Below are 239170 nucleotides of genomic sequence, written 5' to 3' on the forward strand. Positions count from 1 at the left end.
ATGGAGAAAGGTTAGCCCAGCTCCAGGTGCATTTGCTGACAAAAAGAAACAGGCAGCAGGTCAAGGAAACACCATCTGATCAGCCTGAACTCACCATGAGCCCTCATGCTGGCACCCAGGACTTCTACAGCCCCAGAGGGTGCTGCATCAACTCCCATCCCTCAGCCCATGCACCTGGAGCCTCCTCATGCTCAGGTCAGGATTCAGATTGCTGTGATTTTAAGGAATACACCAGCTAGGTGGGATACACCAGCTAGGTGGGATACACCAGCTAGGTGGGATACACCAGCTAGTCCTTTCTTGCAAGGTGGTCCTCACTAGTCCAGAGCCAGAAGACACCAAGGCCTCCTCCTACACCAGCACACTTTCCCTAATGTTTTCTCCCAAACAAATTAAAAATACTATCCAGAGCTCCCTAAATGCCTGAGTATCTCCTGTATAAACAAACTGAGTGCAAGGCTGGATAAGAAACTGCAAGAGATGCTGTGCTGGCAAATGAGGGATGAGAGAGTTTTCCAGATTGGTGTGCAAAGCCCTTGGTTGGAGAGCAGGTGGCTGTGTCTGAAAAGAGAAACAGTACCTCTGTACCTACCAAAAATGAGGAGAAATCCCCTCATTCCTCAGAAATGCTGTGTGTAAAATGGGAGCAAACAAATAACATTTCATCAAGAGTGCTGCAATGTTTATTAGTCTGACACGTTAGTTGAATTAATTCATAATATAAGAGTTACTGAGAGCAATTCCCCAACAGGATTATCACTGAATTATGAGAGTAATTGTGCACCAGAACTTTATTTAGCTAAAACCTCTTCTCTGGCAAGAAAATCTATGTGCATCTTGCTCTAAGCTTCAGTCACATAATTATTTCATGATGAGTTATTCCTGACCTGAGGAACTCCAGACATCCCTGGGGTACTGCAAGCAACACCAAGCAGTCATTTCATTTCCCTTACACTTGCCCCCTGATGCAGACTTTGTCATTTCCTTGGCCACACTGTCCCAGCATCCATCCCAAATATGCACCTGGCAAAAGTCCTGTAAGAAGTGCATGTGCTCCAGGCCAATTTGGGGTCATCTACTCTAATACAAAGCTGAGTGAAATCAAATTGGTGCAGTCCAGAATTTTCAAGGTTGCTTGAAAATAGAACTTTTAGACAGGGCATAATTATATAAAACCTCATTGCTGCATTTGGATTGGTCTCCAGAAGTGTGAGAGGGCCTCAGTGTGACTCTTGCAAGAGTTACAGGGGGTTTTTTCCAGCATAATGGCAGATCCCAGACCTATTGCTAAGAGAAGACCAATATCTCCTGTTGGGTTTTGCTGTTCAGCTTGAGAGGCTTCAACACATGAAACTAAAGCCATTTTCACAGCAGAAAAAAGACAGAAAAGCTCTGATTTTCATGTTTTTAGCTGTGTACTGCAGGCAAGATCACCACCACATGATTCATTCAACATCTCTTGGGCTTAAACTCTCAGGACGTGTTTGAGCTACACCAAACGTGGCCTATTTGAGAAACCAAATGCTGCTACTTGGAGTCATCCAATTATGTTCAATTACTCTGAAATGAACCTAAATCTGTACAGATGAGCTAAAGCTGAAACAGTTCTCATCTCATGGAGTTACATTTCAGCCTAGGACCTGCCAGACTCATTTGCACAGTGCAGTGAGGCCCCTTCCCACATCTTTGGGATGATCATGGGTAACCAGCAAAGAAGAATTTGACTGCAAGAGCAGTGCAATTGCTGTTACCCCAGGCTGAACCAGTGGATGAAGGTAACCTGGAGCACAGAAGAGCTTCACTTGGTACTGCAAATTCAGGAGAACCCCCAGCAAGCACCATGGACTATAAATGTACTGCCACCAGTGAGCCCAGCCATGGCTGGGGAGTCACTGGGAGCCCAAGAAACCCCCAGCACTGCTCCATGCTGTGGGCTTGTGGGTTTGATGCACTACAAGTATTTTCACATCCAGAAACTCAGCCACATTTGCATCAGACTGGAAGGTGGCTCTGCTTTGCAGTGTACTCTGCCTCCCTCTCCTGGCCTCTTCTCAGGCACTGTATAAATCAAAAACTTTGAGGCAAAGTTAAATGAAAGCAGCATTAGCCAGGTAAGGATATTTGTCCATTTAAGATGCCCAAAGCCTATAGATGAAAATAGTGGAACCCTGGGGAAACCCTTCCCATCATTAACCTACCAACCCTGCACCAAGACTTGAAATAACACATTTTGCCACAGACTGGCAGCTGTAACAAATGCCCAGCCAAAGGAAAGATGACAGACATGCCAAAACACCAATAATTCCTATATAATTCCTCAAGCACAGGCATCAAAGCCTAACAATTTCTGCTCAGCCTTTCCTAAAAGAAACAATCACACTCATTAATCATTTCAAACTTATTACAAAATTCCCTCCTCAAGGGAAAGAGAGAGAGGGGGGAAAAAAGCATCAATCTTAAGCCATGATCCCCTAATTCAATCAACAAGAATGAAAGCAGCAAACCTCAAGTGAAACATTAGCAAGATCAATGAAACTTCAGTGTAACAACATCCACCCCTCTCCATGGGGAAACCAAAACGTTCCTGGAGTGTGTTCCAACAGCAGAGGGGCATTCCCAAGTAACTGTGGCCAGCTGGGTTATGGAAGGGAAAGGGAGAGAGAAAGGGAAAGAAAGAAAAATGAGCTCACAAACCTTGTTCTACTCCCAAGGCAAAGCAGCAGCTCCAGCCTGCATGGTTTTGTGTAGATAAACCTAAAGGTATGCTTAATTTTTGGCAACATTTGAGGTATCAGACTATGAGAGGCATCTGGAAGATGATAAAATGCTCAAGGACAATAGAATAATTAGCATTAGATGCAATTAGAGTCATGCATTTAGATTCTCCAGAATCTCATCTGTATTTTAAAGTGCTCTGTGAACTTTGCCATCAAAGCTGGAGATTATCTTGTCTGGGTTGGGTTTTTTCCCCACATGGTGAACAATGGACAGATAATAAATGACAGAAAGAGCTTCCTGAAATGCTGGCAATCATTGCAGCCACCTCTCAGTGTAAGGAACCTCACATTCCAAATAAAAATGGAGAAACTCATGGGGAAATCTCACCTCTGAAGTGCCTTTTCTGAGGTTCCTACGTGTGTGTATAAATCTTTACAGGAGTTAATCCAATTTAACCAATTGTTAAATACCCTCCCAGTTCAGTTACACTTTGCCTTGAAGAGAAAAGCTTCTTTTGCCTCTGCAAAAAGAGCATTCCACCCTCTACACAAAACAAATTCCAGCTTAGCAATTCAGCAGCTGACATTTCCAACTCTTGATGTATTGGCTGCACTTACCACATTATTTACTAAAGCTCTGGCTCTTGCCAGAGGAGCAAGAAAAATCTCAGCTTTCTGGTAAGAAATTGCACCTATTCATAGAGGACATTTAGAAACTGAAATGCAAGACCAAACCAAAAGTCATTTTTCCAGTTATTTTTTTAAGCAACCAGCCCATAGCAGCAGGCAGACTCCAGGCCAGAGGAACCTGTCACAGTGGCTCATTGGATTTCAAGGCAGTTTGTTATCAGCATATTGACAAACACACAGCAAATTGAAAGATAAGCTCCTGAAAAACAAATTGCTCTCAGTTCTCTGGTAGGCTGCAGGAAAGATATTCCTCAAGCTAAGTACAAAACAAACAACTATTGTGCTTTCTTTCAGAACACATCCCAAGAAACAGATTTTTTTTTCCCCCCAAAAAAAGCTGCTTTTATTTAGAAACAAAAGGTGTTTGATAGGAAGTGAGGAGCTGTGTCCTGCTGCCCAGGGAGCTGTGATCCCTCTGCACTGCAGCAGGAGACACCAGCACAGGAGCAGCACCACAGCAGAAAGGACATTTCTTTAAATCATACCAGTTTTTCCAGGAAAACAGAATTATTCCAGTTGTGAGTGTGAGCTGTAGCCACATAGAGATGATGGAAAGCCATGTTTGAGAGAGAGGGGCTGGGTTATTTAGTGAGATGTTTTAACGTCAGAGCTGTTTCTAAAAGCCTTTTGCCATTGTTACCTGCCCACAGCTGAAAGAAAGAGGAAGCCCAATTCCTTTGCAAGCATACAAAATGACATATTGTTTTAATCTGTTGTTTGGCACATAACTGGGATCTTCCCAGACTAAACTGAGCCCTTTGAGCACACTGTGCTAAAGATGTTTAAACACGGAAGAGGAAAAGAACACAACTCTCTTGGCAAGCTGCTAATGCAATACCCAGTGAAGCTGAAAACCTTGTTAACAGTTCCTGGAAGGAATATCCCCAGCAAATGCTACCTCCAGATTAGGAGGTAACTTTGCAGACAGGCTACAACTCACCTGAAGTGCAAATCTGCATGCCAGGAGCAGGGTAAATACCTGAGCTAACATAGATGCTCGGAGCTGCACCTGCAGAAGCTGGCAAATAAGGATAATGAGTAAATCAGCCTACCCAGAGCTCTGATGCCACAGCCAGGTTGCTCTTAGCATCTCCCATTCGTTTAAGAAAACTGAAGTATCTTTGCTCCACACTTCCCCAGAAAGCTCACAGTCCACTCAGGACAGCATTAAACCCTTTTTGTTATACAAGTGACATGTACACTGCCAGTTAAGCACCCAAGTTCTATTTATCATGGAAACACAAAGTGTTTGTGCTAGACATTTGTCAAAGCTACCTTGAATATTGAACACAGACCAATAAACCCAAGGGATCCTGCATGAATTACAGCAATCCTGGCAACTGCTGCTTTGGAAGGTGTAAATAGGCTTGAAGGGATGTGTAGGATTTGTCCTACCTCTGCTTGGGCAAACTGCAGCTGGAACAGAGAACTGTTACCTGGAATTTCCAGCCTCCCCAGTATAGTTGTGTTTGGTTCAACCATCACAGAAAACACCCCATAACTGGGCTCAGGAGTGGCAGCATGCAGACAGGAATTATGGCCAGGGGAGGCATGGAACAGATGGAGGATGGTGTATGAGCAGAGAGTAATTCCTGTGAGTGCTGCAGGCTCACTGCCTTTGCTGTGCACAGCAGGCAGAGCAGAGCTGATCCTTTTTCCTCACCTCTCCTTGTCTGCACAGGACAGAGGATTCCATTGCTCTGAGAAGCACAGGGCTGACCTGATGCTTTGCCAGCTTTGGTGTTGCTCTCGCTGCTTGACCTTTCCCAGAGGTGCTGCAGAGTCACTGTGCCATCACTCAGCAATCCTCAGGGCTATTTCTGGCAAATCTGAGGCTGAGCTGTTCAATTTTGCAGCCACTGAAGCACGCTGTACCTTTGTTTCAGTGTCTGCAAAAGCAAGCTAATAATAAACAGCTCTGAGATAACCTGAACAGCTCAGACAAGGGGCAGAAACTATTTTTATCCACACAGAAAGATGCTGCAGGGAAAATGAAGTTGCATCTTGCTGTGAGCTCTGTGTACACTCAGAGCATCAGATGCCTTTTGTTTTGCCAAACCTTTGCAGACACACTCTGAATTTCCTGACATTTAGCTTGCTTCTTTAGTCATTTAGTTGAGTTCCAGCCTCCTCAGGGAATGACACTTGGTGCTGTGCACACAGAATTCAACCCCTTGCACTGCAGACAGCGGGAAGAAGGGAGTTTGGTGCCTGTAACCTACATCCAGCAGTGGATCATAGCACTGAAAGCCACTGCAGGTCTACAAGAGATCACATACCTTAACTGCATTCAGGAAAAGAAGAAGAGTACGAATACCAATACATTTTATCACCTGGAAGTTATTCTCAACACAACAGGCAGCAAAGCCCAGTTGTCAGAGCAGCATCAATGCAGAGATGAATGAAGTGTATCATTAACCAGGCTGTCAGCAATTCGCTCCAAGGTCACCACCTCTAGCTGCTTTATTGGCAGCTGTCAAAAAGTGGGGTTTAGATCAAGTCTTATGAATAACTTTGCAAAAAAAAACCCCATCAAGCCTAGCTATACCAGCTGATGGCATAGTCCTCATTTGCAACCCACATCCCTTGAGACACAGCAAGATTTTCTTCTCTGCACAAAATCCATCAGTTTCCCTATCCTCACCTGTTTTCTCTTTACACAGAGGTTTGGTGACACTGCATCTCCATTCCCAAAGTTAATGAACTTCATACATAGTTTCCCCCATCTTGTACAACTTCATCTACTTTATTACATTGAAAGACAGGATAACATACAGATATTACAAGAGTACTGTGTTTTGGCTCTGTAGCAATGGTTTGGTTTGGAAAGGCTCAAATGGTTTTAATGTCATCATGTCATTAGCCAGGATGATAAATTACAGAGGCAATACCTCAGCCTCATTCAGCTGACTTCCCAATTAAAATGTTGATGGCTTGAATATGCTCTGGTAAAACATTGCCACTGTTTCCTATCAGACCTTAAGCTAAATATCCATGTACACACAACTGTCCAAAAATCCCCACCTTCCATAAAACAGGATAAAGCAGCAGTAAAGGCAAATACCTTCCTTAATGCCTTATAACATTGCATGGCCATTCAATTCCCCTCAAGGACCTCCAAAGAAAGAAAGGGGAACTGATTCATGTTTATGGCTGCAAATCTAATCACATGCCTGTTTGCAGCTCATTATTTTGGTGTCATGAAAAATATGATGGTTGCTCTCAATTGGAAGGAATTATTACAGCCTTTACTTTGCTCTTCACCAGCATTAATTGACAAAACCCAATTTGCCCCATCAGGAGTGCAGATGAACACTACCCCTAATTTAATCAGGAGTAAATCAGCTGGCAAGTGGTTCCCATACAGATGCTGCCATAATTGAGCCTCTGTGTTGAGATGACAGCAAACAATTTGTATTTAATTTATGCAAAGGAAAATAGTTCCTTTCTGGTTCCTGTTGTTGGGCTGCTGGGGTTTTGCTCACATATTTAGTGGCATTTGTCAGTCCCAACCTTTTACAAGAGCTTTTCCTTGTAGCTCGAAGAACAAGCCCCTCCTGTTGTATATTTTACACATGTGTGGGTACACACACATCATTTCATACTTATTAGCATGCCTAGAATCACTGCCCCCTCCTTCCTCTCATGGCTCCTCTGTGCTGGGCTGGCTTTAAGCACATTAACTGTGTCTGTGTGGATTCTCCCAGGGACTCTCTCCACAGCAGTTCCCTGGCCACAATGAGGGTGGGAAGCAGAGCCACGATGCTGGGCATCTTTCTCAGCTCCCAGCTGCAGATCCCTGTTTATCCCAGAAGTCCAGAGTACTATTTTGGGGGAATAGAGCACCTGATCCATTGTTGGAAAGGTGGATTTAGCTGCAGCTCAACTTTCTCCTCTTTACCACCTAAACAACAAATACTCTCATTTTGGGAAAACAGTGTGCTTCCCCCCTCTTCCAAGGGAGTACAATCCATCACCTTCAGGACATGATCTACTGTTTGGCCATTAGAAAGAGGGAAGTTCTGGTATCAGAGAGCCCTGACCCACCATCTCAGCCACACACACCAATTCCCTTGAGCTTCTCAAGTCTGAAAATAAAACAAAGGCACTCATAGATAACAAAGCCTCCAGTCTGTTACACCCCATTTTGCTCACTGAAATGCAGTCTCTATTGATTTCTCATGCACTTCATATAGTAATTCTAGAGTATTAGCTAGTCATTGCTCTTTGTGCCCTTGCCCTTTGGTGCCCTGAGCAGCACCCTTGAGTCACCTGCAGCTTCCCAAGCAAGTAGCAACAGCACATTTGTTTGATTAAAAGGAGGACACTGTAAAGCAATAAAAGGTATAAGCAGCAAGTGAACTCCATCCACGAGGCACTGATCACTGTTTTCCTCCTGGAGAGCCCAGCACTACCTAACAAAAATGAAAAGCAAAGATAAATCCACTGTTTTTTTTATCCCTAGTAACAGCTCATTCCACAGGGTGGGAAAGAAAAATATTAGTGATCTTCCCATTTCATTTCTGTGGCCCCTTAATCTATTCAGCTTAGGCAGCAGCACATCATCTGTCAGGGAGGATTTTTACTTATTACCTTTCTGGGGAGAGGTAAATGACTTTTTCTCTCAGTGCTGGAGCTGGCCCTGGACAGAATCAGATTATCCTGCTTTCCCTTAAAACACAAAACTCAAATGGCTTTTGCAATGGTTTGTTTCTGATGCATTTCTTGTCATCTCATCAAAATAAGGGGTTAGTTTCCATAAAAATGACACCTCTCTGGACACCAAGGCACATCAGGTTATTTAGCATGACAATATCATACACAGGAGGTTGGCAGGGGACTCATCTACATGTTCTGAAGCACCAGAGCATGAGCACAGAGATTTACACCAGTTGCTTTCAAGCTGCTGAAGCCTGATGTAATACCAGGACATAAACCCAGATGACAGCTTCACCCTGAGGGAACAGGGATCTTCAAGGGCAGGCAAATTTAGTTACAGGTAAAAAGCAACCTCCCCACCCTTGCCATTGAATTGCTGTGAGATAAGAGTCAGGTCCACATTCTGTGATGCTGCAGTGAGTAATTTTCTATTGCAGGTCTCTGCCCAGCTGGTCAGCAGCCTAACAGCTTCTGGCACCACCACTGAGCATCACAAGTCTGTCACCCAGGAGGACCAGGCTCTTTGGGATCCCTGAATACATCTCACCTCACTCACCCAACACCTGCTCCTGCTTCTTCTTTCCCCCAAACTGGGCAATCTGCTCCTGCACAGATCTAATCTGCAACACACTCATTCAACAAGACTGCTGCAGTCATCTTTGGAAACAGAATCTCTGCTATAAACACACACACACACACACACACACAGAGTCTTCTCTTGGGAGAGCAAATGAAACAACTTGTTACCATGAAAAATTTATTACTGACTAATGTACATAGGAAACCTGATGCTCTGAGTACCAGGGAACACGTTTCCAGCCCTGATTCTGCGTGGTCTCAAACCAACACATCCAAGCACATTTTTATGCTGACTCTTTTATCTCGTTATCCATAGGAGGGAAGAAGAGCTGTCACAAAAGGTTTACACAAAGGCTCTTGGATGGAGCCTGAGCTCACTGAAGTGTTGTACTTAAGGAAGCCCAGGAAGGATCATATCTTTGATGCAAACACATTAAATCATCTTTCACCATAGGTAGGTGGCAGAAAATAAGAGGGACACAGCTCCTAAAGTTCCTGAGAAGCACTGCTAACCTCAGCTTTTGGGAAGAAAGTCAAACCATACCATCTCTGACCCATTTCAGGTGCAGGTAGAAGGTTTGAAATCAGATTCTGTTTGGTTGGTGTTAAATTAAATCATTGAAAACGTGTAAGGAGCTAAAAGACAAAAAAAGAAAAGAGAACACAACTGGAAACCTCCTGAAGGTCAGAAGTTTCCTTCAACATCTTACAAGGGGCTGGGATTTTCCCATGAATCCTTCCCCAACTGCCTGACACATGCTTTAGATCTGCAATGACATGAGTAAAGTTTCTTGGCTGTAAAGGAGTTCTCAGGCTGAGAAATGCATGTAAAAACCCCCCAAACCTCCCTGCTGTGCTATGACTCTGCTCCTTTATCAAGCTGTCAGTGCTGGATTTCCCTCAGACCTGACTTGTGCATGAGAAACTTTGCTCTGTGACTCTGTTTCCTTTCTCATCAGGCAGTGCACTGCTGTCAGCTCAATGCTTTATAGTCACTCAAAAGCAAGTTGGTGCACTGATGGTGTCCAATGCAACAAGTGGAGGCACTTCCTTGGGGAAACAGTCAAGGAAATGGTCAAATTATTCAAGGAAAAAATTGTTGCCTTCTCCAGTAAGAAAAAAATTAAGCATCCAGGACCAAATTACTCCTTGACTGGAGCATCAATACCAAGGGCACTTTGCTACACTGAGATGCTCCACACTCTGCTCACAGCTTCCCCATTCGTTGCAGGTGTTGTTGAAAACCCCTGAACAAATCAGCAGCACCTGTGAGCCAAAGAACTGATGGAAAACAACAATTATTCTAATGGATCAGAGAATAGTGCATCAGAGAATAACACCTGGCATTAAGTCCAGAAAACTGCATTATGCTGAATGAGTGCTCGGAATTTGCCTGCATAGAATGAGAATGGTTTCTGTGCTAAGCCTAATTCTTCCAGAGAGATACAAGTCTCCTTGAGATCTGGTCTTGCTCCATATATTCAGCACTTCTTGGGAGGGCAAAGGGGAAATAGCCTTCAAAATCTTAATCATTTTTAAGCTTGGAAGTGCCCATTATAAAGCCTTCAGACAATTGCTTCATTCTCACTGTCAAGTGGGTAAGGACTACAGCCTTTCCTTTTGGTATGACCAACATTCACAGCAGGATCCTGTGCCAAATTCCAATCCATACCTCAAACAAGAAAGATCTTCCAGCAATACTTTGTCAACAGGACTTTCAGCTGAGATCAGGGAGATTTAGGACTGGGTTATGATGACAGGCTCTTTGCAATTCCTCCTTTTGGAAATCACCAGTTAAGTTGACTCAGGTGAAAACCCAACCAACCTGGCATGGCTTGACTATAAAATGAAAACCTCATTCTCTGAGCAATCCTAGATAAGAATTACAGTCCCTCTCTGGAAATTACCCTCTCTTGAAAGGTGACTGTGTCCTCTGGTGACAATGACAGGCCTTTCAAGCATCAGGCAAATTTAATGCCTGCCACAGCCAGGATTTACTGCCTCGGGAAACTGGAGCTTTGTCAGTGGACTCCCAGATGAGGGAGTTAAGCCAGCTGCAGGCTTCCAATCTGCACTATTCCCCCTTCAAATAAAAAACCCCTCTAGGTAATTGCAAGGAATATATCTCAGCAAACAAGTTTATTGAGGCATAGTAGGCTTGGTAAAGTAAGTGGCAACAGTACAGGAGGGTAGAACAGGAAAACAGAGAACTAGTTTTCAAAGAGCATCCTATGTGATGTCCAGGTAAGCACTGCTTCAAAGGTTAAACAAAGATCAAGTACCAGTGCAAGGGGCAGAAGGGCTCTGGAGCAGGACTCCTATATGACAATACACTCCTTAGACTAATATTGTGATTACTGTAGTACATTATGCAAATCTACACAAGCTATGCATGAATAATCAGCCAATTATGCAGAATCAGCTGCACAGAGAACTGTTCAAGTCCTCCATCAAACTGCTGCAGGAGAAAAGGTGATTTTCAGGACATCCAGTATTTGTTTTTCAAAGCAAGTTACTGAAGAGCCACTGAGAAGGGACAAACATTTGCAGCAGGGGAGCTGTGCTTGTTTTGCTACAGCCTGCAAGCAAATCTCAGCTCTTCCTGCAGATGCTTTGGAGGAAAAGAGTCCTTATAACCGAAGGAAGAAGCTGTAGAAAACATGACATCTTTCCAGGTGGTGCATGAAAGCTGTGCTGGCAAGTCTGTGATTTAGAGTTGAGCATTTCTCCAGGCACACAGGCTGACATTTAGTTAAGGCCAGGACCTTTATCTTTCAAGCACATCACAGAGTTATTTAAAAGGCCCAGACATCACCAATGACAGTGATGTGGCACCAGGTGTTTGCAAGTCTTGCTCATGAAATTTAGACTGTGCAGGTCAGAACTTGACTCCAACCAAAAGAAAATAGTCAAAGGGGTCAAGTCTGGTTTTATGGTTTCCCCTGCACAGCCCTTCATGATGCAGAGCCCTTTTATGGCTCCATCCCAAGTGTCACTTGTCCAGGGGTGTAGGGGACAGCTAAGTAACAGGAGCTTGGTGTCCCAAATCTGTATCCACTCCTGTTTCCTCAAGGCATCATTCCTGCCCACATTAAAACTCCAGAGTATGATGACAGCTCGAGCAGCCAAGTTGTACAAGACCCTGTGGACAGACAAATCCACAAACACATCAAGTGAAGTTCCCCTCTCAGGTGTGCTGAAGAGATATTGTTATTGCCATGGGAACAGAAAGCTCACACAGATGTCAATCATACACACATATAAACTACTCCTTGGCTTTGAATGTCAGTGCCATTCGTGGCAGCCACCTTCACATTGCACCTGAAGGCTGCAAGAGCCTGAGAAGACAACTATAAAATCCCAACAGAATGATCCACCAGAAGGAAGAAAATCTTATGGTTGAATTACTGAGGTGGGATGCAAAAGCCCTAGAGTCATGGGTTTCTATTCTGGTATTTCCTTGTAAGAAAGGGAGAGGAAAAGCAAACACCACAGAAATTACCACTTGTGTTTTCCCACCTGGTTGGTGTTACTCAGTTGGGAAACAACACACTCACCCAGGACCAGGTCTCTCTCACACATCTCTTGTTTGTGTATCATCTGACATAACAGATTCACAGCCTTTGGACTGATCCCAGACCATATCATATGAAAAATTCATACCAAACTGACTTGAAAAACTGCCTGATGTTTCCTTGGAGGCAGCAGCACAATCACAGAGTTGATTAATTGAATAGTAATCAGTTGTTCTCCTAGCTCAACCTGTGGAAACACCACAAGAAGCACAACAGAAATCACAGAGAGATCTGCAATGAAACCCTAATATGTAATATCTTGCATCTCAAGCACATAAATAGAAATACCACAACCTAAACATCATTAGTTACAGAAAAGAGAGAGAAAGGCAATGGGATACTTTGGAGAACATATTTGCTAGGATAAATGCACCATCACAAACAGTGATAAGAGAGGACTGTTAGGTCTGAGTAAAATGAGCCCTAGAAATTCAGAGCAAGTGTTGTTATGGTGTCAGTGCAAAAACTCAGGCTTCCTCCATAGCTGTAGCTAAATAAACACATCCCTTCTCAGGTACCTGCAAGCAGTGCTAGGACAAAGAGATCAAGTCTTGTAAAACTCATTAAGCCAATCTATTAGTGCTGGGAACTCTGGTATGAAGGAGGATGCCAGTGCAAAGCTCTGGGGCACTTCATGATGTGCTGAGCAAGTAGGAAGAACAAGAGTCAGAAATGGAAATTTGGGGATTAGTGATGTCACACACTCCCTCTTTAATTTCCCAAGGGCACAACCAACCAGGGCTGTCTGTAGAGACTTTATAGATGTATGAAAACAACTGGCAAATGAAGTGAGCTTCCAGGTGCTTCAGCAACACAAACAGCCAGGCAAAGCAAAGGAAAAACCCTCAACACTCAATCCTTTGTAGAATTGCATAGCAAGGCAGAGCTCTGCACACACTGAGGTGCTCTGTACTGTGACAGTCACCCTCCAAAACAGCAAACCAACCTGCACTTTGAATGTCATCGTTTGGAAACTGGAAGAGCTGCCATAGGTGCTGTGTACACATCCAGACATGACAGTAACTTGCACTGTCAGGCCAAGAGCAGCCGGTTCTAGTCCACATTAACCCAACCCTTGCCTCAAATTTGTAACTATTTGTACACAAAGCTTTTAAGTGGTCTGGGGAGAAGTTGAGGCAGGTGTGCAAATGCAACAGAAGTGCCTCCAACTTTCCCTTTGGAAAACATCATGTTTGGGGAAAGAACTCAGGAAACAGAGCAGGGAAGAGAAGAGATGAAGGATGTTGCAGACCAGGAGGTGAGATGTAGGATGCTGAGGGTGTATATGCTCCCATTCCCCCTCTTACCTGCTTCCATCAGCTGGCACTGCTGCCCAAAAACTTGTGAGAAGGTAACAGCTGCAGAGCTGGAGGTCACCGGAGGGGAGTCCATCGCTCTCTTCGGGTCCTTGGTATTAGTCATGGAGCAGAACCCAGCAGCTGTGAGAAGGCTCCTGTCCCCACAGATGCTCAAGGAGCAGGAGGAGACCCCCACTGAGGGATGTCTCTTCCCAAGCCCAGAGGATGCTCCTGGCTCTTTTCAAGGGAGAGGAACAGCATGCATGTTTTCAGTTGAGTGTCATCAGTGTTTTCATTGAGACCTGTCTCTGCCCTTTCCAGGAGTTTTGCAGTGTGTCTGGTGGCCTCAGGCACAAATCAGCACCAATCAATGAGGACTGACCCCTTCTAGGGTATCTGCCATGGTTATATAAAATGTATGAGTCTCTTTTCTTCTCCTCATGGAGTCAAGATGTCTAAACCCAGCAGCTACCTTGTCCATCAATTTAGACACATCTCCTCTGGAGGAAACAGGAGTTCCCCCCCAGAGAAGTCGGTCCCGGCAGGATGCTGAAGCTCTGTCCTTCCAGCCCCCCCCGCGCCAGCTGCCGGGCACGCTCCGAGACGCTGGAGTACCAGAACAATCTCCGCCCCTCCCCGGGGTTCTGAGCCCAACCTTCACGTCAGGAGGTCAGAGGAGGATTCCAGCCGATGCGGCCGGCGGCAGAGGGGCTCCGGTGCCTGCCGCCCGCCGCCCGAGGTGCTGCTGACCGCTGCGGGGGCTGCCCGGCTCCGCGCAGCCCCGCGCCCGGCGGCTCTGCCAGCGCTCGGCATCAGCCCCTCTCGGGCTTGAGTCCTTCCCTCCAGCCCTCTCTCCCGTTCCCCAGCAAAACAGGCGAGGGGGAGGAGACTGGAGCCGCCGTTAAATAACAGTTCCCGTGCCCTGCTGCAGTCTCCCGCCCTCTCCCCTGCCCCGGCGCAGCCGCGGCTCCCGGGAGCGCTTCTGGAGGCCCCTGGAAGCGTTGGCTCAGCCGAGCGGGCAGAGCCGCCTGTCTTAACCCCCTCACGCCTGCCTGCTGAGATTCCCCGGGAAAAGGGGGACAGAGGGTGAGGGCCGGTACCCAAACCTGCCGAGGCGATGCCCACGGCTCTGCCTCCCGCGGGGCTGCGGGTGCCGAGTCGCTGTGGTTCCTTCGGTCTGAACACCAGCCAGGGTTGTTCGTGTGAAGAAAGGCCAAGAGTTAAATCCCAGGAAAGTCTGATAGAGCTGATTCATCTTCCTTTTAAAAACTCCCTCTGCCAATGCAAAGGATGCTGACTCCGGGAGCTCTGCATCATTTTCTCTGCGAGTCATCCGTGCTTTCTTTGGGAAGCCTGCTGGGAAGGGAAGCTACTGCAGGGCTCAGCAAACACACCATGACCGAGGTGGAAACACAAAACTGCCAGATTATAGCAAAGGCAAGTCCAGGGTAAAGCATTCGAGTTGCCAGCAGGTACCTCAAACCCTGGCTGAGGCTGGATGGTATTCTCAGGCACTTTCTGCAACCAGCTGAGGCAGAGAGAGGTAAAATGACTTGACCAGGGCCACCTGGAGAAATTGTAGCAGGGGGGGATTGAAGTCAGGCAGCACAGCTCATCCAGCAATATCACTGCACGGGATGGACACTCAGCTGGGAGCCAGTGTTGCCTGGCAAATCAAAGCTTTATCATTTTTCTGTATCCTCTCCCTGCTAGTCCAAAGAAACCGGTAGGTTTATCACTTAACAGCTTCTACATTGGTTCTGTACTGTGAAAGCTATCATCCTCCATCAGATTGCTCCTCCCTATAATAAATACCTTCATCAAGGACATGGACAGTGGGATTGAGTACATCCTCAGCAAGTCTGCAGATGACACCAAGCTGAGTGGTGCAGCTGACACACCTGAGGGATGGGATGCCATCCTGAGGGACCTGGACCAGCTGGAGATGCATGCTCAGCTGAACTTCATGAGGCTCAACAAGGCTGAGGTGCACCTGGGTTGGGGCAACACCTTGTTTGTCCAAATTATTTTAGGCTCAGATAAGCTATGGCAGAGTACAGTCCAAACAAACAACACAGAGATACCTTTGCACGTTTGTTTTGCTAAAGACAGAGGAACAATTTCTGTCCTCACAAGAAGGCAGAGATTTAACTTGAGCTTTTCATCTATCACATGGAGGAAAGCAAGAATTGCTTTAGTCTATATGTCTTTCAACATTCAAGTATTTATTCCTGTGGCTGTTTTCTTCCTTCCTGACTGTTGCTTGTTTGTTCTCTCTGACTGTGTCCAGCTGTCCAGAGCAAATGGTCATCTGGGCAAAGCCTGCTGATAGTTGAAGCCTACAAGGACACATGCTACAGCTATGCAAAATGCCAGGAAAAGCTGATATAAAAAGAGGGGGAAGTTGGGTGGGAAGGAGTCAGTGACAACCAAAAGGACTAGGGCCAGTTCTACCTCCAGCCTCATTTTGTGCAACATGTAGTTCTGATCATGGATCAAGAAACTCTCCCAGAGCTGTGTGAGAACTGCAAAATCCACTGCCTAGCTGAATCTAGCTCTGAAATATTAAAGCACCATTAACAAACAAACAAATTAGGCAAGAATCTATCTGAAAGTCCCTTTCCCCCATTTCCTTAAGAAAACTTTTCCAGCTCTTCAAGATTTCAGGGGATTTAGTGTTGCAGAGCAATTCACAGATCTATTTTCCCTTCACAATTCCATTGTGCATCAGGAACTGTGTGTTGAAGCCTCTTGAAAATAAACTTCCCCACCCAGAAGTCTTAGAAAAAAATCTGTGTGCTGCAGGAGCTAAGGACTGGTGCTGGTAGGATGGGTACTCTGGGTATAAAAGAGCTTCCCAGACAGGGAATAGAGAAAGTGGCGAGTGCTAAAGCCTGTTTGCTATTTGATTTCCAGAGCTGCAGTGCTGGGAGATGGCAGACTGGCCACCACCTCCTGCTCTCTGCAGGGTTTGATGGCTCTATATGGGGCACAGAGTACAGCTCAGCACTGCAGTGGTTACACAACGGGCTGAGCAGCCACGCTTCATTTAACACCATTGTTCACAGCTTGGAGCCTTTAGATCAAGTCAGTACACGACCCTAAAAACCAGGAAGAAAGAAAACAAGACCTCTTGTTTGGGCTGGGTTGGGAGCTGTGTACCTGCTCAGCATGCATTACCTTCTCACCCAGTGAGATGGCGGGAGCAGAGAGACATTGCAGGAGCACAGCAGCACCTGATCTTTCCTCTGAACAGCAGATGCTCCAGTTTAGTTCAGTACATTTTGCTCCTAAGAAATGACTCTCTAGGAGTCACCATGATATTTGCCACTCACTTCATTGCAGCTCACCTGAATGCTACTCACATAGCTACAGCTGGGTTGCTGTGCCCAGTCTCATGCAAGGTCCAATGCCAGATTTTCTTGTCCTGGCTTCTGTGCTTACCACAACAACCTGAGGTTTATTTAACATGCACAAGGTTCCTTAAAGTCCCCCATTCTGCAGGCATCATTCCTAACTCCATCAGCTACAGCAATTGACCCCACATAGAAAATAAGTATTAAAACAGATGAGGAACCTGACTCAAAGCTTCTCTTTTTAGGTGAAAAGAGTTTGCATTTAAGAGGTGCTGTGCTTGCACACAGTGAGTGTAATGTGCACATGCTGCCCTGGCAGTGCAGGAGGAAGGTGAGAGGGTCAATCCCTACCCATTACTAAGTGGGATCTTATTCTGCTCTTCTGCTTCCAAACACAAGCTGTATGCTAAACCGGGAAGTTTCAGCTTCCTTTAAGCTTAATGAGACATAAAAATGATGGCAGTATTCTTAAACATGTATGAAAAGACTTCTGTTGGCAAAAAAATCCCCTAACCAGGTGACTTGATTACCTCTACCATCACTTCTCAAAACACCAAGTGTTTCCTATGCCTGGCAGCCTGGTTAGTGAGAAATCTTCTACACAGCCAAGAGCATCTATCGATATAGGGCTCTCTGAGTTGCCCCAGGACTACTGAAAAGGGACACAAAAGACATCCAGTGACTGTGACCACCTCAGACTGAGTTCTCATGGGCAGGTTTTTAATGTGAGTGGTGCAGAGAGGAAAAGTCCTACTCTAAAAGACTTAGAGAATTCTTCAGGTAGTTTATCAAAAGTAAGACTGGAGTATGGCTTAATTAATGTATGAGTATCCTTGTAGAAAAGAAACACCAGCTATAAAAAGATTCTAATCTGTTGGTGCTAGGCACAAAGAGAAGCTAAACTTAGACACAGACATTATCTACTAGGACAGAGGAAATAGTCACTTCTCAAGGTTAAATGAAGATACATTCCTAAATCACTGCACTCCATAGAGAAACCAAAGAGTGAAGCTCAGGGAGTCAGTTATTGGGTAGATAACAGGATGGGAGGATAATAATGAGCAGGATGTTTCATAGTACACATTTTCTGATGTAATGCTGGTCCCCAAGCAGTCTTTTCCACAGAGCTTCATCTGAATGGGTGAGAAGATGAGCCTGGAGACAACACCCTAGTTGTTTGCACAGCTGGCAAAGCGAGGGCAAAAAGAAATTAATAGAAAGAAACCCAGCCCTGCAAAGTCCTGCTGAAGTCAAGGTGACCCAAAACTTAGCAGAGCAGTACAAGGGAGGTGGGGGGGAGCTATTTGCATTAGCATCTCATATCTAAGATAATATTTCCAGAGCAGTCTAATCTTTAACAACTGCTTCTTCTTCCAAGGCAGCTGCAAAACAAGTCATAAAACAAATGCAGCACAGCTTGACCTTCTCTTCTACCCCCAAGCACCTGTCTGCCCCCTCCTCTTCTTCTTCACTGGAGAATAAATGCTGATTGTTCATGATCAGTAGGCCAGAACATGCTCCTCTGTCAACTTCTCAGACTAGCTCATCCCTAAACCAAGAGAAATGCCTCTCGCATCCAAAGGCACAGAGCTATTTCTGCATGCCCTTGTGTGACCAGGCTGGGAGCTCATTTCACTCAGGCTGCTGCTAGTCATCACCCACAATTCCTGAGCAATGACCTTGGCTTGATGCAAGCCAAAACCCCCCAGGTGAAAGGCCCCATTGCTCATAATACAGGCAAATGCTCCTCAGCAGTGCTTGATGTACATTTCTACCCTTCTTCCACAGCTGACCCATCTCATATACAAGGTGACAAGCTGTTGGGGATGTCAGGTCCTTCATGTTCTCTAAGAGCTTCGTTATGAGAAAGTTTCTCTCCTCACCTGGTTTTGAAGGTAGTCTTCTCACCCCTAAAAAAGCCACAGCTCTTAGTAAAAGAAGTAATTAGTGCTGCTTCACGTGACAGCTCAGACAGATGAATGAAGGTGTGTAGCTACTTAGCTAAATAATATTTCAGAAGATTCTCATGCACAGAGAGAATAACAGTTCACCAAATCTGAGCACTCAAAACTGAGTGCCATTTAATAAAGGTCAGGCAAGGCTGTAACCCTGCAAGAGGAGGCTGACTGACTGTTAGGCTGCTGCAGGCAAGGACGTGCCATGGTGACAACAGTGATTTTTAACTAACAGGCCAGAGTTACAATGCAGAAGGAATCTTCAGGATTTTCTGGGGCAAAAGAGACATTTTTAGCCTGTGTGAAATTAACATTAATACAAATACTTCAGCTGTTTCCAAACCTGTTTGTTGTATCTGCTGTGGTTTTTAAGGAACAGCTGATTTAATGGCTGCCCACAGACCCTCAGCAGCACCGGTACAAAAGTACCAAGTCCCACAACCCTGGACAAGTAATACAATTCCCCCTTCCAGGTGTTGTGAGGGAAAATATCCTTTAACAGCCATGAATGAAATGGGGACTGTTTTTCAGGAGCAAAAAACTCTTCTGCTTCATATCCTGCTCAAAAGTTCATCTAAAAGGGGTCAGCAGCTTTCCAAGTTCATTGGATTGTGTTGCTTTCTCAATGCTTCATCAAGAAGGTTGGCTTTTAATGGAGAATCCAGACTACAAAGTGCTGCTGTGCTGCTTGCCCTACGTGTAGGCCCCGTGTCTGAAGCTGTCAGGAGAGCTGGGGCTGCTGTAATTACTGTTCGTATGCACGGAGCTCGATAGGCCAAGGTGACATTTCTGTCACCTCCCTCCTTTCCTGCCACTCACTAGAAAAACCCCAAACCATACAGCCATTGCAGGGCTAGAATACACTGGAACTTGAAGATTTCCTTGACAGGTCCTGCACTTGGGTCACAACAGCCTCAGGCAATGCTACAGGCCTGGGGCAGAGGGGCTGGAAAGCTGCCCAGAGGGAAAAGACCTGGGGAGGCTGTTCAACAGACAGCTGAACATGAGCCAGCAGCGTGCCCAGGTGGCCAAGAAGGCCAATAGATCCTGGCTTGGATCAGAAATAGTGTGGGCAGCAGGAGCAGGGATTGTCCCCTGTGCCGGGCCCTGGCAGGCTGCAGCTCCAGGGCTGTGTCAGTGCTGGGCCCCTCACTCACTGCCACAGGGACACTGAGGGGCTGCAGCGTGGCCAGAGCCGGGCACAGAGCTGGGGAAGGGGCTGGAGCACAAGGGGCTGGGGAGGGGCTGAGGGAATGGGGGTGTTGAGCCTGGAGAAGAGGAGGCTGAGGGCAGCCAGCAGCACTCTCTGACACTCCCTGACAGGAGGCTGTGGCCATGGAGGGGTTGGTCTCTTCGCCCAAGTAACAAGACAAGAGGAAACAGCCTCAAGTTGCCCCAGGGGAGGTTGAGGTTGGAGCTGAGGCAGAACTGTTTCCCTGAGAGGGGTGTGAGCCCCTGTGCCAGGCTGCCCAGGGAGCTGGGGGAGTGCCCAGCCCTGGAGGGATCCCAAAGCCATGGAGCTGAGGTGCTGAGGCTGTGGGTCAGTGCTGGGCTGGGCAGGGTGAAGGGAGGGCTTGGAATCTATGTTCTTAAAGGCCTTTTCCAACCAAAACAATTCTATGATTCTATGAAACAATAACATATTCATAACATCATTTGTCACATTAATTTATTGTTGTTCTTTTTCTTTACATGGCAGACAGACAACAGAGCTTTCAGTCTTCCAGAGCAACGTTCAGAACCCAAGCACCAACCAGGTTACACCACCTCTCCACACAGCTTATTTTTAATCAGCTTCTCAGTCTCAGCATTGTCATGAGAGCACTGCAGAGCTACTGGTGTCAGCCTCACAAATTCCTACATGCAAAACCTGAGCTTTTTTTTCCCCCACCCTCTCCTTAAATTTTCACAAGAACTTGTGATATAAGCCAAGGGCAAAATTTCACGTTTCACCAGCAGGCACGGGGGAGGTTAAAAATTTGCTGCAAAACTGTGAAATTCAGCCTTGGAAAGAAAAAAGGAAAAGGCATACTTTCCTGAATTCACTGTGAGTAAAATATCCTCATCATTCCAGAGAAATCACACCATTTTGAACCCATTCTTTTTTTTTTCCTGCAAGAAAAGTCAACTCCCCCACCCTCCCCAAAAAACCTGCATTTGTTATCTGAGGGAAAATGATGCAAAGTCTGGTGTAAGCATGGGTTATTTCTTGTCAGTGGTGTGGATATTTTTCTGGCACAGCTTAGACTGTAATGGATCCTTCAAATAGACCAGTACAATATAAAGCTGTGTGCTGTGGTCTCTTGGTTGAGTAACACACATTATAAAACTTTAAAAATGGAGCATTTACAACCAGGGACATAAAGACGTGCTTTTAAAATTGTAAATACATATTTACAGGCTTGTGTGACAAACCAGAATGGGGAAAAGGTTCCTATATCACAACAATTTACACACTTCTCTCCTTGGGTTTGTCAGTTAATACCACTCTAAAAACAAACAAAAAAAGGCAGCAAAAATAAATTGCACAAAGTTACCTCTAATAACCTCATTGGTATGCCTTAAAGGCACTAAACTCAGCAGCATCCGTGCCAGAGACTCTGTACTTAACTTACTGTTGCTGGAAGCAGAGTGGGTCTCAGAAGAACCAATTGCTTAAAGCAGGATTTGGGGCTTGTGAGCAGTGAAAATCTATACAGTAAGAGTGATTTTTGACAATGTGCCTAACAAAGCTGCAGTGAGAAAACTCAAGGGTATATCATACTGGTGCTTTAAGTCAGGGCATATTGGAGCTTATCAGCTTCATTAGCACTGGATATTCATTTCTCAAATGATCCAGATGCTGTCCAGACAATTCCTGTTTGAAAGGACAGGGTTTACCATACTAATACTGGATGATGAGAGGAAGGAGACAACGTGGAGAGAAAACAAAAAGAAAGGTAATGTGCAAAAACTAAAGTGAGCCAAACTGATGAGAGAGCTGTGTGTGCACGCCAGCTTCTTTGAGATATACACAAGGCCAGGAAACTTCATTTCTGTGCTATTTGACCAAGATCTACCAAGCTGCCTAGCAGATGTGGATCCTCACTTCTGACTAGTCTTAATGAAAGATGAGAATCTTCCAAGGCTGCTGTGGAAAACATCAGCTTTCGTTTGGAATTGGTACGTCATGTATTTCAAGAGGAAATTATTGCTAGCAAAAAGCTCAAGGTGGGGACAAATCCTAGAGACTCTCCCCTCTAGGAAAGAGAAGGAGCAGCCAGCAATGGCACAAGCTCTCCCCATAAAGCCTGCATTTCAATGGCCTCAGAGTCTTGAACTGGAAGCATCACTTCCAACACGGGAGAGGACGTAGCTTTGTATGGCTCACCTAGTTCTCAGCATCTCAGCCTCCCTCCAAACCACAATTGCACTTAGAAAGTCTCCAACAGGGGTTTATCCAAAAACTCTGTAGCTAGATAGTACAAGATCCTGAAGACCTTTTCTTTCTCTTAAACAACACGTAGCTAAAACATTTTTACGGTGAACAGAACCGATGCTTCTCATTTAAAGCTTTTGTATTCATCTTGAACAACTTGATTTTCACCAAGACTATAAAAAATTAACTGTTCTCAGCAATTTCATACATATATATTAATATATGTCATATATATATATGAAGATATATATAAAATTGATCCTTTTTAAAACTTTTTCAGGGCGGTGGGAAGGAGCATCAACCGGGCACTTGTTTCATCTTAACTAACATGTGCATACACAGATGTGTGCTTATCTGTGTGGAGTGCAAAGACAAGGAGAGGAATAAATTGACTGAAATAAGGGGGAAATAGGGTAATCAACCCCCTTGGCCTCCTCGAAAAATCCCAAACCCAGATGCTATATTAGCAGGGATCCTGCAAAATCTTCTCTTGATGGAAGGAATCCTTCATCTCAGAGGTGGATCTGCAGGGCCTGGAGTAGCAGCCCTGCCAGATGTTCCACCTCTGTGTGATTGTCACCATTTTTGGAGTAAGAGGTAAGAGATCTTTTTGCACTGCTTTTTACCAACTGAACTGTATGCTTCTGCAACTCACCTTTACTGGCTGCCAGCTACCTTCAGGGATGCCCTCTCTGCAGGACCACCGAAAATAAACACACCTGGATTGAGGGTCACAAACACAAGCTCCCTAGTGAAGGGCGAGTGTTGCTTGATACTGCACATGCACATCTGATCCTCTCACTAAATAAAGAACTCTTGACTATAACAAGAGTACCAGACTGGCAAGAAATGTAATGGTGGGTTTTGAGGAATGGATGGTTGTGCCTTTATGTAAGTGCATTTCACAGAAATCACTTAGCAGGTGGCCTACCAAACAAAATGAAAAAGAAATGCAGGTCCTGATGCACTCTGAAAGCAATGGCATCATGCCACTTAAAGCTAATGGTACAAAGTCAAGAGACTGGGGTACCCAAAGATTTCAGATGTGGAAACCTCAGTCAAAACCTCCCGCTGCCTTCCGTGGATTTTTGTGGGCTGCCCAGTTCTTTACCCGTTCGGATGTAAAGCAGAAACTAAAATGATGTAACAGTCTCTTCAGAATTTAATTGCATAGTATGTTAAACCCCTCTGTGTTCTATTAGAAAGAGGAGGCTCATCCAGACCCATCAACCCTCTGAACATGGTTAAGCTGCCTGCAAATGTCTGAACATTTCTCCACGCTATTCCACTGGCTGTTGATGCGTGGCCTCCACGTGTCAGGGCACCCTGTGATCACCCTCTCACCAGCATCCACCGTACATCACTCTCTGGAGAAGGCAGGAGCCCTGCTCTGCTCTCTCTCTCCCTCTGGAATGAAGGACAATATGACAGCAGCACTCCATTGCTTCCAGCAGAAGAAACCACTGTCCTTGTTATCTACTGAGGAACTGGTCTCACCTCATCTGAGAAAAAGCAGGAGAGGATAATGCTTGAGGAGTACTTCACTTGACCTTTTTCCAGTCAAAAGTTCCTAGTACCTGCAAAGACACAGAGAGTTAGTTGCACTTAGAGTCAGCTTTAAGATTAAGTAACTTCCTCATTACACTGAGCTGGATGTAGGACAAGTCATTCAGGGAGTGCTGTGCAGGAAAGACATGCCCCTCATTTAAGTTTTGCTTGGCTTTCCCACAATTAAATGGTCTATGCCACAGTTAGGGATGTTAACATTTCATTAGCAACCACTCCCATTATGCAGGAGGCAGTAAACTTCAGAACTTTACTTTTTCCCAAAATGTGGCTTTTTTAAAAAACATATTTAACAAAGAATACACTTCAGCCTGCAGCAACTTGATTTTGCTGGCACTCACTTTGCTTTAGCCTCACACATGTCAGTATCATGCTCCTTAACCATCACTTCGGTACGAAGGAGATGATTGCCTGCATGTCACAGGTAAGGAAACACAGGAGCAGAAGACAGTGTCTTGTTTAAAGTCCACCAACACAAAATCAATTCAGCTTCACCAATAAGACCAAAGCGGGTCATTCATTTGTCCAAGCTCCTATAGCTTCATTACACCAGTTTATCTCACCACAACCCCAACTAATGTTCTTATATGTTATCAGTTACTACAATTTGCATTGTAATACTGGTCTTTGAGCTTCTGGCATCCAACAAAAGCAGCCAGCCATGAAACACATCCCTAGCACTATTTTATCGACCAGTTAATATTTGTTTAGCATTTACCCATTCAGCCTAAAAGATTTCAAAGCACTTTGCTCACTAAGACAATCAGATACAAACACCACTCTTTCCAAGAGAAATTAGCATCATCTTCAAGCTCCTCACAGGATCCAGAGGAGCAACACCTCAGGTCTTAAAATGAAAGAAAACTCTCCATAGAGCCAACTCTGCCCTAACAGATCCTTTCAAACCAGAGTATATACAATACACATCCCTAGGGATGAGCTTGTCTCTTGTGCTCAATTTAACTGAGAGGCCCCAATTCTGATCTAGCCCTTCTCCTTCTGCTTTTCTTATCAGTGGTCAGTTACAACAGCAATGTCACTGTGCATTTTCAGAGCCTGGGATAGTATCTGTGAAGTGCTCTGCAGCCCTTCCCCACAGAAAGACATGGTGCTGTGGCAGGCATTGCTGTACCTGGGTTGGCTGGACATGCAGGAGAGTCTATTCCTTCAAGAAGTGGGTTGCAGTGCAGTTGGATTTCTTGCCTTGCCTGGTGCTGCTGTTATGCGAGGAGGAGGAAGGACATCTAGAGGCCATGCGGAGCCTGTAACTGTACAAAGAGGCAGAAGAAAACTCATACACAGGCATTTGGGGGGGGGGAAATAAAGCCAACAAAGACATGATTTGAGGCCCTATAGGGGCTTTAGTAGCGACAAGAAAAAAACCCTGCACTCTAACCACACCACAAGTGCCCCACTTCTGAAGGCAAGAGGGCTTTTTTGCCTTGTTTTGAACTTATCCTCTCAGCTTATTTAAGTAGGAAAGAAATAAAAGTCAACTGGAAGCAGTGTTCAGCCTCCCACCAAATGTCCCAGACCCTCTGGGACAGAGATAAATGTCCCAGAGACAAATCCAGTTATCTAAACAACTAGAATCACAGTCCCTTTTCTCAAGACACTCCATATTGGGTTTTAAAATACATATTTATGGGAAAGGAATTGTACTTTACACAAGCACAATCCCACACCTGCCTGCTTTCCCACAGGTCAAAGTCTGCAGTACATTTTTGCCACTAAAGCCCTGGCAGACATGACAATGTCGTTCCACTGAGCACTGCTGCAGTGCCTTTGTTGTAATGAAAACTCATTTTACTACATATTTTAAACTAACTCCAAGAATCTCAAAGTGAAAGCAAAAATCAGAGACTTTAAGTGGCAACATCACATCTCTGTCAGTTGTGATTTCTAGAAGAAAATGAGTCAAAGCAAGGGAAAGAGGAAGGCTTCATCCCTACTGTAAACATACAGCCTCAGCTCAAACATACATCCAAGCTAAACTTTCTTACACTAAAATATTAACAACAACAACAAAATCCCCTCTTTATTTTCAAACTCACCACCTTTTGCTATCCTGCATGTATTTGTAGGTCCCTGGAGTGTGCAGATGCACCCCTGCACCCCCTCACACCCTCCACACATACACACCATTAGTGGTAATCACAAACCTACCTTGTACAATATGCAACTTCATCAAGATTCTAACCAAAAACAAATACTTCTGTTCTCCCAAGAGAATATCTTTAGAAATATACTTTCTTATATAACAACATGTCTAAAAGCTAAAACTTCAGGATTTTGTCCAGGTTATTGATAGAGTTTCATGTAAAGCCTTTAAAGGAGATTCTTTGCCCTTACATCCACATCTCGTAGCGCACCGTTAACTGTAAATTAGACATAAAGAAGTGCAAAATTTTCCATTACAACTGAAAATCAAAACCACAGAAATTTGGAGAAGCAAGCTAGTCAATTATTTCCAAATGAAAACTTGTGGTTAAAATCATCTGCTGAAGTTTTGTTACTGCTGTATGTAAATCATACTCTCCAGCCCTTTGTGAATTTAACACTGAAGCATCCATCTAGTGGGTAAGAACCAGAAAGTGGTAATGGGGAAGTCAACAAAAGTCAGATTTTGTTGTCCCATATAAGGATTGTTACCAAGGGAAACAGCAGAATATCTGAGATAGGTTTAATCTGTTTGACTTTGGTTCTTTACTAAAGCCAGAAGAGAGAAATTTAAGGGTTTTTTTACTCAGAGTGTTTCCATTTAAGTAATACTTACTGTGAAGAAATAAATTGACTTCTAGAAGTTCTTCTATAATCAGTAACATTTGTGTTTTATTCTATGCAATGAGGCAATGCCTAGATCATGTGGGAAACACTTCATTTAAAAAAAAACCCCAAAAGCCTCAAATCCAAAGAGACAAAGTATCTGAGAATGTGCTTTTCCAAATGCACACCCCCAGAAACATAATGCTAAAGGGGTTTTCCTTCCCCTGAATTTCAGGTAGCTTTAAAGCTAGGGGATCATTGGCTTATTATTTGGAAGTTGAGGATTAGAGGAACAAGAGAAAAGGGATTGTTTTTCTAGATTGGAGGTCTTAAGGGCGTCCTTACTGTTGGCTTTCCCTTCTCACTTCAGCTGTACAGTGAAACCCCACAGTGAAGCACAGCAGTGACATCCACTCTCCCAAAGCAGCTGGGGAATCAGTGCCCTCCTCTGTACTGATATGAAACTGAAGTGGATTGATAAATCCATTTTCAAAGAGCCAGGGATGTCTGGAGATGTTTGAGGAGTAATTCCCTGGGTTTGCAAGGCAACCTAATCTCAGAGGGGGAGGGGAGCTGAAATACCCCCGTCACATGTAGGAACAGTTCTTGAGATCGCTATTTATGGCACTGTCACTTTGCACCTGCTTGCACAATCACTCGTGCTGGGGCAACTGGAGACAGGCAAAAGAAAAGGACTTGCCCTGCACACCCAAACTTGGGACAGGCAAAGCACTCAATTTGGTGAGACTTGCTACCGTAAAAATCCACCAAATCCCTGGTCTTAGTCTTCCATCCTTGGATCTGAAAGTGTTTTGCAGTATGAGTCAGTACCATAATCCCCATTTTTCAGATGCAGAACTGACTCAGAAGGAAAGTGATTTGCCAAGGTCACCCAGAAAATCTGCAGGCTTAAAGCAGAGGCAGGAACAGAGGCAACAGTTCCTCTATCCCACTGTACTACTGCTCCCAAGTGAAACTATCTCCTGAATACTTCAGAGGTTTCACTTCATTTGTCTAAACCAAATCCTTACTTCCATGTACCTTCCTAAGCCACTGAGCCACGAGATGAGCAGTGCACATGAGCCAGGCAGCTGCTAACAGGTACACATCCTGTCCTCAGACATTCTCCAAATAGATTTGGCATTTTTAATGCAAATTACCCTGTTTCCTACCACACTCATACAATTAACATCCTTCCAAGTTGCTAGCTTAGCTCACTAGAAACGTCCCAGAAAAATAAGCCATGTTACCTGTGGGAATGAAGAATGGAATGATCTGCTATGGTTGGTGCTGACACCAGGTTAAAATCAGTGAATAGAGCAAAGCATGTGATCAAACATTCAGGTAATTCAGGTTCATATGTACTACCTCAATGGAAGTGCAGGGCTTACATTTCTATGCTCCTGATCTAAAAACCAAAAATCCCAACAAAGCCATCCTACAGTCCAAAATTTCAGACACACACACACACTCCAACATATCTCCTAACAAGAGATATCAGGGACATTGCTATCAAAAGTGCTTCCCACTCATAAATAAACCCATGTTTAACCTGATGCAGCCTTCTAAACCTTCTAAAATCATTGGCTGCCTGGGAAAAGAGAGAAAGAGGTGTGGATGTTTAAGCCTCAATGTTTGGCTTGGCAGAATTAGGCTGGGTAATTTTACAAGCCAGAAGGCAAGCAAGGGAAGTTCAAGGCATGGAAAAAAAAAAGAGCTATCTGCTCTCAGTGAGAACTAAACCGTGGCATTGCTAACCTAACTGGCATGTACTCTCTTGCACCAGCATATTGCTTAATGGGAAAGCAAATACACGAAACAAGGGCTTGGATAAACATCAGGCACCACTACATGAAAGGTTTAGGAAATTATCATTATTCTTGAAGTGAAATAAAATATCGAAGAGGACAAAGTGTGGGTAAGACTTTTGTTGAGGGGTTGTCTGTCTTTTCTGCAGAAGAGTCTCACCTCTGTGTACAAAAAAAGAGGGAGCAGCAGAAAGCAAAAGGGATCTCCATGTGCTGTACTGCAGCTATTTCAAGACTTACATGTGTTTATTTATGAGAGTGATGAAAAAGCTGGAACAGGTCAGGATTTTATCTTGCAATCACGTGATGCTAAAGGACATAACATGAATATTACCATTTTATGGTTGGGCCTTTCATGAACCCAAACTGGAAAAACCTGTTACTGAGATACTTTGCATTCTCAGCTTTCCAGAAGATACCTCACAGCACTCTCTAACCACAGTGGTTCAAAGAACTCAGTGACTTTACAGTAGTCTTGCTCCTCCACAGCAACTCTAAAATTGTTTCATGCACGTGCTCTAGACTTCAAGCTTCTTCATTGTAAAATCCTGCTTCAGACCATTGCTAACTTCAGGTGATGAAAACCAAACTGAGCTTGAGACTCAATGCCTATGACTGACCTGGAAGACTGTCTAAAATGAATACCTCAATACCATTTTACTTCAACATCACTAGATATTCAAAAGCAACTAGTGACCTAAAGAAGCCATGTTAAAGGGACTGAGCTCTGAGGATGGCTACTAAGCTCTTCTGTGAAATCCATCTCCTCAATGGTACTTCAAGTTGATCTCAAATAAATTATTAATCACTTCAAGACATCTTGGTTGAGGTCTATAATTTTGGATGAACAGCATCACATCAGCAATGTATCATCCTGCACTTTTAAAGAAGCCCAGAGCACTGTGCAAGCCAAAAGGTGAAGAACGTTGAATTAAAAATCACACTCAAAACACATCTTCTACACTGTCAAGTAATCTAATCTGACAATTTCCCTAAGAGTCTGTATCTACAACACCACATTTGTGACAGAGAAAAAGAATACACATACACTTCAATAAACAATAGAGAAGACTGTAGTTGACTTTTATTTCTCTTTATAGAGAAATGGTTACTCCGAATGATCACTGAAGGCTAGCAGAACTATGATGACCTCTCAGTCCTGCACATCTCATTACATAAAGAAACCACTAAACAAAATGTGCTTCTGAGTAAAAAAAGACAGATGTGTGAAAGCTTTTGCCATAATGAATGGGGAATACAACTCCAGTCAGGCTCCAGGGACAGAGTGTTCAGCTCTTGAAAGCAGCTCAATGATAGAAACATTCATTATTTCTCATCATCCTACCTCCTTTCACACTGCCATGTGCAGCAGAAATCACAGTATCTACATAAAATGCTCAATAAATTCTACCATGAAGTCACAGTTGGAACATAACTGCAACACAGCCATCATCTGCAGGAGACAATGAGTTTGCTCACTCTGCCTGAAAAAAACAAGTACCTTTACTGCAGGCATTTCACTTTGATGAGCAGCACTGCCTTAACTGCACCCAGCCTAGATATGACTCTTCTTTTTGGACTGACACAGGGCACTGTGAGTAGTGCAAGTCTCACTGCTGCCAGGCAGCACACCCCCAGCATGTAACACCACCTTACATCACCCAGACTGAATGCTGAGCCTGTTCCTGACAAAACGGACCATCACTCGCTGAATAACTAACGCTGTTTCTCACACGCCTTTGGCAGTTTCTGGGAGGGAGGACCTTCACCCAAACCATGACTCAGAGACCCTGTTTGGCTTTTGAAACATAAAAGTCTTACAAAAACATAAGCAGAGATACATACAAAGAAAGTGTGTGTTGCTGATTACTGTACTATGTTCCACAAACCACTGAGCATTGAATAAATTAGGAACACAAAGCAGACACCTCTACCTCAAAGCCTGCTCAAGCTTCCCTTTGAGTTTCAGTTCTGCTGCCTTGCATCTGAAGAAAAAACCCAAAGCAGTATTTCAATACTCTTTTTCAAATGCATGCTTTCAAGAGTATGCTCTCCCAGAAGCCTTTTGAAAGACTGAGAGAAGTAAACATGCAAGATCAGCAAAATGAGAATGCAAAGCCATGAAGTATGCAGGGAAGCAGCACTCAAGAGTGACTCAATAGCAATAAGCTTTCCTGTCAACTAAGGAAGAGGTTTAAAAGTTGCTAGTGGAGACTGTTATCCAGAGACAGGACTCCAATCTTCTGCTCCTTTCACAGCTCTGCCAGTGGTGTCATATTTGACATCAGATGCTTTACACCAATGGCTTCCTTTCTCACTCTTGGGCTAATAATCTATTTGTTCTTTATTCCTAAATGTTTTCTAAGACACTTCTTTCAAGTAGCCTTTCAGTCTCAGGCCACTAGATATTAGGTAACTGTCCATCCACTAAGTTTAGATCAAGAAAACCACTTTAGAAACTCATTCAGATTCTTGTGGCTGTAATGGAGCCCCCACCAAACTGCTGTAAGGTTTGTGCATCCAACTGTTGAGTGCTTCTCAAAACTCCACCTATGGCTTAAAAACACCCTACACAGGGTGGTATTAATTCTACAAGTATTAATATTCTAAATATTGTTCTATATTGCTATCCAAGTATCTTCAGCTAGTAGTAAGAAGCTTCATGCCAGTCCATTCTTCACCAGTTGAATACAACAGAAGATGTGGAAGTTTACCTTTCTTGTAATTCACTTACCACAAAAGCTCAGATCCAAACCAGCACACACTTGTTCAGAATCTATCCTTTAGCTCACTTGCATCATGAATACAAGAAAATCAAGTGACTCATGCAGATCCCACATTCAGTAAATAAAAGGTGAAGCTCACATATTAGTTCTAAGTTCTCTTTGTAAGATGGTTCACAAGTTATTGGTCTGTCAGAGGCTATCACTTGCAACTCAGCTTCTTAGCAGAGTTTGACTCCAGTCAAAGATGGAAGTGGCCCCATAAATTTGGAAATGAAGTCACAACCCTCAGTAAGTGAAGGGGATGCAGTTCATTTCTACACTCAGAACTGAAAATTTACACCTGAGATTCCCAGGTTCTAGTTTGCTCTGACACCTCCAAAAAGACAACCATCAGGAGCCTGAAATGAAAGGCTCACACTGCAAAACGCCAACAAAATGCTGTACCAGAGACACACTAGCTTCCATCAGCTCCAGGCATGGTCAAGGAGCTTGCAGAGCAAGGCAGGAAGCATTGTGTGCATTGTGTGCTGACTGCATCACCTGCACTGTGTAGCAATGGCTAGCGCTGAACACACGCAGGACCTTTGCTGATACAAGTTGGTTTTATCTCCTTCAAGCAAGGTGGATAAAGCGTGGAAAAACAAAGGCAAGGGATTAGCTCTCCCATCTCCATCCACACTTGAGCATTAGTGTTTTTATTGTACTGACACTGCACTTGATCCCGACCAGCATGTCAGTTAAGTCTCTGTAAACAGGACAAGTTTAATTGTTTTCATGGCCTGTTTGGATGCATTTCAAGCAATGTCAGCACTTTGTGGGCACTGGTACAGCTTTATTGTTGCCTTCAGATCATAAAGGAGCAGTTATAAACACCACAGACATTCAATTATGCAGATGAGATGCAACTGTAAAAGTAACTACAAAAGCTGTGCATTTCCTATCTCAGATGAGTTGTCTATTTAGGAATGAAACTCCTTCCTTGATTAGCTCTCATTTTGGAATACAGATCTCCATCAGACAGCACATCACTTGAAAATTACTGTGTACAAGCCTCTGTGAACATCTCAGCGTGGCAACATCCTTGGGACACAACAGGGTTTAATATCACAGCAGAGAAACAATAAAGACAATGACAACAGGATTTCTGCCATAACGTTAAGGAACGAGAGAAAGAAGCTGGTTTGCTCATGACCAGTTCACTGCTGAACATCTCTAATAAATCCTTGCAAGGTGATCAAAATACTGAGACTGCTCAAGAGCAAACACTAATCAGTATTTAATTTGTCAGTAACAGAAGAACAGATGTGAAGTGACTGGTTAAGGACAAGTTTATGTCCCACCCTCAGTAACTTCAAAACTATGGGAGAGCTTTTACTATTTTTCTGGTATAATTCTTACAGATTATGCACATACAAGTCTGGGTATGCAAAACAAAATGTTTTTGCTTCAGTAAACGTAGTAAAACTTAATCAATTCTAAAAGGCTTCACTGTGGCTGTCCTGCCACCTCATTGATGTAACTGCTGCTCTAAGGTAGGTAGAATTCATCTCTTTACTCATGCTGCAACTATCCAACTGCACTTTATGTTATCACAGTGCAGATGTGCCTGCAAAAACCCTCCATGAACAAGGTGAGAACTTCTGTATCACATACTAGTCTCTACCAGTTCAAAATTCAGACAAAGCATTGTTATGGAGATGGGAATGTGTTTAAGGAAAGACATATCACATGTGCAAATAAAGAGGGAGCACTTGCCAAAGAATCTTACTCAAACAGAGGTATTAGCTTGAATAGACAACTACATAAAATACCAACTCACTACTGGGTTAGCAGTGAATATGCTAAGAACTTGGTTACTCTAATAACTGTCTTAATGATGTTACATTATTCCACCCAACTGCCACACCAGTATGGACACACACTCCCACCTCAGCTCCCCTGCAGGAGACAGAACCCACATCTGGGTGGTGGAACACAACATTCCAAAACTCTGAACCAAACCTCTTTACATTTATTTTTTTTAATTAAAACTCTTTGACAAGTTTCAAGCATATAAAAATAGAACATTCTAGTAAAAGTTAAAATGCTGTGTGTGTGACTTTGTGAGTTTGATTTATTAGCTGCATCCACAATTAAAACCCGAAAAGCTGAGACTAACTCCAAAGTGCCCATTTGATACACATTGGTTTCAGTGAACTGGGTGTAGACAACTAAAGGATGCAAGCACACTTAATTCCTTCTAGATGTACATTGTTTCCTTTCTCCTGGTACATCTGGTTTCCATACAAAAGGCAAGTTTCCCACAAGTTTTGAAAAAGTTTACTTTATTGGTTACAGTTATATAAAATGTGTTGTGATAGTTCATCTAGTTGGTCATTAAGTGCTTGCAACACCACAGAGACGTCTTTAATACATCTGTAACTTACATGCTGGAGGAGAAAAAACCCTCTTCAGTTGCTTACCTGCATTTACAGTATCTTCAGCAAGGCTACAACGTTCAAAAGCAACGACAACCCCACTTTTATGTCAAATTGTAAATTTTAATGTTTTCATTATAATAGTCTTTATATCACTCTCCAATAGAAGAAACAACATAAACTAACAGCAAACTTTAATACAGGAACATGCTCCAAGATTAACAACCCAAAAATGGAAACAAAATGAAATTAATGTAAAATGTAAAATCACATATAGTACAATTGAAGTGTCCAAAACAATTTAAATAATTTTAAATATTTTATTTGTTTTTTTTTTTAAACTTGCTACAAATGCTTTGTACAATATTTCAACATAAAGTCCCCATAACAGAAATGTAACAAAATGGGAATGATAGTGAAAGTGAAAGTGGCATAAATTCACCAAACAAGTATTAAACTACAAATTTTAAGAGGTAGATTACTTTTTTAAGTCAAGAACAAAACAAAAAAAAAAAGGGGTGGCTGTAGAAAGAAACTAGTCACTTTCCATCCATTCTGGCATCAATCTTGAAAGCTCTATGAACACATGACAAAGGGTATTCCCATAAAAAGCTGTTACCAACAACAGATCAGTTTGTTGTCTTAAGTTATTAGATAGAGGTGTACAACCTTTTAGAGTAATTATATATTTAACTTTCAAAATATACAGGTATGTAGTCCTGGTCTAGCCTTCTTATTGATAAAAAGATACACTGCATTCATTATATATATGGTATTTAGAAATCACTATTGGTATTTCATTGCTATATAAAGTTTCATTTGCATGTATAAATAGGAATTTGGAAAATTCATACAACATCCAAATCAGGCTCTTTTTTTCCCCCATTATATGCTGGACACATCTAAAAGACTCAGAAAGTGAGGTGAGGAGAAAAGGGAATTCTGTCGTGCTAGGTTGGCCTCTACTGATTCATTTAGACAAAAGGCTTTAAGAGAGTTAATACATGACGAAAAAAAACCCCTTTGAGTGCAGCAACATGTTGTCGTCCCTGAATCTACACTGAATTATTGACAAAATTAAGGAACCTGCTTTGCCATATATACAACTGAACTGCCCGTGTGCCACTCCTGAAGGTCCGGACAAAACCAGGATCTAAGCAAGCACAGAGGAAAAGATTTGGTTTAGTTAATCCTTGTTTTAATAGTACCCTTCTCTTTTATCTGAATCATCCTGTAGCCCAGCATGTGTGGCAGGCACAAAATAAGAAAATCTATGCCTGACACTGAGTGTTAGCAAGAAGCCCGCAGGCAGTTTTATGATTGTGAGTCAGCTTCAGCTGGTTTCGCAAGCTCGGTGGATTTCACATCCATTGTCGTAGTGCTTATCCTAAGTGGAGCATGCAACAGCTCTACCATGGCATTAAGGGATTTTGTTTGGTTTGGTTTGTTTTGTTTTTACGGGAGATTCCTAGAAAATAAAAACAAACAAAAACTGAAGATAAATGACAAAACAAACGCTTTGTGAACCGAGTATGTTTACACAGAAAAACTGAAAGGTGAAGAACAAATGTGGAGACAAATATTACATGAAGCAAGTCTTGAAAAAGTATTAAGATTTCCTAGGGGGGAAAAAAAACCCCAAACCAAAACCCAACAGTGCCTACATAGTGTAGAATCAAAGTTAGCCTCTGCTGACACTAGAGGATGAAGGCAAAAAAAAAATCTTCATCCTATATACTTGATGTAAAAAAGCTGACTAGACAATCTACATTTATGAGCATTATTTCAGAAACAGAACAGAATTCTTCTAGCAGAACTATTCATTAAACCAGGAAAGACTGCAAGCTGCCAAAGTAAACTAACAGTATTTGAGACAGTCAAGAGAATCTTACCCTTAGGTAAATTGTTATTTGCCCCAAATACTATTGAACAATTTCCACATGCACAGATTTCCAAGTACTCCGTTGTCTTGCTTAAGGTCAAATGATTAATTTAGATGGCAAGATGTGTCATTCTGGCTTCAAATTCTACTGATCTGTTCCGGCATCGTGTAAAATACAGTTTCACACTTAACACTAAGAGAGCAGCTGATGAGAATTAAATAACATGAAGATGTCTATGTCCCAAGAGAACAGGCCTGGCAGACATTTCTTGTTCCTTTAAGGCATTTTTTTTTACAGCATTAGTCGCCAAATTCCAGTAACATTTTTCTGCTTCAACACATCCTACTTTGGGAATTGACTATTTTAAGTCACATTGCCCTCTAGCACTTAGAAATAATCCTGTTCTATCAAACTTTTGCAAAGTATTTCCTCAGTATTTTCACCTAGGAGGTCTTCACCCTAAAGACACACAAGCTGCAAACAGATTGGATTTTGACACTTCTTGACAAATTCTGCCGGGAAAAACTTGTTCTGAAGGAAGTTGCCAGTTCCTCTCCCTCCTCCACTATCAATTACTTGATAAAAAAAATACTATCTTCAGCCATGGATCTGGTGTTAATCACAGCCCTGCACTACAATTAGCAAAACCAAAAGAACTCTGAATTACCAGTGAGCTTTGTGAAATCAGATACCCGTTTCCAATAATAACAGGGCAGGAGCAATGCTAACAAAAATCATAAACACTCTGCAAAATACCCCTTTGATTTGAGAGACTACATGAAGATGTCAGTCGGGACTCAGGGAGGTAGATTAAGATTTCTTTATTGAAGTATTACCCTTTCATGTGATTAAAAAGCTGCTTCTCAAAAAGGAATAGAACTTTAATTATAAAATTTGCTGACACTGAACCAGAAGAGTGTGACACTTGCAACAAATTTACATGTTCATGTAACTTCTTACACGTCTATTTCCCTTGTATCATTTAACAACCCGATTCAATCAGTACACACATACATTTCAAGTAATTTTTGGGGTTTCTTTTATATGATATGCAGAGAATGCTTTTTATTAAAAACCAACAATGCAAGTTATTTCAAGTGAGTAAAAAACTGCAGTCATGATTTTTGGTTTGAGCAAACCACCATAAACTAAATCCAGAATGATTGCAGGCCACCCACATGTGTTAGATATCAAACACAAGGTCAGTGTCTCCAATAACATGAAGTTTAATGACATCAAGTTTATTTGCACTCAGGTACTGACATTTTCTCTTTTTTTTTTTGTTTCTCTCCAGAGTTTTCAGTTCAGTTTATAATTAAAGACATTCTCTATACAAATTATATATCATTTCATGACAACATGATAAAATGCATCAAGCATGTACATCATACTTCAGCACAACTGAGCTACTTAACCGCTCTCCAGGAAATGCAACCTTCCTTTTATTTAAGTATGAGAAACTCAGGAAAAAAAAGACCAGAACTGGCTAAACAGTAAGCAACGTGTTTCTGTGCTGTTGCAACTTCAAATGAAACGCTTACCTGAAATCTTTTAGCTCTTGCTTTGTACTGCTTTCATCTCTTTTGTTTTCTGCCGCCTCTGCGTTTGCCGCCTGCTGCAGGCTTCTTGTGATAGGTCCTCCAATCCTCTCTCTAGACTTTACAGTGAATCTGTCTGCCTTTTTCTTACTTGCCACAGCAGACTTGCTTGGCAAAACAGCTTTATTATTCCTTTGTATTCTGACGTGCAATTTCCGGGACGCTTTGCTTGAGATTCCAGAGGAACTGTTCTTGGCGACCACCTTAGTCTTTTTCCCATCCACGTGGGACATTTTGGACACCCTTACAGGACTAGAGTTCCTCAGTGATGAAGACGAATTTGGCTTTTTAGATCGGATGGAAGGTACAAATTTCACGTTTTGTTTCGATTTGAAGGATGCAGAGGGAAGCTGGATCTGGGCAGGTCCTGAGGTTCGGGCTCTTGTCTTGCCCAAGTGAGGCTGCATGCCCTGCATTTTGATTTCTGCATCTGCTGTCCGCCTGCGCTGGCTGCTGCCTTTTTCACTGCTTGCAGGTGAAGAGCTCGCACTTTTTTTTGAAGCATTCTTTTTAGAGGAGGGAGAGATTGGTTTTTTGGGACAGCTGTATGACGCGTGTTTGTTCAGACTTCCAATGTAAGTAAACTCTCTGTTACAGTAGGGGCAGATGTGAGGGTCTGACTCGGAGGGGTTGTTTTTGAACTCTGCCTTCTGCTGGGCAGATTTCTTTTTTTGCAAGATAGCTTTCTGGACAAGCTGGTTTTTCTTTTTCAATGCACTTATTTTGAGTTTATTTGAAGACATTTTGCTAATCTCAACGTTGAAATTCAGTCTTTTAGGCTGACCCATCCGTCTGAAGGCATTCTTGCCAGGGCCGGCTATAACCACCATGCCATTCTTAGGCTGCACTGTCTGTTTCAGTGGTACTGGATTTTTTTTAGGTGTGTATCTCTTTTTATCACTGGCAGATGCACAAGCCAGTATGTGTTTGTGTAACTCTGGCATGTTGTCGACGCTCTTCCCGCACTTTGTGCATCGAATGGCAGTAGTAAAAGTCTGTGGAATATTGTGGGTGGTGAAGTTTGTGGCAGTAACTCCAATACCCATAGGATTACGATGGTGATACTGAAATGGAGGTGGTTTAAAGCTTGGGTAGTGTTGATTGAGGCCCATACGAACATCTGGATCTTTAGATTTGACTCCAGAAGCCATTATTTTTATAGTAGTATAAAGCTCTTCAGAGGAATCATTTAGATCCTCATCTTCCTCCTCTTTAGAAGGTTCCAGAGAATCTTCTGGCAGGCTCTGCATGTGCTCCACATTTGCCTTACTGGGGTCAGTAAAATTCTGGGGTCTTAAAGTCCCACTTTCAAACTCATGGTGTGTGCATTCTTTGTCTGGATGGAGATCCCGCTGGTGCTGTTGCAAATTGCACAAAAAAGCAAATTCCTTTTTACAGACTGAGCAAACAAAGATATTTCCTACTCCATGAAGCAGAAAGCGATGCTCTGACAAGTCTGTTTTATCCCTAAAAAGCTGTACACAGAATTCACATTTGAAGGGCCATTCCTCAGCATGAATGGATAAATGCTTCGTTAGGTCTTTAATGGAAAGAAAAGGTGACTCACAGACATTGCACACAAAGCTTTTGTTGAATGTTTCCTGCACTACTCCGGATTCATTTGAAGTATGAGCATCTTCTCTTGTTTTCTGTTGCTCACTTTCAGCTTCTTCCTGTTTTATCACAGGGAGAGTATTTTCAAGATTATCAGCAGAGGAAACAACAGAAGAAACTACAGAAAGGGGAGGTGGAGATGGAGATGAAGAGGATGAAGAGGAGGAGAAAGAAGAGGAAGAGGAGGAAGAAGAGGAGGAAGAGAGTGTAGGAGGACCAGGTGAAGCAGCAGAAATAAGAGGTTCACCAGAAGGAACAGGAGATGGAGAAGGAGAAACTGTAGGTGAAAGAACTGGTAGTGGGGACTGAGTAGTAGTGTTAGAAAGTGGTGATGGACAAGAAGAAGTGTTAGTGGCACTGGCAGAGACATCTGGAATCGGTAATGGCATGGTTGGAAGAAGGGGAGGAGGTGACGTAGCAACCGTTAACACAGGCGGGCAGGGTGGCGGGGAAGGTGGGTTGGTTGGTGTTAGCAAAGGAGGCAGCTGGCACACGGAAGGTGCAGCAGATGCCTGTGGCATGGGGGAAACAGAGGAACTAAGGGGCTGTGTGTCAACTGAAGACGATGCAGATGGACTAGGATCCATGTCGGGTTCTGCCTGAGGCTCCAGGGATTTGCTTGGGCTCGCGCTACTGTTCACATCCAGTGTGCTGTCTGTGTCTGCCTCCGTTCCATTGTACTCATTCAACAGAACCTTCTGTAACATGCAAGTGGTCGGCTTCTTCTTCTTACTGCCACTACAAGTTGGTTGTATGGAATTTTCTTTATATTCCCTAACTTCAGCATCACTGCCAGGCTTCTTATGCACACTCAAATCTAAAACAGATTCCCAGGGAACTTGATTCTTATTTTTGACATCAGACCTTTGTTTCACACCACTAGATAAATCCAGTGGCTGCTGGTTGCACACACTGCCAAAAGCCGGAGCTGCTGTCCAGTCTTTTGATACTTTATAGTCTTCAAAGCAAAGAGGGCTCAAAGTCTCTTTTTCCTCCCTTCCAGTCAAGCTCCAAGCAGGTGAATTGCCATGGCTTTCTAACTTTGGCATTTTTGAACTCCGAATATTATCATTCCACACAGTTTTTCCCTCACCTGATTTGACAAAGTCTCGAAGTACTGGACTGTGCTGTGGAGAACTGGGAGGAGAGCTGGTCCTTCTTTTAAATCTGCTGGATACTGGAGGCAAAATAGGTGATGATGTAACAGAAGGTCCTAGTTTAGAGATTTCACCTGATGGAGTTATCTTACTGTCCTGTGTCTGAAGAAGCTGTTTTAATTTTGATGACAAATAAACACCTTTTTCTTTATGAAAAGGTAAGCTTTCTGTTGAAATGCTAAGAGGAAGATTTAAAGAACTAGTAGGAGTTATAGGTTCTGGGTCTATTTCAGTTTTTATTTTTGGTATAAGAGGAGGGCTGGCAGTTCTCCTCTTTTTGGATTCATTGCTCCCACTGCTAGAGGGTTCCTTGGGAGGTTCACTCACATGAGTCTGTGTAACCTTTAAATTGGGGGAAATTTCCACTGTGACCGGACTGATTATACAGTTCAGTCCATACAAGTCTGCAGAGTTGGACTCCATCTGAATCACATCACAATTGCTAGTGCTGCTGTTGGACTGAATTTTACCGTCAATGTAATAATTTAAGTTTTCAGAGATATTGCTGGAAATATCCATAATATAGACATCATCTACTTCACCTTCCTCTTCTATTTCTGTACTTGCTATATACACACTCTGGACTGGTGGGGCCTGCTCTGTCTGAAGTGGTGGCTCTTCAGTAAAGAATCCTTTTCTCCTGACCCCTTTGGGGATAAGATGACGCTCATGAACCCTACGCTGATGCCTTCGCATGTTGGTGTGAGTTCCAAAAACCTTTTTGCAGTATTTGCATGGATGCAATTCTTTGGGCTCCTTATTTTCCTCAGCAAAAGCGGAGTTGGACACTTCTTGGGCAACCTTCTCAGAATCCAAGACAACCGAGTCTTGCACAAGACTGGAAACATTCAGGTCATCCTTAAGACCATCATCTACAATAAGCTGGTTATCAGCAATGTTTTCCAAGTGTTGTGATGACGTTAGTGTTAAGAACGGTTTCCTTTTTGGCCCGGCCTCATGCCGTCGCTCATGTCTTCGCCTGTTAATTTGAGTACCAAAGGCTTTCCCACAGTACCGACACTTGAAAGCGTGGTTGATGGTAGATATATGGATGTGCATGTGGCGTTCAAGTCCTTGCTTTGTTGTAAACTTCCTCTCGCAATGCTGACAGGGAAACATGAACGTTTCCTGAACGTCACCATTTGATTCACCTCTCACCTTTGGAATTTTCATGACAACTTTTTTCTTTGGGGAGCTTTCTGGAGATTCTTCTGAGGTACTCTTTTGCTCTTCCATAGAGTCTAACTTTTCTTCACATATCAAAGGCATCTCAGCATCTTCTTTAGGCATATTGATATCTTCTATCTCCTCATCATCATCTTCCTCATCTTCATCATCCTCCTCATCTTCATCATCATCTAAATCATCTGAAGCACAGTTTATTGCTTCTCCTTGTTTGTCTTCAGTTACCATTTGTGGTTCACTGGTAGGACTGGGGATCATCAGCTTTGGAAGTACATCTTGATTTACCATTTCCTGAATCACCGCTGTTTGCTCCAGGGATAGGACAGCAGAAACAGTAGGTGTTTCATCTTCCTCTTTATGACCTGATACACAGAAGTATGAAAAGAAAAGCATGAGACACTTTTACAAAACACTTCAAAGACTGCTACACCTTTCTTCTACCACAACATACTCTAACATTTATGATCCAACACAATACCATCACTTACCACTATTGTGATTCTGTACTGAGAACAATCCTGTATTCAGAAATCTCCATTTTGGAACTTCAGAAAAGTACAGGCAACTGCCTGTACTTAACAGAGAATCTTTGGACTGAGCACTGTGGCCAAGAAACCCAGAACAAACTGAAGAGTATCAGAACATCTCAAGAAACTCTCAAAAAAACCACTTTGCTGCCAGTTCACACAATGTTGAGTAAAAATGGTTGCATGTATAGAGCAAGAAGTTCCTTTCCATTCCCTAGCACAAGACACCTGGAACAGCGATGCACATGTTGTGCAAGCAAAAAGGGACAACAGAGTGAAGGACTGGAAGAGTTATGGGTCAAAAGAAGTTCAAGAAAAGAAGCATCAAAGTAATCAGTACCTACACAGAAATTCAAACATTCTTGGTTACAAAGAAAAAGATCTGATACTTGAGAACTCACCCTCCTTAGAATCCTTCATATCTGCAGAAGTAGAATCCAAATCAGCCTTTTTCTGTTTAGTATCTGCTGCCTTCTTTCCTTTATTTTTACCTTCCTGAGTCTTTTTCTTTCCTGGGGAGAAAAAGCCCAACATTATTCCTGTTCAAAAAAAAAACAAGTCATTTTTCCATTTTGAGTGGTAGAATTAAACCACTCAGCTCTGGAATAAAACACACTTCTGTAGAAACTGTGTTTTCCTAAGGAACACAAAAGACAGATCAGTAAAGAGGACAGCAGTTAGATTAAGCAACAAGTCTCTGAAGCCCAGCAGAAATTCAAAGTAAAGGTAAAAATGAGTTTTTAAAAACCTCAGACTCCAAAATAATTTACTCACTTTCAAAGTAAGAACAGACTAACAGAAACATATTGTCCAGAATGAGCCAGCTTACATCATGCAGCTACCCAATACAGTAATAGTCATATGAAGGTATCTCACAAAACTATATGGAAAATATGAAGTGTCTTCATATACTATTAATTCTTCATGTTAATTAGAAGACCTTATGAAATAGAAACCCACAGTGGTTTGTATGAACGTTCTGAATAATGACTTGAAAAGAGTTATAATAAAAGCAACAATGTAATAACATTGAGAAGACCAAAAGCAGCATGATCTTGACCAACAAGGTAAAGACAGTAAAAACAAATTAGATGAACCTGGGTAACAGTAAAATACAAAGGTGTTTCATCATGTCCACCGACACAAACAAGTTTGCTAATGCTTTCTGTCAGCAAAACGAAGAGGCATGCATTAGTCGTACAGGATGAGGAACAGATTAAAGACTGAATCAATGGGATGAGACGTAGAGACCTTGAAAATGTTATTTACCAATGAACTACAAAGTTGTAATGTTAATTTTTTTTTATCTTAAAGATTCAGTCTTATTTTATACAGAAATTCTAATATGGACTGTGTAATAACAAATTAGACTTTAAAGCCCTCCAATTAATTTCACTGGGAAGACCATATTCTCCATACAGAACAGTTATTTTGTATGTAACAACAGAGGTGGAGACACCAGTCTCCTCTGAAAGGTCACACTTTTACCTGCCACCCTCTTGGGAACAAGAATTGTCCAGAAGCAGCAATCCAAAATTCTCCTTTGCTTCCACTAACACACAATCTTTTTAAGGCACTGATCCAAAGACTCAAACATGCATCACAATACACCTTAGAAGCAACATAACAATTTATGTTAAATACAATGTATTTGAGTGCCAGAACCCTTTAAAAACCATCACCAAATGATAAGCAGTCTGTAAAAAAAAAGACCAACATCAGTACCTTGACTTAAATGACAAAACTCTGGATTCATCTCTCACCTCTGCAGGTGAGATCAGAAACAACAAAGAAAAGATTGGCCCCTCTCATCCAAGCCAAACTTGGCCATGGTTAGAGATGATATTTTACTAGACGATGCTGCAGATAAAAGTTCCTGAGTAGTTCTACATCTAATTCTACAGCAGCACTGAAATTCAATATGATGACAGGTTACTGTAAAAACCTTCAAAACCAGGACCAAATTAATTCTTTTTTATAGCAAGACTGGAAATATATTGTGCTCTTTAAAGTGTGAGCCAAAGTACGTAAAAGCAACAACAAAATTCAGTCTCAAGTGCTAAAGCTTGCACAGGCTTTCCAAAATGTCATCCATTTATAGAACATACAATTTATAGTACCTCAAATCCAATTATTATCTGGGAAATCACTAGAACAGCAGGATTTGTATGCAAAATTCAGCTAAGTCACATGGTTCCTTATGCGACTGAAAGAAAGAAGATCAATTGCCAGTTCTCCTGCCACAGTCACAAAAAAAATGAAAATATGCAACCTGCTCACGATGCAGCTGGAAATGTTTCAAGTTTATGGTCTTTAAGCATGAACCTTCTCTTCAAATGTGTTTATCTGGCATCTACTTTCCCCTACTCAGAACAGTGAGGAAAACTGCTTGCACGCATACAGAATTTGAGATGCATCAAATCAATTTCCAACACGTACCAACAGGAGACATTGAGCAATTTTTAATGGTTTCCTTTTACCAGCTTTAGCTTGTTCATTTTCTAAGTTGCTGCTTTCTTGTTGAAGGTTAAAAGAATCCACTACACAGGAATGGCGATGACTGTCCCAGATGCCTCCATTTCATGGCCCTGAACGTTCAATAAGCAGATGCCCAGGAAAAGAATTTAACAGAGTAATAGTAAAGCGATACTTCATGGGTTTGCTCTCCCAGCTTTCACATACAGAGACTTCAGGAACTTTTAAAGATGCTTAATAGCTTTTGATTGAGAATTCACCGAGGAAAGTCAAGTCTAAGTGCCCTCTAAACTCACGTAAACCTGAAAGATTCGCACTGTTTTCTTCCTATAGATTTCCAATGAAAAACACAATCTACTATTCTGATATAAAAGATGCCAACAACTAGCCCAAGGTCTTCATTTTCACAGAACAACAGAATCTTAAGGGTTGGAAGGGAAGATGTCAAGAACTAACAGAAGCCAGCAGGAGAGGCAAAATGCCTCAGAATACAGAACCTGGTGGAAGCCTGAGTATAAGTACACACGTGCACTTACCATCAGGTTCCTGAAGGGTCCTACATGGCTGCTACTGCCAGCTGGCTCCTCCACTTGGTCTAAACAAGAAAGATACAGGAATGAAACACAGGGAAAGTGAAATGAAAACAATGACAAAAGAATAAAATGAAGAGCAGAATTTAATATATGTGGATGTGCATTAAAAGAATTGCAAAAGAAAGATGTAAAGGAAAATGAATGAAAGAAGCAGATGGAAAGCAGCTACTTGTCTACAGTGACAAAGGTCAAAAGAAGAAGGCATCAATTTGTCTTGCAACTTAATTTTTAAATATGGTTGCTTTTTCTCCCCTTCACTGATGCTGCAGATAGGTCAGCACAAGCATTGTCTGCCTTTACAACACCTATACAACATCTAGCACAACAACTGCAGCGACAGGCACCTTGCTGCCAATGCCTGGATAATTGGCTGATGCAGTAGTCCCACTCATTTCAGAGGAGTTCAGATGACAACAAGAGTAAGAATTTTAAAAAGAGAAATCATCTATATTTGCCCATACTTAATTTTATTGATCATCTCAAAACAATCTGCAGTTATGTGCACTCGTATTTTTGCTGTTAACCAAAATACTAATGGAACTATAAAACCTCTAAGCTATTTCTGGGCGATGGGTAAAGGATGCTCAGATGCCAGAAAGAAGTTAAACAGAGTCTTTCCATAAACTTGGAGCTGAAGTCTATAATTAAATGTTGCTAAATTGTACAAGACACTATTATCTTTAATAACCTTTAGTGCAGCACAAAACGTGCTCACAGTTAAGGTCATAAAGTAAGGAGGACACTCACACACCTGATGTCAAACACTGTTTTGTCACTTATAAGAAATATGACAGATAGACATTTGCCTCCCCAGAACTCTTGGGTTAATAAGTGAACAGAATTACTGGTATGAGTTTCCAGTATTCCTTTGAAATTTGTGGTCAATGACTACCTGCAGCCCAGAAACACATCTTAAGCAACAGCATGGCTGGAGTAAAGTACCACAAATGCTCGCTCCAATCTCCCAAAAAACAGTAGAGAAGCTACCTCAGAGTCCTTGGAAAAGTGTACTTAGAGCACAGACAACTGCAGCCACCTTGAGAGGTTACAGCTAAAGAAAAAAGGACAAATTTGAATACTATACACTGACAGCGACCACCACATGGTTCCATGACACAAACTGTCGTGTCACAATACATTTGCTAGTCAAAACCCTTTGGGATTGGCTCAGGTTAGTGACATTTTGCATCAGTCCCATGCAGTAGGTGCTACTGTTCTGTAAATCAAACTTGAGATTATTTTTGTCTCCTATTAATTTTTTTTTCAAATCAGCTTTTTGCCAGTGGAGAGAATGAAATAAAGATTAAGTGTATATATAAGCTAAAAAAAGAAAACTCATCAGAAGACAACTGCAAGATCATTTCCACACTATTCTGATTAATGAATTCTAGAATACTGATGGAACTTGATTTTTAATTTGAGAAACAGTTTACTGTGCACCAGAATTCCTCTGTTCCTGTATCCAGAATACTGGTAGATGTGATACTTCTCAAAGTAAATTCTTTAAACCTTTAGACATCTGTAAAAATCTGACTAATTGTTTGTTCTGGAAGACAGGCTAGAAAAAAATGAATGCCTTTTACACACAAAAAAAAGCCATCCAAAATAACCTCATACATTGCTCAAAAAAATTAAATCCAAGTTGTGTTGGCTGAAGGAGCAAGAAAAAAAAATGCAGAAATATGTTGGAGTGACTTCTTCGAACCTCAGCCAACTGTGACTGTCACAGCACAAATATTAAAGACTTTACATAAATAGAATTGATTAAACAGTAAAGTAACTTAAGCACTAAAAGAAGGTACTGAATTCAAAATGAAGAGATGAATGTTAAAGGCTGTTCTTTCCACACATTCTCTTCTGTTAGCATTTAAGTGCCTTCATTTGACTTTTTATTTTATTCCACCATTAGCTATGGTTCATTACATACTCAAAACTTGTTTAAAAAACCTTTCCATTATTATCTACCACCACCTGCTAAAACTGCAAAGCCAAATCATAAACTACTTGAGTAAAGAAATGGCAACATAACCTGTGTGTTCAGAGCTGCTTACACTCTGAGAACACCTAAGAACTTTTAACATTTAGGGAAAGCTGGTAGGTACTATATGCCTCATACATATAAACACAGGTATATGAGGATTATTCTATAATCACAGGGATTACAGAAGTTTGCTGAAAACATGACCTCAAACCCACAAGGTTCTGCAAATATTTTATTTAAAGATGTAAGCACAGCCACATATCAAAGTATACACTCTGAGTTCACTGCATGGTTATTCATTCATTTGTGAAGAGGGGCTGCATGTTAAGCTCTGCAGACAAACCTCCACCATATTACTGTGTCAAAGAATATTTGACTTGCAGTATTCACCACCTCATAGCCTATGGTTATTATAAATAAGTTTTAAATTGCTGTCCAAAGTTCTAAGTGATCTGGGATAGGTAAGGTTATTCCACTAAGTTGTTTAAAATATCACACTGCAAATTATTGGAGAAATAGGAAAGTAAAAATAGTAGGGATGAGTCACAAAGCTAGTAAACATTAGTCTAGGAAAAGAAAAAAATACAACCTTGAGAAGAAAAAAACCTCAGTAATTCTGCTTTACTAAAACAAAGTTACTTAAATATTATGCCATCAACTTCTAATATTTCTTACATAATAGTACCGTTAACACAAACAACATACCAAAGCTCCTTTTAACTACTTGAATTTAAATATTGCTTTGAAACTTGATTAGAGCAAGCTTAGCTGAAAAACTCTGAAGTCTACTTCTGAACATACACACGTTTGCCTGTCTTTTGAACTCAAGAGCTTCCAACTTGAAACAAAACACAAAACCATTGCTTACCAAATAATTTGGGGGGAAACACTCTTGTACTGGCCAAAAAAGAAATGCTGCAGAATGCAACAGGATGGCTCTGAGGCCCCAAGGCTCAGATATTCAAGTGCTGCCGTAGAATAGCTTTGGTAGTAGACGTGGGGTTTTTTTTCTATACTAGGAGCATTTTCTAGATTGGCTATAGAGATGCTCTTCTTGATGGGCATGCGCACATAAACTCCTTTTTAACATCCTCTGACAAAGTTTCTCCCCTGGGTAGGAAGGTACCTACTGCTCTGATTCAAAAATCCAGACTGAGTATGACAACGTTAACCAATTTCTCCATTGTACGTGACTAAATCTTTCTAAAACTGAACACTAAAAACCAAGGTGAGAAGTATGTAAAAGCAGCACTATTTTTTCCCCAACATTCTAGCAATTTTAAGGATGAAATCAAGCCACACAATGCACAGCTCAATTTTTGGAAACAAACATTCAAGAGGCTGTCAATGAAATCTGAATGGCTACATATACAGTATCATTAAAAGAGCCACGAGAATAATTAAGACTACCAAAGATCTTAATTCTGTATTGTCAATCTGCCCAAACATAATATAACAATGTTAAAGGTGGACAGGGCTAATAGATAGACCTGTCTACTTCAGGAAAAAAAACATCTTGGAAGTAATCTATAGCCAAAGTCCCATCCTTGTACTACAAACCTGGACACTCAGGGTATGCCAGCCTCACCCCTGTCTGCTCGACTGCTTCCTCCACAGCTAGGGGCTCACATTATCTGTCAGGCCTTGTGCTTAGCACAACCCTGACATTGTTCTTAGGACAAAGACTTGACAGGGCACTGCACTTGAACTGTTTGCAGCCCCCCTCTGTAATTGACCACTCTTGTTTTGGTTCAGCTCTCCACATCCTTTCATTACAGGCTGGCAGGAGAGACAAAAGCAGTGCATGCATGCACAGTCTGCCCTGCAACAGGTTCACCTGTGTCAAGCCATACTGAAGGTCTCCAGGAGGGATTTTTCAAAAGCAAAAGTTAAAGCAGCAAGGTCACTGAAGAGAATATAATTCAAAACTCAATGTCTGAGTACTACTATTGCTGTTTGAAGACCACAAACAACAGCGATAGAGACAAAAGGCTGCTTGACATCAAGAATAAAAGCTGATGCAGCAAGCAAAGGTTCCTCTGCAATTTTTTCCTTTTAAGCTGATACAATAGAAGGAGAAGAAGAGAATAAGAATGGAAGACTTCACAGTAATTCTATTAGTATCAAACTGCCTGTTTTATAAACGTTGCTGCACATGAACCATCTCTTCACATACAAACAGTAGCATTTTCATCACTGCATTTTCCAACTAGATTATAAATGTTGCAATAAAGTCTTGCCTTGGGATGATATTTTCATATACCTGGAGACAGATGCACATACACCTAACTGTATACAGATATTAAAACATGTTTGTACCAAGCACTAAAAAATCCATTTTGCAGAAAAGAAATAGAGCAGTGCATTTACACAGACTGTTAACATGACATTTGCATAACAGATTAACTTGTTGCCATGGAAAATATAAGAAAATTCTGAGCTGAGCTATTTAAAACACCAAGTTCTGCAAATGTTTGGCAAAACCTCCACTTTAATGATGGTACAGAAGATCATGTTACTATCTTACCACAAACTTCTTAAATTATCTAATAATCACTACAAAAAATGTTAGCATGGCATCATCAGGTATGCCACGCCAATATAAAGAAATGACCCAACAGTTCACAAGAAGCAAAAGAGAATATATTGCCATTATATGGAGTCCTTCATGAGCCCAGAAAAGCTTAGCTGAAGCCATTCACAAAACTCAGATACACAGACAAAACCACCCTGTTTAGGCTGAAAAATCTTACAAATGGGAAGCCACAAAAACTGAAATAAGAATTGTTTCCAGTCTTCATCCAGGTCATGTTTTATAAATTTTGTTATTAAAGGGCATAATGGGACATAGAGAGGCAAAAAGTAGTTTGTTACCCATCTGCAATAGTATGCCATCCCCATTTGCAGCATCTCATTCAAATCCTTCATAAGAATTAAAGTTACAGGTTCTGAATAACCTGAGCATAAATCATAGGAAGTCTCGTTTATACACCAGAAGACTTACTCATCCATAATGACTTAAGTAGTACAGAATGTCACCTAACAATTACAAAGTATGGCAAACATCCATGGGGTTTAATTCTGTGCAATTTTAACCCACACAAGAGCTGTGATGAAACAATTAAGTGTAAATAATTAAACATAGAGCATTTATCTTAGCAAGATATAATAATGTTATTTTTGCCCCTATGCCAACGTTTCTAAAACTAAAATAGCAGATACCAAATACACAAACATGCAATCAGACTTGCTCTAGAAATTCTCAATTATTCAATGTAGTTGGGTATTTCTGCCTCCTACCCTCCCTAACAAACCAACCTCCCACCTTTCACTACGAATTCCTAGCAAGTTACTTCATAGCTAACCACAGTCACCATTGACACAGCCAACCAATACAGAAAATAGGATCATGAAGATATAACATGCATTTTGACAGCATCACCAGCAAGATAATGCAAATGAAGTAACTCCTGCAACTACCTGTACTATAAAGTTTAAAATGATTGCTATTAGATCATTCTGCCTTTATCTGTATTAAATAACTCAAATATTTGTCATGATCCTATTTGGATCACTAAACATTTGAGAGGGTTAGATCAAAAATACCTAGATTTTTTTTGCTAAGTTATCTTTACCCATAACTACTTAGGACTTCACCTGTCATTTTATTCTGCTATTTGACAAACTAGGTATGTTCAAACTCAGTACTGGTCATACCAATTAAGTGATATTTAAAAAAAAGGGAGTGCTGAGCCCACATGCAGACTCAAAATTAATGTTTTTCATCTGGTGCTGGTACAGGCGCTGTTCTGCTATCGAGAGCAATTTCGTTCCACCACGCCAAACAGAACTCTCCAAAGGTTAGTGAAAAGCTGCAACTTCATGGAAGATCAAAAATGCAGTTTATACAAACATTTCCCCAGACATGGGCCATGACTTTACTTGGAGAATGCAGCTGTATAAGGGCTACAATTCCCAAGAAACAGGACTGTCTTTGTATCTAACCAGAGCATGGGGATTACTGTAACAGGAGTCTCAATGCTGAGGAAACAAGAGCAAAGCCTCTCACAGATGCAGGATCCAGACACCGCTGCTACCACCAGATTAAATCTCCCATGTATAAAATTAAACCCCTCTCAATTGCTACAAGGTCACACTCAACATTTTTTATTTACATTCACTTAAATTTGACCTCTGTTAATTCATTTTCACACAACGGAACCCTTTAGTTTACTATACCTACAACATGCCATTTGCTAGAAATTTTTCTCCAACAAAACAGTAAAGTATTTCCAGTATAATCACCCCTTCTGTTTTACACTGTATTCCAACTCCTCCCTTGGTATGCATTTCCTGTTTTCTTTCCTTTACCTTTCGTACTCTCTTGTTTTTCTTCAGTACAACTTGTAGAGGTATTTTTTACTTTGGGGGGATTCAATAGAGAAAAAACATACAGAGCACATCTTGGTTGATGAAAATCTTTTTTCTTAGCGTTATCAGCAGGAATCCAGCAGACTTATTCATAGCTTCATTTCAAAAAGGGAAAATTACTTTGGAAAACATATTCAGTAGTATTTCCCACACAGCACGCTCCCTTATTGCTCTCCTTTTAGCAGTACATCCCTAAGTGCCAAGGTATCAGTTTCAGCATGCAATGCAAGTTTGTCTCAGGCAATATTTCTGTTTTTCATGCAGTTCTGAAGACTATTGTTTATTGCAAGCATAGTATTATTAATTCCCCTTAGCTTTTAGATCAGACAGAATAGAGATGTAGAAAACACTTATATTAAATGACATGCACTTGTATATGTACAAGGGAAGGAAAATAACATGATAACAACTTAAGCAGAGATCATAGAACGGTAGGAGTTGGAAGGGACCTTCAGAGACCATCTAGTCCAACCAAATACCTACTAGAGTAAGAATGTAGTGTGTTTCTACTAGTCCCCATCAAAAATACTATAGTATTTTATGAACTAGGTCTCCAACTAAGAAGGAACCTCTTTAGTTGTTCATAAGTAGCTACTGTCACGGTATGTGCAGGCACGAAAACTTTGCTTCTCTCCATTCATTATATTTGGACACATTCATATCCTTCCAGCTTCAGAATGACAATACAAAGTCACATGCAGAATATCACTGCAGGTCTTTTCCAATATATGAGTAGATAAAGGAGTAGAGCGAAAACAAACCATAGTCAAGAGTACAAATGTTTTTGTCTTCTGCTCGGTCAACTGTTACATGCAAGATTAAAGTCTAATTTGGTGTAAACTGGTTCCAGCTGTAGAAGTTGTTGCACACATCTTTTCATAGCATAAAACCTCAACTAAAACAGAATTCAAAAATAAGACATCACTGAAAAATAACTTGGGTTATTTTCATTTGCAGGCAAGGAACCAGATAAAAAGCCACAGCTCTGGTATATGTGAAAGACTGGAGGCTGACGCTTAACAGTTAAGGATTTGGTAGCTATGAGCGAAGTTTCAGCACAAAGTCCACTTTGCTTTTGCAATCCCTGACAAGGGTCCGTAAGATCTGAAACACTGGGCTCTTTGCTTTTTACCCACAACTTGAAATAGAACACTTTGCAGGAAATTCACTGAAACTCTGCATGACCTGCTCCTTGGTAAAAGCCTAAGACAGCTAACATTTGGCAGCAATATCACACGCATTTCTTTTCAAAAGTATGACTCCATGGCAAAAGTGTGTATTTTAACATTCTGATATAAACCTCCTGCTAAAGAGAGGTCAGCTATCATTGCAGCTGAGCTGCTCCACACCAGAGCTTACTGTCTAGTTTCCAGCTATGCTAGAAATTTATATTGCACCTGTCTGAATAATGGTGATGCATGAGAAAAAAAACATCAAAATTTTCAGATGTCATTTTCAGAAACACTAGGTCTTTCCCATTCAATCATCAAGTTGTTTCTTACAGGCTGCCAAATAAAACAAGATTCATGTTTGACTAGACTGAAGTGAGGCATCTGGCTCTCAACACAACGTCAGAATGGATGCAGAGCTGACTACCCATTCCATGGTATTTTGCAGTAATAATAAAGATGATAGATTTCCAGCTATTATAATACTCTCAACTAGAGTAACTTTATGTCAATCACCATATTAATAATACTGCCTCTTTGAAGCTCTAAAGCATTAATCATAGTCTATCAAATGCTCTTGCAGAACTCTGATAGAAAGCGTGTCAGGAAAATTAACTCTTAACAGCAACTCTGGTAACCTCCTAAGTGCTTCTGAAGGTTCCATCCTAAATAAGTTAGATGCACTGGTGATCCAAATAAATATTGTGTTTGCTTAGTCCAGGCAAAAAAAGTGTGTAAGAGTTAGGTAAATATTTGCTGGTGAATATCTGATGGTCAGACATTATTTATTTTCTTAGCTAAAAATGTTGAAGCAGCAGTGAGTCTCATTTCAAGAACTGTTAAACTCAAGTAAAGATTCAGACTGCTGTAACACTTCCTTGAGGAACTTGACACAGCAAGTGGAGGCCAGGAAGAATTCTTCAGAACAAAATCATTCTTGTCAATCTGTGTAAGGCTTTTGGCAGGAATACCAAAATAAATGTCAAGTTTTGACAGATAAAATATAAATAAACTCTGGTCTGACAAGTGTTCCTCCTTTTTGTTCATTTGGAAAACGTACTAAGTAGTTAACAAGTGGAATATGAAATGTTTTTCTATTTTGCAGTTTCATAATCCAGTGACACAAGAATCTTCAGAGACACTTTACAAACACTAATTACTTTTCAAAGGAGTTCTCACAAAGAAAACTGCTCTCAGTCACATACACACACACACAAATGGAGTCTGCACCTCTTCTGTCAATAAGCCAGCTCAACTTTGTATGTACGCACCTGAAGTTAAGCATGATGTTTATCACTGTATAATAAATTACACAAGGCATTTGTACACAGGCCCTCAGTATAAAACATTCCCTGTAAACAATTCAAGTAAAACAAATGGTTGATGAAAAATTATTGCAAAGCGTAATAAAAGCAAGCATATGAAACGAAGTTTAGTACCCTTAATGATACAGAATTAATATGAATAATATTGTTTACATGGTTTTGAAAATATGAAGCATAAATAGAAAACATCTAGAGAAAGGCAATAAAAACATTAAGAGGTAGGGAAGATTCTCATTACAAGGAGAACTTACAGCCTTCACTAAATTAAGTCACGAATCGAGCCGGAGGTAAACAAAATAAGAATACAATGAAAGTCAGCCACTGCCTTTACCTTGTACCCACCATAAAAAACTCAGTCTCCAATTATAAACAATAAAAATTGAAGAAAAAAGCAAGTGTCTGCTAGCCCTTGCCTTAACATAAGGCAATGCAAGGGAATTCAAGACAGTAACTCATGGAGTTTGCTCTCTCATATGTCATAAGCAGCAGCACAACTTTATACTACAAAATATAAATCACTTACAGAAATAAAAACACTTGTTTCATTCTGGAAAACAGTGTTTGTTCTCCTATTCTGGTGGAATCCATCCCCTTCCTATTTTGAAGCATAACCACTAACCTATGTATCTCAAAGTTGTTCCCTAAAACGGGAATCACCACATTTTCTCAGCATAATTCTATGCAGAAGCACTTAAACAGTTCTGCAGTTTGGAGGAGAAAGACATTCTAAGACAGTTTTAGAAAAAACTTTATAAAATAAAAATGTTTCTGCAAGAAAAGTAATATTTCAACAGCAACTCAGCAGCTTTTCACTTAGAGGAAAATTATAAAGGCATTTTTGGATTTCCCTAAGAAAAGGGGAAGAATTTCAAAACACAGTAGCTTAATTTTAAAAAATTAGCAGTAGAATACCAAGTCTCTTTCCTTTCAGGTCATTCATTGTTTCAAAGCTAACCCTGAGCAACAGAAAAACATTTGACTCACACTGGAAAGCTGTTCACTTCGCACTGCAGGTTATGGAACTGAAGACAGCACTGGTAAATTTGCTAGGAAATGCTGTAGTTGTGGTCTGCATGTATTTTATTTTTTTAAGTCCAAAACACCAGTAAAAGGAAGTATCACTTGAAAAGCAAAAGTATAAAGAAAAATATCGAGCAATTTAGAATTTTACTAATCAACTCAAGAAAAAATACTTGTTATCTTAGATAAATATAGACATTTGCTCTAACCAGGAGCTAGTAGCTAGGAATATGCCAACTTGCTACGATCACGAAGGCCACATTGTTATTTTAAGTTAAGGACAAAAGAAGACAAAGAAGTAACAAGAGAGAGTATGCAAGGTGCCTGTGGCACTTGTTTTAACAAAGATGGGATAATTGGCACTTATACTGCATTCCTGACCACCTTCAAGCCCTTTGCTAAATCCTTCTTAAGATGAATTCCTGCTTTCTCAGTGGCATCACCCATCAGATGCTTGCATAGACAAGGCTGGGGCTTCATACTACAACCATCAGGATGTCTGACCCTGCTTCCAATACAAGCATGGATCCTGGTGAGCTGATCACGGCACAGTCCCATCCATCAGGAGAGCACGCTGACAACACCCGTGGATTTCCAGTACCAGCTGCACGTGTGGGAACTTTTACAGGGAGTGTATATCCAATCACACATCTGAGGCTTCTGAAGAAGAAACAAACTTTACAGCCTTCCCTAGCCTTTTAATTACAGCACACAAGTAAACAAGCTTCCCAGCATTCACATAAATATGATACAACCTGACTAAAGCAAAAACACTGATGGTTTTTAATAACTCAGGAAATATCTGAGAACATCTACAGCCTCCTATTGCCAAAAGTTTATGCTTAGGAATATGGAGTTTGATGGGCCAGAACCTGCAATTTACTAGTGATTTTATTATTAAAAAAAAAAAAAAACAACAGATAATATTTTTCTTTTACCTCTGAAATGAAGGCTTATCTTCTCCTATTCTTAAACTCGTAGGCAGAAGCAAGGCTGAATCATACCAATTTCACTCTGCTGCTCGGGAAAGCTCAGAGCAGCAGCTATCATAGGAACTGGGGGTGTTGCTGCAGAAGTGAAGATGGGAATTTAAAGTAATACAAGTCTCCTATTCAAAAGACCCCATTTATGAGGAAGAAAAGAAAATTTCTGCCAGTTAGAAGACCTCAAATATATTGGATATTCACCAGACAGAAGCTGCCACAGAGATACAGTCCCCTTGACACCCCAAATTCAGCTTTTTATCATCTGGAGTTACATAATCCTTCCTATATATCAGTGTAATTTTGGGAACTGGAAGTAAATTTCATCTTAAGGTTTTGTTTCAGATGTTCCAGACCTTCTTTCCTTGTCTTTTCCTAGTCATTGGCTAGGAAATTTCGAAGCCTCGAGTTCCTAAGTTTCTCATCAAATCTATTGGAAATTGACCTTAGATAAGAACATCATTTCACCTTATCCTTGCTACAAACGTGCAACCTAGAGAACTTCAACATCCTTCTAGAAGCTACATTCCAATTAATACAAAGTCATTTTTCTCCCAAGTTATTTTCTGTTTGGAAATAAACTTTCGAATCTTCTTCCAAGTACAAGTCTAACTAAGAAATTCATGTCACAAAAAAACCCCACAGACAATGGGGCATCATTTGACCATGATTTCCATTTGTGATGACATCCAGATGGCAATCCAAGGCCTACCTTTTGTAAACAGGATGCATGTTTATGTGACTCTCAAGTACAGCTAATTATTTGGAACTGAGAATGTCTATTAAAGTACTAACAAAAAAAAAAAGCAAGGATTTCTTCTAGTACACAATTTAACCCATTTATTTCATCTTTACATTTCCCTCCTCTGCAGCAGCAATTTGACATTACTTCAGCAATAGTCATGCTTATAGACAAAAGTCTAACTTCTATTTTGACAGCCTTTATTTAGACTCTGTCAAGCACAAGCCTGAGGTTGCACTTTGCATTCAATCTGATATAAAGTTATAATAATTATTTATAACCGATGATAACTGATTCATAATTCACCCACTTTAATCTCACACTCTGTCTGGAATAATATTAATGAATAAGTCACTCTATAGCTCATCTTCTCCCTGGAATCTGATAAGAACTATGGGAAAGAGAACATTATGACAGCAGTAGAGCCATTTGAGGTAGTAAAGTTTAAGAAGACTTATTAGCAAACGTTTGAGACTTTAAAACTGTGCTACAATAAATAATCACATGAGGCTGTCCAAGATATAGATGAACTCGATTCAGATGTTTTGGCTGCACTACAATAGAGGACTCTAAGAGGTCACACAATTGGGTTTTTTAAGAAGTCATCTGACAGACTCCCACTTCAAGTTACCTTTTGCAGGATGTGCTTTTGGTAAAATGAAATTACAGACTTTTTTTCCCCCCTCTTGACAGCCTTTCCCTTTGTACAGAGAGAAAATATCAAAGATGCACATGCAGTATTCATTTCAGACAACAGTATGAATTATGCCACTGGGCCTTGTTGCCTAGATAAAGTGCTAAGTGAAACAGAACTAAGACAAATACAGCTGGAACAGCACAGCATGGAATCACTGCCAGAGAGATATAAATTAGCACAGAAAAAGTAAAACATTGCCCTCTTCTCTCCCTCAACAAGTTTTTTTTTAAAAGGTATTATTCACAAGCATGTAGCAAACTTTTATCCTGGCTAGCATCAGTGTCTTTCTTCCTTCAAGAGCAGACTTTTGATCTGCCTCATAATCCATATCATAAGCTGCCTAGATCATTTTATCATTGTTTGACTATACTTTGGAGCCTACTTAGGACCCTAAAGCAGATTACAGTCTGGTAAAACCACTGGATATTTTTATGTATGACCATCTTTCCTCTGTTTTTAAAAGACTTTTGAGTTAGTGAAGTTACTTTTGAATGAAAGACTGAATTTGAAGCCAGAGACTCCAAAAGTGTTCTCGAAGGAAATGTTCACTTTTGATATTATTGCTTACTACTACTGTATATTCCTACTAAAGAAAGAAAGAAAGAAATGGCTTGATGAAAGAAAAAAAGTGGCCATGCTGCTATTAACAGACACATGAATTGAACAGTAAAGCAAAAGCCAAACTGTTCTCTTTTTTCCCCTCAGAAAGGGAATTCATGAAAAATCTGACACGAATGTATTTGATTTGAATGAATTTTCTTACAAGCCCGTCAGGCAGAACAGAAGCATTATTAACTAGAACTTGTGAGAAGCAGATGCCAAATGCTTCACAAGCAAGTGAAAATTCAGTAACAGCAAAAGCAACAAAAAATATATTAGATCATTTTTCTGCTAGTTGTTGACAATGCCCCGGCATTTGTTGGCTCTCAATCACGTAGTAATCATGTCAAACATATCAGGAGTTGGCTCTGATAAAAATCTTTGATGCTACCCAAGTTCACCAAGTCTTTTTTTTTTTTTTTGGGGGGGGGGGTGTATTCCCCCTTCCAATACCCTTTTATCCTACTAAATCTCTTTCTAAATCTCAAATGTACTCATCACCTTAGCAACAACATGCAACCTTTCGATGTATAAAAATAAATTAGTAAGAACTGCCTGTTTTCCTCAAGGATTCCTAAACCATTGTTCATAGTAGAAGAAAGATGGAAAGGACTTACTGCAGCTATGAAAATCTATGACCAAGCCAGGCAGTAACTCTTGAACATTAATGCCTGGGAGATGTAAAGTATTTTGAATGCAGACTTGCAAAAATATGCAAGACATTGAATTATTGAAGATGTGCAAGAGCAGATGAGCTTTGAGAAACACAACCAAGACATAACCAAAGATCCAACCTTCTGTAACCGTTTATGAGAAGACTGGTGGATAGAGAACGCCATGTGTCATCCTAAATATGCTCTAAAGGAGATTATGAACCTTGTGTCAGTAATCACTCTCAAACAGAGGTCAGACGAAGGTCAAGGAAAACGGTTCAATCTGTACTTTGTGTCTACTCTAGACTTTGTCAGCTGCTGATTCTTAAATGCCATTCCAACTTTACAAATTTAGTAGGGTCTATTGACAAGACTATTTGTCAAATGACAGATATTTTAACTGCTCAAGGACAAGGCCCAAGATGCATTAAAAATTCAAAAGGTTATTTGTTTTACTGAATACAGAATAATGACGAGTCATTTAATAACTGCATGTTTTGAATAACTGAATTGTAATACACTTTGCAAATCATACCTTGTCATTTCCAAGGTACTGGACAGTTCTGTTGGTTCATTTTTCTGGAAGAAGTGTTTCTAAAGGACACATTCATTCAGTTGTTTAAACTTGGCAGTTCTTACTTAGCTCTATTCTCTCCTCAATGTGTAAGATGACAACTTGCAACAGGGGCAAAAATAAAGTTTATAACAAAGTAATTAATTGATCTGTTTAGATAGCTCAAATTCACATGTCAGAGCCCAGGGTTTTTTTCCCCATAAAACCCTCAAGTCCAGGGCTAAGAAGTTTCCTTTACAAGAAGTACAGCTGAATTTACCAAAAGAAGGAATATCAGTGGAAATCATTTGGAATCCTAACTGCAGCTACTGCTATCAAATCAGTAGAAAAAAAGACAATGTTTCTGAGAAGAAAAATCCCTGTGAATTGCAATTAGTAGTAGATGTTGCTACAAATACTAAAAGATCTGTTGAGGAGTTAAAATAGTTTCAATTGAAGCTACTGAAGATGGAAACATGACTTCAAAAGATGTATGTACTAGAAGATAAGAAAGCACATACTATGAATTGCCTTATCTTATACAGTATGGATGATGAAACTTTAATTATAACTATTCAAGGCAACTAATTATTGATAATTTGATCATTCTGCTTCATGATACAAGACTATAGTTCCATAGATAAAATACTCTTGGTTATGCTCAAATGTTTCATCTATATTGTGCTTGGAATTGTTTTCTGTTGTTCTAAAAATGTTTGTGAGCCTTATGTCATAAGAGACTGAAATCTGCAGATAACCCGTAACAGTCAAAACTTTGAACTTATAAAACAGCACAAGAGCAAGATCCAGGAACCACCACATTATTTTACTGATACTTGTATCTATAACTTCACCAATGCAAATAAAAATTCCATGCCATGAAATATCACCTTGGAAATTACTCTGTCTGGCTTTTCTAATTTATAATATAATCAAATCCTTTCAAGTTGTTTTTCTAGCCTTTCAGGTAAATCACAGGAACATAAATTTTATTTGCTAAGATAATGCACATTCAAGAAAAAGTATAATACAGTCTTCTAATCTTACCAAGCATTCCTTACACACATGCTAAATATGCTTTTCATTACAGGCTGCAAAATCAAGGACTGGTTTTTTATGTCGGTTTGTATCAGTTCAACCTACAAATCACTGTTCAAAGGAATAACCATCAGTGTTGCACCATCTTCTTGCTCTCAATCCCCTCCTCAATCTCCAAAATAAAAGAAAAGCCCTAAACTTATTATATAACTGTTCTCCTAAATACTTGAGCTTCTAAGCAAGGTGAGCTCCACTGTCAGCTTCCCTGCAAGTAAGATGAGGCCCTAAATTTTAACTTGAAAAGGTTTAACACAGTGCCATTAAAATATCTCCTTTGCTTCTTTGGTTGGTTTGTAACCTTCAGAGAATACCAAAATATGTCTATTCACCTGGAAGAGGAATCCATATCCTGTGCTACAACTGTAAATACTCCCTTTTCATATTAACTCCCTGTAAGCGATAGCTTCTACTGTGATTTTGGCCTAAAACCGTAGCCAAAATGTCAGTTATATAAGGCCATGCATTGAGGCACATGCACTCTAGAAAAATATTGCTACTGAATTAAGAATGGGAAAAATAATGAACAGCTGGTTTGACACACATATTTATGTAAAGACTAATGTGTGTACCCCCCTCCGAAATTCGTCTCCCATCCTTCCTCCTCTGCCAAACTCAGCCAGAAGTAGTCGTTCGCGCTGCCTGTAAAATTTCACAACCGACAAGACCACCAATAGCCTAAAAACAATAAGAAATTAAAATCCACAAAAAAATAACACAGCCTTACTCATTTTTTGGTTTTTCGACCTGCCCCAGCGCTCGGTTAAAGTTAAATAAATAAATAAGTCGAATCCTTGCGCGTCACACAAACCCATTCCTCGGCGGCACTCCACTTGCTAACGCTGCCCGCAAATAATTTTAGCTGTCATCCCCACCCACACGAAAACTTCATAGTTTTTGGGAGGGAGGCCGCGGAAAGGGCAGTGGCCAGGCGGGCCGAGCCCCCCGCACGCCGCGCCGCTGCCCGGCTCTGGGCGGAGACATTTTCCCTCTCCCCCGGTTGTGGAAATCAGACCCGCGCCTCTCAAGCCGCCCCGGCCAACTTTTTCCAGCCGGGCCGGGGAGACATCGCCAACTTCCATGTTTCGGCTCGCGGCTCCCCCGTCCCTCCCCTCCGGCTCGGGAGCTGGGAGGCGGCGGCGGGGGAAGGTCACGGCTGGCGCCGCCGCCCAACCGGCAAAAGTTTGCGGGTCGCCCCCCTCGTCCGCCGCCATGGCCGGGCGCCGCGGGGTGCGGGGGCAGGGCGGCGGGGCAGGCCGGGGGCCGCGGCGCGGGGCGGGGAAGGGCCCTACCTTTCTTGGCTTTCGGGGAGTGCCGCCGGCTCCGGGCGCTGGCTCGCTCTTCCTCAATAGCGGCGGCTATCTCCGGGTCGTCCTCCCCATTGTACCACACCAACAGCTCCTCGCCGGGCGCGATTGGCTGCCGAGAGAGAAGAGAGAGGCGCGGAGCCAATCAGGCGGCGTGTTGTTGGCGGCGGGCCGCGGGGCTGTGGCGGAGGGGAGGGGGGGGAGTGTGGGGGGGTGGGAAGCGGCCGCGGCGGCGCCGACGGCGGTGCCCCGCGGGCGCCTCGCGAGCGGAGGGCGCCGCCGCCCGCGCCCCCTGGCGGCCGGAGGGCGCGCTGCGCGTGCGGGGCCGCGCTCTGCACTCCCCCCCACGCGCCCCGATCGAAGTGAACCCGCGCGGAAACGGGGCCGCAGCCCCCCGCACACACCCCGCTACCGACTGCGGTGAGGGTGCCGTGCCACCGACAGCCGGCCCTCTCCGCCTGCATTCCTACTGAACTCCGCGTTAGCGCACAGTTATGACATAGCGCCGAACCTTCCAGCTGCGACACCCCAAGTTCTGATTTAAATCAGCGTCACGATTTGAGGCGAGTCCCTGCAGACCGAACCAAAGGAAACCAGCAATGGAACACTCCCCGCCCCGCGGTTTGTTACTATGGCTATTTACAGTTCAATTCTCATCAGGGAGCTCTTGGCATTACTCAAACCAACACACCTACCTTACCCAAAGCATTGAACAAGTAAGACTGTTGGGTCATCCACTAAAGTTGGAATTTGGGACAAAATCTGAACGTATAAGAAAAAGGCTGACTCAGTGAGTTAAAGGGAATGCAGAGGAAAACAGGCAGTTACTGCATGTTTAACAGAGCCACTTAACCATGAAACATTTGTTTGCCGTTCCAAATTTATTATTTCTAACTTCTTTTATCAAAAAACTTCACAGGAAAGACTGAATTAGCCAAGCAGCTACCACTGCAATCACTGCTCGTATTCCCAGCACTGCCAACAGACTGATCAATACCAGTTTCTCTGATTATTTCACATACTCCTTAAAATACTATCAAATTCAAACCAGCAAGTCCCCAAGTTTGCATACTAAGGCTGTATTTGTACCTATTTTCCAAATCTTTGTCATCATCACTCCATTTCCTGAAGAATTCTATCCAAAACCAAGAAAAATCAACTTGAATGTCTTCCTTTACCTTAACTACAATCCTCTTCTTTCCAAGACTTGTTGAACACGAGGCTCATGGAGATAAGATACTATTTTTAGTCATTAGAGCAAAGGATATCCTTACACTATAATTTCAAGTCTGAAGCCAAAGGGAATTTTTGTATCCAGAACAATAGTAATATTTGTTCCTTCTAAAGCCCTTTTCTCTAGAAGGTCTCACAGCACTTGATAAAGGTAATAGTTATCTTTATACTCCCAGACACTGGAACAACAAGAGATGCAGGATCCTAACAACTATGTTAAGTGTTTAAGTTATATTATAAACAAAGCCTACAGTTGGACTTCCTTAACAGTTCTGGAGGCCTGATAGGATAAATAGTGGTAAATCCATTTGCATGATCCTATTTTGCAGCTGTTCGGCAGCAAGGAATGAAGAAAAGTTGTCTGATGCAAACAGCTTATCATCTAAACAATATACAAACTCAGAGAAAAGAGACAGCAAAAAATGGAGGCAATGCAAAAACAGGATGATAACGAGCATGTAATTTGTTAGCTGCATGGCTGGAACATTCAACTTGATGAATTCAGTTCTGGTGTAACTACCCTAGAATCTAAATGAAGTCTTGTAACCTTGTAATTCTAAAATGAGATGCAGCAGCAGCTTCAAAACCAGACAATTAAAACTCACTAGAAATGTAACAGCGAAAAGGACTACACTGACCACAAGCCGTTTCCACTGCTATTCTGACACTAGGGAACACACAGCCTTCTCTTACCAATGACACCCTTTAATAACAACTCCAAAACCCAGCCTCTTCCAAACTATACCTACAGGTGGTTTGTGTAGTAGAGTTGGGCTGGGATAGCTTAGTTATAAAGGGATACATTTTGGAAAGGTGCTTTTTGGTGCTTTACATTTTAACTGCAACATTTAGCATTCTCTAATCTGAACGTTTTCTCCTCAAAAGGTTTAAAGCAATTTCAGAATTTTTAATTTTCAAGAGTATTATCCCAACAAGTTACATCCTAAGAAGTTCTAGCACAGGTGGTCTAAAGTTCAACTCCTTGCACAAGTACAAGCACTGCAATATGTCTTGTACAGACAGAGATAGGCTGCCTGTTTGACTTTATTACAGTGTTTATTTTTCACTACAGGCACTACACTGTACCACGATACTCTCTATTGGCACCTGGAGGAGGTTCCATCTCCCCAAATGTAGCCAGAGTGTGGCATTAGAAGATTATGAGCTTGTGGCATTAGTGCTCATGTGCATTTTTCACACTCAGCCTATGTTAGACTGTGCTCCTATGTAACAGGAAGGTTCTCCAGTTATTATAAACCTGTTTGACAAAACATTCTTCCACAAACAAATTAATTTCACCTTAAAGACAGTTTCACAGCCAAGCTTATTTAGAAGACTTTTTGAAACTGCAATTTTCACTGCAATTTTACTTCTTCAAGAATTACAAAGTTCTGTATCATGTGCAGAGCAACATTATTCAACTAGCTCACTTCATGAGGAAAGGCAGGAAGAACCTCTGAAGCCCAATAATGAGTTTAAGCTGTTTCATCAAAATAGCACAAATCTCATATATGTGTCCTGGGAAAAGCACATGCAAAGCAGCCTACAAATATTCTCAGTCTTTCAGTAAAGATGAAGATGGAAGAGAAAAATATTTGCTTGTGCTCACTTAAAAGTTCCTGTTACTATTCATTTAGAGCAGAGAACAGGGAAGTTAAAGCTCTGTGTAGTTTTGAGGTTCTTCTACGCCAAGCAAATTTGGACTTTGCTTATCTTAGCAATGAAGCTTGGAAATCAACCTCTTTGACTTACCAAGTAGAAACACACAAAAAGCTAAAGAAAATGTTGGGGAAAAAAAGACACAAATAACCATGACAATATTTTAAATGCTTTGTGGTAAAGCAGAACAAAATGACATGCAAGCCACTCAAGTTCTCCTTTTGGGGTAAATAAAAACTGTGCTATTTATTTATCCCCAAATGGAACTCCCCTAAATTAAGGAATTATGATAAAGATCAGGAAGGGACCATGTGTACATACCTGGGCTAGTAAATTTACAACAGTTTTGAAAGGGCACTTTTGAAACCATGACACATTATATGCAGAAAGATAAAGATGTTTAAGACATTATTTATTACATGTTTCTTTTGTCTCAGTTATCAGTAAGGTGTGATGTGAATCTATGAGTGATAAGGACTCTACAAGATCATCTCTGATATAGAAGGTGAGGCAAAACCAGACCTTGAAATAAAAAGCAGACATAAAAGCAACCATATTTTGTCAAGGAAGCAGAAAACAGCACAATTGCATAATTTTTCTCCACAAGGTGTGAATTTTCCCTGCAGTTTCTAAGCTACAGGACAGTAAAAACTGATTCAACTGACAATATTTAAATACCTTAATGTAGTAACTTGCCCTTGAGACCACAGATTCAAAATCCCCTTCTCTACATTATACTTCTACATTGTCAGTTCTACATTGCAGCTTAACTTCCAATTTCTTCACACTGTTTTTGAAAAGCCTGGGTACTATAAATTTGTTGTTTTTAATAATGAAAAGTAAGTTTACAAAGCACTAGACAAAACAAGCTTTCTTAATGCCTTCCTTTGGTTTTCATATTTTACAGGAAGAAGAAGAAATTAAACAAACTATTGGATTTAAAATATTCCTATTAAACTACAAGAATACTCAAGTTGTGCAATTAAAAACCACAAAGTCTTACTTTCTAAATCTAGACCTGATTTATCAGTATGCTGACTGATTGCTGAATGTCTAATGGTAGTCAAAACTGTCCAATTTTATGTCAAGCTTTCACTTCAGATATTACCACAAGTTAGCCAGATCAGAATTTTCCTTACATATATCACTTCTCTCAAAAGTGGGAGAAGAAAATAAAAAGATATTGAAATAGATGGTTCAAAAAATAATTGGAATATCAGTGTGTGCTTTTAACAAGCTTTCATCAAACTTTCATTACTATGGATTTGTGAGCTTTTTTCCTCCTCAATATGGAGCAAAGTTAAACTTTATGCTATAACCTAGTTTTGCACACTGGAGCAACTTAGACATTTCTACAGCCACCTCTTAAATTACCTGCCTGGTTACCTGGGTCAAAGATGTAGTGACAGTCAAGGAACAGCAGAATCACACTGCTGAACCATGGTAGCAACATTTCTTGAGCTAACTTTGTCCTCAAGACAGTTTGGTTATTTTTGAGCAGCATGAAGCTGGGATTCCTAATACAAACCATCCTGGCTCATGCAGAACTAGTTCAAGCATGTCTGCACTGCATTCCTGGAACTAAGTCTACAGGGCAGAAACAACACAGTGGTTCTACAGCAGCTCAGGTCCCAGCAACTCACTTTTTGCGACACCCAAGCTCAAAACTACTCAGAGCTGCTGCTTCTACACTGGCCTCAAAGAAGCAAACCCTTTGTACAGAGGCAGCCTGGAGGTAATGCCATGTCTGATGTAACACTCCCTCCAACTAGCATACAATGCAGACACCAACATGAATTTCCAAGAAGCTTGCTTGGGACTGGTATTGCCAACACTGAACTAAAGCTAGTAAAAAAAAAGAACCATCCCACAGCACGCAGGGAAATCACAGCACACACATATCTAAGTGGTGGCTGCAGGGGAAAATAAAACTTGCTGAAGACAGCTCATTGAAGAACACCTTCACATCCCTAACCCCAACTCTCACACTGCAGCAAATCCCAGACAGATTTTGAAACCAATAAAACGTCTTTATGGGTTGCTCTAAGAGTCTTCAGAAAGATCTGATTGGCACTTTGGTCTTGTTAACAAGACTTACTGGGATAAAAGTCATCAGGTCCCAAAACAAAGGAACAAAAGGGTATGTCAGGTGCTGAGGCTAGATATTTGTAATTGTTAGCAGTGCTCAGCCTCTTTTAGCAGTACAATTATTTTCCAAAGTGTTATACTATCCATCAGAAAACAAATCCTAAATATGCAAATACTTGGCTTTTGCTGACTCCAAAGGCACACTTACCTTAATGAACCAGCCTGACTATGGGCAAAGGCAGAGGCAACCCAAGATAAAGTATCTAGGGAAAACTCAGCTGGCCAGAGATTCACATTGAGAGCCTGCCCTCAGCAAACAAACACTGAAGAGAAGTCAATAGTCTGGCTGGCAATAAAGAATCTCTACCTGAATGCTACCTCAAAGCTATTAAAGAGTTCAGAAAATGCTTAAAAGTTTGAGTTGTTGTTTTTCTTTTAAATCTGTGCAATCTGAAAAGTAACAGTTTTACATATTGAACTTCAAAAGTGCATAGTACCAACTCATTCTATTATTAAGTGAAGATTAGTTACTTACAGATGTTGCTGGCCTTACAAGGAAATGTAAGAAATTGCAATAGCTTAACAGCAAGGCTGCATATACTCAAAAACCACAAAAGCATTCTAAAGAAAAACAAAGTCGAGCTATATATATTCACTGCCAGTAGGCTCTTGATCAGAGACTCAAGTTAGACTTTTAAGCCACAATATTATAACACAAATATATTCTACCATTACTTACAATGAAACCTTTCTTTTTCTTAGTCTGGGACTTGCAGTGTCCCAGGAGTTACACACTTCTTCCTGTCCCCCACTCCCTGAATAAAACTGGAATGGTATAAAGCCATGAAAATGTTTAATGAGGCTACCTAGAAACATGTCTTGACAACCAATCTTTGTCATACAATGCAAAGACCATGAAAATAACTGTTTTCTGCAAAAAAAATTACAGTAGAAATTGTCTCAGTATCCACAGAAATATAAAAACCATCCATTTTATGTAATATGCTACCTAAGCTACATGTGCTTTGTTCTAGTTTGTATCAGATTTGGTGTTACAGCAAGTCATAAACCAGCAAGACAGACTTGGTGTTCACACATATCTTGTATTTTAACAGTAGGACTTAACATCATTGCATTGGCACAGATGAATTGAGACCAATGACATGTAGTATTTGTGATATTTTAATTATATTTCCTAAGAATGCCGCAAAATCTGTTTAATAGCAACAGTTAGAAAAAAAACAGATTTGAATAAAGAGGAGAAAAAAGTATTAATAATAAAAAGTAACTGAGCAGTAACTGATTTTCAGACATCGATACCTTTAAACTTTTGTAGTATATGGTCCTGTTGATCTCCAGAGGAAAGAGATTTTGTTCCTTTCCTGAACGTGCCCAGTTTATATACCGAAGCCAGTTCCCTTTCTCTGGATCAGTAGCATCCACACACATCCACCCCAAGTTTGGGTAATACACCTACGAGACAAAAATGGCATTAAGCAGACAACTGTTAACACTGATGTGTACAGGCACTAACACATTGCACATTTTAAAGCTATACAAAGTTGTAGTTATCATCTGAAGACAGTGATAACACAAAGGATACAAGCAGAGGTAGGAGATGTACTGGATGGGGAGAGACCATTGCTGGTCATCTGCAGTCTTTCTACTCAAACTAGTAGAACTGGAAAAAGAGCTTTTGGCCTGCAAACTCTTCTCTGAAAGTCTGGGACTCAAAAGCTAAAACGTTTGAAACATTTAAGTTACAAGTATTTGCTTTATTTGGAAAGACGTGGGAAAGCATAATTGATATTTAATCTTTTTTTCAGGGTACTAAAGAACATCTTTCAGAAATGTTGTGATCACCTGAAAAATTTGACCATGTCAGTAAACTTTGGCATGTTCCAAGATGCTGAGTAAATTCTTTCATTTCCATTCTAGGAGAAAAAAAATTAACACCTACTCCCATTTTACATTTCAAGACAGCTTGCAATAGAACAAGGTCTTTCAAGACGCATAATGTGTCTCCCACTCTTCTTATTATAATCCAAGGTTGATGCCAATAAAAAGAGCTTTCAGAGGATGATATATATTTTCCAAATCAAAGAATACACCACTGTTCCACAAGTGGAACCATCATTCTTCTATTGCTTTGTCTGAGAACACATGCATGCTAACAGGCACACACTGCCTCTTAATTATTGGGCATCTCACATCCTTTCAGAAAAAGAAAAAAAGGAAATAAAGATGTGCAATTTTTTTTTCTTCCCCTACCTTTGGTCAAGTCTATAAACATCAGCCATTGCCTGGAAGAGCTCTTTTCAAAACCCAGCCTTCCTATCTCACTAACTTCTGGCAACATTCACTTAGCACCACTGCAGTGAAGGAATAAACTAAAATTCCAGTTTCACTGTAACTTTCTCTAAGTCTTTTCAAACTGTTTCACATGTTCCATTTCAAGTACACTTCAACAACTTAAAACAACAATAATGTAACAAATCTGATTTATTTTGTGTTGACATACTGTTAGCTTAATAAAACAGAATTTTATCACTAAAGTTTCAATAAATATACCAAACCATCTTAGTTTCTTTCCAAGCAAGCAGAAAACATCCCCTTTACTTAAACTATTCCAGCATGGATTTCATCAGCTGCCTTTTGAAAGAATGTTCATCAGCACACCCAACCCTTGGAATATGAAAGTGTAAACAGTCTCATAGACCAAGACTGTAAATGTAATCTTTTTGGTTAAAATGGCAGAAAAGAGTTGAGCAATGCTATGGAAGAGTTAACAGATGTGGAATATATGCCAATACATAATACTTTATTACTTTTTATATATTACTTTATTATGTTTTTACATCTGACATTGTTTTGCACAAACCAAAATAGTTTATTACTTTTCAGTTAAAGCTTCTAATTTACAGAACATTGTTTAAAAGCCTTGTGCACTGTGAGAAAGGAAATAGCTACAACTCTTCCATGTAACACTGCAACTAAGTGGATCCTAAGTAAACCACAATAAAGATCATTAAGCACAGTTGTGCCAGTCATTCTGAAAAGGCAGACAGCAGTTTCCAGTCACTTGCCATCATTTTCCTGTCTATGGCCTCTCTCCAACAGAAAATAAAAATACTTTCAAGCCTGTATTTCTCTTCTCAGTCATGGCAAGCATATACTGACACACAGTGCTGGCTTATCTTTTTCAGAATGATCCTCTAGCATGACAGTTCAAAATTACTAAAATTGACTAGAGCTGTCAGCTTTTAGAAACCTTACTTTTTCTTCATGTTAACTTCACTAAAGAACCAAATGGGATTCTTGTGGAAAAGGTTGTTCTCTTAGTTGGAGGTCCATATACCTAACTACTCCCACACACTACCAGCTTTTTACAAACCATATTTTCTACCAGTTAAGATTCTGGAGTGGTTTCAGATATCTGCATATGGGGCCAACTGTTGCAGTCTCATTTTAGCTACTTTCTTTTTTTAATTCCAAAAATCAGTATTAAAGCAACACAGAATTACTTTGAAATTTAGCAAGAGTTCCCATTATCATCTGCATTGTAAACTTCAGAACTTTGTAACAGCTTGTTTCTCAAGACAAATATAAAAAAAAAATTAGACATATCCACTGAGAAAAATCAATTGCTCGGTCAATAATTTACTTGACTGATTCAGTCTCACTAAGTGTTCTTGTACCAGATCAAAATTGGAGATACCTTAGGCAGTGGAGTTTGTCATAGTATTAGCTCAATGTGACAAACATTATACTTGAACACTTTCTTACTTTCCTGAATGTGAGTTTGCATTTATGGGAAATGGTTCTAGATCAATTCCTCTCATAGGGGTTAACATTGAGGTTTTTATGTATATCCAGTTCAATTTTTGCATGCCTGGGGCAAAAAGGATGACTACTGTTAATATCTTCAGCCTAAAATAACTTTGTAAACCAGCAAGCTCTGTTCCAGAACATACTATACCACAGTTTCTCCATCCCTCCCTTCCTTGATCATTCACTTTGCTAAAGCCATTTGCTTGATGTGCCTTCAGAAAGAGTAAAGAAGTCTTTGGAAGTAGTTACAAACTGTCTTAAAGACACCATAGATAGAATTCAACTCCAGATTAAGACACCTACATTTTGAAATCTATGTAATAACCAAGGTCTTATGACTATTCAGCTGTCCAGACAGTATTTGCTTTAAGGCAAGCCTAAATGCAAGCAGCACAAGAAATACTGCAACAGCTGAGAACTTTTATAAAAGCTCTAAAAGCAAAACCAATTCCCATAACAAAGCTGTTTTTCAAAGGGCTAAATGAGGAGGAGTACTGTGGCTTCCTTAAGAGATTCCATATCCTCCTAATTTCCCTAGTTTCATAAGCAGTTGACAGCACTCATTTGCAGAAGGGAAGTAACTCAGGGTTCAAGCCAACAAAGCAAAGCTTTAGCTGGAATAGACTCTCAAGGGAAGGTATGATCCAGAGACAAATATATAAGAGAATTAATCCAGCAATTTCAAACAATGCCAATAGTTTAAAGCTTTTAAGGTAATTCACAATAGTTGCTCAGTGTTTATAAATAACTGTTTGTAAAGGCAGATATAGAGATAGAAGGGAATTGTTTCACATCATGTTTATTTCTAAAATCCCTGGAAAAATTAAATGCTAAATACAAAATATTGACCTAGTGACAGACACTCTTTTCTATTTACGAGCTGTTTCTTACCTCCCACATATACACATTGCTCTTAACTTGAGACCTTTTTTTCTTGTCACCAACAAATGGTCCAAACTTCTTGCCTTTTAAAATGGATTTTGTTGCCCAGACACCTGAAGAGACACAGTAGTTAAAACAAATTAAATTTATCTCAAGCAAACCTACTCACAATTCATATTTCTTAAGATCATTACATCTGCCTATCTCAGACTGGGGAACATTCTACAACATGAAGACACAATAAGGAAGGTAAATTGAAGTTTACTAAAATGAAGTCAGAAATCCACTCCTCAAAACTCACTTCAATCACAAAAGGTTTAAGCATTTACCTGGTTTCATTCTTTGCTCATGGGCTATTGAACTCTGAAGACAAAAAAATTACCTTGATATTTCCCATCCTTTGGGTGATATTCAAAACACCATAAAAACATTACAGGTTTTATATTCTAAAGTGCCAGATTTCAGCTGTTCTGCTGAGTAAATATGTTACTAAACAAAAATTCTATTTGCTTTCTCTGAAACAATGCCAGTCAAATGAAGCCCTAACAAAAGCTGTGCAGTCAATTAATAGTATATAATGAAAGAAAAAACATTTAGGTTAGAATATATTCCTCTGCCCACAAATGTCTCGACAAGATTTAACCAAACTGAAAATGGAGATCTGCATTTCACATTTTATATTACTAAAACTAAGAAGAGATTGATGAAGAATTGCTAATTAAACACAACATTCTCATTCAGACCATGCTGGATCAGGTTCATATTAGAAAAGATTAACCTTGTTCCAAGGAGCTTATAACCTGTTACTAACAGTAATGCATCTATTGCAGCTTAGTCCTCAAACTCCCAGCATTTAACATCCCAACATTTAACACTTAACATTTAACTAGTTGGAAGTTCTGACTTCCAACAAAGTTCTCCAACATCAAACTTATTTTAACGAAAAAGCCAAGTATTTTGCACATCTTGCAGAAATATCACTTTGTTCCATATAGCAGCTTTCAAGGCTGCACAGAATCTGTTCTTTATTGATTGGACAGCAAGATGCAGCATTCTAAAGAGGCAACAGGAAGATATTTGCAAACACAACACTGGTATAGTACTGTAACTGAAAACAAACCAGTGAAGTAACACATCAGTATTTTCATAACCTAATCTATTTGCACCTTGGTCCAACTTTGACCCTAATTCTGATGTTCTAGGAACATCATCTTGGGATGCTTAAGAAATTTAGATGCTGTCCATTCTTTCCAACAGAAATTATTTCAGATACATGCATGAGACATCTCTACCCAGTACAAGAGGGCACCAAATTTTCACAGAAACCGTAACATTTTTGAGATATGGTAAAAATCTTCATTTGCTTTTCACAGTTACAGCACTCACCAAGTCGTGTCTTGTCAACAGCAGATGGAAAGAGCCTCACATCCTCAGGAAGCCCCCTAAGCACATGCTCAGGTACATCATCTAAGGTCTCCACAGCAACAGTAGATTCAGTTGTGTTCTACAAGTCAAAAAGCCAGAAGGGCCACAACCATTAACAGATAAAGCAATAGTACAGCAGATAATCAAACCAGAGAAGGGCTACGAAAACTCCTGACTCAATGTTAAAGTAAAATTTCCAAATTGCCATTTCAATTAGAGCCCCCTCCCTCACCACACTAATGTGGAAGTAACCTGGCATTTCAGCTTAAGAGGATAAGGACAACTCCAAGTTTCAAAACAAAGTGCAATCCCTGCTCCAGAGCACTTACAGTCTGAAGGTCCAGATCTGCTCATGCAGCCTTCCATTTTATCAATTATTTCCTTAATATGCATGCAAAATTCCAATCAAAACAACCGTGCATGTCTCAATGCACAAATTCAGTAACAGTAATAACTTGCCTAGAAACACGCAAGTAAGGACTTTGGAAATACCAAAGCCAGAAGACCAACTACCCACCACACTGAGGATAATTTCACATATATTACATATTCTTTATTTCCTCCTTTCAAACATGACTTCCAGGCATACTCAATCTAATCAGTCAAAAAACCCCAATCTAAAATAGTTTTTGGTATTGTCTTATGTGAAAATGTATCATTTGTGAAAATGACTAAAGAGAAACTTCAGGAGAAAACCATACTCAAAGCTCTGAGTTCATAAAAATAAAAAGGATGTTTCAGTAAATGAACTACTCCAAGGTATATACTGCAATTTGCACTTGGGACACCATCTACTGACCCATAAACACAGATATATCCTGCACTACCCAATACTCAATGTAGGACAGAGACAAGCTACACTGCACATATTGGAGACTAGTAATGTGCATAATATCCTTATGGCAGAGTAGCTGACATGATGAAGCTTGTATTTTAATGTACTTCGCAGAGGTGGTACTGAGTCTATTGTTCTCTTTCTACTGCTCTATTTACAACCTACAAAGGTGCCACTTCGCTCCAAGGATTAACATTAAAGTAGCTGCATGTCCAGTTTACTGCTCTGCAACAGAGAGAGTAAGTTAAAAGCAGCTTTTAGAGAGAATAAAGGATATTAAATAATGTCATAAAAATTATTTAAGTATCCTAAATGTTAATCATAATTCCTAAATAAATTACCAGCTCAGAATCCTTAGCCAGCAGGGTATCATTAATAAAATGGTTTTAAGGTATTTTTATATTAAAGCCTGAAATGCAATAGAAAGGTAATAAATGATTTATGAATGTCTAGTAAGAGATTCATTCCACTTCAAGAAGCTGCTTATGCGTTATTCATACTATTATTTGTGTAACAGCAGTAAACACTACTCACACTCATCATTAAACAACCCTTTATTACCTGATTATAATCAAGAAAACATTTATTTCTGATAAAAATGGCCAGAACTTCAAAGTTACAAGCAAAGTTACAAGTTCCCTATAAAATCTGTCCAATTATGAAAGAATTATACTTGGTGAGAACCAGGCAGATGGTGAACCACATGAGACAGCCCTAAAAAAGTACCTGCCCCCTGATACTGAACTTTGATCATTCAGGTCAGAAACAAACACTGGTGGTAATGGCAGTTAACTAACATGAAGGATGTTTTACTGGAGTTCTGACAAGCTTTAGGAGGTGTTAAACTAAGAAATAACAATAACTTGGGCAATGCTACAGTTGTCCAAGTAAATCCCATGATTTTACATATAAACATAAGGCAGTGATACAATAATAGGTTTCATATACTAATATTTAGAGCATTTTCCATTGAGCACATTGAAATATGTTAGGCTGAAAAATTACTGGAAATGTATTTTTACACATATACCTCTCTGCCATTAATTGAAGGCGTTTATCTATACAGCAAAATGGATAAAGCTTCTTAATCTTTTCTACTTAGCACCCACTCCTTGTGAGGGTACTACATGCAGGAATTCTCTGCATTTATGGATGTGACTTGCTGAGTTAAGTTACCAGAACATGTCTCTTCCCCCAGCCTTAGCAGCAATAACAAGAAAAATTATAAAACTAGAGTCATAGCAAGGTTATTCTGTTGCTGCCTTGGTAAGCCCTAACAGCTGCACAGACATCCTAGAGGCTATTTGTAAGGGAGAAAGACCCCCAAATTGGAAACCATGGAAGGAATAGGATGCCAGAGATCCCTTTCCATCCAAGGGAGTGAAGAGAACAAGGGGAGAGGGGAAAAAAAAATCCTTATTATTTAGTTAGAATAACTGAAGTCTATTAAAAGCAGAGCAGTTTTATTTTGCTCTCCCAACAATCCAAAAGGAAAAATAGCACTGAAAGAAGTCTGATTTTTCAGATCTCTTGTTAGGCTTGAACTGACATACAAGAAGCCATGTCTCATCAAATGAAACACATGCTTATCTCGGTATATCAAAGACACCTAAATATCTTTCCAGTACATTACCCCATGATTTCATTAGAGGAGAACCATGTCTATCTTTCACAGTGGTTTCTAACAAATTATATACAGATATAGACAAGGGGGACTCCAGCGAGTAAACAAGACAGCCATCAGAACCATTCATTTCAAGCTTCAAGCTAAAATGGGTTATTTCTTTTGGTCAGGTTTCATTTGGAGGTTTGGTTTGTTTAGGGGTTTTTGGTTTTGTGTTGTCTGGGGAGGGGTTGATTGAATGGTTTTGGGGTTTTTTTTAGAACCATAGGTAGATGAGCAGTTAAAAATGTCAAATCTGCAAGTAACTTTAACCTCCTAAAACTTCACCAATCAGACTGAATTGATTTAGACAGAAGTGTACAGCACTGTGGCACATCCCCTGATGTGTCTGATGTCTTCCTCAATAGTCACACCTCCTTTTAGCCATAAATATCCCAAAACTGTGCTATCATTTAAGGAGTTCATTTGCATGGACTAATAAACAATCTGCATAAATCAAAAAGATTGGCAGCTACATGCAGAGAACACAGCACTCAGACTCATTCAACACTGTCATATTAATGGATTTCAAAAGTACCAGAAAATTGGATATGGCCTAGTACATAACAATGCATTGCACACCTCAAACGAATGGTAAGAAGCAACCAAATACTATACAGTAAAAGAAACAAGTTACTTTAGTCAAATCAGCACAATCTCATTTTATTTGCTGTTTAAAATGTAGCTACTTAAACACATTTTCCAGATGACAACTTATCCCTAAGGAATGTCTGTCTACCAAATGAAGAAATACTGTATTTCAATCACTTTTCCAACAACACTTAACAATCACATTTAAATTTCCTTTCCTGTCTAAAAAAGCCACCTCTTAATGAGGATATCATACTGGTGCATCTCTAAGCCAACCCTCACACTTAACTGAAGTCCTAATACCGTATTTTTCACTCATTTCAAGACTGCAATTTTGAATACAAAAGCATTTGAAGCTTATTTCGCTTTTAAGCTTCTTACTCTGAAGTTCATTAGACGTATTACAATGCTAGCATACAAATTAGTAAGGGTGCAGTGACTTGGGAGCAGATGTCAAAAAAAAAACCAAAACCAAAATTCATAAGGGATAAAGAAGTGCCTTTACTGAAAATATCTTGTCCTGTTTGCATCAAATTAGAGTCCAATCACTCTGACAATACCTTTCCACACATTGATTAAGCAATTTTTCACACCACTTTCAATATAATTGTACCTCAGGGCCAATCACAAATTAGACTACGATGTTACAAGCAGTATTTAAGCAGAGCAGAAACAGTGTCTGCAACAAGATGTTCATAGATGATCAGAAATTCCAAGGAAAAGGAAAAAAATAATCCTGAAGGGTGTAATGAATGACAGACATTTAGTTAGTGTCATGTTTTGGTGGAAATGGGATTAAGATAAATGAAAAGATAAATGAAAGGATGTCATTGGAGAGAGAGGGACAAAGCAGAGAAGTTAGAAGTAGTTGTGAAAAGGAGATGGACTAAGGAAGACTGCTGACGTAGCCATCTAGCACAAGAAAGGTAAATTGGAAGCAGAAAGGGTTCTGCTTGTACAAGACCTTATCTGGCTGCTGTTCTTTGCCACTATTTCATTGTGTGTGCTTGAAAACTAAAGATGCATCAGAAATATTGGAAAGTTCACACATTGAGAAGTTCAGAAGGAATGGGGGAGGGAGTTTTAGTAAAAGTGCAGGACTAATTTGCTAATGTATGCTTCACCATTTTTTAAATAATTGCCCATGTTTTCCTGGTTATCATGCAACTTTCCTCCTGCTCTAAGATAATGAAGACTAAGATGCAGTGAATGTACCAATCAAACCCCCATGTTTGCTGGGTTGGGTTTTTTTAAATAAATTATTCAATGTATTCTGATGAAGTAGTTTACATATTAAAAGAAGATCTCATTCTAAAACAGATACTGTCTAACCTGAAACAGCAACCTACCAAGAAAGCTAAAAATATTGATTCAAAGAAAAGCTGCTTTTTTTTTTAATCCTTCTCCTCACTTCTCATGTGAAGTCACATCAAAAGCCAAAATAAGCAGAATAAAAGAAACATGAGAACAGAAAACTTGGAAGATATTTGGGATCAGGCAAACCCATTTCTTATAGAGATCTGGCACTACAACTTGTCAACAGTGAATGAAATGACAAGCACACTGCAAGAAAAAAACACCACAGGGTTGATGCTAAATACACACTTAATATGAATGGTAACTGAACAATAAAAAGCCACATTGAGTTCTGTACACTTTGGAAACTAAACATGAAAGCCAGAGTCACCGAGAAGGACTCCAAGCTACTGTAATGATTCCCAGAGGCAGGGTCATCTCATATTTAACTGTAAGATGATGTACATCACAGCACTGCATAAACAATGTTAGCAATCCCAATAAGAGAGATGAAGACCTTTTTTGATACAGCACAGAAATCTTACTTAAATCTAGAAACAGATCAGGTGTGGGGGAATATGACGACAGATGGACATGAGGGGACAGGGAAACACAAGTGGGAAGAAAACAGCCAATGACAACAACTGAAGATTAAGATCTACAGCTTTCAGAATTTTAGCAGAATCCAGAGCTTATAAGAAAGACTAATAAAGCAGGACTATTACTCAAGTAGACAAAGCAAAGGCTGTTTGCTCCATGCACCAAGTGCATCCAAAACAAACCTTACAGGGGAAAAAATTTCAGGTCTCAATAGAAATAGTCAAGCAACAGTTAACCTAGCAACCTCAAACTAGACTATTAATGCTTGAAAGTTACACAAATGGTATTTAAATTACATGTATAACTTACATCTGTGTATAGATATACAAATATATATATAGTATATAGTATACTATACAATATATAGTATACAAATAGATATACATTTTGCTTTTTACTTTCAAAATATGCATAAATATATATCTATATATAGAAAATATTTTTTACTTCAAATCAGAGGAAAAAAGCAACAGGAAACATCCCACCAACCCATTTCAAATTATAACTAATGATATTATGTGTATACTTCTGTAACTTCAGTGAGAACATACTTCAAATTTCTAACTGTATTCAGTCCTGCTGCTGATCAACTAAGGACATAAATGGCAATTAAAGCAGGCATTAGATATGAGCATTTTACATGTCTGTGTACCATGGTTGTTTCTGGCTAAGAAAGCTTCTGTCATAGCCAACTCTTTTAGTAAATTAAAATGACATTCCTTCAGTGTAAGATCCTCTGCTTGTATTCCCACACCAAAGGGACTTTGTAAGATCATCCAAAGCAAGAACTACTTATGAGAAAAATTTAAGCAACATGTACTGTTCTAGAAGTACCAAGGTAATACATTGTGCATGACAGATAAACAAATGTATAATTCCTACTTGGATAGACAAATGTAAAATAAAATAATGTATACTTGGCACTGATTAAAACAACACCCTCCATCGGGATATTCCTGCACTCAACTCCTATAGCAGAGTGCTGCATCACAAAAGAAATGTGCTTCCCAGTCTTCTCACCTGATTATAGAGGAATCACTTAAGAACTCCAGTAAGATGTGAAACTTCCTGATATAATATCTGGGACAGATTGTGCACTGCACATTTGATATGGTAAGGTGGTTAAAAAACATAAAAAAGAAAATTGGGAGTCTTCAGTTTTCAAGCCACTTCTACAAGGGGCTGAATTACTAGCAAAAGCCTCAGAACTAAGTAGATGCTTCTGGAGAGATGTTCTTATAAGAGGTGCCAGCAGTAATAACTTACATGCTGCTAAAGGGAATTTGCACATAAAAAACTTAAATCCATAAAATAAAATAGATTTCACAAGCATACACGTTGTTGAAAGGAGAATTATTAAATTTAATAACACTGAAGATTTTCAGGAACATTTCTTTTTTAGTGGATGATTTACTTTTCTTATTAATAATTAACTGTTCTAACATCTAAGTATTTTCATAAAGTCTTACATATATACTCACCTGATTCATTTTGAATTCCTGTTGTGTTCTGAAAAGATACACACAACAAAGAAACTCCTTTGATTACATGAGCCCTAAAAAGAAAAACAGACAATTGTAACACGTACCTACCTACAAATTTACACTGAATTGAAAGTATACACAGACCTGTAGTTTTTCCTCCTAAAGCATTTGTCACAAAACAGCATATTGCTTTAAGAAACACCTGCTCCAAGTTAGATTTTGTTATTATAGCTCAAATGGATATGAGTGATCTCAAAATAGCTATCTATCATTAATCTTTCTCCCAATTTTAGCTCACGATACAATAAAAATGTGCTCAAGTAGGATTTTTCAGCTGTTTTTAAAAACAAGTTAGCTCGTTCAAGATTGAGTAGTTTTAAGAACTTAGATAATCTCAAGAGATCCGATTCCTAAAATATTATGAAAGACTTTAAGTGGTTTTCGAATTAACAAAATGCATGCATTTGAGGCTTCACTTTCCTGCATTAGAAACAGGAAATTCTTCCTTTGGGCCTTTTAGTAAAGGTATTTCATGACACTAACACATTTGGCATCCTTGTTTAACAGAAGGCTGAGATTTCAAAAGGCTTCCTAGTTTCAAGTAGGCATCAAAACTGGCAACTCATGACTTAAAACAAAACTAATCAGAACGATGCTGTATCTAAGAGTTTATTACATGAACTCTCTCGCTTTCTTTTTTTAAAAGTACATTTGAAAAAGCATTATTGCTGGAAACACTAACCTGCCTGGGGTTATCTAGAAATGTTAATAAATAAGCAATACCCTTTTTTGGAAGTTAACTGGAATCAAATAAAGCATTTTAATCCAAGTACTGCTATTTTCCTCCTTTCTTTAGTTTTCTTTTTATAATAATTATTATCTTGTTTTTACTAAGCATTTTGTATAAATATTAACATTTCTTTTTAAATACATTCAAGCATTTTGTCATCTGCTGAAAGTTGCCTTTGCACGTGGAAATGCTGATGAAAGAAAACGTGAAAGTTGGAGGCAGTATACATTTCTGCATTTGAGAAGAGGTCTGAATAACAGAATAAAATCCAGTACTTTTTAAGTCATTGTTCATCAGGACAATACCCACCAAAAAAGAGAAATATTTTGGATTGCAAGAGAAGCATAAAAACATTTCCTAATCTGAAAAAAAAAAATAGCAACAAATGTCCTGTTTTTTTATACTTGGCTACAAAACAAAAAGCAATTACTCATGTAAAGACAACAAATGCAAGCAGCTTTTATTGACGTGATTGTAGAGCACAGCCTGAAGAGCTACTATGGTTGGCAGATACGAGTTTAAGTGGTTATTGTCTCCAGCTGCCTATTTCTACCATTTCTCCTCCCTCTCACTGAAGATTATCAGTCCTTCAATGACAAGGGCTTAACTGTACACATAACCATTTTCTTTCACGGTGTCGGAAAATGATTTAGAGTGTCCTCGAAGAAGTGCACATATGTTTCACTGTGGTAAATGTCAGTTATCTGAAGTATATACGTCCCTTTCAACACTGAATAAACAAGGAAGGCATTTACGCTGGAACTCGAGATATGTAAAGACAATAAGGATTTAAAGCACTGTCTCAATCACTAAACCTAGAGAGTTTGAGACAAGCAAATATCCATTAAGTGATAGGGCGAAGGGCTCAATGCTAAAGGAAAGTCCTTTCAAGCTGAAAATTTCCTCTAAACTGAGATTTCTTACCTGAGATGTTAAATAGTCAAAATTGGAAAAGCCGTCCAAAACATTTTTCTTCACTTTGTTTCATTTAAGCAGTAAAAATACACTTTTCTCACATTTCATATACTAATTCCAAATTATTTTACTTAAATACTGTTTTCAAAGAATTTTCAAACAAAAAACCAAGCCAAATATTTTTACAAATTTTATAAATGCTTTATTCAATTTCTCTAGAACAGGTTATATCCAAACCTCTCACTGGTATTTCTTAGGAGAAAATGACAACATATTGATGTATTTAAAGGTCCACAGAACACTTTTGGTAGATTCCTAACAGTCTGTGCTACTCTATTCTCTTTAAGCTATAAGTTACCAGAAGAACTAGTTGACCATAAAACACAATTAAATGAGACATTAAGCTACAGTAAAGCAAAAGCTTCGATGAGTATTTATAAAACAATTCATTTACAATACACACTTACTATTTAAACTTCAGACCTGCAGTTCTGACAAGTTACTTGTGAGCTCTCTAACTGAAAAAAAAATGCCTGAAAATACTGTTCCACTTTTTCCTTCCTCCATGTTAGCTACTTTGTTAGCAATCAACACAATTATGTGGAAAGCAAGATTAATTGCACCAGGAGAACAAAAATTTAAGCTATATACAGATATGCAGAGTCACTAGTTTTCTTTCTACCTAAATAAAGCATGACATAAGAACAGAAGACAAAGTATCTACAACACCAAATTTGAGGTTTAACTTCTAATACACAAAGTTCAACAAGAAGAAAATAGGAAACAAATTCTCCAACTGCTGCACAAATACTAGTTCCCCATATGATCAGTGACTACCAATGTAGTTAGCCTTGTCACTGCAAGCCGAAACAAGCTTTCACTTCGTACAATAATGACTTTTTAGCCACACATACAGTCAAGTCAATACAAGATTTTCCAGGAAAGCCACAAAGATGATGATACTGCTCTGATTTATCATCAGGGAAAGTGGGTTACTTTAAGTTTAAAGAAGTGATGATGACCACATTAAAACCATTTTAAAGTGGAGTAGTACACTACAACTGTGTTAGAAAAAGTTACACCACCAGCTCCATCAAACAAGAGGTAACAGCTACTTCAATTCAAACTTCAAACTGAACAGCAGCATACACCTGCGTTTATCAAAGATCTGAATATTGTTAATAACATCTACCATAGTAAGCAAGTCTCTAAAAAAAACATAAAGGATCTATGCCAAAAAATGAAGCACACTCACCACTACAGTAACCTGAATTTTTAAAATTAATTTCCTGGAAAAGGCAATGTTTTCTAACTGCTACCTACTAACCTATCTCACGAGTACAGAAATACTATGCACTTTCTCAAGACATTAAAGCACTTCGGAAACAAATTCAAGTGAAAGAAAATCTACATTATATGATCTTACAAGTTTCAGAAAAGTGAAATTTGAAAGGCTCATTGTTAAGCAACAAATTATATTTATTTAGATAAGAATATACAAGGCATTTCTACTTAAGGAAACACAGTGGTCAATCAAAAAGAAAACATTTGAAACAAAAAAATATTTTTACTCTGTGTCTGAATTCTAAACTTAAGAATGTTAAAATATTTCCTTACCAAAAATATAACTTGCTGGGTCTAAAGTTTGCAAACAAGTAATTTTATAGAAAAAAACCAACATTACAGATCATCCTTTCAAACTAAATCGGATGATACTTCTAGTAAGCATTCCTGGGATTTACTAAATAGCCTATTTTCTGATTTTATAAACCATATTTATAATTTCTGTATGTAGGGGTTAAAAAAAAAATAATCCCAGAATCAAAAAGCACTGTGAAAGGCATAAGATTATCAACCCCATTTTGGAAGCTGAAAAAGGGACACACATTATGTCACTGCTCTGGTAAAAACATGTTCATTACAGAACCAGGAACAAGATTTGAAAGCCTCAGTCTGCTTTCCTAATGACCAGACTCTCAGGCTGGGATACTGCAGGGCTCTTTGTTTTAATTTTTAGTTGCAGCATGTGATTTTTATTGTACTTTTTTAACATCAGGACATTTTTCAAATTCAATATTGAAATACTTTAATCCACAAATTTTCAGGGCATTAGGTGAAACAACACTTGCAAAAATACATTAAGTTCATGTTAACTCTGAAAGATTAAAATACATGTTTGCTAAAAACAAGAAACAAAATCTTTGCACTTAATTGCAAAGACATTTTCAGTTACTCATGACTGCCAGAATAAGAACAGTGAAAAACTGAGCAAACAGTGATTTTCTGAACATTAAAATCTATGACCTATTGTCCATTAAGAGAAAGGCTTTGCTTACTGCCAAGTAACCAAAGAAGCTGTTATACCTCATAAAGATTTATTCAGATAACCAACAAAAATAAACCAAGAAATCACCAACACAAAAATAAACCCCAAGTTTAATTAATTAGTTCACCAGCAACTAGTTGAGAGAAGTCAACAGAAAATAACAAGTCTTTAACAACTGCAAACAAACAGAAATAGCATATATCTGATCTTTGGACATACGTACTCTTTGAATTCTACTTTCAAAGACAGTGAATCCAAAAGAAAATTCTCTGAGACCAGTACATTGCTGATTTACTGCTACACGAAGTAGTTAATCTCATTCATTTCTTTTTACATTACAGGCCTCAGCTTCCCACTTTGTTTGCAGATATGTTTTATGCAAGGGCAGGGAGGAAATATTTTTCAGCTATGAATACAAACACATATGGCAAATGTACTGCAGTACTTTGTAAAGGTACATCAGTGCAGACATTCAACACACGAGTTTATGAACTCCGGCTGTTTATAAATCCCTGATAAAAACCATACAAGTAGCAGTCTCCAATCTTCACCACTAAGCAAATGATGATTGAGCTACTGTGCTATTGCTATAAGCCATTGATTATTTGGGGTTTTTTTCTGATTGAGATTCTCATTCAAAGACCTTACAGGCACACTGCAAATAAACTATCAACAGGATAACAATGATACAGAAATGTATTACCACGCTGGTCATCTCTAAATCTGAACTTCTGTTTTCAAAAGGCAGACACAATAGTAAGCAACAATATTCAGACCTCCTTTTCGTATACTATTACTTGTTTACCCCTAAGGATCAAGGCTTTTATGCAAAACAGTGAAATGAGGGCATCACTACACTGGAAGAAGGACTTAAGAGCCATTTTAGTTTTTAGAGAAACACAGTAGTTCGCTTTGACTTTCTGCTTTATTTGCCTTCCATTTTCAAGCAAATATTCATGTAGAAAAATAAGGATGGGTTACATAAGTGTACAGAAGTATTTCAACGTGCTTCCCCCACCTTCCGTGCTATTCTGGAAGGAGGCTGTTCTTCAGATTCTCATATCTACACTAAATAAGCATCAACGCAGGGATCTCTAAGCACCATACTCATCATGGCATTTCTACTCAAGATATATTATCCAAAGTCATAATCTGCCTTTTATTTAATGTAACTAGAGTTGCACTGTAAGTGAAACTTGTCCTTATTTTTATGGTATATGGGCAGACAGGCTGTTCAGACACTTCTGCTCTAGCAAATCCTGGGAACTAAGTGCTTGAAAACAACAGGTACTACCATAGGATTCCTATGCTGACTCTACAAGTCCTATAATTCTTTTGTTCTCCAAAAGTCACTCCCCCTTATCTATCAGTGATGCAGTTCTCTATCTGAAGAGTGCAAATACTATCACCGATTCACCATCACACATTTCAACAGTTAGAAGAGCTGGAGGCTATACCAAGGAAAGCATATCTGAATTCTAAACATGCACATCATTTTTATTAGTATCTAGCAAGTGTCAAACGACAACAACATAATAATTACACACCACACTGCTGTGCTCTCCTCAGTTCTCCTCATCTGCTTAGTATGTATGGATAAACTGACAAAGTTCTTTGCATCCAAATGACACATCCAAAGTCAAGAACACTGACTGGGAACAGCAGACTGGAGTGAAGAAATGCAAAGCAGTCTTCGTGTTTTCAAGAGTTGTCCTCTGTTAATTGCTCAGATGTAAGATCAGAAAAATATTTCTCCTGCCACTGAATGATCAGATAGCAGATGCAACCACATCACCTTCCCTTCCCACTTCAACTGTTCAAAACAATTTAAAATTCACTTCACTATTTCATAATTGAAATTTTGCAGCTTTATATGAATCTGGAAGCAGCACAAGCTTTGCTGAAGACTTCAGCTACCCGCTGATCAGACAGTTACACGCTGCTCAGTGTAAAGCATACTTGAAGATACTACTCTTGATCTAAAGGTCACACGCAAATCTTTCTCACTCCAAGCGCTCTCCCCCACAGTTCCACCACACCATTGTGACATAAATCTCAGATTTACGTGACATGTCCTAGGAAGGACATTTCCATCCCATGAGGAAATAAACTCTGAAACGATTTTGCCCAAGCCCTCCACCACACAGCTTGGCTGATGGTTGATTCAGTGAACTTGATGGTGTGCTAATTGCTCAAACTTTTCAAGACTGTGCATTATGCACTATTTGGAAAACAGCTGCCTCACAACATCAGGCTGGCAGCGATTACGGACCACTGCTTCGCCAGCTGACACCTCCGAGGTACATTTTCAAGATAAAAAACCCCTGGAAAAGCAGCCCAACGGAGGGAGCACCTTCTTCCAAACTGCCACCATCCTCCTCCCTCGACCTTCCTTTTTTTTCCTGGACCCCTCTCTCTGCAAGGCTCTTCTCCCACAGCGCACACATCCCACAGTCACTCCTCGCACCTGCAGCCGCCCGCATGAGGCCACAGCTGCCTCACCCCCGGCGGCCTCATCCTCCGGGCGCCCCGTCAGGGGCTGCTCCACCCCCCCCGAAGGAGGCTCTTTGCGCGGGCCAGGCCGCCGCGGTCCCCTCCTCTAGCGCCGGGCCCCCTCCCAGCCGCGCCCCCGGCGCCGCGCGCGCTGGCTCTGCCCACCGCCCTCACGGCCCGTCCCGCCCTCCGGCGCCGCGGCGCCCGCGGGCAGCGCGAGGAGCCCTGTTACCGCCTCCCTCTCACCTGCGCCGCTGCCGCCGCCTGCGGCCCGGCTTAGAGCGGCGCGGAGCGGCCTCAGGTCCGGCACCATCCGGGCGCCATTTTGTTTCCAGCCTCGGAAGTGACGTTTGGGGGGGGAGGCCAGCGGGCAGGTTCCCCCCGCCGCGGGACCCCCCTGTGGAGCGGGGCCGCCCCTCGCCCCTCACCTGCTTCACCCCCAGTGTTTCCCCGAGATCGCCTCAGCTCATCCCACCTGCCGGAGTCGGCCTCCGCACCGCGGCCTCCAGCCACCACCCTCATCCCAGACAATGAGCTGTGGAGAAGAGCAGGTTCTCTTTCTCAATATATACATATATATTTTTTTGACTGCTTTTCATCTTTTAAAACGATGCAGCCCCTCAGGGCGGTGATCTTCCCATCTCTGACTGAAAAACGAAAATAAATCAGTGGCTGAGGGGAAATGATTTGAATAGCGGGAGGTGATGTGTGGAAAGATCCGCACCCCCTGAGGCGGCGCGCGCGGTTTCTCTGCCCAGTCTTGAGACCCATTTTTTCCCTCCACATAAGTGGTTCCTTCCGCTGAAAACCGATTATTTTCTCACTAAAATTTCACAGCAAGTACCTGAGAGGAAAAAAAAATCCCAGAGCCATCTCCAGAGATATGTTTGTATTTAAGGGCGTGACGGTCTCTCTCTAAAAAGCAAAATAATTTTACCTCTCTTGAATTTTGTATTCATAATACTGTCAAAGAAATATAATCCTCCTGGGCTAGGACTAATTTTTCATGGGAGTGTTAAGAATTTGCTATTTTTTCCAAAGGAAAAGCCACTTGACTTAAATACATAGGAGATGAGAGGCGTGAAAACAGTTACAGATTAGAGGTCTAAAATTCAGAAGTTTTTAACATTTCTTTGCTTATTTTGTTTTCACATTCATTGTGTATGTACATCAAGGAGTTACATTACAACTGTCAGTATGCCTGAACAATGCAAAGTACTCAGTACTAAGCCAGAGGAATCCTGTTAGTGAAGGTAGAAGGTTTCCTTAGCAAGTAGCCAAGCAAATCAGCTGACTATCTGCTCTAGACAAACTGAAGCTTTTTAAAACAATCCACCTTATTTCTAGCAAACTAATATTTATGAAAATGCACTCTCTGAATCCAGAGAATTTGAATGCTTCTGGGGTAATGCTTAGTTTTGCCAAGCAACAGCAGACTGAAAAATAACTGGGCACAGTGATGTTCCCACACAGAATACTCAGGATGTGTTTAAAGTCTTGCTTAAGTACACCAAAATAAATGTTGAAACCTCTGATTTTAGCAGTATCAAATCATATAACGATGTTTAAACCACTTTATTAGCATTAACATTTCATTTTACAAGTAAGCTAGACTACTTACAGCTGTATAAGCTTTGGAGTTGTTTTAAGAAATAATAACATTCTTATTTGACATATTACAGCCTTACAATAGAGAAAACAAAAGCATAGAACAAAATACATATTGTATGAGATAAGAGTCCAAACTTTTCCACCTTCAAGATTATGTTTTCCTAAAACTATCACAAATAGTACAAATCATAACTTTTCTCTACTTAACAAATTCATACCTCTAAAAAAAGTTTCCAAAACAGCTTAAAACACCCCCCTTAAAAAAATATTACTCTATTGCCTTCTTTATAGCTGTATAACTACTTATGAAGACTATCTAACTCTGTGTTGCTTTTAAAACTCTAAAGAACTTTTTGTTGTACTATTATATTGTAGGTGAAGAAGAGATCTTTGAAAAGTTGGAGCTCTGAACTAAGTAGAAACAGTCTTTTCTCAGGTACCTCATTCCAGCTGTTTGCTTTTGTGTGTGTAATTGCTACTAATACAAGGTTGTCATTTTATGATAACAAAAGCTAAACTTCTTGTTAAAGTTCATAGCTTTCTGGAAGTTTTCTGTTACTAATGTTGGAAGAATTTTGAATGCTAAGGCAAACTGTATTAGTCAGATTTTTATTTGTTTGTCTGTTAATAACACTTTAACTGTTAGAATAAGGTAAAGCAAAGAATCCCTTTAACAAGATAAACTTTTAGATTGCTTTACATTTGTTATTTTATCTGTAAACTAAAGAATTTGCACTTGTCTTTTAAAGAAATGGGGTTTTTTAATATCAAAATCCACAGAGTAGAAAACAGTAATATTCTTTCAATATCTGTGTGAAATGTAGCTGTCAGAAGCATGTTATGTGTGCAGCTGCAAAAAAAGTGGAAAAACCTTGTCTAATACTGTCATTTTATCGTTAATTTTTGTAACTACTAGTCACACAATGTCATTATTAGAATGAGTTATGTGTAGTCCTGGTCTTCCCGTAAGTATTCCAAAGCCATTTACTCAGCTGTGTCAGCTGTTTGGTAGTTAAATATGTTGTTGTATCTATAGCCTATTTATTTTCATTCTTACAGGTGCACAGTCTCTGTAGGCTTGATAGTTGCAATTTTTAGTTTGAAACATCCCCTGAGACCTCTCCAAGAAAAAAAAAAGACACTTGGTGCATTAAACAAGTAATTTCTGACAACCTCCCTTCCTTTTAAATTGTACTCATCACTACTACGTGTGTGTGTGTGTATATATATATATATATATATGTAGTAAAAGGGTCTCATGTAGTACTGCATAGTATAGTGCTTCTTTTTATGTCTTACAGCAGATTCTTTTTCATTCCAAAATTCAGGACTGCAAAAGTAATATGAAGAAAAGATGAAGTACTGAAGTGATGGGACAGAGCTAGGGTACTTCTGTCTGCTAGAAATCTTAGCAAAAGCTTTCAAAATAGTGAACTGAGTCTGTCTGCCCACAACCCAGCTCCTGCATCACCATAATGAATTAATAATCAAAATATTCATGACAGCAATCCAATTATCGATGCTTTAGATCTCTGTAGGGTGAAGATAAGGTTACCTGTGATGAATACTAGCTTGTGGGTGTAATGGTAAGTACTAACCTGACAAAATTAGTACAGGAACTTCTACCTTACAGAACCGAATAAATGTAGAAGTCTTCTGTTTATGAATCCTAGGGTTTTCAAACTGCTCATTTATATTATAAATGTCTCTACAAAACTTACTGCAACATGCTACCTTCTTAAGAGTGAGAAATGCTGTAGCAAGCCAATCACTCCTTGTCTTTTTTCCTCTATTGCTTGCATTTATTGCCTGGAAGTTTTTGCCTTTGTTGGTTATGCCACTTAATTGTGCTTGAAATTTATATAGATCTGACTATGTGTCTACCAGTCATCTTTCTTATCCTGCATTTACATTGAGAGTATATACCACCTGGTGGTGTTCCAGTGGACTTGCACTGCAATTTACACTATTTCTGGTGGTCAGAAAAACTTACAAATCTTTAATTGATTAAAGTTCTAAACATTTTTTTTAAATATTCTAAAAAAAGTCAATATTGTTGCTGTTGTGCTCTTTAAAATTATGAATTAGCCTTTCAGGTTACCTGGGTGTGCATAAGCAGACACTGGAGACAAGTAGTAGCAAAAACTTTTTTGTAAATCTGGATAACTGACTGAATATATTCAAGGTGACTGAAAAAGTGACTCTTGTATGGTTAGAGACAGGGAACCTCTTCTATGTAGAAGTATTAGCAAGCCATGGCAGGAAGAAATATTTTTGGAAAAGATTTTTCTTATCAGAGGGTCTAAAGTAGCCTTGACACTTGCTAGACCCAAGTGATACCCGTGTGACCAGTTCTTGTTAATTGGAAGAAGATCTCTATTATAAAAACTTTCTGTGCTATTCTAGTTTGCTGTTCTATAAGAGACAATGTGCAGCATGTTATGATTTAAACTATCTGGGAAAGACTGATACAGCTGAACTACTAGGGTTCTTGGTTATTTAATAGTACTGAATTTCAGTAGTATTACCTTTTTTTTTTCTCTAAAAGACCATTTTTGGCAGATAAAACAAATAATTGCTTAGAATATGAAGTTATTTAGGTAATTTGTGCTTGGAGTGTCCTAGGGAATGAGATTCTTAAAACTCAAGCACTTAATTATTCTTGCCTCTTGCACTTCTCTCTGGTTTAGGTGATCCTTTCTAACTTAATCTCAAAGTCTGAAAGACTGCAGAGTGATAATGCAGATTCAGTCCTTATTTTTATATCTGCTTTCTACAGCCAGGCTTATCTTTGCACCAATAGCAGGTTGTTATAAAAATCTAATTTTTCACAACTTAAAGCAGTGTCCAAGCTTATTAATGGAGTTTTACACTCCATTTACAACGGAGTCGCAGGGCTTGATTCTTCCCTGGGTTCTTTACCTGCCTGTTATACTGTGTTTAAGTTTCTCCTCTGCTGGCTAACAAAGGCTTCATTTCCTATAGCTGTGAAGAGGTTCTTTTTCAGGACTACTTTATGGAATTGATGATATATATGGTCGTACCTAGTTAGACTTAAGATACTTGGCTTCTATATGCATGCTCCAAGTGGCCTTCCCACAATCCCATGATTGACTTGAGCAAGAGTAACCAATATGTGGTGGGGCAGGGTAATGATGTGAAGTCAATTCGCTATGTTTTGATCACAGGCTGTGGAAGCTAAGACTTTATTTTCTTCCTTGCACAGAACAGATGATGTCTCTCCAAGACTAAAAAGACATTCTTCCCTTGAACATTGACCCCTCCAGAGCTTGATACCTGCTGGGGTCTTCAGTCCATCGGGTAAGTTTTGCAGGACTTGGTAGCCATTACCTGAGTACTAAATTCATCTGTGTCAACTACAGCAACAGTGGCACAGGGATAAAGATAAGATCCATTTAAATTTAGATAAATTTATCACGTGAGGTTGAATGGTGTCCATTGCAGCAAGAGCAGGTGTTTTAGGAGTGCTGCTGATTCAAACACTAAAGGATTGGGTCCTGGAAATGGATAACCATGAATTTCTTGTCTGAATTAATCACTTAAACTTACTTAAATACAAGAAATATTTATGTTGAGAGAAGATGTTGACAGTACTCTGTGGCAGGGAAAGCATGATAAAAATGGTGTTTAACTCTTGTTTTGGCTACTACTAATTGTGTGATGACAAGCCAATTCCGAGGATTAAATAGCACTGAGTATGGAGAAAGCATCTGGTGGTTGTCTGTACTAATGCTTCTTCCAACTTCTATCAACTGGAACAATCAAAAACATTTGAGGTGCTGTATAAATAGTGTAGGCATATTCTGTGAAGCTGATGTGTAACTGGTTTAATTGGAAGAATTTAAAAAATGAAATCAGACTTGATGGCTAGGAGAGTATATAATAATCAGAAGCTTTTCTGTTATGAACATATTTTTTCTTGTAAAAATGCCTTCAGTAATTCTTACCACTAGCTGGTGCTAGGATACAATTTATTGAGTGTGCAGACATGATGCATCTGCATTATCACTCTGCAGTGAGGAATCTTTAATTTTAGTATTCTGCCTGTGTATTTCTATATATCTTCTTGTCAGTTGTATCAAATCTTAAGTCATTTTTGTGGTTCTTGCTCAATTTTCTGCATGAAATGCAAGCATGCTTTACCTTCTCAAATACTTCTGTTACTTTCCACTCAGTCGAGCATGTTTATTGTGGAAGTAAGCTAATTATTAATCATGACAAAATGAGCTATAAAAATCCATCAGGAAAACTGTTTTCAAGAAGTAACTTTGTAATTGAGTTAAACATTTCTGAAGTTCAGCACTTTTAGGTTGACAGATGTCAAGGTTTGCCTCTCTGTGAGTTGTGATTAATAGCAATGTATGTTTTCATAATCTGTTTAATATTCTTCTTTCTTACAAAGAGAAAGCTCTTAGTGCCAGGAGTAGTTCCCTGAGGCTAAGTCCAGCTCTGGATCACAGAGGTAACTATGCAGCAGCTTACGCTATGTAAATGCTTTCACTACTTAATAAAGCAAAGACTACCCTTACACAACTTACCTTTAAGGGCTGGTTTTGGAGTCAATATCTCTTGTACCACTGATTTCTAAAGCTATGTCTACGTTGTGAGAATTGCACTTTTCTAAATCCTTTTTTATATAAACAGTTTGTATTGGTATAGGCAGGAAAACACTGGCAGTTCTGCAAATGGCTGTCCCTTCTTCCTCAGCAAATTGCATCAGTGCTAAGTGCACAGGAGAGGACATTACCGCAAGAAAGAAGCTAGCATGTGTTACACTAGCTATTGCTTGTTCAAGTATTATGGGTTTTTTTTTTTAAAATGGTAGATAGGAAATGAGAAAGAGCTGACATTCCTATCTCTTTTCCCTTGAGTACCTGCAGAACTTGCTGATTCCTTTCCTGCTTCTTGCATAGGATGAATCAGAAACGTGATGAGGCAAAATATCCACAGGACTCTAAGGGAATGTGTTATTTGAGGATAATAATATGGTTGATAAAAGCAGGAAATGGAGTTGCTTCCCAGCTCGAATGAGACATACAGTACTAATTTCCTAAAACAAACATCAGTACATTTTAAATTGCCTTGCTAGAAAATGTTTAGTCATTCCAGAGGAAAGGACGAAATGTTTTAATAAGAATTTAGGTTCATCCACTTCTAGTCAATGATTTAACTCTGTTGCTGGTCAGTATTGTCTTCAAGTTGTTACCAGATGGCAGTCTCTCTGTAGGAAACGTTGAAAGGCTTATACAATACAGAGGAATCCATTTTCTTAAAACATCAGTAGCTTCCTGTTCTGCGTAGCAGAAAGAAGAAAGAAGGGTTCTCTGAAGAATAGGACAGATTCTACCATTTTCCCCCTCAAAAGCCAGAGGGAGGTTCTATTTTCACACAAGTTTTATTGGAATTGTTGCTGTGTTGCATCATTATCACTGTGCCCCTTTCCTATTAGAAGATAATTACTTTCTGTTATTGCAGCATCTTCCTAGATTACCTTCTGTTAGGAAAACTAAACCAAGTTTACACCAGTGTTGTACCATTTCAGAAGAAAAATAATGCAGTTGTAAATTCGACGCTGAGCATGGAAAATTCAAGTTTACTTCACAGAACTGCATTATATTCAGAGGCATGATCCATAAAAAGATCCTTCTTTCCCTTATAATTTTGCTAAGGTTTAGCAATGGGGAATGGAGAGGTGCAAAAATATTTTCTGTGAACTCAATCTTTATTGACAAATGCAGTTTTAAATTTGTAGGGGAGTGCGTGCTGGGGTTTTATGTAACTGTAAGCACAAAGAGACACTATGTTACCAGAGTGCACCATGAGGCATATTACAGGAAGAATACACTTAACTGTGGTCTGTACTTCATGTCAAAATCCAGAAAATACTCAGCAGAAATCATCAAAGTCATCTGTCTTCCTAATGGACTGTAGTTACTACACTGAGGGACGTTTGCTAATGAGTATCACTCCCAGCACAGGGCTCTGTAACTCCTATCTGGAGAAGCTGAACCTTTTTGGCAATATACTTCAGTATTGATACAGTTAAGGTGTGGTAGACTGTGTAGAAATCTTTCAAAGGACCATTTTTTTGAAGTCTGTGTTCTCATTAAACCAAATTAATAAGCTTGATTTGAGGTATGTATTTTGAATTTCTAGATTCTTAAGTAAAATCTGCGCAGTGGTTTAATGTAAGGAGGTTTCTTTCTCCTTTGAAGAACCTATTTCAGAAGGTTTTAAGGGAAATTATGGGAAAGAATAGCTAATATTTACTTTATTTTTATGATAGCTAGTATTTATTTTTATTGCTCATAAAAATAACAATGTTGTATGCCTTTGCTGTAGAATACTCTCATACTGCAAGAGCAGCTCAGGATCAATTGAGTGTTTCCTTATCCTTGTCTAACATTTTAAAGAATCTTTTTTTCCCAGTGGAAATTTATCTGACTACTGATAGAGTTTAACATCTGAAATAGCCCCCACAGGTGGACAAGTCCATCGTTTCGTTTTAGCTCAAGCTGAAAGTATGAATGAAAATTGCTTTTTAATGGAGACAATGTCTTGCAATTCTCTGCTTTCCCTAATCCTTCATTTTCCTTTTTTTTTGTGGATGGCACTGTTTCCGTTTGGTTTTGAAGTCTCAAAATCAATCAATCGTGCCAGCTGCTTTCTGGAAACAGAATACAACCTTGAAAATGCACGGAATGTGCAGCATTCCTTGCCTGCTAAGACACTTGCCAATTTAGCATTTACCAGAGTCTGTAAATCTGACTTCTCTTGCCTTGAAGAGCCTAACAAGCTACAAGATTGAATGGGGATCTTTGTGTTGCAGTCCAACTGTTTGTTGCAGAGCAGGGGTAGCTGTGGGTTTGGTCTGATGCCTAAATCCACAAGGCCTGGACAAAGACACATGGCTAGTGTGATGCTGGGTTTATTTATACGTAAATGCTTCCATACTGCAGCTGTGAAAAATGTACAAAGCACTAATTCAAACTTCTCATTACAGCACCTAGTGTCAAGTTACATATCCACTGTTACCTTCTGTACCCATTATTAGTGCCCTAACAAAACTAAATAATGCAGATATGAGTAATACTTTAGGTTAAAAAAGCAGTCTGTAAAAGAATGAGTATGGTTGAGTATAAATAGGTATAACAATGTATTTAGCCCTGGTGTAGGCCAGTTATGACTTAAGTTTTAAAATGCAGGGATTCAGTAGCGTTGATGCTGTAAAACTTCAGGTGGTGGAGAAGAAATTGTTTTTATTCAAAACAATCAGAGCACAGTTCTGACCTGAGGGTTCTTGGTGGATTCAGTAAGTTGCTTTTTTCCCCTGTGTCCTTTGTTGCCATCTTACAATAACATGATACGTAATACTCTTTAATATAAAAATATAAAACCATAATGGAACATCACTTCATTTGAACTAATACAAAACTATGACAAGACTAATGTTTAAAGATACCTGAGTCGGTGGCTTTTCCCTTACCTGTGGTTATAACCCTTGGCAAGTCACTTCATCTGTCTATTACACTTTCCTGAACTGGAGGTAGTATTTGCCATCCTGAAGTGAATGACATGTGAGTACTTTTGAGTTTGAGAAATTAACAGAAAGTGTTAATGTTCAAGTTGTACTTAATTTTAATGAAAATAATATGTGGTAAAGATACTTGCAGTAGCATACTGAGGTGATCTTAAGATCCTAATTACATTTAAAAACAATTGGTGCATGTTTTAATTGGTATTTAACTATAAATGAACGCTTAAAAAAATTATAAGAGTAATTTGAGATCCCCATAATTCTTCTGGTTCATACCTAATTATTACTAGTTTTATTGAATTCATTCTTCTGACATTTTCTTTCCTTACTGTACAAACATACTGTAGATGAGCTTTGTAAGAATTGTTGTACTGATGCCTAGAAGTATTATAAATATTGATGCATCAAGTCATTGCTTTCATAGTATACTACCGCAGTGTATCTTCCCCTCAGACACAAATACAAGCGGACAACTATGTTTATGATATTTTTTAGTGACATCTGGCATTCTCACAGGAAGCCTGGTGCCTGCTTGTCTGTTAGGGAGAGTCACATTCATGACTCAAAGCCAAGCTGCAGACGGGAACATTACTGTTACTAACTATAAAAGAATGAATGTGATCAGGAGTAAGGACTTAGAGTTAAAAGCAGGTGTTGATATATTGAATGTCGTTCCCTGTGAATAAAAATCAAACCTGTCCAGCTGGTGAAAGTATAGAGCTGTTGTTTCCTGATATGTTCTCATGCATCGGAAGTCTCCTGACCTTGGGCGTTGATTCTGCAAGCATGTCTACAGATCATTCATTTCAGCTTACAGAAGTATTTGCCCTAGGACAATGTGCTGTTTGACTTCTTGCAAAGCAGAGAAGATCCCATCTTCCATGTAAATTCTACCAAAAAACATGTAGCTTGTGTTTAACTCACCTTTGAAGTCTTGAACTAGTAATGGGAAGGCAGATAATACAAGTCAATGAGTACTCAGTTACAGAATGTTGCAGTAGTGTTTGCATGTGGAATATAGACCTCTGCATGGAATGTTTGTATGATACAGTTACAAATTAAATTAGGAATTATTCAGTACCATATAAATACATAACAAATATGACAAAGATTTTCATTAAGAAGCCATTGTTTCTTGAGGTTTGCTTGAGTGGAACGTTCTACACATGAGTTTACTAGGCACCAATAGCATCAGAGTAATAATAGCAAGCTGTTCAGATGGTGATCTATAAATGATCCAGGAAAACTCAGAACTTCCCAAAAAAAAAGGTTGTCTGCTCTAATTCTATGCATTTTTCAATTAAGGTCTCATTACTTCTGGTTTAATCAATATTCAGAACTGGCATAAGAATGTTTTCCTCATTTCGTGGTATTTGCAAGTTAGCAGCAACTGAGCTGGTGCAGAAGAAACTGGTGACATCTGCGATATTCCTTACAGTGGTTGAACAATTCATCGTTCCATATGGTGTTCATTTGGTCTGACATGGGGTAGTTTCCAGTACAGACAAGAAAATGTTAAATCCAGAATAAGAGAAATTACTATTCTTTTACATTGCCACAGTAAGAAAAAGCTGTTATCTTCCTGCTTTCATATGGGGTTATGTGCATTTTTAGCTAATTTATATGAAGTCACACAAGTAAACAGAACGGTCATGCTTGAAACTTGGTCATAATTCTCTTTCAATAACTACCAGGATGTATGGACACTTGGAAACAAAATACCTGAAGTAATCTGTCCCCCTTTTAAGTACTGTAACCTAAAAGTACAGGAAAATTGAGGGAAGTTTAAAATATTTTATAAGTTTTTAAAAGAAAATGAAGAACAATTATTGTAAAATAAGACAATTTACATTATAATGTTTATTTCCAAAGCTTAATTGATGGGATAGTTCATGGGACATGAAAGAAAAGCAAATGTAGGTAAGTTGACATGTTTAGCTGTTATTGACCATATGGATTGTCATGATTTTTACACCAAACAAGTGCCTTAACGTTTAGAAGACGTGATACATTACAGCTACTTCACAGACAAAGCCTTTGCTCTGAACTTTTTGTGCATTAAGGTACTGCTGTGCTAAATGTGTCACAGGAAAGCTGTGTGCTCCAAATGCCTTATACCTCATTGACATACTCTGATGTAATGTTGTACACGGTATCAAACAAGCCAACTATACAGTTAGAAAACAAGACAGTTAGACAAAATCTGTATACACTAATTCAAGAGCTTCTACACATCAGCTCTAAAGTGTGCGGAGTAACTGGTTAAAGTGACCCATCAAAACTGGGTATTTTCCAAGCACCCTTTAATTCAGGATGTGTATTTCAATCCCTGCATGTCTCTGCAACAAGAGAAGACATGAAATTCCTGGTGCAACAGTGAAATAAGCAAGTTTTCAGTCAGTAGGTCAGTTCCAGCTGGGCCTACCATACTTTGTCACATAACAGTGTAAGTAAGAAGAGCAGAAAATCTATCAACAGTGGAAAGATTTTAGCTTCCAAAGTCTAGTATTTTCTAAATTTGTAAAGAATTGGTTCTCTGAAGCTATTTCCCTCCTTTTTGATATATCATTTGGTAGATAAACATGCCACAAGCACTTAACCAGCCAAAAACACTTTAAGAGATTCTGGATATTTTTAAAGTAATGCATAAAATGTAATGCAAAGTAATCTTCGGTAGCATTTAAAAATCAAACTAGTATATATTACCTGCAAATCACATTTCAGGTGTAAATCTCATTGCTGCTGGGTTTTTTTCTTACTGCATAATATTTTTCTTTCTTCTAGCAAACTCTTGGTTAGTAAAAATCCTATGAAATGTTCCATTTTCTGTAGTCTAGGGCAGGACACAAAGAGGGAGTCCTTGGAGTTGTGTGGGATCCCCATAGATCTGGAATTCTTCAACCATACGTTCCATGGATCATCTTCTCACACCACTAGAGGAATAGTCTTTAGTTCTTATAAAATAAGAAGCACTTGTGGGGTTTCTTCTGGTGTAGAATGGCATGGTTGCTTGTTTCAACTATTTTCAGGGTCTGTAAAACAAAAAGCACAGACATTTTACTGTTGTTCATAGTTACTCAAATGTGTTAGTTACATGATCCCTCTCCTTTTCTTTCCTGTCACCATTATATTTCTCTTCCCAGTTCATATTTTGCTTTCTCCTAACATTGGGTGAATAGTATTTGTTAAATGTAGTGTCTTTTTGCTTCTACTTTGGAGTGTAAAACACTTTAGATTTGTATGGCACAGGGAATCTTCTTAGTGCCAACACAACTTCCACAAATGGCCAGATAAAAATCACTTGTCAGTGTTCACATGTTATCTAGCACTTCCAGAAGCTGGTCTTGTACTACTTTGTAGTGAATTTTACCTCTTTGCAGTAGAGTAATCCCAAATCCCAGTAATCATGCAGCTGACAAACATTGTAACACCATGCATGCCGTATCTGCCAGATTTTTTTAAAGCATATGAGGATTTAGATCACCCATATCATATTGGCAGCTGTTGCTGAATCAGTAGGCACTATATAACATGAAAATAGGTTATTTTGTCAAAATAGAAATTTCTAAACTGTGACTTGGCTCAGAGGTGCTCTTTTGAAAAGGCTGATAAGGAGTTTACTTACGAGTACCTGCCTGACATCTTCCTTACGACAGCGATTACTATTCCTGCAAGGATGCCAACTGCAACTACGATTCCAATAATTATTCCAACCAGTGCAATTGTTTCCAGACCACCTAAAAGAGGAAATTCAGAACATTAGCATGTTTATCATGGACACCATTGAAAAGAGGCTACTGATAGAACTGAAACTGTTCTGCTGCATCTCACTCCTTGGGGAAAAATTTCCTTATATCTTGTGGTCTCTGATTGTTTTGGTAAGTTCAGCAAGCTTCATTGTAGCCTGCAGGTCTGCAAATGTGCCTGTGGCCTGGAGGGCTCCATATGGATGGCTATGTGGCTATGGAGACAGTGATACATGAATCAGAGGAGACAGATCAGGGAGCAGGTCGTAGTTTCTCCTCCAACTTTTATTTTGGAATAGCTTGGGCATAGATAGCGGTTTCTTTTGCCTGACAGTTCTCCCTTGTCTTTAAAAGCAATTCTGTTTAATACCTTTTTCAGTTTTCTCTGGGTCTCCACTTGGTCCACCTGTAAAGCCAAAAATACAATAATTACTAAATTGCTCATTCTGCTTTGGACAGAGTTTTGCATCCCAGTATATAACACTATCCACTAAACACTGCTTCTGTTGTTTAATGGTAAGTCAAGACAAGAGGTCTTCAAAAAGAAGCTGGCCAAAGAAAGAGAAATGTTAGAGCTGTTGATTAAATGTAATTGGCTTAGGCTACTTAGGGGAGAAGTATTAAGTCGTATAGATACTACAGGATGTAGAAGTACAGCTGCAGCCAGACTTGATATGATAGTCTCTTTCAAAGCAATGCCTGTACGCTAAAGCCAAACTGACTTGAAATGTGATTGACAGCCAGCCATTCATGTGAGTCAAGTTTATCACTAATGGATTCTGACAGGTGAATCTGACGTGCTTCTGAGCCTCACAGACTTCCAATATTTGTGATCTGAGTTTTGAGTTTTTACCTTATATATAATGAACTCTGAGCATTTGTTGGCACTGCATTTAGACACTGCTAAACTTGCATTTAGTTAGCAAAATGTTTGTCTGGAAACAAAAAGGATTCTTTTTATCTGGAGAGCTGTTTGATTTTTGTATTAATCATTCAGAAAGAAAACAAAGGCTTCAGAGAGTTATTGCCTGCCTTGGGGTAGAAATAGCAGTGTACTGGTGAACAACATGGTATAGCTACTCCTTCCTTTTGTCAGCACACATCTGTCAGGAAGTTAGGGTGCAGAGTGATTATTAAGGGGTCATTTTAGAAACCCTACTTTTCCATCTAAAAAATCAGCAATGTTACCTTTGCGAGCACCTTAACTTGGTATTTGAATTTTCCAGATGTTATCTAGTAGATGGCAGTAGAACTTTGATATAATAAACCAGAAACAAAGTGGTTTTTTACCATCACTTTCTGTATTAGCTTCATAACCAGTAGAATTATCACTGTCTTCAGGTGGGGCATATGCACTTTCTGTGGTCATCAGCTGTCCAAACTCCAAGAAATTTGTTACATTCTGTAGTCTTGTGGGCAACTACAAGAATTGGGGGGAAAGAGAGAAAAGAAAACCTCAGTACATTAAGACTATGTGTACAAAACAAGCATTTAAATTTCTCGGTCTGTCAGGTGTCCTGTGGATGCTATTTTAGCTTTTACCTGTCATCTCTTACTTGTGTGCAGTGACCAAAAAAGCCACCAAAACAAGGTGATTTGTCCTCGTAGCTAGAGGCTTTGTAGATCAGATAAACTCTGTAGGACTACAAAGAGTGGAGGAAAGGACTGCAGAATATTGCAGACCTGCCTTTTTTTGTTGTTTTTTTCCTCTAGTTTGTCAGTTTGATTTCACTGAAGCTAATGGAGAGACGCTGAACTGACAGAGGCAAATGGCAGCAAATAAGCAGGTTAGGAATGCTTTTTGCAGCACAGAGGAACTGCCAAAAATGTTTTTAACTTTGTCACTTTAAGCCTGATTGCTTGCAAAGCAAAAGCCTTTGCATTAGATCTTTTTTTAAGATAGATCTCAAGGTTATTCTTTATAATTTATAGATGGTTCAAAATCTGAGTCATAAGGCAAAGCCAGGAATATGAAATCAGGGTAACCTAAAGGAATCTTCCTTTAGAATGGTACTCACCAGGGTTGGTAATTCTTCAAATTCTGTGTCATTTCTGTCTCTGAAATCAATTGTTGCACTTTCTTCTCCTTCTAGAACTGAACTTGCTGAATAAAATTTTAGGAAATGAGTTAGGATTTTACTTGATAGTTACATGTTTTGGCTACTTTGAAATGGAAATTTTGTTCAACATAAGATCTATGTAGTGTTCCATCTCCCTGCCCTTGCACACTTAGATTTGCAAAATTACTTGGATTAACTTTGACTTGTGTTACACTCTTGTATAAAGCTGAAGGACAAAGAGCTTACACATCACTTAACTATTACTTTTCAAATCCACTTTATACTTTTTCAGCATAATACTGAGTTACTGCTAGGAAATACTGCAATGGTAGCTACAGGTTATGTTAGTAAGAAACATGTTCATTCTCTAGAATTTTTAGGGGTGTTGGAGATGTTCTGGATGCTCACACACCTTTTGCCTAAAAGGTCTGTAAGGTAACAATTGTCAACTGATAATAGGTAATTATGAACAAAGAATACATAATCCTTTTTTCTTTTGCAAGATAGATTGAGACCTCTGTAATTTGGTAAATGGTGAGTGGTAGATTTTTACTTCTGTGTAGTGATCTCTTCAGGGAGGAGCCCAGCTATTCATATGAGTTATTTAAAAACAGGGATTTGTTCCATCATTTGCATATTTTACATAAAGGGAGTATTCATGACCTGTTTGTTTTAATAAATCTTAACACAGTTTGTTATAATTTCACCTGTTTTTATTTAGTGACCTAAAACCAGTCTCATCTCTTCTGCATTAAGACTTTCTGAATGATTAGACTAGTTCCAACGAGTAAAACCGTTTCTTATGAAAGATTTTAACACTCCTAAATGCACTACTTGTGTTGTATAGGGTGTAGAGGCAAGTAAACAGGTGTTTTGTTCTGTGACTGAAATGTGAAAGAATGGGCATTTTGCTTGATATCAGTCAAAACTGAAAAAAAAAAAGAATGGCTTTGGATCAGCTGTGCATATGTCAGTTGGAAATGATTTTTCTTTAATTGTGAGTTTCATTTAATGTTTGTTCATTTTTAACTGCCCCTTTTAAAGAATGTTATTTCAAATGAAACCCCAATATTTAAATTTGAAATGAGGTTTAAAACTCTCTGGCACTTTTTCATGCAGAGGATCAATGATTTGCCACGGGGAAAAAAAAAAAAATCTCTTTTTTTAGCTTTTAGCTCATTTGAATTCTACTGGAAACTTGCAAATATTTTTCCTTACTCCCCAAACTCATTTTTTAACCAAACTAAAAATTTCTCATCCGTCTCTAGCAATGTAAGACTGAGAGCTTTGTCCCAATTGCCCAGAGACTAAACACTGATCTAAACTTAGATGTCTAATTCTATGTTTACTCAAGTAAATAGAATTCTATATTTTTATACCTTTATAAGACTGAATACAGATACACTTTCTATTTAAGAGCCAAATGGTTGTGCAAGTAATACTTTAGGCACTAACAGATGAAGAAGGTATGTTCATGTTATGCCAATATGAGGCCTAATACAGTGGCTAGTTAAGCCAGCCAGTTTCCTGAAGATCACCTTATAATCCATGGAAAGACTAGAACAGGAGAGGGTAAATCATATTTCTAAATTATATGGTAAAAATAATGTTTCATTTGTTTCTGACTGAAATATGCCACGTGAGCAGCTTTGACATTTTCTGTGGAGACAGCATAAAGGGACCTTGACTCTTAGGTGTGTTGATTCAGCCACCTTCTAAATATCAGGACGTTTTAAAATATAGCACTACTTTATACTACTCTTTTTTTGCTTATAAAGTAATGTCTTTAAACTACAATATTGGGTTTACACTGTGTAATGTTAAGTGTAAAGAAAGAAACAGCATTAGAACTCAACAACATGGATTGTGTATGGATCTGTTTACCTTGTAATCCCAGTTGGAACTGGAAAAACATCGTTTATTCACTAGTTGCAAAAGAAGTACAGATGGAGAAAACCAATTACCAGAGGAGAAACCCCAAGTAGAAAGTGAAATGAGTTTTGTGTGTTAACAACAAGCAGCTTATTCAGAGAAGCTGCTTACATACTTGGCATGGCAGTCGCTTTCAGCCCTGAGGAATTAGCTGACAGGGAAGGCAGGAAAGGAAACAGTGTCATAGATCAAAGGTGTAGAGGATTATTGAATGTCACAAAGAAACAAGAAATAATTATTCTTTATATGATAAAGTTATTGCAGATTCTTGGCAATGAGTGACACACAGAAAATCTAGTTCAGTGTGTTTGCCCTCTGTGTTTGGTGATTGACAAAAGGGGGTGGCCTAGATTAATCTTGCCTAATTTTAGGTTCTTAATAAGGGTACCTAAATAAGGTGACTACTTGCTCTTATCTTCTCTTATGGTCTGTAGGGAAAGATAAATACTTGTAGAAGGTAACATCTCACCTGAGATTTGGGTTGTCCTTGTTGCCTTTTCTTAACTGTAGAGGGAAACTAGAATAATATGGCTCCCCTATAAACTTCTTAAAGCTCACAAACAGAACTGATTACTGTCAATGTGAAGATCTTGTCACAGCCCTATTCAATATACATAATACTTCGTTCAAGTTGAGGTCCTGTATTTGCAGAAAAATAGTTCCTATATTTCCAGGTTTGTTTTTCTGAACAGTGAGGGTGGTCTGCGTGGTAATTAAGCAGACACTAGTGAACTGTTACCAAAATAAACACTAAGAGGTAATTTGTAATCAGTGTATTCAATTTGTAGGAAGGAATATTTAATACTAGGCAACTCTTTGTCAGAGTAAGTTCTTATAAAGTAAAAACTACTTAAATGAAATAGAGAGAATATTGGGCTTGAAACTTTCCCTGTGCCCAGTACAAGGCATATATACAAATAACATCAAGGAGAGAGTCTAAATGGGATGTAAGGCTGTATGTGCTTCAGTTATTTGTTGAATTCATCTGATGTGGGCCAAATGTAGCAAGAGCCATAGGGTTAAGGAGTGCTTCTGCATATGTTCTTAATATCATCTTAGAGGAGGCTGTAAATAAAAACAGTACCTCACAGTGCTATGATTGTCCCCAACCAGCACTATGGCCTCGTCTGTTTGCAGCTATACGTTGCTGCAGATGTGAATTAATCATTGCATCTCTTTATGACAAGGTTCCAGCTGGGTGCATTTCAGTTCAAAGTCCCCAGCTGCTATCAGGCTGCAGCTTCTCACCCCAGGAGAAAAATTGATGTCTGTAAAAGTTTTAGACTGCTTTGAAAACATCCTATGGTTAAGCATCCCTTGACACACTTGGGGAAAGATGAGCTCGCTGCTCATTGTAATGCATGAAGTGACAGTTTACTAGAAAAACCTCTTAGGGTTGCTTTCAAAGCACAGTGGTTGTGTTGGAGAGTGAGTTGTGAAACTGTTGTTCATTAGCATTTCTTTCAGGTATCTCCAAAACCAACAAAGATACTTTTGAAGATGGAAAATACTGTAGGATCTTGTTTCTTTCCCAGCAGTCTGAATGAACACAGACACTAGTGGTCAAAGGCAGTTGTAGGCTAGTATTTTACTTTGGTCCTTGAAATAGGAAGCCCTCAAAATAGAATGTTTCCATCTCCATGATAAGATACCAGTAGGTAAAAGTTACTAACTGTAAAGGTTTCCTTCTAGCAAGAGCTGAAATAATCTTTATTGCCCATTGCCCTTCTGCTACTATTGAAAAAAAAAGCTTCAGTTATTTAACAGCCAAAAAAAATAACTAGCAGGTTAACTGTCAAACAAAAGCTTTGCTTTTAAAATACAAGTTCATTTTCATCCGTATCTTATCAATATTATATTTTATCCTGTCCACCTATGCTAGATAGGTGATTTGTGGAACACTTCTCTAGAAAAGCAAGAGCAGAATTTAGTGGGACTGGTCATTTGGGCGGAGGTATCAGTCTACTGTCTGGGATACCTATCTGGAGTTGACTAATACATTTCAGTATCTACTTCCTGAACTCTTTCAGACCAACCGGTGGTGTTTGAAGGACTTATGTATATGTGTCTGTGTTAGTCATCCAGTTTTGACCATATTTTTACTCAGCATTTATGTCCTCATACAGGAATTTCCTTTCTGAGGAAGCATTTGACACTCAAACTTTAATACAGTTGTGAGCAAAGAGAGCCTTAAAGCCAGTATCTCATTATTGGACTCTTGTTCAGTTATAGTTGAGTGGAAACTTTTATTCACGGTGGTGGAAGTTTAACAAAAAAGTATGATTTGGTAAAGTATCTTCATTTGAATACATAGTGTCCCAGCAGCAGCTCTGTAGTATTCAAATAGACATTTGTATTTTAGCTTCATCCTTAATTTAAACATATTCCAGAGTCGGGTACATAACCTACCTACCTCATCAGCTTCTTTTTCTCTGAAAGTAATTTTCTGTTATTTTTCTATAATTGCTAAAGCATTTCTCTGTATTTAAAAAAAAAAAGTTTGCAGCTGTCTTTTGTCTTTTGTGTGTGTGTGTGTGAAATGGTTCAACACTGCTGAATCCGTTTGCCTTCAGGATTTTGCACCTTTGGACAGTTCAAAGTTTCCAACTTGAGAAAGGCAATGGAGTTTCTTAATGAGAACTGAAATTCACATTTGTACCCATGGCTCCTGCAAAATTCATGACATCTGCAGTATCCTTAGCTTGTTCAGAGCTACAGTGTTGACATTTTCTATTTCTTCTGTTAATTCTTTGTGAAGGTTGGAGTAATACATCACGCTATGATAAAGAAATGCCTTGGCATTTAGATTTTTTTGTTGTTCGGGAGAAAGCCTGTACTGTCATGTCTAAATCCTGAAGTGCATAGTGCAGTTTTCTGATACAAAGAGTGACAGCTTTGCTTTAGATTGGAAATTATCTGCCAGTTGAAGATTGTTTATGATGCACAAGGAAGGATTTAGCTTAGCTGTATTTAGAGTATGAGTAGTTTTGTTCAGGTATTCTGTGTAGCTCGTGATGACAATGCTTTGCTGAATTGTCAGTAACGTTTCCTTTGGTCACCACACCCAGCTACAGATGGTTTATATTGCTGCAGCTAGCTTAGCCAAAGGAACAAAGCCAGAGTTTAAATTTACGGTGCCAAGTGGCAAAGAACCACTCAACTGCTTTCAAAGTAAATCACATGTCTTCTGAATGTTACAATATTCTACATTTCCCGTATACAGGATACCCACAGAAATGCAAAACAAAATGTATTTTAACTGGGCAAATACAGAGGAAAAATAAACTGCTCTTCAAGTGCTGGCTACACATATATGACCCACAACCAAAGTTACGAAAGAAAGCCACAAGTGGAAAAGATGGTACCTTGCTAAGCTTTCTCTTATGTGTGATAAGATCAGCCACAGAGCTGTGGGCATTAAGAAGATGAGACAATTTAACTCCATTATGGGATATTCTGTTAAAATACTCCTTACAGGACTAGCAATGAGTCTTCTGAGGTTTATGCTTTTGATAATGTTGCTGTGTTGCTGATTTCTTGTCTGTGCACTGACCTCTGTGATCTTTTTACATCATTCTATAAGTGGCCCTTAAAAGTGCAGTGTTACAGTACTGTGGATATCCCTGAATGCCTGACAAGGAATGAGTGTCAGAGCAACCACCATATTTTGTGTAATGGATCAGCAATTTTATGGGATGTGCAGCAGAAAACAGACAATCTGTGTACAAATAGAGTGATATGTAAATGCAGATGACAGGAATTAAGAAATGACCTCTGATACAGTAATAAACTAATCTTTTGCCTGAATCACTTCCTTCCCAAAACTCTGCGGCTGTAACCCTCTGCTCTTTCACAGCTGCCTTGATGAAGATTATCAACCCCTTGTATCTGCAGGCAGAACTGTTTGTATGATCATTTCCTAACTCATCTGTTTGAAATATGCACTCTACAAACTATAACTGGAAACTGGTTAGGCTTTAATTTTCTTCACACAACGATTTTTGGCTAGCTGAACAGCACCAGCAAGATCCATTCAAATATGTTTAGTCTGACTTTCATACTAACTAATAACATACTGGCTAATATTTGGATGAGTTTCATAGTCATAAAAACACTTTAATATGCACTGGGAATTGAGTATGTCCCCATTACATATTTAGCAGCAGCTAATATACTATTCAAGCCCTCCTAAGAGAGTATGTGTTTGCCTCAAATGGTGTAATCAGCAGAACTGTGCCCTCACAAAGGGTTATTCTGATACAATTTATGTTGGATGTTGTATTGTTTGTAATCAACAAATACAACATGAGGAAGTCATAAAGCAACATGAGAATGTGCTCAGCATCACAGCTTATCTTTCCTTTGAGTCTTTGGCCAAGCTTCTGAGACAGTGAGTTGGAAATCAATGGTAAATTTGTCTTTTATTTTTCTCATTTGTTTCTCTTTAGAACATTCCAGCATACTTTTACTCCCAATCCTACATCTTTTTCTGAAATGCTGTGTAGTTGTGTGGCACACAGCTATGTGAGCTTTTATGCAGCATTAATTCAAAGTGAGGGTATGGTATATGCACACATCAATTAGAGGAGGCCCTTTTAGAGGCTGCCTGACTGCAGCATGGATCTGGGATAGAGTGAATAGTAGGACCGGGCAGCATTTCATTTCCATCTTGTAGTCCCTGACCACATCCAGACAAAAAGCAAACAAACCAACAAAACAAACGTGCAACTGAGACAGACCATATGTTAGAGCTAGGCAAACAGTAGTCATCTTTGTGGTGCACATGTATGTATGGCTTGCCTCAAATGACACAAGGAGGAAACACTGCATGCCTGTGTTGCAGACCAACAGCCAGCATGCTGCGGACTATCCTTCCTTTGCTTTTTTTGGTAATTATTAAAATTCTCTTCAGGTTCTCAGCTGTTTATTTTTGCATATGATTTTCATATGGTTCAGTGGAAACCATTGAACCACATGAGGTGAGGATCTTGCCTTTCTATTTGCAGTTTTCACGATGCAGTCTGAGTTAATGAAAGATCCACTTCTGAGTGGATATGAAAGTTTCCCGTGCTTGTAAAGTTGCACAAGCACTAATTTTTGGTCAGGCCGACTTCCATTTCAACTCATTTGGTCTGATCCTGCCTGCAAACATTTGCCTGAGTTTTTATGTGCTGAACAGAATCACAGACAAAAGTCTATCTGCTAATCATTCAATAGGAAATGCTTTAGTCTAAAAAATCTTCAGCTTGTGTAGAGTTCTCAGTGTTGTCCTTGGTTGTGAGAAAGACAAAATACTTGGCTGTTACCATCAGGATTTAAACCATGAGTAAGGATAGTATTTTTTGCTTTTACAGCTTTGTTATATCTTCCTTTGTGTGACTCAAAAGAAGGAGCCTTTATCCTTTCCTTTGGAACACATGGCTGGTTTTGGGACCAAAGATTCCTGCTAAGAGTAGCACAAACCCAGGAAATTTTAACAGAAATCTCCATTAACTTTTAATTTACTAATGTCAGATGTAGTTTGCATGGTCTCTATGAGCAAAGGATGTTAAGCATTTCTGACTTTTCCCTTAAGAATTATAGGTTTTTCTCTGATGTTCATTCATTGGCTGATAGCCCTGTTATTGAGTCGGGGTAACTGCTATTTTTCAATCACGTTTCTGGTTCACAGTTGTCTTGAAATGATCATAGACTTTCTATGAAATTTTTAAGCATAACTCCAAACTTTCAGCCTCATATGCTGACATACAGAACACCAGGAATCCCCATTACAAGTTTCAAGCCAACATCCACACATACGGTATATGAATATAGCTCCATTATTTCCAGCAGAATTATATTGTCACCAGGCCAAAATCAGGTCATATGTTTTAGTTAGGGTTCCCAAATCAAAGTCAGACAAACAGATTTATGCTTTGGAAGACTAGTGGGTGGAGTTTCAGGTTGTAGTTTTCAGATCACTGGTACTTGGAACATGTTCCGTAGCAACGGTAGCTGTATTTCAGTGTTACAGGCATGCTTTTTCTGTGCACATACATCATGTATCAGGCACATTGCCTGATGGCCAATTCATTCATAATGAATCAATTACCACACAGAATGACTGAATTTGAATGTGACGTTTCTGGCATCAAGTACTGCTCATGATATTCGGATTTAATAAAGCAGACACTTCTCCGTTAGCTGTAAAGAGACTTAAACATCTGTTTTACCTAAAAGTGTACATATTGTATTTTTCTTTAAAATGTCAAAAGAAGCAGTGCTAAATAAACTTTTCCTGAGTAGCTATGTAACACTTCAAATCTGTATTAGGTAATAATTCATCCTGGTTTAGTTTTGTATATATTGCTGTGGCTAAGTTAGTATTAGCAGAACCCTGCATAAGGCTCAAATTCTCAGCTCTTGTAATGCCTCTAAGTACAGAAGTTAAACTCTTGAATGGAAAGATTTATAGTTTAATTTCACAGAGAGTTTCACCACCTGAATGTCAGTTACAACGAAATTATTCCTTGCAGTCTCCTTTGCATAGACTACGGTGAAGCTGAAGCCATTGCCAAGGGCTGTTGGTGTAGCGCCTTCCCTGACTGCTTGTACCATTCTCCTTCCCCTAAACAGACACAGAAGATTCTTTTCTAATAGAGCATAACTGAGCCATCTGAAAACTTTTGCTGTGTTTCTTTCCCGATGACAGCCATAGTAGATTCCCAGTAGTAGCTTAAGAATTCAAAAGAAAGCTTTATAAACAGGACAGAGCAACTACATTGCCTATGAGTGAGCACATAAACTGTTAAATTACAGGAAATGACTGGAAATTATTTTAGCCAAAGTTTCTTCTTACCTTCTTCAGCAAGTACTATGAAGGGCATGCTCCCTAGGACGAAGATGAAGAGTTGAACTTTGATAAACATCTTTGGTCTGCTTATAGAATAGTTTTCCAAACCCGAGTCCAGATGGATTCCAATTCTGATTAAATTTTTTAGAGGCAGGGGAGAATTGAGATCACAGAATGAAATGACTGCGAAAATATTTTGGTATTCCAAATATTCCTTTAACAGCTGTAGTCTGAAGAGGGAAGGTTTTCCCAGAAGATAACTGTACAGCTAAAGAAAACTGAGTGGAGCCGGCATTATTTTCTTTAGCCAAGGGGTGGGAGCATGCCTAAGGTGGTCCTCAAAGAAGAGCCAGGCCCGCCCTCTGCACTCTGTTTGGTCAGTACTAGAATTATGATCTCAGCCCAGGTTTAAAGTTACAGGAGCTGTTGTGGCTTTCAGAAGACTTTTATTTAGCAAAAGGGGAAAGAGTATTTAGGCAGAGCGAGGTGTTCAGGGACTTTCCTCTCTTCTGCAAACTGTCCTTGAAAAATATTTAAGGAACGACACTAAGGGCATTTTTCTTGTTCTTTCCAGCAGTGAACTGAAGTTTTTTTTCTTTTCAAAGTGAGCCTCTCTGTTTATCTGAGTGTTGTACTGAATGTGCATTTAGGGACACTGGAATAGTTTGGGGGCAGGTTATTTAATTCTGCAGTAAATACTGTCTGAGTTTTTCTGCAAGTCTCAATCTCTCCCAGTTTGTGTCATCAAGTGACATCCTAGCTGTACTCTAGCATTTATCACAGGCTTGCTGGCCTCAGTGTGCTAAAAACACCATACAGAGATTGCAAGTGTTTCCCTTTCGTATGTAACTGTTGGAGTACAGCTGTACTATGGTCTGTACAAGGCCAGTTACTTTTTTCTTGTATATGTTTCTGCACATCAGCATTGAACGGTGTGTATGCAAGACCAACTAAACACTACCAACATCTGTAACATACTTCTCACAAATAATGGTTGTTAGATAGTGGATGAAGCAGGACTTGAGGAACAATGATTTATATTAATCCTTTTCTGAATCATCGCTTGTCTTGGGTGAGTAATAGTCTACCGATTTACATCTGTTTAGGAATGTGGTGAGTTGTAATTACTGTTCATATATGAATGAACCATGCCAGAGTGCACGTAGCTGAGTGGAGCAAGTATGGGATCTTCTCCCTTGGTTTCTGTACCTTGAAGTGCTGCAGTGCTAGGACATCAGACTCTGAAGCATAGCAGCAGAAGCATAGGTTTGTTTTCTTTCTACTGACAGCTGTGGAGAAGGAGACCTCTAAAGAAAAGCAGGGCAGACTTGTGGGAGAGGTTTTATATTTTTTTAAAAAACAAACAAAACCCCAAAGAAAAAATGAAAACAAAACCCTCTGAAACATGGCAAGATTGTTCTGCTCAGTGAATGTGACTCACTGCAGTCATTAAGATCCCTCAACACTTTGCGCTATAAAGGAGTAAAGCAAGTCTAAACGTAGGCAGTGATGTAAAGAGAGCTCCAGGTGGGAAATGCAGTGCCTTCCATAGGGCTTTGCTTTACTTTTCATAGCCTGCTAAAGGAATTTGTTAGCTATAAGTGTAAATGACGGTGCTATAATTGTGTTCTTTGTGTTGAAGATCACTAGGAGAGAGGAGAGAGCAGGATTAAAAACTATCAATGGTAATGCAAAGAAACATTAAGGTAATACTGACTTATTGTCTTTAGAAAAACAGTAAAATAAATGTTCCCATATATACTAACTTTCAACATGTCTCGAATCCTAAAATCTGCAGTCAATTATTCCTCAATAATGCTGCTTTAAATGTATTGGAAAAAAGTTTGCTTATTGGAAAATGCCATTCATGAAACTGAAAGTTGCCAGGGGAGTGTCAGTTCTAATGAAACCTATTTTGAAAAATCAAAACAAATAACTTTTTACCATATCAGAATGGAACATCTGGGATTCTTATGTATTTTCAGAACAAAAAAGTGAATGTAGCACACTGTGGAAGACAAACTGGAACACACAGTGGCTTTTTAATGTTAACAAATTCCCATCAGGAACAAAAAAATCCCTTATTTTTAGGGTTTCATTCAGATTACTTAAAAATACTCTGGGGAGCTTAAGTTTTATGGTTATTCATATTTAAAAATGGCACAGGTTTAGCAATAAGCCTTTCTAAGAGGCTACTTGATGAATTAAATATTCTTGCTTTTAACTGTACTGTATGTCAGGTATAGAACTGAGGCACAGAAGCACTTGAGCTTTCAAGAACTAGTGGTGTCCCATTTCTGAGCTATTTTAACAATTTTTAACATTTTTATCATTCTTCCTAATAAGAAATAGTTTCTCCTCTACTAGCCTGTTTGTCCTACTCCAGCCTGTTCCTCAAAGGAAGAGTCTTTAGATAAATGTATTGAACTGTGAAGAATTTAATAACATCAGTTTCTATCATACTCTCAAAGGGCAACAAAGGGAAAGAAATTTGCCCATAGATGCAAAACAAGTTAGTGGAAAACCTAGGAATGTCTTACTAATTGTCATCATGGGATGAAATTGTTCCTTGAGGACAACCATGACAGGAACTTGCCTTCTAGTGAGGACAGCATGTTGCTGAGTAAGGAGATTAAGACTGGGAGCCAGTGCTGAACCCTCTGATTTAAAACATCAACAGAATTCTTCCAGAAAAGCCAATACACCCTTGGGAGAGGGTATGGTAACAGAGATGAGGGAGCAGTTTTACTCTGAACTAGACCAAATTAAAACTATAGTTCACTGTATTATTCTGGTAAGACTAGATTTTGCAGAAATAAAGAAGTTATTCTAAGGTCCTGATTTAACAATCTCTCTGCTTTTAAAGCAGCACTTAATTATTTGGTCTGCTTGTTTCAAAACACAAGGTAAGTGCATACCTCTATGTAAGTGAATGTCTTTGCTGATTTGTAGTGGGCTTACACATGTGCTCAAATGCTGTTGTGAAATGGGGTTCAGAGAGATGATGTCATTTCGTCATTTTTATTCAAGGCATGTTATGACCATTCCCACAAATTACCAGGATATGAGTGCATGGGTCACCCTCCTCTTTTTTTTTTTCCAGACAGCTCAGTGTGTTTTTAATCACAGTGGTTTAAGGGAGGAGGTGGAAAGGCTCTAGAGTACAAGCAGTTTCGTGTTTTCATTTCATCATCTGTTCTTTCCCTTTGACCGTATCAGTCATTTACACAGCCTTGTGATAAGCTTAGGCTGTCTCCAGTTCAGTAAGAGCAAGGAATGAAGCAGAGCTGAGGGAGTAGAAAAATAGTCACTGTACCCTGCAAAGTGTTATGCCTCAGTGGCCAAAGTCGTGTGGGATGGTGTGTTTTTCCCTGAATCAGTCAGTGTTTCAATATGAACCCAGGAGTGCTGAAGTCAATGGAAGGCTTCCTGTTGTCAAATAAGCTTTGGAACTCCAGTATCAGCAAGGGCAGCCTTGCCACAGGTTTTGTGTAGCTGCTGCTAAGATGGCTGTCATGCGGGGAGTAAATGCAGGCAGCTTCATCTCAGTTGACAACAAAACTATTACCACTTTCCTGAAATATCTCAGGAGTGATTCCCCTTTTCACTACATTTTTCTCTAAAACACGTATCTCAAGATCTAATCATTTTAGGGCTGTATTAGCAGAACTGATATTTGACTTTTTAATGTTTGATTTTGTTGTTTTAGAAACCCTTTGAGGGTTGTAGGACTGATGTTCATGAGTGCCAAGCACGCAGAGCCCCTGTAAATTGTCCGAGCCTATGCACGCTTGTCCTTTCTGCAAACTGAGGCTCTAGTGTTTCAAACTGGACAGAAAATTTCTACAGTTTTGGGCTACATATTATGAAAAATGCAACCTATTAATAGAATTTTCTTTATATTTCCACTTCCAGAAGAATTTGCTTTGTAGACACTGTCTGCTTGTGACCTATACAGGGTTTTCAAAAACCAAATCTGTTATGTAAAGGATTAAAAAATTGAGATGGACAATTCTATACAGCACAGTTTGCTGGAATATTGCTGAAATAAAGCAAGGTTGCCTTGTTGAAAGCAAGTAATGAAAAATTGTAGCCATCATTCTGTATCCTCTCCTCTTTCAAATAATGGAACATTTCCTCAAACTGATGGTTTTGTGTTTCAGTACCTGCCAAAAGGGCTGAATTTGTCTGCAAAGGGAAAACAGGAAAAGGCTTGAAAATTAATAAAGCTTGTAGAAAACAGTTTTTATGCTTCTGAACAAATATTGCAGGGCCCACAGCTGCCCCCAGGGTACAGAAACAGGAAATTCATCAACAGAAAGAGTATCTTTAGTTAGAGCAGATTTGCAAAGGGTATAAAATTAAATGTTTAATTTACAGAGCTGATTGTAGGGAGTGGGCATGCTCCAGAGGACACACTAGAGCTGGGATTTCTATCAGTAAATACTTTCTCCAGAATAACTGTTTCCAAAGTCTGCCAGCAGTTGTCTCTACATGACATACAATGGAGTGACTCAGAGTTAAATATGGAATGCCCACTCTTTACTACTTTTAAACCTGTGGATGACCACCATGTGTTTAACAAAAAATTATAAGGTTGAGGTAGGTTTTCTTAGGTCAATAGTGTTCTTTTAACTAGAACAGTTATATAAGGAAAGCAACACAGCAATGCAGCCAAATAGGGGGAAAAACACCCACGTACTGTGTACTCAGTCTCATATTTATTATGGAATGGTTCTATGTGTTTGTTTCTTAATACTTTCAAAGACTTACACTGTCTCTATAATGACTTTATACAGATAAAGCAAATGACTCTCTTTAGGAATCAGTTTAAGTACACGTTGTGTTAGCATGCTGAAAATGCACCAGGTAATGTAACCCTGCCAGTGTGTCTGTGAGCACAGCTGCTTGGAATTTGAGCAGAACCCAGCATGTTCCCACTACTATTTGAAGCCATACTGTGTCCTAGCAGCCAGGCCATCAATTGTCTCTTTGAATAAGCTTATGTGTCTTCTAGAAGAAATGACATGCACATGAGAAATACTGCCCTCATTAAGTTCTGTGACAAAACATAAGGAGCTTCGTGAAGGAACTGCGGAGATGAAGAAAAGCTGGTGGGGAGAATAGTTGTGTTTCAAATGGGAGGAGGGCCAGAAAAGCAGGCTGATTGTGGGGATGGATGCTTAGGAACGTGCAGACAAAGTGAGTGCAGAGTGATAGTCTCTAATGGCCTTTCCTGATACTGTGACATATTTTATACATCACGGATTTCTCTGCAAATAATAGATAAGTGAATAAGAGACCATCTACACAGTGCTCTGCAGCCAGCAGAGGGAGTGATGGGTTTACAGGTCCTGCTTTATTCCAAATGCAATCTGCAGGGCTGGATATGTTCCAGATAAGTAAAGTTTTGGGCTGCGATTTTTTTTGCCTCAGCTTCAAGCAGCAGCACGTTTCTTCCAGCCTGGTTTTATGTCCAAATGGATATGAGAAACTTTCAGTGAAGGATTCTGTGAGAGAAGTAAGGCATAGTGATCTTTGAGCAGTGGAAACCATGGGTTTTCTTGAAATGAAAGCCATTGTAGTAACCCCAGCTCACCTTCTGGCCAGCAACCACATTCAACAGATATCAGTGACCTGAAGAATTTTATTAATGTCTGGTTTTGGAGTACTGAAATTGAAACAAAGCATTGAAATCAGGGTGGGGATTGTGGATGTTTCAGCTATTTCGCAAAATTTTGATTCATTCACATATTATTCTACTGAGATGTAGCTGAATTATGTACTCTGATCTCTTAAAATGAAGTACTATACCACCGAATTTAGTAAAGGATCTCAGCTGCAACTGCTAGTGCTTTGTCTAGGAGAGATACTAGACCAATATTATGGCTTTACAAATGCTTTTCCCAAGTGTGTTTAATATTGGATTGCTTTCCTGAAAAATAAAGTGGATAAATATCATGGAAGGGAAATGAGAAGAACAGAGGACACCAAAAAATGGAATTAATGTTCATTGTAGTTAAAACCATACTTAGGTTCAAGGCTTGATTATTCTCTGAACTACACCGTAAATCATTTATGTCTGGATAAAATGAAATGATGACTGGAGAATGTATAGAGAGGTGGAGTCCTAGTCTGAGTGCAGGTGGACCCAGAGGAACATGATTAAACTAGGTTTCATGACAGAACTTATCTTTGCATTACTCAAACCATTGCAGGAGATCACTTTTTGCGATATTAGCTTGTCAGTAAGTAATAACTCAAAGGAGAGAAGAGAAGGCAGTTCAAATGCAGGGCTGTCCTATCTAAGGGGTAAGTTAATTCATGCTTTAAATTAGGAAATAAATGTTTTATGCATTGCTCTGTATTTGCAAGACCTGCCTTGCATAAACTAATTCTGGGACACAAAGGGGAATGAGATAGTTACTCTCTTGGAGGCCAACTCACCACTTTAATAGCCCCAAGCCATCCACATGTGTCTTTGGATCAAAGCACCATTGTACTGTTAAAATATAAATATTTAAAAGCCCATGCCTTTTAAAATGGAAATGTTCAAAGCTTTTGAGGTGAATATCATTTAAATTTAAAGCTTCATCCTGTTGCTAGTTCTAGTTATTTCCATAAGAAACAGTGGGGAAACTGAGGCACTGAGCACTGTCATGACTTTTCTAAGGTTACACAGTAAATCAGAAGTGGAAATAAGTATTGCAGATTCTCTCTCCAGTGCCACCACTGTCTCTATTCTGTAAAAGATTTCATTAAATATAAGTAGTGAATTAAGATGGGGTTTTCTTTATTGGAATGTTAATATCTTCTTGGTTTCACTGTCGGAAACTGAATTAGAGGACCATGATTCATGTATTCGTGGGTGTAGGCAGCTGTACACCAAGTACAATTCAAAGAATATTAACAATTTAAACCGCCTGCAAGCACTGTGGATAATGCACCATCCTTCATAGCACAGGAGATTACCCCTAAAATAAGGCCTTTAGATCTGTGTCTCTCATACCCTCTAGAACTTCTTGTTCCCTGTTTAAAAAAGGGAAACTAAGACCCTGAGGTGTTACCTTGAAAGTGTGAGTAAAGGTAAATTGCTGGGTTTTAGATGGATTTTTTGCTTTAAAATGTGTATTTAGAGAGTTTGACCTGTACTTCATTAATGTGTGGAATATGTTACATAAAACTGTGTGTACATAAATCTTCCAGAAGTCTTACAGGAATTATGGAACTCTGTTCTTGGCTTAGTGGTTGTGACCCTGCATCGTTTTACTTTTGCCCTTTGTCACTTCAGGTAATCAAGATCTGCCACAGACAGTGGGCAGTGCCAGACAGTACTTTAAAAAAGTAACAGTAAGATGTTTTCTCTTCTCAGTGATGCCCAGTGGCCATGTTGTCAGTGATATATTTCAGTAGACTATGTTTTCTGAAAAGTGACAAGTCTTAAAGCAAACTAGAAATCATTAGGGCTTTCTTGAACACTTTCATTAACTAATCCTTTATTGGATTAGTGTTTTTTGCATCAAAAATGTATGTACAATGATTCATCTTATTTCAGAACTAGTCGTTAAAACAATTCTTCATGTACAACTTGTAACTATATTTCTTTGGCCATCCCACAGAATAGCATGTAACACCTGGTTGGAACAGGAGCTAGAGGACATGCTCTTCTGGAACTGTGAGAAGTCACACTTTTAGGGATTCAACAACAGCAATATAACAAAAAGTACTTTAAAAATAAGTGCCTCTCCCACCACCATCAGTAATTTAGTAACTCCAAACACTCCAAATTGTTTCTTGGTGGGTAACTTTAAGGAGGACTGCACACATCCCATATCAGTGCTGTGAGAGCACTGATATGCCATGTCACTAGAGTCACTTAAATACTTTTACACTGCTATAGTACTGTCTGTGATAGCCTTGAATAATTGGACTGCTTGTGCACCTGATAAGAACTTCAAACCATGTTCTTTAAATAAAACCTTGTGGATAGAGGAAAAGCAAATAAAGTGTTTATAATATAAAGAAGCCACACATGTATCATGTTAGCATTTGCTTAGCTTCAGCAGAAGGACCTAAGTAATTTGTGTGTCTGTGTCAAAAAGTAAATTGAAGCCTTTCCTTACATGCTTAGATAAAACATTTCTTACCATAAGAGATGACTTATAGGAAAAGGTGATATCCTACTGAGGAATGTCATAGAGAAAAATGTAAGAATTACAAATCCCTGTTAAAAGCTTAAAACATTTTCTAAAAAGAAACCAAAAATCACTTAAAATTAATTTTCAATTTTAGTGTTTTGTTGGACATTTTTGGCTTCTCTATTTTTAGTCTGCAGCCATTCTATGATTCCTAAAAATATCTTTTTGCTTATAGCACAGCCTGAGAAAAGGGAGAGTGTAGTACATTGCCCGTGGTACCACATGAACAGTATTTTTACCGCATTCATATTCTGTGCCGTTACCTTCCTGAAAAATTCACAAGAGCCTGGAGCAAACACACTTTTTCTTATAGATTCCCTTCAAATCTGAGATTTAAGAGACTTCACTTGTTCTATTTTTGTTTTTATTTCTTTTTTATATTACTAAAGAAAAAGCTGCAGAACCATCCCAGAGATAGTGGTGACTGAGCACTACACTCTGCATACTGCAAGCACTAATGCCCATTAACATCTGTTAATGTTAATTAACTTTTATTAATGTTAATTAACTTCTGTTGTATTTGGTGACAGGATGAGGGGCGATTGAAAGAAGCTGAAACAGATTAAAGATTCGTTTAAACATAAGGAAAAACTACTTCACTGTTGAGGTGAGGGAGCCCTGGCCCAGGCTGCTCAGGGAAGGTATGGAGTCTCCTTCTCTGGAGGTCTTCAAACCTACCTGGGCACATTCCTGTGTGATCTGATCTAGGTGGGACCTGTTTGGGGATTGGACTAGATGATTTCTAAAGGTCCCCTCCAACTCCTACCATTCTGTGATCTCTATGAACTTCACTAACATTCCCCAAGGAGGATTCTGCATTTTAACTTCTTTCAGCGATGTGCAGCAGCTTTAGTACCTCTGAAATAAGATGGCCTACAAAATTGTGGAGACTATATAAGCAGATATATGAAGGAGTTCCTCCACACATTAATTCCCTTCACAAACCAGATGTACCTCCTGAAAAAGGGCAGCAAGTTACCCTTGAACAACAGCACTATATAGTAGTGTAGGACAACTTTTGGGTGCTGGAACTGTGCAACCAAGTACTAAGACACTTCCACCTCCCAATACTAAGGGTCTTGCTGAAGTTCTAGCATTTAAAACTACTATGGGCCACAGCAGTGTCAGCATGTAGTCTGAAACATGTTAAATAGAGCAGCTGTGTTAGTGATTACTAATGCACCATTCAAAGTATGACTGTAATAAATTCTGGAGGTTATGACTGATATCACTGAGCGCCAGAGAAATTTCTGCAGCTATTATGAAAGCCAGTCATTGTAATAATTAGCATTGGTTATTAACATGTTTTAGAAAAGCAAATCCAGAAGCAGTATTCCAAGGCCCAAACATCTCCCTTTTGGGAATTGCTGCACTTACTGATATAATTTCACCTGACATTTCACCCATCTTATTAACAAGGCGAGTGAAATGTCAGAAGGCATTAAGTCAAACTCTGCTGCATTCCCTAAGGGACACTATACTTCTGTATAGCCAGGGAAGCTTGTAAGACAATATAGAAAGATCACTTTAAAGTGAAGACAAGTGAATGACCAGGATCATGAACAGAACTGTAGCTACTTCGGTTATACCAAAAGATCGGTAACTATAATGAGTTTATATCATCTTACAAACATTTTATTGCTTACAGCCAAATGTATGGGCCTTCCCAACATTTACTTTGTACTTTAAAGTCCTTTGCATCAGGGGACTTCATCCCATAGGTCAAGGACCTATGTCATCATTTTGACCGGTTTTCTTCTTCATGTGGGTGTAAAAAAGCTAGGTATTTCTTGACTTTAGAAAAGGAATTTAGCCTATTTAACATGGAATTAAAAAGGATGACAGATCTGTCCACAGAAAGAGTTCTATGGAGAAACTATAAGGGACAAATTTTCAGTTGTTTCCTCTAGATTGCCCTCTCTGGATTGTCCATATTTGATTTTACATGTCCATTCAGATATAGACATAAACATACACCTGCACACCCTTATTCTGTTAGATCACTTCCATTTGAACATCGTGCAAGATTACAGTGTTCCTTGTCTTGCCTCAAGTCCTGATCTATTGGTTGTCACTTCATACTTCATAGTACAGTGTGGTTCCAGTGCAGAGATGGATGCATTATTGTGAAGTTATTCTTTTGCAGAAAGACAGTTGTTCCGAATAAACTTGTAGAAAATGCACACTTGTGGCACAAAATTAATGAGTATGTGATGCACTTCAAAGGGCAGTTTTCAAGCCTTATTTTGAAATTACAGTCTGATCTTTTAAGCACTTAATTGTATTTTTTCTTGAAGTATTTTCATGGTCAAAGGCAACAGAGGAGTGTAATAATTATTTCCATTATTTCTACCACTCAACTGATGCTTGGAATCCCCAGTGACATAAACATGCTTTCTGCACGTTTTAATCCATGAAGTGTATTCAGCAATAGTCAGCATTGTAGATGGGAGAAGAGGAAAAATCCTGGGGATTTTTGTCTCTTTTAGAAAAGAGATCTAGAATATCTAAACTGTCTTTTTTCCCCCTGTTTTGACTGGTTTGTTCCACATCAAATAAGTTAAATACAGTCAAGGAAGGTAGCTTGTAATGTCTTTGTGAAATCCTCCTATCAAAGCAAACTGAGGTGTCACTAAAAGCCCTTGGCCTCCAATTAAATTAGCCATGCCTTTGTAAATAGAACTGTCTTCTTGCTGGGTATGTATTTGGTATGAACTTGCATAAAATCCTCACAAGAGCATTTAGCCTCTTAATATTACTAGCAACATTAATTCAAGTCCTTTTTTTGTTTGTTTTGGGGTTTTTTGGTGGTTGGTTGGTTGTTCTGGTTTGGGTTTTTTACTCTGTGCCCTACCTTGCAGAGCTAATGATCTGGAGAGGTTTGATGCCCAAGGAATATAGATGTGGTGTTTTTATAAACATCAGCTGTCAACTGTTTTAATTGCTGTGAATCTATTTGCTGTTTATTAGAACAAAGCGAACTCTCCAAAGGGATTTCTAGGTGGCATAGAGTACAAATTAAAACCATGTACTTCCTACCGAGAGAATACAAGTTTGCTTCCCACATATTTCAGAATAATTTCTAGTTTCCTTACAGGAAAGGAAAACTTGCCTCCTTTTGCTAGAACATACACTATTTGTCATACTTTAAGCTCTGGTCAGCCAGATTGCAGTGGTGTGTTCAGCCCCTGTATGCTTTGATAAAGTGTTTAGCAGTGGATTTCTGTAGAAGGGCACAATTTGGAGGAAATTAACTCCTGAGAGTTATTAGTTTCCTATCCTTTGAAGCAAATATGCCATGTTTATAGTGGCAGTCATGGGTTAAAAATAACAATCTACTTAGCTTTGCATCAGAGCTGGATTAAATTTTGTGATATCTTGAGGCTTTGAGAATTTATTTGCTCAGACATCCTCTGTTTAGTTTCACTGCTTGAAACTTAGATGCAGGTTGAAACAAGTTTCAAATATGAAAGTTATGTTCAACTCAAACTGCTACTTTAAAGTCACTGACTTGAATAATTTTTCCTCTACAAATACTCTGTTGGATTTCTTACATATATTTTTATTTAGAAGCTCTGAGGTTGTAAAGAAACTGGGATCTCTCATCTCCTCAGGCTTTTTCAGGTCGTGACAAACTCATTGGTGAATCTGACCAAATAAACTGCATTTGAGAAGAAACGAGAGGAAAGTCAGCCTTCTTGAGGGAAAAAGGATATACAATTTAGACTGTTTCTATCTCTTGTGAGTGCTTTTAGTGACTGTAAATTGTTTACAATAAGATAGTGACCACATGTCTGCATAAGCCATGTTGTCTAGAGCACATGGATGGAAGTCTTTTGATAGGTTTAGGCTGGTCTCATTTGACTGCTGAACTACAGTGTCTGAAGTTCTCAAATTCAATCATTGCTGCTACCACGTTGATTAATTTTGATGTAATTTCCCACCCAGTGGCATGACAGCAGCAGCAGCAGCGGCAGTGAAGGATTGGGCAGGTGTAATACAAGTTTCACTTCACAGTTTCTATCATCTCAGAAACTGAGAGACACGGGAATATACTCTTTTTCTCTTTTGCTTTTTCAGTCCTTCTTATATGTAACATTAGAGGGAAAAGGTGCCCCTTGGCTGCATACATGAAAGCATGCCTAGTAATAGCAGGGAAAGTTGGTCTCAAAAGAAAAAAGCACTAAAGCCAAACTGACAAATACCTGAATAAAAATGGAACTTCTGTTCAGAGATGTGGTTTAGCACTGGATTTCAGTGTTTGATTAATTGAGTAACATACACTGGTAGTCATTCATGTTTGAACCTTGGTCCCCATGAGACATTGCTACTGTATGATAATGAGGAGGAAAAGCCTTTGCAATCACTATGTGCACCTGGTACAGCAGCCTCAGACATGACATGTGCCTTAACTCAGTGAACCATAAGCCTGGAATAGTAACCACCTTGATGGAAAAATATCCTCAATTAGCTGCTCAAAACTAGCATGAGAATGGACAGTTTTCAGTTTCAGTATCTTTTTTTAAGTAAAGGTTTATTGGCTGAGACCAGAATCTTTCATGTCTGTTGGTACTATGATTTCTCTTTCTTTTTTCTTCCAGTACTCAAATTATTTTGGGAAATTTTGAGCACTTCTAAGGGAAGAGCTGAACGTTTCTAAGAGAAAGATGAAACCTCTGTCATTTTTTTGCAGACCTTTTTCTTACTTCTCTAGGCAAGGAAATGGATGATTTTTCTGTTAGCTTCCTACAGCTTACCATGATATAGTACTGCAAGCACACTAAAGATCTCTGACCAGTGTGGCATGTCACTCCCTGTTTTATTTTAAAGTCAAATCTTTGTTATTTTAGTCCAAAGCCTGCCTACTGTTGTGCTTATTCAACTCCTGCAACTGGGAAGTATGGAGAGAAATTGGGTTTGCTTCCTCATTACCTACAAAAGGATTTGACACCAGCTCCTTCATAGTTCTATGTTGAAGCATAGATTACAAAGAACTCTCTGAGACTACTCACTGAAGACATTTTGTATTTTACAAAATTATTTATTTAGTGTCAGTTGAAGCCAAAGTCCTGATGTGTATTATCTAATGTGGTGTACTTCAAAATTTCCTCAAAGAAAATAAATCTAAATCCAGCAGGTGATTGGCAATCTTAAGATCCAGTGTCCCTGTTCCTGTAACAAGTAGCCAAAAGGTATGACAGTCCATGCAGGGAGAAGGAAATTCAAATGACAGGAGCAGCAGCATCATACAGTAGGTTTGTAATTTGGCTCCTCTAACTTGGTGCAATCAGGGAATGAGAAACTCACTTTGTTCCTTGCATTAGCTTCTCTTCTCAGGTGTATGTGTTTATTTATTGGCATGGCGTGACTGAGCACTCTTTAATAGGACATTGGAAGAAGAAGTAGAGCTCAAAGTGTAAGTAAACTACAGGAGTAAAAACTTGCTAGTAGCTTATTGAAAGAGAACAGAGTGGTTGTGGAATATCCACTGTTCTGAAGGGCACAAGAGGGTGCTGTGCGCTTGGCAGATTGCAGGCTAAACCCCTGTTTAGTAGTACAGGTTAGCCAAACTGACTGATGCAAATAAAAGATTAAAGAGGGAAAGCTTTAATATCTTATTTGATAGCTTTGCAGGATCTCCTTTGTGCTATAAAATTGCCTGAGATGTCTGGCAAGAGAGTGAAGCTTCAAAAAGATCCAAGAGAATTTCTCCGCTGTAAGGGAAACAGCTGAAGTTCAGAAATAGTAGCAAAGGAATGAATAAAGCTGAACAGACAAAATGGGAAATGTTATACAGAGAAAGACAGGTCAGGAAGAAACTTTGCAAAATCAAAGACATCAAGGCAAAGGTGTCAGACCACGGCAGGCAGTGCAGCTGGTCTTGTGTAGCTGGAGATCAGCGCTGTTAGGGATTGGCAGTGAAACTCTGTTTGCCTGGATGCTGTGGAAGGAGGGATGGTGTTTGACAAACCTACAGGATACCTATCTTAAAATATCCAGAGCCCAGTAGTAATTCCTAGTCTTCTACTAACCCAGTCACAAACATCTCAGACAGGAAAACTCCACAGATTCTGTGGAGAAATTGCAAACTGCATGTGAGTGCAGCATAAGCTGTGAAGATAGTGTTGCTTACAGTGCTTTCCCTGTGGGGGAATATGTAAAGAATACACATGAGCAGCTGAGAAAAAAAAGGTCTCTTTCTTATTAGAAGGAGAGATAGTTCTAGCAAGAGCTTGTGGAATTTTTAGGGAAGCTGAGTCCTGTTCCTAACATGTTCTTGGATCTTTCACAAATTGTGCCTTATTGTCTAGTCTCCCATCTGTGAAACAGGGATAACAATTCTGAGGCGTCTTTGAAAACAGGATGTCAGAGTTTGGTTCTGTATGTTTGATAGGAAAAGGGTGAATCTGCAGAGGAGTCATGGGAGAACTCTTCAAGTCCTGTGTACTGGTGACTTCAGTAGGTAGAGTTATCATTACTACGGGGTATCTAGTCAGTTCTGCTTTCCTTTGATCAGAAAAATCTTTCTCTGACGTTAATTGAAATAACTTAGGGACAGAAAAGCAGTAAATGACAGCAGGAGCAAGTATTTGCAAGATTCAACCTTAAAAGTTTAAAAAGCATCAGTTCTGCATGAGGAATACCAGTTGCAGTTACTTGTAGATGCAGGTTCATTGACTCTTGGCCACAAGAGTTATTCTTCCTGTACAGGTTTGCTTTTTTTTTATTCATAGGTAGCCTATGGACTATTTCCACTTCCTCTGTAATTTAAAGGTAAATATTTTAAATAACCATCTCAGGAATTCAATTAGGTTTTGCCCTGGTGATTTATAGAGGCAGCTGTGCCCATTTCCTTCTGAGTGGTGATGAAGAGTCATTCAAGACATGAAACACAGCAGGAGCACGATATGTGTTGTGGATGGGATCTAGAGGCTGGCTCAAGGAGGTTTAGCTAAACAACTTAGGAACAGGAACAAGGTTTTATTGCAAAGTGTGAGAGAGAGATGTTCAAAGATAACCCCTTCCAGGCATGTTCATTTGGTGACTTCACAAAATTGCTCAGGTTGGAAGGGACTTCCGGACATCATCTAGTCCAATCCTCCTATGCAGGCAGAGTCAGAGCAGGTTGCCCAGTGCTGTCTCCAGTCGGGTTTTGAATATCTCCACAGTTGGAGACTCTACAACATTTCTGGGCAACTTGCCCTAGTGTCTGACCACCCTCACAGTAAAAAAGGAGTGTTTTCTTGTGTTCAGATGCTTTTTAATCTGTGCCCCAGCCTCTTTTTCTGTCAGTGGGTGCTATGGAGAACGGACTGGATCTTTCTTTGTTCTCTCCCAGCAGTTCAGTATTTCTGCATACATGCTGAAGGAGAGGTTAATAATACTGCTTTCATTATTTAAATACAGGTATCCTGGGAGAATAAGCTATCTTTAAAAAGGACATTTTTGTACTCTGTCCTGGATGAAAGATACTCTGAATTTGGTTATGAAATCCGACCTTAAATCGAGATTACAGGTCTCTCTGACCTAAGAAGAATGAGCTTTCCACTGGTATTTGAATTTCTGCTCTAATCTTCAGGGCACGTGTACCCATATGCAATCTATCTCTTTAGAAGAATCTTTCCTCATAGTGCATAGATGTGGCTCAAGCACTACAGTCCCATTTCTATCTGCTTTCACAATGTGCATGAAGAGGGAGGGATGGAGTTAAAAGTTAAGCTTTCAGTTGGCAGAGGACTTGCCTTTTTGGGTGTGGATTTGAGGATGTCAGAAAAACACAGATGCCTTATTGCAAAATCATCTCTACTGTCCCATGGGAGACAAGGCAGATTGATTGCCAAATATTTCAGCCCCTGGAAAAGAAGAAAATCTCTTCAGTTTTTACCAGCTGAAGATTTCATCCACAGTTTTGCACTTTTATGTGGTGTAACCGACATTACCAGTTGCTGTATTAGAAAGTAGCTGTTTTGGAAAAATACCCTGACTTTTGAGGCCGTATTCCTTGCTGCTACAGTAGGTTATACTTCTGCTTAAAAGATAATGAAGCATATTTAAGTAATGTTAACATGCTTGCTGGAAAAGCTGAGAAGGCATCCAGAAACACTGCATATCAGTGTTCCGTGTCTTTGGGCTGCTCTACTTCTCCCTGCTTTGAAAATGAAAGGAGAAACAGCCCTGGATAATTCCCTGACCCTTGCTTGCATTTCTGTAGAGTATTGGTCACCTTCATGTAGGCTCCTGTGTAGAAACAAAATAAGTGATTTCATCAGGGCTTATTACCTGACGGGCTTTTTAAGCATAAGCTGTTACTGTCAGAGTCACAGGACCAGGTGTGATTTCCCATTTGCTGGAATATACAGCAAATATGCAAACAGGCTCTCGGCTTTTTTTAGCTCACAAAAGCAAGGGAGCCCTTTGAAAGATCCTCCTTTTACCCAATCATCGCTTTCCCTTATACTGTAGAGCATTATAATATTCTGACAGTGTAAATCCTCACATTTGCCTCCCTCCCTCTTTCCTTCAGTCACTCTCCCTCCCCCTCCCAAGACGGCTGCTATCGGATCTGTGATGATATGTGATCTCCTGGATACAATCACACACACACACACAAGTACCAGGCACTGCTGCTCAGCTGAGCAAAATGTCTTTTTCTTAGAAGTGGTGCTCATCACAGCTTTCAAATCCTTGACGATGTTGCCATGCTTTCCTTTCTGCCTTCTGCCTTTTTCTGTCTTTGTCTGCCTGCTTTTCTTACCCGTGGGTCATTTTTGCCCTGCTGTCTGTAGCTGTATGGACTACCACACCATAGACTGCCGGGATCAAGGACTCCCAAGTGTTCCTAATCCGTTTCCATTGGATGTACGGAAACTTCTTATAGCTGATAACAACATTCAGGCGATACCAGCTGATTTCTTTATATTTTATGGAGATCTAGTCTATTTGGACTTCAGGAATAACTCTCTCACCTCTTTAGAAGAGGGCACTTTTAGCAGTTCTTCCAAACTGGTGTATTTAGACTTAAGCTACAATAATTTAACACAGCTTGATGCTGGGATATTCAAATCGGCTGAAAAACTGATAAAATTGAGCCTGGGAAACAATAACCTGGTGGATGTGGATGAGGCTGCTTTTGAGAACCTGGAACAGCTCCAAGTGCTAGAATTGAATGACAATAACTTACAAAGCCTAAATGTGGCAGCCCTAGAAGCGCTTCCCTCCCTGCGGACTATACGCTTAGAGGGCAACCCTTGGGTCTGTGACTGTGACTTTGCCAATCTTTTCAGCTGGATACAGGACAATGCATCTAAGCTCCAGAAAGGTAAAGCTCGGTGGCTAACAGTGCAGTATGTCCGTTTCTCTGTCTGTATGTCTTGGAGGGAAGGAGGGTTCTTCGTCAAATTGTCTGTGTGCTGCCTGCAATGACCCAAAGTGCATTTTGGTCAAGCTGTAATTGCATGCTTTCAACAAATGACTCCATTAAAATGATGTTGGCTTCTTTCTAGCAGCAGGTCCTCTTTCCAGTTAAGAAATGAAATTTCAAAATTAAGCCCTAATAATTTTGATTTATAGCCTAGGCTTACCCAGGCAGTGAAAGAACCTTTTCAAATTCATTCAGCCCAGAGCTGGTTCTCTTCCAGACTTCATTTTCTCTCTGGTAAATATATTTTCTACAATAAGCCCATTCAGCAGCAAAATATTCTGTGTCTGCTCCTTCAGAAAACTGATTTTACAGATGAGCTGTAGAACTGCTACAGAAGAGTTAAATCCCCATTTTATGCAACTGTGATTGTCAGCCCTTTCCTGAAAGTATTTTAGGTGATACTCTGTGTGTTTGAAACTCTCTTCAGTAGCCTGATGTGGGCTCTTTTCATTAAAATAGCACTGCTTCTAATATTAGGAATAAATTGAAATGGCTCTGGAACACCCTAAAATGCAGGATATATTTAATTCTGGTATTTGGGCCAGTAATTTTCAGAAAAGCATGGGGAGGAAAAAACCCACATGTGTTAAGGCTGCCATGTATAGGGAATCCAGACTCCTGCTCTACATTTCCCACCCGATCCCAAAGCCTTTTTTAATCCAGCTTTAGCAGATCATCTCACAGTTCAACAAGCACTAGGGCATAAACCCATGCCACTGAGCCACCCAGCTGCTCACTCCAAACTGCTTGGAGCATAAAAACTTTGTAAGGGCTACAGAGGGTATGCAAGTATTACCTGTCCTGGGATGACTAGTGTCTGATCTGTGGCTGAGGTGCCTGTACAAAAGATGGTGAGGGCTAACAGGGTGGGGGAGAAGAGCTCAGGAGAACAGGTTGAGGTCAAGTAACTTTCTTTGAAGTCAGACAAAAAGGAAGAAAAACACAGCGAGTCTACGAATTTCTGAGGTCTTGTCTTTCCTCTTTTGACTGTCAGTCTATAGTCAGTTATTGAAGTTCTTCCTATGCTCATGACCTTGGATAGCATTTTTTAATACACTTATGTGGGTTGCCCTAAATATTCTTAGCTGTGCAACAGCTGTTTTAAGGCAGAAGTCATTTGAGGAAAAAGTGGTGTTTTTTTTTTCTTTTCTGTCTCATTGAAACTTTCATCTTGATTCTTTCTAAACCAAACCTGGGCCTGTTCTCCCACCTTCCCTCATGCTTTAGCTAATGTTTGCTTGTTTGAATCAAGTATTTGCCCATCTCTCATGATAAACATCAGTTCACTTTCCCCGTGCTTTTCCATCTCTTTTAATGAACTTCTAACTCCTTCCCTTTAATCCACACTGTCTCTCTTCAGTTTGAAAGTCTGTCCCAGCCCATCACTCTATTTTCTGCCCTCTCAGTGCTTTAAAGCACATCTGAACTTATGTCTATAAATCTCAAGTGAATCACCCTTCCATGCTATGCCAGGATTTGCCAGTGCCTTGCAAGCTTAGAGATGCTTTCTCATAGTATTTTCAGGTTGTATTTCAGCCAGATATCTAAAAAATTGCTTGCTCATCCGGTTCTTCCAAATGTTCCGTTAGGTTTGATTCAGGAATACAAAGAGGAAAGGAGCAAATATTCAACTGATTGGTTTTATCAGAGCTGACCCCTGACATGGCCTAAGCAAATGATTTTCATTTGTTCACAGGAGCACGTCCCCTGATCTCTTTGCAGCCACTCATAGCAGTGAGATCAGTGCATGGATGCAGAAAAGCAAGTGAAGTCAATGCTTTCATTTCTTTTTGTGTTCTGCTGCCACAAAAACACTGTCTGTCTCTTATAATAAACTAGCCTTTTCTGGGAAGTGCAGCCCACTGGAAGATTCAGCATTTAGACTCCCAGGCTTATGTATGATACTGCTGTAAGGCTGGAGACAGGAGTATTCTCTCAGCAAACATATCAAGATAAGTAGGGCAGCAAGCATTATGTCTGCAAATAGAGCAAAAGACAAAAACAGGGATACATTTTGGGCCCAAGACAGGAACGTCATCTTGCATGCTTTTGCTGTGTGATTCTGTAGCAGCTCAAGTGTTTGCCTTGCACGGGCTCTACAAATAGGAAAGAGTTGACTGGTGATTTTCTTCTCTTGCTTTTTTTCCAAGAATGAACTGCACTACAGAATGGTTCCATGACAGATTGAGGTTCCCCAGCCTTTAAATGGCAGACCCTGCAGCCTGGGTTTACTGAGAAGGGAAAGTGTGGAAGGGTGAATGACAGCTTGCCTCAATGATCCCCAGTTCTTTCATGAAAAATACAAAGCACTGTAAAGAAACTAAAGGCTCTGTACACCACCATGTGTCTTATGCTGGCTTGGGATACTTCCAAATGGGTTAGACAAGAAAGGATATGCTAAAGCAGAAAAGAAGCATGCTCCAGCCAGTCTGTGGATGAACTGGGATCCAGGGCTGCCATTTCCCAGCTAACATAGCAGTCCCTCAAGATTCAGAGCTGGTAGCAAGGAGTTAAATGGCTACAAGAAATATATTGACAGAAAGATTTAGGTTCTGGATACTCATTTTGATTCCTCGCTTTGAATGACACTTAAAATAGTTTAATGTGCCCCGTCTGCATGTCTGAGAGAAATCACACAAACTGTTTACTGTTTACTAAGCCCAGCCACTGCTCCACCTTTTAATTTTAGCACTGTAAATGACATGTTAGTCAAAGCCACCTTTGTTTTTTGCAAAAGAAATAGCAAGTTGATTTACAAATTGGAGTTCTGTTGATGTGAACTGAAATCTCAGTAAATGATCCTGAAGCTTTCTGCCTCTGTAACTAAGGTCTCTGGTGATCTGAGCAAAAGCCATACTTCAACTCATTAGTTTTGAAAAAGCCAGGGCCATTTTCTTTCTGGCATGTTACCAGAAATGGGTTGTAAAGTTACAACGTGCTGACCTGTCTGACTAGCTGACTATAAAGCCTCTTCCCAACTGGAGCTGCCTTTGCACATCTAACTTGTCGCTTTACAGAAGCAGCTGGGATTTGAATCATTGTACAGATCCCAGCATTTATTCATCTTATTGACATTTCTAAATGAAGGCTTAATTGGCAGTAAGTGAATACTCCTGCTTGCCAGGTTTGCAGGCAGACTTCATAAAGAAACCTTGCTAAAAGTTTTTTCAGTTAAACTCAACACTTTACTTACAATGAAACTCAGCACTTGACAACAGGGAACATGTTTTTATACACATGAAGAGTGAAAAGGTGAAAGGTGCTGTTTAAAAGCAGTGCATAGCAGTGCAAAAGACATTTATTGACTGCGATAATCTCATGTCAATGAAGAGATTTGATTCAGATAAAAAGCATTTAACAAAAGCAAATACAAGTAGTCTGCAATGGCTGCTTTGTGGCTGCTTGCTGAATTTTACTGTCTGTGAACATGCTTTGGACAGCTGTGCCTGTGACCTTGTTTGCTAATGACTAATGCATTTTTAACATTACTTTTAATTAGAGTTTAAGTATTCCATGGAGTGTGACTGTCATGTCTCTTTTCTGTCATCTTTCCCCCATTTTGCTTTGTACTTTTTTTCTTCCAAGTATTTTTGGAAAAACCCTTTTGGGAAGTTGTGTAGAGTTTCTGGAACTGCAAGATTGTCTTGATAGTCTTCCCCATACTTTCTGTCTCCAGTGTCTGTAAATCACTTTAAAGCACCTCTTCCCTATAGTAAGTAGTAGAATGAACCTGACTGTCACACCCCAGTATGTTACACAAATGCATATTAAAATCACTTTTGCTAATACCTTCAACTGTGTTTCTTTAGGTGGTCTTAATCCTGAATCATCTATGACAGCAAGAAATAGTCAGTTTCTTTGCTTTCCGTGCTAGATGCAGTGGTGTTTTCTCGGTTTAATATGTACTGTATTTAAGTTCCCCACTATTAATTGCAAGAATTAAAAATTCTGATGCCTTCTATTAAAACAGTGTTAGAAAGACTCCAGCAATTTGATGAGGTCTAGGCTGAGCATTTTTCTGGGTAACCTATATACACTGATATTTCCAGAAAGATTTGAAAAAGTCTTTCAAAATTGGCCAGTGACCAAATTTCAAATAGATTTGTGCTACCTGTGTGATAAATAATGGAAATAAATGTTAGGAATGTTGAAATAAAAGTAGCACAAGTTTAAGTTAGGATTGCTGTTAGATTTTCCTGTTACAAATGGGATTAGCTGGCACAGTGTCAGCATACCTACCACTAGAAGCAGAACTAGTAAAAGAAAATGGAAGAAGACAGAAATGGGTCCACTTGAAGAAATTTATCCTAAACTAAGGTAATCACTGAACTGTACTGGAAAAAAAAGTTCATTAATAGCAGCAAATCCCATGTCGGAACAGCCATAGCTGGGACCGTGGTGTCCTCTTCATTTGGTCAAATTCTGCTCTACTTTGGAGAGTTATGTGCACAAGACTATAAATTTTTAAGCTACTCAAAGGGGTTTTTAGTGCCAGTACTGGTACGGATGCTGTTTAGCTACTTTCAAGACTTGTGTAGCTAATACCTCCTCAGTATGGATGGACAGGTAAATTCTGGTAAAGGCTATCAGTACAAGAATGGGAGAAAAGGATGGCAGTGAGAGAAGGCAGGAAAAAAGCAAGAGCAGGTAACCATGAGACTGTAAGGACCTTTCTGGAACAGGAAGCTCAGGCTGAATTCGCTAGTGAAAGAAAGCAGTTACAAGATTCAGAAGTGGATCAGTGTAGTGAGAAAAATGGAATGATTTTTGTAAGCCTGTCTAGAAAGTTTGTGCTGTTAGGTGATCATCTCTTGTTTCTTGGGTCCCTTTCCAGTCTAACACCTATTTCTTAACTTATTCTGTAAATAAAATAATGTCTTACTTTACTAGTCTAGGCTCTTATAGTAGCCCTGGACTCACTGAACTTGTTAAACATCCTCTTCAGTGTAAAGCATCACAATTACATGAGAGTACAGGTTTCATTTGACCTTCTAACCTAACTAAATGCCAGTGAAACAACTGTTTTGTAAGTCCTCTTGACTTATCATTCTTTATCAGTACCTATTTATTCATCCGCTATGTAGAGGAGGCTGCCTTAACTTCATGTACTAATATAGAACCAAAGCAAGCTCCAGCTACAAAGGACAGACTGTTCTGTCCATTACAGCCATTCGGTTCTTCCCCGAGTATCGTGCACATGGCAGCACATCACTAGTACAGAACATAATATCCGTTTTTTGGAAAGGAATTAAAAACCTTAAGACATTTCACACATTCAGCAGCTTTTATTCTGTTCAAGCAGAAACTCCTAACAGAAATTAGATTCCCTAACAAGCTCATCAAATCTGTTTCTATATATATAAAAATAGATAAAGATAGAATTTGATATCCTAGTCATTTTCAGTAAAATGATCTGACTGACACTGGCTTTTCACTCCATTTCTTCCTTCACAAGGTTTTTTGGAGTACTTCCATCTTTCACGGATTTAGAGATGTGAGGGATAGCATTTGCAGATGTGAACACCTGATGTTAAACTTTATATTTAGGCATGGAGAGAAACTGTTAAGTACCCTCTAATGTTGGTCTGTGAAACTCTGGCGCACTTGACCGTAAAAAGTTTTATTTAGGACCTAAATCTAGGCTTCAGGTTTTTTCAAGCCTTGCTGTTCTGATAGCTTGAGGCTATGTCTGATAATATTTCGTATCTCTTCACAGGCAATGCCTCTCACTGCTTATTAATACATCTAATACATTAGTGACAGTGTTTAAGTAGACTAAAGAGAATTGTAGCTAGAGGCAAAATACCATACAAGAACTAAAATGCCACATTTTAACATTTCAAGTCTGTGTCAACTACATTCAGCAACATGAGAGAACTGCTAAATTCCACCCAAAAGGGCAAATACCAATTTCACTTAAAAGAAATAAAATTATATGTTTATGGCTTCAGAGATTTTTTTCTGGATATATTTCCAGTACATACCAGTGTATGTGTGAGTGGCCATTTTCATTATCTCATACTGTTGTACACTACTGAATGTTAGGAAACTCTTCATACCTGTTTTTTGGTGAAGCTCTACAAAGACCCAACAGAACTGAAGCCTATTTTTACATTCAACATCCAAAATGATCACTGGGAAAACTCACTCCAAGGGTTAAGAGGCAGACCATCATGTTGAAGTAATAATGAATTTCAGAAGCTCTCTAGTAAAAGATACAGTTAGTGTAGATATTAGAAATAAGCAAAGACAGAAATATGTAAGGGAGTCTTCAAAACAGGGTCAAGCAGACCTGGAGTAAGTGATATCTCTTGCTGCTTGTCTTAAGCTAGAAGAATATAAAACAAAACTCACAATGCAATAAATCATCAGTCAACATATCTAGGGAAAACCCTTCTGAGGTCCAAGAGCAGGCAATTTCAGTGCCACTGATGGTCCAGAATGTACAGCTTGAAAATTCCTGATCAAACAGTATCAATGAGAAACGTGGTTAAATTATGTCTACAAAGGAGCAGAAGAATGGTCAATGAAACTTGGTATGGGAGGTTTTGGGAGGTTCTTGAGATGGGAAGATCAGTGCAGTTGTAACTTGGGGCATTGCAGCCTATTATCATTCATTTACAAGGAAATGATTAATTATTTGTATAAAGACTGGTTTCAGGCTGCATCCATTTTTACAGGGGAAATATTTCAGACTCTGACTCTGCAGGACAAGTAGGCTGTGCATAGTCCTTACAGAAATAAATGCAAAGTGTTTATTAGATCTAGCTGCAGCTTAACTGTCTATAACTTATTGTAAAGGTTTAAGTGCTAGACTTCAGTAGAGTTATAATCTTCTGGTGGTAAGGCATCTCAAAGTCATGTTGTTCTAAAAGCTATTAGGAAATGTAATTGAAATAAACTCTATTTTAAACCCTCCTGTGTCACTTCTTTATAAGCACATGGGTTATTTTTCTTAATGAAAACATGCTGCTTCTTTTAACATTATGGTTCTAGAATTCTAGCATATTCACACGTCCTGTGTTACTTAGATGATCAGTTCCTTGGGGTACAGACCCATATTTTCATCTTATTTTGTTTTTTCAGTGTTAAGAGACAAGCCTTTATAGAATCTAGCATGTGTCCCTTGACTAGGACTTCAAAGCATTCCCATTTACAAAGCAAACAGTACATCACAGCTTGCTACTATAGTACATCTACTTCTGCAAATGAAGTAGCAGAAAGATACCATGTGTGTGACATTGTCCTTGGGATAGCTGGAGTTATTACAGATAATGTGATGGCCCTGAGCAAAATAACATAAGCTATGTATTTATAACACATGCTGTTATTTGATTTACAGATTTGTTTGGTATGAAGAAGCAACCCTTTGAACATGTTGTGGGAGCAATGAGATATATATAAAACTATCATCAAAGGTTTTCTTACTGCAGCCAAGCACTAAATACCAAACTTCTCTGAGATACTCTTTACAAGAAGCTGGGCTGATTTTTTTAAATAATAAATTGAACATGTTCTACAGAATAATTAAAAAAAGAAACCCCAACAACCCCAAAACAAACCACATACAAATAATACCATTCAAGCAGTTAAAGTACTTGAAAGTAGGGCACTGGGATTAAGTGGCACTCCCTTGTCCTCTGGAAGTCTTGTGCATGGGGACTGGTAATTTGATTGAGCCAGTCTATGTGTAACAGAATCATCCAGAGGGAAAATAGCCTACACCTTGTAATTGCTTTATAGAAGCCATTCTTTTGTTCTTTGTTCATGCAGAGGGTGTATGATGACCTGGGATTCCTTCTTGCCCAAGCAAAGATCAAAATAGAATCTGTTACTAAGCACGAATGTAATGGGACAGGTGCAGTACAGAACATCAGTTCTCCACACACACTGGGTTCTCGTTTTTTTAAGGACAACCTGCTTTTAAATAATGTGACGGAAGTAACATGTAGACATAGATGAAATGGTGTTGTTCATCTGTCATCTTAAGCAGACACTTATGTGACCTTCAGGTTATGATTTTTCAGGTAGGCAATTAGAAGCTCTGGTGTAATAACCACTGCATTAGCTTTGGGAGAAGAAATTCCTCATGCCAGAGATACAGCTGCTACTCTTCCTACTGTTACAAATGAACAGTCTGTTCCAAATTCTCTTTGGAGTGGAAAAAAAATGCAGCTTCCGTTAACTGCGTTGGCTTTTGCAATAGTATCACGACACAGCAAAGAAAAACATTCACTGAACAGGATGGGCTAATAAATGTTCCTCTCTCCCTCAGTCACTGGCATATGCTTCCACCTAGCTCTACAGTTCTTCTAGGTTGCTTCCAGCACAACTTTAGCAGGCTGCCGTATGTGTGAATAGAAGTCAGTTCCTGTCTTGTTTAAAAGATGGTGCATACACAGGGTGGCTGACACTGTATCTGGGAGCTGGCAGGGCCTCTGTGCTGGCCTGTGGTTTATGATGCTGCACTTTGCCTATTGACATCCATTATTCTCAATGAGTAAGAGTTCTGTAAAGTCCTGAGGCTAAGCTAGCACATTGGAGTGTCACAGAAGAGAGCAAGTAGGTAATTCCCATCTAATCTATTTGGTTTGAGAACATGACCTAGATTCCAGTACCCATGGCTACATGGAGAGGAGCTTCTTTATTTCTTCTTATTGTATAATCAGACTCAAAATCATTACAGTACACTGATTCTCATAACAAGAAATACCCTCTAAGTGATGCAGTATGTTGCAGATTCTTTTGTATTTGTATTCTGTGTGTTATGATGTTAGCTGAAAGCATCTGGGAAATAAGAATAGCACTCACAATCTACAGGCTCAGTTTTGATACATGACAGAACTACTATTAGTAATGAATAAGTGGGCTCTTTTTTTCCCATCCCTTGGATCCTGAGCAAATACTACCATGCTGAGGTATTTTTAGAGGCAAGGGCTGCAGTATGTCTTAACTGCTTAGAACAGTAATTTTCTTTTGGAGTCTTTTTTGGTCTGTCTCTTTTTAGTATATTCTTTTTCTACATCCTTCCTTATGGAAGGTTAGATTTGATACTCCAGTTTATTGAGGCTACTCCAGCACAGAGGTCCTTGTAAAAGCTGGCAAGTGAGGACACTAGAGAACTTCTTTTGCAGTTGGTCAGAAATAGAAAAAGTAGAGTTGTTTCTAGTCACCTGTGCACTCGTTCATTAGACACGCTGTGAAGGTGGCACAGCTCCTATGAAAACTGCAGTTTTCATGAGAGCTCAACAGATATCTTAATGGTTTGTTTACAGAAACACAGTTGTATAGAAGCTTGTTTTTTCTTGTGGTTGCTACAAGTGGAATTCCACACACCACCATGTTTAGGTACCAGGCTTTTCTGCTAAAGTTCTGCAGTAATCATTTATGTTAGCAAGGAACTTACTCTTCAAATGAATTTGTGATATATTACGTTCCTTTTCTTGCTGTTTCTACACAGCAGCAGTAACTGCTTTGATTACTGTCAACATCATCTTGATTAATTGAAAACTATTCGCTTTTCAAAATGTGATTAGAAGGACGTATCTTGGAATTCCAGCCTGTGGGTTTTCATTCCTGCCTTATTTCTCATGGGTTTGCATAGAGAAGGATATCCATTTCTGCATCCTTTTGCTTGTTAGTCCCATTAACCCCAGGATTGTTATTCCCAAGTCTTTCTGAACAGCTCTCACTACTTTCAATAGAAAGGTTCATACAGAGAGCTCTATGACAAGCTGTAGAGTGGAGTAGTATGTGTATGCACTTCCTTTAGCCATCCATGAGGTCACAGATGCACTCAAGTGCTCCACTACATCGGCTTATATAGAAGACATGATATATGTGAATACTGCAGGTTCCACAGACAGGAGGTCTCAAAGATCTGCAGAGCAAGTTGCCTCACCATCTGGGATACATCACCAATGCCCTCCAGGCTCAGAGAAAAAAAATGTAGCATGCATTCAGGTGGCAGTTTGCCTAGAGGAAACCATTCAGCCTTGGGCATGCTGAGTGTTGTCCTAGTCTGCTGGCAGCTTTTATTACATTGTCAGTGAGAGGAGCATGAGAAACAAGGAAGGCAACAGCACTTTAGGCAAATATGACAGATACAGCCTGGATTTTAGGGATCAAAATTTAGTACAATCATTGTTACAAGGCCATGTAAGTCAGGGTGATAATTGGATCCATAGTTGACTTGGCTAAAGCTCTGTTTCAGATCAGCATAACAGCTGGGCAGGATCCAGATAAGCAGACAGGTTTACACCACTAACTCTAGGAGCCTGGGTTTAATAGTAAGACATATGCAATAGATTTTCATCCACAAGAAAAATGGAATTCACAAAAGCAGAGGAAACCTTATTGTCATGCATTCCTTAGTGACATCATGTTTATGTGGTAGAGCTGTGTGATGGAAATGTCCCAGGGTTTAATATTCACTTTTTAAATCCTAAAAAACATGGTCCTAGGTCAAACTTGACTTCCTGGAAGAATGAAGGTGAAATCCCTTAATTTCCAGGAGCCACTCAAGGGAGTTATGTAATGCTTTTGGATAGAGAGAGACTTTTGTCCCTTAGAAATTCATAAATCTATAATTAATCCCAAATTTTTTCTTCAGCCATTTAGTCTGTGAGCAGAGCAACAGAAGGATTCATCAATATTCCACTGATTTGTTTCCCTTTCCTCTTCTTTGCAGGTCTCCATGAAATCCAGTGTTCCCTGCCTGTAGAAAATAGAAGAATCTTTCTGAATGAGTTATCTGAGGTCAGCTTTAGTGAATGCAAATTTAGTTTGTCATTGACGGACCTTTTTATCATCATCTTCTCTGGAGTCGCAGTCTCCATTGCTGCTATTCTATCAAGCTTCTTCTTAGCAACTCTAGTACACTGCTTCCAAAGATGTGCTCCCAGTAAAGATGACGATGATGATGAAGACGACAGTGATGACTGAACTTAGCCTATATACTTAATTTTCCTTGGTTTATAAGTCATTAGATCATCAGCCAAAGTCTAGGAAGAAAGCAAGTAGAAAGCTTTAAACATTTTAAATGAAACCAATATGTAAGAATCACTTCTAATTTCATGATGGTCATGGGTAGGAATTGCAGTTTGCATTTGAGACTGTTAGCTTTGCTTACAATCTACAGCCTGATGCAATGAGACTCCATTTGTGTCATCCTTAACCAAACATTACAAGTTCCAGTGTTTTAAAAGATCAGCTCATAGCTTCCAGATTGGAAAATACAGAAGCAATTTAAAATAGTGTCCTTCGTAGCTCTAAGTACTGGGAAATTCTGTTAAGCAATGTCATGAGTAACAAAATGCAATTACGAGGATACCTAGAATGATAGAAGGCATTACAGAACGGTTGGCATCTCCTCTCTACAAATATTCTCTGTAAGCATTCGTCCTTCACTTAATGACAGCAGTTACAGGCATCATTCAGCCAAAAACCATTTTCTATAAGCAAAACCGATTCTAGATCTGAGTCATCCACTGCAGCTGCCTGGCACCTCGTTGGTCATGGCACAAATACTAAATATAACATTATTTTGCATTTATAGATGCAATGAAGTGAAGGATTTCCCTTCCTTGTAATGCTAGGCACAAGTTAGTGTCGCAGTGTCCAGTCCATTTAGTTATTTTAAAACATTAAGGGCTATATTCAGCTCCTGGTTATACTAGAGGAACACAACTGAAGTGAACACCGTGATCCAAATTGGCAACTGTATAAACAAGTGTGGAATCTGGCCCAAGATGTTTCTGACTGTACATTTCACAACTCTTGAGCTCTTCTATAGAACGCTAGATATTTTTGTTAAAATTTTGAAGAGACATTTATTACCAGAGATTTTTGGAATAGTGCTGGACAGCTTTTTAGGATAAGTATATTTTTAAAATATTTGTAATGGAAATATTTTTTTAAAGCTCTGTGTATTTAAAGTATTATCTAGAGTAGCTGTGCAGGCTTAAAGCAATGAATAACATAGTAATAAACAGTCTAAGGAGTGTGTACTGTTATAAAAGAATTAGATCTGGTAAAAAGTAGCATCTATTTAACTACTGTAAAGGCTATTCTTTCAGAAAAAAACCCCCACTCTGGTTAAAATATTCCCTTGCTCAGTTAATATGAATGGTCTTTTACAGAAAGTTAGTTCCAAATCTCTTGTGTCTGCTGTGTTAATTGTTCAGGCAGACACGAGTGAATGACATTGTGTATGTTAAGGGATAATTTGGTCCAGAGTACAAGGTTAGGACTCAGCGCTCCTGGGTGTTGTCTTCATCTAACAGTGATCAGCTAGAAGACCTTCAGCAAATCACTATCTGCCTGTGTCTCAGTTACACTACCTATAAAAAATGGAGATCATCGTAACTATTTATCTTTTTCAAGTGCTTTACGGTATGCAGTGGGGGGGCACTTATTGGAGCTATGTATAATGATCATATACGTTAGGCTGAAACAGATGTTATGCAGTAGGTCTGATCTGATCTCTTATCAGTGTGGCTTCACTGACATCAGTGGAGTTACTCCATTGGCTAATAGAGTTTGCACTGGGGTTTGCACCATGCTGAGGTCAAAACCAGGACAAGAGTATTTATTTCTGTTCTCTCTGCAGCTTATTCAATGCGACTTAATGCTACCATTGTTAAGGTTATTATTTCTGAAAACACATTGCAACAGAATTAAGTAGGACAGTGAGAGGATATTCTGTATCAATACTGTCTTATTCTATTCTGATTCTTTCAAGAAAAATGACATGATTTTCACTGTGTAGTGCCATGATTATAAATAACACAAATATATTTATAATTCCAACATGGGCTTTCATGTTTCTTTGCATTTGGGTGTGAAAAAAGGAGAAAAAATGTGCCTGATTCTCTCATCATTTACTAGTGGGGGTTTGCAGTGTGGTTGGAAATTGCTACTTGTTGCCTGGTGCAGTCCATGAAGTAGGCTCCCTTTGCAACAAATGCAGATAATGTTATCAACAGTTTTATATTTAGAGCTGTGCAAAATGTTCAGTCATGGAGCAAGAAACTGGGTCACACTTTTTTGTCTGCAAGTCTTATCATGGATTCAAAACTTGTAACCAGTTAGCAAAATGACTTGTCTTACCAAACTTTTTCATGAGGCATCAATGAATGTTTCAGCAAGTATCCTTCCTTTGGTAACAAATGTATGGGTTTATTTCGTTATGCTGTAAGGCTGAGTAATTTTGCAGAGATCATATCTCAAACTCATCAGTTTTGACTGAGTTCTGCTCTTACTTGCAGGTTCATCCTACCGTGGTGCCTCAAAATGAAGATCTAAATTTATTTATAGTTTGTAGCTTTTTGTTCAACCCAACATAAAGCCCTGAAAGTACTGATTATATTTGGAAGTTAGTACCCCTCAGAACAGCAAGGAGCAGACCAAGCTGACACCCACATAATCCAATGAGAGCTGAAGAGCAAGGCTTAGTAAAGCTTTATTTATGAAGCTGCCATTCTGGATACTCCATCACATCAAAGTGATTTTGCAATGTATGTTCTTTTCCAGATAAGAAAGTTCAATGATATTTCCCCATACTAAGTAATGTACGTTTCATAAGTATTGAACATATCCAGTTACTAATATTTATTCATTGTAAGCATCAGCAGTTACCTAGTATTAATATTGATTTTGCATATTTCTAGTTGCTAGTAAATGAGACAGAACTCAGATTTGTCGTATTTTATGTAGTCTTTGGAGCAAAACATTCTCCCATGGGAATACTGCCAGAACTAGTAATCACCATAATGATCCCCTGCAAAACTTTGAAAACAAATTTCATCATGGATAGGAGGTGGCTTGAAGGCTGCATTGTTACTGCAGTTTTACCTCCATGAATTAGTAACGTGGAGGCAATCCCATCTCCAGCTTTGTGGACGTGGGAAATGCCCATGCAGGGATGCTTCTGTGGGTGGGATCTAGTGAGTATGCACTCCCTTCTCAGCTTGCAGTAACCTCCATTAAGATTAATTAAGTTACAATGATGCCAAGTATAAAAGCTGAATTTAGCTCATTGTGCAGTACATTGCTAGCTCAAGAAGCACTGCCTGTAGGTCGTTATAAATGTGCACTAAAAAGTTTGTCCTCATTTACAATTTTCCTTCTAAAACGGCTTTACCTCAGTGGTGATATCTCTCACTGTCAGAAATGAGCAGACATTTTACCTGCTTCAAGGGGAAAGAAAGATAGTATGTGTGACCCAAATAAAATGTTGCAGGCTCAAAGAGCCAGGAAGCAGCTGTCACATTGCCTGCAGATAAGTCTTCTTGATGAAATGCTGGTTCTTGGTATGTGTGAGGATCCAAAAAATGTGGAAGAAAGCAAATCTGCATGATGTAATTGAGATAGAGTCTGACTTTTTTGAAGTGTGTGCGTTGGTTTAAAAAAAACCCTCTAATCCACAGAAAATTAAAATAAGGATCACCTGAAGTGACTGTGCAAAGCTGGCATTTCATCCTCAGTCAGCCAGCATCTTTTTGAGGCAGCTTCAGTCCTGCTGTTTTTCTTACTCTGATGTGAATACTCATTTTTTACAGCAGCATAGAAATGCATTGGTTAAAGTACCTTGAAGGGATGGTTCTGGAAGCTCATAGAGAGGAGCATACTTCTTGCCTACCTCAGATAGATAGTTGGGAGTGAACCATTGTACACTGACAGCTAAAATTTAGCCTGGCATACTTAAAGGTGACCAACAATGGTCTCATCTTTCGCCTGTGGGAAGAACTGTGTGCAATCAACTATATATGTGGGTAGGGCATGCACACTTGTGTGATAGGGAGCAGGTGTGTGTCTAACAATACTAGAGCTTGCTGTAACTATCATCCTTGTAGACAACGTCAGTGCAACAGCTGAAGCCTGATGGGGATGGTGAGCCTGAGACAGTTCTTCACCTCTAATGGAGGTTCCTCTGTGTTGGCTTTCAAACCAAACCCACGGGAGCAACCCTATGCAAGATCTTTTACTGATTCAGCATGTGCTGCCTACCTGCTACGTGAGTAAAGTACTTCAGTTTCTAGGGTTGCTAGCTGGCACATTTCTAAGTTCAACTCATGTCCCCCAGAATGAAGGAGCAGGGTTTTGATAGCTTCCAGGTCTGACCATTCATCTGGGAGAATAATGTTACCATTTGTGATATAACCTGTTTACCAGGTTCTAGTGGCAACTGAGATGCTTTACTGTGGAGGTAAGTCATTGTGATTTGTTGTGGTGAAGATGATATTGAAATGCTTAATCCTTGCATACTCTTTCAAAAAAAGAAAGGAGAAATATACATTACAAAATTAAATCTCTTGGAGACTAAGACCTGGCATGGGCTCTGAGTGCCAAGCAGACTGTAAGATGCAGGAGCCACCAGAAACACTTAGTTCGTGTCCTGTCTGTTAACATTGGAGCAGTACAACCTTGTCATAGAGTGGTAGAAAGTAACTGTGGAAAAAGCTCAATTACATCATCTAATCATAGCTGATGCTTTGTAATAAAATTACTTGTCTTTCTAATCAGATCCCTTCTCTCATCTTGCCACCATCTTCCTCATTGTGTCGTGGTTTCTGTATCTTCCTATTTTGATTGTATCTAGAACAACAGGATCTCAGTTTGGTATCATTTCTGGGTGGTACAGCAATACAGTTCACCAACAGCAATAACCAACCAGCAAACTAGAAAAAACAGAGTTTTTATTTATGCTCACCAACCAGCCATCTATGATTGTAAAGAGCAGGAAGAAAACTATTCCATTTTAAGCTAACAGAGAGAGCAACAGGAGACCTTCTGTTGCAAAGCAGAATTACTGAGTTATGATGTGTCTCTCCGGTTCCCATCAGCTCTCACACTCCACCCAGAGCTCCATGAAGCCATGGGAAATTGTGTAACATTGGGTTAGCAGTGCATAATGTGCTTTTTTGGGGATTGTCAAAAACATACAAGTAAACACTTCAGAGCAGTCTTCTACTGTTAGTTTTGTGGGAAGTGAAAAGTCTGCAAGGAGGTGAGCAACAAATAAGGAGTGAAACAGCTTGGGACAGAGTTGTTCAGTAGTCAAGTTTGCATCAAAGCAGCAGTGTTTTTGTGTTAGCAGTGCTGAGGTCTAAAGGTGAGCCAATTCCCACCCAGGTATGAAATAGGCTATTTCAAGCAGAAATTGATGTCAATTGAATTTCTGATTCAATTTTTCCAAAGTTTTCTAAAGTTTTCCCCCCACCAAAGCACCATTTGCCTAGTTAAATCTTTGCTATGTGACCTTTGTTTAAAATCTAATTGTGATACAGTCCGGCTAACTGACATTCCAAGACGTGGCTTGCTATTGGCAGGGAGGGATGCCTATTAATTAGGGTAAGCATTGAAACACTTTGCAGTAGAAATAATGTTTGGTCTTCTTGGTATTTAACAGGGAGTGAAATGACTGTGAACATATTCTAGTCTATTTCTGCCCACCAGTTTTTCTCAAATTGAGAAACTGTCACTCTCTTAGGACTAGATTAAATATCCAATCTGCAGTGGGTTAAAGTATTACTCTTTATCCTTGGAAGATCTGGCTTCAAATGTGAATTTGGGTCACAGGAGGAAATGACCAGAATAAATCCCTTAAGGTCAATTTGGTCAGTTGGGCAAATGCATAGAGATGTCTTTATTAACCATATTAACAATATACATGAAGGTGGAAAGACACTTCCCTGAACTCCCAACAGATTCCATGTAAATATGGCATTTGATTGTCTCAAAAACACGAGGCTGCACAGAGGGATGAGTCAGAGGTATTGTAAATATTAATAAAGAAACTGAGATATAATCAGATTGAGTAGTATTTTCATAGGTGACCTTAATTGTAACATGGCCATGTTAAAGCCTATATAGTAGCAGGGAAATGTGGAATATCACCTATAATAGCACTAGTTCTGAATTTGAGAGCTGTAGTGTCCTAACTAATTACCTGCAAAAATTGCCTCTCGATGCCATTGACTATGCAGACCCTTGCTTTGTTCAGTTGCCTTGTGATTGTATTAATTGAAAAACAAAGCTAGTTTGTATCTTCAAGAGATGCAAGTGGATTTCCTTCCCCTGGCAAATCCTAAAGATCATCATATTTACAGACCTTAGATAGGTGTTTGGTAAAAACTGCCACAGGGGTGATGTATATTGTGGAAATGGTAACTTGGAGTTGGAAATTCTCAAAATCCAATTGGAAATGGTGTTCCCAAGAGTGGAATACTGCTGAGTGGAATACTCTTGGGAATGACAAATTAACTGTACTGTCCCCATCTTCAAATAAAGTATTTTGTAAAACAAAAATTGGAAGGGAAAACTGCTTTAGAGATTATTCAGTCTGGTATGGCTTTTTTTAATAACCAAATCAAAATAAACTCTGCAATGTCACATTTTAAATGAAAGCAGGAAGTGTTCTAACCATAAAGCCATGAACATTGTACTGTGTGGCAAGAAAACGACTACAGATTTAAAACAGTCTAATTTATATTGTTCCTTGAGGGAACAGAAGTCATGAGGCTGAGAAGTTTTATTGTTTTCAGAGGAAAATACTTCATGCAGGGTGATTTTTTTCAATACTGGTATATGGGATGCAGATTATCCACCACTGGGTTAAGATTGGTAGGGCTGCATTAACTTTCCTACCACGATACACAGATTTATCTAACGAATGTCCTGCCTGAACAGTGGAAGCTCTGCAGTCACGTGTGTGGGGATGTTTATTCTCTACATTTCCATGCAGAAAGGAGACAACTTTATGTGCACCTCTGTAGTGGTGATTTGTATGTGTTTTAGTAACCTGAATTGGTGGTTTCTGCATTGAAGGGTGAATGCTGCTTTTATTTAGGATTATAAGTGGCATTATTTGGTGAAGGCAGACATTCTGTGTTGAAAGGCTGTGGAGTTTTTCCACATTCTTGCTGGATTCACTGAGTGATAGTACTGCCTGCTCTCTGAAAAGGGGATCTGACCCTGCTTACCAAAACTTGGCTGCAGTCTGTGTAGCTCAGGCAGCAACATAGAAGTTGTCATTCTAAGCACATTCTCTCAATCTGATAATCACCGTACATCTATGTCTTAGTTTGATGATAGATTTATAATGAATGTCTTTAACCTCAGCCTAGCCCAGCCATCTGCTCTGTGAAGCAACCTGGCACTTCGAAGCCATTTTTTGCTTCAAGGTGTCTCCTTGCAGTCTTACAGAAAAAGAGCAAATCATCTCCTCCCACCAGAATAGAGCAAAATTGTAACCTAGCTCAGTGCCCAGAAGGAAATACAGTTTGCAGCGAGCACCTCAGTCAAAAACAACAATAACCTTTGCATTGAGGAAAATCAAGGCTTGTCAGAGCAACTAGTATACACATACCTGTGTCCTCAGCAGGGGCTGTAAAGGGGGCTGTAGTGACAATTATGTTAGTCAGGCTTGTGGGGATCATTTGTAGAATATCCTTGGTACAAATGTAGAGGGCAGAGAAATCTGCCGCTCGGTGGCCTGTTTGCCCATCCTGAAGTCCATCTGTTCTTTTCTTAGATGCAGGAATTGAGAGTTCACTGTCTGCAAGACACACTATTGCTGCAGCCTCCATCACATACCCCATTTACAGCAGGGTGAAGGCTTGGCCTCTATCTTCAGTCAACAAGGAAAATTCAGTGCTTATTCTACATCTCCAAGCTTTACTTTGCAAATCCTGATGAACTCATCCCTTTGCCTGTTTCGTATCTGTATCATCATAGATTCCTGACACTTTATTCTTAAACTTTTATGGCAAGTGTCCATTTTTCTATTTAACAGGAGGGCTCAGAATGGGGAAGTGTGAGTGAGGGCACTCACTTCATTACTGGGAACAATTTTTAGGTTATAAAGCTGCTCTCCACATGCCTCCTGTTAGCAAAAAATGAACCTTTGTCAAGTGTCCAGGATTTTGATTTGTCTTCTGTCACATCACTAGAAAAATTAGGGATGTCCAATCTTAAGTGGAAAAGCTTTGTCTCACAAAGTGACACATAAGACTTGTCTGTCATTTTTTCCATGTTTTTTACTAGATGATCTCCCCCTGCTGCCACCTTCAGATGAAGTGATTTAAATGGATATTAAAGCTTTAAGATAAGGTTTTAAAATAAATGAAATGCTATCAGGACTGTAACAGCAACAGCTGTTGTGTCTGACCAGCTGGACGGTAGACTTAATCACTCAGTCAAATCCCACTTTCCACAGCACTGCACTTGTTTTCTCTACCTTCTTCCCTTTCACCAAAACAACAGCACAGTGAACAGAGGGATGCCCTCCTGTGCTCCATAGCTGGCTCTGTCAGAGCCATGGAGCCATCTCTTGGTCTGAATTGTCAGCACAGCATGCGCTATGCAGCTGAGTTTGCCTTACCTGGAACATAGTTTCTGAAGTCCCAAAATCAGAAAGAAACGAGAGTTCAGGCATAAATTAGCTTAAATGGACATGTTTGGGTTTTTTCCCCTGCATGCAAGATACAGATAGGAATATGCTGTTGAGGGTATTGCTGTATACTTCACAGCTGCAAAACAAAGCATTTTGGAATCTATTTTTGTGGATGCTGGAAAAATAGCTCTGAAGGCAGTAGTCCTGTCTTCTGAGCCTGCTGCTTGTAGCGCTGTTTTTCAGAAAGAAGGAAATTTTGTGTTCAGTATGGGATTGAATATTAGCTGTCAAATAGATTTAGTGAATACCGTCTCTTTGAAGAAAAAGGACTTGCCACTGCTGACTTTTTGGCTTGCACTAGCATTCAGAGTGGTGCAGGTATCAGCCAGTTCACCCGTCTAAATGCACTGGTGAAACAAATTATTTCCACCTGAGCCATCACAAAAAACAACTTGTGGTTTCAAAATGTCAGATTTCTCTTTGACTTTGACCTAAGCTTTGTATAAAATTTAGCAAAAGAGTTCAATATGATTTCCTTTGAGATGAGACTATGTAAATGTTTTGTTATACCTCACTTGATTAAAAGAACCACCAGAAGAAAATTCTTTTTGGTGAAATTGAAAGCAGCATTTCTCTGTGCATCAGCTACCAAATTGAGGTATTGATTATTTATTCAGGTCTGGATTCTCACTCCCAATAGTGCAGCAAACTTGGTGAGCAGCTATGAACAAGGCAGTTAACCTTTCTATTGTGTGTTTAACCATCCGTAAAATGGATATGATACTACTTACCTACCTGACACAGCTGTACAGAGACTTAATTTTTAATCGAGCTCTGTTGAAACACTTGGAGCTCACTGCATAAAATATGTACAGAGAGGCAAAATAGTTTCATTACAATATTACTGCTTTCATAAGATTCACCTTTCCAAGAATAATATATGGTGAACTATTCCATGTTCTAGAAATGACATGGTAAAGGAAAGAAAGAATCAAGAAGCATACAAGGTACTAGGACGGAGTACAGACTTTCTGACAGTGTAGGGTTCCTTCATCCCTATTAATTATACATGTGGAGCAACTTGTTAATGCATTTCTAAAGACATGTTGACACAAGCTCAGACCTCTATCCTGGCAGGGAGTCTTTTGAATTAATTTAACCCCGAGATCAGAAGGAACTGGGCAGCATAGTTGAAGGCATTTCTATAACAACCAAAGTAGACTAGTATCAACAAAACAGATTTCCTGGGTTCATGAGACAGAACAGGGAGTAATGGTACACCTTCATGGGGAGCTCGTTATGAATAATTTCTGTAGAAGGCCCTGGCATTACATTTCAGGCCGATTGTCCATGGAATATGACCAGGTATCATTCTTGATGTTATTTCTCTACTTGCTACACCCTCCAACAGTTTAAAAAATAATTATCAAAATGCTTTATTTTACTGATAAAATGTTGGAGTTGTTCAGGAGTTCTGTTTATGGTAAAATATAATTGCTGCCATTTACCAGCCAACACAACAAGGAAGCAACAATTAATTGTATTTGAACAGATTGCCTAATATATGTTACTGTATTCAAATCTTACCTAATCTTTTTAAGCAATTTTGACACTATGTGCTTTGCAGGCACAAAACCCACACAAAATTGCTGTAATTACTGTTCATTTACACAATTATGGAGGTGCAATATTTGAAGTGCAGTTCCACTATGTGAAGTGACTGCAAAAGTCGTTTTGTGAGGTTTCATTCCTCGTGCCATCTTAAAACTTCAAACCACACTTTTGCTCTTTACAGGAGAATGGAGAACAGCACAGCCTGAAACTTGTGTGAACCAAATTCTGATGATTTCTTTAGTCTGTAGATAAGTAAGGTCATAAAGAGCACACACCTCAATGTGATATGAGTCTTGTTATAGGAGATGCAATCATTAGCTCACAAGATTTTTATTATCTCTTTTTCAGAATCACTTAGAAAATTAGTCTTGCCAGATAAAAAACTGGAGTGGTCTAAATTAAACAGAAGGTGTTACTGGAAGAGCCATCCACATTGAGTGTCAAAACTCTGGCATTAGAAATACATTAGTTTGATTGGTTTATATTGCTGATTCGTTCACAGGAGAGTCCCCCTCAAGCATCTAAATATCACTGTGGGTGTCTCAATTAATAAAATGAATTCTTAAAACAGCCAAATGACTTAAGCAAACACTTTCTAAAGTAACAACTGATTCTTAGTGTGCAACTTGAGAAATCCCGAGGAACTTGACCTTAAAGTGCTGAGCACCTGCTGCTCAGAATTGGACGTATCCAAATAACTTCAGTATGTTTGAAAATCCTAAATCTTAAGTTTAGCATTACCTCTTTGCCTGAAGACCAGAGCTCTTGTATAATATGAGTTCCTGGGGAGAAAAAAGTTTTAAAATGTAACCTGAGATGTTACAGCCATTACCAGGAGTATGGCTTTGGATTTTGTTGGCTTAGTGAGTTCTTTTTCCTCTTCCTTCCCATGCTGTTCAGAAATATCCTGAACAGCTGTGAAGGTTAAAGCTTTATCCACCAAGATATATCCTCTTCAGGCACAACACATCTAATCCATAGCCCAAGCAATCCTGCAGTATTAAGCCTGTAGTTCATGCTGGTTGCTAGAATTTATGGAATTGAACAGTCTAATATTTTTTTCTCTGTTTACTCAATGAAAATAGACTTCTGGATAATCTTTAAGAGAAATCATTTCAGTCAGTTACACTTGTCACTGCAAATGTCCACTCAAGTTTCTGTTGTTCAAGTTGGTTTGGTCAATCCCAGATTCCCCCAGATTCGTTGACAGAACCATGCAGAAAAGCACTGTTTTGAGAAAAGGACTGTTTCAGCTGGGTGAGTACAGGTCAGAGCCCCTTTTTAAAGAATGTTACCTATTGCTTCTTTAAGTAAAGCTCTATGTGTGAGTTCCCAGTCTCGAAGGGTTTTTACAGGAAGAGCTTAGGAAGTGACTCAGAGCCATTGAAAAGGGAAAGGATGGAAATATATTTTTAAAACTTGAACAACTACTCAACATCTGCTAACAGCCTGTGGGCATTGAGGGTGATGGCTTTCTAGTGGTGTTTGGACATTAGTAGATACCACACTCCACAGAATAAGAGACTACAGGACAGAATGAGAGACTACAGGAACAGACTTACCAGCGATTTCAGGGAGACTGCAAAAAAATTACAGCTTTATTATCCAATCACTGTTAATGATGTTTAAACAGGTGCCCACACAGTACCTCTGCAGCTTTCTTCTTCAGACAAGGCTGGTTTTGTTAAAGAGTTAATGTGCTGTTACTCTTGCTTTTTTTCCTTCCTTCTCTCTCTGCTACTGGCTGGAGCACTGGCTTTCATTTGAAGGGCACAGCATACTGAGTGATGTTCACATGATACCAATGACAGCAGCATGATAAGCCTATTTCTGACAGTGTGGCAAATTACTATTATGAAATCCCAGTACATTTGATTGCAGAGTCACTTTCAGAAGGGATCACACATAGCAAGGTTATGAAAGGCTCAGTGTTTACTGCAGTAATGCTGACTTACTGGAAAAGAAGATCAAGAACTCTTAAAATAAAAAAGCTTGGGAGATTCCCAATTCATAAAACATTTGGCTGAGGATCTGCAGCCAAACGTTGTGTTTCGCTAAAATGAAAGGGAAAAAAAATGATCAGCACAATTTTTTTGGCTTTTTTATTTTCCCCTTTGGCGATTCAGTGAAATGTGTTTGCTAGAGCTTCCCTCAAAATGGATTATCAGCTTGAGGCTGTCCTTCTCCTCCGGCATTGTTCACTTTCAGAGGTTACGGGTGTTCTGTCTCTCCAGAACTGCCTCCCCATGCCAGTCAAAGCTTTGTGCAGTGCTCAAGTTAAAAGGAGAACACAATTTAAATCAAAAAATTACAACAAAAGCAGAAATGGGAGCAGAAATAGGCAACTAATGGGCTGAGAAGGCATAGGGGTTGCCAGTAAAAGAAGCCAGACTGCAAACTGCAAAATAGCAGTAACCTACCTGCCGAGTTATTGCCAACATCCAAGGATGTGTTACAATATGGAGATAAATTGTCTCTGCCCCAAACACTTTCCTTTTAAAGTTATTTGTGGAGTAACACGATCAGCACAATGAAAAAGAGCGGGCATTAAATGGTTCAGGATTACAGCAGGGTTCTTATGTATGAGGTTTTTTTGAACAGAAAAGGAGTAAAATCCAAAGTGCACGTACATCTGTAATTTCCACTTCTTAGCACATTTTTAAGCTAGGGCAAAATACATCCATCAATAGATCAGTACAATAATTCCCTTTCCCAATAATTTCCATTTTCTTGGCCAAGTAGAGAATTCACATGATGTTTATTTTGGGATACACACAACACAATCTTATTTGTCTGGTGGCTGGAATGTGACTGTTCCAATCTGCTTTGATTACTTTTCCCAGATGAGTTGGGGAATCAATCCCTTCATATAGTAAGTGGATATTTGCAGGTTTTTTGTATTTGCTTCTACGGTGATATGAATATATGTAACTGATGGTGGAATATGGCTTCCATATAGAGGTGGCCAAAGCCTGTCAGAAGTTTAAGCTAACTGGCCAAATGTCTGAGATTAGATGTGCAGCATCAACAGCTGTCTTATTTAAAGGTTATTTTGTAAAGACACGTGTTCTTGGAATTTGCTTCCTGGGTGGCATGTAGCACAATGGAGAAGCCAAGTGCTTAAATAACCTCTTCAAGTACATGTTTTGCACTTTGCTGTAAGGTCTGAAAGCAATTGTCTCTGAAATCAAACTCATGATGGCAAAGCTTTGGGGCAAGCAAATGGCTAGTCAGTGCCTTTCCCTACCTGTGAAAGGTGAAGAAATGACAAATTGGGGATCTTTTTTGCAGTTCTCACAGATATTTGGATAAATGAAACTTTCACCTCTGAATTGAGTGAGGCTGGAATATCACCTAGAAGTTTTTGGAGAGGATAAATGGTGATGCTCAAATTAGTTTTGCTATATTGCTGCATATAAGCTAGGAGGATGCGTGCTATTACTATTTGTAGTGATCAAAGACATCCCTTTACTGTGACTGCAAGTGTTAACTGTCCTAGGTGCAAATAAATTGTCTGTCACAGCTGCACAGCATGTGGCACAGGCTGCAAAACCCTCCAAAAAGTTGATCTCTGTGCACTCAAGCTACACTGCCACAGGCAAACAGGTCTGCTCCTTAAAGGTTGCTGTGTTCCTAATACTGAACTCACATCAGTGTCTTGTTTATAGACCTACCTGTGTCTACATGAGTCCCAGCACATACTTTCTTACATCATTAGACACAGATTAATTACAGTTGGTATCTTTTGCTAAAATATTGTGTGATCCTTTCTGGAAAGTCCCAACATCTTGGGAAGAGAGCACAGGGAGTATTCAGCTTTCACAATGTGACTGTGAAACCAAAGAAAAAATGTTTGGTGGTGGTTCACAGCCTTCTACACCATCAATAATGACAATTCTTGGTTTCAAGGTTGAAGCTGGCTAATTGTACAGTATGTGATTGAATCTATAAAGAAAAATTGTGGGATGAGAGTGGGAGAATATCCCCCAAAACTTTGAAGTGCAAGTCAATAAGTGGATACAAGTAAAAGGGGATTTCTTATGAATCATCAGCATCTAGAAACAGAAATATTTGTAATCCCAAGAGGTGCAGTTTTAAACACTAAGTATTAACAGCTTGACCATAGATCTTTCACAGACAGCTGGAAATCTTTCCACTGTTTCCAATTTATTTTGTGCTATAGTGCATGTAATGCATATGATGCTGTAAAATTCCTAATTTCCCCCTCGAAATATAGTCTGTGTCCCTGCTGTGTTATTAATATTGCAGCGCCATTTGCATCAGGGTTTAAGGACCTACAATGATAAATGCAATTTTCACAGCAAATTTTTGGTCAGGTATTTCAGCTTAGTCATACAGTGACTGTTACCACACTGAAACTGCATGTCAATGTTTATTTCATGTAGGCAATTTGTTCTACTCCTGACATAAGAGTTTCATCATATATGTGAAAAGAAGGAAGTAATTACTGTTGCAGAATTCTAAAGGGAAGAAAATAATTGGCTATAGTGGATCTCCTTAAAATAGGCCTTAAAATGAAGCTGGTAAATTCTACCATTTTGATTCCACAGCAGTAATCTCTGTAAAAGACATGATTTAAAGCTGCTATTTCTCACTGTCTGAAGCTAAATACACTTTTCTATTCTAACAAATCTGAATAAAATTAGAGCACTCTGAATAAATTTACCCTGCCTCTGCGCCTGCTGTCGTAGCTCCAGGCGGAACCAGATGACTCTGATCACTAAGATTGTCAAACTAGCACCATAAGCCAAAGCTACATTCACCTTAAAAAACCATGACATGTATTCCAGCTTGGTAACAAACTGATCCATTATTTTGGGGTTTTGGTGCCAGTGTTATTTTTTTAAAGGCCATCTGAAACCTCACAGGCATTTTTGACATTTTCCCATTAACACAGTTGATATTTGGGGGCATGAGAGTGATTTGTTTGTGTTCAGATTTAAACTTCTAACACCTTAGATCTGTCACGAGTTCACTGGAAGGTGCTATTTTGATTTTCCTCATTAGCAGCTCTGAAAAAGGAAAGAAAAAAATGAGCACATTTCTCATTTAATATTAATTAGAGCATATTTTTCCCTGTAGCAGTTTGCTGATTGTGAGATTTCAATGCTGCTGACTGAAGTGGCTTTGCAAATAGTCCCTATAAATAGAAAATAAGAAGCTGTTCCTGTGGACCAGTTAGAGAAGAGACTCATTAATCAAACAGGTACAGACCAACAACCCTGCCTACCACTGATCATGTAAACACAGGCTGACAGTGCTGTCTGAACAATCAGGCAGAACAGTTTGGTCTAAGCTACCATTTTGTGGGGAGAAAGTTTAGTCAAGTGTTTAAAATATGGAAATAAGGATCAAAATGCCTGTGTGTTTCTCCAGCTCTCTTGCTGACTAACTGCAGGCAAATCACCTTGCCTCCTTAGAGTCTGAGCACTGACAAAAGGGCTGGTTTCCCCCAGAAACTATGGGAGCATCGTTTCTTGGATACAGTGATGGCTTCAAAAATTACATCATGGAGTGTGAAAGGTGAAAGCAGCCAGTGTTTAAATCACACAAATGTGTGTGGCAGTGCCAACTGTTCATGTTAAAACACTGCAGGTCATTTTGGTGGGCAGGCTTGCATCACCATTTTCTGTTTTCCACCCAGCCTGTAGTGAGTGTATTGACTATTTCCAGAAAAAAAAGAAAGCACTGTTCCTAAAGGAGAGCATGACCCCTTGCTGCCTGGTCTGTCAGCCATGTAGCATTTAAAACTGTGTGTGCCAAGCTCTGCTTTTTGTGTCAATTGCATGAAATCAAACACAGTTTACCTTCACCCCTGCGTTGACCTTGTTTTTGCTGTAGTAGAAGTAAAGAATAGTAACAATGGCCCCCTCCATCTCCAAGGATTTTGGAAGAGCTGCATCCTCTGAACAGAGATGCGACACAAACAGTGATAATAGAAATTCTTTCTCATAAGAAAGAGGGGCTCTAGGCCACTGGGGACTACACCAGATCTCCAGCAGTCTTTTGGCTGACACTTGGATTTGTGCACGCTGTGATGGGGTGGCACAGATGAGAGGCCAGGAGACAGCTCCTCATGAGCAATTGTCAGATACCCAAGCACCGAGGTGCGCTGGTGAATCAGGCCAAATTCTGCACCTGCTGCTCCCCTACACCTCTGCAGTGCCCTTATGTTCCCTACAGCCTTGCTCTGCTCCAGCCTGGCTGACGTTGTGTTTATCAGTGACATTGCTGTATTTCATCCTGAAACACCTGAGAGGCTACATGAAGTGATTTGCTTTTGATATTTATAAGTAACAGCAGTAATGAAAAGCATCCAAGCAGCATGTAGTGGTACATGTGGTGAGGGATGGCAGTGTCTGTTGTATAGAAACAAATACTTGGACTGGGTGAAGTATATATTTAAAAGTAAAATTACTGATAACACAAAATGTCAATAATATTGAGGGAGAGTGGGCTGCCCAGTGAGAGCACTGACATAACTAAAGATCCTTCAAAGCCTGAGCATCTGAGGAAACACAAGAAGAATGCAGGTTTGCCTGTACAAACCAGCAGATTTTTATAGCATTCCTCTAAATATCTCAGACTGAAGAGTTTCAATTAGAAAGCTGACTCTGTGGGCAGTTATCAGCAACCAGCATGTGTAAAGCTGCAGTTTCTGTATCACTGTAGAAATTCAAAATTCCTTTAATTTTTAAAATCCCAAGATTCTCTCTTTCTTGGCTGCAAGGCCGAGGCACACAAGAAGCTTAGCAGTGCCTACCCTTTAAGCCTCTTCTCCATAAGCACTTTTCTGTCTGATGTGTGTTCTCCACCTTGAGGTGAACTAGGGAGGACAGGCTGTAAGCTTCCATGCCAGCTGAAGCTTTTAAAGTGCTGATATAAAGGATGTCAGGGTTGCCACAGCAGAATGTAGTTGTTTGAAACTTAAGGGAGACTTTGGCGGCAATCCTTAGGGATTCTTAACTACCTCTCAGGCCAACCACTGTCAAGGACAAGAGCCTCCATCAGGTCAATGTTCTCTTTATTTATATATAGTGCTAACTAAATTTAGTGTTAAATCTGCTGTGAAAATTTACAGTTTCTAATATTTACCTGACAGGCATCCAGACCCTCTTGTCCAAATGTGCAGTTCCTTAAATTAGGCACAAAGTGGGTCATGAGGCAGCAGCCTAAATTACATATTTACACCACTGAAGCAGGTAAGTACATATTTATGCAGCCAGTCCTGAGTTCTTACTTTTAAAAAATGGACTGGCTTGTTTAATGCCTTTTTTAAAATCCTGAGAGAGTATTTAAACAGGTTTGAGAGCTCTTTGGGCCAGGGGCTGTCTTTGTATTGTCTGTTTACGACTGAGTTCTGCACAATGAGATTGGCATCCTTAGGGGGTTTTGCAATTGAACGGATAAAAGTATGTGACAATAAAGAGCAACTCCCTACAAAATTACTGTGCCTAGAGATTTTTTCCTTCTTAGCCAACGTTACTGTCCCAAAACAACTAGTGTGATATTTATATAACAGTTTCTTTATGGGTCATTGTTGAATAGAACTCGGGTCCTTCTATACCATAAGCTTACTCCTTTGTGAAGTAGTTCCCATAAACAGCCTTTTAAACTCATGTAGATTTTACATTAGAAGAAAGCAAGACTCAAAAGGATAACCCAGGGAATATCTTCATTAGAGACAGCTCATAGCACAAATCAGGCATCCCATGCTGCTGCTGACATGCTGCTGGTGCTGCAAATTGGATATTAGGAAAAACTTCTAACAAGGAATATGAGTAACTTTCTGAAAGAGGCCTCCTGATCATGCAAACAACCTCTGGCCAACAGCTTGTTTCTCTTCGACTTGAAACCCTGCCATTTAGTCTCTGACCGTCATCACTTCACATCTGGCATCCAGTCTCCAGTTATTGCAGACCTTGCCAGGCAGAATCAGTGTTGACTGTCTGAGCCCCAACCCTGCCTGAGATTTTCAGTCCAAAGAGTCCATCTTCCTGTTTATGCAGCTTATCTAGGCTGACATCAGTGTCTCCTTCAAGGCAAGAAATGTGCTTGCTTTGAGAGATGTGCATCAATTGTAACTACCACCTTGTCTCTTCACTGTCACAGAAGTTTAACGATTAAGTTGATTTCATGCAATCAAGACTGTTTAGAATGTTTTCATAACAGAGTTGTATCAAAACTGCTGTTTGCTCTATGAAACATTGAAGAGACGTGTGCACTCTTGCTTTCTAGTCACAAGTGACCACAAGGGCTTTGTGACTAAAAAAAAGTTACTCAATAAAGGCCTTGATAAATCTGACACATTGGCAAAATGTAGTGCTTTGCATATTATGATGATACCCAGGAGTCCAAAAGTGCTAGTGAACATTAATGAATCATGTCTTCCAACATCAGAGCATGCCACAATAAGACACATTCATCCAGTTTTATAACTGGATGGTTGGTGTTTGGTTCCACCTTCACTGAACTCTGATCAAGAGATGGAGAAGCCTTGACTCTTTCTATCATGATGTTCAGCTTGGGGCTTGAGTCACCAAAAAGAAAGCTAAATATCTGTGATGCATATTTTGTATTGAATATCTGTGATGCATATTTTGTATTGCTGAAGTGAAACAAGCTAATCAGTTAAACAGTTCAAAGCAGGTATTTTGCTACTGGGTGTTATTAATCACAGCTGACATGTCTTGGTAGAGTTATGCATCTTTCTATTTAAGAAGCTCTCAGTCAAAATGCATTTCATCCACTTACCTAGCGTGCTTTGTTTGCTTCCTTTGGGGGAGGTAGTTGTATATTTTACTTGTGAGTTGCCCAGTAGTTGAATAGATCAGACCTGTGCTTGGGAAGCTCTTCCCAGTCAGCTTACAAGTGTGGAATTAATGTTTTCATACAAGTTTCACAGGTGGTACTCCTGCATCTCAGTAATTCCCTGTACATCAAGCTGATGAGCTTTGGTTTTAGAAGCATAATAGGTAATAACCATAAATGTTTCATTTACTATAAATATTTAATAATTCAGAATGATTGGTGACCAGATTTTTAGAGCTGCATGAAATGAAGCCTAAGCAGTAGTCTAAATATTATATTTTTAAGATGTTTTTTCAAGTGCATGTGTGTTTTATAACACAGCACTAATAGCTGGCTGGGTTTCAGTGACTACTTTCACCTATTTTGCGTTCAATTTTTTTCTAATTGCCTTTGATCTCTCCAGGGCCTTTGAAGCCAAAAAAACCCTATATAATGCTTATCTAATTATCAGTGCTCTTGGGTCTCTAAAAGGTTTCATTAACAACGCTGCTTACTGATTCATGCAATCAGCTGAGGGCCTGTATACCTCTCCCACAGACGTTTCTTGGATGTCTGACAGATAAGCAAAGAATCCCTTTGCCAATAGGTGCCACTGTTGCTCTGCACATAGGTCTGAATCGTCCATGTTCTTAGGTTAAAAACGCAACCTTGAAAAAGGAAACCTAAATCACAGCGACTACAAATGTTGCAGAGGTAAAATTCTGTACATACCACGGCCAGAGGCTTGTCCATGCCAAGACTAAGGTATATGCTTTATCTTATTCCTATCTTGTTGCTAATCTTGAGCAAAAATTACTGCGATAAATAGGCATTGAATTAATTCCAGATATTGTTAATCTAAGCCTTTAGCTTGCTGCAAGTTTATTGTTGAGCCTCAAATCGATGGCAGCTGAATCTTGCAGGTATCTCCTCTGAAGCAAATGGGATTTAAATGCAGAAGTTGCACATAAGTGCAATAAGAATTTTGACTTCTGTCAGCATTTTCTACATAGGTCATTCACATCACTCAACTGAGTAAAATATCAGGGTGGCCTATTCAGCAGTACAAGGGCCACCTACAGCTATTTCTTCAATATTTACAGTTTGGTAATGTCTTTGTAGCTTATCTACCATAAAGTGCCATTCAGTATGTAAAGTCAAGGGCAATCAAGCTCTGCTTGCTTACTGCATTGGGAGAAACCTTGATTAACCTTGTCCTTAGGTATGCAGCCATTTCATGTGTTTACTTTGTTCTTGGATGTTTCAGACACATTAGGGAGTGACACATTCCTTTTCTACTCTTTCTTCAAAGAAATGTCTGGCCAGGTGTGTAAAAATGAAAAAACCTAAACCAACTCAGGACAAAGCAATTAAGAGATTTTTATTCTTTCAGGTTTTTGGGAGTTTTTTTTTTCTCACTGCAACTATTCATTGACTAGAAAGCAAGAGACTAACATTTTGGTTGCAATGATTTAATGTTTTCTGCAATATTTCCAGCCATCTGCAGGTCAGAATATAACCCAGCAATTTGTTCTAACCTAATACATGCCTGTATAACCTAATTCTCATTCCTTCTTCATGGAACAGATCTAGGCAACAAGCTATATTAAGTAGTACTTAAGATCACCCTAAGCAGTTTACACAGAGGCATCCCTTCCTTCTGTATCTCTCGCCAGTTGCTCGATGGCTTGCAGATAATTCTGAACCCTTTCAGAGCCCATGATTCTAATTATATTTGGGGGAAGATACCCTGGGTTGGAAGAGTAGTCATAAATTTTGGCTGGTTGTTTAGGTCGACGAGTAGCAAAAGCAGAAATCGGTGGCTTTTCATAGGAGATGGTGTAGACACTCTTCATCACTCCATCTTCTTTCTCGTGCCATTTTTCCATCAGGTATTCAAGAAGGCCATAGTTGGTGGGTGGTTCTGAGACAGGAAATGATTAAATGTCAGAAATTATACAATTAATTTTTTTGTCTATATATTTTTACTCCACCATTGTAATAAGGAATATTTATACTATTTTGACAGTAAATTAAGGACAAAACAGATATTTTTATTGCCAGGGCATGTGTGTCTACCCTCTGGCTGTGAGGGAGAATCACTGTTAGATAGCTATAGGACAGCAGTAATGGCATAAATGTAAGGCTATGAATGTCTCTCTGGTAGATACCAAACAAGTTAGCAAACTTGTATCTGTCACTTAAGTTCAGAAACATAATACCACTCCATGAATTCTACTACTAGTTGTATCACACAGCTCGCTTTGTTTTCAGCTGGTGTCTTGCATTATTGTACAGAGGGAAGAAATCTGTTCCTTGATACTACACTGCATCCTGAGGTGATTATGTATTGTTGTATGGATAACATTTCCACTTTATCAAGCCAAAAAATAAGCTACTGACTGGTTAAGAAAGTAGCCAAAAGTCACCACAAGATCCATTTTCAGAATTAAAATAGAAGGAGGTTCCTGGCTCTAAGTCTGTACACTGACCACTGCACCATCCTCCATCTGATTGAAACAATCATGCAAAAAACTACCAAGAATGGGGAAATCTGATTTCTTAGGAACCCAAGCCAACTTGTGTCCATTCCAGATGCAGCGAGGAGGCAGCATAGGGTTGTAACTGTGTCTGTTGTAGTTATCATCATACTCTGATACTAAATTTCGGCTTCTTGGTTCCTCGTGATGGTTGAAGAAGTGCTGTGTCGGCAGACCCTGAAATGAGATGTACATGAAACCATGTTCTTTTTGTTTGTACACAGCATTCAGATGGTGTAACATGCTTTTGAGTCAGACTGTCACAAAATTTTGTCTGTACTTATATTACTTTTACTTACAATTTAATCCTTTAAAATAAGGGCATTTGCGTTTCAAGTGATATAAATGGTTAAATGAGGCAACTACACCAGTATGTCCTGAGATCTGATTAGTCTGATTTCAACACATGCATCATGGACCTTCAGATACTTTTAAGAATCCTGCAAATGAAAAGCTGATTGTCTTGTGTTGCTGAAGTGTTTTCATTGTGCACTAGCATTACATATACTGCCTTCCAACTGCCTCTCCCGAGAGAATGACAAGAATATTTGGGGATGGAGGCACTTTGGAGGAAGGGACATTCTAGGAGATGATACTTGTTGGAAAAGAATTGTTTGTGAGATATGAGGTTTATTGAAGCGTATTTTATACCTGTGAATCAGAGGTGTGCTAATGAAAATAATCCTTTTTTACCCACAAACTCATATTATAGCCCACTTTATAGTCCTAAAGACACAATACCCATTCCTTGCTGGTAATAACACACTGATTTTCTTTGTATGCTCTGGTCACCCTCCAGGTCAGGGACTGGGAAACGACCAGAGAGTACCAAGAAGTATGTACCATTTGTCTGCCTCTGAAACTCATCTTGCTTTCATCAAATGTACAAGGGAGCTCTGTGTGCTGCAGACTGGCCATAGAGCTACAGCACCTCCCTTTACTCATACACTTAAGGATACAAAATATGATTTAAGTATTAGTCAAAGATCATCACTGTTTGGAATGTTGCACACACAGCCTTACATTTGAAATTCCTTTTACTTACCTCGTTTTTTTCCATCATGGTTCTCTTTAGTGTTTGGACTTGTTGAAGATCTGGGAACCAAATGAAGTCTGTTCTGTATATGCTGCGGCCAGGTGTCTCAACATCTTTTATAAGCTAGAGAGATACACAACACTTAGGCAATCTGATAATTACAGAAGTTCTCTTCCAATGCTCTTTTCTTCATCTGCTTATTTAAAAAGCACTTCTTTGGACTGAAATCTCTGCTCAGGTGGGAAAGTCAGCTGATAAAAATCAGCCACTGTAAAATTCTGGATTGATTCCTTCATGTAAATATAAGATGCTGTACAACCCTTGAAAAAGTATTCATGGTTTTGTGTAAAATACTTTCACAAGCCATGTGAACTAACATCTAAAAAGGATGAATGACTCCCTGGTTGTCTCTCTGCTCCTGCTTCTGCCACAGCAGGTCAGGCTAGCATTTTCCTCCAGAAAAAAAAATAAGAAGTGTAAAGTAATTTTAGCCATGTCAGGAGGATTTGCCCCAACAACTCCAGGATTGAACCTAACTGGCATGTTTTGAGAAAGTTAGATGTCTAATGTTTAATTTTTGCTCAGCTCTTAAGCAGGGTGTGGAATCTATCAAGCAACTCTGCTAGCAAAAATGCTCGTTTATACAGTAAAATGAAACCAATATCTCAGTTATTACAGATCCTATGAAACAAGTAATAAGTGTTAACTTATGGAAGGGTTAATGAAACTTCCCTTGTTTGATGTTGATATGTATTTTTAAGTTGTATACATTGTTATATAGTTGTATGGAAGTTGTACAGCATTTTTCATTGGCCTGGTGTGACCCACACAATATAACCCATGCTTAGGCATTGCTTCTGGCCTGGCTTAGAAAGAATGGCAAATCATGAAGGTAATGAGTGAATGTAGGCCAAACAAGATACTTATCCTTCTCCCTTTTATTAGTCCCCTGAGAGAAGCCTGGACTGTGGCTTATGACTACAGTAGTATACTACCTCCATGGCATAGGTTCTGACCCACTCTATTTCTGCTCTTACACTGCTTGCCTAGTCTTACCCTTTCTCTTTCTTCCAGCCAGTTTCCAATGAGAACTTTAGGAGAGTATTTGGGTTTAGTTTTCCACCACTCTTGTCCATCTGTTTGCAATGCAATCAGTTTTCTTTGTCTCACCGGCATTACTCTCCCTGGTTGTTGGAAATGTCTTCAAGTTACATGGGTGAAAGACTACTCAGGAGTCCAGTGCTAAAACTAGGGCAGAAAGGGGCTCCTCTGCCTGCCTTGTGTGCTGAGAAATGTGGGTGATATGTGGAACTGCTTGGCCATAGAATGGTTTGTTTGCTATCACCATGGTGATGGTTGTTCCAGTAACCTCATTCTAGGCTGCATCATACTGTTACGCAAAAGAGTGGCTCCTAACCCACTAAAGTCAGATGGGCTTTTTCCTCCAGAATCAGAGCACAGAGTATGTCTCAAAACACTGGGATGTACGGGACATACTGCACTGTACTAACACACCACACATACCTGCACAACACACAGTCTCTCTTCATAGACACATTTTATTTTAAACAAGTGGGACAAACCAGGATGCCCATTCAAAACAATGTTGTTCTTTATTGACATAGCTAAAGAGAAGCGCTTGCAGCATGCTACAAGCTTGTATAAGGTTTGCATATTCCATGTTCCAACTAACAGCTGGAATGAGGTTCTGATGAGCCTTGTTTATCCTTATTAATGGCTACCCTTGATTGACTACCCATTACCTGATATTAAATATCCTAAAAAGATATTTTCCTAGATTGAGGCATGAACAGACTCGTGGAATCTAAGATGTTTACTATAAGCCCTTTAGGAAGTTGACAACACTGTCCAATCCCCTTTTCCCAGATGGAAATGAGAAACCACAATAATCGTATAGGCTTATGATTCCATGGAATCCATCCTCGAGGTGGTACCAGGTCACTCGAACTCCGTTGTCCTCCAGCCTCTTCTTGTAAAGCAAGCCGTCGTCTCTTAGCACGTCGTACTCGCAAGTCAAGATGAAAGACTCGGGCAGCTGGTGAACAACAGCATCTTCAGCTAACAGTGGACACAGGTTGGGCTCACAGAATCTTTTCACTGTCTCGTAGACTTCAGCTATAAAATCAGTAGGTGTAAGTGGCTTCACACCTCTGACCTTAAACTTTTCAGGGATGTTGTCTGGACTCACCCACTTCCTGTACTTCAGCCTCATATCTGGAGGAATATGGGAACCCTCCAAGACCTCTTGCATATGCAGTGCGTGCCCATTTAGGTACTGCAAAGCAAAGAAAGCGGCACGTTCTCGGAGTAAGAGAGGGACTCCTCGATTTTGATGATAGGATGGTAAATTGAAGTCCAAGGCCTGAAGGCCTGGGTAGATCAAGATCTGAGCACGGAGTTTGGGGAGGTCTGATCTAGTTGTAAGCGTCTGGCTAACAGCAGCTGCGAGATTGCCCCCAGCACTGTCCCCGCAGACAATGACATGGGCAGGATCCACGCCATAGTGCTCTAAATTCCTCATGAAGTGTATGGTGGCATTAAGACAGTCTTCATAGGCGGCAGGGTATTTGTGTTCAGGGGCTAAACGGTACCTAGAGCACAGAAAGAGGGACATGAAAGAGAAGGAAATGACATTAGTATGCAGAATCCTATGCCATCTTCCAGCCCTCTTGTTTTTAGGTGCTTTTCCTCCAGGTCAGGAACTTGATTACCTCCCAAGCAGGCATTCCTCAGTTAGTGACTGTGGATAAGATGTAAATTGTACATTCAGTCACAAGGATTCAGTAAATTAAGATTATCTTCTGCATAAGGGTCTGACCAAGACTTTGTGCATTTCTTAGTCATGCTGAAAACTCCCTGTGTCTTCTTCACAAGTTAATTTTGTGCCTTTGCTTCATATGTGTAAAATGAGAGTGTGGTTACTCTTTATCTACCAATCACAGATGTTTGGAGCATCTTATTACATGCTCATATGTTCAGCACAAGGAAGACTTTTTACCTAAGTGAATTGTGAATTCTATAGAAGTTTCTTTACAAACAAAAAAGAACAACCCCCAAACCAGAGCAGCTTTTCTGTGCCACCACAGCAACAATAATCTCCTAATGACAGGACTGGATAGACTTCACTTACTGAACAGATACAACTACCGATTCACTTTCCCTGGATAGGTAGCGGCATACTTTTTCATAGGTATCTGGAAAAGAAAGATTTTCATTAGTGCTTTGCTATCAGATAGCTGGGGAATGTTCATTCCAGAAAGGCACCTAATTGTCTTCAGATTTCCTCCCAAATCTCATGAGGAAATCTTCTCTTATTTCTGTTTTATATGAAGATGAGAATGTTCTTTCCACATTGCAGTCATTACTTCAGCAAATAGCTTACCGAGACTTCCAAAGACCCAGCCTCCTCCGTGAAAGAAGATGATACCTTTCCTTTGCCCATCAGAGGTAGCTTTAGGCTGATAAACCCTCACAGGTACTTTGTTAAACTGCAGGTCTTGGATAAAGAGCTTTGGATCCACCCCTAGTTTCCGCCCCTGTCGCACGTATCGGCCAAAAGTGATTTGACTGCAAAGTCCAGTCTTCTCCAAAATCTTTCCCTGTTAAAGGTAAGAGAAATTAAGGCTTCTTTAAAAGTCTTGAGTTGGCCAAAGTATAAAATCTCTGCATCATACTTACATTGAACTGTATCTGAGGGACATTTTAAAGAAACCTTATGGTTAAAGAAACCTTTGTAAAGAAAGCTTACCAAAACAAAGAAAGTCATGTTGTAAAGTATGGCTACACCATGAGAAGGTATAGTAACAGCAGCACAAGAGGTTACAGTAACTACCATGAGGATTGTTCACAGAGGAGGATAATGGCTATGAAAGCATCTCTTAAACACTCTCTAAATGGCTTACTGCACACTCAGTACTGACAAGAGAGTTCAGTTAATACAGTCTCTAGTCCTTGGGGCTTGCCTTAATAAACCCATTGCAAAAAGGGAGGGAAAGTAACTCCATGGTTGGTTTTCGTGCTAGGAATGCCCTGTCAGAAAACAGCATTTAAGTTTGCCTAGATTAGTTTTACCAAAAAGGTGAAGTTCTGCCTTTTATCATTCCAGTTGGAATCTGGAGAGTCAGACTGAAAAATCTAGGCTTCATGTACAGCAATTTGGCCCATTTTCTGATCAAAATAAAGCTCTCTCATTTGATAAAAACAATTTTCCCAAGCTCTCACATCCTAAGACTATAAAAAATCTACTTCCATTACTGAAATCCCATGTCATTCTAATAGCAGGATTTTATAAAGGCTGCCCAAATCATCTGTCTTGGAGTATTGTCAGTATTGTCAGCACACCTTTGTGCTCATCTGCTTATATTTGATGAAACAATGAAATTACCTGGCTAAAGGAGTGAAGGAGAAAATAAATGATTAAAAAAGTTAGAAGATAGAATAAGTGACAGAGGAAGAGTTGAGGGAGCTGTAATGCCATTTACGCAATGCCATAGAAGGAAGTCCAAGGATTAAGTAAAGCAGCACTAACTGGATTTTGTGCCATAAATGTCAGCCCTGGCAGGAGCAGTCTAAAGGGCTGTAGTTTTCCTTGTGCAAGGTGACTTCGCCTAAAGCTCTGGGCAGTTAGCAGGCAAAACACCAGCTCAGCTCCGAATTGGAGACTTAAATCAACCTGGCCGTTTGGCAGCCTCTCCTAACATGCCCTGGCATAGCGCTTCTGAACGCGAAATGGCTTTTGCCCGTGACATGAGCATCGTCGCGATGGAAGGTGCTGCCCTGCAGCGCTCCCCCCGCGATGCGGAGCCGCAAGCATCGCATGAGGGCGGCGGGGGCATGCGGCGCGGATGCCAGGCCCCTTTGGTTTTGGCTTCTCAGCGCAGCCGGGGCTGCAGACCCTCACCGCGGGGCACCCGGGCGGCTGCGACCGAGGGGCCACCCGCGAAACCCTGCACACACACACACACCCCCCCCATGCTCCCGCTTCTCGTCCCCGGAACGACCGGAGCGGAGGGCGCGACTCACCAGGGCCGCCGTGCCCAGGAGGACGGCCAGGACCAGGCGCAGCTTGGCCGGCTGGTTCACCCCGGGCGGGATGTCGTAGCTGGGGAGGCCCAGGAGAACGGCGGCCGCCGCCACGACCAGCGCTGCCAGGGGCAGGAGCAGCAGCAGCAGCGCGGGCAGCAGCGCCATGGCCCGGCGGCCGCCCCGCGGGGCTCCCCGGCCCGCCGCGGGGCCTGCCAGCGGCCGCCCGCCCCCCTCCGCGCCGCCACCGCGGCTCCAGGGCCGGCGGCGTCACGGGCCGTTTGTGACAGCTCTGCAAAGCCGTCGCCGGGGTCATGGTGCGGGCGGCCCGCGAGCCGCGGCTTGAGGCGCGGGGTCACCTCGGTCCAAGGAGGCTGTGCGTGACCGGAGCCCGCGGCGTGGCGCGGCCGGCTCGGCGCCGCGTCCTGCGGGCAGCCGGCAGCCCGGGCTCGGTGCGCGGCGCTGCGGCTTCAGAGGAGACGCTCCAAAGCCGCAGCGCCGGTGGGTTGCGGGGCACCTGCGATCCTGACGATTCGCCTTCAGATCGCCCGCACTATGTCATTTGTGGATTTAGGGGTTCTTTGCCTAGGAAATGAAGGGAAGGGCTGCTGAAAGCTAAATGGCAGGCAGCTTTTGTTTTTGTGAAAAAATCTGGTTTCTTCGGTCTTGGGATTTATTTTTCTTTCCTTAAGACTTTCATTTCCTCACTCTTACTGTTTTGAGCCTGCTCACTACCGGTTTTCCTGGCATTGATCAGCAGAGTATAATGAAGCATCATGTCAGGGAATAGACTGCCTTGTCCTTGATTGAGGGCTCAAAACATGGAGAAACATCACAGCACAAGTTAAAAAAATACTGAGGAACCATTCTGTGAAAGATCATGAAAATGTTTTGATTCATATTTTCTCTCTCTTTTAGATAACCTTTCCAGTATACACAGATCAAGAGCCCAGTTCACTGATCCTTACTGTCTTCCTAAAACCTGACATAAAAATTCCCTCTCAGCCAGTGTCTTTTGTCCCAATTTCGGTGGATATAATGGAGGCATCCCAAAATTAACTGGGAGCTTGTAGATCTATGGTTATTCAAAGTCTAGGCAGCTGTTTCTTGCTCCCAGCAAGGTGGCTCCAATTAACTCCGTCCTTGTACTGTTGCTCAGGCAGATATGGTTCTGCCAAGCCCACTGAATACATATTGAATCTCCTCCAGAGACTTTGATCTCTGCCCGTTTTTCCAGAGCCTTCTTGTAGCTCTTCCCTCCGGCTCACTGTGTACCTAACTTGTACTTGTTATCTAATAAATGAAGTCATGGTTTGGAGCCTATAAAATGGACTTCACAAAGATCCCGACTGTAATTCACAGGAGTTATTTAATCCAGATCATTCCACAGACATTATTTACATGGAAATAAATCATCTGTTTTGAAAGAAAAGGGAATAAAACACAGCACGTAGAAAGTAGTAAAACTGTAAAGTCTGTACTGTCAATAGTCTCATGAGGACAAAGACCAGCGTTCAGCCAGTGTTTATAGTTCAGGAATATCAAAGTTGGTATTTTACACGTAAAGGGGTATCATATATTTGCTGACACATTTGCTGATGTTTAGGGACTTAAACATTAGTGGGTGAAGCATAAAGAGGGAAAGTTGTTTTTACAGGCCCTTTAGGAAGTTGACAACACTGTCCAATCCCCTTTTCCCAGATGGAAATGAGAAACCACAAAAACCATTTAGGTTTAGAATTCCATGGAATCCATCCTCGAGGTGGTACCAGGTCACTCGAACTCCGTTGTCCTCCAGCCTCTTCTTGTAAAGCAAGCCGTCGTCTCTTAGCACGTCGTACTCACAAGTCAAGATGAAAGACTCGGGCAGCTGGTGAACAACAGCATCTTCAGCTAACAGTGGACACATATTGGGCTCACAGAACCTTTGCACCTCCTCATAAACTTCAGTTGTACAATCAAGTAGCACCTGTGGTTTGTAGCCTCTGACCTTAAACTTCTCAGGGATGTTGTCTGGACTCAGCCACTTGCTATAATTTAATTTCATGTCTATGGGAATATGGGAACCCTCCAAGACCTCTTCCATGTGCAGTGCGTGCCCATTTAGGTACTGCAGAGCATAGAAAGCAGCGTGTTCTCTGAATAAGAGAGGGACTGCCCGATTCTGCTGATAGGATGGTAAATTGAAGTCCAAGGCCTGAAGGCCTGGGTAGATCAAGATCTGAGCACGGAGTTTGGGGAGGTCTGATCTAGTTGTAAGAGTCTGGCTAACAGCAGCTGCGAGATTGCCCCCAGCACTGTCCCCACAGACAATGACATGGGCAGGATCCACGCCATAGTGCTCTAAATTCTTCATGAAGTGTATGGTGGCATTAAGACAGTCTTCGTAGGCGGCAGGGTATTTGTGTTCAGGGGCTAAACGGTACCTAGTGCACAGAAAGAAGCAATGGAATTACAAGAAGGAAATACTAGTTTTAAATGTATTACTGAAGGAACTGGCTCCTGCAACCAGCAATACCCTGATTACCTCAGGATTCTAAAAAATGATTAAAAACTTCATTTTGCAGCTAGTTATCCCAAAGCATTATTTGTGGTGTGGTCAGATAGTGAAAACTCAGCCTGAACAAGTCTTCAGTGGCTCCAAACAAGAGCAGAGTGAATTTGTAAATCACATGCTTGACAAGTCTCACAGACACATTTCTCTGAGAATCATTGTTGCAATGATCAGGGAAGCTATAAGGTGATATTTACACTATAGGAAATAATCTCTGACAAACATGATGAAGGAAGACTCACCCAACAGATACAACCACTGATTCACTTCCTTTGGCAATAGAGCGGCACAGCTTCTCATGGGTCTCTGAAAGAAGCATGTTTGGTGGGGTTTGGGTTTGGTTTGGTTTGGATTTTTTTTGCCAGAGCACTAATGTTATCTACTGCATAAATCATTAAATTACAGGAATAAAATACTCTCTACTTTTCCCTTTCCTACATAGCTCCTCGGACCTTTTGTACTCCTTCATCATCTTATTTCAGTATTTACTTACTATTTTTTTCCCCTCATATCTCATTGTCTTTGCCTTTAAGAAAAATCATATCATACACTGCAGATGCTTTCTTCTAACAGCAAGACTTAGGAGAGTGCATCTGTGGTTTTAGTCAAACTTCATAACTGCTACAAATCAAGCAATAATTAACTTTACCCATTTGTGACACAGGTACTTGATTAACATTCTGTTAGATGTCTTACCTAGGCTTCCAAATACCCATCCACCTCCATGGAAAAACATAACTCCTCTCCTTTGGCTGGCAAATGGAACCTTAGGCTGATAAATCCTTACAGGCACTTTATCAAAACAAAGGTCCTCAATGAAGAGCTTGGGGTCCACTCCTAGAGTGCTTCTGTCTTGCACATACCGGGCAAAACTAAGCTGACTGCAGATACCAATATTCTCCAAAATCTTCCCCTGTTTAAAGGCAAAGAGAAGAAACATTTTGCAACAAGCTGTTTTTAATTGATTCTAGAAACTAATATTAGTGTCTCTGATTGTATACAAACATGATAAAATGGGAGCTGGAATTCCTTCAGCTCCTCATGGGCAACATTACCTAATTTTGTCATTTGTGTGACCAAAAGTCCTCCTTCTCAAAACCAATTCTGAAATGTTTAGTTTCTAATTTTATCTTCAAAATAAACACATAACTCCTCATCTTCAAGTCCAAGAAAAGCTAAAGAGCATGGCCAAAAGACATCTTGTATGTCCTGAACCTAGAAAGGAAATAGCAGCATTCCTACATGTATAAGCGTTCTTAATCAAATTCTTGCAAGATTGGCACAATTCATTGTAGCAGCACAGTCAGACTTTGAAATGCTCATGGTAGGCAGTGTTTACATTCTGCCTAATGGGAGAGCTAGGCAGGACTGTAATAATGCAGTGTAAAACATCTAGTAAAGGTTTCTTTAGCAAAATTGAGCTTCTGAAACAACACTCAGCATGACAGCAATGCCCTGCCCTCTCTCTGGAAGGTAATTCCAAGCAGGGTTCTAGCACTGCATTGAAACATCCAGGATCACCGTTCTTCCCCCAGAAATCACCCCAAGTTAACTTACCACCACAGATCTGGTTATTAAAATGATATGAATGATCCGGAGCTTTACAGGCTGATTCACTCCAGGAGGAATTTCTATGTTGGAGAAATTAAAATGAATTGCCCCCATGACCAACAATATAAATCCAGCCACAAAAACTGCCAAGTATAACACGAGCAGTGTGTATACAACTGCCATTTTGCTGAGCAGCAAAGTGATCTGAAATGTCTTTGATTTGACTTTCACAGATATCTTTGGCTTGTTATTTCCTGATTCTTTGTTCGTTATAGGTTACTCTAGTTAAAACCTTTCTCTTTCCCTTTACAAATACATTAGTATGTATCTTTCCCTCACTCATGTTCTTTCCTTCTGCTCGCTGTATTTCACAAAAGATAAGCTGGTCAAAGTCCAGAATTCATTAACTGATCTGTGCCAGCATCACTTTGAATTTGGTACAAAACACCTAACCTTAGCTGACAGAAGATTCTGAATATACTGCATCAATACCAATTAGAGGTGGAAATTTGTATGCTGAGTTTGTGACACTATCAAACACCCTTCTGAATCAATGTCTCTAGCGTTATGCAGAGAGAGAGGCCTGTATGTGATTATTATCATTCCAAAGGGCCAAATGGAGCCTCCCCAGTGGTTTGGTTGTTTTGAAAGGTGCACTTATAAAGTTGTCATTACCTCAATCAAAACCTCTCAGTTTTTCGAGTATTTCTGAAGGGCATGGTTAAAAAACACAGGAGGCTGAGTTTGTGGATTAATGTTACCAGAAGTTTATTGAGCCCAACTGCGTTACAAAGCACATTGCCATGGGGACTAGATCTTTTGTAAGCACAGGAGAACACTCTGAATAAGTGGTAGAGAAAAAAGTTCACTTGATTTTGCTTGTCATAAGAGACAATGAAGCAAAGGCAATCACTTAATCATTTTATTGAGTAAGGAGAAGACAGATGGAATGCAGAAGTTTAAGAAGAGGATTTAAGAAAAGGAAAATAGAGGGTGTTTATAAAAAATCCTTTGCAAGCAATGAGAGACAGGAGTCAGGAGAGGAAAGCAAGAAATGGAATTTTACATTGATCTTAGAAAATCTAGTATCTTTGCTAGGCCTTTATTTCCAGATCGGAATGCTACCACCCCACCCAAAAGAGATAAGAATACTGTTCCATGGAATCCCTGTTGCAGGTGACACCAGGTCACTTTTATACCGTGATCCTCCAGTCGTTTCTTGTACAGCAGTCCATCATCTCTAAGCACATCAAATTCACAGGTCAAAATGAAAGCCTCAGGAAGCTGAGCAATAACACTGTCTTCAGCTAGCAGCGGTGCAAAAACAGGGCTAAACACAGTCTTGACCAGTGTGTACAGCTCTTCTGAGAATGGATGTGTTGTAAATGGTTTGTAGCCTCTTGCTTTAAACTCATGAGGGATGTAGTCAGGACTCACCCATTTCTGATATTTAAGTTGCAAATCTTCTGGAATATGGCAACCTTTAAATATTGCTTCGACGACCGACAAGTCTTTATTAAGATACCTCAAGCCAAGAGTAAGGGTTCGTTCCTTTAACAAAATAGGAACTCCCTCATTCTGCTGGTAAGAGGGCAAATTAAAGTCCACAACCTGGAGAAAAGGGTATATTAAGATTTGTGCTCTCAGCTTTGGGAGATCTGTTCTGTTCACCAGTGCTTGGGCGACTGCAGCAGTGAGTGTACCTCCACTACTGTCTCCACAGATGATAACACGAGAAGGGTCTACTCCATAATTTTCTGCAGTCCTCATGAAGTGTATGGTGGCAGTGAGACAATCCTCAAACTGGGTTGGGTATGGATGCTCAGGAGCTAAGCGATATCTAAAGAGGAGTGAAAGTGTTTTAATGTAATCCTGTCTAGTAAATTATCTCATTCATATGTTTCTTTCTGAAGACAGGAAGGCATTTTGAGATTAACTTTACAGCAAGAGAATTGATCACAATGGTTACTTTTGATGTCTGCTACTATTGTTAAGGTTTGGAGGAGTCAGGACACTATCTTTGCAAAATACTTTGTTAGTTATCTTGTAGGTGACTGAAGGCACAAGCTGGGTTACTGTAGAATTAGGTGACAAGGCAGGTATGTATGAATCATCATCAGTTCTAGTTAGAAATGGAAGTTAACATTTTCCAGCAAATTGTGAGAGAATATGAAAACTGCTAATGAAACTATGAAAGGTTTTCAATGGGTTTCTATAAACATTTAAGTCAATGAGTTAATAGTTTTTCAAGTATTTTGGGATGTAATTTGAGTGCAATTTGAATCAATTTCCAAGATGTCAACTCTTTTCCTGGGCTTTTAGAGACTTATTCTTTTAACCATGCATTAGAGTTCATCAGAAGAATATTTTGGCTGTTTACCTCAGGTTGATTGCAAGTTAAATGTGGCTATCCCCCCCCTCTAGTTTTTCAGAGCTGCTACTAAGGTAAGTATTTATTAGTCTGGGCAACTGTGTTTTTAGCAGAGACTGTTACACATCAAATGTAGTGTTGGCTTTCAACTGAGTTTGGTGTGGGTACAGCTTTAGGAAACAAAAACATCCTCACCTCTTAGGGGTGGCTATAAATTATAGAATTAGAATGGACTTTATCAGGAAATAAGCAAGTGAGGATTAGCTGGCATATTATTCTGAAGAGTAATAAGTGCTGGTGAAATGCATGTGATGGTTGAATCTAAGTACTGTATGCACTGTACAAAGAACTTGGCTTGCAGTGACTATACATGAAAGACTTATAAACCTAGAGGGAGGCACAAATAGCTGTCATGTTATGTGGCCATATTGACTCCACTTACCCAACAGACACAACCACTGAGTCGGTTTTTCTAGCCAAGTAGCGGCATTTTCTTTCATAGGCCCCTGTGAAACAAAACATTTCAATGGAATTGTAAATTGCTTTAAATATCAGTTGAGTTACAGTATTCTGAAATTCTTATCTCTATTCTATGATTAATGCAACACTGTAACTCTCTTATTGTGGCATGGTCTGATCTGGACAATGCTCTCAGTTCCATCTGTTGGAATCTTCTTGTCAGTAAACCTTGAAGTTACACTGATGCATTGGTTTAGTCTCCTCTCTGAAAGGTTAATTGATGGAAAGCACCACTGTTGCCACTTCTAAAGTGATTTTGAAGATCAGAAGTTATTTAAAACAAACAAGCAAACAAACAAACAGAAAAACCCCTGCTAAATCTAGTACAATAATGTTTCTTGTGCCTAACCCACCATCTAATCACTTCTGCCTTTCCATTTCAAATGCCAGAACAATTTTAGCCTTATTTTGCCACTGTAAGGACACACAGCAGTATACATACATACAGCCTTGCACACACATGTGAACACAAATCGAGTTCTTTAAAATAAGGAATAAAAGTCTAATGAGATTTTCAAGTTTTCTTGTAAGCACAATGGAGAAGAAGGAAGAAAACAAGTATTATAAATGGTCAGAGACTGAAAGTTCTAGGTTACCTGTATAATGACAATTCCACATGATGCCTGCTGCATGTCAATAAAAGTATTCTGCTCTCCTGAAATTCATTTTTTCTGTTTGTAATTCTGAGCCTACTATCTTTCTTAGAAACTATACGGTAGTTGTAGTTAGAGCTCATATTGTTTCTATTACTTACGGATGCTTCCAAACAGTCCAACTCCTCCATGAAAATAAACAACTCCTCTTCTTTGGCCAGTGGTTGATCCTTTTGGCTGGTAAATTCTTACTTCAACGTCTTCAAACCTCAAGTCCTTGATACATAGGTTTTTGTCTCTTAATGGTGGTATTCCATCCATCAGAGTCCTGAGGAAATAGATCTCTGAGGTGATACCTACTTTTTCTAAAAATTTTGCCTGTTAACAAAGGGAAAGAAACCCCAAATTAGTGCAAATGTCCATCTTACCTGGAGATCGATAGTGAACAACTTAAAACTCCATGATCAATTCAACCTTTGTCTGCCAATGGTTCTTACAGTGAAGTGGCTAGGTGTGATGATGTTTTGGATAAATCTTCATTGTGGTATCTACCAAAATATGACATTCAAAAAGCGGTAGACTTGACAGGGATGGATAAACTTCTCTTCTATAGCAGCTGCATGTCTGTACTTCTCCAAAAGCAAGGTCTTTGAGCCTGTGGGAAAGCCTGCCTGCTTGCACACAAATGCAATAATTTGGCTCATTAATATCATCTTACCTCTGTCAGAAATGTTACCACTACTATCAAGCAGAATAGGATTTGCTTTACTGGTAATTTCTAGATTATATTAGAACTGTTAGATGGGAGCTTGGTGTTTTTCAAATGGTTTCATTCCTCACCAGTAAAATCCTGGCTTAGCTTTTATCAATGGGAAAAACAATCAAACTAATAAATAGTAGATAAAAGAAGCTGTCAAATACTTCAGCATGTCAAATGTTTAAGTAGCCATGTGCCTGAAGAAAGTAAGGAGAGGCTAGTTACAGCATGTTAAACTTTAGTTTTATGAAGAATCTTAGGAAGAAATGAGGATAAGACTTTGGTTTCCCAAACTCATGCTGTTTTTTAACTTGAAGGAAAAAAGTCCAGAGCATCTGCCACATCTGTCACATCTACCACATCTACCACATCTGCCCCATCTACCACCTGCTCAACAGGAGTAGCTTGTTAAAAAGAATAAATAAAAGATAATTGAAAAATAAGAATAAAGAATATTCATACAGTGTTTTCAAAATGTAGAAGTCCAGACATTGTATAGTAGATGTAAGAAACATTGAATTTTACTTCTATTACTGTCCTATTTTGTTGCATTGCTTCACTGTCGTAGCAGCGTTCAGGCCCAGGCAGGGCCCTTCTTGAGAGATACGTTGAGTCACATTCTTAGCAACTTGCTGGCTGATTTCAAACAGAACTTAATAAGCAATGTAGCAGTGAAGAGGGAGAAGAAATAATAGCATTAGAACATGGAATTGAAGTGAAATGTAGTGCACAAGCCAAAGAAACTGAAGAGGGGGGTTTTCTTCATGATTTAAACCACTAAAAGAAGAGAAGATTGATTTAGGTATCACAGAAGAAGTGGTTTTAAAATGACAGAGGCGGCAATTAATTCAAGAAAGGATAATTGATGAAATAGAAAGTCAAGTGAAAGTCACGTTTTGGTTTTGAAGATAAACAGGGATGAAAAAAGGGAAGGATCAAAAAATGTGCCAAAAACAATAACACAAAGACAAGACAGCTGTTACCCTTGATGCTATATAGCAAGCAGTAGAGTGCATTATACCCAGCTGAGATAAAGGTATCTGCAGTGTTGCTCACATCACCAAATGAATCCAGTTGCCTATTTGCAATATATTTCAACATTGATTCTAAAAAACTCACCAGTCCATTACCCCTCTATCAGAAGTTAAAAAGCTGAGCTTTAATCAAGTTTTACTTACCAGACCAAAGGCAAAGTTCAGGCAGTAATGAAAAAGGTAAAGCTTTTGGCGCTGATGAATTCCATGAGGGATTTCTGCCTTGGGATGTTCATAATAGAATGCCATAACAACAAAGACAGTCAAAACAGCAAGGAGAATTATGAGGAGTTCCATCTCAGCTGTGCTGTTAGAAGCCAAATGGAAGAACTCGCTGTGGCTTCCTTCCTCCTCTGACTTTTGGAGGGTATCTGGAAGGTGCAGGATTAGCAAATCTCTTCATGTCTCATCATCCAGCTTTTAAATATATCAATAGGAAGAAAGGAACATGTTGCAATCAAACCATACAATTAAACAGTCAGTAGCAATTAGTCACAAGAGAGTCTTGCATAAGCCTATTTTTCTATTTGCAGCTAAGGTTTTGAGTCTGTGCCCATCACTATAGAACCAGAGCTTCAGGTATCATTTGTAGTGTCAGTGTTATGAGAAGACAAAAACTTACATCTCTCCCTGTTTCCCAAATCCAGCCAAGTCTGTAGTATTTCTGAGTTCCCAAGGAACTACATTACTTAGTAATCATCTTCAAGGCTGCTCAGTTTCTCGACTTATTGTGCCTGCTTGCCTTAGTTCTTAAGACTTTTAGTGAAACCAAGGTTTTAAGGGTTGTAATACCTTTGATGAGTGATTTTGAACACTGTTACGCCATCGTGTCTGTGAGTGCAATGGAACCAGAAGCAGCCACAGCCTGAAGTGTCAGTGCTTCACATCTTGCATCATTCTCCCTGATAGCAGGTGAAAGCTGCTGTTTGACTGGTTTGGGTTTGTCAACTTTGGGAACAGCATCTCTTTACCATTCTGCTCAAATCATTAAGGCAACAGATTCTTACTCTGAAAAAATCGCAGTATGGGTAAAATGAGTGTGTAAAATTTGTCCTTAAAAAGAGTTCAGGGGCTGTGTGACTTTAAGATGTATATTAAAATGAAACTTAAACACCAAAGCTTTAGAATGCACAATCCATGACTTTGGTAGGAAAGAAGATCTCAGACTTGATTCTTGACTAGAAACTTTGTTGATTGTTTAGAATAAACAGGAAGGAACTTCATTGTACACTCTGGTGATGTGCTCTCTAAGCTGATTCTGATCTGCCGTGTTCTCTTCCCTCTGCCCAAACTGTTTCTTCATTCTATCCAAGGACTGCTTGCAGACTTTGATTTCCTTACATCCCTGTTCCCTCTCCCTCCATTGCCAGAAGGTTGCTTACATGCTAAGTATAAAACCATGCTCCTTTTTGTTTATTCTTTCTTGTGGCACTTGATACAGTCACCCAGCTCAGTCAGGGATGTGGTGGAAGGGACATTACCTAGTGATTGGACACTCTCTTGGGAAATGGAAGTAGTGCTTTCAAACCCCTCAGGACCAAGAGCACTTACAAGGTTCAGCTTTCTAATAGCTAGATCAAGATCATCAGGAAATACATGGTTGCAGCTCCTTTGTTTAGGATATAATAATGAGAGTACTTAATCAGTTTTGTGCTAAACTGTGCTGTCCCAATGAGTTAGGTGTGGTCTAAATATGCTTATCAGTTTTATCCCTGGGGATCTAAGAAGTCTTCAGACACTTGTGGCAGAACCTTTGTGCTAATGTTCTTACCACCTATGTCCATCTATTTTCCAAATCTTTTTGGTGCCAGTCACTATGGCAGCTGGTATACAAACAGCTGGTAGGTCTTGGAATTTTTGGGGCATGTTGAGTAGGTTCAGCCATCACAGCACCCCCACCAACCCCAGCAGCTCCACACAAAGACTGGGTGTGCTGGAACCTGGTATCAGATGTAGAAGAAACAAACTAGTTGGTTCTTGAAGTAAGAAACTGGTTTTTTGCTTTGGGCATTGCAGGTATGGAGGAGTAATAATTAATGTTTTATAAGCATAGACTCAGCAATTTACAAGCTTGCTTGAGTGCCAGGATGGAGAACCATTCCTTAAATAATCTTGTGAACATATGTTGTCTCTGGCTTCTGATTTTCTGACCTTATCTCTTGCTCCTGTGGGATAGACCAAAAAGAACTGTGGTCCCTGAGACCAAAATCTCACTTTCTCCTACTCAAGGAACTCCTTTTCTGATTAATTTCCAGCAAAGAATTTAAGTGTTAGTGCCTGAACTCTTGTCAACACTGGGCTGGCATCCTTAAGCTTTCCTTCTGTGTAGCTGCACACGCTAGAGGAGACAGACTGAGCAACCTGCAACATGCAACATGCCTGTCTCTGCATCATGGTGCTGATTAGGCGGCAGCTGAGTATTCACCTGCTTAGACACAGACACACCAGCTGGGGACGGATGCCTGTACTGGCATACTGGGAAATGCTCAAGAGGAGGTGCTGTTTGACCCAATAAGCTCTTCCTGAGTTTTGCAGAGCGTGAGAGCCATCTGGTGCTGGAAAACCGAACTAGCCTAGTGAAGTCCTCACCAACACTGACTGCTCTAAGCTGTAAGCTTGTATGCAAAGCATTGGTACCATCTGTTAATGGCTTATTTTATGTGATAACTTGCATGCACACACTTGTATCTATGATTATTTCTCTGTGTGTATAATTCCTCGTGGAAAGACATTGGTGTGCATAATTCTGTAGGTGCACTGCAAGTTTGTGCTTGATTGTGTTTTAAATACTTGACTGTAGCTCGTTGAACGTGCAAGTGAGATGAACATACTGTGTAACAAGGCTAGCAAAAATCTTTTTGTGCCTTTCCTTAGAAAAAAAGGAAAATCTTCAAATGAGTGATAATTTTGAAAACTGGAAAATGTCCTCCAGTGAACAAACATTCAGTCTGAGAGATGCAAGACACAGCAGATCTGTAATTAATTAAAATAAATTAGAGGACGGGAAGTTCCATGGAGGGAACGAGATCTTGTGACTTTTCAGAAAACATGGGAGTCACTACTAAAAAAGGAAAACATTGTTTCAGCACTTGCTGTTCTCTACTTACCCATCTGCACTTCTGTGGTTGTAACCCTCAATACAGATTAAAGTGCATGTGTTCAAGAGAGCTAATAATACTGATGGTGCATGATAAAGATAAATGTATTAATATTTGTAGTAAATTAAAGACCTATGGATAAAGACTGTAGAAAAATCTCAGGAGCAGATCAGTGTAGAGTTTGAACACTGGCCCAATAAACAAGGCATAAGTCCAGCAAATAATGGGAAGAAACCAAGTATTGGATTGCTAAACTGACTGGGAAGAGAATACATGCTGTAATGAGATGTGTGTAAAATAGTATGAGATCATATGTGATCATGTGATAACTTGTAAAGTGGAACTATGTGGACATTCTTAGTTCATTTCCAACCATCTCTATCATCAAAAGAACAAACCTGGCTTGGAAAGTTCAAAGCAGCAAGATACATGAATAAAAATTATCCCAAGCAAAGCTAAGCCTAATGACTTACAGGTTGACTGAGGTTCATGAAGACACACCCAAACTAAATTCAGTCCACCTTGCAGAAGTACAGATAACAGTGCAACCCTGGCAGAACAGCCGTGGATTAACTGCTCAAATATCAGATTTATGAGTACACCCAATTCCCTTCTTCAGGTTTTACAACCAAGTCCAAAGCTATTATTTGCCTATACACATGGTCTGATGATTACAACTCATCTCAGAAGTACTGAAAGTATCTTCAGTTTCCAGAGGCACTGGGAGAGCATTTTATCTGTGCTCTCATGCTGATTTTGTGTGTGTGATGTGGATAAGCACACGCACATTGCTGGTTACTCATGTCCTGCATGCTTTAAAAATGGGGGTTTTTGCTGTGGTGAAGTTTTTTTCTTTGATGTATGGAGAGAACAAAGATTCTTACAACATAAGGAAAGCAAATCAAGCATACCAATTAGTGGATTTTTAAGAAAAACCCAGAAAACAAAGATGAAAAATACATCACGTTCCCAAGTAATTGCAACTGAAAATCAGAACTCAGCAGACCATGCTAATCTTAACTTGCCTAGATTAATTTCTTGCCTAGATTCTAACACACAAATAGCTTATAAATACCAGTTTGCTGTATTCAAGAAAACCTTTTAATAGCATTTTATAAAGTTTAAGATGTGATTTGCTATTTTATTTGATGATGGAAAAGAGAAAATGCCATAAGCAAAAAATCCCAGTGAACAATGGAAGCCTCCTTCCACGTTGTACCAGGTCACTTTTATGTTATTGTCCTCTAAACGTTTCTTGTACAACAATCCATCATCTCTGAGCACATCGTGCTCACAGGTAATTATACAAGCATCAGGTAGGTGACAAACAACAGCATCTTCTGCCAACAGTGGGGAAAATCTTGTCTCCCACAGTTCTTTTATTTCTTCATGGACTTGAGGTAAAAATGAAGTGGGTAGCGGTGGTTTATAGCCAAGTTTCAGTGCCTCTGGGATAAGATCTGGATTTATCCATTTTCTGTATTTCAAATTCATACTCTCAGGAACATGAGAACCTGCCAAAAGAGCTTCTGCCATAGAGCAATCCTTATTCAAGTACTTCAGAATAAAACGGGCTAAGCGTTTCTGGGACAAGATGGCAGTGAAAGCATTTTTCTGGTAAGATGGCAGCTGAAGGTTCAGTGCTTGGAGAAATGGACAGATTAGTACCTGGGCACATATCTTTGGGATATCTTTTCTGTTGAGCAGTTCTTGGCAAACATAAGCAGTAAAAGTGCCCCCTACACTAAACCCACAAACAATGATCCGATTGGGATCCACCCCATAGTCGTCTGCAGTCTTCAAAAAGTGTCCAGTAGCAGTGAGACAGTCCAGAGACTGGGCTGGGTACTTAAACTCAGGAGATAAACGATACCTGAAACGTACAAAAGACAGCTAGTATTACAAATAGAGATATTGAATGTGTCATTTTGTGTCTCATGCATTTGCAAAACCTCACCAAAACCACTTATTTACTTTAAAGATACAGAGAAGTTATAATAAAGTAACAATCTGTTTATTTCTTAACTAACAACTTCCATGTTATGAAAAGCAAAGCAGATATCCAGTCAAGTTAAGGTGCTGTAGTTTGATTCCAATGACATATAAAACTACATAGGGGTACATGACACTAGAGCTCAGTTTCTTTTCTTATATTCAAAGAAATGTAAGTACAGGACTGGCATTGTTCAGGGAGTGGGGGAGTAGGGGGAGAAGCAGCAGAACTGCCTAGTTCTGGGAGTAACAAGTGGGTGGATCTCACTTACCCAACAGACACAACCACTGAATCAGATTCTCTGGCTATGTACTGGCATAACCTTTCATCAGTTCCTGGAGAAGAAATGTTGTTAATGTGATTAATATCATGGAACACTTGAAGAAATATTGTTCCTTATTTTTTAGGCCATATTGCCATGACTGTGGGCCCTTTGTCTATTTAGTCATCTATCCAAATTTTCTTCAGGATAAAAACAATCTAGACTTATCAGGACACACTGTAAAGTTTATATATGTAGGGAGATTTTTTCCTTCAATTCTGAATTTGTTGTATTTAGAAGGTTTCGTTTCCAAGTGTCTCCTCAATGATGTGTTCTTTCAATATCAGAATTCTGATGCCATTTAATAAATGGTATCTAATAACTTGGAAAAAACAAGCAACATAACTAAAGTACAGGTATCTTGGACACATGTTTTAAAATGCCTGCTATAGGCCACTTGAATGGCCATACTTACTGTTTACAGAAGCCTCAATAACATGCAGTTAGAGATCAAAGGGAAGAATGCAGGTGTTGCCTTTTGTCAGGTTTTCAGACAAAAAAAGAATGTACTGCTTTAGCAGCAGCACTTACTGTAAGGAGAATTTGTGTCATAAACTATGCTATATTCTATAAAAAATAAATTAGATACTAAATAAGGGCAAATTAGAGAGTTTAAAAAGTAAACCAAACATTAATGAACATCTTTCATACAAGGAAAGGCTGCGGGAACTGGGGCTGTTTAGTCTGGAGAAGAGATTGAGGGAGATCTTAACATTTATAAATATCTCAATGGTGGGTGTCAGGAGGTTGGGACATCCCTTTTTTCTATAGTAGCTAGTAACAGGACAGGGGGTGATGGGATGAAGCTGGAACACAAAAAGTTCCATTTAAACATAAGAAAAAACTCTTCCACTGTGAGGTGAGGGAGCCCTGGCACAGGCTGCCCAGAGGGGTTGTGGAGGCTCCTTCCTAGGAGGGCTTCAAGACCCACCTGGACATGTTCCTATGTGACCTGATCTAGGTGAACCTGCTTCTGCAGGGGGTTGTACTAGATGATCTCTAAAGGTCCCTTCCAACCCCTACCATTCTATGATTCTGTTCTTTCTGTATATCAATCTCTCTACTTAAGCTTCAGTCACTTCTTAAGTTTAGGAGAGTTATTAAAAATGTATCATTAACAATCCTAAATCATCATCATTTCTTTTTCAGTTCCTTACTGATGCTTCCAAACATCCCACATCCTCCATGAAAGAAGATGACTCCTCTCCGTTTGCTCTCAGATGGTGCTCTTGGGAGGTAAATCCTCACTGGTACTTCATCAAAACGCAGATCCTTGGTGAAGAGCTTTGAATCCCTGAATGCTGGCAGTCCATCAGCAATCAGCCTCATAAATACATGCTCCTCAAGGATACCCAAACTTTCTAATTTCATTGCCTAAATAAACAGGAAAAATGAGAAATTAGAATAGGGAATTCAAGTGTTTCCACTTTATAAAAGCCATAAACCTCCTTTTTCTATACTATATTTAGGATAATTGCATTGGTTATTTGCTACTGCCCTGGTTTTGGCTGGGACAGTTAATTCCCTTCCTAGTAGCTGGTATAGCGCTGTATTTTGGATTTAGTACAAGCATAATGTTGATTCCACACACTCATGTTTTCAGTTGTTGCTAAGGAGTGTTAGTGTAAAGGATTTTTCAGCTTCTCATGCCCTGCCAACAAGAGGGCAGGAGGAGCACAAGAAGTTGGGAGGGGACACAGCCATAACAGCTGACCCAAATTGGGAGAGGGCTATTCCATACCCCTGTATATTCCATGCCCAGTATATAAACTGGAGAAAGGTGGGTAAGATGAGTAGATTTCTGCTTGGGGAGTGTTTGGGAATCTGTTAGCAGGGGGTAAGCAATTGCATTGTGCATCTCTTGGCTTTCTGGGGTTTATTTCACTCTCTTTTTATCTTCCTTATAATAATTTCCATTATTAAACTGCCTTTATCTCAACCTGTGAGTTTTACTTGATTTTGTTTCTCTGGCTGTGTAATGTTTAGTTGCTGTCTGAGGTTAAACCACAACAGCTACTTCATAGGATTACCACAACTAACTCTAGTGGCTTCGTGATTTCAGTTCTGAAATGGTACCATTTGAGGTACCATTGTTTCTGGAAGAATGTTGGAACAGTTGTCCGTGAAGCTTATAAATACCTTCTAGTTTCTCTGGTCTGGATTTACCACAAGTAACATTAGGTATGGAAGTTAGGAGTCATGAGGCCTGTGGCTCCTTTTTCTCTTCACTGATTAGAAGAGGCATTTCTTGAGGATGGTTCTGATTTCAGATGTGTTAAGTCACGCTCTGGAGAAGCCTGTGTGACTCCATTGATTGTAAAGGCAGGCTGTGTACTTCAGGTGCTTCAGTTCAAGTATTTAAGGTTAGGTAAGATGTAAACATTCCTAGCCTAGCAGCATTTATTATACTGGGAGAAAAAGAATCATGTTAGCTTGTGTGCAGGATTTGTTACCGTAAAGGTCTTGGGTCACCTCCATGCCACAGGGTCACTGAGAAGAAGCTTTAACAAAATCATTAGGGCCTATAATTAAGAATGAAGGGCTGCTGGCCTAAAAGAATAACTAATGAAAATGGTCTTTAATCTCACTCCTCCATCAGTCAAACTGTTGGTTTCATCAAGATCTCACAGGTATTGATGAAATGGCTCTGCAATCAGTTTCTTACATGTAATCAGGGAAAAGAAACATTTTGAAGTGTTAAAACTTTTCTTATCCAAGGCAAATCAATAATTAATAGTCTGAAGATCACACTGGAATCTGCCTTTATTTGGAGGCCTTGTGTACACTGCTGTATCCCGTGCTTTATAAACTAATGGCCAGCTAGGCTTTTGTAAAGGGTTCTTTCCAGCCTGGTGGATCTGGCCTTTAATTTAGAACTGCTCTGTCTATCTCAGAGATAATTCAAACCTTAAATAGTAATTTTGCTGTTAAAGAATGCCAGAGTAAGACAAAGAGGCAGAACTTTCTTAGGTGCATGGTCCCAGCTGTTGTATGCATATGAAGCCAAATCTCCTGTAGTTCAAGTGTGTTGCAAGACTCAGTTACTCAACAAGGCCTTGCTCAAACAGCATAGATTCATTCTGTCTAATAATCCAGACCAGGCTGCAGTAAACAAGTTGAGTGAGGAGTAATAAAACAAACCACCATGAGCCATGGAAGAGAAAGAAAATAACTTAGAAACAAAGATGGGAATGCAGAGATGATCTGTGGAGTTTTTTCACAACATATTGTAACACAGCTGCCAGCAGTGCTTGGGATGTTTTAAGTCTCAGTTCCTAGAGACAAATGGATAGACATGGTTCTTGCCTCACTTCTGAAGGCACAATTTTAGATATCGTGGCAAAGGGAAAACTGAATATAAGAACTAAGGCAAGGGTGAAAGAAACCTTCAATGTAACCTTCCCCAAACAGCAATTTTTTAAAGCTCTCATGACTATGGTCAGAGTTATGATTTTGGAATGATTGAAATTGGCAAAATTGCCATACCATTTAATCTTATCTGTACTTTCTAACATCCCTGAGCTTTTACAGAGCTTTCAGATGACAGATAGTAATAGATACGATCAACTCTGTATCAGAGCACTCTGTCTAAATACCCTCTTTCCTTACCTTAGGAACTCCCAACATCACAGAGGCATCTTCAAATTCAGGGAGAATATTGTCATGAAGGAGAATGGGGAATCTGGTATGTATTCTCTTCAAAAACTTCATCAATAATTGCACTTATTAAACTCAGAATCATTCATATTATCAGTGAAGACAGAATGTGTGCTATTGCCTAACAGCCACTTAGAAGCTGTAAAAGGAGAGTGAACAGAATCACCTGAAAGAATCTTTTCGTCCATCCAAGAACAGAAATATGGAGAACTTAGTAACATACTGTCATACTACTGTATTGTGGTCATATTATTAAGTTTATATATAGTTTAAATGAAAAGCAGTGTGAGATGCATGAGGACAGCAGACCCTTCTTTCATGCCAGGCAGCGCAGAAAGGGACATGGGGCACAGGCCACTGGAGAACTGGGACCAATTAGTGGATTTGGTGAATGCTGCTATGGAAGTTCAAGTCTTTATTAATAGATTATAGTGCTCCCAACAGTCTTTCAGGGTGTGAGCCTTAGTTACTACATTTATTCATGTGTAACTAGAGGATTAGGGAACACCTTTACTTGACATGAGCTGTGTACAAACTTTAATGAAACCACTCTGTGATTTTCCTGCAGATATTCTTTTGATGTGTTATGTGCCAGATGTGATAGGGCTTGGGCTGCTCTTATGTACTCCTTTTGCCTTCTTTGAAAGTTTTTTGGGCCAAAGCTGGTTCTTTCTCTGATGGCAAAGCACACAGCGCAGCAAACCTGCCTTACAAGTACTTAATGATAAGTGATAACAGGTCTAGCTGAAACTAGAGAAACTAGCCAGAAAGACTAGAGGACCTCTGGAAGTGCCTTTCATCCTACACGATTCTATGATATTTAACTAAGGTACAGTAATTCAGTCACTGTGGAAATAAGAACAGAATAACAGGTAAGAAAATTACTGTAGATGGTTAAAAATTTAGGAGTATGTCAAAGTTCACAGAGATCCAGAAGGTTTGGATGTTATTATTCCTGTAAATGATATTCACAGCCCTCTGTCATCCAGATGACCCATCATTTCATGATAGAAGGCAATGAAATGACAGTTGCAGCTTAGAAATGCATATGACAGTCTTTAAAAGAACTCTCCTCATACTGGCTGCTTTTCTATACAGTAATAGAATACCAAATCAAGTTTGAAAATCTGTGTTACTGTGTTGGTTTCCTTTACAGATATATTTAGATGCATATCTTCACAGTCCTACTCAGACTTTTCCTTTCCTGAAAGTCACAAGAGCACAAAGCATGATAAACTCACCAGAATTTCCACCAGAGTAAATGTGTAGTGATATAAGCGGAGCTTTAGTGGCTGGTCAACATCAGAAGTCTCTATCTTGAAGGAATCATGATAAGTTGCAATTAAAACCAGTAGTACAAAAGCAACTAGAATTCCTGTAATTAAAGCCAGAGTATAAAAGGTTTCCATTTTTCTTTGGTGTGAATAATTGATTAGAGAATGATTTGATATGATTCTGTCAGTATTTATACCCTTCACAGAGAATTAATTTGCATACCAAAATTACTCCACCCTCCTCCTACAGATAAAGCTGTCACTTGTTACCAGCACACAAACATCCTGCTATTACAACTTTGTTTAGTGTCATCAGTGTTCATATGCAGAAGACTCACATCCAGGAAATGCCATTATTATGTATGTTCCAAAATTGCAAATGAACTTAATCTTTTACATCTGGTTTAATTGTGTTCTGCTTCATGATCTGAAAAGCCATGTGTGATTTTTTTCCTTTGCAAGTGTACTAGTCAGTGTAATGAAAGATACTACCTCTACTTAAGAACCCATAGAAGACTGGCAATGCTCAACTCTGGTCTCCAGTTCAGGAACTGTAATGCTTCTGCTCTTGGAATATGCCTGAAGTATGATTCTAAGGCTTTTTGCTTAGTGCTGATATCTTTTTCCTGCTATATCACTGAGACAGACAGATGGGCAGAACAGTTAGAACAGACATTCTGAAGTAGATCTACAGGAATTTTGCTTTTAGAGATTCATGTTAGCTAGGAGTTATTTGCAAGCTCCCTGAGTGTGCAGCAAGGATCTCTGGGCTCACCAATAGCCCACTAAGATCAGAGGGAAACTCCTTCTTGTCTTGGAGAACTTTGGCCCTAACCTATTGTGATCCATTCTAAAGGATTTTGATGTCTTTACAACTTCGTATTTTGCTGTTTTTTTCCCAAGACGATTTTATGTTTTCCTTTGTTATTGATAATTTAGGCTGTGATTAGACCATAGAGGAAACCAAATCCTTGTACCCACAGAGGTGATGACAGTGAAGGAATGAGTGACCAGGTGCAACTCCCTATTTCTGCCCACCGTGTGACTGGACAAAACTTGCCTGGGTAAACTTAAAAGCAAACAAACATCAGCTCAGCTTGACATAATCAGCACAACCTGTGCTTATCCCCAGAAAACTCTGAAATATTTATCCCTGCTAATCTTTCAGATATTCCATTAAAAACCCTTGCAAAATCTGGGAATTATGGCCATAGAAGAGAAATATTGCCTTTTATGAACCATAAGATTCTGCATTTGGCTAACAAACCTGTAGTGGTGTTACCTCAAAGTGGGATCTTGGCTAGAAAAAAAAGGCAAGTCCTGTTGAAAGTAGCATGGGAAATATATCTACTTAGGAATATCCCATTTATGCAAAAGATGCATCAGAGAAAAGAGCAAGAAACTTTAATGGGAATCAGTAGTCAACAAATAATTATCTGTGTGGAATGAGAGTAAGCAACATGAGTCATTAGAGGTCAAGTACTGGATTATAAGAGACTGTATTCTTAAGATAGTGGGTCTAATCATTAATTTCAGTGAATGTCAGCAAGTCCAACTGATAGAATTATGTGACTGAAAAATAAAACTGCTCTTCCCTTAAAAACATTAGTGATACCACTTTGTAGGAGTAATGGCAGTGATCCAGCAAGAATGAGCAAACTGACTTTCTGCTAACAGTGGGTAAAGTTCTAGCAATATCCAGATAAATTATTAAAAATCCAACCCTTATCCTTGCTGAGACCATCATTAAAAACTCCATGGGTTTGCATAAGAACCCAGCATCCCTCTATGCCTTCTCTTAGCTCAGCTCAATCTCTCAATATATCTTATTTTCCCATTATCAATTTGTGATGTGAACTTACACTCCTATGTCAATTCATATATCTAAACTTGATCCATCCTGGCCTTCCAACCAAAAAAGTTTGCTATGGCAACATCATTCTCTTCCTAACTTTCCTCCTCTTTTCGATTCCTTTCTAGAATTGGCAAGCTGGAAGAAACTTCTGATCGTTAGAGGACATGAATTGATTCACCTCTGTGTGAAGCACTAGCTCTGGAAAGAAATTATAGCTGCATGTAATGGATTCTTTTAAAAAGGCATTGTTAGAGGGATTCAGGGATTATCTAGAGATTTTTTCCTAAGCTAGTTTACAAGATTCCAGTGTAAACTTATTACAGGCATTTGCCTACTGTTCTGGTTTTGTCAAAATCCATATCACATTGCTTTCACAGGATTTCAGTTCAGGCTCTTGAAGCAATAAGCTGCTGATTTCTGAAAGCCTTATTATGGATTTAATTCTTCTCCCTTCCTAGTTCCTTGTACGTCTTAGAAGTTTTGTCAGGACTGAAGAATTAGAAGGAATGGTAAATACTGACTGTGTAAAAGTGAGGTAAATATACTAAAGAGAACATGAGATGAATCAGTTGAACAAAAGGTAGTCACTCCATTCTTCTTTACATGTACTTTTCTACTATTCTCTCTTCCAACATGAAGAAGCAGGGTAAGAGATTGAGAGGTCTGGCTTCTAGTTAAAGATAGGTGAGAGAAAAAGAAGAGTGGTTAGTACAAATGACAAAATCTGTATCATGTACTAAAATGACTGAGCTACTGAAAGAAATAGCACATTCTTGATGTTGCATCCCTTTGAATCCCAGGTAGCACCTACATGCACTTTGGAAACTTCTGCTTATAAAGGCAGCTGTTTTTACACATATTGAATCTAGAAATTGTTAATTTCCCAGTAAGATGTTGGTTTTATCTTCATGATACTGATATATTGTGAGACCCTGGGAACAAATGTAGCTTTTTGCACAAGGCTGGACACAGACTCCTCTGTCAAGGCTGGAAGTTAAACAGAAACCTGGTTCCTTTGAGCTTAGGCCATGGCAAAACTCCACTTTCGAGGCAACAGTATCAGACTCTTAACACTTAATCACACATAGGAGGACAGTGTGGAATCATAGAACCACTGGGACACATTTCAAATGGAAAATGTGAACTCAAGGGAAGAATGAAATCAAGAAGCACAAAAATTTAGCTCTTGATTTATCCAGATCTGACAGCAGCACTTTGTGTAACAAAAACCAGATCAGCTTGGCAAAAGGTTTTCCTTTTCTATAGGAGGTTTAGGTTTAAGCTGTGATCATGATAGATTATCTATGGTCAAGAACCCTGCACTGATGTTAAAAATGGTATTACTGGGCACCCTAATAACATAGACTTTCCATTGTGTAACAGTGCTGTGCTGTCTTCCCAGTTTTTTCACATCTGCTTACCAATGTACTATATATTTAGGTGGGGTGGTTTTTTAAGTTGAAAACACAGAGTTGTTAGCCCAAATGGCTTTCAGACATGCCTTCAGCATGCTTTTAATTTCCAGCTCCCTTTCTGTTCAAGGAAGTTCTTGCAGTTTATGAAAAACAAATGCAAAATTAATTCTGCAACTGAGTGACAGCATCAGCAACTGATGCCATTTTACAAAATTAACAGGCCTGCTTGTTGAATGCTCCAGTGCACTGGTTAAAGACTTCTGAGTAGGAACATGAAAAGGAGTCACTTTGGGACAGCTTTTAACTTAAGAATAGGAAGAACTGCTGTGATGTGACAAATGTTACCATCCACAGAGATATGTCTGTTTGCACCTATAGACATTTACTGAAAGGAGTTTGGCTAATCAAACCTACATGAAGATATAGCTGAAGGGGGTTCACTAACAGAGATGAACTTTTGGAACAAAGGCACATGATAGTTTTGTGAAGGTGACAACTTTGCACATAGATCAAGAAACCAAAGTCATAGTGAATGAAAAAGCTCACTTCCATACACTTTGGAATATTACTCAAGCTGGCAACAGATACATTAAATCAATATTCAAGATTATTTTATTCCTACAGGTTTCAAAGGAGCTGCAAATGTTTTAAATTAATCATTAATTTTGGGTTTAACCTGAACAGGTTAACTGTGTAATATCACTGGCTTTTCTGTTTCAAATGTCTCTGGTGATTTATGCATAAAGAGACTGAACCTGGGAATCTAAAACAAAAATCAACTTTAATGAACTTTATATCCTTTCATTTTCAACACTGCTCCTTATTTCTACACCAGAAAGTTGTTATATTTGTTCCCAGTCCAGACACTGAGTCATTCTTGTTTAAACCAGATACTAGGCTCTCTGTGTAATTTCTCTCTCCCCTTCAGAGTTTTTGGACTGAGTGGAAAATTGTAATGCCAGGTGCCTCCCCAAGCTCCATTTCTAAAGGTATTACTGTAAAAACACACAGAGGTGCTAAATGCTGCCAAGTGGCAATGGAAATTCTCTGAGCTTTGGTTATTTCAGATGCAGCTAAATCTGGGAATAGCACCTGATTCTCACAATATGTACAGACTTAGAGATTCCAGTTAGAATGCTTCATCTTCTACTCTCCAAAATCCTCTCTCCTGACACTTTGTGATGATGCAGTGCTACTCAAATGGCTTGTTTCATATGAGACAACCTGGCATGTAAAGGTAAGAATTCTGCAAGTTTCTCTCTAAATTTTATTTTCTTCTAACTTCTGGCAGCTGAAATTCAGTGATTTAGAGATTGCTCATATTTTGTGTTCCAAAAACTCCATGATACAAGCTTTACATGTGAGTGGCACCAGAAACTCAGTTCCTCTTCTTTTTGCCAATAAATAACCCCTGAACACTCTGATACAGTGACCGCTCTGACGAGGGATTCTGCTTCCTAATTCACCGCTAATGGTCGTGTAATGTAACTTGGCTACCTGGGTATAGATGCTTAAACTCACACTTCCATTGCAGGGAGTGCTTTAGGAACTCTAGGTGCAACAAAGTTGGAGAATGTCTTTGGAGCTGGTCGGGTTTTAGTAATTCCAGTTTTCACCACTAGATGTCTGCACAGGATAGTGGCTATAGAGCCAGACCTCCTGAGTTAACAGTCGGGACTGGGCTGGTTTTGTATATCTCATTAAGAATATGCCACACGTAAAAACGAAGGCCTTTTCAGCTCAGCTGTGAAGCCAGCAGTGTGAGGTTTGACGTTCTTCAGCATCTTTTGATATCCTCAAAGCTTTGCATATTGGATGACTTCTGCTTGCTGCCACAACTACTAACTATGCATGAACAGCTCAGTTCAAATGTGCAGTGACATCCTGCTCAGAAATGCTTTATCAGTACAACTGAAAACACAGCTTACCTGCTTAATGCTTAACAGTGCAAACAGCCAAGTTAGGGACACAGTTGCAATAACACTTTGCCCTTTCTCCTGTTACAACACAGTTTAAACTGCTGTGGAGACCTTGTGTTGCAACTCTGCCCTTGTAACTGGACAAAAAAGTCTTGGAAAAACCCACCCTTTGTTGTGAGAGAATGAGTCCCCCTCCTTCATTCTGAGCCTGCCTTTTTGTATTGTCCCCCTACCAGAGCAGTAGTTGGCAGCAATGCAGGCACTTCCAGCTTGAAAAATCCACGAGTTGTCATGTTATCTGTAAAAACAGCCGTCCAACGGTAACACTTTTGGTGACTGTCAGCCCAGGTTGGACTCAGCCCAGTAAAGCGAGGGCTGAAAGAAGTTTTCCCGTCCACAGCAGCTTATCTTGGGCAAGCAGTTCTCTGCCAGAGCTCCCTAAGGCAGAGATGGCTCCCTTGAACTCCGCCTTAACCCACACTCTTCCTGGAACTGCTTTATCCTGGGCTCGGGTCGGACCGCAGCACCATCCTTGCGGCGCGGGTCGTCGGGAGGAGGCAGGGGTTGCGCGGCTGGGTTACAGCGGCTGCAGCTGCAGCCACTCGCCCCGGGCGCGATGCAGCAAGCCCCGGCGTGCAGGCTGTCTGCATGTGCGAGCTTATGTGCGGTGGCTCCCAGACCGCTCTGGGGGAGGGGAGAGCACAGCCAGCCACTCACAGAAACAGTAGTGAAATCTCCCCAACACTTTAACTGTCAATCAGGCTTAATGGGGTATAAAAACTCCCCAGCGCTGCGGCTGTGATAGGCAGAGAGAGCAATAGGGAGAAATGAGTAAGAGCCAGCGCTGAAATAGTGTGCGGCATAATTCCTGCTCTGTGATCACAGACACTCCAAGTGAAAAAAAGAGGAGAGGGGGCAGAGAGAGGCGGTTATCAGCTCAACCTTTGCAACCGGCTCAGGACAAAACGTCTATAGATATTTATAGGTATTAAAACAAAACCAGCAACCTTGCCCTGAATAGAGCCTTTCTTAAAAAGAAGGTCCTGGCAATTCTGTCTTATTTAAGCAATTTCCTGAGTCTAAGAATAGAAATGAGCTGCCTGGAAGGCACTGCAGGCTGAAATTTGGAGACATAGGCTGCTTTATTTTATTTTTCCAAGTATAAAAACCTTCCCTTGGATACTGGATTTTTCTGTCTTTGAAGCAAAGGGATCTATGGTTACTTTTAATTTTACTCTTTTTTTTTTCTCTCTCTCTCTCTCTTAATTTTTAAACAACCAACCTGTCTTCCAGTTAAAAAGCAAGGAAACCGTTTTACCTGCATGTGACAATCCCAGAGGACATCGATCAAGAAACAGGGGAGTGACTTGCTCTTCTGCACTCCTTTGCTCCTACCCCTGTGGTTTTTTTAGGGGGAGAGGATTTCTTTTTCTGGTCCAAGAATCTTTTACCCCCGAGTTTTGGAAGGGGGTTGAAGACTTGTCACCCATCGAGGGGTGCATGAAGGGTATTGGTTTTCTTTCTCTCTTAACTTGGTTTTGCAAAGGGTTGGAAGATAATTTTGCCTTCGTGACTTGCCTGGAACAAGAGGATGATTTGGAAGTGGCTGGGAGCTTTGCTGCTTTTCCCTGTGCAGATGGTTTATTTGGTGGTGAAAGCTGCTGTGTGCCTGGTGCTGCCGCCCAAGCTCCGAGACCTGAGCGGGGAGAACGTGCTCATCACCGGAGGGGGCCGAGGCATCGGTCGCCATCTGGCCAGGGAGTTTGCCAAACGAGGAGCCCGAAAGGTGAGTGGAGGCACGATGGGGAGGGGGACAGGAAGCTCCCACCTGCTGCTGCCCCATCTCCCACTGCGAGATTTAAAAGCCTTTTCCCTCTCCTCTGGGTGGGATTGATGGGATCACTTGGAAAAGGTGAGAGGGGAGACCACGCACTAATTTTGCAAAACTCAGGCACGCTGAGCCATTCTGTTGACGTCTGTTTCAGAAGTTGCCACTCCCCCTTACCCTTCCTCCTGTCTCGTCTCATCTAAAAATGTGAAGGTGACAAAGGGGCCCCCTCGTGAATTCTCTGCTGACAAAGGGGACCTTTACGTTTGAGCCGAGGTTTTCCTGTGGCAGGGAGAGGAGAGCTATGTGATTCCCATGCATGCAGCTAGTGCTCACTTGCATTTCTGTTTACTAGCAGCTTCCTGGCAGTCCTGGTTGCTGGGACTGTGCACAAGCAGAGAGGGGGGCAGCTGACTGCCGGCTCCAGCCTCTCAAGGCTGAGCACATCTGTAGCTCTCCTTAGGCAAAGCCAGACTGCTGCTGCCATGCGTGTCACCCACAGAGGGGCTTGGCTCAGAAAGGGGCAAATGGTGTGTGCAGGAGGGCTCCAGCCTTCAGTCCTAATATTCAATTCCCTTGGGAAAGTGGGGAGAAGAGCTCAGTTTCACCCCAATGGTTTTCCATTTGCAAAATGAATTTCTTGTGCTTTCTGAAGTCCTTTGTAAATACTGGGCTGCTTTTGGCCAGCCCAGAGCTGTCCAGAGGTAAGACAAATGAGAATCCAGCAAAGGAAGAAAAGTGCAGCATGAGTAGGAGGTGTGAGATTGTTTGCATGTTTCCTTTACAAAAGAGGGAAGGGGAGCGAGGCTGAGACTGATGTGTCTGCACAGCAGCCACTGTAGCTGCTGTGTCCATTCTGTAGCTCAGGAGCTGGTGGTTTACCTTAGAACACTGTGTCTTCATAAGCAGGGGCATCTCTGTATGTGGGAATCAATGAGGAATACAAACCCACAGGTAGCCTGAAACAAAGCTTGAGATTCGAAGTTTCATCTCCCTCTTTATGGGGAATAAAAGGGAGGAATTGAGAAATTAGACAGCTGCATAAATACTTTATGAGAAGGATGAATGAGAGTAAATAGAGAATAAAGAAGAAAAATACAGAATGAGAGGATATTTAAAGATCTGCATTCAGTTTAGGATGGTGTTTTGTCACTTCCTTACACATGCATTACAGTTTTCCATGTGTGGCATAGAGCTATTCTGGCATAGGACTTGAGGTGTAAAGTATGTCGGCATTGAACTTTGATGTTTGTATATGCTTGTGTTTAAACATCATGTTGAGATTTACAAATTCTTGGAGACAGAGCAAACAAGTTGACTGACCTTTGGACCCGAGCAATTTGCTGAAAGTGTATTTATATTATCGGTTAGAATACCCTGCTTCATTATTTATTTACTTAGTCCAGCCGGTTGCTATGCTAAGCTCTGGTATTAAAATGCCACTATTTCTACAGCTACTTCAAGAGCTCCTTAGCTGCAGTTGAGTTAGCAGCTGAACAATGGTAGTCAGCCCTAATGACTAGGTGACATGGGCCAAGAGGAGAGGCAGCAATTTCAGGTGGAGAGCTGAGGGTGAAAGGACTGTAAACAGATACAAACTGTAGTGTCTTATCTAGAAAATCTCTGCATAGCTTAGAAGGAAAGAGTAGATGAGAATAATTGTGGGGAACCTTTGTAGTTGTGTCACACCATGTGAAATGCCGTGTGGTTGGTACTTAGGGGGTTTTGCTGTGTGGTTTTTTTTCATGTCTGTCATCAAGGTGTTGTTTCAGCTTTTGCTTTTTCTGAATCTGAATTAGCTTCTCCTTTCAGCACCATCTTGGCTCTGCAGTAAGCCAAAAATGGCACTCGGCATGTTCTGGCCCTCTCTGACAGAGGCACTGCCTTTCTGCCTTTAGTACTGGCACACTTGCCCTGCAACGCTTTTCTTCCTTTACATTTTTAATGACAACTTCACCTAGATGTAGTAGTTTCCCTTCTCTTTGCTGTAAGGTTTCATTTCTTTCCTGCCTTCTGTGCTGAACCCTAACTTTGTGAGTGTAATGCACTCTCCATGTAGAATGCAAGGCCTCCATCTGGCGCTACTCTTTGATTTTACGCTGTGCCTTAGACAATCAAAAAGAAACGAGAAGGACTTGAAGTGGTTGCCAAGTTGTCTATCAATAAGGCCTGTGAAAATTAACCACTCTGCTTTTCCATTGTCCTTTTGTGCAGATAACTGTTATACAACGATACACAAAGCTCGGATGATTGATCGTAATGAATCATTTATAACAGGTTCTGATTAACAAGTGGTGCAGTCACAATATACCAAGCTTAGAAAAACTCTTCCACCAAGGGGGTGAAATTCTGAGGCTGAGCAGAGCGTTACACAGAGGTGAATGGACATGGTAACATATGGATTCAGATTCTAATAGTGGGTGTGCAGGATGTCTTGCAAAAGCCATCCCAGCGCTTGCGCACACAGACATAGTGGCGGAGTTTTGGAGGTAGGCGGCGATATATAACCATATTTTTGAGATTAGAATCTTCTGAAAGATAGATTAGTTGAGACTGTTAGCATATGAAATAATTAGACTGGATTGGATTTCATCTTACACCCTGTCTTTATTTTCAGAGGCTGGATTTGTTAATCACAGACGCGATGTACCTGAGCAGCTTTCACATACCGTGACAAGCGTCTCTCACTGCAAAGTGTCACATCTGCAACTTTCTTACTGTAAAAGTTGATCTTGCATTTCAAGCTATGAAGAAACAAATGAAAGAAAGGTTTAAGCAGGTGTAATACAGTGTTTCCTCTTTGATAGATGAGCATGGAGACTGAAATTCTCAGTCTAACAGAATGGAAGTGTCTTGGGTGTGACCATGTAAATCCATCCTGATTCCCATTCTTTGAAGTCCATTGCTCAACCATTGTGCCTCAGATATGATTTGGGCAGTTAAGAGTGTAGGAGGCCTTTCCTTCTAAGATGATGTGTCTTTTCTTATGGCTGTTCATTAGCCTCTCTGAAAGAGCCAATAAGGGTAGAAAGCATTATCAGTTGTATTTTCACTTTCACAAGTCTGTGTCTTCTGTTTTTTTCAATTAAGATGACCACTGATTTTAAGGCAACGAGAGACTTTAATCATTAGATCATATCTGCTCAGGAATATATGAAGAGGTCAAAGCATTCATACTCCATGTCTGCTTTTGGGTAGAAGTTTTCTAAAATGACTTGGTCATGGGAGGCACTGTGTATTTAAATGCTTCACTTCTAGAAAATACTATAAGCATGTCAAATTGCTGTTTGCAGAGAAAGAGTGGTTAACAGATGCCACAGGACATGCTAGTGTTATTATGAGGGATGGATAGCATTGAATTTTCTCCAGAAGTACTCAAGTATTGTAAATCAACTTTCATGCTGTTCCCCAGAGATGTGTCCAAATACAGAAGTGGCAGCTGAGGAGTTACTTTGCTGCTGCTGAATTGCTGGAGAAATGTGCTTTCTTGCATTTAGTTCCTTCTTAGTTGCTTTCAAAACTCAAAACATTCACTGTTGTTGGTTTTAACTGTGTATCTGTCCAACAGAACATCACCTCTGCCTCAGTCTCACACATTGGTAGCTTTGTAAAGACTCTTAGCTTTTTAGTGTTCTCTTGTTAGCCAAAATGGCAGAGTGTATCTGTGTTAATGAAAAGGGAGAAGGAGACGTTTTTATGAGTTTATGATTTAATGCCTGTGAAATAAAAACCCATTTCCAAAGCATAATGGTGTTTTGCAAAGAATATACTGTACAATCAAGTTAATATTGGGGAAACTGACCTCTTTGAACAATATTTCTTCTGTGGCAGAACAGCCCTGTACAGATGTGAGCAGTCAGGGGCACGCAGGGGCTGAATGGGTTCATTCAGCAGTGGTTAGAGTTGGAAAATGCTTCTAGTTTCCTCTAAAGCATTTGCTTTTCCTACAGCATTTTCTGTTGTAGTGCCCTTGCCAGAGGGTTGTCAGCCCTGGTTTTGACAATCTGCAGTGATGAAGTTTTGATTCATATATCTTTTGCATGTCATTTGTATGTCTTGCTCTTTGTTAGGTTTTCCTTGATGTCTAAGAGCTTTCCTTGTGGTATTTTTCCAGATTAATTCATCTGAGGTCTGATTGAGCAGGGAAGGGATGCTTGGTTCTTAGGCATTCTGAATTATTAAATGTCACCAAAACAAAAAAAAGTAACAGAAAAAAAAAGATATAATTACAGGATAGAAAGACATCCCCCAACTCTATTAGATGTTTTAGTACTCAGGGTTATCTGACAGTGGCTTTGGAAGAGTTAGGCCTTACCAGTTGGGAGACTGGTTAAAAGCCATTGATTTTCATTATGTTTTTTATTTACACTGAGGGATCTGGGCTCTGAAATCAGCAGAATGGATCTTAGTATGATCTTCAGTAGGGTATCTACAAAGGATCTTACACAGCAGTGCTAGTCTCAGTTTCTTTCAAAGTATGTATATTTTGTCCGATTTTGTGGCTTTTTTGTTCTTTCCCCACCAGCTGTGAAATGTTTTCCTTTTTGGCAACTATAGCTGTTGCTGAATGAAGAAGGCTTCTAGGGAATCAGGGGTGTTTTGGCATGAGAGATGGCTCCAAAAATACCAGATGGGTTCAGAGCAGCCCTGACCTCGTATTAGTGTGACTTCTGTAGAGTTGAATAATTCCTATTAACGTTCCAGAGAGTTCTCCACATTCATCACTGTGAAAGAAGTGACCTTGTAAAAACACCAGAAGTTCTCTCCTTTCACTGTTTTGTCCTCTGGACATTCACTGCCTGTATTGCAGGAGACTGTGTGACTCAAAGTGTTTGCATGCTTGTGCAGAGGATGAGGTAAGCAGTCTGGAATATCAGGGCAGACGAGAGCCCTTGCTAGATGGCAAGAGTGAGTATCACCAACAAAACCAAGAAAGAGAAACTTCAATCTTGCATGGAATGTACTGCCTGATAGACATGACCTCGCACTGTCAGCACTGCAGTCTAGACATTTATGTCTGCAAGGTACTTCTAACAGGATGGCAACATGATAGGCAGCTGTAGAATGCCACAGCTACAACATATCAGTGATTATTATGGGACAGCAAACAAAGATCCTGAAGACTCAACTTCAAAACTTTCGGTTTGAAAACAGATCAGAGGTGGTTGTTGTTGCTTTGGTTTGTATCATGCTTATATTACTCCTGATTTTATGCAGGCTACAAAAAAAGGCCCAAACCATGAAATCTCAACTGTTCTTTTCATTATTATGTGCACATTTTCAAAGTCACAAAGTCACTGCTGCTGAAACCTGGAGCCAGTTTCCCTCAGTGTTCCACTGAATTCAACAGAACTGAAACCCTCAGAGGAATTGCAGGTGCTTGAGAGCCCTGTATAAATGGAGTGGTTTAGCTGCATGAGATTTTAAGCTATAAATTGTGTTTAGGATGAGAGTATTGCAGAGAGGTCATGTGAAAAATGGTATTGAGTCTTAGAACTTAACCTTGTATTCCCAGTAATGGAAAATCTGGCAAGTTTTGAAATGAGTTTTTGCAATGGCATGCTCCTCCCACATTATCTACACTAACTGCATCTATAGTTCCAGGAATGTTTCACTTTGGTCTTTATGAATCATGTTGACATATTGTCCTGGTTGGTATGAATTGGTATACACCTCTTCTAAAACTTTTTCATAACATATACCAATGCTGTTTGAGAAAAGATAAACTGCATTGTGACTAGACCTGGCAATGAAATTAATACTAGTCTCCTGAAGTGAGGGCAAAATACTGAGACTGGTACTCAAAGCCATTCAGAGCTGTAACCTTTTTTTAAGGGATGGGACAAAGGCTGTTGTGTCTCACATGGATTTCAGCAAGAGTTCTTCATCTAAAGTATCTTTAAAAATATTGGTCATTCTCAAACATCTCTGATTTCAATTTCAGAAGCTATAGAATACTCTTACTAAACTGTATTTGAGAGTTGCCTAAAGAAGAACCTGACATCAAATTCTTAATGCACAGGAACTTTCATCTGCAATGGAGTTCCATGCAGATGGAGCACAGTGTTCCAAACCTGAAAACACTTCTTTTATCCTTTACAAAGGTGTATCATTTGTGTTAATGTGCTGGAAGGGTGGGGAAGGGATGAGATAGCAAGCTGAATGATGTACTGATTTTACTTCAGGTATGCTGTCTGTCAGTTTTTAAATCTACTGTGTCTGAGTCAGTCATCAAGAAGACATTTGTATTCTGTGAGTAATAACTGATTTCTGACATGCATCTTGCAGTTCTTTCAGAACATGAACAGACCTGATCAGACCAACCCAGAAGAGATTAGTTCTGATGTAAGGAAAAGAGCTGATGTTAAAATTACATACTTTCAGAGCTGAGAGGAACTGGTTTTCCATAGCATATGATTAATCATCATTTACTTGTTTTTAACAAGCACCATAATCTAACCTAGTGAAATCATAAAGCCTTTAAAATTCTGTTTATGAAAGGAATGGACACAGTTCTGATTTACTTTACCCAGTGCAAATGCAGTATGCAAATGTACCATGCAAACAGATGTTGAGTTGACCTGATGTACAATAATCTTAAAGAGAATCACTGTTAAATATTCACATATTTTTAGACTCCAGTGCTAAGACAATGTTGTCAAGAGAGTGTCTGTCCACATCCTGAGTGCTTTTTATGCCTCATGGAGATACCAGTGACATGTTGTCCATGTAGCTAATGGATTTCTCTGTAGTAATTTAGAAATACAAGCATGTAACTAGCCATTTTGAAAAGGCAAACTGACATGTCTTGAAGTGAAGAAGAGAATGCAAGCTAGAAGAAAAGTTGCATTTTCTGTATTATAGGTAGTATAACAAGAATATTTACCCATAGTGCAAATATCAGGTTCTAGGTAATTAATCCCACCCGTTGTGTGTGTGTGTGTGGTTGAAAAAAACCCCCACCATGGGAACTGAACAGTTTCAGGCATATTTTTAATGATGGTTGATTTAATCTCATTTAAATTTAAGCACTTAATCTTACAGTGAACTGCTCGAGCATGTCGTAACTTACCAGTAACCAGAAGGATGTGAAAAGAGTTGGGGAGTCGGTGTTTTTCCATGTCATGAAAGACAATGTATTAATTTGGAGCTTTTGATCAAGTTCTGTCCCAGCATGGATCTGATGGAGTTGCTTTATGGTCTTTAGAAAGACTTTCTTTCTATAAAGATTGTATACTGACAGCAACTTTATTTAATGGCTTCCTGTTGGCAGCTCACCTCCTTGTTGATTGAATTTAAGGATGGGCAGAAGAACCCTTGTTTCAAGTCCCAGGCTTAGATGGCATTAAGCCTGTTATGTGTGCTAGTGCCAAGGCCCAGCAGTTTGAATAACATGCTGAGTAAGTGTCTCTGGTTGGCAAGCACAGACAGAATTTATCAGATATCAGATCTGTTGATGTCTGTGAAGCAGCATTCTGGCTGGAGCTGTTTTAGCTTATAATTTAGAACATACCTGTTTGTTGTCACTGGCTATGTTGTAAGGAGAATAAATAATGTTAACAAGAAGCAAAACTTGCAGAGTAACAGGGTTGTCACCTCACATCAGGATACAGTGATGTCATGTGAAAATATTGTCCCAGTGAGACTGTGCTGTGTTGGCACACCAAAATCCAGCACTTCTTACAGTGCTGAAGGACTGGCATGAAGACAGTTAACTGAAGCATCCCACAAAATACAAGGACTGTGTCAAGGCTGTGAGAACACAAACACAGGAGTCTGTACTGATGGGAATTGTAAAGCAAGTGATTTCAGCACTGCTCACTGAGCCATTTGGAAAGGCATCACAGCAATGGACGTTTTAAGGTGGGATTTGAAGAACAACAATAGAGTTTTGGGGAGTGTTTGCTGAAGTGCAGACAGAGTGGTAGAAAACACAAAGGTTTTCTGAAAAATCAATGCTGAGAGGAAAAGGCTGCAATAGGAGATCTGGTTCTAAATTAAAGGTGACCAGTAGCATGAGGGATAACAGCCTTGGAAGTGAATACAGAAACTTCTATCTGGAAAGCTTGAAGAGGAAACATGACAGTTCATAACGAGAGTTGACCAGGCCAAAGCACTAGTGTAGTTCTAGCATCTTGAGCCAGGGGGCTTGGACCAGACAACCTCCTGAAGGCCCTGTCCAGTCTCAACCATTCTGTGAACTCAGTCTTGTTTGTAACAAAGAAAGGAAAAAGGCTGCTTTTCTGAATTTCACGGCTGCCAAGATGGTTTTGGTCTATAACGTTTCACCTTACTTACCTGAAGCGATTCATCCCTATTTTGTTGGTGTGGTTTCATCACCTACACTGACTTGTAAATGTGCTGCTGTGTATTTCTGTTGCATTTATGTCATGAGTCTGCCACAGGCTAGGAAAAAGTTGTCTCAGGTTTGTGGAACTATTTCCATCTGAAGCACTGACAAGTTTTCCAAGAAAAGAACTCAGACAAATAGATGATGCTGCTGATGAACTCTGCAGGAGGAGCCAGATAATTCTGCAGGAACTATGGGAAGAATTAAAAAAGACAACAGTTCTTTTTATTTCCTTCCCATAAAACTGGACAAGTAGAAATATCTATGTTTGCTTCTGGATAGTTTGGAAATGCCAGGTCATGATCACTTATTTTGAGTGTTTGTTTTAAAATCCATTAACAAAAGGTTTTTAATGTTCATTTTTCACTTTGATTTCGGAACTCAACTGAAGACACAAAGGTAATACCATCACTGTTCTTAAGGTGGGGTGTAGGAAAGGGGGACTGAAAAGGAGAAATCTTAAAAGCCAGGGACAATAGCCTCTGATCTGACCACTGAGAGAGAACAAACTGGAATTTTTAAACCTGTGTGCTTATCAGGAATATAAAGCAGAAACTATAAGAGACATCTTTTTAGTTGGGCTCAGACTCTGTTCTTCAAAGCATCACATCAACGTGCTGAAGAGTGACCCAGGCACTGCCAGATCCATTGGCTGATAACACTGACGCCAGCAGAAAAGGGTCAAATACATGTTGTTTGACCTTTATCCCAGTGGGGATTAAATTGATTCTAATTAATAGACTTGGGAATAGATGGGTACCTTGGCAGAGTTTGTATCTAATTTAAATTGTTCATCCTATTAGCTTAGCCATAAACTATGCATAATTACAAAAGGAGTTTGTGGACAGCCACCCTGATGTTGCCACCTTCTTAATTACAATTTATTGAATCCAGTGCTACAGAGCTTACTTGTTTTGATTAGCATAGGGATTTCTGTTGTCTAGCTGCCTGAGCAAATGTGTCAGCACTCCACTTACAGCAATAAAGTAGTGTTTGAAAGCACAAACACAGCTCCGAAATCAGTTGTGCTTTACGTATGTGACTGAGAGAAATCAGGCTCTCAGTGTGTGACGAGTCGCAGTCAAACCTTTGAGTTCACTTAAACATTGAATTATACATATTTTGAGGTGATATAAAAATGATGCCTGGAAAGATTCTGGGCTATGATTATCCTGTAGTGTGACATATTTTTTAGCCACAGGTTAAAAAGAGCCCTGGTAAAGGTGGGGTGGCAGTTAGAGTGACCTGGCTAATATATTTCATCTCTTATCTTAAATGAAACAGCCAAGAAGTGCAAATGGAGCTCAAGCTTAACTTCTCATTGAGTCAGTGTTCCTTCTGTTGGCCAGCATAGGTATCAGCCTGTACCAGCTGTATTGATAGCTACTGTTTGTCTTTTAGGTATGTCCCCTATCCAGCAAGTTCTGGACTGAAACTGATAGCAAAGTTTCTGTCAGTGCTGACTTGTATCAGAAAGTGAAAAGCTCAGACACTGAACAAACTCGTATTTCATTGGTTCTTAGGAGCTTCACTGAGCAGCCAATGTCTCCTGCATAGCTGAGCCTACATTCAGAAATCAGGGGTTGCTACTCAGAAAAAGGATGATATTTGAAGTAATGATAATTGTGGGGTTTTTTCTTTATTTGCCCTTTGAATCACTGGGTGCACCCAAGTCACACTATCAAGACTGAAGAAAACCTGAGGAGTGGACAAGCTTGCACCACTTCTACTGAAAGCAGAAACTGGGAGATAATCTTTTAACTCTTAAGTGCTAGACCTTAAGATAAACCTCAAATATATTAGACTTAAATTAATGGGAGTGGAAGATGTTGTTCTAAAGACACTGCACAGTTCACCTTTCTGTGCCCTTAAAAAGAATGGCTCAACAACAACAGTGGTCAGTCAGATATTTTCAACGTGAAGATTAAATTAGTGTTTGTCTTGGATCTGTCATCCTAATCTCCTTGCTAGTAGTAAACAGGGACACTTTGTCTCTCCCATCAGTACATTCACTGAGGGAGACTTGGCTGTGGTAGTTTGGGGAGGGAATGGGAAATCCTGACATCTACTTTCAGCAGCTTGGGTTTGTGTTGACTACAAACTCAAATTCCCAGTGCCCTGCTTCCTAAAAAAACCTTACCAGTGAGGACAAAACTCAGCTTACTGCCTTAAAGAGGAGAGGTCACGCTTCCAAGTAGAATATTAAAGACATCCAGCTGGTACAAGTACTCCTTTCCCAAAGTGGTAATAGAACAGGGCTGGCTCTGAGCACAGTGAGCTGTCAGGAATGATGTAAGAACATTTCCAAGCCTCTTGGGAAACACGGGAGTCCTGTCTCACTGCACTGAGTTGTTTGATTCTGTGTTCTGAGATATGCTGATTGTGCAACGCTGTGGAGTGTTCTTTGTGTTGCTTGTTATTTGATTTTAATCCAGGCCCCTTAGAGACTATTGTCTGTGTTGTGTTTATATTTGAATGTGCACTTTAAAAGCAAAACGTTCATCCACTGAAGCGATTTTCAGGGTTTCATTTCCCCAGATGATGATGTGCCACTGTTGCAGATTGCTCTGTGACACCTTTTCTGCTGTAAAGACATCTGTGTGTGTGCGTGTGTCTGTGTATAAGTGTGTGTGCTAGTGATCTGGCACCTTGCAGCTCCTTTACAGCCCAGAGTTCATCAGTGGGTCAGCCAGCTCCTAATGACATCATTACACTTGTTTACTGCTCACACAGAGGAAGTGCTGCGCTGATGGGTTTCACCACTGTCATTATCTTATTTTAGTCCAGCATTTCTGCAAAATCAGAAGTTTAGAAAAGCATCTGACTTCTATCAAGTGATTTTTAGTTTCTTTGCCTGAGTTGGAAAATAAAAGATAGAAAAACCCCATTGAAATAGTATTTCAAGAACAGCATTTCATGTGCTCACTGACACTGTCAGTGCAGCTAATCAGAATGCTGGTTATGGACTGAAAGAAAGATCCATCTCAAAGGGAGTATAATTGGGATGAATACTCTGCAATACACAAAGTCAGAATGGTTTCTTTATGCATTAGAATCAGCCAAAACAGTTACCATACCTTTGGTTTGCCTTTCAGTCACAGATTTAGGGCAAGACAGTTGTTTCAGGATCTAGGCTTCTAAGTGCAATTTCAGTGATGACAATACATGGCAGAGTTCCCACCCTGCGTGGAGGTTGCTGTCAGTCAGCACTCCTGCAAATCCTGGGTTTGTCTTTTTCTGTACTTGTAAACACTTTCCAGTGGGAGCAAAGAACTCAAAGTGAACGTGACTCAACCAAACATAAGCCTGTTGTTAGGGCTAAATTTCACCCACTTCATAGAAGTAGTTTGCAGATCCCCAGTGCTCTGTGGTCTGCTGGTAGGCAGAAGCCCCTTTTGGCACAGAGCTGTGCTTCTTGCCAGCTTTGAACAGATGAAGGAATTGTTGTACCTCAATATTAGTGCCCCCTTAGCTAAAGCAGTTACTGACCAGCTTACTTTACTTTCCTGTAAACTAAATTATATCAAGCTTATCTCATGCTCTGTGCTAGCTTAATTGATTTTATGTTCACGTTGAAGTGAATGAATTTTGCATTGTGGTGACCTAAAAAACATACATGTGATAAGCAATCCCATCCAAAGCATGGTAACTTCCAGGGAGCTGCAACTTGGGGACGTGCTAGAGCTTGAGTTGTGATTGCCTGAGCAGTATCATTGTAGCAGAACCTGATTAGAATTGCTTTGATCATTTGGATAAAACTAATAATTATAACTTTTGTTTCTATATTCAGATTTCTTTGTATTTAACTAGAGCTGAGCTGGCTCTCACATTTTATATAAGCAGGGTAACTATTTCATCTTCCCAGTGTATTGAAAAGAATTGGTATTGTGAGTGAAAAACCCTTTTTTAGCCATGCTGTACCCCTCTGGGGGGGATGCATGCCCTGGGAGCTCACTGTCCTCTCGTTCCTGTCCTCCTCCTTTGACTTAATAGGCTGAGGGAGTTAAATATGTTCTGAAAACTGTCATTTGTACAACAGAGGAATAGAATTCAGAAATTCTGCTCTGTTGCATAGCAACAGCCACCAATAAAATAAAGTAAGGTTTTGAAATGTACATAAAAAGACAGGAAGTCAGTTAAGCTTTGAAATATTGAACCTTTCTTCTAAGCAATGTCCTTTATCTCTTTGACTAAAATACAAGAAAAGCTGCTTTTGATAGCTTTTAGGTGATGTAAATGGTAGCAGTTCTCTTTTTCTGAAGGCAAAGAAAGGAGGCTTGTAGGGGAGCTTCTCCGGAGCTGTTGCTAGTACTCAGGTTTTATAGGGATTTCATGTAGGTGATTTTATCTCCCAATACTTCTGCAGTAGCCTCGTGGGAGAAACTATTTTTCCATCAAGAGCTGTATCATACAATGCACATGGATGTCCTGGAGTATATTTTTGGCCTTTCTGGAGGATAGTTTATAATGACAGCATTGGAAAACTTATTCATCCTTAGCTTTCTCTGTCTGTTTTTGTTACATTATGATTTAGCTTAAAGCCAAACTGAAGATGTTCTGAGTTAAAGCTGACAACTTTTTACTCTAAACTGGTAATCCAGCATAATTGGTAGTTTTGGAAGCCCTAAGAGGTGCTGTGTCCAAGGTGGTGATGCAGTGGCCAGCCTTCTCTACTGGAAGTGGAAACCACTCAGCATTTCAAGGTGGAGCAACTCAGTTTCAGAATTCATCTCATAAAGGCAAACTCCAAAATATAATCCGTTTCTGTTGGCACCCATTTTGTAGCTTCTTTAGTTCTTCTTTTCCATAACTTTGTTAGGTCTGGTTTTTCCTCTGTGTTACCTAACACTGAAAAGTCTGCTTCTTTTTAACTGTTGGTTGAACCAGGTGATTTTAGGAGCTGGTTTTACCCAGTCAGGCGATGGAAACAATATTGTTAGATGCATGTTTTTCATTTCAGGTGTCCCTTACTTCTAACGTGTAATCTAAACTCCTGAATGTTTTGAGCTTTACAAAAACACTCTTACCCTTCAGTGTCAACATAACTTTGTGTCGTGGTAAATGTTTAACTCTATTACACCCGCATTTAACCTGCCCCGTGTTAAGAACTCATCACCCTGAGCAGTGTATGTGGTAAAGAAAAATCATGCAGCATTTTAGAAGGAAAATGTGTGAAAAACAAACCTTCAAAGATGCTGAAATGCCAGGTTGGATCACGGCATTTCTATCAAGCCCATGCAGTAACAGCTTTTTTTTTTCCTTTGAAATGTTATTTACTGACCTTCTATCCCTCCATCCTGTCTGCTCTGCTTGCAGTACAAAAGGCCTTTCAGCACCTGCATACTTACCTTCCCCACAATTTCCTGACGTTTTTATATGAGTGTGGATTAGAGGGATGGCATGCCGAGCAAGTGGAGGCGGCAGCACACTCGTTATTTTTATGGCATGGAGTATTATATTTCTGTTGGTAGATATCTTCAAAGCCTTACCTCAAATGAGCAACTTCAAAAAACCTTACCTCTCTCCCCACCCCCCAGATATGTCACTTCTTTCTGCTTTGCAGCCAGGGGAATTTTATTGCTAGATGTTTCTTTGTGTGCTTTGGTTCCCTGGAGCAAAGCCTGAGTCTCACACATGGTGTGGCAGACACTCACCATTAAAAAACTGTCGGGTTTTCCCCCCTCTAAATGCTTCCACCAACCTTTGCAGGGTGACAGCTTGTGAGCTTGTGGCCACTTGGTGCTTTTGTTGGAACGTGCACTCCGTTTGACCCTGTCCCAGCGTTAATAGGATTGTAAAGGCTGACTCCTGCCTGACCTCTTCTTGCAAACAACCCTAACCCTTCCCCTTCCTCGACTGTTTGGTACAAGGGAGCTGAGAAGTGTTGCTCCCAAGGCAGTCTGGAGTCGCAATTCATGGTGCAGACGAAAGCAATTGCAAAAACCACTGGGAAAAAAACCTCAGCGTGGGGCCACCTGTCCTTAAAGAGTCGGGACTGTGAGAACAGGAGGCATTTGTTCACTTCTTCAGAGGGAGCTGCTCTTAAAATGCCTGTATGCAAACAAAAATTACAAATTTTCCTCCCAAGGAAGGCCTCTGTTGAATAGGAGAGGTGTTTATGTACTTCTCCTTGATTTTAGGTGCTCTTTTGTTTCTTCAGAGAAAAGAAGGGGTGACTGGGGTACAGTTGGAATTGGCTGTGGTTTAGGTGAATAATGTAATCCCATTGAGCACTAAGTCAACATAGAAAGTAATAAAAGTTCAGACTCTAGACTGAGAGAACTGGAATTCACTCAGTCTGCTTCTGAAGGCTCTTTAGACCTGACTTTTCATCTCATCGCTGTGTGTTGCTGCTGGCCTTAGCTCCAACCAGTTTATAATAAAGTCTGTGTTTTGTGTTTACCATGGTGGCAGGATTACATTTAATTTAAATTCTTATAGTCTAATGTCTTTACCACGTTTAAATAGTAATCTAGAAAAACTTGTGTGTAAAATAGGTAAATGGATTTACTTTCTTTATTCTCCTATGCTTACCTGTAATCTCTCTTACACCCTCCCCTTGCAGCTTTGATATTCACTTCTCACTGTGGGAATTGGGAAAATTTTGCCACTGGCTTTGCTTTGCTTGCTTTACTTTTATATAAGTGTCACTAAGGGGTTGGGTTAAGTATTTTGACCTACTTCAGGCATCAAAAGGGGGTTTTTTTCCTTTCTAAAGCAAAGATTGGCTTTTCACACTGAAGGGCCACACCTTTCACTCTTCCAGTAATCTCTCCTTTAGCCTGCCTCTCCCATGAAGAACTCCTGAAAGAACTTGCCTGGCTTTGCCCTGGGGACAAGAGAGGGGAAAGGGTGGAGGAGAAAACCCTTATGCCATTGACAAGCAAAATACATGAACACTTCTAAGGCTGTAGGATCCAGCCTCCTGTTCCCATGATATGTAAAACTCTGCCAGGATTATGGGATACGCTGGAATGCATTTCTTCCAGGGAACCAATTGTGAGTTAGTACTACCAGGCTTTGTAAATATATGGGGATAAGAGTGACATACTTCAGTGGATTATCTACACTTTGTACTTCCTACAAGTGTGCAGGAACTTTTAGTATTGGGTGCAGAAAGGCTTTCTCTGTTTGAACAAAGGTAGCAGTTCTGTGCAATTACAGATACCAACTCAAACAGAGCAACTTCTGTTTCACTGGACTGGGAAGGAGGTTGAAAGGGGGAATGAAATGTGTTGACCTACCAACTACTTCCTATCTGCTGATCTGTGGCGAGGAGTTGTGGTTGATTTGTGGAGGCAGCAATAATGAGATCAGGCAGGAAGGGCACTTTTATGTCTCTCTGCAGCACTTTAATCTTTCCGTGTCTGCAGATTGATACAGAGAATTGCTTCATGAGTCATAAAATGCAGAAACTTTTGGAACAGAACTTGTATCTGCCAATCACAATGTGTGGTGTCATGTTGGAAAAGATTAAGAGTTGAACAATCCTGTACTAAAATACAACCTGGGGAGTGTCAAGAAATGCTTTTGTCGTGGGACACCTTTCCAGCGCTGGCCTAGTTCACTGGAGGGATGAGGCCTAGCACAGTGGGTTTGCTGAAGACACGCTGACAAATTAATTGCCATGTAAAAGGACAACATTCCTCTGCTGCTGTTCTAGAAGTGTGCTGGCAATAAAATCGGATCAAACAAGTTAAATTGCCTTGTAAATGGGTGTAAAATTAGCTGTAACCTCATCTCCTGCACCAATAATATACTTAAGGCTCTGGAAGCATAGATTATGTGTGTACATTGTGGTTGATAGCAGCTTCCATCTAGACCAGTTTATGTAAATGAGTGGCTTTATCTGATTTTGTGGTGGTCAGAAGCAAAACTCTTGTGTTATGTTACTTGTGTTAAGGTGAAAATCAGGATTTAAACCTGCAGTCAGGTTTGGGCTTTTGGCAAGTAGCCAGCACAGGCCCCTATTAGAAAGTCATGCCTTAGCACAACAGCCGCTAAAACCTTCCTTTTGACTCCCCTCTGACCTCAGAGCACGTCTCATTAGCAGATTAAGTCCAGAGTTAAAGGAGCCCGATGGGAGCAGAGGGTGCAGTGTCTAGTGAGCCTGCCACTCCAGCCAAAATGATCTTCCAAAGGCCAGATAAGGAGTTCTGCCACTTGCCAGAGGGGAGAAGATCTAGAGATAAGGTTTGTTTTGCCAAAATCTGCTCAGGAATAAATCCTGGGAAAATCTCCCCTGAGCTGTGGTGTTACAGCTTTTGCCTACTTGAAAGTTAATTAAGCAGAGGGTGTGTTAAGTTCCTCTGTCATCGTAAATCTATTCTCTCGGATGTCCAAGGGTAGGAAGACTCCTGCCCTGCTGCTCCCCGGCTCTCTTTGCCTCTGCCTGGAGCATAAGGGATTGCTTTAGCATTCCACCTGCCTCCCTGGCTGCCAACCCTGGGGTCACCCAGAGGTAAGCACTGGTCAGGAAGCCTCAGGGAGCGCCCGCCCAGCGGGGATTAACTGCCTCACTGGGCTGCTGCCCTCCACAATTTTCTGGTCAGTAACTTTTTGAAAGGAGAGCGTGTCTAGTGTGGTAGGGAGGGGCAGGCAGGAGAGGATGATGAGAGATGAAGGGGGGGAAGAAGAAACGGGCTGGATCCTTTCCAAGACGGAAAACTGTCTGTCCAAGAACTTACCCAAAACACAGATGAAATATTCCTCCCTCCACCATTAAATTACCGTGAGCGAGTGGCTGTGCAACATCCTGACAGGCTGTGTAATGAGGAACACTGTGTCTCTTCTCCTTTAGTCCTCTGCATTTTCCTCTGTCCCAGCTGGGAACTTCTGTGTCTGTAAGAGTCATTTTCTCCAGGACTTGGCCTCCAGTCGGGACACACTTATTGCCAATTTAAAATTAAACTTAAAAGGGAAAGGGACACAGACCAGACTGAGACCTGTGGCTAGGTTTTGAAAATTGTGTTTCCTAATAAAATGAACCCTTTCCTAAACTGTAGGTCAGGATCTTTACAAATGCAGAGCCCACAAATCCTAAGTAGGGGCAGGATAAAGCTAAATGATGCCTTTCTTGCTTGTTGGCTGAGCAAAGAATAAAATGAGAGTCCCTTACATGCTCAGGGAAGTCAAGAGCCAACTTTAGGCTCACTGGAGCTCAGGAGGCATCAGAGAAACACAGCCCCAGGCCCACAATCATTCATCAGTTCAACAGTAAGCAAAAGTTTTTGTTCAGGAGCATTGAGCACATGATTATCCCCAATTCTTAAGCTGTCTGATTGAGTGGTTTGGTGAGAATGTTACAAACAATACAGCCGTATGGGGGCCAAACAGCAAATTGTCAAATGGCAGATTTGTGGAAGGGGAATTCAGGAGAGCAGAGGACTGATGAGTAGGTTTGCAGAAAATCTCAGGAGGCAGTAGTGGAGTAAAGACCATGGAAAACATTGGTGAAACTGCTGCAAGCAAGAAAAGGAGAAGTATTGCCTACACAGAAACACTATGGCAAAGCCATCTGTAAAGACAGAGTTCAGCAGAAACAGAAGCCTCAACTATGAGACTAATGCTGCAGCTAAAAGTCTTGTCTCTGTAAGATGTGATATCCTAAGAGGCCAGAGGGAAGGCTGTGCCAATTTAATTTGGCCAGATGTAAGAGAGAAATTGAAAGTCTCAAATGATCTTGTAGGAGCAGTCAAGCTTGAATTTGGACCAAAAGCACGTTATACTGAGTTTTGAGCTTTATCCATCTGTAAAAAGTAGCAGAAATGACGGCAGGAAACCTCACTTCCCACTGTGTCAGTAGGGAACTTTCACCTCTCACAAAAGAATAGTCTTTTTATTTACTGCTTCTCTGTTAGGCAGGCTGAAGCCTTCACCTGAGTGTGAACAGTATCAAGGACACGACATCTTCCCATGGAAAGAAAACAATCAATGCCGAAGTTAATGCTGTCAGCAGGATAAGCAGCAAATTCTGACTGCCCCAGATGGCTGAGGTTTTAATGGGGTCACCTTGCAAGACTTGCCTGTAGGATATTAAAAGTCCCAAAGTAACTGTTGGGGCATAAAAACTGTTATGTCCAAGAGTTGCATCACAGACAGATGTTCCTTTGACAGGTCATCCTTCGCTTAACTGTTCTTCCATGTATATTTCCTGACATTCATTGCATCAGTGGCAGCTCTTGGGAACAGGAGGCTGTATGGATGCTTGAAACAGATTAAAGTGAAGAGTGAGGGATCTACTTTTTGTTTTGCAATAGCAGTGTAAAAACCCTGGAGTGCTGGATATGTGGAGGTCAGTTTCTTGCCTTAGTCTCCTTGTCTCACACGTTATTTCTCCTTCTCTCCTCTTGCTTTCCTACCTTCCATCACTCTTCTGCTTGTCAGTTAATTTTTGACTGATCCAACCCTGCTAAGACATTGAAGTTCACACTGATGCAAACTCCGTAGGCATCAACCCTGACATTTTGCAGTGTTTTTTCCTCCCCTTTCCACAGAGATGTAGGTTGTGAGAGAGCAACCAAGCATGTGTGCTTATAGCTGAACAGTATTTTGTAAATATTTCCTGAAAGCTTGTGAAATTTCGCACATGTTCTTGATTTCCCTTCAAGTCTGCAGAGGAGGCATAAGAAATATTACCCTCTCTACTTCTGAGTTCAAAAGTGAGTCAGTAGCCACCAGTTTTACAAGCTTTCTGTAGATGCCAAGGCCTGATGGCCAAGGGTGATATGCTGAGGCTTTCGAAGACAGGCCAATACACTGCCCAAATTCTTAGCCATATGCTTTCTTACAGTTTTTAAGTCTGGTCACAGCTTTTTCCTTGAAAATGATTTCTCCTGAGAGAAGATTTCCCCTGAAGTGACTCTGGTGTATTTATACATGTTTCTGGCTAACCAACTCCTTGGGCCTTTGGTGATTTTCAGGATATAAGTCTATCAGTCTGGGTGTGTTTATGTTCGCAGATGACTTAGAATGAGATTAATTGTAAATTTAGCTCACTTGGGAAATGTTTGAGGGCCCAGGTACTTCTGGATTTTAGCCTTGCTTAGTCACACTGAAAGAGCTCTTTGACCCTACGAGAGATTAGTTTTAGTACCAGTTATGAGATGAGCTTAACTAGTCCTTAAAAGTAAACATGTTAAAGCTGTCTGCAAGAGATTTGTTGTGGGAAGGGAATACCATAGGTCTTAAGTTTTTATGTGTATCTTGCTGATATTAAGTTAATTGCAGGGACTGAGTTCTGAGCAGTGATGTAATTTAGGGTTGGGTTTTTTTTTTTTCCCTTAGTCTTTCAAGTCTTGGAAAACTCAAAGATTCTTAGATCTTTAAAAAGAGACACATTGAAACTTTAACCATTAAAAAGTCAGTTTGCCAGTCAGATTCATACCCACTATTCAATGGGAGAGGGAGCAACTGTAATCCTGGATCACAGGTTGACATAGCAATTTGTTGGAAATGGCACTCTGTTGGAAATAGCACTGTTTTGAGAGCAACAAAGCTGTGTCCTTTCTCAAAGCCCATTTTCTTATCCCCAACTGTAGAAGAAGAAGTAGATACCATACCAGATACACAGGAAGGTCTGTGACTTTTAGACTAAATGTCTCTTTCTCTGTGTATATCAAAAGCAGAAGAATTCATGATACAGAACATTTGCCAAGTGTTTGGTGTATTTGTCCTCTCAGCTTAAAGACCTGATTTTTTGTGTTAACTATTATGGGATAGAGCTACACGATACTCCAGGCCCATCCCCATGTAATAGAAAATCATTGTTACTCCTAAACAATGCAACAGGGCTGGCAAGGAAAACTCATCAAAGATATTCATCAAATAGTTGAAGTTGGAAGCATGTTTTAATTATGCTATATTTGAAGCAGAAGCAGTTTGACTCTAACAAAAGTTTCTTGCTGCAGATCATCCTGTGGGGTCGAACTGAAAAATGCCTGAAGGAGACCACAGAGGAAATAAGGATGATGGGTACAGAATGCCATTATTTCATCTGTGATGTAGGAAACAGAGAGGAGGTCTATCAACAGGCCAAAGCTGTGCGGGAAAAGGTTGGTGTCTGTGGAAACAGTTTGTGGGCAGAATTTGGTAACGAATCTTATTTGATGAGGAAATAATATATTGGCAAATTGGGCAAAAAAGAAGGGTGACCACCCAGATTATGTTGGACAAAATCTAGCTACCTGATACAAGGGATCTAGAAGGATTTCAGGGCTTATTGGGAAGAATAACAAAAGCTATGAAAATAATAATGTACTTAGGCAAGGATAAATATTCAGATATAATGGTGACCACTGATTTGTGGGGAGAGATTGGTTGTAAGAAGTCATCTGCTGCTTTTGCAGGTGGGTGATATCACCATCCTGGTGAACAACGCTGCTGTGGTCCATGGGAAGAGCCTGATGGACAGCGATGATGATGCACTGCTCAAATCACAACATATCAACACCCTGGGACAGTTCTGGGTAAGGTAAACTCTTGTGTGACATGTATTCCCAATTGGGAATGTCAGCCAGTCAACATTTGGCTGCTACTAGATCTTTCTAAATGCTGCTTAGTAAAATCAGTGTAACAGGAAAGAGACAGAAGAGCAATGTTGAGGGATAAAGCCCAGAAAAAGAAGTCTAAAAAGCCCAAATCTTACCAATAGTAACACAATATTTGATGCTTTTGTATCTGCAGTCCATGATTTCCACTAAAGTGTTGGATTTCTTTTGAGCTCAGGCTAGTTTTCTGTAAAGTGATGTGCATGGAGCATCAGAGGAGCATGAGGCTGTGTCACTCAGAGAAGAAATCTAGTGTGAAACTCCTTCCATTTTGAATTAGAGAATAGTAATAAAAAAAGAGCTTGTGATTTCATCACTGCATGGAAGATTTTATACATACAAAGCATCCTGGCCTTTATCTGTGGATACAGCTAACCTATGTGCCAGGACAGCTTTTGGTCTATTTCTACACAAACTTTGCCTGTTCAGGCTCTTTCAGAAAATGACAAAGCAGCAAGGTGCTCCCTCAGCTCCTTTCCTGGCACGCTGAACAGCATCCTTTGGCTTCTTGTCTCCCTGTCACCTTATTTTTTTCAGTAACTGTTGTTTTTGTTTTATCTCTGCTGAGCAAACCTTTTTTCTTTTCTTTCCTTTTCACTTTAGACCACCAAAGCATTCCTGCCAAGGATGCTGGAGCTACAGAATGGACATATTGTTTGCCTGAACTCTCTCCTGGCTTTGTCAGCCATCCCTGGTGCCATTGACTACTGCACTTCCAAAGCCTCGTCCTTTGCCTTTATGGAGAGTCTGACCTTGGGGCTGCTAGACTGTCCTGGAGTGAATGCCACAACAGTCCTGCCCTTCCACACCAGCACAGAGATGTTTCAGGGCATGAGAATCAGGTCAGTCCAGGGGAACTAGAATAAAGCATCTCATTTTAAATGAATCATCAGAATACACTCCTAATTAATGCTTTATTTAGTTAAGAGAATTTGATGTCTTATTTGGCTGCCTGGGAACAGAGGGTCACTCGAGGCCACCTGGGACTCATCAGACTGGTTCCCTCAGTTTGCTGGCATATTCATAAAGCCTGCCTGTACCGAGTGAGACATTTGCTGCTACAGAGAGAGTGGAAAGCTGTTTTTCTCTGAGTGTATTTGGGCCATATGCAGCCACTAGAGAGGGAGGGGAGGCAATCTGAAAATTGAGGTCATTCAAAAGAAGCACTCTGCAAATTACTTGAGAATTAACAGTACAAATTTCTTCTTTAGTTATTGAAGGACTTATTCTTTTTTTCCCATGGAAAGGGGTAACAGCCACTTAACTGAAGTAAGGCTGTCAGCCCTTCTCACCCCTGTCTAAGAGACCCAGCTAAATTCAAAGACTAACAGCTCACCAAATTAATAATTTCAATGAACAAAATAACCTATGAATATGGTTTGTACCCTCTTAGTCAAGAAAATACACAGTGTTGAGCTAGTGCTGGAGCTGGGAAAATCTTTATGTTTAGTATTAAAAGCAAGGGGGAAAAATATTTGTCTTTCACCTGTCAAGAATTTGAATCAAGCAAAGAGCAACAGAGAGGAAGAGGAAAAACACCAGCACTGAAGAGACAGCATTTTGATATTGGCTTACTTGCAGTTTAAGAAAATCCCTGAATCAAGGTTCTGACACTTCTGCCCTAAAGGCACCAACATGTCTATTCTTAACCATTTAGTTAACCCAGTAGTACTGGTTGGAACTGGGCTTTCTGCTTTCCAGCTTTCTGGCTGGAACTAGAACTTTCTCCTCCTTCCAGCCTGCTTTAGGGCATGTTTGAATGCCAGTAACCAATGACAGGATAGTGAGTAACAGGACTTGGACAGTGATATCTTGAAGAAGGAGCTTGGTTAACAATTACTTTATTTTTTACTTTATTTATTCAGGTTCCCTAATCTTTTTCCTCCTCTCAAGCCAGAGACAGTGGCTAGGAGGACAGTAGAAGCTGTTCAGATGAATCAAGCCTTCCTGATCCTTCCATGGACAATGCATGTTCTTGTCATCCTAAAAAGGTAAATATTTCCTTTGCCCAGCAATAGCCTGGCCAGGTAGGCAACACTGGCTTAGCCCTCTGTGCCTGCCCACCAAGGCAGACCTTGGTTTGACCATAACCCAATATCCAGGATCAGATTGGTTCATCCCTTCCTGTGAAAGACAGTCACAGAAGGACAAGGGAGAAACCTTTCAGAAATTCCCTTTGTAGATGTTTTCCTGGCTATAACCCCATTATGAAACCAGTGTCACTCCCCAAATTGGCATTGCTGAGGTCTTCTGAACTGGCATTTGTAATTAGGAAATTTCTTAACAGCATAGCATGTCATTGCTTTTGATTCACTGAGCCACTCTTTGGACTCCAGGCTTTACGTTGTCAAGGATTTCAGTACAATAAGATTTGTACATCCCAGCTGTATTTGAATTTGTGTATTTCAGAGTACAAGATTCTGCAGAGTGTTTGGGAGGAATGAAACATTCCAAGTTACAGGTTTTACAAATCTTTTTGGGTAACTACTTCTGTAGAGAAAGAGTGACCTGATGGAACCTTCTCCCTTCAGGCCTGCTCACAGCAGGATAGTGTCACACATTTTGTCTGTGCACTCTCACTAGCTGATTTTTGAGAGTATGTGTATTTACCTAGGTGTACATAAACATGTATTTACATATCCTCTTATTAGAACAGACCAAAAGGTTTGTCTGATGTGCTTGTTTTCATTCTGCTTCTCCTGCAGCATTCTCCCTCAGGCAGCACTTGAAGAAATCCACAAGTTTTCTGGGAGCTACACCTGCATGAACACTTTCAAAGGACGAACATAGACCTGATGGTGCAAGGACTGTTCTGCAGTGAAACCAACACAAGCATGAAAATCCTGACAGGACTGTGAATCAGCAGTCTTGGCTTTGAGCCTGTTCATGTGACTTGCGCTGCTCTGAGGCAACACATTTCTTGCAGGTCATATCCATAGTAACATGACCTTTGCACAGGATCAAATGACTAGACTATGGACCCTTGGAAAGAAAAACAAAACGTGTGAAATGTTTATATGCTGTTTAATTCTTTAGAGTTCAATTGTTAAATCTACACATAGTTTTAAGATGTAATTTTTGTTTCTGAAGTGTCTGTAGGCTGCCTCAGCTGAGAGGCCGTGCATCACACCCCATGCATACTTTATCCCCTCTCTTCAGAGGAACTGTTACCACAAACTGCTTCTGGTTTCATTTCAGCTTTTTGAATGGGGAACTTAAAGAATGCTTTGGAGAACTAAAAGTTGCAGACATGTAATGGAAGCTTCTTTCCCTTCCTTCACTTTACACCCGTTGATGAAGCTTTTCCCAACTCACATCAGGGAAGGAGCAAACTGTGGAGCAATGTTTTCTTTATTAAAGCCCACCCAGGACTTCTGTCTGGAAGGACTGTGCTGGGCCCAAGGAAGCTGTCTTCACCTGTGAAGACTGGAGAGGAATGCTCAGTCAGAAGAGCAGACAGTTTAAATAGTGGAAGATTCTCTCTGTCACTGAACTCATATATGAAATCTAATTGTCTTTCTGAATGTTCTTGTTCATTTATGATCAAATATATATCTATTTTTAGCATTAATTGCCACACATGTAGGCAGCATCACGTTGAGGATGAACTAAATCTAGATCTCAAGCTAGAGCCTGCTTGTGCAAACACACATTCACTGAGATAATCCATGCAGAGGAAAATCTATTGTATCAGTCTGCACAGTGCAGGAGGTGGAATAATGCTCTAAAAATAGAAGAGACAGTACCATAGTGCTCATGAAATGTGAGGTTTGGAAGCACAATTAGCAAAGACCTGACTAAATGCATGTTGAATTCAACTGGGAACGTCCCCATTGTTTTTTAGGGCCATTGAATCAGGCACTGATCAGCCAAAAGTAATAAATACTGCTTGGTCTGAAATGCCAGCAGCAGCTAGACATTATTTATTTTTGTAATGATATATTCTCTTTGACAGCCTAGTAAGAGCAACACTGCATTCCTATGCCAGATGCAGTGTGCAGCACTAGGCACAGTGATGTAGCTGAAACATACTGGAATACTACTAAAAGAGGAATTAATATAATTGCAATACAGGAAACTAGCAAACTGCAGAACACCTGAGTGAAGCACCTCAAGGAAGGCCACGTGGTTAAAGGAGTGACTTTAGGGCTCCTGACTTGAATTTCAAGCTTTTCCACAGAAGTCCCCTGTGAGCCGGGGCAAACTGCTTAATTTCATGGTGCCCCCTGACCTGCAAAGCAGATATTTCTAGGATTTCCCTACCTCAGAAATTATTTGACTACCTAAATGTTTGGCAAAAGCTCAGCAGATTCAAATGGAACATGCAGTGGAAAGCAAAAACATTATTTGTTCAGGAACTAAGAGCTTCTCTACAAAAATTCTGAAGAGGAAAAAAGCCCATATGCTGAAATACATCAGTTCTGAAAGATCTGAGTTCCAGCAGAAAAGCTGTGGGCTGTATTTGAGATACTCAGTTGGTATAAGCAGCCTTAAGGAATGGAGGTCGACTGCTTAGGTGCAATGATGGGAATGTTAAAATCTGAAGGCCTGAACCTGACTGCAAATCAGTAGATACATCTGTTCCTGAGCAGTTCAAGAGGAAGACACTGCCCACAGTGCAAGCTCCTCTGCCTGCATGGGTGTTCTGAGGAGCTGTCCTGTGTGGGTCAGCGCTTTCCTTCTGAGTACAGAACATACAAGCTGTAGCACTCTGCCAGCTTTGAAAAGGTTTTCTTACAATGTGGTGAACTCCTGGATGTCTGAGGCTCTCTGGAGAGGATGAAAAGAAACTTGGATGTCTCTCATTTTGACACTCACTTTAATAGATGCTTTCAGCTTTATTTTTGTGTCAATTTTTTGAGAAGAAAGCCAGTTCAGTGAAAACACAAGTGCACTGAGGGGAGAACCCTTCCAGAATCTGCCAGGAATACTGAAGGTACTGTATTTATCAAGAGATGCTTGGGAGGGGAAGGGATGATTATACAGACCTCCCCTTGTGCACTCTAATCCTTTCTAGTTTCTCATTAATCACAGCCAGGCATGCCAAGCTTGGAGATTCAAGAGCAAATGGAACTGGTGAAAGAGAGCACCCTGCAGTGTCTCCCTTAAATTAAACCTTTATGCTGAGATTCTCTTCACCAATACTAGTGTAAAAGTGAGGGGAAAACTAGCACAGATGTGAATTTAAGTACCCACTCATCCCCAAATCATGTCCCTTAGATGAATCTGTTCTTTTCCTGCACAGCATAAAAGATATTCCCTATCTTCAGAGGTTGTCTTACATACTAAGTGCTGTTGATTTCTTTCTAATGGATATAAACAAGCCAGACTCTCATCATCTCACTCCTCTCATACACACACACACACACACCTCCCAGCTTCCCTCTCTCTTTCCCTCAGGGTCTGTGAGCGGACAGCAGGTCAAATAGCAGTCACAGTGGGGGAGAGGTATGTGGCAAACAGAAAATAATGAGGAAAACATTGACTTTGCTTTTCAGATAGTAAGGGAAGAGTTGGGTAACAGAGTTTCTTCTCTTGCGTGTGTTTGGGATGGAACGCTCTCCATCCAGCGAGCTGCTCGCAGATTTGGAGTGAATACATTTGAAGACTTGTTTTTTTATACAGAAAGGCTCTTCTGGAATGCCTGCTGAGGTCTACTGTCCTTTTTTTCACATAAGGTTGGTATTGGGTAATCTTGAAGTGCTGCAAATGTCGACAAGCTTTGTTGAAGCCTAAGGCCTTCTCAAAGGAATTTCCGCCCTTTGACTTATTTTAATGTTGGTTTTCCTTGCTCCCTGCACTGCCTCCTGCTTTCCACTGCACAATTATTTCTTTCCCTTCTGTTTTCCTATGTCATTACTGCACTTTTCAGTGCCACCATCTTGAAGCCAGATGTCATACAAAGAGTCTGGAGTAAATAAAAATCAGGGTATATATTGCTTATCCTGCTGGAGGGATGGAGGTGAAGCTGTAGGAGCAGGTCACACAAGTTTCATGTGAAATTAGTTCTACTTGCTCCAATCTATGAAGAAGACTCTTTACTGTTGTTTTTATCCAGGAGATTGCTGCTGGTTTAAAATGTGAAGGATAGAGAAGTGTTAGCTGTTTTGGGACATAAAAAGACCTTATTTAAAAGGGAGGATTTGTCATTTCCAGGTGTTCTCAAGGGCTGGTGTTTACACCAAGTAATTTCAGAACTGGAGAGGCAGGGCAGGGAGAGGAGGAGTCCTTTGTGAGTAAATCTGATTCCTCATGTTCAATATCTGATTTGGTATTTTGCTTTTAATTAGAGTAAAAAAAAAAGAGCCTGTTCCCTCATGCACTCCTGGTGAACTTAAAGAGTCCTTCCAGCAATATCCCTGCTGATGGCATGTTTCTAGCAGGGTGAAGAAAAGGACTGAGGTCTGAAAGTGAGAACTGCACCCTACCAACTCACTCATTGTTCTGCTGAGGTTAAAAAGTGACTGAGTCCATCTCTATAGTTCTTCAAGGACTTCACAGAAAGTGCCTGGGCAAGTGATTCTGATGTTTGCAAAGAGAAACTTGTTGTGCTTTTATGTAATGTGTTAATTAGTGTGGGTGGATATGATCAGATCTAGTCCTGCAAGCCTTTTAGACAACTCCCTGAACACTCCTACCTTCAGATATTAACAGATAGCACTGCACTTGCCAAGTCTCATAAAAACCCTGTAACAGACCCAATGCAGAGCAGAGCATAAGTGGGTGCATTTAGTTTAAAGAGAACACATCTGTTTGTAGCAGACATTAATTTGGCCTAGTGTTTGCCTCTAGCTGAAATGCAACTGTTGAGAAAACATTACAAGGGTGACTTTAGACCATCTATTTTGTTTTTATTTCTTCATGTGGATTTAATAAACTTAATCTGCATGACAGCCACTTTTTTTTTACAGCACTTGTTCCTAAATTTAGGAGTGAAGCAAGATTATGTCAAATGTAATCTTGTGCTTTTTTCACCAACCAACCGGCAGCCCCAAGAATCAGAATATCCTGCAGTGTCTTTGCAGCTCTCCTCTCCCTGGTGCTAAGATCCTGCAGCCTGGCATTGCTCCTCAGCCTGCTGGAGTTTGGAGACTGAGGGAAACTCATCAGTCCCAAGTAGCTGTTACAGTCTGTAGTGAACCGAGTCCTCCTTGTTAAAGGGCTTTTCTGAAGGAGATTGTGAGATGTGAAGAGTGACAGGCACCTCTCACAGGCTTCAGCAAGTCACTTTGAGAAAGACATGAGGAAAACCAGCACTTCACCTTCTCCTTGCTACTCATTCCCTTTTATCTGGTCTTTCCTGTGAGAAGCTGGCAATCCAGTCACTTTTCTGACTGATAAACTGTCTCTCTTCCCACCCTCTGCTCTACTAAGGCTGCCTCTTCAGTACCTTCAGAGAGTCAACAGCTTCAACAGAAACAACCTTTTCTGTATTCTTGAGGTGAGTCTGATGTGTTAGAGAGATCAGACCATTTTGAGGGGGCTGAGGTACCCCAGCCTGTAGACTACAGCTGGAAGACAAGGGACACAACTTGAATGTTGCCAGTACTACCGAAGGCAGGGAGTTCCCCTTGCTCCTGCCATCTTTTCTTGATACCTAACGCCCTCTTTTGTTTGTGGAACAGATCCCTCAAGCTGACACTTTAGCAGAAACACATAAACACATACAGATCCAGCCTGTGTGGACTGGGTACAACTGAAAAGCATAGACCTCTCAGGAGACAATTTATGTCTCCACACCTCTCCAAAGAGTCCAAATGTGTTCCTTGTGTTCACTTTTTCTATGGGTCTTGTGACATATGAACACAGAAGAAAACCCAAGGCAAGGCTGTATGCTGATTTTTCTGCATAAATCCAGAAAAGCAGTTCTTTCTCAAATGAAGGAAGAAAGCACTCTAATTTGAGCTGGAGAGTGCCTGAGGAGTTAAGTATATGAGAAAACAGAATAGAGGAGCTTTTAGGAGGAGGGTGATGCCCTAAACAGAGGTGAGGTGCCACCTTATGTGGTGGAATGTGATTTCCATCCAGACATGAAGTCTATAAAAGAAGCATGTTGTTACTCCTGCTCATTCCTGAGGGTCACCATGCCCCATAAAGCAGGCCATTAACTTTGTAGTTTGCTGGCTCGGAACACCCCAATACATCAGTTACTGTTTGCTTGTCTCCTGCTTTTTTTGGGGGGGAAGGAAAAGCAACCAATACATGTGAAAACAAGGAAAGGTCAGTTTGACTCACCACTCACTTTTTCCTAGCCAGCTGCAGTGATCATCCATCATGCATAGATATTACAGGGACATGTGTTTCTCTGGCTTGTGGTAGGAATTGTCCTGACCTAGTGCTACTAGATGGATGTAGTTGGGTTTCCTGCTTTGGTTTTTTTTTTCTTATGCAAAAGCTTTTTTTCATTTGAATTTTATTTATCTGAAAGAGTTCCCTCTGTATCATACAGACTTCTCAGAGACACACATCCTAGCCATGGCATTTCCCTGCCTGTGTTAGTCAAATGATAATGAAAAGAGTACAAACATGAAGAAAAGTTGCTGCTGGACGTGTTCCCCAAGCATCTTCTTCCTCAAGCCACATAGATTTAAAGCAGAGGAACACTACTGGAAGATCAATGCCTTAATTCTAGATATCTTAGAAGCCTCCTGGCTTCTGCATGAATACAACCCTAGGATCCAAAAACTGACTTCCTATGTGTCTTCTGAGGCAGTTTGCTGCTGAGACTGGTTACCTGAGCAAATCATCGGTGCAGAGAAAGACTGGAAAGCTGCAGTACACATCATCACTGAACAAAGGGATTTAAACCTCTGGCCCCACAAGACACTTTTAAAAAAAATGGGTTAAAGATGACACATGATAGCCAGCACAAACCCAAGTACTGCAGTGAGATCTTCAGTTGCCCTTAGGTACCTGAGAGTAGCTTACATGACTATCAGAAGTCCTGCCTTGTATTTCACCTCTGCCTGGTTTCTTTCCTTGAACCATCGTGTGCAAAGTGTGAGTACATTAGCTGAAATGCTTCTCCACCTCCTTTTTCTACCATTAGGCACCTTGGAGCACAGCCACCAGCTGCTGCTCCTTGCTTTGGCCATTGCTATTGATCTGATGAGTGTTCCAACATACTGTTCAGACACTCTAGACTCAATATTAGCTGTAAGAAGAGGAGGCAATTCATTGCTGTCTTTTCCAGGAGAGTCAACTATTAGTGCTATTAGTGCCTTTATGCAGAGAGAGGACTGAAATAAATGCAAGAGTGATCCAGTTTCTGGAGTATTTTGGCTATATGGAAAATACTGTCATATGGAATAAGGGATTGTAACAAAAAAGGGCTCATTGCAGAAGAATGTTAACAGAGGATGGAAATGGTCACAATGGAAAACAAGTGATATCCAAATAGGCATTTCCTCTTCCTGGAGTCTGCTGGGAATGCTGATTTCAGGCTGATATGTCATGAGAGTTCACTCTCATGGTCATCACAGCCCTGCAACTTTGCCTTTACCAGTACTAGCAGAGGTGACAAGCTCATTGTCTCTGCTCTCTCAACTGTTCAGTGTAGAAAAATAAGTGCTTTTTAAAAATCAATCAATCCATGCATCTGAGAACAAAGCAATTCTTTGGTTCAGTGTCAGCCATAGAGAATGGGGAAGGCTCTCTCGGGTACCAGAAAGAGAAGCCACAGATGGCATCTCCAAGCTGGTTCCTTGAGGTCTCATTTCCCCTTGTTAAGAATAAAGAAAGCATTTCCCTTTAAAAACCTCTTCATACTGTCAGATTTGCCAGTGGCTCCTAATAGTAGTCAACAGAGGAAGTTACACTCCATCTTTCTTCTTTGGTCAACTGAGTTCTTGCAAACGAACTCTCCAGAGTTCTCTCTTTTGAATGAGCCACGGGATACATGCTGGATTTATTTTAGTTGGGTTTATATTAGGTCTGATTTTTACTGATCTCTTCATTTTTCATCATTTTATCTGTCTCTTCTGACTCTTCCTGCTGTCGAGGTCTGTGTTTGAGAGTTTCTGAGCCAGAATGCAGATTAGTTGTCTCTGTGCCTTCCCTTCAGGCAGTCTCTCACCTGTGCATGCCTGTGTCCACACTTTCTTAGACATTAACACTGCAGACTGCCCTAAATATCTTTCAGATTAGCTTCCTTTAAAGCATTAAGTGTACCAAAAGCCAAAAGAGCTAGCTTTACTTCTGCTTAAGGGGTTGATGACTGCATATTCTTTTTCACACTTGCAGGATTTGAATTTGAACTGGAAAGGACTGCCAGGTAGTGGTTGGCCAGAAGGTCACTTCATGGTTGAAGGGGGAATTATAAGCTAAAAGCCAAGCAACGAAGGAAAGGTTTGCTGAAAAAGACAGTATGTGCATGAGAAGTCTAGAAAGTGCAAACAGGATAACATCCCCACTTTTTGGGGCAGAGGATTGGCATTTATAGATCAGTTCTGAAGTAGAAAATGATTACATAGAAAAGCACATGAAGCCTTGCCACCTGCCTGAATAATGGGGTATGGTGCAAGCCCTGAATTGCAGGGTACCCAGCACCACTGGTTGATTTCTGCTGATAATTTATCATTCAGGAATATTAAAATAGGTTTTTCTTGTGATATCTAAAAGTGTTCTTCTGGAGTATAAACTGCACATCACATTGGATAGGCTTTTAAGGCTGGAAAGTCTACTCACATTCTAGTGATCTTCATCACAGCCAGCTGGACTGTTTGACATGGGCAATTCTTGCTGTAAAATTAGCCTGTTTTCCTTCAATGGATTCTTTTTAAATAGACTCCTTTCAAGCCTTCATCGATCCAATTCTTTATACACTTAATGGTTCTCACCCAATGACTTGCTTGCAAGCCATTCAGCATAACCACTGCTTTGAGTGCTTGCTGTTCATTAAAGTATAGCTTTCCTGTGGAACTGGCCATCCAGATCACATAGTGGCTTTGCTTTCCTCTGGCTGGATGCCTTCCAATCCCACAGAAAGCTTTCTAGGGGCTCCAGTATGTCTGATGATGACTGGGAGATGGCTTCTGGCAACAATATTAATGCAAATGCATACTTGAATCCATTCTCATGACATATTCCAATCTTGCAATCAAAAACGTGCTTATAGACATTTTCAAGGGAAAAAAATCCCCCTGACTTGGGCTAACGTCAAAAGTGCATTTGCCTTTACTTATAGCAGAAACCAGTCACAGTTTGGTTTTGTTTCTTTCACTGGATTCACCTCTCAGCCTCAGGACATCAAAGAGGGGGAAAAAAAATCACACTATGCTGATCCTAGAAATAGTTAATAGTAAAAGTCATCTCCTGGCATCAGGGCATGGCATATTTCCTTGTGAGAGGAATGGCATTGTGATCTTTTAGAGACTTGTTTTGCTGCATACTCACCCCTAGTTCACTGAAGAAAATAAATCCACAAGTAGAATAAAGCTGTACATTTGGAAAGTGAGCAAATGTAGAAAAGGAGGCAGAATATCTGAATGCACTGAGAGCACAGGTTGTGCTTGCTGCTGAGCATAATTAATTCAGTTCCTAATGTTCCTGTTCTCCCTCTTCCCTCTAAATACAGATTTGAAACTCCTGTATCAAAACTACAAGTGTTAGTATTTTGACATATACCCTTGCAAACCTTCCCTGATTGCTATTATATACAGAGGGCAAGGGTGAAACAGCAAACTGTACGTGCAGCCTTGCCTGGTGTCACAGAATGAGATAATATATGTTTGCACTGATGGTATAAACCTTAGGGCCACCCTGAAGCCTTTGCACAATGGCAGCTTAGACCATGGGTTCCTGGCCTATGGTTCAGAGACAAGTGCTGCCACTGCTGACAAACACAGCAAAATATGGTATGTGCCCCTGAACTGTTGCTTGTATCTGTATATAGGCAAACCCTCCTGGCAAATTCATAATCAGGTTTTCACACTTAACCCGTTAGATCTGAAATACATCTTCCTCCTAATGCCACAATTGCAACATTTCCATGCCTTAAAATAAAGCAGGTCTTGAAAACCTGGCCTTTTGGCTCCTCCCTGCTAGCTTGCAAGGTGTGTTTTGGGCAAAGGGGAAAGATACCTGCTGTACTAAATTGGCCTAGAAGTGCAAAGGTTCTGGTTTAATGGCAGAAATGTTTGCTTGGGGTACTCAGGATGGGGTTTTTTCCCTCAGAGCTTTTAGCAAATGTAGCTTTTGTTTGCATTTTTCTGTGGTATGTGTTTACTGTTCAGTTGTGCTGCACATGCTGTGAGAAATTAAGCCATTATGTTGGTATTCTTACCCCCTTCTCCTGCTTTCATTCTTTTTACACCCCCCCTCCCTTTCAAAATCCTTACAATTCCTTTCATTATTTGATGTTAACAGGACAAAAGAAATAAATACATGAAAGAAGATACAAGCTGTGTTTCTGTTTTACTTTGGAGCTGCTGTGGTAACTGAATACCAGTCTGCAAGGTCAGAAAGGGGAAAAAAAAGGGGAAAAAGAAAACTGCCAGCAAACCTCAGTGCTCAAGCCACAGGTTGCATTGCCTATTGTAAAGCAATTTTCAGCCCACATGCCTAAAGAACGTAACAGTCGCTCTGTAAATCTCCGAGTGTTTCATATAGTTTCCTTGTCATGCGGCCATTAAGTTTTATAACCTTTATATTTCAAGTGAAACAATGAACGTGAATTCCTTCGAAATGTCCTGATAGATTCCACATGTGAGCAAGTCTTAATATTTGTGTTGCTCAGCAGGTAGCAAACCCGCCTGTGGGACGGTTGCTCTTGGCCACGGAGCTCGGACGTTGCCTCGCCGGGGGATGAACTCCCGCTCCCGCCGAGCGGCCGCGGCCCGGCCCTGCGTGTCCCGCCGGCCGGCGCCTGAGATGACTGTCCAAACACGCTCCGGCACCGCGCTGTCCCGCCAGCACAGCCCCTCGGGTTTGTGCAGGACCTGCTGGGAGTCACGCGTGTCAGCAGCCTCGCCCTCGCTGTGTCCTGTCAGAGGTATGGACGCTGTACGCCCCTGATTTCTCCTCTCTCTCTGCCGCCATGTTGTGCTCCACAGGCCCCACACACCCGGGCTGCCATTAACGCTGCTCCTGCCCACATGCCACAGAACCTTCTGGAGCGGTGAGGATGGGGAGGAGGTGGCAGTGGTGAGGCACAGTGCCCTCAGAGATCAGAGAACCACAGAATTGGTTTGGTTGTTAAAGCCCTTGAAGCTGCTGCAGTCCCAGCCCTGCCCTCACCCTGCCCAGCCCAGCACTGACCCACAGCCTCAGCACCTCAGCTCCAGGGCTTTGGGATCCCTCCAGGGCTGGGCACTCCCCCAGCTCCCTGGGCAGCCTGGCACAGGGGCTCACACCCCTCTCAGGGAAACAGTTCTGCCTCAGCTCCAGCCTCAACCTCCCCTGGGGCAACTGCAGCCCAATTCCCCTTGTCCTGTCATTCATGGCTGGAGAGAAGAAACTGGCACCCCCTCACTGCAGCCTCCTGTCAGGGAGTGTCAGAGAGTGCTCCTGTCTCCCCTCAGCCTCCTCTTCTCCAGGCTCAACACCCCCATTCCCTCAGCCCCTCCCCAGCCCCTTGTGCTCCATCCCCTTCCCCAGCTCTGTGCCCAGCTCTGGACATTCTCCAGCCCCCTCAATGTCTTTCCTGTAGCGAGTGGTCCAACACTGAATCACAGAACACAGTATTTGAGGTGTGTCCTCACCAGGGCCTAGTACTGGGCCATAATCATTGCCCCTGTAATTAGATTGAGAAAAAACCACCAAACCCAGCCCAAAACAAAAAAGCAAAGGTGCTGTTTTGCCCTGGCTGCTCCCAGGCCCATGGTGTGGGTGGGTGACTGGCCTGGTTGCCACAGAGCTGCCATCAGTAGCTGCAGGCCACCCTCCTGAGCCACAGCTACAACTTGCTACCCAGACATGGCGTGGCTTTTGCTTTGAGCATACTACCTAAAGTTCTCAGTAATAAGCCAGACCCTTAGGTATGAGGGTCTGCTGTCAGAGTTAATCCAGACACACATTCATGACAGAAGCAGCAAGTGGAAGTGCATCGAACCTTAAGTATGTGGAAGTGGAGGATTTATGTTTGTGGAGCTCTGTCAGTGATCACAGGGGAGAGATTTCCTCCCATTTATGGAATCGTCAAGAACAAAAGAACCTGCCAGAGAGACCAAAATGCTGAGTTTCTGATTGCTGCCCTCATGATTTCATAATGTGAGGGGTTTGGAGAGGAGGGGTTGAAGGTGTTGGGGGTTTTTGTTGGGTTTTTTTTTCACAACCAGCAGGAGCTTTTAAACTGGAAAAGCTGAAATAAGTCAGATAAGTTGAAAAGAGGACATTGATTTCCTTTAAAGTTTGACATGTTTACCGTCCTCATGAATGTTGTCATTTGTAAAGTGTCTGGATTATCACAAGTTCTTTTCTGATATCCACAGGCACTGTGGTTTTTGGGATAGGCCAGAATGATTAAAATTGCTGCAGTTTTGTTGTGTTTTTTATAACTAAGTGATTCCTAAACCACAAGTTTAGGGATTTGAACTGCACTGCAGCTTGCCTTTGATTTTCCCATGCTGGTATGGTATCTTTTGAAGTATTTTTGCCTTTCTGCATGGCAGATGGAAGGAGCAAACTGGGAGATATGGCACTTGAACTCCATGTGCTATCTTTGACTTCTGCTGTATCGATTCTCTGCCCTTTTGAATAGCTTCAGAACTTTTGAAGAGCTGTTAAAATCTCTCACAAAGGCTTTGAAAGTTTTCACAAAGGACTCCTTGTATGGAAATTACCATTGTGTGTTATTTTCATAGCTTAATCATCCTGATGCAACGGTAGGTGAGTGTCTGTGCTGGTCCTGCTTTTGGGAAATACAGATACTGTGTGAGTTATGTAATGTGGGTAAGGGTTTGGGGTGTAGCCTCTGTTGTCTCACGTTTACTGTCTTCCTGACAGCCTTGCTTGGCTCTCCTTAGCAATTTTCATGCCTTGCAAATATGCAGGGGGTAGGTGGGGGATGCTAGATCCTGTTCTTTGATAAGGGCTCAGGATTCCTTTAATAACAAGGACTCTTTGTTGCAAACTGGTCTTTTGCTACCTTGGTGTGGGAGTGGTGAGGTTTGAAATGGATGGTGTCACTAAATTAGTGACCACATCAGAACTGCTCCAGTCTGCACTGCTTCCAGACAAATTAAGCCATGTGTCAAGGTGAGGTCATCTGGTGATCCTGAGAAGCCAATTTAATATTATTCTTAGACCATAAGGAATTTGCACTTACTGGAAAGCTGTCAGGCTGTGTGTGTGCCCCCCTCAAATCAGCAGCTTTGTTCTCTGAGTGTACAGTGTTATTGTAATGGAGTTTTGGGGCACTCTCATGATACAGATTGTTAATAATAAGCTGCTTGTGAGAGTTTATACTGGAGCTAAAGCAGCTTAGGTGTATCACAGCCATGGAACAGCTACGAGGTCCTTTGTCAGGTCAAAGAGTATAATGCAGTTAAGGTTTACAGGAAACACGTTCTTCTCAATTAGCAGAGTCTAGTCACATCCTAACTCAACCTCTCCTAGAGGCAGAGGCTGCCAGCAGGTGGGTTTAAAATCATGTTGATTCTTGGGAGTCCAAGATTAAACATGAAAGAGAGTCCGAGCTGCTCGGTCAAGCAGAGAAAGCACGACGGGGTTGGTTGGTGCCCTGCTTTCTGCTGATGTCTGTGGACATTGAGAAGGCCAGCAAATACGCCTTGTGTCACCCCAGAGGGTGCTGGGAGCGGTCCTGAGCACAGCAGGGAAATAAGGAAAGCCTGCCAGAAATGCACCTTCTTGGGCAGTTTTTCCACTGGTTTGCATCAGCTGCTGTGGAGCTCTGACGTGTGGGACCCAGGGGTGGTGGTGAGGAGGTGAAACTGGTGCCCGGCTGCTGTCTGCACGGTGGGGGTTGGCTTCAGGGTGTTCTTGTGCCTCTTTTGTGGGAAAGTCGTAGGCTATTGCTGAAGGGAAAACTGCTCAGCAGCTTCTGAGAGAACCTTTTCTGTATTCTGCAGTACAAGTAGCTTAAAGGTCCATGGATCAGGGAAACCTTTTATCCACAGAGCAGCAATGGCATGACTCCCTACCTCAGCCCTTCCTTCCATGGGATCTGAAGGGAGAAAAGCCATCTAGGTTCTTCCTGCTTATGCTGTGACTTACACAGTTACTGCTCTGTGGCACCAGAGCTGGGGAAGGGTCTGGAGAATGAGTCTGATGGGAAGCAGCTGAGGGAGCTGGGGGTGTTTAGCCTGCAGAAAAGGAGGCTGAGGGGATCACCTCTGAAAGGAGGTTATCGTGAGGTGGGGGTTGGTCTCTTCTCCCAAGTTGCAAGTGTCAGAACACGAGGAAATGGGCTCAAGTTGCCAGGTGAGGTTGAAATTGGAGCTGATGCAGAACTGTTTCCCAGAGAGGGGTGTCAGCCCCTGTGCCAGGGAGCTGGGGGAGTGCCCAGCCCTGGAGGGATCCCAAAGCCCTGGAGCTGAGGTGCTGAGGGCTGTGGGTCAGTGCTGGGCTGGGCAGGGTGAGGGGAGGGGTGGGACTGCAGCATCTTCAAGGGCTTTTCCAACTGAAACTGTTCTCTGATTCTATGTCTGTTGTGTTCCTTTTGAGGATCCTGAGCTGCAGAAACGAGATAAAAGACATACTGAGCTAACTGGTATCGTAGAGATGATTTAGTAAGAACTGTGCACCAGCCCACTTGCAAGGGCTGGCAAAGTGGATCAGGGATCCATGATGTAAATACAGCCTTAGGAAATGCTGCATCCTTGGGAGAGTGACAGGGTGCAGAGGCAGTGGGGTTGCAGGTGGGTGCCATCTGGCCTTGGGAAAACTGATAAGCTCAAACACAGTATCCAGTGGTGTTGCCAACTGTAGAACTTTTCTGTTTGCTCCTGAGGATGAGGCCAGTTTGGAAGCTTAGGACATAAATAATCATTATCTCTGCAGTGCAAGGGCTCTGGCTCTGTGCTGAGCCCTCTGTCCCAGCCCCCGCTCCATTCAGCAGGGTCAGGGAGAAGGGAATCAGAGGCGGTGTCTTTGGCTGACATGAACCCGCTGGGGAGGGATGAGAGGAAGGGGGTCTTGGGGGCTGGGTTCAGAGCAAGGTTAGCCAAATATCGGATAAATTAAGCAAGAGAAACAGACAGCTCAGCTTGCAGTGAACTTTTCACCCAGCTAACCTGTTCCTCACCCTGCATTGCACAGGTGGAGTACAACTCAAGTAGAGCACAACCCTTGCTCTCCCTGCCTCCTGTTTTTGCTGTAAAGCATGGCCAAGGGGAGAGCAGGAACTGAACGGAGTTTGTTTTGCTGTTTGAAGTCCAAGAACTATTATAGTGCTAATTGCTGTCTTAAGAGCACTGAAGTTAACAGCACTAATTGCAGAGGGGTTCCTCATTGTTTGTGTAGAAGGAGGACCAATCATTTCTGGTCATTGAGGACTGGGAAGGAATTCCATACTGGATGGCCAAGGAACAAATGACAGTGTCTCAACAGGGATGATCAGAGATTCCTTGTGGGAAAATGCAACGCTGGTGGGAATCCAGTCAGTTCTGGTGTTTATATTTCTCTGACTTTTCTTCTGCATTTGCAGTGCAAGTAAATACAAATAATTGCTGACAGATGTTGTAGAAGCACAGCATTATGCTAACCATTAAGCTTAATTTTTGCCTTAGTTAATAATATATATTGATAACTAGACACAGCATACTGAGGCTCTTTCTGACATCACCTTTATGTAATAGGCTTTGCTCCAGAGGTGCAGTGTGGAACTGAGAGCTGAATTTGTTCTGTTGAACCTTCCTTAAATCCCTACTGCTTCCTCTCCCTCTGTCTCCTTCTCCTCTCCTCTCCCAGGAGACCTCCAAGCAAATTACAGTTACTGGGTTTTAAGCAGTTGCTCCACCACAATCAGTGTGTGGATGTGAGGCTGAAGCTTTTGATATGCTTTTTAGACTGTTTTTCTGGTTTGTGTTGTGGCAGATTTGTTGGGGACTAATACCTGGTAAAGCAATTCAGCCCCATTATTAAGCTAAAATAAAACTGTTGTGAAATTGAGACTCTGGAGTTCTCTTTGATCTTCCTTTTTCCTTTCCACTCACCCTAGGTAAGGAAGGTCTGATGTACAGTATGTCCAGGAGTTAAGTCCTGTATTTTACTGTGTGCCTGCTTGAATTCCATAAACCAGGGGTCCTTGCTGACCTCCTGCCTTAAAAAGCTTTTACCAGTAGTGCACTTTCAGATGGCAAATGCTGGGAGCTCTGTCTCTGAAATGGAAAGAGCACTTTTATAAACCTAATATCTGACTGCAGGGAACTGTGAGCTGTCCTGGAGCAGTACATATTTTCAGTTTTGCCTCCTGCTCTGCTCAGTGCAGAATGATTTCCACCCCTCATTTTGCACGTGGGAAAAAGGTCAAGTTCTTGGCCTACATAGAAATGTCAGTTCCCATCGAGCTCCTCAGCCCCTGCCAGGTTTACATTAGGTGATTGGCTTCAAATTAGTACTAACAGCATCACCTGTGGTATCCCCCTTCCCCGGGTGCTGAGGAAGGACAAGAGCTCAGACATGCTCACATTTGCATTCAGGTCAGCCCTGTGTGGCAGGTGAACGTCAGGCTTCAGCTGCCCCAGTGGTTCCACTCTTGGATACAGAGTGGTGGAAAGTGTGAGGAGGGAAGGCCATGCCTGCTGTGGAGATCACTGCTACCATCTGCAGTTTGCTTGCACCTCCTGTACCAGAGGACAAGAAGGTAATTTTGCTTTCTTAACATTCCAGTATTTTGCCTATCAATCAGGTGAGAAATAACTGTGGACAGACACAGGAGCTCAGTGTTGACAGGAGAGGGCTGTGGCTTGGTGGATGGGAAAAGTGGGAGTCTGTTAGCAGAGGGTGTGGAGAAAGGGAGGATGAACTGTATTGTGGTTGTCATTGAGCTCCTGAGCCTGCCTGTTGCTAATGCCACCAGTTATTCATCAAACAGTTTTTCTTCTCACATAGTTGTTTAAGAAAGATTAAAGGAGTAGTTGCAATCTGCCTAAAGCAGCACTGCTCTCTGCTGCCCCTTCCCCTGCAACGACAGGAGCGTTCTGGTAGGTTTGGTGAGCCCAACCACAGAATGAATTCTGTTTAAACTCACTTTTGTTTTGTTTTAGTTTTATTTAGCCCTCCTGGTTTTTCTTTTCTCCCTTGGGATGGTTCTGGCTGGCTAATTTTACAACCTGTAGTTTCAGATGCAAATACCACCACGGGGTAGAGGGCAAGGACAAGTTCAGTGGTCATCAGATAAGTGAGACCACGCCTTTCCCATAGGTTTAGGCAGTCAGCAGAGCTCTAAGTAACATCACAATCTTCCTAAAGACACATTTTCTTGTCTGATCTGTCAGAATATATATTCCCCACAAAAGTTGCTCCCTTTTAGATGTGTTAGTAAAGTTTCCCAGATCTATTTGGTCATTCACCTCCTGGTTTGAAACCCTTGTGTCATTGTAGGCTTGTTTCTTCTAGTGTATTTTTTACTGCCCCTTGAGTGACATTGTTTAAGTGATGAGACTCTGAGAGATGATTCATACCAAGAAAAGATCTAATAATTGTTACCAGTTATTCAAATCAGTGTTAGTGATTTCCCGCATCCTCCCACTGCTCCCTTCAGCTCCCCCACCCACTCCTTTCTCCTAATAATTCCCAGGCTCTCTGGCTGTAGGCTCAGCATGCCCTCTTCTGTGGGATTGTGCTCAGGTGTAAGTATTTATCCCTCTCCAGGGAAACATTTAGGGCTTGGCTGCAGCCAATTGCATAGGCAGATACCAGCTGGAGCTGAACTACCAAGGTAGATGAGCTCCTGGCAGCTCCACTGCGGCTTCAGACTGTGTTTGCAGCACATCTGCTTCACTCTGATCTAGTGTGGTGTTGGCAGTCTCTGAGGTAGCAAGTTCAAAGCTCAATGAGTAATGTGGCTGCAGGCTACAGTGTTGGGGTGCACAGAGCTACAAACTGGATTCTCTAGAGGAGTTCTGCAAAGCATTAATGCTAATTGCACGCTTGGCACTCACAAAGACTTGCACCAGTAGTGACCCCCTGTGCTGCTGCTCTTCCAGTTTGTAGTTAAGATCGTTTCTTCTCTTTCACAAACAAAAGTCTTCCTCTCTTGAGGCTTGTTTCTCCATTACTGTGAGTTGAAATCTGGACTGTGCAGTGACTTGTGTTGTCAGTGTAAGCAGTAAGCTGCTGCTGAGAGATGCATTTTCTTCAATCAGCTCCTCAGGCCAGCCCCTTTTTCCCATCATGTTGTTCTCTTTTCATATCCCTCTGCATTATTTATTGCTCTTGCTTGTCCTAGTCCCTTCCACCTCTCATTTATTTTACCTTCTACCTCTCATTATCTCTCTCAGTAATTTCTTCTCTTGGCAGTAACACACTTGATTTTGACCAGAGTTAGATGGATCTAGAGTTCCAGAGATGAAAAAGAGTGAAGCTGGAACAATTCTGGATGCCTACAACATGATATTTCAGAATGCATTAACATTAGGGCAGCTGAAGTTCAAAAGTTGATTTCAGAGGTATTTTTGGCTGTGTTAGACTGCCTCATGCAAGGCCTAAAAGCAAATGAATCCCATAGATGTACAGTGGTATGGACCTACAGAGCTGTTCTCCCTGAAGCAAGGAAAACAGCAGCCACCCTCCCTATTTATTAGCCCCGGGGGTGGGGTGTTAAACTGACTTTGGAGGGTGGGAGTGCTGTTAGCTTGCTGAAATTTGTGCTGTCAAGAATCCTTGTAGAAGAAGTGCAAAGCCACTTCTGTTGTGGAGCTCATTTGTTCACTTTTGCTGGGAGGGGTTGGGATGGCAACAACTGAAAATAAGAACGTTCTCCCCAGTATTTGAGGCGAGTTGTTCATTTCACACACTGTGGGGAGGAGCATGAAAAGGATATTGAAGAAACAGGCACAGAGACAAGTTCTCAGTCAGTAAGAGGACATAGAGGACCTCTTCAGCTGACTAATAAAAGTTCAGTTTCCTAGTACTCCAATTTTTAAAGGAAAAAACCCACTCTTCTGTAGAGGAAAGAGACTCTTGGATTTTCTAGCTCATTTACAAGCTATTGTGATGGTTCTAAGCCATCCAAGTAAATGAGATGATCACAAGGACCACGGCTTGTCACCCATGTTCCTGCAGTCTGACAGCCCCCAAATAAGCTGACAGCTCTTCTGGAGAGAGCTGCTTTACACAGCAACCTTCTCTTGGGTTGTAGTCACTGTTCAGGGGTGAAAAGTCCTGTGTAGCATGTGCTGGCCTAGCAGAATGAGCTCACACCGAAAGAGCAATAGCGCTGCCCCCTTCCTTCCTTTCTGGCAAAGCAAGTGGATTTATGGCCGTTGTTGTGTGTGCAGTAAAGCTGGCACCACAAGCCCTACTTTGTCAGCAGTAGGACAGTTGAGGGGAAGAAAAGCTTGGCGTAACCTTTGGTATGTTTATTTATTATCACTTTGCAGCCCCCTGGAAAATGAACTTTAGACAATTCTGAGCGGATGGTAACGGTGAACACTGGGAAAAGCCGGGAATCAGCAAATCCATTGTGTTGTGCTGACAGAAAGATACTGTTACAACACACTTTAGCTGCCAACTTGCTGCAGTCACTCAATCCATCATGGTGGGCCGTTGGATCACAAGCCAGTGAAACTCAGCCTGGCGTGTTATTTTAGTCTTACATGGTCTGTGAGATAAACGGGGCATGAACCGGCCCCCTGGCAGGGGGTCGACCCCTGGCGCCCTCATTAAAGTGCCAATCAAAAAGAGTAATGGAAGAGGGACTGGAAAGCTGCCTTCTTCAGCCTCTTACCGTGCTCAGCCTGAGCAACTTTCACAAGCCAAGGGAAACATTTCTCATCTGAATAGGAGCCAGACCTCCAGAAATACCTCCTGTCTGCTTGTCTCTGCGAGAGCAAGTGTTGGGGGCTCTTTGGGATGTCTGCTTGTGGTGGTGGAAACCTCTTCCTTCCTACATCCTACCTGCTCAGTGCAGGTAGTGGGAGAAGTGCTGCAGATGTTTGTTCTGTGGAACATGCAGGCACTGTGCTGTGCATGCCTTGATCAGCAGTGGCATGGTTTCTGTCTCAAATTGCTCCTCTTTCTGCATGGCAGATGCAGAGAAGCCTGCTCTCTCTCCATAGCTGGTCAGTTATCAGCGTGAGTCTGGGGGCTGGCTCATGTGCAGAGTGTGAGAGGGGATTCTTGAGCTGCCTGGGATTTATTTCCTCAAGGAACTCCCAGCAAACAGATCCTGCAGTAACACCATGGTCTTTGAGTGAGCTACCACTGAGGCACAGGCACACTTGCAGTGCTAAGCTCCATATTGCTGCTGGTTAATAAACAGGCATGTAATCTCTGCTTTGGCAAAGGATGCTCAAACTGCTGCTGCAGTGGCAATTCCTGCGTGTGCTGTGGTGCACACTGTGTTTGTGGTGTACAAATAAATACATGATCTTCTGCACATCCACTTCCCTCTGGTGTGTGCTCGAAAAGGTAGCTACTGGAAAGAAGGAAAGGTGGGGGAAGGTCAGTGTGTTATGTGGCTTTAGCATTTGAAATCAGGAAGCTCAAAGCTGGGGAGTTGGCTCTTAAACCTGCCTATAAATGTCAGCTCTTGGTGTGAGTATGAATTTGGCAGCTGCTTGGTTTTGCTCACAATGTTTTATCAGCAGATGGTTTCTCCAGGTGGGTATTGGTTTGGTTTAAAATACTCCCTTATAAAAGGTAGGATCAGCAGTTGGAATTAGTGTCAGCGAAACAAAATGTGCAAGTAGCAAGTAGTGTCATGCTCCAAGACCTGAGAGTGAGCAGAGTGCCACAAAACTAATGAGAGGTCACATTTCAAGTTGATATACTGAGGCTGATACAGATGAGAAGCACTGGAGGAAACTAATACAGGTAGCAAGTAAATGTCATCGTTGGGAGATCAGCTTTATGCTGAGCTAGGTCAGAAAGAATAATTTTAGCCATTTACTGTGTTCTTGTATTCTGCTTCCACTGAGCTCAGGGTGTCATGATGCTGTCTCTGCACAATCCTCTATGCAACTGCTGTTCCAGCACAGAGACAGACATACTCTGGCACAGGAGGTAGTGCTAAATATAACCCTGGCATTTCTGGGATGTTTACCACAAATACTGCTTCCCTCCCCACTTTGAGGGGAAAAGAAATCCTGAAAAGGGTATTGGCACCTGAAGGATTCTTCAAAGGGCCTGGAACTGCACAGTGGCAGAGGGAAAACATCACTGGTGATGTTCTGCTACCAGAGCTGCTGTGTCATGGGCTGTCTGGTGCTGCAAAGGGTGGTTTGCTCAGGGACACTCTGGTGCTGCAAAGGGTGGTTTGCTCAGGGACACTCTGGTGCTGCAAAGGATGGTTTGCTCCCCTTCTTCCCCTCCAACAATACTCAGGCATTATTTCTTTTTGCTCCAGCATAACTTTGATACCTGGTGGTTTGATTTGCTGTCAGTTGTTTCCCAGGGGCCTCAAAGCAACAGAATGGTGAAACACCCTCCCAGGTCAGAGCAAATGTTTGCTGTTGCTGTGTCAGGAGGGTTGGGGGATAGTTGGTGTGACAGGTTTTTTATTTGCTGAAATTTCTCTTCAGCTGCAGCACCCAGGGGAGTTTTTTTTTGCTGGCATTTTCAGCATGCAGAAACAATTGTTTTGTAGCTGCCATACAGAGTCCTTGTCCTTTGGGTGACCCAGCCATTTATCCAAGTTCTAAATGCACATGAAAGCTGTTTACTTCTCTCCTGGCTTTTTAGTACTTCTGAGTCAGCCCAGAGCAGGCGTGAGGTACGAGGTTATTTGTATCCCCTGAGAGCGCTCTTTGTGCTGGGTACATTGCTTGGGCAACACAGGTACAGAGAAGAAAAACCCAAACCAAACCCCCTTGTGATACTGGAGCCTGACTGCACTGAGGCAACAGAACTCCAACAGGCCATTAATAGAAGTGAGATAATGCAGCAGGCAGCTTCTCTTATGTAACTGCACTTCACTCCAAGAATAGTTTTACTTCTATACTAGAATGTGCTGTAATTCTACTGAGGAAAACAGCAAAAAAGAAAAGAGAAGTACCTTTTATTTTTGCCCCCACTGTTTGTCAGTGGTTAATGAGTAACCTTCTTTATTCTCTTTGGCAAGCTCTGTTCCACATGATTAATGCTGCACTCTCTCGCATCCATGAGACACGTGCAGAGCCGGCCACAGTGTGAGGACTCAGCCTCACACACACAGCTGGGGCTGGGGTTTTTTTTCCCCCCCTCCCTCACATTCTCCCACTTCAGAAAATCTGCTGCCAGAGCTATGAAAAGCACATGGTTCAGTCAGACTGTGCTGTTCCCTCTGCTGATGACACCTCTTCTCAGACACAGGTAACTGTGGTGTCAGGCATGTGGCTTTATGCCGTCCCCAGTGTGTCTTTACAGCTGTCACAGCACTGAACCAGCCACCAGCTGATGAAGCCCAAACTAACAATGCAAGTGGGGAACTGGAAGCATTTGATAACACTAAAGGTCATAACAGGTACTGATTAAGAGTCTTCTATCAAGCCTGAATTTTACAGAAGCTCAGACTGGAATTCAAAGCTCTGATTATTTTTTTCGCCCAGAAATATAAGACTCTGTGTTCCCTCTCTGTAACAACTGTGCTTTTAAGAAGAGAAGAGTTTGGAGTACAGTTAGCACTTATCTTGAAAAGGCTGTGGTTTTTGTTTTTAAAGCATAGCATGGATGTATGTACTGGGGGAGGATGCACATGAAAAACCTAGCTCAGCATACACAGAGTACTATTCATTGTAAGAAACTAAGTTGTTGAAGTGGATTTTGACTTAATATGTGGGTTGTTTTGGTGGATCTTTTAAAATACCTTTGCAGCAGCTTGTAACCTGAAGAGTTTACTCCTCAAAGCCTGCTTGTTCAGCTCAGGTAACACAAGTGAAATCGTTGTGATAACCAATAGAAGCATCTTCTGAGAAGCAGAGCAAGCAAGGCTCTTCCTAGAAGAGTCATCTAGTGGCTCAAGCACTGTAGGAAACTGGTCAGTACTGTGTTACAGAGAAAAAAATATAGCAGTTGAGCATCTATAATGGGCCTAGGATCCTAGGAAAGAAGCATTCTGTTGATGGGAAAAGGGATAAAAGCTGAAAACCTTCATCATGCAGTCTAAGACACAGGATAGGAAATAGATCAAAACCTCCTTGTGACAGGGAAATGTGAGTATTTTGCTGGTTGGAGATGAGGAGCATTTAGCCACTTCAGTTCTCTCCACAGAAATGTAAGCACTGCACTTTTTTTGGTAAACAGATAACATTCACAACTCAAGCTGTTCAGCTCCTAAGTATCATCCAGCTGATTTATTGGAAATCCATTCAGGAGCAGCAGGAAGGGAAGGATGTTGCTCCCATCACCTCACTTCACGCATAACTCACTTTGTGTGTTGACTCCTTGGCCTTTATTTATAACTGGCTAAGTAGGTAACAGAGTTGTTTATGATCCAGTAATAGCTATAACAAAAAGTCTGATCATACCACAGGTAGAACCTGAGTGAAGTGACTTTTTTCCCCCACTTTGTTTATGCTGTGACCTCAGGAAGCATTTCATTTCTCTTCTTCCAGAGGCAGCAAGTCAGCAGCCACCTTACCCACTGCTCTCTTCTGTGTCAGCCCCTGCTGCAAGCTGAGGACTGTCTCCCAGAATTGCTCCAGGAATTTGTTTGGTTACCAAATCACAGACTGGTGAGTAGTGTGGGCTTTGTCTCTTTTAGCAGCCAGATCATGGAATCATTTTGGTTGGAAAAGCCCTTGAAGCTGCTGCAGTCCCAGCCCTCCCCTCACCCTGCCCAGCCCAGCACTGACCCATGGCCCTCAGCTCCATGGTGTTGCAACAGCTCCAGGGATGGGGACTCACTGGGCAGCCTGTTTACCAGCAAAGCAGTTTCCTCAGCAAAAAAGGTCACTTAGCCTCACCACATTCCTGTAAGCTATGGGCATATCATAGAGCTTGAAACAATACGATGTAAACCAGCAATTCTCCACACTGCCATTGCTTTGTCAGAAACAGGGCAGCAAAACAGATGTTTGTGGCTGCAGCTGTGGATTTAGGTCAGAACAGAAAGGACTTTGGTAGTTCTGCTTGTCCAGAATTACGCCCAGAATAAAATGCCAATGCCATCTGTGTTCTTCTGCCTGTCTTGCACGTTAAAAACTTGCTTCCCTAACTCAGGCACAAGCCTGTCTCATTTTAGTGACAGCAGAACACGTGGATCTGGGTGTTAGAACATTAGGATGATTTTTTCCCACATAAAATTGTTTTAATGCCTGAAGTGCCGTTTTTTTTGGAAGGGTTATTGTGTGAAATAAGCCTGGCAGTGTATAGCTTGGGTCAGTGGCAGGTACTGTGAGCTCTTACTATAGCACAAGGGAATTTATCAGCCCTGCTGCTCACCTTTGTGTCAGATTCTTATCG

General features: G+C 40.4%; 9 protein-coding genes across 17 annotated transcripts; 2 read left to right on the plus strand and 7 right to left on the minus strand.

The window, feature by feature from the left end:
- Positions 1 to 21749: 21749 nt before the first annotated feature.
- PRDM2 (PR/SET domain 2) lies at positions 21750 to 85564 on the minus strand. 3 transcript variants are annotated; one of them, XR_009820210.1, is made up of 11 exons: positions 85476 to 85564; positions 78703 to 78776; positions 72198 to 72315; positions 70821 to 70924; positions 67419 to 67571; positions 61104 to 61230; positions 41896 to 42006; positions 36955 to 41329; positions 24946 to 25081; positions 23745 to 23824; positions 21750 to 23654 (listed from the first exon to the last, which is right to left on the minus strand). XR_009820210.1 is itself a non-coding variant. In XM_062013077.1 (10 exons), the coding sequence occupies exons 2-9, from the start codon at positions 78709 to 78711 to the stop codon at positions 24973 to 24975; spliced, it is 5106 nt and encodes a 1701-aa protein (XP_061869061.1). In that variant the 5' UTR covers positions 78712 to 78776; positions 85476 to 85564; the 3' UTR covers positions 21750 to 23824; positions 24946 to 24972. The 3 variants fall into 3 exon arrangements, 2 of the variants coding, with proteins under 2 accessions (XP_061869061.1, XP_061869062.1); XM_062013077.1 differs by having other exon boundaries at positions 21750 to 23824; XM_062013078.1 differs by lacking the exons at positions 21750 to 23654; positions 23745 to 23824; positions 24946 to 25081 and adding an exon at positions 33852 to 34998.
- On the plus strand, positions 85468 to 140141 carry LRRC38 (leucine rich repeat containing 38). Of its 3 annotated transcripts, XR_009820215.1 has the most exons (5): positions 85468 to 85780; positions 87216 to 87276; positions 90067 to 90161; positions 137278 to 137345; positions 139856 to 140141. XR_009820215.1 is itself a non-coding variant. In XM_010202174.2 (2 exons), the coding sequence occupies exons 1-2, from the start codon at positions 125858 to 125860 to the stop codon at positions 137529 to 137531; spliced, it is 882 nt and encodes a 293-aa protein (XP_010200476.2). In that variant the 5' UTR covers positions 125843 to 125857; the 3' UTR covers positions 137532 to 139397. The 3 variants fall into 3 exon arrangements, 1 of the variants encoding a protein (XP_010200476.2); XR_009820216.1 differs by lacking the exon at positions 139856 to 140141 and having other exon boundaries at positions 137278 to 137363; XM_010202174.2 differs by lacking the exons at positions 85468 to 85780; positions 87216 to 87276; positions 90067 to 90161; positions 139856 to 140141 and adding an exon at positions 125843 to 126485 and having other exon boundaries at positions 137278 to 139397.
- Positions 97187 to 109266, minus strand: PDPN (podoplanin). Of its 2 annotated transcripts, none has more exons than XM_062013009.1 (6): positions 108975 to 109266; positions 100163 to 100248; positions 99435 to 99564; positions 98515 to 98550; positions 98030 to 98135; positions 97187 to 97430 (listed from the first exon to the last, which is right to left on the minus strand). In XM_062013009.1, the coding sequence occupies exons 1-6, from the start codon at positions 109042 to 109044 to the stop codon at positions 97424 to 97426; spliced, it is 435 nt and encodes a 144-aa protein (XP_061868993.1). In that variant the 5' UTR covers positions 109045 to 109266; the 3' UTR covers positions 97187 to 97423. The 2 variants fall into 2 exon arrangements, with proteins under 2 accessions (XP_061868993.1, XP_010200465.2); XM_010202163.2 differs by having other exon boundaries at positions 98024 to 98135.
- Positions 140142 to 158045: 17904 nt separating the features above from the next.
- On the minus strand, positions 158046 to 161534 carry CFAP107 (cilia and flagella associated protein 107). Its single transcript, XM_010202185.2, has 5 exons — positions 161509 to 161534; positions 161041 to 161185; positions 159994 to 160107; positions 158948 to 159125; positions 158046 to 158332 (listed from the first exon to the last, which is right to left on the minus strand). Exons 1-5 carry the CDS (start codon positions 161532 to 161534, stop codon positions 158046 to 158048), a joined length of 750 nt encoding a protein of 249 aa, XP_010200487.2.
- Positions 161535 to 161563: 29 nt separating this feature from the next.
- On the minus strand, positions 161564 to 165218 carry LOC104557836 (arylacetamide deacetylase-like 4). The gene is made up of 4 exons (XM_062013004.1): positions 165028 to 165218; positions 163388 to 163604; positions 163136 to 163199; positions 161564 to 162596 (listed from the first exon to the last, which is right to left on the minus strand). Exons 1-4 carry the CDS (start codon positions 165193 to 165195, stop codon positions 161822 to 161824), a joined length of 1224 nt encoding a protein of 407 aa, XP_061868988.1. The 5' UTR covers positions 165196 to 165218; the 3' UTR covers positions 161564 to 161821.
- A 1460-nt stretch (positions 165219 to 166678) lies between these two features.
- Positions 166679 to 169315, minus strand: LOC104563533 (arylacetamide deacetylase-like 4). The gene is made up of 4 exons (XM_010210011.2): positions 169139 to 169315; positions 168278 to 168494; positions 167824 to 167887; positions 166679 to 167453 (listed from the first exon to the last, which is right to left on the minus strand). The coding sequence occupies exons 1-4, from the start codon at positions 169313 to 169315 to the stop codon at positions 166679 to 166681; spliced, it is 1233 nt and encodes a 410-aa protein (XP_010208313.2).
- An 818-nt stretch (positions 169316 to 170133) lies between these two features.
- Positions 170134 to 174703, minus strand: LOC104563536 (arylacetamide deacetylase-like 4). Its single transcript, XM_010210013.2, has 4 exons — positions 174551 to 174703; positions 172777 to 172993; positions 171946 to 172009; positions 170134 to 170972 (listed from the first exon to the last, which is right to left on the minus strand). The coding sequence occupies exons 1-4, from the start codon at positions 174701 to 174703 to the stop codon at positions 170195 to 170197; spliced, it is 1212 nt and encodes a 403-aa protein (XP_010208315.1). The 3' UTR covers positions 170134 to 170194.
- A 3902-nt stretch (positions 174704 to 178605) lies between these two features.
- Positions 178606 to 185111, minus strand: LOC104563535 (arylacetamide deacetylase-like 4). The gene is made up of 4 exons (XM_010210012.2): positions 184718 to 185111; positions 180977 to 181193; positions 179769 to 179832; positions 178606 to 179377 (listed from the first exon to the last, which is right to left on the minus strand). The coding sequence occupies exons 1-4, from the start codon at positions 184883 to 184885 to the stop codon at positions 178606 to 178608; spliced, it is 1221 nt and encodes a 406-aa protein (XP_010208314.2). The 5' UTR covers positions 184886 to 185111.
- Positions 185112 to 190386: 5275 nt separating this feature from the next.
- On the plus strand, positions 190387 to 220820 carry DHRS3 (dehydrogenase/reductase 3). Of its 4 annotated transcripts, none has more exons than XM_062013079.1 (7): positions 190387 to 190924; positions 191233 to 191725; positions 212027 to 212170; positions 212465 to 212584; positions 213269 to 213507; positions 214531 to 214656; positions 215371 to 220820. In XM_062013079.1, exons 2-7 carry the CDS (start codon positions 191531 to 191533, stop codon positions 215453 to 215455), a joined length of 909 nt encoding a protein of 302 aa, XP_061869063.1. In that variant the 5' UTR covers positions 190387 to 190924; positions 191233 to 191530; the 3' UTR covers positions 215456 to 220820. The 4 variants fall into 4 exon arrangements, 2 of the variants coding, with proteins under 2 accessions (XP_061869063.1, XP_010208312.2); XR_009820213.1 differs by lacking the exon at positions 190387 to 190924 and having other exon boundaries at positions 215371 to 218343; positions 220040 to 220820; XR_009820212.1 differs by lacking the exon at positions 190387 to 190924 and having other exon boundaries at positions 215371 to 217601; positions 218164 to 220820.
- Positions 220821 to 239170: the final 18350 nt, after the last annotated feature.

This window comes from Colius striatus, chromosome 21, assembly GCF_028858725.1.
Source record: "Colius striatus isolate bColStr4 chromosome 21, bColStr4.1.hap1, whole genome shotgun sequence".
NCBI lineage: Eukaryota > Metazoa > Chordata > Aves > Coliiformes > Coliidae > Colius > Colius striatus.

Bases quoted from the DNA above. Each gene is read 5' to 3' on its own strand.
- LRRC38 (XM_010202174.2), top strand. From the start codon at position 125,858: ATGTTGCCATGCTTTCCTTTCTGCCTTCTGCCTTTTTCTGTCTTTGTC. The intron at 126,486-137,277 runs GTAAAGCTCGGT...TCTTCTTTGCAG, and splicing joins TGCATCTAAGCTCCAGAAAG to GTCTCCATGAAATCCAGTGT.
- CFAP107 (XM_010202185.2), bottom strand. From the start codon at position 161,534: ATGAAGAGAGACTGTGTGTTGTGCAG. The intron at 161,186-161,508 runs GTATGTGTGGTG...TGTAACTTGAAG, and splicing joins AGAGACTGTGTGTTGTGCAG to ACATTTCCAACAACCAGGGA. The intron at 160,108-161,040 runs GTAAGACTAGGC...GTATCTCTCTAG, and splicing joins GGCTGGAAGAAAGAGAAAGG to CTTATAAAAGATGTTGAGAC.
- LOC104557836 (XM_062013004.1), bottom strand. From the start codon at position 165,195: ATGGCGCTGCTGCCCGCGCTGCTGCTGCTGCTCCTGCCCCTGGCAGCG. The intron at 163,605-165,027 runs GTGAGTCGCGCC...TACCTTTAACAG, and splicing joins TCCTGGGCACGGCGGCCCTG to GGAAAGATTTTGGAGAAGAC. The intron at 163,200-163,387 runs GTAAGCTATTTG...TTTCTTTTCCAG, and splicing joins CTGGGTCTTTGGAAGTCTCG to ATACCTATGAAAAAGTATGC.
- PDPN (XM_010202163.2), bottom strand. From the start codon at position 109,044: ATGTTTATCAAAGTTCAACTCTTCATCTTCGTCCTAGGGAGCATGCCC. The intron at 100,249-108,974 runs GTAAGAAGAAAC...AATTTTATTCAG, and splicing joins CATAGTACTTGCTGAAGAAG to CAAGTTCAGTTCTAGAAGGA. The intron at 98,136-98,514 runs GTATTAAACAGA...TTCCTCTTTTAG, and splicing joins CCCAGAGAAAACTGAAAAAG to GTGGTCTGGAAACAATTGCA.
- DHRS3 (XM_010210010.2), top strand. From the start codon at position 191,531: ATGATTTGGAAGTGGCTGGGAGCTTTGCTGCTTTTCCCTGTGCAGATG. The intron at 212,171-212,464 runs GTTGGTGTCTGT...CTGCTTTTGCAG, and splicing joins CCAAAGCTGTGCGGGAAAAG to GTGGGTGATATCACCATCCT. The intron at 212,585-213,268 runs GTAAGGTAAACT...TTTTCACTTTAG, and splicing joins ACACCCTGGGACAGTTCTGG to ACCACCAAAGCATTCCTGCC.
- LOC104563533 (XM_010210011.2), bottom strand. From the start codon at position 169,315: ATGGCAGTTGTATACACACTGCTCGTGTTATACTTGGCAGTTTTTGTG. The intron at 168,495-169,138 runs GTAAGTTAACTT...GCCTTTAAACAG, and splicing joins TAATAACCAGATCTGTGGTG to GGGAAGATTTTGGAGAATAT. The intron at 167,888-168,277 runs GTAAGACATCTA...TGCTTCTTTCAG, and splicing joins ATGGGTATTTGGAAGCCTAG to AGACCCATGAGAAGCTGTGC.
- LOC104563535 (XM_010210012.2), bottom strand. From the start codon at position 184,885: ATGGAAACCTTTTATACTCTGGCTTTAATTACAGGAATTCTAGTTGCT. The intron at 179,833-180,976 runs GTAAGGAACTGA...TTTCTTCTCCAG, and splicing joins TGGGATGTTTGGAAGCATCA to GAACTGATGAAAGGTTATGC. The intron at 179,378-179,768 runs GTAAGTGAGATC...TGTACGTTTCAG, and splicing joins TCAGTGGTTGTGTCTGTTGG to GTATCGTTTATCTCCTGAGT.
- PRDM2 (XM_062013077.1), bottom strand. The intron at 70,925-72,197 runs GTGAGTGCTGTA...GTGTCTCTTCAG, and splicing joins TGTTGACAAGACACGACTTG to GTGTCTGGGCAACAAAATCC. The intron at 42,007-61,103 runs GTAGGGCCCTTC...TTTTCTCCCCAG, and splicing joins CTCCCCGAAAGCCAAGAAAG to GAAAGAAAAAGACTCAGGAA.
- LOC104563536 (XM_010210013.2), bottom strand. From the start codon at position 174,703: ATGGAACTCCTCATAATTCTCCTTGCTGTTTTGACTGTCTTTGTTGTT. The intron at 172,994-174,550 runs GTAAGTAAAACT...CTTTGTTAACAG, and splicing joins TGAACTTTGCCTTTGGTCTG to GCAAAATTTTTAGAAAAAGT. The intron at 172,010-172,776 runs GTAAGTAATAGA...TTTGTTTCACAG, and splicing joins TGGACTGTTTGGAAGCATCC to GGGCCTATGAAAGAAAATGC.